This window comes from Mus caroli, unplaced genomic scaffold, assembly GCF_978045245.1.
Source record: "Mus caroli unplaced genomic scaffold, Mus_caroli_1 scaffold_12, whole genome shotgun sequence".
Taxonomy (NCBI): Eukaryota; Metazoa; Chordata; class Mammalia; order Rodentia; family Muridae; genus Mus; species Mus caroli.
Window position 1 is genome coordinate 62,775,181 of NW_028227267.1, and position 265,764 is coordinate 63,040,944.

Sequence of the window (265,764 nt, forward strand, 5' to 3'; positions counted from 1 at the left end):
TGCGGCACGATGAGGTTGATATTTTTGGCTAACAGATTCTCTTTGCCTTCTTCTCCATCTGTAATAGCATCCACGATGACTGTAGGCTGCTTTTCTTGATAATCCAAATGTCAGGACCCATAGAGATGCATCTATGAGTAAAAGCACGAGCTGCCCAGAAACTAGAATACAGATCCCTAGCACCCAAGCATAAAGCTGGGCATGGTTGTGTGTGCTGTGAAGGGCTGAGATGGGAGAATCTGGGTCTTGTTCGCTGCTAGCATAGTTCCAAGTTCAGGGAGAGACCACGTCTCAAGGAAGTAAGGTGGAAAATGACACCTCCTCTGGTCGTTCTGTGTGCATGCATGGGCATGGGCACCTGTACACATGTGCACATGACACATGCATGCATGTGCATGCACTCACACATACACAAATACAAACAAAAAAAAATAAAATAAGATAAACAATCCTGAACTTAGACTTGCCAATGATGGCATTGACTGAAACACAATGTGGCCATGGAACTAAATGAATATTTAAATATAACACTTGGCAGGGGAGGGGGGGGGAAAGAATGACCTCAGAGGTGTCCTCCAGGACATGCATCCCTGATATTAAAATCTGTGAGTATTGTTTTATTCCAATAGAAAAGTGATTCTCCTTTTCCTCAGCTCTCATCACCTGGCAATGTAACTGGAATTCGGAGGCTTCCGCACACTGTGTGGTTGTCAGGAGCAAGCATGAGCATTAACTTGACATGCATCTCATCAGACAGGATTTCTCCTGTCAGATGACCTACTCTGTAAGATGACCTGCTCTGTAAGATGACCTGCTCTAGAACATGACCTGCTCTAGAACATGACCTGCTCTAGAACATGACCTGCTCTAGAACATGACCTGCTCTGGAAGATGGCCTGCTCTAGAAGATGGCATGATCTAGAAGATGACCTGCTCTAGAAAATGACCTGCTCTAGGAGATGGCCTGCTTAGAAGATGACTGCTCTAGAAGGTGACCTGCTCTAGGAGATGGCCTGCTCTCACTTATTATTGCAGGGGATTAGATTTTAACTTGACTTTCTTAAAGCAAATCTAATCTAGGCTGTCCCTCCATTGAGGTTTTCCTCTCAGATGGCACTAGGCTGTCAGTGTCAAGTTGACAGTTGAAGCTTATTAGGGGACACACACACACACACACACACACCACCCCTCTGAGTATTATTCAGTCATTAAGAATAACAATATTATGAAAATTGAGGGAAAATGAGAGAATCTGGAAATCACTGCTGAGTGAAGAAGTCAGAGTCAGAAAAAAATATCATATTTTTATTTTATGCACATCTAGAAATAAAACATGTTAAAGACATGAATGTAGGAAGGATATTATTAGGAGATAAAGAGACAGGAAGAGGAGAGGGGGAAATTCTCGGGTAGAATGGGTGATAAATAAGATTAAAGTAGATTGTGCACAGATATGGAACCTCGTGTGCTGCATGATTCCCATCTGCCAACAAAAAGCAAGAGTAAATGTGCGGAGGCAGAATGTACACATGTATAGATACAACAGATCTGTTCTCAACAAATGGGCCAAAGGTCTGGGTTAAAGGGTTTTTCTTGTTTGACCTGTTAAGATTGCTTCACAGGGGCTGACCTTTGCCCCAGTGACTGTGGCAGCCAACTGTGTCAACGTAAAGTGCTATTTGACACAATTCAGCTCTCTAATGTAGTATTCAAAGGGATGAAACGCCAGAGCATAGGTTTGGGGTGGCAGCTAGCTGTTGTCTCCTCTGTGGCCATTAAAGGTAATAGATAGAGAGAGGACACAGTGGGGTGAACGCCTCTTGCCCTGTACAGAGATCATGGCATACTCTTAGCTCCCACAGCTTCTATTTTCATTGGATTGTAAAATGAGCTCAAGTAGCTTACCAACTACACTGTAAGTGCTCAACAATTGCTTCAAATTGAGGTGATGCTCATACATCCCAGAGGCTTTGCAAACACTGTCAGAAAGATCAGGGAATCTGCAGTCAGGATGCCACCAGCTGTCCCTGGATGCTGCTTTTCTTTGTTAGAATTGTGCCAAATGTTCTTTCATATAAGGGGTGTGGTCTGGAGACAGTCATCAAAGCTAAATGACACCAGCAAAGGAAAATGTCTCCCTTGGAACAAAGACTGGCCTAGGGACCACTAGAATTCCATAGTCACTATTAATCAGTTCAAACCTAGACAGGTTATTTGTTATGTGTTGCGTGTCAAGAATAAAAAAGAAATCCAAGACCTAGAAAATGGGCAGCAGGCTTGCCGGTGTTTTTTAAACTGTCATTAACTGCATCGCACAGTCTGCAACCTTTTTGATTCTCTTGGAAACAAGGGTGACAATCGCTGGAAATTTCCAACTGTATTGGGCACAAAAGGATCTGGAAGTTCCATAGGAAGCTGATTGCTACATAAGACTCTCTTCCTCTGTGTTTCTAGTGACTTTACAGAACCTGTGGCTGCTGCTCAAGACAGGAGCCCTCGGAACCATTAGATTCCATTGTGAATTCATAGCCTGTTACTCCAGCAAGCAGCAAGCAGCAAGATAGAGCTTAGGAAGGCAAATGGGCACACACAAACATCCTGGCTCCCTTCTGAGCTGAAGAGCTGGACAGAATGGCCAGTTGAGCTGGCTGGGTTCAGCTCTCAGCAGCACGGGGACTTGGCCTCCATCCTTCCCACTGTGGTGCATTTATGCGACTGGAAAACAGATCAAGTGGTGTCTGCAATGTGCAAGCAACGAGAGTGAAGCAATCTATTTCCTGAGGGGGTGGTAGCTCCTCAGCCCTGAAGAAACTCCTAGGAGCAAGAAAAAAAAAAAAACTAAAGCATGCCCTGTGGCTGGTAGGGTTTACAGGTCTCCTCCCCTTACATTCATATTCTCCTTATGTTCACGCAAAGAAAGGTAATGTGACCTCAGAAGAGGCATACAGATCAGGAGCCAAAGGAAAATGGGGGCAGGGGTGTGTGTCCCAGATCTATACTCAGGGCCAAGTGGGTGTCTCAGTTATGTAATTCACTCCGGGAACAATGCTCATAGCTTGTTTCGTCCTTCAGCAAGGTCACACTCTGTTGGCCTATAAGCACCTAAGAGTATTCTCTGCTTTCATAAATATGTGTGTGTTATGTATGTATGTATACATACATAACACACATACATACATACATACATACATACATACATAGTCTCCACTATGCTGAGAACTCATGGCCCTCCCAGTGTCTCCTAATTTCCTATTTTTGCTTTCCGGTTTTATCGAGATAATGTATTATGGGACTGGAGAGATGACTCAGCAGTTCTGAACCCTGGCTGCTTTTTTAGAGGAATGAGTTTACTTCCCAGCACCTTCTTTGGGTTTTTGTAATTCCAGGCGATCTGACACCCTCTCTTGACCTCTGTAAGCACATGCACACATGCGTTCATGCACATATACATCCCTGTAACTAACAATAAATACATTTTTTTATTGGTCACTTTTCCAACACTGTAGCTAACAGCAGAAAAGTAATGAAGAAGAAGGGTTTATTTCCACTTATTGTTTTATGGGTTTAGTCCACTTGAACTCACTGCTTTCATTACTGGGAAAGTGAAGTGGAGCAAAGCTTGGCACTTCATGCCTGGAAACAAAAAGGAGGAGAGGCTGAGGTCCCACGTTCCTTCTGAGGACAGGTCCCCATGACAAGACCTTTCTCACTAGGCTCCACCTCTGCAAGACTTTGCCATCTTACCAGCAGTGCCAGGCTGAAGACAAAACCCCAAACACAGAAGCCTTCGGGGAACATTGTAGATTCAAACTACACATGAGCATAATAACCATTAAAATTCCTTTATTTATCTTTGAGGCAAAGTTTCCTGTATTCCATATTGGTTTCAAATTCCCTACATGGCTATGGATGACTTTGAACTTTCGATCTTCATCCACTCTCTGAAGGCTGGATTACAGATGTGCTTCCACCATGTCCAGTCTGCAAGTCCTGGGAATTGAGCCAATGGCCTTGTGCATGCTAGGCAATCACTCTACTGACAGAGCTAGACTCTCGGCCTCTTTTTATTTTTGGTATAAGAAATACAGGAAACCCTTGGTGATAACGAATGACAAGGGATGCTGCTCAGACAATGCTGACAATGGGTGACAATGACCACAGCCCACCATAAAAGACACATCTCATGCTATGGAGTAAACTGTGTTTATCCTGAAACCTAAATACCAAAGCACTATCTCTCTATGTGATTGCCTTTAGGAGGCAATTAAAGTTGACTGGGTTCTGAAGGGTAGAGCTCTGATATAACAGCATTAGGGGCTGTGTATGCTGAGACATTAAGGAATCCATGCTCAGATTCTCATTTGCTCCCACTCCTGGCACCAGCACCACAGCTATGCACAGAGGCTCTGAGCACATGGCGAATGTTCAGCACTTACAGGCCAAGAGAAAAGGCTTCAGGCAAAACCCTCGGTGCTGACTCTTGGACTGTCATCATCTTGAATGACAACAATTGTGTTGTCTAACCTTTCTATGAGCATCTCTGGGACAGTCACTTGGGCTGTCTAGAGTCTAGAGTAGACAACCACTTCTGAGCCCAGGTTCTTATCAACCAGCAATGTGAGTTCAAGATCACTACACATTTCACTGTTGTTAGAAAACAGATTTTTACACAAAAAAATATAACCTGGACTTTAATGTAATTAATAAAAATACAAGCATTGTGAAGATATGAGATGATATATATGTATATATATATATATTATTCTTGATATTATTTATAACATAAATCTAAATTATAGATTATTTATTAAACGTTGGAAATAATCCAGTATTCATCAATCAGAGATTTGTCAAGATGGATCAGATAAATAATGGACTATCCATGAATAAAAAACCCTTTATTAACATATATTTTGTAATGACTACTAACCATGAATTCATAGATAAGATAATCAATGTCAGGACATAATTTTAAAATCGAAATAAAATACTTAAACTTTAAAATGAAAGTAGTATATACTTTATAATTAATTATAAAACATGTATTTCAAAGTGCAGTTGTTGAGATTAAGCACTCTAGACAACGTGACTCACAGGCCCATAGAAACTCCATGACTACAATAGGCAGATGTGCAGATGGAGCATGTTAGATTCAATAAGCTGTGAAAAATGCATTCATGGCACACATATTTCCCTTCCAAGCACAGCAGGATCATATCTCAGGCTTGGATGATCAGGCACAGCCCTGTGACTATCCCATGGCACATTTGGAAAATCTGCACAGAGCTCTGAGTGTTATCCTTGGGTCTTGAACATGCACCAAGCATCCACATGTTCAAGACTTGGTCTCCTGGGACCTTTTAGATGTAAGGTCTCAGGACACTGGGGATGGGTCATGGCCTTATCTCTTTGTTTTGCTTGCTGGATCACAGTGACGCTGGTTTTGTTCTAATGCATGCCCTGTTTCACTGCTAGCTGTCATATCTACTTGAGAGCCAAAGTAATGGGGCAGCCCAGTATTAGACTGAAGACTCTGAACATGGGACCCAAAGCCAACATTTTCTCTTTACAATGTAAGTGTCTCAGATATTTAATTACAGCATGGAAAGCTAACTTACACAAAGAGGAGGGAGGGGAGAGAGAGAATGTGGGAAAAATGTCTTTGGGTTGTGTATTATAGAATGTCTAACATCTCTACTAAATGTCAATGTTATCCCAATCTCCATGACAACCAAAACTACAATTTCCCACACAGTTCATGATGGGGTGAGTGTCTTTGTTGAATGCTGTAGACCAAATGCTTGTCGTGTCTCCTCTAATTTTAAGCTAAAGCCCAAATCTCCACTGTGATTGCATTAGAGGGGTATTTGAGAAGCTCCCTGCCTCACTGGAGGATTCAGCAAGAGTGCAGCCATTTGCAGCCCGAGAGGAGAGCCTTCCACAGACTCTGAACTTGTTCATACCTCGACTTGTAATTCTAAACCCCAGAAGTGTGAGAGAGCACATGTCTGTGATATTTTGATATATGGTAATCCCATCTGACCAAGACACTGAAAATCACAGACCAGACCTTTGCTCGCTCGCGTCTCTATTCTTTCGTATGTAGTAAGTCTATAAAATGATTGCCGTGTGCACGGAACTGGAGGATGGTTGTTAACGGCAAAGCCAAGGCTGAGTCCTTTGGACAACCTCATGAGAGAAGTCAACCTTTTGTGGATTCCAGGTATCTGAAGTAACGGTGGAAACTTTGCAGGAAGGCAAAGGTTAGCTCTTCCAAGGACTTGACGCCGACAGCAGGCTGCCAAAAGCTGCTAGTGTCTCCCAAGGCTTCTGGGCATTTCTGAATTTTCCTGGGACAGATACTATTTGCTTTTGTGTGGTCGGTGAGAGGAAACTAGGCGAGCACAAAGCACAGGGAAGACTTGGTGTGTGTGTGTCGGAGGGGGGGGGGGACTAGGAAAAGGACCGATATCCAGAGGTGATGAGACAAACCAAGTGAGCAGCATCCATCAAAGCCACGTCCTTGCACAAACAGCCTCAACCGATGATTCCCTTCTGCCTTTTTCAAAGTAAGTATACCTTCTGCTAAGAATCTTTAATTGCTGGTTGTTTACAAAAGCCAAAATAACAAAAAAAGTTTCAGGTTCAATGACTGAGGTTGCAAGTCAGACGTGCCCGTCTTCGGATTGCTGTTGGCACCCCTCCCCTTGAGTGGGGAATAGTTAGTGCGCTTAAAAATACTTTGCCCAAGTTCTAATTCTCCACAGGGTATGATTACATGAATAATCCTGTCAGAACCGAGTAGCTGTTCCCTCCCTCGCCTGCCTGTCCACCCCCTCTAGCCCTCCTCTTGCCTAGCCCTCCTCTCCTGCTGGAATCCATCCTGGAGTTTCTCATCAGCTTCCTGGTGTGGGATCCAGGAGTGGAGTCAGACCCCCTGTTCTGAGAATGACAGTGTTTGAAAGCCACCAGGCAGGATCCAGTTAAGGAGAGAACACCCAGCCTAGGACTGGGAAGTAGAAGCTCTGCTGTGTGGCCTCTGTGAACCTTGATATAGGAAAAGGGGGCTGTAAGGAGGAGGAATTAGCAGGCCTCCTCTTCTCCTTCCTCTCCCTTCTTCCCCATCTTTCTTCCTTCTGCTCTTAGCTATTTTCATCTCCTTATCCTCACTTAAGCACCAAAGGCGAGCGTTCCTGAAAGTGTGGTGGCTCTTGCTTGAGAAACAACAGGAAAGAGGACCAGGTGGGAGCACCCTTTGGCCAATATCCACATGAAGGCTGAGATGCTGTGCTCCATGGAGGCTCTCACAGATCTCTAGTACAGTGGGCCATCTGTAACAGCATTCAAACTGCTCTATGTTGTATGTCCAGATCCCAGGAGCCCATGCTAACACCGAATAACTTACCATACTTCTTGACGTAGTTTGGGGATGCTCCATTTTTTGTAGCCAGTGGATGAAATAAAGATTTTGGGGTTGCCTGTAGTCAGCATGCGTTCACGGCCATAGCATATGAGGACTTTAGAGTATGCTGACTGCTCCTGACATGAAGAGTGTTAAAAAATAAATTGGAAGTTTTAATTTGTCAGCCCAGGATGTATTCAGCACACAAGACATTTTTGGCTTCTGTGGCTGCCATGAAAGAGCCATTTATCTTTCCTGCAGACATACAGCCAAGGGAGCCAACAATCAAAGTCAAGGCTCCATCCACAGGCTTGCCAGAATTCAGAGTGAGATGAGTGCCTGGTTTTATCTGTGGATAATGATCAAGCAGGATCTTTGGTGTGGGAAGAGGAGAAAGGAAGATTGGAATGTTTTATGCTCCAGTCCTCCAAAAATCTGGTCTGAGGACACCCAAACCATGGACAGCGCCCTTCTCTGGATCTCACCCCCACCCCCACCCCTGCCCCACTCTCTTGCTGAAAGCTGCCTCCATCCCATGCAGCTGTTTAGGCAAAGGCCCTCCAAGCCTCTTTGGGCTTCCAACATCATTGTCTCCAAACTACAAGTAGGCCCTGGGTACCAAGGCCATCACTCACACCTAAGAAAAGTCAGTTTATAAACCAACAATTAATTTAAAAAAAAAAGCACTCACTTATATTAAAAGCAACTGAAAAAATGTTTCCCACGAGATTTCAAGAGATAGTAAAGTACCTAAGAAGAAAATGAGAATAAATTGTTCCTGAAAATCATATTTTGTCTATGCAATTGCAAACCTTAGGATGGACTGCAAAAAAACAGGTTCCCCAGGGGCCCAAACCGAGTCTGTTTTATCCCCATCTTGCTTACAGTTCTCACGCAGAATGTGCAGAGGACAAAGTACCCTGATAACAGGGAAACATCCAGCACACATAGGGTGTGCCTTTTCCTTGTCAGACAGCAGGGTGCTCTGATGTGCTTGGGCTCAACAAGCCAAATTGCACCCAGGAGATAAAAACCCAATCCCTTCAATGTGGTGAGACATACGAGACAAGCAAGACTCTATGTGCATTGTTCATCATCCCTAAGACCAGAAGACTAGCTCAGTGTGGATCCTGTCTTCTTGGTGACCGTGTATGAATGACCAAGTTCCTTAGCTTAACTCATGCACAGAGGGTTGGTGTGAGGAGGAACAAATTGTTGCCATGCTGTGATTCCATGAAAATGTCCTGTCTATGAACCCCATGTTTGTAAAAGGGAAGACTAACAGTCACTCTCTGGAGTCTCCCCTGATGGCAGCAGGCAGGCATTTGACCAGTGTCCTGAATCTGGTGTGCCCATCTGAAACTTCTCCTTCAAAGTAAGACTTGAGCTGCTTTCCTGGAGTTCCTGGAGAGTAAACTGGAGTGGAGAGAATATAGCAAGGAGAAGACAGTGGAAAGAGTGGTTGAGAGCAAGCAGACCAAGTAAGCCTGAGGACACAGGACTCCACCCAGTCTGCTGAGCAAAGCCAAGGCTATTTCCAAACTATAACCTTTGGTCAATCTTGGTCAACCAAGCAAGAGAAGCCACAAAACTAAGACCTAGAGATGGTGGAGGAGGCCGTAGAAGGTCAGCAAACTCCCTCGGCCCAAAGGTCTGGATTACAAATGGGCAGAGCAGGAGTATCGGGAGACTCCCTAACTTTGGCAGGAAAAAGTTTATAGGTATAGGTATAAAGCAGGCATGGGTGCTACTCTCATGGAATCATGGCAATGTGGCTGCCTAGAGAAGACCCACAATGAAAACACCAGCTGACATGCCAAGGTGGATGGGGAAGTCTCACAAGGTCCCAACGCTGGATGAAGAGATAGCTGTTGGCAATTAAGGGCTGCTGAGAGACGGAGAGTCTGTTTTCTCAAGGGAGGAGGTCCCTGATAGATAATCCAGTCTCAAGTGGTCAGTCCTAAACACATGTGATTAGGAATAACATTAAATGCACGCAGTAGGAATATGTACATATATATGTGTACACATATACGATATAAACATAGACACATATATACACATATACACATACATATACATTTATATACATATATATTTGTGTGTTTGTAAAACATTAATAGCTTTTAAAAGAGCTTATGAATTTGAGAGAAAGTTGGATAAGACAGGAAGAATTGGAGAGAGAGAGGAAAGGTGGAAATGATTTAAATACAGTACTCAAATATAAAATCCTTGAACATTTTTTAAAAATTAAAGTATTTTCTCTTGAAATTATCACACTTACAGGGCAGTTCTACTCACTTGATTGCATGCCCACTCCTCCAGGCATTGCACACACACCCTCCAGGCATTGCACACACACCCTCCAGGCATTGCACAAACACCCTCCAGGCACTGCACACACACCCTCCAGGCATTCACTAAGGGCCATAAAGCAGCAAGCATACTGTGCCCCTCTCCATAACTCTTGTCCTAGAAGTCACCACTCTATTTAATTTATTTAATGTAATCTTATTTGTAGCTGACAAATACTAATTTTAAGCTATGGTGCTTTTCCAAATTTGATGCTGTCAGGGGAATTAAACGATTTTCATCTTTTTGTGACTGGATCATGATTTTAGCTCACCAAGGTCTTAAGGTTTACTCACATTGCAGCACGAGTCAAAACCCACTTCTCTCTAAGAACAAATGCATATGACACATTTCGTCTGCTCACCTTACAATAACAACTTGGTTTCTCCACCTTTGGCAAGTGTGAAGACTGCTACTGAGTACAAATGCGCACTGATACCCATTGAGAAACTGCTTTCATTTCTTTGGGATATTTTATTATATTATTTTTATAAGTGGAATTTCCAAATCATATGGTAATTTTAATTTTTAAATTTTAATTTTTGAGGTTCAGAATGCTTTTTAAATGAATAAAAATAAACCCAAGGATTATACAGGAAACTAAGAATATGGAGAAAGGTATTAAAATATTAAACATGAATGTATATTACAGTGATATGTACTCCTTACTGATGCATTAAAGCAAATACATATTTGAAATAGAGGCCAATTAAAGTTATTTTTATCTCTTAAAAGATGCATTAGAATAAAGGCTTTATTGGTTACTTTGAGTAAGAAAGTCACTGCTGAACAGCTGAGTTAGAAAGTAGAGTGTCCATGACCTTCACCCCATTTGGACCTTGCTTATTAGCACTTTAAAAACCCTAATTTTATGAAGTCCCACCTCTACCTGAGGGGTTATTGGCAACTGATGGCTGCTGGAAGAAGCAGAGTCTGGTTTCTTCAGGGATGTGGTCCTTGAAAGGCTGCCCATCCTCCTGCAGATGGTCCCACCCCGTGCATGGAGTGCATGGTGGGTTACTACTCAGTGGGTTAAACAGAGAACCCATGAGGTTGGTAGGAAAAGCTGGGGAGGGGATAGAGGAAGAAGAAGGGTAGGGGTGGGGGAGATTTGATCAAAACACATTATGTGCATTTATGAAATTCCTAATGAAAACCCCAAATTTTAAAGAGTTCCTATTGCAGAGGAAAGGGCATTTTAGCATTTGCTGTTTGGTGAGGGCAGGAGAGGATCCTGGCCAAAGGCTAGAGCCATCCTATCTGCTGTTATGGGAGATTCCTTTTGTCTGCAGATCAACAAGGCCAGTATATTTTAAAATGGTAGCAGCAGGAGCTAAAGAAATGGGGTTCAACAGCTAGGAGAACTTGATGCTCCTGTGGAGGGCCCAGCCAGGTTTGTGTCCCAGAACCCACATGATGGCTCACGGCTGTCCGTAGTTCCTGTTTCGAGGTATCCACACCCTCTTCTAACCTCTGTGGGCACTGCATACACATAGTGCTCAGACATACATGCAGTCAAAATGGTCATAACCATAAAATAAAATTAAAAACTAATATAGAAAAACCATTTCATCAGGAATAAAATCATGTAAATCTATGATTAGGTCTGATGTCATAAAGATACAGGGCTGTATTTGAAAAGCTCCATAGTGTTTTCTCATATTTGGTATTTCTCAACTCAGATATGCGAGAAGAGAAGTTTTCATTTCAATTTTAAGTTGGGAAAGCCAATACTTCCATACAGGACAATGTGCATAGATATTCTACTTCTTCAATATTTGCTAATAGCCAAGAGAGTTTGGCATTTTTCTCAGGTGCCATCCATCAGAGCAATCTTAGAGTCCTGGTTAAAAACAAATCTCATGCCAGGCAGTGGTGGCACACACCTTTAATCCTAGAACTCAGGAGGCAGAGGCAGGAGGATCTCTGTAAACTCAGGATCAATGTGGTCTACAGACCAAGTTCCAGGACAGCCATGGCTACACAGAGAAACCTGAGAAATAAACAAACAAACAAAAAACCTAAAACTAACCTCATCAGATCGCCTAGTGCACCACTACAATCCTTTATTTTGAAATACTTGGGGAGTATGACTTCTTTAATTTCACAAGCACAAAGCTTCTGCTCTCTGCTCCCCCACACCCTCTTAAGTCAAATTCTTGTGGACCAGCAAACATTTGCTATCACATATTGCCAAATCCAGTTATCCTCATCACTGTTCCAAAAATCACCCGAGAAACTACACTTGTTGATTGAACACATAGTCCCACCTCTCCAGGCATGCTTGTGTGACCAGTTGGCCGGCTCCCTGGAGATTTTATCTCTATCAGCCATCTGGCCAAGAAATAAGAAGGTGCCTAGTTTCCTGATTGGAGTCTCATCCACTTATGCCGACTTTGACTTTTTCCCAAATTATAATTATTTGTTGACAGATGTGTCACCAGAGCCACAGAAGTACAGACCAAACAAAGTTAAATATCTCATGGCTGAGATAATTGTTGAAGTGCTCTCCTGGAAGTAATGATTGCTAGCAGATTTCTGCAAGAGGACAGAGCATGCCCAGTGCGCGACAGTTCGCTACAGAATCGGAGTGCTTTCACATTTGTTTTCTTATGGGCATTCTGGGTTATGAAGCAGTGGCATCCATATGTAATATATGACAAAAACCTTATCCCTGCATTGCTGCTCTGTGAAAATACCATGCACTGAAAAGTAGTTTTTGTTCCAGGGCTAGAGAAATGGCTCAGTGGTTAAAAACACTGCTGCTCTTGCAAAGAACTGGGATCATTTTCCAGCACTCACATTGAGTGGTTCATAGCCACCTGTAACTCCAGTCCTGGGCTTCTGACACTGTTCCCTGGCCTCTGTAGTAACCTGCCCACACAGGGCATACATACAGATAAGCATACAGACACACACACACACACACATAATTTTTTTAATTTAAAATGTTTTTCTAAAAAACCTTTTTAAAAAATCACAAAAGCTACCTAAAATGCAGCCAGGCAACTCTATGTGACAGCCGTTGAATATTAGCAATGACTTGGATTCTCAACTCCTCCAGTAATCTGCATGTGTCGCCAATTACAATTTTGGATATACTTAAATGCTTTGGTATTTTGTTTTCTTGTTATATAAATGTCTTTAATATCCTACATCTAGTTAACATAAAACTTATGATAATACTGCCGTTGAATGCTGGGGATGCTCTGAGAAATGCATTGTCAAGCAATTTCATCATTATGAGACTATCACGGAGTGCTAGTGGGGAGGGGCTTAGAGAACCTGGTGCAAACACAGGGTACGGCCTTTGAAGGTAGCCAAGAGAGCTAGCAAGTGGGAGACACAGATGCAGTTGCCACAGAGGCTCACTCTTTCATAGTAAACACTATACAAAATAGAACACTAACCGTAAGGCATGTAACCCAGCAAAGGCATGAACCAATAACAGGTCATTTATTGTCTTGCTTCCTCTGCCATGCTATTCATGACCACATTGCTTTATCTTTGATATGACTGACAGCACAGAGAGCTTGTCCGTTCTACTCTCAGCACTGACATGAGTGATGTGCTATGTCACAAAGAAACACCACTCAGACATCTCAAGCTGATGGGGACTTTTCAGTTGCAGTGCACTCTAAGGGACCATCATGGTATATGTCATCACCAAGCCACACATCAATATTTGTTTCTGTGCAATTAAGCAATTTAAAACTTTATACTTTCAAACTGATAACTATTATTTATATTTACAGACCTCATTTAAGTTGAAACACCAACAATGAGAAAGGTTTATGAGTTTTGTAGGTGTGTTTGCATTTATACTGTGTATCTAGAATAGCTCTTATGTATTTCTTGACGACTTCATACATGTATAGAATGTTTCTTTACTCTATTTGCCTTGGATTTCCCCTTTGCCTCCCAGTAAACAACCCCAACGTGTCCTGCTTCCCCTTTAATGACTTCTCCTTTTGGGGCAAACCCCACTGACTCCAATTTGTATTGCCTTAGTTCAGTTTATATGTTGGATGTTAGCAGCTGATCATATTGGCTCAAATTTGTGCAGGTCTCATGTGGTACCCATAGTGGTGGTGAGCTCATGAGTATAGCAGCAGTGTGGTGTCCAGAAGCAGCATCCCACAACTCTCCTCCTATCCTCCAGCTCTTGCATTCCTTCCACCCCCTCTTCCACAATGTTTTCCAAGCCTGGAACTTTTCTTGTTGATATGACAGAATGGAGGAACACAAGAGCCCCACCTTTTTCCCAATCTCTGTCTCATCAATGGAAGCATGGGTCCAGCAAGCTAATGGAGCACTTTCCATTTACCCATGCTCCAAATGCTTCTAAAGGAGACATTTGGGATGGAGAAATGGTGGAGTGAAAAAAAAAATCTCAACTCTAAAGAGTTGGGTTGGAATCTGCCCAAACCTTGAGGTTCCTGGCATTCTTGACACATCCTTCAAAGCTGCTGAACACTACAAACCTCACCCTGTCCAAAAGACTTAAGCAGAGCCACGTGTTGGAGAGTTGAGCTGGTTTGTAGCACACAATTAAGAAAAACTATGTTCTGGAAGAGTCAAGATGGTGTGCAACATTCTGAAGCAAGCATCAAGCAGTTGGCGGCCTCTTGAGTTCCTTTCAACTTGTAACTGGTTGAAAAAATGCAGATAACTTTTTATGTAACCATCTCCTGTTCTTAACAGCCACCATTTACATGCTAATGCCGTCAGAGTAAAAACTCTATTTTGTGAGCTCCTTTTGAAATGACAAAAATTGGCAATGCTCTGTGAATGGTTAAAAAAAAAGTCTTTTTGCCAAACAGCTTTCACTGAAGAATAGTTTCATAGATCATGCAGATGGGTTCTATAAAGTTTGGAAGACAGATAGTAGTTTTGCTTCTTTGAAAAATTAGAAAAGGCCAGGCATTGTGGCACACAGTTTTAATCCCAGCACTCAAGAGGCATGGGTAAGCAGATCTCTGAGTTCAAGACCAGCCTGGTCTATAGAGCAGGTTCCAGGATAGCCAGGTCTATAGAGACAAACTCTTTCTCAAAACCCAACCCAAAACAAACAAAAACAGAAAGAGAGAAAGAGAGAGAGAAAGAGAGAAAGAGAGAAAGAAAAAAAGAAAGAAAGAAAGAAAGAAAGAAAGAAGGAAAGAAAGAAAGAAAGAAAGAAAGAGAGAGAAAGGAAGAAAGGAAGGAAAAAAGGAAGAAAGAAAAAAGGAGGCAGGGAGGGTGAGGGAGGGAAGGAGGAAAGGAGGAAGGAAGGATGGAGGGAGGGAGGAAGGAAGGACGGAGGGAGGGAGGAAGGAAGGAAGGAAGGAGGAAGGAAGGAAGGAAGGAAGGAAGGAAGGAAGGAAGGAAGGAAGGAAGGAAGGAAGGAAGGAAGGAAGGTAGGTAGGTCATCACCACATCTTGTCCAAGCGCAGAGATGTCAATACTTTTCCAGTACCACCCATGGAAACTTTACAGGCAGCCCTGAAGTCGTGAAGATCATCAGAACAGACCACAGTTCTTTGGCTAACAGTGAACATGAAACCTTAGTGGGAAGATGATGTGGTGGGAGAGACTGGACAGCAACATTGGTTGGGATGAAAGGATGGAACTGTCCAGTAGGGACAGTGTCATCAGGCTCTTGAGTCATCTGAGCTACTGGAATTCATCCCCAGCTGGTCCTTTGACTTTTGTTTACTCCTTCAAGAGTACCAGTTTGTAGGGCTGGGGAGCTAACCCATTTGGCAAAGTACATTGTGTACAGGCATGAGGGATTGAGTCAGTCCCCAGAAGTGTGTAGGCAGCACATACTTATAATCCTAGTGTGGAGAGACACAAACAGGAGATTCCTGGGTCTCTGTGAGCTTCAAGTTCAGGGAGAGATCTTGACTTAAAAAGACAAAACAAACAAAAAAAAAAGATTGTGAGAGAGAGAGACTTGGCTTTCCCCAGGAATGAACTCCCTAATTGGTTATCCAATACCAAGTGGGCAGTCCTGAAATTATATACATAAAGCAGCACTAAATGGACTTAAGAGGAGATACATCATATACATATATACTGATAAATATCAGTAATAACTAAAGAGAAGATCATAAGTATGAGAAGAGTATGTGAAGAGTTAGAGGGAGGATAAATGATGGAATTACATATTAATTAAAATAAAATAATTTTAAAGGTGAATGAAACCTGAGGTACAACACTAGAGGTTGTTCTCTCTCTCTCTCTCTCTCTCTCTCTCTCTCTCTCTCTCTCTCTCTCTCTCTCTCTCTCTCTCACACACACACACACACACACACACACACACACACACACACACGGACATGCACACACACACATGCATGCACATAGGGTGAAGGGTCATATCCATTTGTCACCCTTAGATCATTTGGCAACCCTCATTCAAGGTCAACACCACTCTGGACACCAAAACCAAGGTTGTCTTAGGTTCTAGGGTTCTCTAGTAAAAGTATGTTTTTCATTGGTTTACAAAGTAGCAAGTTTCCATGTGGCATTTTCCTTCCTCCTACACTTTGCTAAACCCTCTATTCATGCACACCAATCTCCTTCCTCTGACAACAGTTTCGCCTCGATTACTTTCACTGCAGTTGTTAAAGCTACTCATAGACAGGCACGGTCTCCTTCTGAGAAGCAGAATCTTCCGGAACTCTGACCTATCTGTGGTTTATGAAGCACATAAGGAACCCTGCTCCTGCTGGGACCTGGCTGAGGCACAACACACCTAACTGAAGATCCTGGAGAGGGTCTGAGATCTTCAAAACCAGCCAACTTGTTTACTCTTAAACTGTCTCTGAGCTTTTGGATCTCATCTTTGATATTCCACGGGGATCTGGATTTTGAGTTTTGATGATTGATCTAAATACTCACTGTATTACAATATGTAAATTCATGTAGTTTCCCCAAGGAATTATTGCTTTCTTCACATCTTCCAAATTATTTTAATCTCTTCTTTCACTCTAAAACATCCACTATTCAGACATTAGGACTTCCTACCCCAGCGTGCTGTCTTACATTTTCCTATTTCTGTGTTTCTTCCACCTTTGATTTTTCTTCTGCTTATAGAGGTGTCTCTTCAAATCTGCTTCCAAAATCTTCTTTTTTAGGTGTTTCTTTTCTGGTGTTGTGTTTCTGCTATCACTGTGGAAAGCCTTTTTTTTTCTGAATGTCTATCATCTATCAATCTGTCAATCTGTCATCTATATCTACCATCTGCCTGTTATCTATCAACCATCTACCACTTACTGTATCTATCTATCCATGGTCTATATCTATAAATTATCTAACATTAATCTATTATTTACAAATCTACCTATTATTTATCAATCAACTATCACTTCTCTATCAATCATTTATCATCTGTCATCTGTCTATCCATCTATCATTTATATAGAATTAATCAGTCATCTACCATTATGTCATCTATTTATCTATCCACCTGCCCATCATATACTTACAGTATCTAATATTTGTTTCATGGATTCAGCATCATGTCTCCGGTCTTAGGCTATATTAATAACTACTTTGAAGTTCCATCTACTCACATACTTAATAATTCTAAATTGATTTTTTTAAATATATTTTTTTATTTCTGACATCCTTATCAGGATCTTTCTCCAAAGGTCTGGTAATAAAATGTAGATATCTATAAAAAGAAAAAAAATGTCAAGACTTTCTTGCATGAAGAAGATGTGAGTGTTTCTGTGGAACAACCTGGCTCAGACTTTCACCATGGGATTCTTGCTGTTGATCTCATTGAGTTTCATTTTGATTAGTTTTTAGTTTTGTTTTCCAGACCCTGGGTGGGATTTCCCAGATGACAATCCCACCTGGTGACTCAGCCTTAAATTCCAGTGTCCTGAGAACTGCGCTGAAGAAGAGATCTAGAATTCAACTCTGCTATCAACCAGATGGGCTCTGCCTTCCTGCCTCCCGCTGCCTATTGTACTGGCTCCCAGAATGCTCTTTTTCAGAAAATAAATCTCCAATTTTCTGATGGAGTGTAGAAGACTCTAAGTGATCCTTAAATAGATTTTCAAACATTTCTCCTAATTTGGAATACGGCTCACACTCCGGAGGACATGGTGTCCCGAGAGGACGGGCTTTTGCAGTACGCACTGGATTGCTTCCCCACTTCTCTTGTTAACTTGGCATTCAGTGGTGTCAGTTCTAATTAGTCAATCATCTCATCGTTCTCTTTGCTGCTTTCCAGCTTCTAAACTGCTGTCCTAATGGTCTCCCCATCTACCCTCACTCATTGTGTAGGCTCTTCCCACTCATCACAAATAAAATCTTGTCACTTTCTATTTCTGAAGGGTACACAAATATTCTAGTTCGATTCTGCGATCTTCAGCCAGTATCTCCACCGACTCTAAAGATAGTCTTGCTTTATTTCCCTCAACCAAATAAAGACCTTTTTATAATGCTGCAGGAGAGAGAATTTTTGTTTGAAATTTATGCCAAATTAGCTAAGAATGTTCCTTTTGGTTTAAAAGTTTTGTTGATTCTTTTAAGGCATTTTCTGGATTTTTCTTTTTTAAGTTCTTGCTGTCTTCGTTCAAGTATGCACGTTCAAAAATTGGACAGTCTTAGACGTCATTATACCATCCTGTGTGACTTTAATGACTGCAGATGATTTAAAGGTGAATGTGACTCTATGCATATACTTTCCTATTTGAGAGAGTTAAGCCCCACGACCATTAAAACACCAACAATGTAAGTCATTTCCAAAAGTGGTAACAATAATGCAAAGAGTTGAGCTTGGAAGAACTGTCAATCAATGAGAAAACCTTTTACTCTAATTGACCTGAGGATGTAATCGACTAAAAAGATAAAAGGCAAAGAAGCTGTATCCGAATGTTATTGTACCATATTGGGTTATATAAGGTGGTTTTCACAAAAGTATAGAGTGTATCTTGAGCATATCCACCCCTCCCCTGCCACCCTCTCCTCTAATTCCTCCTCCCTTGCCATCCTTCCCTCTCATTCCTTCCCCTCCCCGGCCATGCTTCCCTCTTTCAGCCCTCCCCTCTTATCAGTTCCCCCTCCCCCTTATACCGTTGGCTTCTATTTTCATATCATCTGTTCATATGTGATTTTTATGAATTTGTGATGTCTAGGTCCCACTGAGGAGAGAATACATGATATCTCTCTTCCTGGGAAAGCTTAATCCACTTAGGGTGATCCCTAGTTGCATCTGTCTTTCTGAACATGACAAAACTTTATCCAAAAAAGAGAGTATTTTCCACTTCTTCTTTGGTGTTTTGATGCATTGTTCCACAGTTCAATATTTTATCTATTATTAAAAAGATCATAAAGTTTACCAAATTTGTGTTTAGCTACCAAACCAGCACGGCTGTTTCCCTTTCTGTGGACATTTCCACGTTGTATTTTTTATGAACTATTACTCACTGCAGAAAAATCAGTAATGAACAGGGAAACATCTACTTACTACAGACCCTGTCAAAGCTCAGAGACCTTGGGAGCCCTGGACTCCTGTACACAGCCCCTTGGCACAGAGCTGAGAAGCTTGGCCATTTTATAAAGAGAAAGAACTCTTTTTTTGTTTGTTTTGGTGTTTGTTTGTTTGTTTTTCGAGACAGGGTTTCTCTGTGTAGCCCTGGCTGTTCTGGAACTCACTCTGTAGACCAGGCTGGCCTCAAACTCAGAAATCTGCCTGCCTCTGTCTCTCGAGTGCTGGGATTAAAGGCGTGTGCCACCACGCCTGGCAAGAAAGAACTCTTTTGGACCAGCTCCCATCCACTGATCCGATATTCAAATGAATATTTGCATTCAAAGGAATATTAAGCTTCACATTTCATGTTATTGACAGTGTCAAGATCTTTGTGGAGTGCTTCTCTTTCAGGATGCATTGCAAACTCATCTTCTGGGACACTCATTCTCCTTTTTTAGAATGTCACATTGAAAGGCAGTGTGAAAAATAGAAAATTAAAAGGCTGACCTGAGCATAAAATTCAATGGCTGGTAGCTCCAAGTGGGCTATAAACTCAAAGAACCTGCCAGGGGGAAGTGGTGAGGACCACCCCTTTCCATGAAGAAAAGAATGTAACTAGGATAGCACTTCCCTTGATGCCCCAGAGTAAACTACAAGTGGCTTAAAGACCCATTATTTAAAAGCATCATTTTAAATCTCCATAATTAGTCCTTTAAAACAGATTACTTCTTTATGAAGTCAAAGTGTAGGATTTCTACACTAAGGCACAAAAAGCAAATTATCATGAAAAAGATTAATATATTCGATTACTTTAGAATTAAAATAAAAGCTTCAAAGCATAATGAATATAATTCATCTTTTTTACCATTGCATCTACACAGTGAGTAGTCAGTCACACAGACTCCTGAAAGTGTTCATAAAACACATTCCTTTAAGTAGAATAGCTGGATTCAAGAGTTCACACTCCTCCGTATTTGATCGTTTTCTTAACTCTCGTTAATGCATGTTTACATTAGCATTAAAAGTGTTTTCCTTCATCTTCTTTCCAGTGCTGATTATTAAGACTAATTATTCCATCCACAGCATTTACTTATTTTTAGTCTTTGCTACTTCAAGACATGTGACACTAAACTAATTATTTTTACTTCTGCTGTGGTCAAATGCTTGACAAGAAGCAACTGAAAGAAAGAACAAATGAGTCTAATTTAGGACTTGAAGGTAGTCCATCATGAGCCACTGATCACATTGCATCCGTAGTCAGGAAGCAGAGAGAGATGGATGCTGGTGCTCCCCCAACTTCTATTTTTTTACTATGGGCTCATGCCCTCTGGGTGGGTCTCATCAGTTAAGTTTTTCTGGAAACAACCCCATCAACATACCCAGAGGGGTGTCTCCTAGTTGACCCCATACCCAGTCAAGTGACAATGGAGATGAATCATCACAATGCTGACTACAGATCATGTGACAAATTGGAGCAGTCAAAACCACAGACAGAGCACAAGAAGTTCATTTGCAGACAAGGAAATCCTAAAAAACTCCAGATAGTGTGAAAAGATGCCCAGCCTCACTAATAAATGAGATTAACAGTTTCTATTAGTCAGATTGAAGGAAAGAAAGAACTGGTTCTTTCAACAATTCTTCAACAATATTGGTTGGATTAGGAAGATGTGGCCAAGCTCATGAACTGTGGGTAGGAGAGCAGGGATTATGTCTTCTTCTAAACCAAATTTGATCTGTGACATCCCCTTTCATGTACATAATGCATTCTGATCCCTCTTGCTCCTCCCATCTGTCTTCCTCTCACATCTATTAACCCCTTCTCTTCCTTGCAAGCGTCTTTCCCCTTCCTTCCCATATCCAGGTGTTTTTGTTTTGATTTGAGACATGATTTTAACCAGGGCCACCTATGTGAATACTATTTCTTTTGACACAAACGAAACAATGATTAAAACTTTAAGTCAGTATCTTTATTGCAAACCCATTTGATAGAAAGCCTTATGTACTACTATATTTTATAGAGAAGACTTCAAAGTTCAAAAATATGAGCAGGCCACCTCGAAAAGCACAGTAGCTCATATAAGCACCTATTATATGCCAGATCTGTCTGAATTTTGTAGAAACGGTGATGCCAAAGACAGAAGGATCCCCTGTTTCACAGGACTTAACAATTAAGCCGTAGTGCTGGGGGAGGGGGATCAAGTTGCAAACAATCAGGCAAATTCTAGCTAATGAAATGAAGGTAATACACAAGGCATGACAGACAACAAGTGTAGAAACAGTAGCACGTGGTCCTTTGGAAGAAGTCAGGAGCAAAGACATCCTCGTTGAGCTATTTCCTTCTCATTACTAAAATACTCATTATTTTTGTGGATGACATTTATAGCTCTGCTTGGTAATCATAATTATACCACAGAAGTTCAGCTGTAATTCTAAATGCAATGCATTAAACTCACATGTGCACCCTTCCTTAGCCCAACATTTATATTTCCGAGTGCTTAATTTTTGAGCCATGTACTGACTGTTAGTGTCTTCCTGGGATCCTCATTTTGGTTGGATTTATAAGCGCTCAACTTCCTAAAGTCTTTAGATGATGTCTTGAAGGACGACTAGCCCAGTGGTGACTCCTAGGGTCATGCTTTCCCTGGACCCTTGACTATCCCAGGATTGCCTGCCTTCTGTGCCCTCTGTCACTCAGCCTTGGTTTCTTTCCCTAAGTAGGAATTTCCCTTACCCTGTCCCACCTGAAGACTCCCTCCCTCCTCCTGGAGATCCAGAAAGTGTGACCAAGACACAGAACAGCCCATAGTCTGTCTGTTTGCCTTTCCGTAGGACATAGCAGATCCATATTGACATTTGGGCTAGGCAATTTAAAATCTTTTCAGTCTTTGGTTTTACCCCTTCAAATATGGTTTATTTTGCATAATTTTCTCTCCTGTGTTTCTTCTTTTAGTTCTGCCAGCTCGATCTTTCATTGTCTTGGTAGGCTTATGATCTCCCTGTGGACTGGCTGTACCTTTGCTTTTAGCCTGGCCCCAGTGAGACTGTTTCTTTAATTCCTTTTAAACCATCTATGTCCTTAAAACTTCCTTCAAATTTGAGGCTATATTTATTTTCTGCTTCGTGTTTGTTATTGACATCTGCTTTTAATTTATGCTTTCTATTTTAGTAGTACCTGTGCCCCTAAGACCTGTCTCTACTTACTCCAATCCCTCTTACCATTTCCCATTTTAATGAAGATTGGTGTAAGGAGAAGGATCATTGCAGCCCCCCACTTTTTTTCTCAATTGCACATATTTAACATGTATGTTTAAAAAGCCACAACATATGCACTGTCTGCAAACTTTATCCTTTTTTTGGGTGGGGTAGGTTTCGTTTCTGTTCTGGGGGAATTGTTTGTTATTTGTTTTATTTTGTTTTGTGGTAGGAACATTTACCCCAAGATCTATTCTCCTTGACATAAAGACAGTGCTATCAGACTGTTGAGTAAGGGTCACACATTGTCCAGCGGCTCTGTGTCAGTCAGCTGATGTACATGAAGCTCTTCACACGGGACAAAACTACATCTCTCCATTCACATCTCTCATCCAGCGATAACCCCCATTCTGTTCCATTTCTGTGATCTTGTATTTATATTAAGTGTCACCATGCAGGATGTGACCGCTGGCTTATTTCACTTAACGTTATGTTCTTTTAGGTTCTTCCATCGTGTCCTGGAAAGACAGTGCAATAATGGAAAAGAAGGAACACATTCTACCTGGGGAAGTTCAGTTACACACAGACACACACACAGACACACAGACACACAGACACACACACAGACACACAGACACACATACACACAGACACACACACAGACACACAGACACACAGACACACACACACACAGAGACACACACACACACACACACTCAAAATAAACAAAACATAACAAAATAACCCCATGTTTCTATGCCGGAGAAGTTGCTAAAGCTAATAGAGAGTCCACATTATTTCCCTGGCTTCCATCTGTTGAAACCGATTGGTTTATTTGTCTGACTAAGCAAAGTCCTGGTTTTCTGTGGGCTCGGGACAACTTGCTGACCACCGTGGAGCCACCCATTAGGCAGTCTCCTGTCAACCAACCCCCAAGTTTTTTCAAAAAGCAAGCAGGATCAGAAGAATTTTCTCCTTGCTTTCCCAGTGGTTCCCCCTCCTTGCTGTGCATGTCAACTGGCTCTTGTGTCCACCCTCAACTGTGCAGGCAAAGCATGGATCGGTGTGGAACAAAAAATTGCTTCCTTTACTTTTTAAACCTTGGTCCCCCAGTGTGGTGCTGCTAGGAAGGGAACCTGTAAAAAGGGGAGACATTTAATGGAAGGTCATATGGGGTAATCTCAGGCAAGATTGGGGTTCTCTAGTTAGTTACCATGAGAGTCAGTCATTATAAAAAGCAATCCTGGCCTGTGAGTCCTCCAGCTCCTCCCCTCCCCCCGGCATAAGTAACCCTGTTCTGTGTGGCTCTGCCATGATGATATCACACCCACTTGTTATGAAGTAACTGGAAAGAACTCACCAGGAACCAGCTACCACCGTGTGTGTGTGTGTGTGTGTGTGTGTGTGTGTGTGTGCGTGTGTGTGTGTGTGTGTAATTCCATCACTTTAGAAGTTGAGGCAAATGGCCTACCTATTGCAGTAAATCTCCAATCCCAATAAGCCCATATAAAAACACACACAACCCAGTTATATTTATAAGCTGTATAAGCTATACACTTAGATTGGACAGATCTACCACTACACTAATCTATTCCCCAGCTATGAGATCCAGGCAATGTGGTTCTGCTCCATCTTCCTTCCACAACTCTTCCTCCGTTGTTCTTCCTCCACTCTCAAAGACCACCAGCCCCACCTTTCCCTTCCACTGCCCAATCACAGGCTCTAGCCTTTATTTGACCAGTTAGAATGGGGAGATTCTAGGAATGTCATGTCCTAGGTTCACATGAGATCATCTAAGTAAGTGATCCACTCCTCTTCAGAGGCAGCCTCTATTGAGGAAGCAGAATTAACATCAGAATACAAACAGCACCAGGGCAACCCACAACACCTACCTGTTAGAATGAGGACTCTATCGAAACCAACCAAACAACAAAAACAAACAACCTCACCAAAGCCATTTTTTATCTGTTTTAGGTAAATTTCTAAAGGAAAAAAAATGCACACACAAACACAAAACAATATTTGAGTTTACTTTTGATTCAATTTTATTACGCTTTCACAGTATTTTAATTTCTTTATTTCAGGTGGTGGAAATTTTTTATCTCAACACTTGGGAGGCAGAGGCAGGCAGATCTCTGTGAGTTCAAGGCCAGCCTGGTCTACAGATTGATTTCCAGGACAGTCAGGTCCACACAGAGAAACCCTGTCTCAAAAAAAATTATTTCTTCTAACATTTGTCATTGGTATTTATCCTACTTGAAACAGGAGGTTTATTTCTGATCATGGGAGGATTCTGCTGTCTTGGATTTCTCCAGTGCTTATAAAACAGTATATTATTTTTATGTCATTTAGTGCTTTCTTTTTTAATAATATTATTTAACCAATTTTGTCTAATTGTGAGAGTTTAACATGTGAGTGCACAGGGCTGGAGAGATGGCTCAATGCTTGAGAGCATTGGCTACTCTTTCAGAGGACCTGAGTTTGATTCCCAGCACCCACACATTGGTTCACACGTGTCTGTAACTCATGCTTCAGTGGATCCAACTCCCTCACACAAACATGTATACAGGACAAACACCAATGGACACTACCTATAAATAAATAAATAAATAAATAAATAAATAAATATGCTTTCAAAGTCTGCTCCCCAAATCTCTATGAACCCCTTTCAGTCTTTCATGACATAAACTGCCTTTAGTTAGCCCTGATTTGGACTGTGCTGTGCACTCTGGTGAGTTTCAACTACTGTGACTCTCTCAACGTGGAAGACAGAACAAAGGATCTGCATCCGTGGAATTTATGCTGACAGCAGAGAAAATGGAGAACAAATGTAGGTGTGCGTGTGCTGCGATACAGGACGTGGGGAAGCTGCAGAGGTCTGTTGCTGCCCGTACATCACTGCATTTTGATGACATTCCCTGAAAATGTGTTTGACATTTGTGCTGAGTGAGACAGTCAGAGTCATCATATTTGGATTCAACCCAATTAACTTTCAAAGGGCCTTGGTGGTCTTTATTCCTGGTATATAGCAAATTCTTCACCCAGTGATCACTGCCATACATAGCTGGTATAAATGCCATAAAATCTAAGAGTTAGCCTTACGGCTGCATTCCCTAAGCTCTTACATGTCTGAGGATCCTCTGCTCACCCCAGGCATGAGAACTGGGATTGCTGTGAAGTTATTGGGTCACACCTCTGTCCCTTAAAATCCCCTGCAAGTATTTTGTTCCTTCTTGGTCTCTTTTCTGCATCAGGAGAAATTAGAGACGAGGGAGATTTTTGTCTATTTGTAAATTATCTACCTTTTTTCTGCATAGATTTCAGGATTTGTTTTCTGTGCTTGTTTGCAGGTGAGCTCTTTCAGGGTTGTTATGACAAACTGCTGAAGACATAAGAGAGGGAGAATGCAGATGTAGGTGGGAAAGAGAACACATCATTTGTTTTTGTTTGTGTTTTTGTTTTGGCAAGAGCAGATTCATTGCATAGTCAGAGAATTCTATAGAAGTCTAATGGTAGGACTGTGAAATGCCTTCTGTCGCAGACGCAAAGCTCAAATTGTCAGAGGCACTGCTGAAACTCCTAGGCTGTCTTTGATTAACTGCCTCCTAGCTATAGAAGCTGAATAATTCCATATCTGAGCATTTTCAGTGTGATTGGTGATAAACACTAACAAGGAAGTCTCCAAATCCTGCCGAGAAGGCAAGTGATGCATAGACATTCCTTAGGTCTCATGCACTGTTTTTCTACACAGCTTTCTTATTACCCATGGGGTAATTTTTAAAAATTGCCTTTGAAATCAGCCAGAACACCTTGTATGAATGCAAATAACACACAAAAGGGAAAATTTAGCCAGACATTCAGAGATCTTATTTTCAAAGAACAGTAAGACCTCACATGTTTTAACAAATAATGTTGATTCTTAAAGTTTTATTATATTATTATTATTAATTAATTAATTAATTAATTTACAGCCAGCCATTGCCCTCCTCCAGATCCTCCCACCCACAGTTCCTCATCCCATTTCTCCTCCCTCTTGCCTCAAGAGGGTGCTTACCCCTCCCCAACCAGGTTCCTTCCCCTTCCCCAGGGCCTCAAGGGTCTCAGAGGATTAAGCTCCTTTTCTCTCACTGAGGCCAGGCCAGGCAGACCTCTGCTATATATGTGTGGAAGGAGGGTTGCGGGGAGTGTGTGGTTCAGTCCCTGGGAGCTCCCAGGGGTCCGAGTTAGTTGAGACTGCTGGTCTTCCTATGGGTGGTCCTCCCCTTCAGCTTCTTCAATCCTTCCCCTAATTCAACCACAGGAGTCCCCAACTTCAGTCCATTGGTTGGGTGTGAGTATCTGTGCCTGTCTCAGCCAACTTTTAAAAACATTTTTATTGTAAGACAAACATGAGTACAGAAAATTTGCACAAACAAATATATGGCTTAAAAAATTAGGAACAGCTAGGTAGAGTGACATGGGCCATCTCCACCCCAATCTACTCTCTTTCTCTAAAGTGAATACCACCCTTGCATTATAGTCTGTTCCTAGAGATTGCTGTTTAATCTTGTGTGGCTTTTGTTTGCACTGGATTCTATTCTAATATACCATTTCATTGTATTTTAATATACATTCCCCCATCAACACAGAATAGAAAGGATGAATATGTAATTATGAGAGGGGTTGTTTTATACCACCAGAGGTTGAATGGCACCATAGAAGCCATCTTGGAGTTGGATAACCAAAGAGTAGCTAGCCAGTTTCAGGAGTTGGAAGCGAAGAATGAGGACTGATATGGGTCAGTGCACCAGGGAGAAGCCTGCCATGGATGAGAACAGTGTCACTGAATGAGCCAGGAGCAGGGATGGAGCAACCAGAAGGAGAGAAAAGGAGCCTGCTGTGGATGCAGCTCCACCTTTCTAGAGTAGATGCTGCTTCTGCTGCCTCCACTGCCTAAGAACATGGGAGCCAAGTTTTATGCCTACTTGACACAAGCTGTCGCCATCCTGCGTTTTTTAAGAAAGCAGGCTGAGCTAGCCCCGGGGAGCAGTCCAGTAAGTAATACCTCTCCATAGCCTCAGTATCAGCTCCTGCCTCCAGGTTCCTGTCCTGCTGGAGTTCCTGCCCTCGCTACTTTTGATGATGAACTTTTCTATGGAACGGTAAGTAAAAGAAACCCTTTCCTTCCCAAGGTGTTTTTGGTCCTGGTGCTTCATCTCAGCATTAATGAGCCAGAGCATCCGATGCCGGCTTCTCAGCTACGCAGTGCTAACCCCAGCTGCTCTCCAGGACTCTCCTGGGCCTCTGCTTTAAGCTTCTGTGGGGCTGAAGTCCCCGGAGCTGGATTTATAAGTAGTTGTAAATCACCCAATCTGGTCCGTAGGAACTGATCTGGGGTCCTCTGCAAGAGTAGAATGTGCTCTTAACCACGAAGTCATATCTCTGTCCCCAGAAAACTATTTTCTGATAGAAGTAAAGCAATTTAAAGAAAGTGGTACCAATAGAAATTGGCATTGTGGTTACTAACACTGATGAAACACATCCTGCTTGTTATATTCTTGGTCTTTTATGTATGATTTTGCCCTGGGAATTGTGACTAGTAATTCCAAGTTCTTGGTCACTGTACATGACACGGTCCTTTCCATCCAGAAGGTAACAGGTCACATTCTAGGGACTACCCCACTACCTCCAATACAATTCCGATCAGTATATATGTTGACATTTAAAGTTGTTCATTCCTTACCTCCCACTCTTGTACCCTCCTACCGCTTGCACACCTTACACCCCATGCACACTGCACACCTGCAGTGCACACTAGTGTGCACAGACACTCACACCTGTTTGAGCTTTCTTTGTTAGAGAAGAGCTCAGAGCAAGGGACTGTGATATTTTTTTCTCTCCTAGGCTGGACTTCTGATGATAAAGGAATCCCTGGGATCTCTGAACATTCAAATTCTGCAGAGTCCACAGCCCAGCCCTCCTTTTGTCCACTTGGCCTGTGGTCGTGTTTGCTCTTTCCTGCGTGTGAGTTCAGAACCCATTTCTGTTGCTCCTCTACAGCCTGGTTCTCTGCCTCTTGCTCCACCTTCCTGTCCATTTGCAATGTTCAGCCCTTGCCTCGTTTGGTTACAAATAAGTGAAAGAAACAGATGTGCTTCTCACACTTGAAACCCACAAATAAAAACAAACCCTTCCAACAATATCTTTTATACTCTTACATATTGGTTAACAATAAGGATGTCTGTAGGAAATGGGCTGTTGGCAATTTTATTGAGCTACAAACCTCCTAGCATGTACATAGACAAACCCATGTGGTTTCTCTCATTGCACACTTGGGCTTGTACTAGACCTGTTGCTTACTAAAACATCCTCATCTCGGGCTTGGATGCCAGTGTCTACTCTCTCCACTCACCAGACCACAGTAGTAGAAAACTACTCTCAGGCCTCTTAGGTTACTCTTCCGAAACAAATTAGCTAGAATATACTTTCACTTGGCCATTGTCATTTTTCTTTCTTTCTTCTTTTAAAGAAAATACTAGTTCTGAAGGATCTTTAGATAGAAAAGCAGCCTGCTGGTGTAGGTGCCAAGGCATGTCCCACCGTGAAACCACTAGACGGCAAGTAGCTGCTTGGTGAACATCCTGCTCAGAAATCCAGTGTTGGTTTCAGCTTCATGCATGTGGTGGTGTATCCAGAACCATACACTGGGAGACCACCGTACAGGAGTGCTGTAGTCTACTCTTTCTTACTAAGCCTGGCTGAAAACCAGAACTGTAGAGTCGGAAGCCCAGCTCATTTCATAAATTAATCCCAGTTAGGAATAAAATTACAGAACACTAATGCCTTTAAGGACTGACAGAATGATGTTCCTCGGCCCCTTAGACTTCGATGCTCACTAAGATAGAAAGTAGAAAAGTGGGGTTCCCCCACCCCTACCCCAGTGGGTTTTATTACCATTCAAGGAAGCCAGCAGGACTCCAGCTTTGGTTCCTTTTAAAGTTATCCTGGTTATAATGAAGGTTGGGTAGACCTCACTCTGGCTGTTTTTCTCTAGTCTATACCCGCTATAAAAATATCTGGGGCTCAGAGAGAGCTAGAATGCTCCTAGGCCTGAACATTCTTTTTGCTTTTTAAGTGGTTATGTAAACATTTACCTTGTTTTCACAGTTACTTACACTCTTCAGGAATTTTCTCAGCATGACTTTGGGTGGGCTAGGCAAAACAAGGCACCTCTGCCCACAAATAATCCTCGATTCCAGAATCTTGGTTTTGATTCTAGTAGATGTTTTCTTGGAAGACACAAAGGCATGCGTAATTCCCAAGTGTAATTGAATTAATAAATATCCAAAACGTGTTCCCGCCAAGTGAAGTCGGTTGAGCCAGCTGTGTGCCAGGGAAACAGTGAGCTCGTGGCTCCAGGTCGATCATGGATTTCAGGCCATGGTTATCATCATGTGAACAATGCACCTTGTTTTTCTCGCCAAGCGCAGGTTTTCTCCTTCCAATTCACTTTTTCTCATTGTTCCAGGCTGGGCCTGGGAACCATCTTTGATTCTTTCCTCTCACTCCACCCCTACAACCAGCATCCTGCTCATCCCACTTCCCAGACATCCATTTCATTCTAAGCTTCCCTCTCCCTGAACAACATTATTTCCTGTCCTCACTAGTACACTGACTTCCTGAAAGCTGCTGACCTCTTCCTCCCATTTACCTCAAGTCAGAGGGAGCTTTGAAAGGAACAGTGGGTGGCTGCTTGAATCTCTGTCTCAGAAGTGCCCTGCATTGCCCCGGAATGTCTTCAGAAGAAAGAGCAAGTGCTGAGCAGATGTGGCCTGATGCTTCCTAACTTGCTTCAGCATTCTGTCTCACCCTTCACAAGGCCAGGAGTTCCCCCCTCAGCCTTTGCTTTAGCTCTATTTGTGATGTCCCTCAACTCCAGAGCCTCTTCAGAGAAGCCCCTCACTCATCCTTTAGAATTTGGACTTGAGGCCATGTAATCCAGGAAACTTTCTCATGCTGGGCCACCACTGTAATGCCCTGGCTGTAGAGCATACCAGCAAACCCTTGTAGCAAGGATTTTGGGTTCTTTAAAAATCCCAGTTATGTTATGTGAATATGTTTTTAATCCCAGGTGTGGGATCATGGGGCTGCTTCAGATTGTCCACAGCAGCTGACTATGATTTGTCCCATGCAGGGACAAATCTCGCAGGGGCGTGATTCTGCCAGCTGAAGATAGTTTACTTTTGGAATTCTGGGGACTCTTGAGAGGGTCTAAAAGTCCCAGAGCCCTGAGAGAGGTGGTGGCTGCTGCTCCCTCTGCTGCTGCTGGTTCTTGCTGCTGCTTTCGCTGTTTGCTGTCTTGCTGGATTGCCTGATGACAAAGATTGGGTTTGCCTCTAGGAACTCAACATCCCTAATCAGCAGGAAGTAGTCTAAAGAGGCCTATGTCCCTTTTCCTTCTAACCTTCTTCTCTCCTTTCTAGTGTTGGGAGGTTGGAAGGGGTTGGGGTGGAGAAGGGTAGTAGGTAAAAGAACCCAATAAAGTAGCCCAAAAGTCAAGCTACAGCCTGACTCAGCTTTCTTCTTTAATGCTCTCTTCTTAGGTAGACCTTCTGTTCTATGAGGACACCAGCTGTGTGAACTTTCACCTAATTTTGTGTCCAGCCAATCCTATGCCAGACACCCCATGTTCTAGTTTGCTTTCTGTTACTGTGATAAAAGAAAATCACAGAAAAAAAAAAAAAACAACTTGGGGAGGAAAGGGTTTATTTAGCTTATATTCCTAATTCATAATCCATCATTGAAGGAAGTTGGGGCAGGAGCCTGAAACAGAATTCTGGAAAAATACTGCTTACTGTCTTGCTCAATGGGGCATGCCCAGCTATCTTTCTTAGCCCTCCTGCTAGGGATGGTGCCTCCCACAGTAGACTAAGACTTCCCATATCAAGTCTCAATCAAGACTCTCTCACACAGATATGTCAACAAGTCTATCAGACTCGGGCAATTTTACAGGTAAAGTTCCCTGTTCTTAGGTAACTCCAGGTTATGTCACGTTGACAATAAAAATGAACAAGGATATTGAGTACTTAAGGTTAAATGACTACTAAATAATTGAATCTCTGTCATCTACATTTTAGTGACATTCTTCATACTTCCACATGAAAGGCAACAGTTGAAAAACCCTCCCCAAAGGACTCTGGTAAGGATAATAATAGCTATAATTCATTGAGAGGTTTATTGCATACACAGCACTGTCCTAAATACATCCAGTTCTATTAGGTCATGATATCTGTATAGTACAAAGCATCTTTCACTTTGCAAAACCACAAAGCTAAAGCCCTCTTGGAAAAGAGTATTAGGATACAATATTCAAAAGCTTCATCAGTGGGACATCAACAACGAATAGGAAACTAATAAGCCTAGTAACACACACATTAGATAGATAATAAAATGATCTGGCCCTTCACTTTTAACTGCTCTGAAGCTTCTTGGAATCAGGTTTCAGAAGGCAGCAGTTTATGAAGAGATGGAGAGAGAGTTATCTGAAATAAGAAGGTGAGTACCAACATTAAAGATGTTCTCTAACACATGATGGGATGCAGGAGACAGGAGCTGTTTCACAGTGTGTGTGTGTGTGTGTGTGTGTATGCGCGCGCGCGCGCTCGCGTGTGCACACACACACACATTTTTTGTTTTACATCTAGCACCACCCAGATGAATGCATGTTTTCTGTTCATCTCACATTTCTCATAGATCCATTTATACAAAAGTCACTGAAGAATTCAATGAATGCTCAAATGATTTCCCAATGTATCAATAATGTTGAGTCAAATACTCGGTTTCAAAGAAATTATGGTAACTAATTAACTGTGTTAAAGCTTAGAACTCATAACTCTGACACAGAGTTGAAAGGTCAGCAATGTGTGGATCTCCATTTTATAGACTAGGAAATGGACTCACGGAGAGTTGAGCTAACTCCTCAGAGACACAGGTTAGTGTCAAAAAGTCTAAATTAGAACCCAAGCAATCCCCTTTCCAGTCCCTGGCTCACAGTCACTCACACTCTGCTCAAGCCTGGTGTCACCTGGTGTCGCCAGTAGGCTTTACTGGCACTTCCTATGACTCTAGTATGGTCTGACTTCTAGATGACTTGGATCTCAAGAGAAAAGGAAGAATTCAAATGTCACCTGCTTCTCCGATTGTCTGAAGCCTGTTGATGTGGGACAGAGGAAAAGGAGTGAATTCTGAGTCACACAGCTGTCAAAGCAGAGTTCTTTGCATGTAATCTTTGAGTCCACTGAATTCACAGCAATGAATTGATTCTTGTACCTGTAAAGTGTAGGTGCCCATCCAAACCTCCTCCTGTCTGTGCGGAAAAAGAGATACCTAGTAACATAACTGCTAGGCTTCTTCAGTTCCCCTCAAGAGCTGACTAACAGCCAAAATGTCCCCTGTGCTGTTTCCAGCTAACTTAGGCACTCCTCATAAAGTAAGCATATCAGGTCTCTCAGAACTTGCTTTAAATGAAATTTTCACAAGACTTCCTTCAGAGAGAGTGAAGTCTAACTGGTGTGGTGAGAAATCAACCTGAACAAGAAAGCTAATGCAGAAAGGTGGCGGGGGATTTTTTCCTTCAGAACTTCACGGGGAACTGTCACATCCGTACTCCTCACATGGCGGCCACTATCCTTTCGCTGGTTTTAGATTTTGATGTCATGGCAGCTTATGCCTCACATACGAGGCGAAGGCACAGAGGGACAGAAATGATGCTGGGAAAATAACTTTCCACATACAGAGTACTCACAGTTTCCAGCTCCAGCTAGCTCATTTCCCCTCGACAGATCTGGCCAAGGGGTAACAACATTCGCATATAGCATAAAGCTTAAGGGAATGTATTTTTTTCCTCAGAGAGCTCAGCTAGCAGTAATGGCAGAATTAGATTCCTAGCCATCTATCTTTAATTCCAGCGGCTTCTTCATTTATTCTGCAGCTTCTTCCTAAACGCAGGACAATCTCAGATCATTCCAGTTCGTTCAAAACCATTTGCAATGATCGGAAATGTGCAAGTGCTGTAGTTGCTGAGGGAACAGGGATGATAACATGACAGTGAGTTGGCAAACACCCTCAGCAGAGCCAGCTAGGAATCTGAGAGAAGGGCCCCTTCGTTCCCACAGCAGCAGGGGTCTCTACAGGAGAAGCAGAGCATATTGGATGAATATGTTCATTTGATGTGATCGTTACAGAATAGGTGAGGGAAGCTAGCTTTAGTTTTTAAAGAAGTTTGTTTGCTTCATAGTTCTGGAGACTGGAAGATCAATAAACAGTGCCCACCTGTCAAGGGCCCATGGTGGATGATGGGAACTTGTGCAAAGAGGAGGACATCACATCTTCAAACAGAAAGCCAGAAATCCCCACCAATTGCTCCCTTGACCTAAGTATACCCCACCCTACCCCACCCCAAGAATCCACTCCTTAACGCTGCCACCTCCCTGCATGCCCACACTGGGACCTAGCTCCCAACACAGTGCGTAGGATTTCTAAACCACATCCTTGTCACAGTGATAACGCTGCTCACAAGTCTACTGCCTGGGTAAACTGAGGAATAGGATAATAACCCAGGTCAGAAGAGGCCAAGATTGGGTAGACTGTGTCTGTAAGGTCGTCTTTGGGGTTTATTGAATTGAGGGGTAGAAACTGCAAGCCAAATGGTGAGGAGCCAAAAAAGAGTAATAGGTCTGAGCATAAGAAGAGGGCAAAAGTAGGACAGGCTATTGACTTCCATAAGCCATGCCCATTAGCACTGTCCCCAGGTGGCCTTGGTGACGCAGCTCACCCCCTTTTCCTTGCTTGTGATCCTCAAAACAACCATAGAACTTGCTGAGGATGTAGCTTTCTAAGGCAAGCGGAGCAGAGCAGAGCAGCAGCCTCTCCAAAAACAGGGTGTGCCGCCCTGCCTAAACCAGCGAACTCAACCCAGTTGCCCACCAGATACAACCTATGTGAACGGCTTCCCAGGGCTCCCAACTGCATCCCAAGAGAAATGCGTGCTCATGAAGCACATGGAATCATTATACTAGCTGAGCCTCGAAAGACCAGCCCATCCAGTGTCCCAGGCTTCTAATGTCCCTTCACGCCCATCCGTGAGATATAAAGCTGCTTCCCTCAACTCTCTCCACCCCTACCCCTCAATTTGTCCACTTGTGCTTCAAAAATGCACTTTTAGAGTCTCGGTGCAGGGGACTGGAGAAAATGTAAACAAAGAAGCTATTTGCCCACGTGAGGAGAACCAACCTTCTTGCTACCTGAATGAACAACCTGGCCCCTTTCGCCTGCTGTTGCCCTCTGGTCTCTATCTTGGGCTCCAAGTAGCCAATGGGGATTCTCTCACCATTTTTCCACAAGGCAGGATACTCTCCACTTGTAATATCCAGTCCTCATCTCTCTCAGCTATGAGCTGGTGCAATATGACTTAAATACCACCATGAAGAGTGAAATAGACAGAACAGCTTTCCACAGTGCTGGAAAGCCCAGCCTGGACATCACTAATAGTCGTGAATCTTCCAGTTTCAAATAAAATCAATGGATTCTCATCAGTTTAAGAACACTCAGCACCCAGATGACTGAAAGGACGGAAGGAATAGGTGCTTCGGTTGGTTGGTTGGTGCTTGTTTGTTTTCTCCAAGGGAGGTACCCTGTGTGCTTGAAGGCTCTTGTAGCACTAACGTAACCTGAAGCAGGTCTTTCCTTTCTGCTGTAGTTTATAAGTATGACTCCTGAATTTAGAATTAGCATGAGAAAGCACTTTCTGTAGATAGATTCCTGCTTCAGGCTGTGGCACTGCCAAAGCTTTAGTTCCAGAAAGGACCCCATTCAGGGGTCACACACCCATTGTTTTCTTGATTGTTAGACAGCTGTGTGTCTCTTCATCTATCTCTTCTTTGCAGGGAGAAGGAAATTCTAAACACAACCATTCCAGTACAGGCTGGCAAATCAACTGACAAAGTCAGGGGCATGCAGATAGGCGCCACCTCTGTCCTTTGGCTCTTTCTTGAAGCCAGTGGGAAAACTGTCTGTCTTGGGCAAGGGGGTGAGCCTTGCATATGTCGGGCAGGTGGTCTCCCACTGAGCTGACCCACAATCTCTCTAGGAATTTATTATGAAAAGAAGGCTCATAAAAGTTGCTAATTACAAGAATATTAATAGCAGCATTGTTTATTATACCCCCAATACTGGAAACTGGATACCTGACAATTTTGAATCAACAAGACCACAACACATCTATAAATTTTAATATTAAACCCACCATTTACATAGGTGACTTACCCAGACATGAAAAATATCCAAGGACTGAAGATTAGACAGTGAGGAGGGACTATCAATATTGTTAGATAAAAGTGGAATTGTTTTATTTTCTTTCCAAATTCTTCCCTGTTTTCTTGCCACAGATGCCCCAAGCCATCCAGAAATCAGTTAAATGATGCCATGGTTCACTCTAGTTACAATGCTCCACTTTCCCCTCATCCTCACACAAGGACAATAAAGAAACTGTCTTGAGTCTGAGGGTCACTGCTGAGTGACTTGGCCTGTGCTGCAGGCCCCATATGTCCTGGAGATGACTGGAGACCCCCTTCTGTACTGTTGTCATGGAGTCTAAAAGGACAACACAGGTCTCAGCTTTTCTGCGGCTGATGTCAGGACCTCAGATTCCTCCTGGATCTAAAACAACCAGGGTCATAGCAGTTGTAAGTGTGGCACTGACCACAATCACTGCCTGCCACGAAAGGTGGGCTTTCCTTGTGAGAGAACCAGGATTTCAGTGGTGCATCCTCCCTGGGAGAGCCCCTTGCAGGGAGGAAGCCAGGCTCCAGCAGAGGCTATGCAGAGTGAAAGAGTAAGCGTATGGCAGGAAGACAATGGCGTCTTATTAGAGACAGTGTCTAAAGTTACCAGGAACAATGCAAAAGACATAAATGACTGGACAGGTCAGGGGTCAGTGACCAGCCCAGAGACAGGTCCTGAACCTACTCCTGTAGCCTTGGGACCACCTCTGGGACATCACCCTTGTCCCCACTCTTGGTCTTCCTTCCTGAAAATTATTTTCAATTAACAACATTTCACTGTGGAATGCAATAGACAAACTAAACAGAGAAACCATTTTCAGGCCGTGCTTGGCCCAGAGAGGCACTCTAAAGCAGAGGGGGTGCTTTCTAGTGACGGGGTGCTCTCATGCAGGGATGCTCCAGTTCAGGGGCACGCTATCATATTTGGTGCTCTGAGCTCCAGGGAGCTTCATCCCATAACCATTTTCCTCTCTAAGTGAGCATTCTGTTCCCTCATCCCTCTCTGTCCCTACCCAATCCACAGTTAACATGGCTTCCACAGTCAACATGGCTGATACAAAAGCGTCTGAGGGTGTGATGCAAAGATTGATGGGAGATGGAAAAAGGAGAGAAAATATATATTCTTCGTCTGGTTTGGATCAGACTTCGTGCAACACCATGTGCAGCCCTCTTTATTTTGATTTAATGTTGTGGCCCCGTGGGACAGCCTGGAGGCTTTGCACATGCTGGGAGCATGCTCTTCCACCGAGTTACAACTGGGCCTGAGTCTTTATCTGAACTAAGCCATCCAAATCAAAATCCAAAACATTGGCTAACTGCTTGGACAGCTGTGGCTTCTGACAGAGGCTGTAAAACAAGACTCGTGGGATTTGGTTCTTTCAGCACTCCGTGGAGAGGCTACACCCTCAGCATGAAGTCACCACTGCTGTCTAGAGTGGGTTCTCACAGCCCCACCCACTGCCTGGCACAGGCGCAGCATATCAGAGCTTCTCAACTTCTGATTCTAGGTCTTCCTGCATGTGGCTAGATATAAATGAATGAGTGAGTGAGTGAATGAATGAATGAATGAACGGGAGAACTTCATCTTTACAAATAATGACAGAATATGGAGTTCAAGGGTGTTTTTGTGTTCTTTGTTTTCCAACTCTACCTGATTATGGGAGTCTCATCCTAATTTGCAGGGTAATCGAGACAAGAGGTCATTTGTACAGGAGAATCTGGCCATCCAATGCACTGACTGAGTAGGATAACAGAATCGGTCACCAAAGGCTGCCCTGACCAAATGAACATGGTGTCACTAAAGCAAAAAAACAAACAAACAAACAAACAAACAAACAAACAAACAAAACATCTTCTTGTCATTCTAGGGGCCTGAGGTCAAGATCCCACAATGCTCATTTCTTCCCAAGTCTGTCTTCTTGACTAGAAGAAAAGGACCTTCCCTTGCTCTGGCTGCGTCTGTGTGTTGACCCTTGGGCTGCCTCTCTTTGGTCCCTTAGAGATACCTCTTTTACAGACATAGTCTGCACGAATCTGAGTCCTCGCTTGTGATTCTTCCGAGGGTATGCCTGGAGCAGAGTGTCTGAGTCGTTTGATTCTATGTTTAACATTTTGGGGAATTTCCCAGTCATCTTCAGCAGTGCCTCATGACTTCAGATAGTCACCAGCAAGGTACGAGCGTTCCAATTTCTCGACACACTTTCGAGTGCTTGTTATTCTCCTCGTGGTCCATTATGTTATTTATTTCTCTTTTGTAATAGCCATCTTAATGTTTGTGAAAAAACACCTCATTGCAGTTTTGTTCTGAATTCTGCTACTGGGTAATGTTGCAAGCATCTTCTTGTGTTTATCGTCAAGTTATATAATGTCTTCAGAGAACATTTATTCAATGCCTTTGCCCAGTTTTGAATGTGAATTAGATTTTTATTGTTGTCGAGTATACTATTTTTAAAAATGATACATTTTTATATGCTCTTATGGTAATGAACCAGAATCTAAAATCTAAGACCACGTCTTTCTCTCAACACCACAGGAAATTTAAAAAGTAAAAATCCTTACACCCTGTTAGGAAGACACAAATGACAGCTATGTATCAATCATAACATTGGTAAGAGTGTGTGTGAGTGGCGGGGGAATAAGTCAAGTAAAAAAATAAATGTCACCTCTAGTGGAATAGACTTGAAGCACTTTATTTCCAAACTATAAAGGAAAAAATGTAAAAATTTAATTTACTCTAGAAAACAAAAAGTGGGAAGCAGAGAGGAAAACTGCAAACACGCCAGCACACGAGCTTTAGGTCAAGGGCACTGAGGCAATCAGTGATGGGTTCATGGTTCCCTCTGTTCCAGATGTTTGCACCTATGCAGACTCCTTTCTCTTCCTTCTGGTCAAATTACATCGCTTTCATGTGGCTGCAGAGAGATGCACTGGGCTCAGGCCTGGTAAGTTAGGAAACTTCATCCCCAGTACAAACTGAGAGAAGAAGACAAAGTATAGTCTGCCCCTAAAAAGGGTGGTCACAGACTCCTCCAAAACACACCTACACGAAATTAGTCATTGAACCTCTAAATGCCAAATAGGAAATACCAACAACTGTTTAACTCTCTGACCACCAATTGAATCTTCATTGTCATTGTTCAATTCTGACACTAGCTAGCCAGAGTTAGTACAGTTGCCTACAGATTGAATTCTACCCCACTCTCCTGACAAAGACAGTCTAGGTGTCATTGTCCTCTGGAGCTTCCATGACTGCCTATAAAGCTAGGAGGAGGATTTAGTAACTTGCAAGAATGGCTCCCAGAATTCAGAAGCCCACTTTAGTTACTACCATTTGTTTATTATACATGCTATGAGCTGGAAACAGGGAAGTAAAGAGGTTTGTGAATACAGTAGGGTGCATCAGTCCTATGTCTGCCCAACAAGACCCTCTAGGATCCACTGTCATCTATAACATTGATGGAGCATCCATGAGAGATGTGATGTTGACTAAATACTTGTCGGTATTTCATATTTAGCCTTCAGAGGTTCAATGGTTAATTTCTTGTAGATGGGTTTTGAGGGAGGCTGTAACTAGGCCTTTTAGGAGCAGACTCTTAGCCGAATTATTGGCCATTAATCAAGGAACAGAGCATAAAATGAAGGTTTCACCCAATGTCTTGTGTGGTCATACAAAATTCTTAAACTGAATAAAGTATAAACAAAACAGGTTTATGTGACTCACCTCTCTGTAGACAGAAGGTTAAAGAGAGCAGAGTGCTGGTGTCGTGGTGAGGGCCTTTGGTTTCATGAAAACCCAGCTGTGATGCAGAAACAGGCTGTACAGAAGAGAAATATCTGCAAAGCCAGGCGAAGAGTGAGAAGGGAGCCAGGCTTCTTCTTTCAAAACAACTCATTCTCCTGGGTCCTAATCCACTTCTAGATCTTACATGCTAGCTTCAACCTCACCAGTAAAGTAAAGCCCCCTCCCCCTCATGACCCAGTTTCCTTCCACCAGATCCCACTTCTTAACAATCTCACTGTCTCAACACTGGGGACCAAGTTCTCTGAGCGTGAACCTTTGGAGGACAAGCCATACCAACCATAGCCTCTATGGCTGTAGAAAATCTCACCGAACTTATCCAATATCTAGTCTCACTTCTAAGTTCTTCTTCATAAAATTTATTTTTTTTTAACACAATGAAGTATAGTTTACATTGACGGCTGTCATTTTCTGTCTTGCAGTGCTGTAAAGGACTACTCAAGCCTGGAGAATTTATACACTAGAATTTGTTTGGCTCCTGACTCTGGAGATTGAGGCGTCTAAAAGCGATCGTGGTGTTTGCCAAGCACCTTCTTGCTGTGTCATGGTGGATGGAAGGAGGAGAGACACACAAGAAGGAACTGCTTTCATAACAAGCCCACTCCCGTGATACAACACCAGCCCATTCCTAAGGTCTCTGTTCTTGTAGAACACCTCCTTCTTACTGGTACTTGTCAAGCCTGGTGGACCTGGGATTACATTTTTATGCATGTGAGAGGGAAGTTTTCAAACCATAACATTTGCCAATCTCCTGACTAGGGAAAATCAAGAATCAAACATGGCTCACAGTAACATTCATCATCATCTTGAAATATCAATTGAGTATGGACCGACTACAGTAACGATGGGGGAGAAAAATTATCACTGCTCACAGATTGTCTGATTTTCAATCTAAGATACACCAAGAAAAATAACTGAAAATATCTGTGACCTGAATACGGATACAGTCAACTGTCGTTTCCTTATCAGCACAATGGCATGTAACATTTCTAAGGCTTTATTATCTCTAAAATTATTTGCCTTGGAAGGGAACATTGGCTTTCTTTTCTGACAACTCTAATATCTATCCCCTGAAGAGGATAGATGGCCTATGATTCTAAAATGCAGAAGTGCAATAATATTTAGTGTGTATTATCTGTCTAAAGCCATCACTAGCACAATCCCTATAAAATAGGGAAGGAAAAGTGGCCATTTTTCAATATTCTTAATTGAGCAATAAATCAACTGAAGTGAAACTGGATTTCAAGGCAAGCTTAATATAATAATGTTCAGACTCCTGGGGTTTGAGTCAAGGTTTTGAAGATCGGGTGCCTATTTAAAGATCTAGCTAGCATAAGCTCTATCGTCATTGCAAAGGACACTCTGTGTCACTGGGTCCTGTCCTGTAAGTCTGGGGGAAATTATGTTTCCAATGATTCTTGGCACATCCTTCAAGATGTAATTGCCAAGTCATTCAGCAATTCTCCAGTTAAAAATCTCCAATCTTTAAGTTGCAGAAAGGAAGTGCTCAGCAAGGATATTAGGTAGGAAAGAGTGCAGAGAAATTCAAATGAGAGCTGATTCATTAGAAGAACGTGACTCAGCAGGAGGTGATTCTAAGTCACAAGAGCCTGCAGTTAGCAAGTTCTCATAAGCCTTCTGCATCAGGCCATTGTCATCTCACTAGGTGACAAGCTGTTCCAATAAGTAATTATCATAGTCTTACTTGTCAAGGAAACCCCATCATCATCCAGATTCGTCTTCCAATCTAAGTATCCCATCATATAGAATCCAAACCACAAGCTTACGGCCATAGCACAAAACTGAATATGGTAACAAACAAGGATGTGTATATGGGTGATGCTTTGTATACTGTGGGTGGCCCTGGGGCTACTGGGATTAGTGGATGTTAGAGACAAGAGAAATGTAGATGGCACCCGACCTAATACCCACACTTGGATACATGTCAGGATTAAGAGAGCTGGTATTCAGTGTCCTTCCAAAAGCACTTGACTCACTCAGCATACCTAGGCTGTCTGTTTCCCCACAATGTCAACTTTTTCTTAATTCAACTGACTGCAAGCACACTGCAGAAAGCAAAGAATTATGTCCTTTGGGTTTGTGGGAAGTTTGGTGTGTTTGTTGTTTGTTAGTTTGAGAAAAAATATATCAACAAATTTTTCATCTCTACATAGTCCAGAAAAGAGAGATGTAAAGATTACTGGAAAATATAGTTCATTTAAGTCAAACAATATACACGTGCCTGCACACACACACACACATACTCACACACACACACACACACACACAGAGAGACAGAGACAGAGACAGAAACAGAGAGACAGAAACAGAAACAGAGAGACAAGCACAGGCAGAGAGGTAGAGACACATATTGTTTAATAATAAGGGTATGAGAACTCTCACCATTGTGCAAACATAACAGAATGTAGTGACACACTGAAATGGCTGCAGTATTGCTGAGAAATGTACACATGGTCCATCATTGGCTAAAACATGTTTCTGTGCCACATGTTCAACATACACATGCATAATCATTATCACATATTTGGCCATGCTATATAAAATTATCAGTCAGTTTTCAGACCCAGAGTAAGTACCCTTCACTGTGTGGAAATGATCACTTATCGTGAAATCCAGATGGGAAGCCAGGCTTGTGTCCGTCTCTCAGCAGTGTGCTCCTGGGTGATATCAAAGTGGTTTGGGGATTAAATGAGCTGACATTCAAAGTGTCTACAGAAGTGCTTGTGAGCCCGGTAGACAATTAACTGCACCCCGCCCCCTGCCCCACACAAAACCACTGGATTAGGTCCTGGAAAAAAGACTGTAGAGGCAGCCTAGCTCCCCCTTCCAATTCTCCCTTACACCTCATCAGGCGCCTGGAGGCTGGGTCCTCAGATCGGGAGCCTACCTAGCCCAGGCTCTGAGGAACTGGTTTCAGATATGGTGCACAGGGGATGAGATGAAGGGAGGAGCTAAAAACGGGTCTGCAGATGTGCCTCTTGAGGAAGTGACCTGATATGGCCACAAATGGAGTCCGGCCCCAGCAGAGTCCTCTCACAGCTGCCAAGTGAAATCAGGAAGATGTGGGGACGTGAATAGGGAGAAGGAAATCACAGTGCTTAGCAACATAGTTGTTGAGAGCAGATGTAAACGCATCTGTGCACCGAAAATTCCTCAACTATCTAAGATCACTTTGAGCCTGGAGATAAGTCCACCAACAGCCCATGTCTTCAGCATTACAGACACAGACGATATTATCAAGGGCAAATCACTTATGAGACCCCAAACTTCCAGAGACCTGGAGCTGCATCAGTTGCCCCAAACGGAGCAGTGGTGGGAACTGGAGCCTTAGATCATATCAGGGAAATGCGGAGGAGCACAATCAAGACCGCCTTCTCCGACCCAACACAGAAATGCCCAGATAATCCGAATCTAAAGAGGGTGGGGTGAGGGGAGCGGCAGAGACTGGTGCAGAGGAGCATCTCTCGGCAAAGGACACAGAGAAAGCTCTTTGGAGAAATGTGGTAATGAAAGGCCAAAACGACAAGGTAGAAAGGGGAGGGGCAGGGGATTGACCATCCCACAGAGACAGCGGCCCACTGCTTCTTTTCTTCGACAGCATCATGCGTGAATGGACACACTTACTACACTGACTGTTGTATACCTGGAAGAGGAGCGGTCAGACCTACTGTGTACAGAGAGTAAGAGGAGACAGTAGAGGATAAAACTCCCCATCGGATTACAGGAAAGACACGGAAGAGCGGGCGAGCATCACCTCTAAATGAACAAATATCCTCCATCAAACACCTGAGAGAGATTATTTTTAAGTCCTCACAGTTATAATCAAAAATTAAGGCACAGATGTACAAAACACAGAAAGAAACGGAGCAAAATCTAATCAAGACCAGGATGCAGATGAAAGGAAAAGCAACGCTTGGAGTCCGAAATGAAAATAAATCTGAGTTGTCAACAGAATAAAGTCAAATACAAATTATAGAAATATAATAGAGAAAGCAGGTTAAAAACACAAGGGCAAAAAGTAGGACAAAAGGAAAAAGGAGTACACAGAAAGTAGTCGAAAAGACTGAACAGAATACTCAACTTGTATGTTTGGGGTTTTAAACATTTTTTAAACTTATTCTTTGAGAATTTCATATAACATACTTTGAGCATATTCACCTCCACCTCGAGCTCCTCCTATACCCACCCTTTCCACCTCCCTCCATACTCAAGTTTGAGTTTTGTTTTGCCCAGCTAGTATTGAGAGTAGGACCTGTGTCAGTGTGTGGCCAGCCCTCCAGGGGATACATCATTAAAGACATTAGCCTGTTTCTCTCCAGCTAGTGGTGGGACCTGCCTACCTTCCTCCATCATTATTCGTGGATTTTTTTTTTTTCTGGACGGAGCTTGTGCAAGTCTTGGACGAGCCATCACAATTGCTGTGTGCAACTTGACTTGTTGGATCCAGCAAACCCGGTTTCCACCATCTTGGCTCTTAGAATCATTCTGCTCTTCTTCCGATGAATATCTTCAAACCTTGTGGAAAGGAGTGTGATATATATTCGCCATTTAGGGCTGACCTGATAGCTTTGAAGTCTTATGCTCTGAATGTTGACCAGTTGTGTTCTCAGTGTTAATTGGCATGTACAGAGAGAAGAAGCCTCTCTCATGAGGGCTGAGAGATGCTCTGACTTATGGGTGTGACAGCAGGTCATTAGGAATCATTTTAACACTATCTCCATTTCGCAGAATGAGAGTGTTGGGTTCTCGGTCCCTTTTACAGTGCCAAACCCAGATTCTGCATGATGGAGCAAGCTTTATATTTGGAGTTTTTGAAGAAAATAAAGCTCACAAGATAGAATTAGCACTTAAGACTGTAATTTTTTAAAATTGTCCTGAAGTTAAACAGTCCCATAATAGAGACATATGTCATATATGTGTGCACAAACATTTGTAATTCTGCGTCTGTTGCTATGATACCTGATCAATAATATACTGATCTAAAGCAACTTAGGGAAGAAAAGGCTTATTCAACTTACAATTGCAGGTTACAGTCCAGCCCGACATTGTGGGACACTCAAGGGAGGAACCTGAAGCTGATTTGTCACAGTCAAGAGCAGGAAGTATACAGTGCATGCCCCCTCACCTCGCTTTCTCTGCTCTTACAGTCCAAGGCTCTGCCTGTGAACTGGTGCCACACCCACTCAGGGCTATCTACTCAACTCAACTCGGTTAACAAAGATAAGAATCCCTCTCCCCCTCCCTCTCCCCCTCCCCCTTTCCCTCTCCCCCATCTCTCTCTCCCTCTCCCTCTCCCTCTCCCTCTTCTTCTCCCTCTCCCTCTCTCTGTCGTGTGTGTGTGTGTGTGTGTGTGTGTGTGTGTGTGTTTCAGAAAATTTATTTCAAATGATAATATGATAATTCTGGTACACATTCAGGAAAAACAATTGATCTTAACAACAACAAAAACAACAACAGCAACCCTCTGACCTCTAGACAAAAAGAACAAACAAGCAATAAAAGAAAACTGGGCTGGCATGCATGTTCTCCAATATAGCATGCACAACACAGTAACAGTAAAAGCCTTTCCAAGAACCCCCACCCTGCCCCCACCCCAAAGAGAGGAGTCAGCTCTTCATATCCAGCTGTGCTGTAGTGTGAATGTGTCCCCCACAAAACATACTGGAAACATAGGCCCCAGTTCAACAGTGTTGGAAATGGGAGCTCACGAGAAAGGCATAGCCCTGGGGGCTCTGTCCTCCTGACCAGATGAAAGCCATAATGCTGGATGTGGGCTCCTTGTGAGAATGTTTTCTGCAAAGGCACAAGAGAGTTTGATTCTTTGTCCCGCTCACCCTCTCTTGTCCTCCCCTCCACCTTCCACCACAGGATGATGTAGCCAGAAAGTCTTTATTGGATGCCAATTCTCCATCTTAGACTTCAGCCCCAAGAACCACGAGCCAGTACCTTTCTGTTCCTTATAAGTTACCCAGCCGGGCATGGTGGTGCACGCCTTTAATCCCAGAACTTGGGAGGCAGAGGCAGGAGGATTTCTGAGTTGGAGGCCAGCCTGGTCTACAAAGTGAGTTCCAGGATAGCCAGGGTTGTACAGAGAAACCCTGTCTCGAAAAACAAACAAACAAACAAACAAACAAACAAACAAAAAGTTACCCAAGATCAACAACACAGCACAGACTGGGATGGTTTGGGCTTTAAATGTCTCCCATGGCTCATGTGTTTGGCCACAGCTCATAAAGCACTGCTGGGAGGTGGTAGAACCTCTATAAAGTGGGGCCTGGGGGAAGAAAGGTAGCTTCTTGGGATTATGCCTTTGAAGCAGATATTGGGGTGATGGTGTGTTCTCTCTTTATCTCCTGGCTACCCTGATGTGAGCAGCGTGGGTCTGCTATGCAACTCCACACTGGGGTGCTCTGCCTCAATCCAAGCCAGAAACAATGGAGTCCACCACCCACAGGCCGAACTCCTTGAGACTATAATGGAATAAGCCTTTTTCTTCCTTTTAACTTGTTTCCCCGAGTTAGTCACAGTGATGGAAAACTGACTAAGACTTGGCCTAAGACAGCTCACTAAAAGAAAACTGTTTTCGACAAATTAAATCGGATGGTGCTTGTTTGAACAAAAAATAACTTCTGAGTCAGGCAGACTGAGAACAAGAGTAAATGTGAGGGCGCAGGACTGCAGCAGAAGCAGCGAACCTCCACAGGCTGGTCAGAGGCGAGGCAAAGGTCATCTGATTGGCTGCACTCGGGCATCTGCCTTATAGTTAAGTCAGTACTGTCTGGGATTGACAGATGTATAGCTGTTGGTGATTGGCTGGAATCCAACTATTTGTTACATATTCTTCTATAACTAGTGTGTGTGTGTGTGTGTGTGTGTGTGTGTGTGTGTGTGTGTGTGAATGCTCACATTCACATGAGTACCTAGGGAGGTCAGAAGAGAGTGTCATGTCCCCTAGAACTGAATTACATATGATTGTCAGCTGCCAGACATGGATGCTGGTAACTGATGACGTTCTCGGCAAGAGCTGCAAAGGATCTTAACCACAGGGCCAACATACAGATATTTATATTATACATATATGTTCATATTCTTAAGTTAGACTTTGACTTATTACTTAGGAACTCAGAGTACAAGGCAACCTCAGGGTAGTTATCTTACTTCTTATAACCTGTGTCATCTTTCAGTGTCCTTGTTAAGCAAAATCTTACCCATCAGTCCTTAGAGAAAGTAATTACAAGCGATTCTGGAAAAAAAAATCTATGGGAATTGGCAAGGTCTGGTCTGGGGCCTTGAAGGAAGGTAAGGCCCCGTTCCTGGGAACCCTAAAGCTTTTTCCCCTAAAGGATTGTGGTTAATCATTCCTAAGGCAACTGTGTCTGGGGTATCCTGTGCTCTCTTTGTCAATATCATCTGGCTTAGCTCTCCGCTGACCTTGGCTCATTTCCCCCTGCAAATAGTAGATAGGATGCTGTATTTCTTAATAAGCATGCTTGGCACAGCTCATCAACATGCAAGACTTCCCTGTCCCAACTACCTGTCTTCTTTCTTTCTCATCCCTGGTCTTCCTCCTCAACACCTTGCCATTTGGGATCCTTATTCCTGTGGGTTTAGATGAGCCAGCACCCCCACTGGAGATGGGAGGCAGAGTCTGAAGAATTGCCCAGAACTTTTGGGACTGGCTGGCCTGGTAGAAGCATGGCATAAACAAAGGAAACCCTGTCTCACCCAGGCTGAAGGAGAGAAATGAGTCCGGAAAGTTGTCCTCCGACCTCCACACACATGCCACAGCATGTGTACTCCCCAGTACACCACACACACACACACACACACACACACACACACACAAGTGAATATATTTAAAATGGATATAATAGGTAAAAGGGATCCCAAAGCAGGCCATACTTTAGCTGTGAAAATCCTGACACAATTTTTAAAGTTACTGTTAGGCCTCCAATGTTTTAGCCACATACCATTCCATTATAATGCCTGTTCTGATTTTCCTGCTGATTTTCCTTGTGTACACTCTAAGTTGGTTTTGAGTTGCTATTTGCCTTCTCCTTAGAGGTTGTTGCATTTCCCTGCGTCATTGTGCCTCTCACCATGTCTGAGTAGATGGCAGGCACTGTGACTCTTACCTTGGAATATGCTGAATTCATCCATGTGAAGATTGTTAGGCGTTATTCTAGAATGCAGCCAAGTTCCTTAGCTAACGGTTTGGTCTGTTCGGATGTTGCTATGTCAGACATGATGGAAGAAGCCTCTTGTCTATTGAGAACCAAGTTCTCACCATTGAGCCAAGCCCCTTGTAGGTGCTCCACCCTGATGCCTACTTATTACAAAGTTCTCCCTTGTGACCTGGGCAATGGGCAAGTCTTCAGAACAGTATGAGCGCCGTGGACTTTTCCAATTCTCCGAATCCCTTGTTACTACAAATCTGGACACTAGTGTGAGGGGTGGATGGGGGTGGGGTGCTTTAGAAGTCTCCAGAGATCTCTGTGTCAATTTCTTATCTCCTTGTCTCTGCCCTACAAACTCTACCTGCTTACTTCAGCCTGGCCAATCACCTTAGTTTTTGGTTGGCTAATGCTCATATGAGGCAGTGAGCTTGGGCAATGATGGTTTTTATTGGGCATCTAATGAGAGTGGGGTGCATCTGCCACACCTTTTGCCCTTGTGCTGAGAGAGTTTCCTAATACCCACACATCCTGGTCCAGGACCCCTACTGCCACCCTAGGATACAAGAGTTCCAGCTGCTCTGTATCCTTAGACCAGTTGTTCTCAACTCCTTTCACAGATATCCTGCTTATCAGATATTTAGATTGCATATCATAACAGTTATAAAGTAGCAAACAAATAATTTTATAGTTGGGCATTGCCACATTATGAGCAATTGTATTAAATGGTCACAGCATTAGGAAGGCTGAGAACCACTACCTTAGATTGTCCTTGACTGTGAGTTCCTAAGACTTTCCTTGCTTCTGAAGTCCTTGATGGTTTTGAGGAATGCTGGTCAACCATTCTAAAGAACAGACTCAAACTCAGGTTTAGACAGTGATGTGTCCTCATGGCTAAACTAGATGATGTATTTGGGAGGAGGGAGCAAAGGTAAAGCATGTTTTCGGTACATTCTGTTAGAAGAACATGGTATTGATTTGCTTTATGACTGATGATCTCAAAATTCACTGAGGTCATATTTATACATTTTTCTACTGCAAAGTAACTTTTCTCCTCTAGCTGTATATGCACCTTGAAAGAAAGTCATTATGCAGAGCCAAGTCTTAGTGAGAGCGTGCTCTGTTCTCATCCTTGGAAAGCAGGTTATTTATACAAACTATTTGGATTTCTAAATAAAAAATTTGAAGGTTCTTCCACATATTCAGTTGCATACTTCAGTTATCTATTTAGCTCAACATGGACGCATAGATATTACTTTGATCTTTGGGTTACTGCCTAGCCTTATTTCTTCTATATTTTGTTTTGTTTTACTTCTCAAATTGTTCTAGATTCTTCCATTCCTTCGGCATGCCACCATTTTTGCAGAGCTTAAACAAATAATCACCACTTCCTTTTGTCTGTCTCTTCTTATATATTTCCTATCTCTGACCTAGGTCAAGGGGAGCTCACTTTTACTGTGGTACCATTGTTTCTTGTCCCGTAAAACTGACCCTGAAAGAAAATTGTGTATATACTAAGTCAAGTTGCAGACACATCTATAATCTATATCTGCTCAACTGTGTCTGCATTAAGCTAAACATGAGTCAGTATGTGTGCTATACATGATTCTTTGATATTGAAACACTTCTTCAAGGGAGGAAGGGAGAGAGGGAGGAAGGAAAGGGGCTCACTAAACTCAGGAAGCTCAGGAAACCTACAAGCTTCCCAAGGCTCCTCCCTAAGGTGACATAAGTGGTAAACAGATGTTGGGGTCAGTGGATCTCTTGTGGTGCTGCCTGCCAACTCTGCCTAGAGCTCTTGTGATGTTCATTGTCATCTCTGCTGGAGTGAGCTTTTTGGCAATGCAGCTGCCTTTGAGTCACACGTGATCCTCTAAGTAACCCCTTACCCATACTCCTGTAAGTAGCCCTACTAAACTCATGGACAAAGCTAGAATCTGGTAGAATCATGCATTTGGTCTTTCATAGGTGGTTTCTGTGGGGTGAATAGCCATGTGCCCATGACTCCCTAGGAGAAGTCACAAGGCAACACTGTGTTTACAAAACTAATTGCTTATCACACAGATTACTGTATAAACCCTCTTTTCCTTGTCTACAAGCTTCTACCCCAACACGGGAAACACAGCTACTACCATGTATGCAACTGTTCATTTCCAGTGTGTACAGTGGACAAGAGCTCACTGTCTGTACTTCCATGTTAAGCAATTTTACCAACACATACAGTCTTTAAACACAATTTTTGACAATCACACTCCCATGGACTAGACTCTTTCACGGGGACCTAATGTATGCCATCAACCCTCTCACTCACCAAGACTTTTTATCTACTTATAGTACAGTTAGGTTGTTTTCCGTCTTTCTTAATTCCATTGTGGGTGTTCTCATATCCTGGATGTTTCCGTTTCAAATGGTGTTAGACCCTCAGCATGGCACGCCCGACGCTGTATCAAATAGAATAAGCAATACAGCTTGAGGGATTTTCTCTGCATGCAAAGAAAAATATCACAAGCATAGAATTATCATTAAAATTATTTTGTAAATTAATTAAACTAAGACAAAATCCACTTCATCAATCAAGAAAAATAGTAACAGAGTTTCTCTAGCATATGCCCAAACATGCATTTAAAATTCCAGTAACTATAATAGCATAAGAAGGATTCGGAGATTCAGGAGTAGCGGTGTGGGTCTGTAATCCCAGCAGTCTGGAGGCAGAGGCAGAAGGCTCACCTATGAGTCTGAAGCCAGCCTGGTCTATATACAAAACTGTAAGCCAGCCAGGAGTATAGAGTGAGAATTCGTAAAGCTAAATTAATTAATTAATTTTTAAAATCAATGTATTTAAAGTCAATTAAATAAAAGAAAACTCTGAGAATAATGGAAGTGGCACACTATGAGCATGAAATGGGATTTAAATTAGCATGAAGTAGGCATGGTGGCACACGTCTGTGATTCCAGAACTCAGGAGCTGAGAGGCAAGAAGTGTATATAATGAGTTTCTACAAAATATAATAAAATACAAGTGTCCTCTGATGTTCTTCTGCCAGTCTTTCAATACACAATCATGTGGTTCAGATGCCTTCAATGCTGCAGAATACTGGACTTCAGGGACTGCGCCCTGGAACAGGCTGCCAAGGCAGTGCTGGTAGACTTGGCTGATATAAGAAAATCTAGATTCTTCTGTATACCTGGTTCTGTATACCTGTTACTAATTTAACAAAATATAACCTGGGCATTGTAAATATCAGAAATTTGTCTTTCCAAGAATCAAGTCACAATTGGCAATAGACCAAATAGAATACACAGTTTGGCCCCAATTTAAGCCATCTTTATTGGTTTGGACCTTGGAGACTCTGAGATAGAAGCAACAGTATTGTTTCTTGAGTGGAATGTCAGACAGAGACAATTCAATGGAGGCATCACTTTAGTGTCTGATAAAGTTTTATCCATTCTTTCAAAATAACACCTGAACCCTGTCTCCTTCAGAAGGGACAAAGCTAACACCTGACCGACCCCTGTCTCCTTCAGAAGGGACAAAGCTATGTCCTAGCAGAAAACATTGGCATTGTCCTTGGTAAGAGCTCTCCTCTGGCCATGAAGGATCCTAACAAGGCCACCATTCACCCACAGCGTTCCTCTCTTAGTATCACCACTTTGCAGCTAAGTTCCATTACTATGGGTGTCTTAGTTAGGGTTTCATTGCTGTGAAGAGACACCATGACCAAGGTAACTCTTATAACAGACAACATTAAATTAGGACAGACTTATAGTTTCAGAGGTTCAGTCCATTACCATCATGGCAGAAAGTGTCCAGGCAGACACGGTGCTGGAGAAAGAGCTGAGAGTTCTACATTTTCTTGATCTGAAGGCAGTCAGAAGGAGACTCTCTTCTGCACTGAGCAGAGCTTGAGCCCATGGATTTTTAGCAAAACATGTGCATGCATTCAAAATACAGCATGTACATGGCTGAGCTCAGAAGGCTAACCCAAATCGTTTCTGACTACAGCAACTGTAATATGCAAAAGAACTTCATGTACATGATGTGTTGGGTGCTTAAAAGCCACAAGACTCTGGTAAAGAAAGCACCTGAGATAAAATTCAGCTAGAATCTCTAGAGGATAATCCAAGGAGATGGCTCAAAGGGTGAAGGCGCTTGCCACCAAGCCTGGGACTAGAGTTGAATCCCCAGAACCCATAGGATGGATGGAGAGAACTGATCTCCCTTTCTGAACTCCACATGTATCCAATAACACATGCACACCTGCAAATACACATGCATGAGCAAAGTAAAGGAATAAACCAACAATGTAAAATACCCAGAAGAGGGAAAAACAGAAATTTCCCTGGATAAAGGTTCTTTCCTGTGTCCTGAGTGACAAGGCCCCAGCACAATTCCCTGAAATTTGAGACAATGCTTAAGAGGAACTGCAAGATAAGTCACAAGGCCAAGGCATTTGTACAAGCACAGAGATTTACCAAATCAAGCGCTGAATACCAGGAAACGAGAATTGGGGTTTCCAGTCTCTGATACTGAGCTGAAGACTGGAGCTGGCTGAATAAATGGAGCTCTACCTACCTACAGTTGACAAGGCTGGAGAGTTGCAGGCATGCACTGTCCCCAACAGAAAGTGCACCTTAGGACTTCCTCAGCAGAATGCTCTTGGCATTCCCTGCACTATTTGTGGTGTCTGACTGGGTTGAGTCTGGGAAAAGGGCTTCCATCCGCTGCAGGCTTCTGAGGAGAGCATGGGCAGCCATTTCTCCTCAAGAAAGTGTGTCTCAAGGCAGGAGCTTTGCAATTCAATTTTTTTGGTCACTGCCTCCACATTTCCCTCTAACCCCTCATCTTTCTGGAGTCGGGAAGGCGTTGAAAGGAGAAGACTTGCCAAAGTCAAACTTGAAAGCTTCATAATTTAGCCTTTGGCGAGGCCTATGTTTTCATGTAAGAGCCAAGAATAATCCTGAATCAGACAGACCTCACTTTCTAAAGCCAAGAGATGTAGACCCGCAACCTCAGGACAATTCTGGAAAATACAAACTCTCTTTTGCTCTTATACCTCTGCTGATGTTTGAGCATGTATGTGCACACACACATATGGTAGGTAGTTAGGAGCAAAACTGGACATTCTACCCTGTATCCCATAGTGGCTGCCTCCCCGATTCAACCAGACCCCTATCTTGGTGTCCTGAATCCTTCTACACACCCGTCTCCCTCTGATGCCTCACCACCATAGAAGGAGCCTGACTTCCAGTTGACAAGCCTAGCTCGTATTCTTCCTGCAAGGAAAATCTCATCTGTGGTGCTTCTCTACTCCATAATCTCTTTCCGTTCTAAAAATCACCAAGATAGATGGCCCTGTTGGCTTTGAAAAAGGAAAAAAAACCAATTTTCTTCTATTTTCACAGCTGAGCATCAGAAATGATGTCTAAGGACAAGGATTGCATCCCCAATACCCATGTTCTTTCTCTACATTCTAAAGTTAGAATGAGGATGTGGGATTTTTTTTTCCCTTTGATCTGAGCTGTGTGAGGCACAATGTGTACTTACAAGTCACTCAGAAAACACAACAGAATCAAAACAACAAAATAAATTTAGAACAATTAGCTTTCCCCAGTACTACTTGTTTCATATATTTGGAGAGGAAACAAACAAAAAACAAACAAACAAACTTCTCCAACTATCGATTCAGCTCCAATTTAGGCTGTCTTCATTGTTTTGGACCTTGGTGACTCTGGGATAGAAGCTGCTGTACTGTCCATGAGTGGAATCTCAGATTGAGATGATTCAATGGGGACATCACTTCTTGACATCCCTATTTTTGGCTCACAGTTTTAAAAAGCACCATATTGCAATCACGAGAAATATGATCTTATAGCTATTACAGCCACTCAGAAAAAATAATCACCTTTTAAAATGGGGGTTATTGGGCCAATGGTTTTCAAACTCTGGGAACTTCTAGAAATCTGATCACATTCCCTAGCATCTTCAAATGGGGGAGGAAGGTAGAGTGGGGATAGGGACTAGGTAGGAGGGTGTTGGAATAAAGTGTTGGAAATGCATGGGTTCACAAGTAATGTTTTTTGGTTTTTGGTTTTTTTTTTTTTTACTTTTTTGGGGTTTTGTTGAGAAAAAAAATATTGCTTGACCTTAAACAGTGTGAATATCCCTATGACAGAGATTGCTAAGTGTATATTCCATTTATTTTTTAGCAGTACTAAGAGATTCCCAGTGTCTTGATACAATCGGGGATGTAGCTAAAAGAGTGTGTGGCCCAACCTCCTTTATGGGGATTAAGTTCCATTTGGTGCCACGTCACTTCAAATGTTATGTGAGATTTTCGGAGTGGACCCTTTAGAAGTGAGGCTGATCAGGAAACTGAAAATCAGAACTACTTTCCTCCCAGTTAGAATGGCTGTCATCAAAGAAACAACGGAAAGAAAATGCTAGCCAGGACATGAGACAACAGATATACACTTTCATAGCCACGGGAGTCAGCCTGGAAGTTTCTCAAAAACTAAAACTGGAAATTCCTTAGACAAAGACACACAAACCCCAGGTGCATCCTCTGAAAGGACTTAGTATCCATCATAGAGATATCCACGCCCCACGCCCCACCCTCGCCATGTATATTGCTATTCTTTTCAAAATAGCAAGGAAATGCAAACAGCCTAGGTATCCGTAACAAGTAAATGGATGCTAAAGTGTGGTGCACATGTACAACAAACATAACTTAGCCGTAAAGAAAAATGACGTTGTGAAAATTTGAAAGAAAATAGATGGAACTAGAAAGCATCATCTTGAGTGAGGCGAGCCAGGCTCAGAGTGACGAATGCTGTATGCTTTTTATTTGCAGGTCCTAGCTTCCAATTGTACGTGTGTATACATGTGAGAGTGAGCAGGTATAGAGAGGAGGAAGCCGGGAAGGATCCATGGAGGGTGTCTAATGGAGGGAGTGAGAAGGGTAATGGACACAGGTGATATGAACGTGGAAAGGCAATAGTAGGTGGCAGGAGATACAGCTAAGATGAGGGCACTTGGCCCAGGAAGTGGCACTATCAGGAGGTGTGACCTTATTAGTGTAGGTGTGGCCTTGTTGGAGGAAGTGTGTCGCTGTGTGAGTGAGTTTAGAGAGCTTCGTCCTAGCTGAGGATACCAGTCTTCTCCTGGCTGCCTTCAGATCCAGATGTAGAACATTCAGCTCCTTCTCCAGCACCATGTCTGCCTGGATGCTGATATGCTCCCACCTACTCCAACAGGCCACACCTACTCCAGCAGGGCCACACCTACTCCATCAAGGCCACACCTACTCCAGCAGGCCACATCTACTCCAACAAGGCCACACCTACTCCAGCAGGGACACATCTACTCCAATAAGGCCACACCTACTCCAGCAGGGCCACACCCTCCAATAGTGCCCGCCCTGGGCTAAGCATCTACAAACCACAATACCTAACTAAAACAGTAACCAAGTAAAGCATGAGTGAGCATGCCAGAAGTAAACCTGCCACTTGGCACATTAAAAAACAGAATTTAAGACCTAAATATCTTTTTAAAAAATTAAAAACAAGATCACCTTCCCTGCCCAACTCTCAACTTGAACTCCAATAGACCCTGAATATGGAAGTCACGTGTTGAGGACAGAGCAACTCAAATCAGTAAAGTCCCGACAAGATCAGTCATAGACTACCAGTCTCTAGGCATGCTTTACAAGAAGAAAAATAAAATAAAACTCTATCTTAAGCCCATGCTCATTTCTGTCAGTTTGGGCCCAATGCAATTCCCAGCAATGAAACACATTTATCTCTTAAAGAAACAGAGCACTTAAAAATTGCTTATCACAAGGCACCAGGAAGGAGGTTGGACATGTAACCAGTATTTGAAATGGAAACTTCGGGGTTCTTTGGAAAGTCAGTTACATCAAATGATGCCTTGCTGGGGCACACAGGTGAAAGGATATTTTGCTAAAGCAGATACATGAAAGAATGTTTTCCTGAAACAGACACAGGTGAAAGAACATGTGCTGAAGGAATATAAATACGACCCCACAGACAGTGGGAGCTCACTATTCATCAACCACATGACATGCATGTATTGGTTCACCTTACATTGTGTTGCTGACAATCACATCATTGCTCCACTTGTGATGACACCTTGGGGGGGAACTTGCCAAAGGTTTCTGTGGTTTCTTGTGGCTTCCACAGCCGCAGGCCAGTTGGCGAGCCTTGAGCTTTCTTCTGGATTGAACTTCCTTTGCTGGTTCATGTATGGTGACTGCTAAGTGACTGGACTGCAGCTGCTGGTTTGTATTTGGTGTTTGCTACTGGACTAACTGCTGATATCCTGACAACAAAGATTGGACCTGCCCCCAAAGAACCATGTCTAAACAATTCCACTTCCCCTGGATCCTAGTAACTTTCCACTCCCTCTAATGGGAGGTGGGCTAGAGGAGAGGGTGAGCCTTTAGTAAAGTAGGTTGAGAAAATTTATGCTGACAATATTCCTTTATGGAATGTGGGACGCCTGACTCTCCAGCAAGAAAGACACCACAATAGGATCCTTCTGCACACGTTTATTGGGCTGCGCATTGACTGTGTAGGCGAAAGGACCCCGAGCCCTGGGCCTCTCACTCTTATATACTATCAGTTCTCATCCACACACAGCAGGCCACGCCACCTCACCAGGCACGCAGCTTCAGCTAATCAGGGCAGCAGGGGCATATCTCCATCAAAATGGCTTCGCCAGTAACCTGGTACACCTGCGCAGCTCTCACGATGTTTGTGGTTTATATGAGGAAGTCAGGTGCAAGTCATACGACTTAGCTGCAGTCCCTGGCGCCTTTGGGACTGCTGCCACACCCGCTCCCCACAATGGAACCCAGATTGAGAACCTTCCAAGCCACCTGGATGTCTTTAGTAAAAAAGTCTGGGAAGCATGCAGGAAAACGCACACTGGCAATTAGAGTCCCCTTTACAGTAGGTGTAGAGAGCCCTTATGTACATCTGCAAAGTTAGGTAAAGCCATAAAAATCTGTTCTCAGAAGCAAGCATACCCATGAAAATAAAAAGCACATAAACTGAAATACAGCCAGTAGTAAAAATTATATGATTATAATAGATCAATATAGTTTGAATCTTGGACAAAATCTTAGAACAAAGTGGAAGTTAAAACATAGAAATATGGAATACTGTAGAGCTAAAAGTATTCAAATTCTGCATTCATGTGGACCCCAACATGTGGAGGGTTGTTGTTTTGGTTTGGTTTTTGTTTTGTTTTGTTATGAAGCACATGATCTTGGTTTTGGAGTAAAAAATATGAAAGAGCTAGAGACAGAGTGAGAAGGGAGCCTCAGTTAAGAAAAGTCTCCATAAAATTGGGCTGTAGGCAAGCCTGTAGGACCTCTTCTTAATTGGTGATTGATGGGGGAGGGCCCAGCTCATTGTGGTTAATGCCACCCTTTTGGTGGTGTTCCTTGGTTCTATGAGAAAGCAGGCTGAAAGGTCATGCTATTTGGACAGAGTCATAGCAGGGGTAAACTTTTCCATGCTGGTAACATTTTTTTTTTTTTACCCACTACTCCTTCTACCTGCCATTCTATACTGACGACAGCAAGCCAGTAAGCAGCACTCCTCCAAGGTCTCCTGTTTCCAGGTTCCTACCCTGTTTTCCTTCCTGGCCTGACTTCCAGCCCTGATTTCATGCAATGATGAACAAATAGGAAGTCGTTGTTGATCTGGAAGTTTGTGATCTGGAAGTTTAAGCCACAGAAACCCTTTCCTTCCCCAGCTTGCTTTTTAGTCATGGTGTTTCAGCACAGAGTGGAAACTATTTTTTAAATGTTCCTATAAAGTAAAAAAAAAATAATTTCTATTGGAAACTGATAGTTTAATTTAATAGAAACTATTAATTTCTTTTTTTATTAGATATTTTATTTACATTTCAAATGTTATCCCCTTTCCTAGTGTCCCCTCTGAAAATCACCTATCCCCTGCCTCCTCACCCTGCTCCCCAACCCACCCACTCCTGCTTCCTGGCCCTGGCATTCCCCTATACTGGGGCATAGAACCTTCACAAGACCAAGGACTTTTCCTCCCATTGATGGCCGACTAGGCCATCCTCTGCTACATATGCAGCTAGAGCCATGAATCCCGCCGTGTGTTTTCTTTGACTGGTGGTTTAGTCCCAGGGAGTTTTGGGAGTACTGGTTCTAATGGAACCCAAGACAGACAGAGATAGAGATGAGATAGAGCGAGACAGAGAAGACAGAGGAGGATGGCACTAGAGACAAGAAGCCTGATTGATGTTCTTGACCCCACATCTTAGTGTAAGGTATCTCTTGAAACTGCACCTGCTAAGGCTTATTACTTCCCTCTCATTTATGAAGTATATGAAAATTCTGAACAAAATATGTGAGAAACAAAATCAAAGCTCTCATTTTCTCAAGAAACAGAAAGGAAACTAGTCAGTCCAGCCCGTTTATCTTTTCTGTGAGGCTGGGGTTGTTGCTCAGCTGGTGCAAGTGCCAGCCCAGCGTGAAGCTGGTGAAAAGTAAGAGCACCCACTGAGCAGTGGCATCTCTAATGGCCGCACCGCTCTGGACAGACTCGGAGCAGGGATAAACTTTTCCCTGCTGATAACTTTTTGACCCACTATTCCTTTTTACCTTCCATTATACCCTAAGGTCACTTTCTGGTTGGGCAGGAGAGAAGCCCCAAATATCCCTTAGTGGAGACACTCTCAGTCTTTGTGGAACCTAAGGCATATTTGGTACTAATGACATAATCTGGGGCTAGAACTGAGGGACTGGGCTTTATCAAGGAGGCCACTGACTGTCAGGGAGCTGGCAGCTCCCGTTTTAATGTTGTTGCATGTTCCCAAGGCATAGATGCTACCATTATAAAGAGTCCAGTTTAAGACAGAAACTTTAGGCTTCTTCATCTCTCTTTCCACATTTTCAGCCAGGATAGTTCAAGGAATGTAGCCCACATAAAGGACAGCAATTGGAAAATGTGCTGGGGGCTTAGCAGTGGTGAAAATACTGGTAGATTTCTGCATACAGTAAGAGGCTGGACTGAAGAAAGGGCCAACACTTGAGAAACATTATAGGAAGACAAGAGAGGGGGAGAAGGGGGAGGGGAATGGGAAAGGAGCTTGGGGGAGGGAGAGGGAGAGGGAGAGAGGGAGGGACAGGGAGATAGATGGGGAAAGGGAGAGGGAGAGAGAACACTTGGGAAGGTCTTTAGTGGAAGTCTCCCAGAACTACAGTCAGAGGACAATGGAAAGCATCATCTCACAGGGGCTGCAGAACCAAGATTTTGTAGACATTTGATGGAGTACCAAGGTTTTAAGACACTTCTTGTCATCAGTGCCTAGTTCTTCCTAGCTTTCTCCTGTTCCTCCTTCCCTCAGTCCCTCTGTTCCTCCCTTCCTTCCAGAATTCATTTTCTCTTTCTCTTCCTCTTCCTCTTTATTTCTTTCTCTTTTCTTTTTCCATCCTCCCCTTCCCTCCCACTCTCCCCCTCCCTCCATCCCTTCACTGATCTTCGTTATCTCCTCCTTCCTTCTCTCACTCACCTCCTCTTCCCCTTCTTCTCCTTCACTTGCAAACAGTCATTGAGAGCATGCTACTTCTAGACGACACCCCCCCCCTCAGCACTGGAAGCAGAAGAGCCCTTAGACAGCCTATCCACTTCTTTCCAGGGGCTCACAATCCTCTTGCTATTAATAAATAGCAAAATTGCCACGCGGATCACAGCAGTGGATAAATAAAGAGGGGCAAGGAACAGAACATCTTTAAATCTTCATAGTGGGGAGAACTACTGGATCCTATTGGATCGAAAAGTGTTAGAGAAATCAGGGAGACAGAGATGTTCCTCACACTAAAGCAAGATGTGCTGACATGAAAGACCAACAGGGGTGAGTTTATTGGGTTTCGAACAAAGGACTCTACACTTCTTGAAGAGCCCAGAAAACACCTGGTTTCGGTGCAACAAGAGGGGAAGAGGGCTTATGTGTCAGGCATAATGTTTGATAGCCTCCCCTGGATCAGGACTGTGGAGACACCACTAATATTCAGACTCTACTCAGAACCTAGCAGTGACCCTGCACAAACAATGTGTTCCTATAAACAGCTGCACTTGAAATGTCTACCCTCTGGTGGTGAGGCAGCTAAATAAAAGTTAAGTCCACAGTTCTCTATCCTGTCTACTGAATTTGCAGGCTTAGATCCGCACTGCTATAACCACAGATTTCTTCCAGCTAAAATAAGAAATTAATTCTTAAATATCTTTCCTCTGCCTTTACTCCTGTTCCTCTCCCTTTGTCAACAATTTCCCTGGCATTTTTTCCCTTACCTTGCTATTTCTCTTACCTCCCACTCACTCCAACATAGCTCTCCACCCTCCCACAGGACGCTGCTCAATACAGTGGGAGTTTGAGGGCATTGTCAGTCTGTCTTTGATCTATAAGCACATGGCATCATGCTATCTTCCTTTCTAAACACCTGCTTGCTTTGTGCTATTGTTTTAATGCATCTCTCAAAGTTGATGTGCTGGCAACTTCATCTTCAACGCAACTATACTGAGAGGAGGAACCTCCAAGAGATGAGAAAATGACACTGCTGGGAGACAGTTTAGATCATGATGAAATGGGTTCCTTGTGGCAAGCCCCGGCAACTGTTCTTTTACCCTCCTGCTATGGGATGACACAACAGACCCTGACCAGATGCAGTCCTTCAGCTTCTGGAACTATGAGTTGAATAAAGGTCTGTTTATAAATCACTCAGCTGTGGGCACACTTCCAACAGTAGTAGAAAGAGGACTAAGCCATCTGCTTCCAAGGTATCCCCCACTTTAGTCCTTTCCTGTGGCTCAACCTTCAAGGTTGCTTTTGCAGGCTCAGTCTTTACTTGTCCATTAAATACCAGTGTCCTTCGGAGCTCCACCATCAACATCCTTTCCATTCTGTCCTTCTTCCCTGCATGCTTATATCCATGATGGTGGCCTCGTGACACCATGAGCCATGTTACCTCTGGAACTTCTTACTCTGGACTTTGATGAACAAGTACTGTTTTAGCATCTCCACTTGGATGTGAGTGGATACCTGCAGAAGGACACCTCCAATATGTGCAAGGTCAGAGTCTTAGTCTCCTGTCTGTCCTCAGCTGCTCGTCTGGTAGAGTCTCTATACTGATCAAAGGCACCATAGTCACTAGTTTTCTTGTCCACTGGAAGAGGAAGCTCAATTGAAAAAAAAATGTCTCTAACCTGATTGGCTGTAGGCAAGCCTGTGGGGCATTTTTTTGATTGATGATTGATGTGAGAGATTTTAGCCAACAATGGGTGGTGTTGCCTGTGGGCAGGTGGTTTGAGTGATACAAGAAAGCAGGCAAGACAAACCACAGGGAGTAAGTCAGTAAGCAGCATTCCTCCATGGCCTTTGCATCAGTTCTGTTCCTGCCTCCAGGTTCCTGTGGAGTCCCTGTCCCGACTTCCCTGGATGATGGGCTACAAAGTGTAAGTTGAAATAAACCCTTTACTCCCCAAGTTGCTTTGGGTCATGATGTTTTATCTCATCAATAGAAATCCTAACTAAGGCAGCCACATAGCTCTCCCTCATCCAATAACACTCACTTTGTTCTGGGTCAAAAACTGTTCTCTCTCCCTCTCCCTCTCCCTCTCCCTCTCCCTCTCCCTCTCCCTCTCCCTCTCCCTCTCCCTCTCCCTCTCCCTCTCCCTCTCCCTCTCCCTCTCCCTCTCCCTCTCCCTCTCCCTCTCCCTCTCCCTCTCCCTCTCCCTCTCCCTCTCCCTCTCCCTCTCCCTCTCCCTCTTCCTTTCTCTTTCTCTTTCTGAGAGAAAGTTCCCTGTAGCCCACTCTGTCCCCAGATTTGCTCTGTAGCCAAGCATTACAGGTAGGAACTATATACTGGTTTTATGCAGTTCTGGAATCCAACCCAGAGTTCATAGGTAGAGGCCAGCAACTCAGTCGACTGAGCTATATTCCCAGCCTATACTTGCCTTCTCTTCCTTGATCACATGGACTTTGCTCTCCTCCAAAAGGGTTAATATTTCCCCCTGGGATGTGTCTTGTTAAGTTAACTTTTTGAACATTTCTTTCCCAGTTTTCCCAGCACTGTTGAAGCCAACCCCCATTGCTTAGTGTAATTGTTGTACATTCTTCAGTAGGTCCTGACTCCTCTACACTACAAGTCTCCATGAAGGGATGCTTAGGAGATGGCTTAGTGAATAACGTGCTTTCTACACACATTTAAGGACCAGAGTTCAGATCCCTAACATGTGGTTGGAGAGGCTGGAGGGTAATCTCGGCACAAGGGAGGCAGAGACAGGGGATCCTTGGCACAAAATGATTGCGTAGATTATATCTGGAGCTCTGGGTCCAAAACATAGACCAAGCCTGATCTATGAAGCAGAAGACAACAGAAGATGCTGGATATCAACAAGTGGCCTGCACATGTACATACATGTGCATATGTGTACCCGACACAGTTGGTCATGTACAAGACACACATACAAAAAGCAGAAAGGCTGGGATATTGTCTGTTTTTAACTCCATTTTACCCCATGACCACTTTTGGGGGAATGAATAAATGAATTAGTCAACAAAAAGAGAGTTGCATGCCTGCACTGAGTTGGGCAACTTTCCTTTTTATTTATAGTGTTTTTGTAGACTGGCTTTTTCTTATATTTATGAAATCTAATGTATCCATCTTTCTGACTTTAGGGCCATTTTTAGAATGGCCTTTGTTACCCCCAAGATTACATAAATATTCACCCAAACTTCCTCCAGTACTTTTATGGTTTCCTTCACAGGATTTAATTCTTAAATCCATCTGGAATGTATTTCTGAAAAAAAAAAAAAGTAAAATAGTGCCAGCTATTTTGCTTCAGAGCCAATGTTTCCTAAGTTGAAAACTTTAGCTATATTCAGTTGTGTGATGTCATTAAAGATAATAAGATTTGGGACCAGATTCTGAGTTCAGTTGCACTCTCTGTATAGGGTATAGAAAATCATTCAACTTTCTGAGAAATGTGCAGAAAAATTTTATGGGAAGAGGGGCTCAAAGGAAGAGAGTGCCCAAGATTTCTCATGAACTCTTGAAGAGTCAGGATGGCGTAAGGACAGCCTGGTGGCTAAGAGCGTTGTCCAGAAGAGCTGACCAGCTGCCACTTAATTCTCTGTAAAATCAGATCAGATCAAAGTGATATAAAATGTGTATGATGTATTTTGAAAGTTAAGTAAATTACTAAGTGCAGAACACTAATACCAGGGTCTGGATCCATAAGGCAGGAATAAACTTTTTTTTCTTTTTCTTTTGTTTTATTCGAGACAGGGTTTCTCTGTATAGCCCTGGCTGTCCTGGAAGTCACTTTGTAGACCAGGCTGGCCTCGAACTCAGAAATCCACCTGCCTCTGCCTCCCGAGTGCTGGGATTAAAGGAGTGCGCCAATGCCTTTGTTGTTGTTTGGGGTTGTTTGTTTGTTTGTTTGTTTTGTTTTGTTTTTTGAGAAGGGGTTTCTCTGTGTAGCCCTGGCTATCCTGGAACTTGCTTTGTAGACCTCAAATTCACAGAGACCCATCTGCTTCTGCCTCCTGAGTGCTGAGATTAAAGGCCTACACCACCACACCCAGCTGGGATGCTATTTTTGAAGGAGCAAGATGGAGACTATTTCTCATTCACACACTTCTGAAGAAAGCTCATTCCCAGCCCATGGCCCTAAGTACACTAGCAGGTAACATAAAGGAAGATGAGGAGAAGACCAGATGATGGTGTCTTCTCAGGGGCCCTGCATTGTCTATGGTCTGTTCTTAGCCCAGGAAGTCGCTGCTAATGTTTTCCAGTATACGGAAGTGGGTTTACTAAACCCAGTGATTGACTATATTGGAATATATAGGTGTGGGCATGTGTTCTTGCCTCCATGATGCCTCTACAAGTGATAGTTTCCTTGGGAAAAAATATAAGCAGTATTGTCAACTGGAATCAAAGTTCCCTTCTTTGATGGTAAAGACTCATAGGGTGATGGCTGTGTGGAAAGGCTCAGAACACCAAGATGGCAGGTATGGTTGAGGAATCCATGTGTCCATGTATGTAGAGGGGTGTGTGTGTGTGTGTGTGTGTGTGTGTGTGTGTGTGTGTGTGCAGGTGCAGGTACACATACATATAGAGGCCACAGGACAACCTCAGCTGCACTTTGTTTTGGGGTGTGCTTTGGAGACAGGCTCTTCATAGGCCTGGAGCTCACCATGAGGGATGGTTTGGCTGGTCACCAAGTCCAGAGATCTGCCTGCGTCTACTTTCTCAGTGCTGGTATTGTAAGTACTAGTTACCATGCCTTTATTTTATTTTGAGTTTTGCTTTTTTGTTTGGTTTCTTTCTCTTTACATGGATGGATGCTGTAGGGCTGCTCTCTCATCTTCACAGGGCACTCATTTGTATCACCTCAGTCATGAAATTCCCTTTGAAAAAATTCAGTGGACCTATTTTCAATAATATAAGAATATTTTTGAGAATAAGTGATAAATGTATCACACAATCTATAAGAAAGTGAGGGGAAAGAAGGAACTGCCTCATGAGTCAGTCTTGTTGGATCTTTTCATTTTTCAATTTCACCCCTTAAATACACAGGAATCTGGGTGTCTTTTAATTCAGTATTGTCTCACAGGATAAGAAACACTAGCCCTCATGTTCCTCTCTTTCTTCCCAGCCACATCTCTTGCTCACAGGCTCTACAATGGCTTAGCCACTCTGCCCATCAAGAGCCAGCAGGGCCAAGTCGACACGCAGTGTCCAGAAACTGTTCCAGCAATGGATGGAATCCGGCTGTTTCCGTTGGTTACACGGAGGTACTTGCTGCTTGTGCCAAGTGGAATACTCGCTTTCCTAGACCCGCTTACCCTCTGTTCGTCATGGAGCTAGACAGTGTTTGCTGTTCAACTAAGATTGAAAAAAGCCTGCTTTCTTGTTGTGTTTTGCTAGAATGGAAAATATTTTGATTTTCTGACATATTCACTGTTAATGCAGGAGTGTTGTCAGTTGACAAGTTCCAACAGAGAACTCAAATGCCAGCCTGATATCAATGAGAATAAGTATGGGTTAGCCATTCAAGTCTATTAAATCATAAGAAAAACATGTCATTTTTCCCATGAGCAGTGATAGGATACTTGAAAATAGATATTATGTTTTCCCCCATTTGTACTTCATGTTTGGGAGGCTTTGGCCCCTGCCCTGGCCTCCACCAGTAAGTAAGGTGAAAGAGAATGGAGATCAGAGTGGAGAACAGTATACACAGTCAGTTCTCCAGATCTGTAGGTTTCCAATATATTTTTCTTGTTATTAATCTGTATTCTTTTTGTTATTAGTTTTTAAGCAATATTTCCATCTTGAATGGTCACATAAAATTCAGATTCATTTGTTTATGTTATCATCAGAACTACTGTATTTGTTTGCTTACTTATTTGTGTGTATTACTTGTGCATGTTCATGAACATGGAGGGCAGAAGACACCTTTAGGTCTTGTTTTGAGGTAGGGTTCCCAGCTCAGTACACCAATCTGGCTGACCAGTGATATTTGAGGGATGTTTTTTTAATCTTCACCTCCTATCTTCCTGTAGGAGTGTTATGGTTACAGACTAGGTACCATGCCTGGTTTTTATATGGTTTCCAGGAATTCAAATTTAGGCCACCTTACATAGCAGGTGCTCCACTGACTGATCCATCTCCCCCGCCCAAGGGAGATTATAGCCCAAGCAATTTATAAAGCCTCCAGCTGTTTTCTTTCTGGCTGTCTGCATCCAGTTCTTGGGCTGCTAAATAAGCCCATCACATTTACTTGTGGTCATCAGCTCAGATGTTTCCATCTTCCATAGCCTTGACTATCTCCACCAGGCCTTGGGTCTTTCTATTCCTACTTCTTGGTGGATAGTTCCAGCCAACACTCAACTCTTCAATGGGATTCCTTACAGGAAGCTCAAAGGCAGGACAGAAATCTCCCACCCCCTTTGCTCTTTAGGTCAAGCTGTTCTCCACGGCAGGGTTGTCAATATCAAAGCTATAGGTACCTTGGAGGGCAGGTGGATTGAGGAAGACACCAGATTAAGCACACATGCATCCACACATAAGCACACATGCATCCTTATATACATATCATAATCATATTTACATACGTACACACATACATACACACACACACACACACAAATACATCACACCTGACACCTCAATTTCCAGATCTTATGCTGTGTCTCTTCCCACATCTTGGAATGCAGAGCAGGACAGTGAAGATGGACTGGGATTGATTGTCATTTACACAATCCAAGGACTGTCAGGCTCTGGGCTATGCATCATGGTAGATATTCATGCTGCCGGCAGGGCCAGAGGGACCATAGCTTCTTCATTTGGCATGGGTGAGAGCACTGCTCTAGTCAGTCTGTCTTCAGCTGGCATCTCGGCATCATTACTGAAACAACAAAGAGTCAAATGTTGCTCCACTTTAGCTTCCCCTTGACGCTGACGTGAGAACTGACTTCTTCGCCAGGAGTGTCCACCCATGATGGCGGGGCTGGGGGGCGGGGGTGGAGGGAAGAGCAAAGGTATTGGCTAATTTTTTTTTCACTAAAAAATTAAAAAGCCTAAGACAGACCATCATTGTCCTCTTCTTTGAGGGTTTTGAGTTGTTGTTTTTTCCCCCTTCACTTTTCTGAAAAACAAAATTCTCAGATGGAATTTTATTACTTTCTTTAGCATTGAAAAAAAAAACAAAAAAACAAAAACGAGTCACCTTCTTCCTAGAGAACAGACTATGTAGCATGTCATGTATGTCAGAATTTGATGGCTCTGCTGATGCCATCGGACACTGGCAACAGACTGGAGAAGGCTTGGTGTGTGTGGTCTTACAAGCCGCCAAAAGCTTTCCATGAGGCGACTCAACCCACCTAGACAAGAACAGGCAAGATTTACTATTTTTATTACTTTCTTATTTAATTGGGGACACTGTTCATTTTCCTGGAAGCAGGGCCTATCTATATTTACATTGACAGTTTTATTCGTGGCCAGTGCGGAGGCTCTAACAAATTACTATAAAGTTGGCGCCTTAAAACAACTGAAGCTCATTTCCCCTCCATTATGGAAGCCAGGAGCAGGAGGTCAGAGTGTCAGTGGGGCCGTGCACCTTTCAGAGGCTCCAAGGAAGATTTCTTCTCCACATTTTGCCAGCTGCTGGCAGCTCCAGGTACTCCTCGGTTTAAGGCAATATAATTCTCCCCTCCCCTCCGTGTTCATGTGACCTCCTCCTCTGTGAGTTCTCCCCTTGCTTCATTTTATAAGGTCACTGTCATTGGACTTAAGGATGATCTCATCTCCAAGTCCTTAATTCCATCTTCGAACATTGTTTTTTCCAAACAAGGTCATAGGTGCAGGTTCTGCTGATATGTCTTTCAGACAGCCACCATCGCACCAAATACCAGCGAGGATACAGTGTAGAAACCAGAGCTGACTGCTGCTGTATCTCAGATGTGTGTTAATGATTAGAGCACATTGGACACCACTGCCTGTTTTGAGCCTATTTAGTTGGTTCCACCCCCAAATCTAGCCCTTACTAGAGAAAGGACAAACATTGTGTGCTGATTTAAGAAAAGAGGGGTTTCTACTAGTCATCTTTCCAGCATTATAAAGAAATACCTGCCACAAACTACTTATGAAATAAAAGGAGCTATATTTTCCGGTCCATGGTGGGAGTTCAAGTCCATGATGTATGTTATCGTTGATTTTGGCCTCTGAGAGCAGTGGACTATAGCAGGAGAGAAGGAGAGGAAGCAAGAGCCGATAGGGGTGCCACAATTCTTCCTAAATGGCCGGACCCACATGACCTTTCACTTACATCCACCTTCTAAAGATCCTACAATCTCCCAGTAGCACTGCCCTGGGAATCAAGCCTTTAGCACACAGATCTTTGGGAGATGTTCATCATGTAAACTCTATTATGAATCATTCTTTACACTCTCCCACTAGAAAAAAAAAAGATCATTAAATGTTGCCTGAGTTCTCCATGACCCTTCCTAGTCAAAATCCTCATTTTGTGGAACCTCACTACCCACATTCCCCACACCTGTGCTGACGGAGCCATTCAAGGACTGGCTGACCTCATACACTCTGACCACCCTGAAGGAACTGACACTGAACACTCACGAGCATCCTTTCTCGATTTACAATGTGTCTGCTTTTCATACTCCGGCATAGTGGCTCTCAATCTTTCCAATGCTGCCACCATTTAATGCAATTCCTCATGTTGTGGCGAGCCCCCAACCATAAGATTATTTCAGTTGCTACTTCCTAACTATAATTTTGCTACTATTATGAATGGTGACGTAAATATCTGCTATGCAAGTTATCTGTGACCCCCCAAAGGGTCTTGACCCACGGGTTGAGAACCACTGTTCTAACACTCTGGTCCTCCTGCCCCCCACTCCATGATGAAGCATCCTTCTCCTGGCCCTCGTATGGCAGTCCAGCAGCACACCTCACTTACCAGGATCACAGTCTTTGGATTCTCCCATTTATGAGCAACAGACAATTGTGCCCACTGTCTCTGTCCCCCTCTTATTACAGAAGTGTGGGTCCTCTTCCCATCAAGAATCTCTCCTTTGAGGCTGCCTTTCATCACCCCTTTTGGAAGATCTCATCTACAGTGAGCCTTTTTCTTCTGCCTCTGCCCTTATTCCAGACATCACATCTGCTGGTGTTCAAGCAATGCCAGAATCTTATGGAAAAGCCTCTTTGGGCCTCAAATTTCCTTCATGTGGTGCTTCCCCACCTTTATCTGCCTCTTGGGTAATTCTTCACTTTCCCTGGCCTCTGTCTTAGGGTTTCTACTGCTGTGAATCAGAGATGCCATGACCATGGCAACTCTGGTGCTGAACAAGGAGCTGAAAGTTCTACATCTTGATCCACGGGCAGCAGGAGACTGTGTCCATGCTGAGTGTAGCTTGAGCATAGAAGACCTCAAAGTCTGCTCCTGCAGTGACACACTTCCTCTAACAAGGCCACATCTGCTCCAGTAAAGCCTAATAGTGTCACTCTCTATGGGTCTATGGGGTCATTTTCCTTCAAACCACCACAGATTCCATTGAGCGGTCCTTTGTAGACACCGTTCAGGCACGTGTCTCAGTCTCCCTCCATGCTGCCAGCTGCGTGGCCCACCTCTTTCTCCATCTTCACGAATTTCTATTTGCTGAAGTCCCATGACCCCAGCAGAAGTCTTCAGACTCAAGGGTTCATTTCCTATAGTCTATCTGTGACTTAAAAAAAAAAATCTTCATCCAATTTATGTGAAGATAAAATCCTGCAGCCAGCGTGCCGACTTCCTTAACTCACTAAGGGAAACTCCTCTTTGGAAAGGAAATTTTGGAGAATTACAGATCACATCTGTATCTGCTTCACTGATGGTATTTAAATATTCTCCTATTGGTATAAAATCTTTCAAGGAAAGCTGGGCAGTGGTGGTGCAAGCCTTTAATCCCAGCACTTGGGAGGCAGAGGCAGGCAGATCTCTTGAGTTCGAGACCAGCCTGGTCTACAGAGTGAGTTCCAGGACAGCCAGGGCTACCAGGGCTACACAGAAAAACCCTGTCTTGAAAAAAAAATTAAAAAAAAAATCTACCAAGAAGATGAGTCTTAAACATTGGTAGAAAACATGTTTTCTGTTAAGGTGACTACAGCATAGGTTTGTTTCTTGTTTTTGTTTTTACAAATTAGATTGTTAAAATATTTCTTTAGAGAAAAAGAATCCCAGTGTATCTCTAGGGATGTAAAATTTTAGAATCTTTTATATACTTATAATTTGGGGTATTTTTTCTTAGTATTTCACGTGTGTGTGTGTGTGTGTGTGTGTGTGTGTGTGCGCATGCGCGGGCGCATGTCAGAGGACAAATCAAGGGAGTCAGTTTTCTCCTTCCACCTTGTAAGTTCTTGTTTTGTCAGGTGATAGCAAGCACCTTTACCAACTGCACCATCTCCTCAGCCCAACTTATTTAGTTTTCAATTACCATACAAAGTAACAAGTTTCTTATGGCATCTGCATACTTAGTTTCTATTTCATACATTTTGTGCTTCTCTCCATCACTCTGACCCCCACCCACCCTGACATTTACCCTCATAACACACAGGTCCTATTACCCTCTCATCCTCTTCCTTTAAACTTCTTTCTTCCCATCTCATGGTCTCCTTTCCCCTGTCCTGGCCTCACACACAGAGGTTCATATCTGACTGGCATCCAGGCACCGCGCCGTGGGTGAGAGGAGGCATTTGCCTCTCCTCAGTGCATTTATATCACTTAATATATTTCAGCTCTATCCATTTTCCTTCCAATTTCATTTTTCTTTATGGCTGAATAAAATTTCACTGGGAACATGGACCACGTTTTCATCATCCACTTATCTGTTGATGAGTCCTTTATAGTTCAGTGAAATTTCACACCCATTATCTCATTTGATGCTTGCAGTGACCCTGTAGAAGGCTGTTTGTCTCGTTCCACACACAGGAAGAAAAAGTTTCAACCAGGCCACATGATGTATACTTCTGTGTGTGTGTGTGTGTGTGTGTGTGTGTGTGTGTGTGTACTTCATGCATGCCGAGTGCCTATTAAGTCCTGCTAAGTCTAGAGAGGGTGCTTAGGTGCCCTGAAACTGGGATTACTGGTACTTGGAAACCACAAATAAGTGCTGGAAACCAAGAAAAGCCAGTTCTAATAACACCTGGGGCATCTCTTCAGCCCTGAAAGAATAGCTTTTCAGCCTCGACACAAAATCGGTGAGTAATTGATATATTAATCCACTGAACTGAATTTTCTTTTCTGCTTTGTTGAGACAGAGTTTCTCTGTGTAACCCTACCTGTCCTGGAATCCCCTCTGTAAATTAGGTTGGCTTTGGATTCAGAGATCCTCCTGCCTCTGCCTTCCAAGGGCTGGGATTAAGGGTGGGATTCCATGCCCAGCAAGCCCTGGAATCCTACAACACAGTTGTAGCTGGTGTTTGCTACTTTGTGGGTACTTCTTTCTTCCACCCTTCTCTACCCTTTCCCTCACCCTAACACCAGATAGGAGAGAAAAGGGATAGGAAAAAAAGGGGGAGGACTACTACCGTGAGATTATTTCCTGCCAATTGGGGGCATCAAGTTCCTTGGGGCTACTTTGATCTTCACAATCTAATATCTAATTTCTTGTTCTTGTTTCTTCTTTGTGCAGAGCTACTTGACAAACAGAGACCAACAACAACCAGGAGCAACCAACCAACAACCAACAACCCATTCCACTTCCCGAGGCCCTTACATTTATATACCCTCTGAAAAGTCCCCAGAATTCCAAATGTCAGACGATCACAGAAACTATCTGCAGCTGGCCAAATCTCACTCCTGCTAGTGCACTGAGGCAAATCTTAGCTGCTGTGGACGGTCTGAAGCAGCCTCATATCCCTCCCATGCCTGGAATTAAACCAAAAACATATTCTTATAATATTTCTGTGTTTCTTAAAGAAACAAAAACTCCAAAGTTGTCACCACAGCCAGTATTCCCAGGTGGCCTCCCATCCAAGAACTAACCAGGTGCAACCTGGTTAGCCTCAGAGACGGAAAAGATCAGACACATTCAGAGTATAACCCTTGAACTGAAGGTTTTAACACTGCACATTCAAATCAAAACATCCCTTTGTATTCCATGAATAGACATAGCTAGCAATCAATTAAAAAAGAAATATGGACTTTAAAGGAAGAGAAATGGGGAAAAGAAAAGAGAAGGCAGGAAGAGAGTTAACTGAATACCAGCAGATAAACTATTCTCGCTGGAAGACGTCTGTCTTTCAGAATCTGCTCACCCCATGCTCTGCCCCTGTCATAACTTTGAAAGGGTCCGTTCGGACATTTATAGGGTAAGATGAACATCCTGGATGAAGTTTCTTGCAGATACAGGTGTCAGCCTTGTGAGGTGTAAACACATGGATAGTCCCATTCAAATTGGTCTTCAAATACCACAAGGCAATCATGTGATCCTACAGAAATTATAAATACCGCCCCAGTGATACAGCTTCTCCTGGTTTGTTTCTCTGCTTGCTGTTTGTTACATAGCTGGGGATGGAACCCAACTCTATCTGAGGAGCTCTTGGAACCAAGACGTAGGAATGAATGTTCCTCCTATACGGAAGATCTGAGAACGGGCGACTGTAAAATAATTCTTGTGTTTCTCTGTTTGGCTCCCTGCGCTGATTGAGAAGATGGCAATTGTTAAGCTCTGCTTTCTGCGCAGGCACTGGGGAGAAGCTACAATAGTAAAATGTGAGCCGGGAGCATGTTGCAGCTGTTCGATGATTAAAAACATTTCCCCGGAAACGTTGGGCTACAAGTTAAAAAAAAAATGATAGTAAGTGAAATATCCCCAGAGTCAATTGTGTTCCAGAAATGTTGGTAATATTTCGCAGACTACTAAAGGTGCAATTTAACATGATGGTTCCTACATAAGGCTTATGAGGAGAAAGTCTGTAATGTTATTCCATGCTCTGTACTCTGCCTCAGTTTCTCGTACGTAAAAAATGGCACATGTTTCTTAATCCACACGAAACCTGGAGAGTTTATTCTGAATTCTCTCCAGTACATGAAGAAGAGAAGAAAAATAGAATTTTTGTTGTTAGCGATCCCATTTAGTGAGATACATTTAATTACAATTTCATAGTGACTACCTGTAGGAGCCATTCATAGCTACGAATTGAGTTGAAAAAGCAGACAGTTTTTTCTAGAAGGTCTTTGTCAAGGGAATCCCTTGCTCAGTGATGTGACTTCCTGCTATTATTTACAGGAAGTCTCAATTCCTCCTTAGAATTTCTCAGATGCCCCGTATACCTGCCTGGTTCTCGCTGATTCCCCGCATGCTGTGCTTTGCGTGGGCTGTTTCCTGCCTGTTGCTCCATTCATTCCTTCACAGTAGTGCCCTGATCTGTGACTTTGATCACTCTGCTTTCTCAGTGGGATCACCCCTCTTTCCTGTCCCTGGAAGAAGAGTGAGCTGATCGTTTGAAAGCTTTCTTAGGTTCATGAAGCCTCCATCTGCTCTTGATCGCAATGATCTTACCACCATGAAATCCGCTCTACTTGCGGTGCCACAGGGGCCTCATGTATTCCCAGCCTGTGTCCATTTTTCAGCCCCATGGGAGATCCTTGCTCGGACATGCCACCATGAGTGGACAGAAATACCATGATTGAGACCCCCAACTCTCAGCCTGAAAAGTGGCGTAGTATTACAGTGTAAGGGCAGATTTGGTCAGAACCTAGAGAGTTGTGATGGGTAATTTTGTAAGTTCCCTAGTCAAAACCACAGGTTACCCAGAGGTTTGGTCAAACAGTGTTCTGAGTGTGTCTGCGAGGCTGTTTCTGGAAGAAGTGAATACTGGGTTCAAGTAGTAGATTGGGTCAAGAGGTTGCCCTCCTCAAGGTTCATGGGCCCCATCCAATCTGTTGAAGATCTAAATAGATCAAAAGATTGCAATGGGGTGGGGCCTTCGGGGTAAAGTGCTTGCTATGAATGTGAAGGCAGAAGTTCAGAGCTTTGACACCCACATAAGAACAAAGCATGATAGCACATGCATCCCAGCATTGAGAGGCAAAAGACAGGCAGGTTCCAGGAGCTCGCTGGCCAGCCAGTCTTCTGAAACAGCAAGTCTCTCATAGAACCCTGAATTTATAAAATATGATGGCAAATGAAGAAGACACTTGAAAGCAATCTCTTATTTCCGTGCATGCACGTATTCACATCCCACACACTCACACACACACACACACACACACACACACATACATATATACATACACCTAATACTCACACACTCATACACATACACACACATACATACATATATATGCACACACCACACACATATACATACATGCATATATACATATATATACACATACCACACATATACATACATATGCACACACTGCACACACACATATATATACATATATATATATATATATATATATATATATATATATACACATCCCATGCCCGTACATGTATATACATACATACAACACACTCACACATACATACATATATACACATATCACACAGTTACACACACTATACACATACATACATATATGCACATATACATATATATACACATACCACACACATATACCACATTGGTCACACACATATATGTCACATATCATATACATACATCGCATATCTGCACATATCACTCACTCACATGGCACACATACCACATACATATACTATACGTGCATGCTATACACACATATACACATCACACATACCATGTGCACACACACAGCCCACACATACATACTACATACTCACATACACCACACACACACACACACACAGATGAAAACCAAGGCTCCTATTGCCTGTCTGTCTTGGGGACACTGGTTTTTTCTTACTTTTGGGCCTGTCCTAGTTAGGATTTTACTGCTGTGAACAGACACCATGACCAAGTAAACTCTTATAAAGGCAAATACTTAATTAGGACTGACTTACAGGTTCAGAGGTTCAGTCCAGTATCATCAAGGCAGGAACATGGCAGCATCCAGGCATGCAAGATGCAGGAGGAGCTGAGAGTTCTACATCTTCATCTGAAGGTTGCTAGCAGAATACTGTTGCTAGCCCACAGCCACAGTGACACACCTACTCCAACAAGGCCACACCTCCCAACAGTGCCACTCCCTGGGCCAAGCATATACAGACCATCACAGGGCCCAAGCTTGATCTCACATAACCAAGCCTCTTGATTCTCAGGACTCTGAACTCTCACTTGAGCAACACTGAGCATGCTCAGTCTCCAGCTTGCCTATGGCAGAGCTCAAGACCAAAGGAGTCAGTTCCTTATCAGCTCTCATGCACGCAGCCTTTCACCGCCGTCTACATCAATGGCTGCCTACAACCACAGGGAAAAGGTGTCCAGGGACCAAACAAGCCATCATTCCCTAAATAAGAAAACTATTTTTATTGAATTAATAGTTGTTCATTCTCCAAACCATAACAACTACTTGAGTAATATAGCATTTACAAAGCATTAGTAATCTAGAGACTCTTTAAGGTACACATAGGAGATAGGTTTTTAAGGTACCACTAAATGCAAGAGATGAACTTCTATAGATTTGGTTACACCCTTTGGGGAATCTTAGAATCAATCCTGTGTGGGCACCTCAAGGTGACCTCACACACAACACACATTTCCAACTTATTGGTGCTGTTTTCCTGAAAAAAAAAATTCCAGCTTCACATAGCTTATAGGGGCTTCAGGTATTACCCTAAGATGGAAGGAGGCTTCTAAGCAGCTTTGCAAATGCCTGAGATGTGCTGAGGTGGTCAGCTAGACTTCCTGTACCCCTGTTCGGTTATCAGAAACATATAACTTGGATTTACTGCTCCTTGAAGGCTAATCTGTATTTAAGATTCTGTGACTGATTTTCTCATTACTCACTAGATAGACTTTTGCCTGTTGATTTAGCACCATGTCAACATCATTAAATTCAATAAAACCCATAGGTGAGCCCGAGTTCTGGCTCCCTTTCTTCTCACGGGTCCATATCCGAGTTCTGTGATCTGTCCATAAATGGCATCCGGGTTTTCTTGAAGCATAGTCCACTTTAGACTGTAGCAAGCAGACCAGGCTATCTCTATCCCTGCCCATGTTGAGTCTATAGAGTCCAGAGTCTAGGGTCCAGTGTCCAGTGTGTTTGAGGACCCTCACTCACCCTTTTTCCCCCCTGGATTGGAAGTGGCCCTGGACAGATGGAGCCTTCCCCTTCTGGTATAGAAACCTGTTACGCACAGCACCATGAGGTTGGGAGGACTATAGCCCCAACACCTGTGTGATCCTTGGTTAGGACTATATCATGTCCAAAGTGATCTGGTCTCTCCAAGCTACAGCCTAAGGACTCAGAGTGTCTCTGTTTGCACTCTGCTATCCTGGACTCCGTGCTGCCAGAGCCAGCTCAGAATGGAAAGAGAGAATTTTTCTCTAAAGGAACAGAAAATTTTATTTTTATTATTTTAAATTGTTTATATGTATGTACATGTGAATACAGGTGCCAACAGGGGCCGGATTCCCTTGGAGCTAGAATTAAAAGTGGTTGTAAGAGTCTAGCAGCATGGGTGCTGAGAACAGCTTCTAGATCCTGTGTGGGAACAGTAAGAGTGGTTAACTGTTTCTCATCTTTCCAGCCCCAGATCACATAAAGCATCCTTACTCAGTGTTTGTAGTATTTTCAGCCACAAAGCTATTGCCCCAGTTGAGAACATGTTTGTAGTCACATATGCACACAGAGAGAGAGAGAGAGAGACAGAGAGAGAGACAGAGAGAGAGAGAGAGAGAGAGAGAGAGAGAGCGAGCCAGTAACTGGCAATCATAAGCCTCATCTTGCTCACATCCTCCAGCCCCAGGCCACCATTAATCAGCTCTTTGACTCTACACATCCATTATCTGTTCTGTACCTTTCCAACATTCTGTCTTGTATAATGAGGGGCTTGGATGACTTCTTGAATGTAGCATAATTTTCCAAAGTCCATCCATGCAATAGAACTTTGTTTTTTCAAGATAGGGTTTTCCTGTGTGGTCCTTGCTGTCCTGGAGCTCACTCCATAGACCAGGCTGGCCTCAAACTCAGATCCGCCTGCCACTGCCTTCCAAGTACTGTGATAAAAAGAGTGTGCCACCACCGTCTAGTACTGTCTACTGTCTGGCACCGTCTGTTCTAATAGCTGAGTAATAATATTCAGTGTGTGGAGACCTGTTGCATTAACCTGTCAGTTGATGGCCGTTTGGGTTTGTATATATATATATATATATATATATATATGTTTGCTAATTTAGCCAATGCTTTTTTGAAAATCCTTTCTCAACTTTTACCTTCTACAACTTTTAGGTAGACACCTGCTTTTCATTCCTCCTGGTGACTACTTTTAGGAATACCCTCAATATAACAAATAATAACTCTATATATGCTTTCTTTAGCAATTTCTAGGTGTTTGTTGTTTCTTGTTGTTGGTGGGGGTGGAGTAGTGCATTTTACTTTGAGATAGTCTCATGTAGCCCAGACTATCACATAATTCACCATATAACCTAGGATGACCTTGAATGTCTGATGTCCTTGTTCTACTTCGCAAGTGCTGGGATTACAGCTGAGCACCACCACATCTGGTTTCATGCAAAGCTAGAAATCAAAACCCAGCAAAGCTTTTTTTTTGGTTTTGTTTTAATATGCAGAAACTAGCTCAGTGTCCAACAAAGACTATTGCATAATAAGTAAATTTAAAAGGGTTCCATGTGAGACAGGTTTAACAGAGGTCTCCAGGAATATGCCTACAGAGCTTCCTGCTGGTTAACTGGCAGCTGTGAAGGTATGGAAAGGGGCATGGGTTGACGAGCCAGGAGTCCACTATCACTTGAGATGTACTGTGTCTTGAACCCCCAGTTCATGACTTGTGCACCAGGCACTCAGTTGCAGGCTTTGGACACAGACTGCTTGAAGAACAAAACTGTTTGAACTTCACGATAAACTGGGGCTTCCAGCCACCCCGGCAGGCAAGAACTTTCTCATTCTGGATTTGATCTACATTTTCTGAATGGATAATGATGCTGGGGAGGTGCGGGGGAGGGGTGTGTGTTTGTTTTCATGTCGGTTTTGGATGTTCACTTATCTAAGTATTTAGGTAATTCCTCACATTTTAATTAGGAAGTCTTTTTTTTTTTTTTTTTTTGCTGTGCTGGTTTTCTTTTTGAGACAGGGTCTAGCTATGTGGCCTCTTTAGCCTCTCAAGTATTGATATTATAGGTTACATGACTATGCCAGGCCAGGTTGCCTGGTTGCTCTTCCTGATTGAACTGCATATTTCGCTTACATGTCCTCTATCAGATTATTTGAAAAGAATTCTTGTAAAAGTAACTTTTATTCACCTCATGTAGTTGCTGCTGGGAGCCATACTGCCTCCATCTGCTAACCTAGGCCTAGTCCTGGAAGCTTCCAGTCTCTGTACAATCTTATCTAGGCCTAGAATGTGTTTAGCCTCTGAGACTTACTACTGAATAAGCTCACCCTTCCTCGTTTGTTCCCATCTTTGGCTGGCTGATTCAACTCAGCTGTTCTGACTCAAACTCCTCTCCAAGCTGATAGATTCAATCTGGCTTCTCTGGACTTCTCCTGAATTTCTCTGCTAGGCCTCAAACCCACTCTAGCGATCTGTTCTAATCATCTGGCTCCTTCTCGTTCTCTGGCTCATTCAACCTGTGTCTAGCTTGTTCTCTGCAACCTGTTGTTGTGTTTTATAAAAAGGTATGAGAGGCCAGGGATATGTTTGGTGGTGGCACCGCTATAAGGCCCATGCTGAGGTATCCCTCCTCCTCTGAGGTACCAGCTACACAACAATAGTATAGAATATGTGGGAAGCCATTGCAGAGTGGCAGTTACAGAGTGGCAGTTGCAGAGTGGCAGTTGGCTACTGCTGGCCACCACACATACATAGTCAGTAAAGGTTCTTTTGCCAAGATGAGGTTTTGAAAATTAACCAAAGTTAACCAATCAGATGAGAGACAAGTTAACCAATCAGATGAGAGAGAACGCCTCTCCTAGGCCTATATAAGCAGCACCAGTTCTGGGCTTGGGGTCACTTCGCCTCTGCAATCAAGCTCTCCCAATAAACATGTGCGGAAGGATCCTGTTGCAGCGTCGTTCTTCCTGGCCAGTCGGGCGCGTGCAAGAATAGTTTTTATTCAGGGCATGGGGAGGGGAGTTGAGAGGATAGTAGAGACAGAGAAAGGCACACACACATAGGGAGGGAGGGAGGGAGGGAGGGAGGGAGGGAGGGAGGGAGGGAGGGAGGGCAAGAACAAAAGAGCAAGAGAGAGAGAGAGAGAGGAAGGATCAAGCAGCCCCTTTTATAGTGAATCAGGCATACCTGGCTGTTGCCAGGTAACTGTGGGGTGGAGCCTAGAGTAAATGCCAATACCTGTCTCTGTACAAGCGCCTTGATAAACCTTGTTCTTCCTCTTTTTTCCTCTGTCTTTGTGCTTCTCTCTCTTAAGTAGCTTCCCTTTCCTCTCTCTTTTCCTGAGGACTGGGTATATTCTATTCTGTCCAATCTTTCTCTGATTTGTCACTTTGTCTGCCAACCAATTAGACATCACTTTCAAACATGGGTGCTTCTTTCTACAAACTAACTTTACCTTCATTGTTTGGGATTAAAGATGTGTCCTAGGGCATGCCTGTATTCCAGCCAGAGAGATTAAATGTGTGTGCTAAAGACTGAACCACACTACAACTAGAAACAAATATCTTAGGTAAATAACACAATCTTGGGGTTCACACTGTGATCCAACATCTTGCAACGTATTCTTTCTTATTCTAAAGGTATGGAAGCTTCTTTAAACTATTTTTTTCATACAATATATTTTAATGTTTTTCCCCAGCCCCAGCTTCTCCCAGATCTTCCTCACCTCCCTACCCAGCCAACGTTATGTAACCCTGGTCCAAGGCACTTGTGTTTCTCCAGTGTGTAGCAGCTAAGTACAGATCTGTTGAATTAGGAGAGTTATTTCTTATAACCGCTGCATCCTAGAACCAACAGTCTTGGCCTCCAGAGTAATGCACCTCCTCACACATCCACAGTGATGGCCCTTGCTGAGCCGGTCTTCAGTTGTACATAGAAGTCACTATGTCTAGAAGAGTAAATGTAACATTTATTCACCAGCTGTGTTTCAGTCTAGGAATTGCCTCACAAACCACATGAACACCGATCTCAGTCAGATAGGGATAGTTTATTGAGTATACACCCCAAACTGGTTGACCAGGGCCGTGGTCCAGACTTGGGAACTGAGCCATGACTCCGAGTTAAGGTCCTAGACTTTTTAAGCCTGGGATCTACAAATGTCTATGCCAAATTATTTCACCAATTAGGATTTAGGGATAGGGGGATTTCCTTAGGAACATGTTGAACACTTATCCTGCTCCCATTGGTATTCAACTGTGGCAGGGGACTTGCCTTGTCTAACATAAATGTCTAATTTGTCAACCAGGGTGTCAGTTGCCCACTTACAAGTCTCCTTCTGCCAACTAAAAGGTCAGTTTCCAGGGAGGTCTTGGAAACTTAAACTTTACTCAACCACTACTCAAAATGTAAATCTTATTTCAAATAGTTTCTTATATCTCTTATGTTGGGTCCATCCCACAGGCAGTTTATAAAGGCAAATATCATAAAAGTTCATACATAGGTGCAGGAAGTGCTGCTGGGTGGTGGGTTCCAGTCCAACTTTATTGTGGCTAGCTATACAAAAACAGTTCTACTGATTGTGTCATGATTGGTTTCCAGGGGCACAGAATATGTAATCAACTTGGTATTAGAAAGTGTCCTAGTAACAACAGAAACATATGAGAAAGTTTTCTTACAATGGCAGGCCAGCCAGGTAACAGGTACATAGGTCTTAACATTTTATCTAGACCTTAACAGATGTAATTGTCATCTCAGAGGCTTACTGCTGAATAAGATCACTCATTTCTTTCTAAACTCTGGCTGGCATGTTCAACTCAGCTGTTCTGGCTCAAAACTCCTCTCCAAGGTGACTGATCCAAACTGGCTTCTCTTGGCTTCTGACTGAACTGCTTTGCTTGGAAAACTGCCTCTGACTTCCATGAACTGAACTACTCTGACTACACTGACTGCATGAACTGAATGGAACCGAACAGAACTTCAGGAACTCAAATGAATTCAACTGCATTCAGCTGAACTGCACTAAACTCAACTGAACTCTCCATTGCCTGAACTCAGCTGAAACGCACTCCACCTTGACTCACTCTGTGCTGTTCTCCAGGAGCCTCTCTTTCCTCACTGTTCTCATGAGAATTGGGTACATCCTCTCTCTGACTCATCCTGTCAAATCTTTCTCTGATTCTCCACTTTGCCTGCCCCTCAATTAGATATCACTTTCAAATGTTGCTATGTGTTTCTACAAACTCACATTACCTATAGTATTTGGGAATAAAGGTGTGTGGCCTCCCTTCCCCCAGTCTGGAACCTGTTTGCTCAAGGGTGGAGCTAACTGCTCATTCGTCCTGCCACGCCTACTGCTGGAACCTGTCTTTGCTGCCTGGAGGCACACACGTGTTCGTCCTGCTACTGGACCCTGAGTTACTTGGCGGGATATTGGGTTCCCTCCCCCTTCCTTTATAACTGAGTGTCTGAAAATAGTAAAATTGAGCCTTGATCAGAATGTTCGTTGTCTTGGCTCCATTGTTTCTTCCGCCCCGTCTAGATTCCTCTCTTTTCAGTTCGAACTGCCATTCTCAGTTGAACCGTTCGTGTTGTGGACTGCGGGCAGGCCGCAACAAAGGTGTATACTAAGGGTGTGTTTATATTCCAGCTAAAGGGATTAAAGGTGTGTCCAGCCAGATTACACAGACCTAGAAGATCTTTGGATGTGATCCCTTGCCAGCGCAACCGCAACCATATGACTAGATTAAAGTTCTTCTACACAGAAGGCACTTCCATTATGTGATAAAGGAGGTTGCCCTCGTCCTTCAGAAACCCCACACTTTTCAGCCTCCCTTTCACTGTTTCCGACTGCTTTATTCCAGGTAATGATCTGGGTTTGGGAGCTGCCGCTCTCCCACTGATGCTTGGTTTTTAGCTGAAGTGCATGAGTGGAAGGGACAGTAAGCAAAACAAATCCAAACACCCCCAGAGAGTGATCTGTGCTATGAAGAAAAGTAAAAGAAGGCTATGGGGTGGACTGTGCTGGATAGAGTGCTGGAGGGCAGAAGGTTGTATGTCCTTTACTCGGGAGTCTGAAGGCACACTTGTGGAACAACTTGTGAAATACACAGGACACCCAGGAAAGCAAGGGATGTCTGGATCCCAATCCCACTCTCTCCACATATACCACATCCCATTAGTCTATCTGCTGTAGGGTAAATAATGCCCCTAAAATTCAGGTATTTGGAACACTAACCCCTAGTAGGGCATATGAGGAGGTAATTAAAAGGATCTGATAAAATAGTGGAAATAGAGACTTTGTCAAAAAAAAAAAAAAAAAAGACCAGAATCAGTGAGGGGGCTCCATGGATACAGGAGCCTGCTGCCAAGCCTAAAGACCTGAGTTCAATCCCCCAAGGACCTACATGGTGGAAAGAGGGCACCAGTTCCTGCAAGCTTCCCTCTAACTACAAGAAGCACACACACACACACACACACACACACACCACCACCACCACCACCACCACCACAACAACAACAACACATATAAACACATCACATGTGTTTTTAAAGAAAGGGCAGAAGATAGTCTGTCATTCTCAGAGTAAACATCCTTCCTAAGGCCAGCCTGGGTTAGTCGGCTCACATTCTCAGACACGGTCTTCACAGATGACATGTTCAAGTAATTCACTGGCTTAGCCTTGACTTTAATAGCAGCTCCGTATCCAAGCCTTGTAAACATCTCAGAAGAGATTTAAACAGCTCTCAATTGTTGTCTTGTTCTTCGGGCACAAGCTGAGTATGGTGGTGGGGGAGGGGTGGCCAGGGAGACAGGCTGTTATTCTCTCCCAGACTCTATCAGCTTCCCTGGGCAATTCACCCAGTACAGGAGCAGCGAAGCGTGGTGTTTATCCATAATGCCACACACCCAGGCATATTAGCACAATTATTTTATTAAATGGATTATAGAAAATTTCTCTTATCTGCTGCTCTAAGAATCCCTACCAGCAAAAATATTGATATTTAAAGCCCAGATTTGGAGGGGAGGGAGATTTTATTCGAATGCAATGTATCCTATGTTAGTAAAATGTAACTGTTTATAATGCTCTGCATCGGCCATGGGAAACATAAGGAAATATGTGCTCAGTCCTCTGCTAGCTGCTGATTGAGGCTCCTGAGGAACTCCCCGCCCCCCCCAGGAAACATTCAAAAGCAATATATGATTCCCAAGAGGCACAGATGATGTAAGTACACACACTGAAACATTCTCCGTCCCTACCAAATTGCCAGTAAGGGTTTGAGAGGAAGGAAAACCAGTCCCACATCCATGTACATGTGTTCACATGTATATGTGCAGTCGTGCTTAATCAGCAAGCTACATTTCCCGCCTCTGTTCATCTATTCTCAAAGCACATATGTTGTCAAATACGAGTCTAAAAGCCAACACTGGTCAAACCCTCCTTTGGGAGGATGCGATGGTTTGTATATGCTTGGTCCAGGGAGTGGCACTATTAGGAGGTGTGATCTTTCTGTGGTAGGTGTGTCACTGTGGGTTTGGGCTTAAAACCCTTACCCTAGCTGTTTGGAAGTCAGTCTTCTGCTAGCAGCCTTCAGGTGAAGATGTAGAACTCTCAGCTCCTCCTGCACCATGCCTTCCTGGATGCTTCCATGTTCCCTAATGGACTAAACCTCTGAGCCAATAAGCCAGCCCCAATGAAGTGTTTGTCTTTATAAGACTTGTCTTGGTCATGGTGTCTGTTCATAGCAGTAAAACCCTAACTAAAACAGAGGACAAGCAGAAAACCATTAAAATCACCTTGTTTTATATCAAGAGAAGATATCATGTTCCAATACAGAGTTACCCAGGACAGAAGCGTTTTAAAGAAGTATGTCATCTTTGTTACCTTACAAGACTGGGGCAGGTTGGTCATCATAAGACATGGACTATAGAAGACTCTGAATGGAGAGCTGCAGTGTGATGTTGACACTGGGTGAATGCCACATACGATCTCATTATACAGATGAGAAACCCAGAACTAACCTAGAAGCCAGAAGAAATAATCGAAACAAACACAACAATTAAGATGTGAGAAAGAAGGCTGAAGCTGGGCAGTTGTGATTTTAGCATTTAGGGAGTATGCCCAAATAGATGACTAAAATTTAAATGCCATTATCACACACTTCTCTGCACTAGAGCCTTGTACCACAATACACACAGCAAAATCTGCTGCAAAGACGAAAGGAAAAACGACAGAAATGAAATAACACTGGGATGTCCTCAGACACGGAATGGTCCCTGGTCTGTGACAAACCAATCTACAGAATAGGAATGACTTAATGGTTACCCGTGACACAGTGCCATTTAACTATATAAAACCACCTTCTTTTCCAGGCATACAAAAGTTATTGGCATCTTTTCCAGCACCATTTTAGTGGGTGGTAACAGAGCTCAAATAGAACACAGTAGAAATGGTCCAGATCCCAGTCCTCTGACCAATGCAAATAAGATTTAACTTAGTTGCAAAAACGAGAGTCATATATATATATATATATATATATATATATATATATATATATATGCATCTTCAAGCCCCTGGAAAATGTTATAAATGGCTCTGGAGTCAAAACTAGAATCAAAAGAGGTGGCTCAGTGATTAAAAGCTTGGACTGCTCTTGCGCAGGGCCAGCATTCAGTTCCAAGCACCCACACTGGGTGGCTCACAAACACCTTTTAGTTAAATTCCCAGTGATCTGATGCCCTCTTCTGGCCTCCAAAGACACCGCACTATTGTGCACATAGCTACACACACACACACACACACACACACACACACACACACAAATAAAAACAAAAACAACTCTTAAAAACCTAAGAAAGGGATAAATACAACATCAAAGACTGTTGGGGTTATAAAATATACACATTTATAGACATTTCCAAGATGCTACTAAAATTACATACAAATGAGTAACCAAAATGTCACAGCACAAATTATTCTTGTGCAACATAAACAACTAGAGAGCATAGCAAAGGAAGCCCAGACCATGACCTTTCCCCATCTGCTTCCCAAGCTAACCATGTATGTTAACATGGCATCCATGTATGTTGTTGGCATCCAATCCTGAAAACTACAGAAGACATGAAGTTCTTAAAGAATAACTGACAATGATCAAGAAAACCATATCTGAAAACAAAAGGTTCGACTTTGTATTTGGAAATCTATTCACAGCATCAAAGCAAAGAGAAATTACATATAGTGGTCCCATTAGAGGTCTAAAAGCATCAGTGTAGGCATCTAAACAGCCAGAGAAGTAATACTCATGACCTAATAAAGAGTACATACAAACTCATAGCCAATGCCATCCTCGCATTAATGTATCGCAAAATGCTTGGCATTTTTAGGAGGAGTAAAAACGATTTATATGATGAAATTATAGTAGTGTGAGCTCTTTCTGTGTCTTACTTTATACCATAGCAGTATATTAACAAGCTGGTATCATTGTATCCCTACATTATTACACAGAGTTAAAGACTTCAAGCTGCGCACACATGCCCTATAAATGCTTTTCAGAATCCTCAGGGTTTAATGTTGCCTGTGTTGTGCTTTACCCTGTGCGCTCGACCAGTGAACTCACTGCCCCTTCCTCATAACAGGTAATCCTTGTGGAGGTCCACATTCCTTCTGTCACCACAGTGAAGCACCTGGGGTTGGGGACTTAACAAAGAACACAGACTAAGACACCCTTAAGTTGCTCAATGTTTTCATTTTGACAAGTGAATAAATATTATTGCTAGAGATGAATATGACCAACAATATATTAAATGAAACTCTTGAGGGGACCTGCTGAAGAGCCCCACTACCCTTCTCAGTTGGCATAATGTCTGGAACAGACTAGATGGGTAAAGAACACCCTTGGGATCTGAGACCATCAGACCATTGGCTCTTCTTCAACCCCACTGTCAGACAATCAAGGGCGGCACCGATCAATATTAATAACCATCATTCTAATTCCCTGCACTGATCCATGACAAGAGCTAAATTATACATCTGGTGGGCACAAAGTCCATGTACATAAAATAAAAGGTTAAGAATGGTGAGTGATTCAGTGCAAAAAGAAAGCGAATGAACCACCTGGTGCTATGGGCACTAAGAATGTTGTGCTTATCATTTAAAAATAGATGCGTAGGTACAATGCAGTATACAGGACATATGTATATATACTACCTACACACATGATATATGTAATCTGTATATAACATATGCATTATAGAATGTAGAACACTACTATATCCTATTCTGTAGAAGAGCAAAACTATGGATACAAAAGACCAGTAGGTGACAGGGGCTGGAGAGAAAGAGAGACAAGTAAGTGGAGCTCTGGAGATGTTTAGCTCTGGTGAGATCTTCCATGACCCTGTCACAGTGGATACTTGTCATAGCACTTCCCTTCAAACCAATAGCATGTACCAGGGTTACCTCTGATGGTAACACCAGATGCTGATTAAGAATGATATATCCATGAGCTGAGAAGACAGCTTAGTCAGTCCTGTCAAGCATAAGACCTGAGCTCAATCACCAGCACTCATGTAAAAAAAAAAATCTAGGCATGGTAGCACATACCTGTGATCTTAGTAGATGAAAGCAGAGACAGCGGGATCCCTGAGGTTCTCTGGCAAGTTAGTCTAGCTGAATCACCGATCTCTGGGTTAGATTTAGTGTCACTGTGATCATGAAATGTTTGTGGCCCTAGTTTCTCTATATCATGGAAGATTGCCCCTCTTAGATAGAAGATGCCAGTACTGACCCGAGAAGCCTTAGTAAATACACATTTTGATTCCAGTGATGGTGTTAGTCTGTTTCTACTTTGCCGTGACCAAGTGCCTAACAGAGCAACTTAAGAAATGGATTTATTCTTTATTCTAATGGTTTGAAAGGTCTCAGTCCACAGTTTGCTGGCTCCCTGATTATGGCAGAGCATCCTGGTGGAGCGAGTGCTCACCCAGAGGCTACTGGGAAGCAGAGAGGCTGTGACAGGAAGTGCCAGGGCTAAGGCAAACCCTCCCAAGGCATTCCCCACTCTCCCCAATAACACCATCACTTTAGAGCTCCATGAAAAGATTAATCCATCCCCAGATTCAAAATCTGAATAGACCATGTGGAGGTAGGAGAACCAGGAAGGTCTGGCCTCCCTGGGAAGGTGGTTTCTAGGTACTTTGAAGGCTATATCTTTTACCTGTTTCCTTCTTGCCACTCCACTATGCTTTCCAATGCTACAGGGTAAGCAGCTTCTCTCTGCCACACCCTCCCATCATGATAACTATGTGTCACCCCAAAGCAACTGACTGCTTCCTCAAATGGAAACCTCTGAAAATGTGAGCGCCCATAAATCCTTCCCACCTTGTCTTTCTCAGGTGCCTTGTCACAGCAATGGCAGGAAGTAGAGAATGGTAACTCAGAATGGCACTTGGCTTTTCTGCCCCCAGTGACATATTTTATCCAGCAAGGCCACACCTCCTAGACCTACCCAAACAGGGCCATGGACTGGGAACCAAGTATTTGAATGCCTGGGAATGTGGGTGACATCTCATTCTAACCAATAACGCCTTCTGACAAAGACAAGAGAATAGATTCCACTTGCGGCTGTTTCACACTGCTGCTTCTAGCAAGGTTTTAAAGACATAATCAATGAAAATAGCCTGCCTCTCCATCAACGAAAATGGGTGTTTGTCTCTTAAGTGACTGTGCACATGCCAACCCACAGCAGTGGTGGTTACCTCCATGAATGCCAGCTCCTTAAAAACTCCAGCACCAGAGCTAAAGTGATAGCTCAGTGGCGAAGAGCACTTGCTGCTCTTCCAGAGTACAAGGGCACACTTCCCACAACAGGCAGTTCACACTTCCCACAACAGGCAGTTCACACTTCCCACAACAGGCAGTTCACAACTACCTGTAACTCCAGCTCCTGAGGGACTAGCATAATCTTCTGGAACACACCCACATGCACACACAGACCTACACGTCCACACACACACACACAAACATGTACACACAAATACACGTAGATATATACATACGAACACACACACTCTACTACAAAGAACATCAGCATAGGGCACTTTAACGAGACATCTTCAGAAGAAGCAGTCTGGTGCCAAATGGTTTGATCAATGTTTAGATAAAGTCCCACTCCCCAAAATCTCAGCTGGTTCATGTTCTCCAATAACATTTAAAAAAATAACAATCACTCTCTGAATTATCCTCAAGAAATAAATGAAAAGTTATAGCTTTTGTAATGGAAAAAAAAAAGCATGGTTGGATGTATTTAAGAACTCCCCTGGGACCGAAGAAACTAAAGGCTTGTATTTAATAAAATCAAAACCCCTTAAAATGATATTGCAGGTTTAATGTTCCCATTAAATTTCTCCCCATTCTGCAAGAAAAAACATTTTCTTTCTGTCTCCGTGTGCATTTACCAGCCATGACCCTCTGCACCCCAGTCTGGGTCTCTGACGAATCATGACTCCAGAGGCTGGGGACACAAGCTTGTTGCTTTGAGTCACAGTTGTCTGAGCCAAACATATCAGTTTTGTTCTGTCTGTTTCTTACTTCAAACAAGGTTCCTGGAAATAGGACTTTGAGTTCAGCAGCATTTATAAACTCACTGGAGGTAGCTCAGCATTGCACCTGTGCTGAAGAGGAAGATGCAGGCTAGTTGCCTATGTGTCATCAAGTTATATTTTCTTCTTTCTGTATCAGCTAATGCTTTTCTTAAAAAGGGGGGAGGGGGTGGTGAGGAAAAGATGTATATGTATGCATACTCTCCTCTCCTGTCTTCCCTCCTCCTCCTCCTCCTCCTCCTCCTCCTTCTCCTTCTCCAGGATCCCCCTGTCTCTGTCCCACTCCCCTGACTGCCGTGACTATAAAACACACCTAGCGGTTTTTCACAGCTTCTGAAATATAATCAGCTCCCCATGCTTGCAAAGCAACTACTTTGTCCACTGAGCCCTTTCTTTCCCCAGCACCCAAAGAACACATACTCAAATACCTTCAAAGATGTTGAAGTCGCTGTTTCCAGTGATAGGCACATTCTCCAAGGCTACATAATTGGTTGATGGAAGAACTTGGAGGCCTCCTCTCCTGAATCCCAGATTAGCTCTGCAGCTACACTCTGTTTCTTAGAATCAGCCCTGAATATCTCAGGCTTGAGACTCACTCAACATGGCTGTGGAGTGAGCCATCAACTCCACCTCTGTCCTGCCAGCCTCAGGCATCTTTACCAGAGTTTCTTTTGCTGCCACTGTACAGTGACAGAAGCCACGGTCCCACCACCTCTGTACCCAGTGTCACCTTAGCTGCTGTCCCCAGCTAGACCCTCTACAGTGGGGCAGCTAGCCCAGCCCCTTTGGACTGCTTCCATCTTGGATTACCAAAATTCAACCAGAGTCAAGGGAAGGTTCCTTGTCATTTTTAGCAAGGCAAAAATTCCTCCAAAATTGCTTTATTCCCATGAGATACACAGATTGAGCTAACTTTGCATTTCTCTAATAAGTGACTCTGCTTTGTGGATTAGGGGTATGCATCTTCAAAATGCATTAGCAGTGAACAGGAGGGAGTTTCCAGACATTATGTGTATTGTTCCCTCAGCAGGAAGACCCTGATAAGATGGGTTAGGAAATTTCAGAATGTCTAAAATTGTAAAAACAAAACCCATTGTGGTCACACAAGTTGTACTGATGAAGACATTTTTGACATACATTTATTTATTTATTTATTTACTCGTTGGGGGAGGGGCATCGATAGCCAGCATGCATGGAGGTTGGAGAACATTTGGGGTCAGTTCCCCCCTTTCACCATGGGTGTTCTGCGGTTGGAAGATGAAACTCGGGTAGTCAGTCAGGCTTGGCAGCAAATGGTCCTGCCCACTTAGCCATCTTGCTGTCCTGATAAAGAAAATTCAAAGTTGTAAATTCTCATATATTTCACATTTACATCTTGATCTCTGCTGCCATTCTTTCTTTATTCCTTTTGTCTGTCTGTCTGTCTGTCTATCTCTGCCTCTGCCTCTGTCTCTGTCTATCTCTCTGTCTCTGTCTATCTGTCTCTGTCTCTCTCTCAATTTAACTTTCTACTTTATTGCACATCTTTGAAGTGTATACCATCGAGTTCCAACACACACCAAGCACTGAGACGACTGCTCCAATCAGGGAAGTTAGCACATTTATCAGCTCACGAAGTCACCTCCTTCTGTTTCTGTCACTGCAGATTTTCAGCACGTGAGGTAAGACTGTGAACTACCCATCTCCTCTTGACCTTCAACCTCAGATTTCCAACCTGTGCTATGGAAACTGCCTCCTCTGTGACCTTTGCCTCCCCCTTACACTTCTGTGAGGACAATTGCTGAAGGTAAAATGAGGCTACAGATGATGAAGCAAATGCTGCACTCTGGGAAGACACAGGGGGCGGAGGCGGTGGAAGGAAAGAGAGAGAACACTACAGTGCTCGCTTTCTTGAAAAGGATGTTGCTGTCACTTTCCCCGGCCTGTCTCATATTTTGTTTTGTCTCATAGTTTCCTTGCCTCCACAGGGAATTATTTTCCGCTGTTAGATTCTTGCTTCTCCCCAGCTACATGTGGTACCTATCCTCTGAGGGTTAATGGCAAACAGGTAAATAAGGAGCACAGGAAAGCATCAATCACCCCAGGCAGAATCCATCCACAAAGCGCATTACCCTGCTCTCCTGGTTTCTGGAGTGATGCTCTCTGGCAGCAGCATCCTGCTGTATTACTTCACCCCATTGTCTGACACTTGGCTCTAGATACCTAAAGTTTTTTTTTTAATTTATGCGTGTGTGCGTGTGTGCACATATGTGTAGATGCCCATGGAAGCCAGAAGAGGACATTGGATCTCTTGCCATTATAGGCAATTGTGTTATAGGCAATTCTGCGTCACCCAGTGCAGATGCTGGGGACTGGATTCTACTCTTCTGGAAGAGCAGCTTAATGTTCTTGACTGCTGAGCCATCCCTTCCTTAAGTGCTTTGAAAATGAGCCTGAATGAGTGGTCTTGAGTCAGATGCAACCTTAAGACAGGTAATCCTTCACTTGGCTACTCAGAATTCAACGCTGTGGAGAGTGCATTCTTACCCTCAAGTCCCCACACCTGAAATTCTGTTCCACCTGTAGCAGTTGTTACCCCATTTCCCACTGCACACCCCGCTTGTAGCTCAGCATGGAAGTGGGATGTGCTTTCTGACACATGCATGCATTTCTTCCCACAGACACAAACACTGAAATCCCATCTGTGTGTTTTGCTCTTCCCTTTTGCAATTGGATCCTCTTACTCTTCCAGCTGACTTTGCTCCAGGTGATCTCCCTTGCTACAGAAGAGCACCATCTGGTCCCTCTGGATTCTGGATGCAATGGCCTGGGAGCAGCAGCTCATGTAATGCAGAGCAGGAGGGCATCCTGCATGCGCTTCCTACATCCCAAGTTTGCAAGGGTCTCAGAGGAGAATGGCTGACATCATTCTATATGAATTTGGCCTGGCATTAACCCTTCTCTCACTGCCGATACACATAGCTCCTCTGGAAGCTTGGAATGGCTAAAGTGCCTTGATGGCCAAAGTTAATGCCGGATTGTGAGAGAAGTTTTGTGAACGGGCTCAGGATATCTGTTTACCCTGAAGTGAACTCTCCCTGTGAGTCTCTGATATGGGGGAAGCTGAACTATAAGGAACAGATGTGTAGAGGGTCACAGGGAAAAGGATTTTGTTCTTGTGCAGAGTGGAAGCTGAAACATCTAAGGGGTGACAAGCAAACCGTGGAGAGCAGAGCCCATCTGTGATGGCAGCAGATGAGGATCCCATTTGCATGGGACTCAAAATACTAAGGATAGAACCACACCATAAAGCTGTCATTTAGCATCTGAACTCATATAATGGAAACTTCTGGGTACCAAACCTGCTCTAATTGCCAGCTATACACCACATAGACCAAGCATACACGGTGTGTGGCGTGGGATAGTCTCTGTAAGTACCACAGCCAGTAGAGTGTCAATCTATGTGAGGCAAGAAGGAAGTGTGGCTCAACACACTCAGTAGATGATGTTGGTTCAAATTTCTAGAATATGACACCTTCCCGGTATAATGCTATGCTGTGTGCACAATAATGCTTAAGGCATCATTTAATTGAAATGCTTTTCAAACTATATGTCATCTTTTCCATAAATATGGGTTCTATAGATAGACTACACCTGTCATCCTAAGGGCCTTGGGGAAGATCTGATATGATCTCGGTCTTACAGATAACACAGAGGTCACCTAGGCTAGTAACCATTTCCAGTCCTGTCTCTAAGAGTCTCAGGGAGCCAGATGTGGCTTTGGTCATACAGATAGTGGAGTTCACCAGGCTATTAATCACATCCATCCCCAGCCTTCTGGACAGAAAACAGGCTATACACTTCCTTCTTTGAAAAGGCAGCCTTCTGTGTTTAACATCTTTGCTTTCCCCAGTATTTATCTCTGAGCACAAGGATCTTGTGTCCTCTGCAACATGCCACATTGGTTTAATATCTGGTGGTACCTGTGGTTTTAGCCAGTGGTGAGATCTCTGGTTCAACACTCTATTGGATACTAAAGGGTTGATTGTCATCTTAGGTCAACCAGTTGGAGCTTGCCTAGTGACAGCAGGTACTTCGTAAGTGATTGTAGAATTTAATGCCCTTTCACTGACCAGACTTTGATAGCAGGAACACTCTTTAATCAGAAAGATACAAGAGCAATAAATGTCAAAATCCAGCTATACTCCAGGCCTGAAATATGATCACATCAGTGTTAAATTTCCCTTCCGTGTTACTGTAACATATCAGTGTCATTACATGTGTTGTCTCTGAAGTCCTCAGGTGTCTCACTCACCATCATATTCTTAACATTTGGCACAGTGCTTTTCAAAACAGGTATTAAATAAAAGTCTGCTGAAAAGGACATCGTTAGCAAAGCTTTGCCTCGTGTTAAATAATGGAAGCAATAAACTCAGATGAACATGTCGAATAAAAGGAGCTCTTTTCGAGTCTTGTCTCTCTTACACCATCGCTCACAGCACGAGTGGGTGAGTGGGGTTTCCTTTGTGCTCACCATTGAGAACTCTCCTCGCTGGTATCTCCCGACACAGGGCACTGTACCAGGTATTCCAGAACTCTGCTAGGGAAATGTAACAGATACAATAGCTCCATGACTGCTCTCTCACACACAGAACCAAAGGACTCGTGGAGATGAACACACAGCCAGCTTGAGCCTCCAGAAGAAGTCCAGGGGGAGCTAGACTCCCAACAAATCCAACAAATGATTCTTTCCTACTGAGGTTCAGAAATCTCAATCTATAACTTCATAGTGTGTTGGTCTCTAGAGATTTTCAATGAGCCATGTCTGTGTATATTGCCTTCAGCATTGCATTGAAAACACGCCAGGCAATCCACCCCCTGATGATGTCAACCACAGGAACATTTGTCAGCAAACAGGTGTTCCACTCCTGCTGTGCCTGGTACTTAAAGCACCCCCCAGAAAAGGATCCTGCAAAATTAAGCTATAAAAGAACTAAAACATAATTATTTCAGCCTTTCAAATATCTCAGTTGCATATTCTTATTGGGGGAGTGTTGCCTGCTGTTATATATATATATATATATATATATATATATATATATATATATATATATATATATATAAACATTCTTAGTTGGAGAACCATAAAACATCCGACTGTATAGGACTCCAGGATAACACTCCACAGCCCACGAAGATCATTGTTGTGCTAGTAATAGTAGCCACGGAGGGAACCAGCTTAGGAGGCCACCAACAAACACATGGATACGAAACTGTAGTGATCTAGGATCAGTGGATTTTAAACTGCTGGGAAGAAGTATGAAACCATGGTATTTGCAGGAAAATAGATAGAACTAGAATCATTATATTAAGTGAAATAAAGCAGACAAAATGACAAATACAACATTCTCTCCCATTGTGGGACACAGAATATAAATTATATATGTATGGTGTGTGTGTGTGTGTGTGTGTGTGTGTACGTGAGTGCATGCATGTGTTTGTTTATATGCATGCAGAAGGGTTGTGACACTAGAAAGGGGATCCTGAGAAGGAGGAATCTTTGAACTAGGGGTGGAAAGACTAATGGAACACAGCATAGATTCAAAGGAAAGGTTATGGGGGGGTGCGGGAGAAGAAAGCTGGGGGCCATGTCTGCATGGATGAGTGCAGAGGGGGAGGGGAACACATTCCAAAAGTATATAACGTCACACATCTCTGAAAATACTATGATGGAACCTGTCATTTTACAAATAAAAAAATCTGCTGGGCTGGCAAGAAGGCTCAGTGGATAAAGCTGCTTGTGACCAAACCTGACTACAGGAGCTTGATCGCTGGGTCACATGGTAGAAGGAAAGAACAGACTTCAAACCAATTGTCTCCTGACTCTACACATGTGCAGCACACACACACACACACACACACACCATTAATAAACAAGTAAACATAAGCATTTAAAGAAAATTAATAAAAATAAGTTAGAGGGTCATATTTTACCCATGATAGCTTCCTAGCTCCTGGGAAATGTCAAAGTTGCTGTTGGAAGATAGATAGATATTATTCTTTCCTGTTGAAGATGCATGCAACACAACATGCAGTTTATTGTATTTGGGGCATTTTTGCATTGAGAAGAGAGACTGCTTTAGTCTCCAAAAACCTGCCTGTCCCTGACTCACCGTGTGATTCAGCCCTCAGCTCATTTGCTTTCTCTGAGCTTTAGTGAACTTGTCTTCGTCATTTTAAAATGTATTTTCATCTTGCATGTTTGAGTGGTTTGCCTGCAGATATGTGTGTGTACCACCTGAACACAGTGCCTTATGGGTGAGAAGAAGGCACTGGCTCCTTCAGAACTGGAGTTACAGATGGCTGTGGGCTGCTATACAGGTGCTTAACCACTAAGCCACCTCTCTAGCTCCCCGTTACCTTGCCTATTTAAAAAAAAATAGAAACTTCAATATTTTTAAAAATACAAATATAATTTCACACACCAAATTTAACTAGACACTCACCAAACTTCTCCACAGTTAGGTTTATCTTTAAACTCTGATCCACTGCCTTAAGAAAAGGAATGTGAAAATTCTTTACAAACTCTAAACTGTACTTAAGCCCTTGCTATGGGTTCTGTGAATGCCATTGACTCCAAGAAGATATTAATTCTCACAGGGCATCATGGATTACTGTGTATAAATAAGGTTCCAGTGATAGAGTGTGGGAAAGCCCTAATGAAATATTGGTTTGGATCATAAATTATTAGCAAGCTACGAGCTTTTCTTAGAAACTGTTGTTTTGTTTACATGGGAAACTACTTTGGGGGTGAGGGGGGAGAAAGCTGTGGTTTCTTGACTTTCCACATTCAATGGATTAAAACCACAAAAGAAAAAAATCATTTTTGTAAAAAAATATTTTGAGAAGTCCATTATAAATGCCAAGGATTTTGTCCTCCTGACATTAAAATGACTTGGAGTCATTTCTAGAGAAAAAAAATTAGATTTTGCTGATAATTAGCATAATATACCTCAGTAGAGAAACAGATACATGCAAATGAATAACAGTTGTAACCATAATGCTTGCCTGTCTAGCATTGAGTAGCACTGAACTGTAGCCACTGACAAAAGCCGGCTTTATATTCTTCCTACAACCCTCTAAGGATATACTGATGACAAAGTAAAACCATTTATAAAATATGTATTAGAAGTCATATCTAATTCTACACTGTCTTCTTATCTTTAATATGCTTTATCATTATTTATATGTAGCATTTCACATTTATAGCTTTAGGGGATGAGGGGGCAAGAAACTTGACTTTTGAAGCCTAATTTTTCCAATTCCTTCACTCCCTGGGTCTTCTCTATGTCACGAAGACATGACAACTCTCCAGGCTCTTCCATTGTCCCCAAATGGTCTCCTCATAACAGTGACAAACTACATGTGCACTACACACACACACACACACACACACACACACACACACACACACAGTTTTACCATCAGAGCTGCAGTACCAACCTGCAAAGAAAGATATGCCCACTGGGTCAGGAGTGATGTGAGCCTTAAAGGAAGGATAATAGAGAGAGTAGAATGGATAAAGGAAGAAGGAATAGAGTCAAGGCACATCACACATATTGACATGGAAGGCTGGAGGAATTAATAATAAAGGCCAGTGAAATAAACAAAAGACAAAGTAAATGTACAGATCCACAAAACTCAAAAGGGACCACTGCAAAACCACACACGCACCCCGGCTGAGCCAATCAACGTCAAAGAGAAACTGCTAAAACCAGAAGAAAAAAATATAGTCTACTGCCTCCAGGAAGACAGTGGTGGGCATTACAGGCTCGCTAGACAATAGTGTCCAGTAAATAAGAGAATACACACATCCTCAAAATAATCTGGTTTGTGTGTTGTTTTTGTTTTATATTAGGTATTTTATCATTTACATTTCCAGTGCTATCCAAAAAGTCGCCCATACCCTCCCCTCCCACTCCCCTACCCACCCACTTCCATTTCTTGGCCCTGGCGTTCCCCTGTACTGGGGCATATAAAGTTTACACGACCAATGGGCCTCTCTTTCCACTGATGGCCAACTAGGCCATCTTCTGATACATATGCAGCTAGAGACATGAGCTCTGGGGGATACCGGTTAGTTCAAATTGTTGTTCCACCTATAGGGTTGCAGTTCCCTTTAGCTCCTTGGGTACTTTCTCTAGCTCCTCCATTGGGAGCCCTGTGATCCATCCAATAGCTGACTGTGAGCATCCACTTCTGTGTTTACTAGGCCTCAACATAGTCTCACAAGAGACAGCTATATCAGGTTCCTTTCAGCAAAATCTTGCTAGTGTATGCAATGGTGTCTGTGTTTGAAGGCTGATTATGGGATGGATCCCCGGGTATGGCAGTCTCAAGATGGTCCATCTTTAGTCTCAGCTCCAAACTTTGTCTCTGTAACTCCTTCCATGGGTGTTTTGTTCCCATTTCTAAGAAGGGGCAAAGTGTCCACACTTTGGTCTTCGATCTTCTTCAGTTTCCTGTGTTTCGCAAATTGTATCTTATATCTTGGGTATTCTAAGTTTCTGGGTTAATATCCACTTATCAGTGAGTACATATCATGTGAGTTCTTTTGTGATTGGGTTACCTCACTCAGGATGATGCCCTCCAGGTCCATTCATTTGCCTAGGAATTTCATAAATTCATTCTTTTTAATAGCTGAGTAGTACTCCATTGTGTAAATGTGCCACATTTTCTGTATCCATTCCTCTGTTGAGGGGCATCTGGGTTCTTTCCAGCTTCTGGATATTATAAATAAGGCTGCTATAAACATAGTGGAGCATGTGTCCTTCTTACCGGTTGGAACATCTTCTGGATATATGCCCAGAAGAGGTATTTCGGGATTCTCCAGTAGTACTATGTCCAATTTTCTGAGCAACCACCAGACTGATTTCCAGAGTGGTTGTACAAGCTTGCAATCCCACCAACAATGGAGAAGTGTTCTTCTATCTCCACATCCTCGCCAGGATCTGCTGTCACCTAAATTTTTTATCTTATCCATTTGGACTGGTGTGAGGTGGAATCTCAGGGTTGTTTTGATTTGCATTTCCCTAATGATTAAGGATGCTGAACAGTTTTTATGGTGCTTCTCAGCCATTCGATATTCCTCAGGTGACAATTCTTTGTTTAGCTCTGAGCCTCAATTTTAATGGGGTTATTTGATTTTCTGGAGTCCACGCTCTTGAGTTCTTTATATATGTTGGATATTAGTGTCCTATCTGATTTAGGATGGGTAAAGATCCTTTCACAATCTGTTGGTGGTCTTTTTGTCTAATTGAAGGTGTCTTTTGCCTTACAGAAGCTTTGCAATTTTATGAGGTTCCATTTGTCGATTCTGGATCTTACAGCACAAGCCATTGCTGTTCTATTCAGGAATTTTTTCCCCTCTGCATATTTCTTCGAGGCTTTTCCACACTTTCTCCTCTATAAGTTTCACTGTCTTTGGTTTTCTGTGGAGTTCCTTGATCAACTTAGATTTGACCTTAGTACAAGGAAATAGAAATGGATCAATTCGCATTCCTCTACATGATAACCACCAGTTGTGCCAACACCATTTGTTGAAAATGCTGTGTTTTTTCCATTGGATGGTTTTAGCTCCCTTGTCAAAGATCAAGTGACCATAAGTATGTGGGTTCATTTCTGGGTCTTCAATTCTATTCCATTGGTCTACTTGTCTGTCACTATACCAGTACCATGCACTTTTTATCACAATTGCTCTGTAGTATAGCTTTAGGTCAGGCATGGTGATTCCACCAGAGGTTCTTTTATCCTTGAGAAGAGTTTTTGCTATCCTAGGTTTTTTGTTATTCCAGATGAATTTGAAGATTGCCCTTTCTAATTTGTTGAAGAACTGAGTTGGAATTTTGATGGGGATTGCATTGAATCTGTAGATTGCTTTGGCAAGATAGTCATTTTTACTATATTGATTCTGCCAATCCATGAACATGGGAGATCTTTCCATCTTCTGAGATCTTCTTTAATTTCTTTCTTCAGAGACTTGAAATTCTTGTCATACAGATCTTTCACTTCCTTAGTTAGAATCACACCAAGTTATTTTATATTTTTTGTGACTATTTTGAAGAGTGCTGTTTGTCTAATTTCTTTCTCAGCCTGTTTATTCTTTGTGTAGAGAAAGGCCACTGATTTGTTTGAGTTAATTTTATATACACCTACTGTGCTGAAGCTGTTTATCAGGTTTAGGAGTTCTCTGGTGGAATTTTTAGGGTCACTTATATATACTATCATATCATCTGCAAAAAGTGATATTTTGACTTCTTCCTTTCCAATTTGTATCCCCTTGATCTCCTTTTGTTGTCGAATTGCTCTGGCTAGGACTTCAAGTACAATGTTGAATAGGTAGGGAGAAAATGGGCAGCCTTTTCTAGTCCCTGATTTTAGTGGGAATGCTTCCAGCTTCTCACCATTTACTTTGATGTTGGCTACTGGTTTGCTGTAGATTGCTATTATCATGTTTAGCTATGGGCCTTGAATTCCTAAACTTTCCAAGACTTTTATCATGAATGGGTATTGGATTTTGTCAAATACTTTCTCCGCATCTAAGGAGATGATCATGTGGTGAGTTTGTTTATATACTGGATTACGTTGATGGATGTCCCTATATTAAACCATCCCTGCATCCCTGGGATGAAACCTACTTGGTCAGGATGGATGATTGTTTTGATGTGTTCTTGGATTCCGTTAGCGAGAATGTTATTGAGGATTTTTGCATCTATATTCATAAGGGAAATTGGTCTGAAGTTTTCTATCTTTGTTGGGTCTTTCTGTGGTTTAGGTATCAAAGCAATTGTGGCTTCATAGAATGAAATGGGTAGAGTGCCTTCTGCAACTATTTTGGGGAATAGTTTGTGCAGAACTGCAATTAGATCTTCTTTGAAGGTCTGATAGAACTCTGCACTAAACCCATTTGGTCCTGGGTTTTTGTTTTTGTTTTTTGTTTTTTGTTTTTTGTTTTTTTTGGTTGGGAGACTATTAATGACTGCTTCTATTTCTTTAGGGGATACAGGACTGTTCAGATCATTAACCTGATCTTGATTTAACTTTGGTACCTGGTATCTCTCTAGAAATTTGTCCATTTCATCCAGGTTCTCCAGTTTTGTTGAGTATAGCCTTTGGTAGAAGGATCTGATGGTGTTTTGAATTTCTTCAGGATCTGTTGTTATGTCTCCTTTTTCATTTCTGATTTTGTTAATTAGGATGCTGTCCCTGTGCCCTCTAGTGAGTCTGGCTAAGGGTTTATCTATCTTGTTGATTTTCTCAAAGAACGAGCTCCTCGTTTGCTTGATTTTTTGAATAGTTTTTCTTGTTTCCACTTGGTTGATTTCACCCCTGAGTTTGATTATTTCCTGCCGTCTACTCCTCTTGGGTGAATTTACTTCCTTTTGTTCTAGAGCTTTTAGGTGTGTTGTCAAGCTGTTAATGTGTGCTCTCTCTAGTTTCTTTTTGGAGGCACTCAGAGCTATGAGTTTTCCTCTTAGAAATGCTTTCTTTGTGTCCCATAAGTTTGGGTATGTTGTGGCTTCATTTTCATTAAACTCTAAAAAGTCTTTCATTTCTTTTTTATTCCTTCCTTGACCAAGGTATCATTAAGAAGACTGTTGTTCAGCTTCCATGTGAATGTTGGCTTTCTATTATTTATGTTGTTATTGAAGATCAGCCTTAGTCCATGGTGATCTGATAGGATGCATGGGACAATTTCAATATTTTTGTATCTGTGGAGGCCTGTTTTGTGACCAATTATATGGTCAATTTTGGAGAAAGTACCATGAGGTGCTGAGAAGAAGGTATATCCTTTTGTTTTAGGATAAAATGTTCTGTAGATATCTGTTAAATCCATTTGTTTCATAACTTCTGTTAGTTTCACTATGTCCCTGTTTAGTTTCTGTTTACACGATCTGTCCATTGATGAAAGTGGTGTGTTGAAGTCTCTCACTATTATTGTGTGAGGTGCAATATGTGCTTTGAGCTTTACTAAAGTTTCTTTAATGAATGTGGCTGCCCTTGCATTTGGAGCATAGATATTCAGAATTGAGAGTTCCTCTTGGAGGATTTTACCTTTGATGAGTATGAAGTGTCCCTCCTTGTCTTTTTTGATAAATTTGGGTTGGAAGTCAATATTATTCGATATTAGAATGGCTACTCCAGCTTTTTTCTTCAGACCATTTGTTTGGAAAATTGTTTTCCAGCCTTTCATTCTGAGGTAGTGTCTGTCTTTTTCCCTGAGATGGGTTTCTTGTAAGCAGCAAAATGTTGGGTCCTGTTTGTGTAGCCAGTCTGTTAGTCTATGTCTTTTTATTGGGGGATTGAGTACATTGATATTAAGAGATATTAAGGAAAAGTAATTCTTGCTTCCTATTATTTTTGTTGTTAGAGTTGGCATTTTGATTTTGTGGCTGTCTTCTTTTAGGTTTGTTGAAGGATTACTTTCTTGCTTTTTCTAGAGCGTGGTTTTTGTCCTTGTATTTTTTTTTCTGTTATTATCCTTTGAAGGGCTGGATTCATGGAAAGATAATGTGTGAATTTGGTTTTGTCATGGAATACTTTGGTTTCTCCATCTATGGTAATTGAAAGTTTGGCTGGGTATAGTAGCCTGGGCTGGCATTTGTGTTCTCTAAGTGTCTGTATAACATCTGTCCAGGATCTTCTGGCTTTCATAGTCTCTGGTGAAAAATCTGGTGTAATTCTGATAGGCCTGCCTTTATATGTTACTTGACCTTTTCCTCTTACTGCTTTTAATATTCTACCTTTATTTAGTGTATTTGTTGTTCTGATTATTATGTGTCGGGAGGTATTTCTTTTCTGGTCCAGTCTATTTGGAGTTCTGTAGGCTTCTTGTATGTTCATGGGCATCTCTTTCTTTAGGTTTGGGAAGTTTTCTTCTATTATTTTGTTGAAAATATTTGCTGGCCCTTTAAGTTGAAAATCTTCATTCTCATCTACTACTATTATCCGTAGGTTTGGTCTTCTCATTGTGTCCTGAATTTCCTGGATACTTTGAGTTAGTATCTTTTTGCATTTTGCATTTTCTTTGATTGTTGTGCCGATGTTATCTATGGAATCTTCTGCACCTGAGATTCTCTCTTCCATCTCTTGTATTCTGTTGCTGATGCTCGCATCTATGGTTCCAGATTTCTTTCCTAGGGTTTCTATCTCCAGCGTTGCCTCACTTTGGGTTTTCTTTATTGTGTCTACTTCCCTTTTTAGGTCTAGTATGGTTTTGTTCATTTCCATCACCTGTTTGGATGTGCTTTCCTCTTTTTCTTTAAGGACTTCTACCTGTTTGGTTGTGTTTTCCTGTTTTTCTTTAAGGACTTGTAACTCTTTAGCAGTGTTCTCCTGTATTTCTTTAAGTGAGTTATTAAAGTCCTTCTTGATGTCCTCTACCATCATCATGAGATATGCTTTTAAATCCGGGTCTAGGTTTTCGGGTGTATTGGGGTGCCCAGGACTGGGTGAGGTGGGAGTGCTGCGTTCTGATGATGGTGAGTGGTCTTGGTTTCTGTTAGTAAGATTCTTACATTTGCCTTTCACCATCTGGTAATCTCTGGAGTTAGTTGTTATAGTTGTCTCTGATTAGAGCTTGTTCCTCCCGTAATTCTGTTAGCCTCTATCAGTAGACCTGGGAGATTAGCTCTCTCCTGAGTTTCAGTGGTCTGAGCACTCTCTGCAAGCAAGCTCTCCTCATGCAGGGAAGTAGCACAGATATCTGGCGTTTGGACCTGCGTCCTGGCAGAAGATGAAGGCCTGAAACAGGGCTTGTCCCAGAAGCTGTTAGCTTCTGTAGTCCACACTCTCACCTGGGCAGACTAGTCTCGAAGTGATTCAGGAACCAAGATGGTTTCCCCAGGTGCTCCAGCAAAGCCCACCAGGGCGGGGAGGACACCTGTCTTCTGGCAGGGATGGTGCCTGGATGTCTGGAGCCCGAAACAGGGTCTGCCTCAGTAGCTGTCCTCTAGGGACGTTAGGGGTGTCCTCCGACTCCTCGCCCAGGTGACCTGGTGCTGGCGCTGACCGGAAGGGACTTGTGACCCTGGTTTTCTGCTTCCCTAATGCTGTCTCAGGTCCAGCGGGATTGGAATGGAACAGAAGTTGTGTTCTACTCACCGGTGGTCCTAAGATCTTGTGGAGCGTCCTCTAGGGACCTTGGGGGGAGGGCGGGGAGGTGTCCACCAACTCTGTGCCCAAGGTGCTTCCTTAATGCTTCCTTAATGCTGTCTCAGGTACCATGCGATTGGAATGGAACAGAAGTTGTGTTCCACTCACTGGTGGTCTTAAGATCACGTGGAGAGTCCTCTGTGGACCTTGGGGGTGTCCGCCAACTCCGCACCCAAGGTGACCCGGTGCTGGTGCCAACTGGAAGGGACTTGTATAATCTTGTTTGTTAACTACAAGTATTTCCCTCTCCCAATTAAAACTGTAATTCAACACTGTCTCCTTCTTCCTCCTAGTAAAACAGTATGTTGGATATTAGTACGACTCAAGTCACTGATTTTTTTTTAAAACAAGGGCTTTGGGGTTTTTGGGTTTTTTATGTTTATTGTGTGTGTGCATTGTGAGCCACAGCCTCTGCAGTGTATGTGTAGGTCAGAGGGCAATCTGCAAAAGTCAGTTTTCTTCTGCTGCTTTGTGTTCTAGGTGTCAAAGTTTAGTCATTATTAGCAAGTTTCTTTGCTGTTAAACCACCCCACATGTTCTGGTTTTGATGTCATGACGAAAAAATATGTTTTTCTACTCCTGATTATCCAAAATCTCAAGTGTGGCCACTGGGCCTTTCACCAGCCTTCTCCAGTAAAACCCTTCTGATCTGTTCTGGACCCACACTGGAGTGCTACGCTGCCTTAACTCACTGTCGCATAGAATCAAGGTCGAGAGTCCTTTCAGACATTTAAGAATCTCACATACAGACTCGATTATCCACCCATCTTGCTGTGCTCACTGTTAGCTGCAGAATTTTGGGAGACGGAACTAAGAAACAGATTTTGAGGGAGAAAAGATTGGACTATAACCTCGAAGTTGGCTTTAAAAGACAAACACATTATTTTAACTTAAACTTTGTGTGTTTGGTATGGTCATCTCTAGAAAGTTGATGAATGTCAGCCACAAACATGTTAGTCTGAGGCACTGTTTAATTTACTTTACTAGAAATTGATGGGTTAATTTTCCTAGTTTAGAAATACATTTGTCACTGAAAATAGCAAGTAGACACCTAGGACTATCTGGTTTCAAGAGTTTTTTTTTTTTTTTCTCAGCTGATTATGTAACCCTCTACCTTAGTTCCTTTTCTGTCACTGTAGTAAGACATGATCAAGGCAGCTGTAGAAGAAGAAAGAGGACATTTGAGGTGTACAATTCCAGGAGGGTTTCTGGGGACTTCCTAGTTACTGTTAGTGCAAAAAAATGGACTTTTAAATGTATCTTTTCTCCTTTTTCTTCCCTCTCAAGCCTAGTAAAGGCCTCTCCATTGGGGTCATTGATTGCCCACATTGAGTGTAATAATGATAAGGTGCTTCCAAAACTTTTTTTTAAAAGCATTAGAATTTGCTGTCTTGATTTTTGCTGATATGAGGAACAAGACTGTCTTACCAATTTATGTCTCGTGACTTCTAGAAGGTAAATATGATGCATCATTGGCAGTTAAATTAACAAGACTGGATAGAGGTCTGGGTATTGATCCAGAGTACAAGCTTAGCCTTCAATAAAAAGAATAAAAGCCTCCCCTGTTTCAAGTCTTCAAATGATGTCATGCTTTTTGCTGAACCAAAGCTAGAAGAAATGAAGGAGCCTCTCTGTCCTGATGCTTTACAGAGTCTTCATTTCGGAAAGACTTCCAAAAACATTTTTAAGAATTCTGTGTGTTCTTATGTAAATGTGTATGCATGTTTTTGTGTGAATATGTGTGTGTGTGGAGGTCAGAGGTCACATGACCCTCAGTCTGCCTTGTTTGTTGAGGAGCCTTTAACTGGCCTAGAGTGCACTGCTTCTGCTAGGATGGCTGGCCATCTGTCTCTAGGGAACCTCCTGTCTCTACCTCTCCAATGCAGGGATTACAAGTGTGTGCCACCAGGCCTTGTTTTTTCATGTAGGTTCTGGGATTTGAATTCAGATCTTCACGCTTGTACAGCAAGCACTTTACAGACTAAACTCTCTCTCCTATCTCTCAGAGAGTCTTTAAAACAAATTTCGATTCTCATCTGGTTCACATGACATAATTTCAGTCCCAAAATAAATCCTAAACATGGAAGGGAAAATCAATGAGTCAAGAGGGTGAGGGTAAATTCTTCCATGAAGTCACCCTTCCTCATCACAGAGGGAAAAATCTTATAAACTCCTGGACTGTGCACATGAAACACAGGCAGATGCAGTTCTTTGGTAACCTAGGCATATATTTGACAGGGAACGGAAGCAAGGGTGTTTGGTGGGATGTTAGCCATGCTGTCTTAGCAGGCTTGAAATACTATTTGATCAAGGGACTGAGAGCACTTGATTGACATGGCTCAAGTCATATATGCTCTACGAGACCAAAGTTGCCCGAGCAGCTAAAGGCTAAGATAAGTAGCATGCTTCCATTGCACTGTCCTGTAAGTTGAGGATAGCAGGTGAACTCACACTGTTTGCAGGAGGTTATTTTCCCAGGTTGCTGTGGTTTGGGGCAGTTGATCTCATGAAGCCTCCTCCCACGCTGTCTGTGCACTGTGTGGGTTTCATGGGTTGTCAGAGGATTGGAACGCAATGCTCCTTTGGGGAATTGTGATTTGTTACCTTATCCACAGCCTTCTGAGCGATGCTTTTCATTTTTCTCCTGTTTTAACTTCCTAAGCCATAAGAGAATTGATGGAGAACGCAGGTTGCAGTGGCGGATGATAAGCCATCTACTCTTCCACTTCAAATCATAAATCCCAGAAAATTGTCCTGATTTTATTGTGCATTGTTTTTAAGAAGCTGATTGACAGGTCACCTTTTTTTTTTTTCAATCCTCCAAATCTTGCACTCTTTCTTTCTCACTAATCATTAATTCAGTCCTACCAACCAAAGAGGCCAGGTGTGTGCTGATTGGCCAGCCCTTCTCCAGTCGGATTGCTTCTTCCAATGTTACTGAATTCTTGCGCGCGCGCGCGCGCGCGCGCGCGCGCGCGCGTGCGCGCACACACACACACACACACACACACAAGCCTTGTGACTTCCCTCTGCCCAGTTGCCTTTCCCATTTCTATCTATCAACCTGAATCTGGCTTATCCTGCAATCCTTCAATCAAGTGGTACCACCCACAAACTTTACCAGACCCTGCCATCACCTGAATTTCTTGACCCCACCACAGCTAGTCACACAATACTTCAGAATGAAGCCAGAGGAACCTCTCTTCGGGTTTCTGAGTTTTAGAGAGTCCAGCTCTGACTCTCTTTATCCACAGACTTCTCCTTGATATAAAGGGTCCATGGAATTAAAGTCTCCAGCCTGATTGAAGCCTGAACTCTGACTTTCTCCTGTCTCCATCCTCTCTGGACAGGCATCACAGGTTTGTACTTGTCACTGCCAACAGGTGGCTCTCAGAAGGCCTGGACTTAGGGGTTTCAAATGCATTTGCATGGTCCTTGTAGACTCAGGGAGAGGAGAAGGGCAGCAGGTGTCCTTGGCCAGCCTTGTGACATCACTGTTTTCCCAAGTAAAATTTCAAGTTCAGCCTATGCTAGATTAAAGGCATATTTCTACTAAAGGCAAACCAAAAGTGTGCAAAAAAAAAAAATGGAACTCACAAGATTAATTTATTCATGCAATTAGTGGTGAGCATCAATCAGGACCACGTCAAAACACTCTTCAGAGAGCTGGTTTCAGCCTCATGAACAGCCTTGCTGGGTTTCACTGTTCCCTTTAAAACTTAGGAAGCCCAGATCCAGAAAAGCCTTTCAAGAGGTGGGGCTTTCTCCTCAGGTCTCCATGGCCACAGTCTCTTCACTTCACCTTCCAGGAGTCCAAGTCATCATGTCACCATGCTTTAAAGGGTGACTAGAGTGACTAAAGAGTGTGTGTAGTATCCACACAATGGACTTTACCCAGCCATAGGAACAAAATGATGTAATTTGCAAGAAATATATGGAACTGCCAATCATTGTGCTAAGTGAAATAAGCCAAATGCAGGATGTCAGTCGTTGCATGTGTGCAACTTGATCTATGAATATATATGTATAACATACATAAATATTACACATGACATGATTGTAGAATGTAAAATTATTTGGGAAAAAGTAGGGAACTAGAGCAAAGCTAATGGGGTGAATAGGGTCAAAGCACATGACATATTTGAATAAAAATGTCATGTTTATAAGCAATTATTTTGGATAATAAATATAAGCTGATAAGAGAATTAAGAGTAAGTAGCAGATGACTAGCTTCCCATTTGTCAGCTGGGGCTTAGCAACTGGAAGGCTTGTACTGAGCATTCGAGCTGCAAAGATTGAAATTCGAAAGCTGAGGAGGTTTGGAAACCTACCTGGTTGAAGTGAGTGGCCATTGTGGTTTGTGCAATAGCTAGTTAGTGTTTAGTTTGGACATCATCTCATGTGTTAGTCTTAGAGATTTAAGAATTCCAAAGATCTTAGTTCATGTTTCCCTCCATAACCTGTTTTCTTGCAGACAAAAACCACTTGCCTTATCTACCATGGAACAGATATTAATGAGAAGGGATATTCATGACAAAGGGTAAGAGAATACAAAACCAAACAATGGTTGTCCCTCTAGGGGATAAGACTCCCAAAGAGCAACTCCTCCACATTTATTACACAACGGGTGAAAGTCCTAGGGGTTCTAGAGCAGCCTCCTCCACATGGGGAGGGATCTTCTTCTCTAGGGTTGAAAGAGCTGAAGTTCTTGTCTGTGTGTCCACAAGGATTCCTCTGTGCTTGAAGTTTCTGAAAAAGCAAGCCACTTATGTATATACTCTTTAAATGCTACTAAATTCAAACAAATCAAACATAGTAGGTATTATGTCTCTAGGCTCGGGGTTGGTGAGATTTTACACATAAAGGAGAAAGAAATCTAAGTACTAGGTCTTCAATGTTCTAGGACCTCTGGTCTCATGTGGCTGTTTCTCTGAACTCTGTGGCATACTGCTATTAAAAAGTCTCTAAACGAGACACTGAAACTTATAGAGGAGAAAGTGGGGAAAAGTCTCAAAGATATGGGCACAGGGGAAAAATTCCTGAACATAACAGCAATGGCTTATGCTGTAAGATCCAGAATCGACAAATGGGACCTCATAAAATTGCAAAGCTTCTGTAAAGCAAAAGAAACAGTCAATAAGACAAAAAGGCCACCAACAGCTTGGGAAAGGATCTTTGCCAATCCTAAATCCAATAGGGGACTAATATCCAATAGGGGACTAATATCCAATATATAGAAAGAACTCAAGAAGATGGACTACAGAAAATCAAATAACCCTATTCAAAAATGGAGTTCAGAGCTAAACAAAGGATTCTCAACTGAGGAATACTGAATGGCTGAGAAGCACCTGAAAAAAATGTTCAACATCCTTAATCATCAGGGAACTGCAAATCAAAACAATCCTGAGATTCTACGTCACACCAGTCTGAATGGCTAAGATCAAAAATTCAGGTGACAGCAGGTGCTGGTGAGGCTGTGGAGAAAGATGAACACTCCTCCATTGGTGGTGGGATTGCAAGCTGGTACAATCACTCTGGAAATCAGTCTGGCGGTTCCTCAGAAAATTAGACATAGTACTACCGGAAGATCCAGCAATACCACTCCTGGGCATATACCCAGAAGATATTCCAACTTGTAATAAGGACACATGCTCCACTATGTTTATAGCAGCCTTATTTATAATATCCAGAAGCTGGAAAGAACCCAGATGCCCCTCAACAGAGGAATGGATACAGAAAATGTGGTACATTTACACAATGGAGTACTACTCAGCTATTAAAAACAATGAATTCATGAAATTCTTAGGCAAATGGATGCATCTGGAGGATATCATCCTGAGTGAGGTAACCCAATCATAAAAGAGCACACATTATATGCACTTACTGATATGCGGATATTAGTCCAGAAACTTAGAATATCCAAGATACAATTTGCAAAACACATGAAACTCAAGAAGAAGGAAGACCAAAGTGTGTATACTTCACTCCTTCTTTGAATGGGAACAAAATACCCATGGAAGGAGTTACAGAGACCAAGTTAGGAGCTGAGAGGGAAGGAGAGACCATCCAGAGACTTCCCCACCTGGGGATCCATCCCATAAACAACCACCAAACCCAGACACTATTGCATATGCCAGAAAGATTTTGCTGACAGGACCCTGATATAGCTACCTCTTGTGAGGCTAATTCAGTGCCTGGCAAATACAGAAGTGGATGTTCATAGTCAACTATTGGATGGAACACAGGGCCCCCAATGAAGGAGCTAGAGAAAGTATCCAAGGAGCTAAAGGAGTCTGCAACCCTCTAAGAGGAACAACAAAATGAACTAACCAGTACCCCCAGAGCTTGTATCTCTAGTTGCATATGTAGCAGAGGATGGCCTAGTAGGCCATCACTGGGAGGAGAGGCCCTTGGTCTTGCAAAGATTATATGCCCCAGTATAGGGGAATGCCAGGGCCAGAAAGCAGGAGTGGGTGGATTGGGGAGTGGGGCGGGGGAGGGTATAGGGTACTTTTGGACAGGAAACTAGAAAAGGGGATAGCATTTGAAATATAAATGAAGAAAATATCTAATTTAAAAAAGTCTCGGTTCCGGGACTCCGCCGAACTTAGGAACTTAGTCTGCACAGGTGAGAGTGTGCACCACAGAAGCTGACAGCTTCTGTGACCTGCCAAAGCAACACAGCATCTGAGAAAGGTCCTGTTTTGGGCCTTCTTCTTTGGCCAGGAGGAGGTCCAAACACCAGATATCTGTGCACCCTCCCTGTAAGAGGAGAGCTTGCCAGCAGAGAGTGTTCTAACCACTGAAACTCAGAGGAGAGAGCCTGTCTCCCAGGTCTGCTGATAGACGGGAATCAGAATCACCAGAAGAACAATCTCTAAACAGAGACAACTATAACAACTAACTCCAGAGATTACCAGACAGCGAAAGGTAAACGTAAGAATCTTACTAACAGAAACCAAGACCACTCACCATCATCAGAACCCAGCACTCCCACTTCGCCCAGTACAGGGCACCCCAACACACCCGAAAAGCTAGACCTGGATTTAAAAGCATATCTCATGATGATGGTAGAGGACATCAAGAAGGACTTTAATAACTCACTTAAAGAATTACAGGAGAACATTGCTAAAGAGATACAAGTCCTTAAAGAAAAACAGGATAACACAATCAAACAGGTAGAAGTCCTTAAAGAAAAACAGGAAAAGACAACCAAACAGGTAGAAGTCCTTAAAGAAAAACAGGAAAACACATCCAAACAGGTGATGGAAATGAACAAAACCATACTAGACCTAAAAAGGGAAGTAGACACAATAAAGAAAACCCAAAATGAGGCAACACTGGAGATAGAAACCCTAGGAAAGAAATCTGGAACCATAGATACCAGCATCAGCAACAGAATACAAGAGAAGGAAGAGAGAATCTCAGGTGCAGAAGATTCCATAGAGAACATTGGCACAAAAATCAAAGAAAATGGAAAATGCAAAAAGATCCTAACTCAAAACATCCAGGAAATCCAGGACAAAATGAGAAGACCAAAAATACGGATATTAGGAGTGGATGAGAATGAAGATTTTCAACTCAAAGGACCAGCAAACATCTTCAACAAAATTATAGAAGAAAACTTCCTAAATCTAAAGAAAGAGATGCCCATGAACATACAAGAAGCCTACAGAACTCCAAATAGACTGGACCAGAAAAGAAATACCTCCCGACACATAATAATCAGAACAACAAATGCACTAAATAAAGATAGAATACTAAAAGCAGTAAGAGAAAAAGGCCAAGTAACATATAAAGGCAAGCCTATCAGAATTACACCAGATTTTTCACCAGAGACTATGAAAGCCAGAAGATCCTGGACAGATGTTATACAGACACTAAAAGAACACAAATTCCAGCCCAGGCTACTATACCCAGCCAAACTCTCAATTAACATGGATGGAGAAACCAAAGTATTCCACGACAAAACCAAATTCACACATTATCTCTCCATGAATCCAGTCCTTCAAAGGATAATAACAGAAAAAAACCAATACAAGGACGGGAACCACACCCTAAAAAAACAAGAAGGTAATCCCTCAACAAACCTAAAAGAAGACAGCCACAGGAACAGAATGCCAAATTTAACAACAAAAATAACAGGAAGCAACAATTTCTTTTCCTTAATATCTCTTAATATCAATGGACTCAACTCCCTAATAAAAAGACACAGACTAACAAACTGGCTACACAAACAAGACCCAACATTTTGATGCTTACAGGAAACTCATCTCAGAGAAAAAGATAGACACTACCTCAGAATGAAAGGCTGGAAAACAATTTTCCAAGCAAATGGTATGAAGAAACAAGCTGGAGTAGCCATTCTAATATCTGATAAGATTGACTTCCAACCCAAAGTCATCAAACAAGACAGGGAGGGGCACTTCATACTCATCAAAGGTAAAATCCTCCAAGAGGAACTATCAATCCTGAATATCTATGCTCCAAATACAAAGGCAGCCACATTCATTAAAGAAACTTTAGTAAATCTCAAAGCACACATTGCACCTCATACAATAATAGTGGGAGACTTTAACACACCATTTTCACCAATGGACAGATCATGGAAACAGAAACTAAACAGGGACACAGTGAAACTAACAGAAGTTATGAATCCAATGGATCTGGCAGATATCTACAGAACATTCTATCCTAAAACAAAAGGATATACCTTCTTCTCAGCACCTCATGGTACCTTCTCCAAAATTGACCACATAATTGGTCACAAAACAGGCCTCAACAGATACAAAAATATTGAAATTGTCCCATGCATCCTATCAGATCACCATGGATTAAGGCTGATCTTCAATAACAAAATAAATAATAGAAAGCCAACATTCACGTGGAAACTGAACAACACTCTTCTCAATGATACCTTGGTCAAGGAAGGAATAAAGAAAAAATTAAGGACTTTTTAGAGTTCAATGAAAATGAAGTCACAACATACCCAAACTTATGGGACACAATGAAAGAATTTCTAAGAGGAAAACTCATAGCTCTGAGTGCCTCCAAAAAGAAACTAGAGAGAGCACACATTAACAGCTTGACAACACACCTAAAAGCACTAGAACAAAAGGAAGCAAATTCACCCAAGAGGACTAGACGGCAGGAAATAATCAAACTCAGGGGCGAAATTAACCAAGTGAAAACAAGAAGAACTATTCAAAGAATAAACCAATCACGGAGCTGGTTCTTTGAGAAAATCAACAAGATAAATAAACCCTTAGCCAGACTCACTAGAGGGCACAGGGAAAGCATTCTAATTAACAAAATCAGAAATGAAAAAGGAGACATAACAACAGATCCTGAAGACATCCAAAACACCATCAGATCCTTCTACCAAAGGCTATACTCAACAAAACTGGAGAACCTGGATGAAATGGAGAAGTTTCTAGACAGATACCAGGTACCAAAGTTGAATCAAGATCAGGTTAATGATCTAAACAGCCCTATATCCCCCAAAGAAATAGAAGCAGTCATTAATAGTTTCCCAACCAAAAAAAGCCCAGGACCAGATGGGTTTAGTGCAGAGTTCTATCAGACCTTCAAAGAAGATCTAATCCCAGTTCTTCACAAACTATTCTACAAAATAGAAACAAAAGGTACTCTACCCAACTCATTCTATGAAGCCACAATTACTCTGATACCTAAACCACAAAAAGACCCAACAAAGATAGAAAACTTCAGACCAATATCCCTTATGAATATTGATGCAAAAATCCTCAATAACATTCTCGCTAACAGAATCCAAGAACACATCAAAACAATCATCCATCCTGACCAAGTAGGTTTCATCCCAGGGATGCAGGGATGGTTCAATATATGGAAATCCATCAACGTAATCCAGTATATAAACAAACTCAAAGACAAAAACCACATGATCATCTCGTTAGATTCGGAAAAAGCATTTGACAAGATCCAACACCCATTCATGATAAAAGTCTTGGAAAGATCAGGAATTCAAGGCCCAAACCTAAACATGATAAAAAACAATCTACAGCAAACCAGTAGCCAACATCAAAGTAAATGGTGAGAAGCTTGAAGCAATCCCTCTAAAATCAGGGACTAGACAAGGCTGTCCATTTTCTCCATACCTATTCAACATTGTACTTGAAGTCCTAGCCAGAGCAATTCGACAACAAAAGGAGATCAAAGGGATACAAATTGGAAAAGATGAAGTCAAAATATCACTTTTTGCAGATGATATGATAGTATATATAAGTGACCCTAAAAATTCCACCAGAGAACTTCTAAACCTGATAAACAGCTTTGGTGAAGTAGCTGGATATAAAATTAACTCAAACAAATCAGTGGCCTTTCACTACACAAAGAATAAACAGGCTGAAAAAGAAATTAGGGAAACAACACCTTTCTCAATAGTCACAAATAATATAAAATATCTTGGCATGACTCTAACTAAGGAAGTGAAAGATCTGTATAATAAAAACTTCAAGTCTCTGAAGAAAGAAATTATAGAAGATCTCAGAAGATGGAAAGATCTCCCATGCTCATGGATTGGCAGGATCAACATTGTAAAAATGGCTATCTTGCCAAAAGCAATCTACAGATTCAATGCAATCTCCATCAAAATTCCAAACCAATTCTTCAACGAATTAGAAAGTGCAATCTGCAAATTCATCTGGAATAACAAAAAACCTAGGATAGCAAAAACTCTTCTCAAGGATAAAAGAACCTCTGGCGGAATCACCATGCCGGACCTAAAGCTTTACTACAGAGCAATTGTGATAAAAAACTGCATGGTACTGGTATAGTGACAGACAAGTAGACCAATGGAATTGAATTGAAGACCCAGAAATGAACCCACACACCTACGGTCACTTGATCTTTGACAAGGGAGCTAAAAACATCCAGTGGAAGAAAGACAGCATTTTCAACAAATGGTGCTGGCACAACTGTTTGTTAACATGTAGGAGAATGCGAATTGATCCATTCCTATCTCCTTGTACTAAGGTCAAGTCTAAGTGGATCAAGGAACTTCACATAAAACCAGAGACACTGAAACTTATAGAGGAGAAAGTGGGGAAAAGCCTTGAAGATATGGGCACAGGGGAAAAATTCTTGAATAGAACAGCAATGGCTTATGCTGTAAGATCGAGAATTGACAAGCGGGACCTCATGAAACTGCAAAGGTTCTGCAAGGCAAAAGACACCATCAATAAGACAAAAAAAACCACCAACAGATTGGGAAAGGATCTTTACCTATCCTAAATCAGATAAGGGACTAATATCCAATATATATAAAGAACCCAAGAAGGTGGACTCCAGAAAATCAAATAACCCCATTAAAAAATGGGGCTCAGAACTGAATAAAGAATTCTCACCTGAGGAATACTGAATGGCAGAGAAGCACCTGAAAAAAATGTTCAACATCCTTAATCATCAGGGAAATGCAAATCAAAACAACCCTGAGATTCCACCTCACACCAGTCAGAATGGCTAAGATCAAAAATTCAGGTGACAGCAGATGCTGGCGAGGATGTGGAGAAAGAGGAACAGTCCTCCATTGCTGGTGGGATTGCAAGCTGGTACAACCACTCTGGAAATCAGTCTGGTGGTTCCTCAGAAAATTGGACATAGTACAACCGGAGGATCCAGCAATACCTCTCCTGGGCATATGTCCAGAAGATGTCCCAGCCGGAAAGAAGGACACATGCTCCACTATGTTCATAGCAGCCTTATTTATAATATCCAGTAGCTGGAAAGAACCCAGATGCCCCTCAACAGAGGAATGGATACAGAAAATGTGGTACATTTACACAATGGAGTACTACTCAGCTATTAAAAAGAATGAATTTATGAAATTCCTAACCAAATGGATGGACCTGGAGGGCATCATCTTGAGTGAGGTAACACAATCACAAAGGAACTCACACAATATGTATTCACTGATAAGTGGATATTAGCCCAAAACTTAGGATACCCAAGATATAAGATACAATTTGCTAAACACATGAAACTCAAGAAGAATGAAGACCAAAGTGTGGACACTATGCCCCTTCTTAGAATTGGGAACAAAACACCTATGGAAGGAGTTACATAGACAAAGTTTGGAGCTGTGATGAAAGGATGGACCATCTAGAGACTGCCATATCCAGGGATCCATCCCATAATCAGCTTCCAAATGCTGACACCATTGCATACACTAGCAAGATTTTGCTGAAAGGACCCAGATATAGCTGTCTCTTGTGAGACAATGCTGGGGCCTAGCAAACACAGAAGTGGATGCTCACAGTCAGCTATAGGATGGATCACAGGGCTCCCAATGGAGAGGCTAGAGAAAGTACCCAAGGAATTAAAGGGATCTGCAACCCTATAGGGGGAACAACAGGATGAACTAACCAGTACCCCGGAGCTCTTGTCTCTAGCTGCATATGTATCGAAAGATGGCCTAGTCGGCCATCAATGGAAAGAGAGGCCCATTGGACTTGCAAACTTTATATGCCCCAATACAGGGGAATGCCAGGGCCAAAAGAATGGGAATGGGTGGGTAGGGAAGTGGGGAGGGGGTATGGAGGACTTTTGGGATAGCATTGGAAATGTGATTGAGGAAAATACATAATAAAAAAATATTAAAAATTTAAAAAAAGTTTCTAAACATCTTTTTTGGAAAATGAGTAATGCTAACACAAGTTTGTTCAGGAAAGGGAGCAGAAATATAGGGCTCTTGTGATCTAAGTTATTGTTTCATATATACATGCAAGAGAAGACTGTACTTGCTACATGCAAGAGTAGACTGTACCTGCTCCATGCAGCTGCAGCCCCATACTCCCAAGGTTACTTCAGCATCGCCAGATTGAAGGGATTCTAGCAAGCGTTTGGAACACTCATCCTCTGTCTGAGTCAATAGCAATGAAAGACATAGGAAACGGGAGCCAGAATGGAACATTCTTGTTTGTTCTTAATTCTCTGAAATTCTTTTGACTTCATGAAGTCCTAAGTTAAGCAGAGCATGGAATTTGTCCAGACGAGATAAATAATAAAATTGGTTGTGTGAATTTTCCACCCAAACAACAACAACAAAAAAAAAACCCAAAAAACCAAAAGCAAACGAACAAACAAAGGGAGAGAGAAGGAACTCTTCCCCAAGGTTACATTTTCTTTTGAGAACTGGAAACAAAGGCACTTGTAGACACTGGTTGAGGGAGAGATCGCCTTAAGAGCATGTAGTTTTTAAATCTCTGTGTAACCAAATGAAAGGTGAGTCATATTTTAAAAGACTTTATTTTCCTTGAACTATTGCAACCAAGTCTAAGGCGTCTTCTCTGGGCTTGTGCACTTTTTAAACATCTGCAAATAATGTCAAGCACCTACACATTTGCCCCCACCAGCCACACACTTCCCCCTTTTTTTCTTTTCTTTTTTTTTTTGTTTTGGTTTTGATTTTGATTTTGGTTGTGGTTGTGGTTTTTGAGACAGGGTTTCTCTGTATAGTCCTGGCTGTCCTGGAACTCACTCTGTAGTCCAGGCTGGCCTTGAACTCTACCTCCCAAGTGCTGGGATTAAAGGCATGCCACTGCCACCATTGTCAGGTGACACTTCTTGACTAAAATAAACCTGGCCAGGAGTTGGACTAAAGTTTTCAAAGTAACCTTTGGGGAATTTCTGTGAGCACATTATCTACTCAGTAAGAACTTGGAAGGGAGTCTGCTTTTGGCTGGTTGGTTTTTTTTTTTTTCTTTAATGTATTTATCAGCCTATTGATAGGGGAGACCCGAGACCCAGAGAAGGGAAGGAGAGGGAGGGGGATCAGTATCAAGCGTGGAGGGGTGAGGGTAAAAAAGAAGAAGGGGTAAACGGGAAGAGAAGACACGACACGGAGTAGAGATCGAAAAGGGACAGAGAAACAGGAAGAGCGAGAGACGAAATCCACTTTCTAAGTAAGAAGGAGAAGGACAATAACCCCGAATTTTACGAAATGTGCGGGTTGCTGCAGAGGAATACGGTAACAGCTGGAGATTACGGTACTCGCTAGGCTACCGCCTGCCTGTACTACGTCAACCCAAGCTGCAAAGTTCCGAGCCGCTCTTTTCTGCGTCCAGGAACTGAATATCAAACTGGTGATCGTGGAGTTATTGGCTCGCTGTATTTGTCATTTCTTTTCTCTGTTTTCAGTCTTTATTTTTAAAAAATCCAGGAGAAGCAAGAAGCGAGCCCGGAGTTTGAGAGCTCAGCAGTGGTGGGGTGAGTCAGCGGGTGCTAAGGACTGGGGTTTGCTCTTTGGAGACCCCGTTCTCCTGCAGAGAACCAGCCCGCGCTACAAGGACTGAAGGTCCGCTTCTCCTGGCGCCAGGGCCTCCGCAGTCGCGCAGCAGGTGAGTAGCGCAGCGGTGCGGAGCGCCGACATCCCGCAGGGCCGAGTTGTGGGGTGGGCTGGTGAGCCCCCGGAATTAGCCTGGATTCTCCGCTTTGGGACTGGCTTTGAAACCAGCACCCCAAACCACCAGGTTTCCCTGATTTGCCATGGGAAGTTACCTTCTAGTTAACAAGTGTCATTTTAACCCATATATAGACCCCAAGTGGGAGAAAGCGGGTTCCGCAGTGTTGGCGTGATTTGGCTATCACCTGTGAGGGCTTGAACTTGTGATTGTTTTCACAGCAGCCTGCTCCTGAGATCTCAGTCTTAGGGCTCTACCCCAAAAGACAAAGTATGCAGGTCCCCAATCCCCAAACCTCTGTCTTACATCTCCTGGTCTGGTCCTTTTGCAGTGTAGAAATCGGGTTATTTAGACAGATCGTGAACCCTAGCCCAGAAAATCCCAGGCTTCCCCGACAGCTGGCACGGTGACTTGATTTTTTTTAAGTCCCTTAGGGAATCCGCAGTGACTGCTACTCGCAAAGCCCGGTCCGAGGAGTAATGCGCTCCCACCCAGGTCTCCCAGAAAGCCCGGGTGTGGCTTGAGACTGGAATCCCTACAGTGGTCGCCCCTTGAAGATCCTGCTTGAATCCATCCGGGCCCTGTTTAACTCTGGGGATTGGCTTTGCTGGGAACCTAGCTCTTTCTCGAGGGTGACTTGGCTGGTAGGCAGATCAGCGCGCTCTGCTCCCACGAGCGCAAATTCCGCGGGAGAAAGAAAGCGTACGCGTGGCCCTGCGGTTCCGTGCTCTCTGAGGTTCGCACTCCCAGACCGCCCTCTCCAGGTGACTATGGTGCAACCTGTTCTAAGGGAGACACGGAGGATCCCCCCCCCCCCGAGATTCCACCCGCTTGCCTCTGTGCGACAACCGCAGCTGCAGTCGAGCATGTGGAGCTGAGGTGGTGATGCAGGAAAGGGGCGTTTCGGGGCTTTATTTTTCTCCAACCTATCTCTCGAAATTCAGCTTCCAGCTACTGCAGCTTGGGGTTTTATTGTCATTATTTGAGGTTGGGAGATTTTTTTTTTCTTGCTTGCTTTTGTTTTGGATTCTGAACTTGGTCAGCCAAGGCAAGGTGAAGCATTTGAAGGCACCTTCCCAGAGGGGAGGACTGGGGAGGACTGCAGAGGGGGACAGAGCACGCAGTCCCCTCCCTTGTCCCGTGTTGCCTACGTCAGGGCCGCACAAAACCACTCATGGACTGCAGAGCGGCGGGCTCCCAGCAGGAGTCTGGTTACTGGGCGAGCTCCCCAGGGCCTGGCTGTCCAGGGCGCCTGGCTCACGGTCTGCCTTTTTCTTTGTGTTTTTTTATTTTCAGCTGAATTCAGATAAACGAAGCTCCAGGGCCACTTCGGTCTCAACAAATATTCCAGACCCATGTCACCTAGCCAGAACTCCTAGAAACTGAAGCTAGCGGTATCCCATAGATGGGCGGCCAAGTTGAGAGTAACTGCCGGTCAGCTGCAGCGCCCATTCGCCCAGCGTCCCTGCCTTGAGCTTCGAAGGCTGAGCCACATTTAGCTACCATTTCAGCAAAGACTAGTCACAGACTCGTGAATTTCTAATTGCGTGGATGCACAGGATGGATCAGAGTGCACAGAGAAGCGGATTTTTGTAATTTCTGGTGGCTTTTGCAGCATGTCCTTTTAAACCTTGGGAAGGTGTCCCTAGAAGTCCAGAGCGCGCCTAGCCATGTCTCCTTTAATGCTCTGTTCCTCACCGCGGCCCTCTGAGGGTTCCCAGAGCTGCTCCGGGTGGTTTACAACAGGTGTGTTCTCTCCCTCCCCCAGCCCAACCCAGCCGGCAGGATTCCCCCAAGCGGAGATTTTTTGACTTGGCTTCCTCACGCTTCCGCCCTCCGCCAGAGGGTGGCCGTCCAAAGCCCGACCTTGCCCCCTCCCTGGGACCATGGTGCTTCTCTCTGAAAATGCTTCCGAAGGCTCCAACTGCACCCACCCGCCAGCACAGGTGAACATTTCTAAGGCCATTCTGCTTGGGGTGATCTTGGGGGGCCTCATCATTTTCGGGGTCCTGGGGAACATTTTAGTGATCCTCTCGGTGGCCTGTCATCGGCATCTGCACTCGGTGACTCACTACTACATTGTCAACCTGGCTGTGGCAGACCTCCTCCTCACCTCCACTGTGCTGCCCTTCTCTGCCATCTTTGAGATCCTGGGCTACTGGGCCTTTGGCAGGGTGTTCTGCAACATCTGGGCGGCGGTGGACGTCTTATGCTGCACAGCGTCCATCATGGGCCTCTGCATCATCTCCATCGACAGATACATTGGTGTGAGCTACCCGCTGCGCTACCCCACCATTGTCACCCAGAGGAGGGGCGTCAGGGCTCTGCTCTGCGTCTGGGCGCTTTCCTTGGTCATCTCCATCGGACCCCTGTTCGGCTGGAGGCAGCAGGCTCCGGAGGATGAGACCATCTGCCAAATCAATGAGGAGCCGGGATACGTGCTGTTCTCAGCGCTGGGCTCTTTCTATGTGCCACTGACCATCATCCTGGTTATGTACTGTCGAGTCTATGTGGTAGCCAAGAGAGAAAGCCGGGGCCTCAAGTCCGGCCTCAAGACCGACAAGTCAGACTCGGAGCAAGTGACGCTTCGTATCCACCGTAAAAATGTCCCTGCAGAAGGCAGCGGAGTAAGCAGTGCCAAGAATAAGACTCACTTCTCTGTGAGGCTGCTCAAGTTTTCCCGAGAAAAGAAAGCCGCCAAGACGCTGGGCATTGTGGTGGGATGCTTCGTCCTCTGCTGGCTGCCATTCTTCCTCGTGATGCCCATTGGTGAGTGTTCTCAACCCCACTGCTTACAGTTGAGGGAATGGGGAGTCCCACGGCTGAGGTAGAAGAGGGGTCTGCATTTCAAAGGCACAGGAAGGACTCCCTGGTGGGAATTGGAGAGCCTTCTCTTTTACTACTTTGTTAACTGTTAACAGATTTGTTGGTCTCTTTAATGGGAGTGTCCACTTTTCTTAATGTCCTTAAGTCTGGGTAACTTAAATCCACGCAGTCTCTTTAGAGTCCCCAAAGCAGACTACTCCTGTTCCGCTATGGGTGGGGAAAAAAGTCCTCTTGGCTTGAAAATACACACCACGCTTGTCCTGGGCAAATATGTGACTGTACAATTGGGTTAGATGGTTCTCTCCTCTGTGTGTGTGAGTTATAGTGTCTGTCTTCTTAGGCTCTGTCTGTGCTCATTTTGTTCTCTGAATTCAGTGTGGAAGAGAATATGGTAAGCCATTCACAACCGAAATATTTTTTTCATGTCCAAACTAATTAAAAAAACGTAAAGAACCCATTCTTTAAAAACCCAGTAAGCAAATACTCTCTCATTTAAGCAGTGAGTTTGAAAACAGACACCACTCTTACCCAAAACCATCCCGGAAGCTGCAGGTGACAGCTTGAAAACAGCACAATGATGTTGCAAATCCAGTTTCTGCAGATGCAAAATTAGCTGTTGTCAGAATTAATTACCTCATTATAAGTATCAAGAAGCCAATCCACTGGGAACAGCCTCCTATCTGAAAGGCCTTCCGTGCCATTCCAAAGCCCTTCTTTGCTACTTTTAGTTTGTAAACTAAAACACAGACTCACGTGCTGGTTCCCACCAACTATAACAAACACAAAGTCATAGCAAATGTGCCCTCCAACGTGCTTTTGAACCCAGTATCAATTACAGTACCATACTTTGCAACTCCGTGTCAGAATAACAAGTCTAGTTTTTGATTACCAACCGTGCCCCAGATGTTGACCAGACTTTTCAACACCTGCCATCTTGCCTCCACACATGGAAGAAAGACACTTTTCAGCGCTATATCCACCAGCCACATGTAGCTGTTTAAATGTGGATTAAAATTAAATTATACCACAATTCCATCTCCCGTCTGCACTAGCCACTTTCCAAGTACTCAGTGACCAGCTGTGGCCAGTAGCTGCACTTTGAGACTGCAGAGGCACAGATGATTTCTACAGTCTCGGAACTTCTGTGGAACAGGGCGACTGGAGAGGCTGGCCCTACATGGCCTTCCTTGTGCCTGCCTGTCCCTGTTCCTAACTCTTTTTGGAAGGAAGTTGGAGCTTTGAGGTTACTGGAGTGACACTCTTTAGTCACTCTGCATTCTTCCCTTCCCACACTCCTTCTCTTTCTGCCTCCCGGAGGGCGCACTATTAGAGCTGCACCTATTCTGTACCTATTCACGCCTCAGATGCTTGCTAAACCCTTGTTTCAACCACTGAGGGTGAACAAGGCAGAATGTCCTTACTCACCAAATAGACATGTGCACATATGCTCTAAAAAAAATATGAAGGACCAATAAGCACTGTCAGAGAGTCCCCAGAATGAGAGGCCAGGTGGCATAAGGATGATGGAACAAGTGTTCTGAGAAGTACTGCGGAGTGTAGGGGATATTCCAGTAGAGCCCCGACTGAACTAAGCTTATAAAATCCTGAGGGAAGAACAGATTGTCCAAGAGAACAGTGGCTGCAAAGATGGGGAAAAGGGGAAACCTCACCTGTTCAAGCAAGGGCAAGAGGCAAGGACAAAAATAAAATTAAAAAAAAAAAAGTCACAAGAGTAGATAAGATCACATCATGCAGGGTCTTTTTTTTTTTAATCTAGGTAAAATTTGCATAGATGAATAGATTATGATATATTTGACAGAAACTGAAAAGAATGGAAAACGAAAGGGCAGGGAGAGGCTGGGGGCGTGGAACATCCGATCATCAATCATTATTCTCCCACTGTGCTGAGAATGTCTCTTAGACATGTGAGTGTCTGCCAGGTGGGCAGAAGGTGTGTGAACTGGGAGCTTTGAGGGGACATGGGCTAAGGGTAAAACCTTGGGCACACCAATGTGTGTAGGCACAGGGAGGTCTGCCAGAGAGGAGGCATCCAGAGAAAAGGTGGAGAAGAACCAAGTCTCAGAGGTGGCAGGCAGGGAGGGAAGCAGGTAACAAAAGAAGGCGGGGGTAACCCAGGAGGTGGGAAGAAAATTAGGAAATACAAGAAGAATAATCAATTGTGACACACACACACAGCTCCCAGGGAGAGCAAGTGTAAGTTGCCTTGGTGATGGGGTGGTCCTTAATGGTGGACAGCAGTTGGGTGAGGCTGAAGGCTTCAGGAGAGCGCTGGGAACAGAAACCCTACTGTGCATCCTCCAGGGAGAATGGAAGATCAAATGGGATGAGGGAAGGCAGACCCGTCTTAGGAAGAGTGTGCTAGAGGCACTAGGAAAGGGTGTTGCTTGAGAGAGCCAGGGGCAATTCTTAAAAGTGGAAGATAGGCCATGATGTTTGTATTCTGATAGGAAAGATCAGAAAGAACGGGACACCAATGGCAGAGGCAAGAGCCAAGAGAAGTGTCCAAAAGAAAGAAATGACGAAGGAGTCAGGGGATGTGAGCGCCACAGAATGAAGGATAAGGAGAACATTAGAGAGCTCTCAGAGTACTTCAATATTCCCAGTGAACTAAGAAGCAGAGAGGGGAAGGAACAAGGAATGTGTCCATTGAACAGCAAAGAAAAAGGCACAAGCTACCTTAGGAATGAGAGTCTGTGTATTATGAAAATTTAGTCAAGACACACCAGTGTCCCAAGGGCCAATTTGGAATTTATGGTCATGAAACTCATACAAAGCAGGGAAGAAGGCTACACCATGGTCTCCCAGAGCTAAATGGCTGAGGGATACAGGGTGTGGCTGAGGATGGATAGGTATTCCAGGGAGCGGGGTAAGGTATTCCAGGGAGCGGGATAAGGAGGGCACATCTGGGAGGGATGGATATGATGGAGTCAGACCAAGGTCCACACAGAGCAGATGCTGGAAAGAGTCAGAGGTGATGGATACCTGGGACTTTAGGGTTGTGCTGGTGACTGGGGCTCTAAAGGAGATGGGGTGTGGTTACCCAGATCCTTGTGTCCTGGAGAGTAGGTAGATGCTTGGAATTTAGAGTCTTCTCCTAAGTGCTGCACTCTCAAGGAGTTAATAATGTCAGGGTAAAGATGTTGTGACAGGGGGACTTGTGGTTTTAAAAAGTAAGTAAGTAAGTAAATGGACACAGAAGAAAACTGAAAACCTTCACAGTGTGTCAGTAGGCTGCTCAGGACTAGGAGACCCCTAAACTCACCAATGTGTGATTGACAATTTCCTATGAAGGCATTTCTCCCAAGGAGGTATGGGCAGGTGATAAGTCCCAGACATCAAAGCAGAAAGAATGGAAAACTGCATCCAGCACACCCTTGCTGTTCAGTGCCTAGAAAGTAGTTAAAAAGATAGAGGTCTGCAAGACAGATGCTCAAACAGCATCAGTCTCACGTGCTGAGGAACATAGCAGTTAAGTTCATCTGGAAGTCATTGTAGAAGCTTCTAGAAGCAGCGTTGCCGATGGAGCAGGTTAAGAGAACAGGACTTTGGCTGGGCCATCAGTGACATGTAAATTGTTTTCATTAGCAGACGTAAGTACTTTTTTTTTACACAAGATGTGAACAGAAAAATAAATAGGCCATTATGCTATCAATCCCCAAGAGAAGAGGTATCAATCCGCACTAAGAGACCCAAGTTTGAACAGATTAGAGATAAAGCAGAGTCCAGAAGGAAGAGGATATGCCCAGCTGGGACGTGAAACACCCACATGCAGGCTATCTAAGGAAAATCAAATGAGTGAGTTCTCCTTCATCACCAAAAGCTCCTGACCACTGAGGGTTGATGGCCTGTACCTGTAATCTCAGCACTTGACAGGCAGTGTCAGGGAGATCTCGAGTTCAAGGTCACCCTCCGCTATCCTACACTGAAACTACAATGAGTGTGAGAATGGCCTGGGCTTCAAGAGAGACAATAGCTCTCAAAAGTCCCCAACTAGAGACCAGGAGGAGGCTTTTCTTTCTGCCTTTGTTATGACATCTCCTTTCCTCTCAGCTCCTTCCCACTGAGCCTAGGGAGAGTCTAACTGAACTGCTTGCTTGCTTGTTTGCTTCCCCCCCCCTCCGCCTCTCTTGTTTGTTTGTTTGTTTGTTTTGTGTATATGAATACACCATTGCTCTCTTCAAACACACCAGAGAGGGCATTAGACCCTATTACAGATGATTGTAAGCCATCATGTGATTGCTGGGACTTGAACTCTGGACCTCTGGAAGAGTAGTCAGTGCTCTTAACTGCTGAGGCATCTCTCCAGACCCTGGACTGCTTTCTAACCTAAGTCTTGTTTGTCCTGTTTCCTTTTTGCAAGCCAAATGTTTGGTTGAAGCTCAGAAGCCATTCAGCTGCGGGAGGTGACACTGGTGGCTGCTATCAGCCTTTCTGACTTTGCAGTGATGGATTGTAAGAAGCCAGTGTAGAAGGCAGAGAGACTAAGGAAAGTGTTAGCCTTCCACCTAGGAAAGGAAGGGTAGAGACTGACCCCTAGGGAAGAGCCTGCAGCTGGATGGTGTCATCTTTGGAACTCGACCCCTTGTCTGTCGCCTACTGCTTCCTGAGGCCTGAGATTTAGACCTCGGCTCTACTTTTTCATAAAACAAGGGACACCATCCAGGTCTCCCTGCAGTGCCTATCTCAGAGCAAATGACAACAATTACTGATCTTATTAGAACTCATACTAATCATTATGGAGGTGTTGGCATATGGCTGTCGTCATGGGTATGTGGCTGTTGCCATGGAGGGGGAATGACCCTGGAAGCTCAGGAGGGAAAACAAGAAGTGAAGGGGACATTTATCAAACATATGATTACATGTCCAAGATCCACGTATAGTATACTATTTTGATACAATGCCTGGCATTGCCGTTGGGCCTACACCACTGCTTTGGCATCAAAGGAGCCAATGAGTTGGCTTGGAATTTGACTTATAAGGGCAGAGAATGTTTGAGAATTGTGCTTCCTGGAAGACAGGAGACACGGCAGAGAGGAAAGATGTGTTCTGAGCTGGGATGCTCCGGTGAAGGAATTGCTGGGGAGATGCTTACTACATGGAAGCAGAAGAAAACAATTTGTTTACTCAATAAAATTTCATAGACTACCTATTATGTTAGAGGCGGCTAGAGAATCACTGGCGATAACAATGACTCCCTGAAAGTCAGAACAATTAAAGACACAGTAGAGCTTCAGACAGTGATAAGTGAAAACACAGCAAACTGAAAGCACTGACTTGTAGAATGGCTTTGAAATGTCATATAATGACTGCTTCCTCAATGGCTGCCCAGATAACAGGTACCAATCATTGCTTTCCTATAGGTTACGTGGGACCAGGCCCACGGTTACTATAGAAAAGGATGAAGAAGTCTTATAGACAGTGGTGTGAAGGCAATCTAATCATGATTAGGGTTTAAGATAAAAGATTAATATTTCAGGTATTCCTACCACATCATGAACCACCCAAAAACACTGGCAAAAGGCAGCATCCATCTTACCTGTGTGTGGGACTGTGGACATAAGTCAGAACTCAGCCTGGCTGGTGGTCAGAACTGGCTGGCCTTCTTGGTGGCCCATCCTCTTCCAGTGCTCTAAATCAATTTTCTTATAGTGGGACCATATGTCTCCCATCATAGAGCATCAGCTACCAGGCCTCTGTGGAACACAATGCATCCACCTCTGGCCCAGCATCACTGGATCAGGAAACCAGCCTAAACCCAAAGGAAAGAGAAGCAGACGGGTCTCTTGATACAAGAGTAATGAATACAGGGGTGGGGGTTATTATGATCTTGCCAAGTACTGGCCCTGAGTGCATGAAGCCACCTCTCTCTTCTATCTATCAACTACATTGAGAATTTGCAATGAGCTGCACTTTGCACAACAAAGTCCTTTATTTTCCTTCCTGCTGGTTTCCAGTTTCCAGAGTGAGACCCACACAAACAACCCTGAATTTTATACAATGCCAGAAAGTGCCTCTGGATGGTGCCTTAAAACCCACACACTGGACTAGGGTAGTCCTAGGCACTAAGAGCTGAAATTCTCTCCCAGAATGCCCTAACCTTTGAGCCAAAATCTATATAACTGCTTGATCACTAGTGGTTAAAAGTGAGTGAGAAAGCTGGGTACATGGCTCCGTTGATAGAGTGTTAAGCTAGCCTGTCTGAAGCACTAGGTTCCAACCCAGCACTGAATAAACCAGACACGGTGGTGCATACCTGGAGTCCTCACACACTGAGGTAGAGACAGAAGGTCCAGCGGTTCAAGATCATTACCCACTATATAGCTAATTTAAGGGCCATCCTTGTCTAAAAAGGGGAGGAGCAGGAGAAAAAAAAGAAAATGCAAAGAACCTGGCAGGGCCAACCGGATGCCCACAGGGATTTTCCAGATGGTCACTGTGGTCAGAGTTAATCCACGTCATCAGATGAAGTTAATTCATCAGCTGAAGCTGCAAAGAGAAGCACCAGATCAGGCAAGGTTTGAGAGCCATTTTTATAAGTTGTTTTTAATCCGACGACAGCCAGGGCAGAGGGATGACAAGTTCTTATTTCAACATCTCAAAGATGAATGCTAAGATTGTGGCTAGACCAGTTGGGAGACCTTTGCGTTGGACAGGCTAAGCTATCTGTGTCCTGCCAGGTTCTGTCTGTATCGCATGTTCTTTCCGGGGTTCTGCATGCCTCTGAGGTTCCTCCTTGGTTGGCACCTCCTGAGCTCTGATTTACAAGAAAACACGCCTCACCATCGCAAATAGTATGTCCACAGATGGCTTTAAGTGAACTTCGGCTCCCTCCCCCAAGACAAACTTGTCTTGAAGATATACCATCATATTCAAAGGAGTGTACTGCGGGATTGGAGAGCTATTACCCCTGCAGTGTTGTGAACAATTGCTGAGCCTTTTAAAGCCTGTGTAGACTGGCAGGTTCCTAGGCTAAGGGAGCCTGGCTCTGTAGGCAGGGAGCCTGGCTCTGTAGGCAGGGAGCCTGGTTCTGTAGGCAGGGAGCACAGTGCTATGGCCTTACCTCAGCACTTTGAGGTGGGGAAGAGAAAATCTTCGTGAGGCATTGTCTTTGTCTAATGAGTTTCTTCTCTTCCCACCCCACTATCTAGCTTGCCAGTCTGACACTTACATAGTGCCTTTCATTTTTAATAGCAGATTCCTCTGCTCTTCGAACATTTCTTTCCACATTTGTATTAGTCATTTATATTTTTTTTCCTTTGACAAAATTGCTTGTCTGTGCTTTGAGGGCACTTTTCTCCTTCCTTGTCTTCAGTAATCACTCATAAATACCGGCTTGTCTGCCTTCTGCAGAACTCAGATGGGCTGAGAAGAGGCAGCTGCTTTGTATTCCAAAGAAACATCTGATCTTTCAGATTTCCACAGCAACACACACACACACACTCAGCCACTCCCACACTTAATAACATCCCAAATTAGCTCCCCATTTCGTATCATCCTACCTGCCCTGTATTCTACACATGACTTGGTACCTTGGTCTACTTTAATGCCATTCCATACCCAGTCATTTCTAAACAATATAAACTTTCTTCCCACAGCTCTGAAGCTGGTAGGTCCAAGATCAAGGAACCAGACTCATGCAGTGAGACCCTGTGTTGTGGTTCATACATTGTTCTAGCTGTCGAGGTGGAAGAATGGAGCTTGGCGGCCTTTTCTTCGTCCAAAAGCTCCTCCCTCCTAAAACCATTCTGGTAAAGGCCGAGATGTCAACAAACACACTTTAGAGGACATGAGCCCTCAGAGCAGAGGGCTTGGCCTTCCAGAACTTTCCTTGAACATACTGACTATGCCAGATCTTGTAGAACTCCAGGGTTGTCAGGGGCAGGAAAAAAGAGATTGTGTTGGTCAACTTTCCATGCTATAAAGGAATGTCTGAGGCAATTAACTTATAAAGAAAAAAAAAGGGCTGTTTTGGTTCATGGTTCAACAGGTTGTAGTCTAAAGTCTGGTGGCCTCATTGCTTTGGGCTTCAGATAAAGACAGAGCACCATGATGGGGAAGTGCGTCAGAGCAGGCACTTAACTCCAGGAGTCAGAAAATCAACCAAGAGATGAGCGAATTAGGATTCCCTAACCCCTTTGGAACTTACCCTCAGTGACTTTAGGACCTTCTGAAAATCCCCACCTCCTGAAGGTCCCCAGCATGCTGGTCTAGGCAGCAAGCTTTGATGGAACCAACTACTGGTTCCACAGACTATGGCCCTAAATTTGTCTTATTTGTTTGTTCATGTTTTTAATGTTCTGCAAGGTGAGATCGGTTAGCCCAGTGGTTGATCCTAACATATCTAGTCTCTAACTCTCACACCTGAGGAAACTCAGGCTGCTCTTCCACAGAACACTACTCCCCTGGTGACCCTGCCACACCCTATCCTCACTACGACTATAGACCCTAAAGGTCTGACTGTGCTTCCATTAGCCCATGGCTAAGGTCTACCTACTCTATTGCTATTGTTCAGGGGTTCACTCAGTATCAAGAGTCCCCTTGCCCACCTTTGGTAACTTCCTGAGTCAAATTCACAGTACTGTTTTCACTCTGAGCTCAGTGAAAAGGAGGTCTGTGGCCTCCCTGCACATGTGTGCTGCCCAAGACTTGCTCTCTGTCTCTGATCAGCTCCACAGCCCTCAGATCTAGACCTCCTTCCCCTCACACTGGGAATGGAAAGTTCAAGAAACTTTCCCAGCCCTTTCTTGATTTCAGACAATTTTAATGGCTCCACCATCCATGCTGAAGAGGAGCTCAGAACAAGTGATTACCTGCCTTCCCCCCACCACCACCATCTCTGTCCCTTCTCTTCACAGTCCCTCAGAGTAGACAGGGACAAGGCCTTTTCCTCTGGCAAATAAATGGGACTCTGCTGAGTATCTTGTTGCCACTTCCCAGGGTGGCACCCAGGTTCTGTGAAGTAACCATAGCTAGTGGGCTGCTGAGAGACAAAACCAGATTTTAAAAGAATGGAGCTACGTTTATATAATCCTTACACTCGGTGACCATTTTTATTTGCATCTTTATGGGGTTTGTTAGTTTTCAGTCATGTAGACATAGAAAACAGTTATGCAGTCAAATATTTTAATCTGTTTCTTCATGGAATGTCTCCTCTGGGGATACTTGAAGGCGCCTCCCCAGCGGGACTCAGAGAGCCTATTTCTTTCAAAGCATCATGTATATTCTATCTGGAAGTTTTTTTGTTCGTCTTTCGGTAAATGACACATAACTGTATTAATTTTGAAATGGTTTTAGATCTGTCTCCACAGATTTATTGAGTAATCCATCAGATGCTAGTGTACTTTGAAAATTCCATCTGTCATAGCAAAGGGGATCTTGAATCTGTTTTAGTTCCATCCCATTCATCCTTCTCTCTGGTTTACCGCTGGTGCCGCATTAATTGAATAACTGTGCCCTTGTAATACTGTCGTTTCCCTTAACCCTTCCATTTCCCTACATACTGTGAAGGACGCTGATCACACTAAGACCTTCTGGCTTGTGACTCCAGAGTGAATACTGCCTTTTATAATTATGCCTTGCACTTTCGGATGTTCAGTCTTCCCGGAAGCTCTGGGATGAGCCTTGCACTTTCAGATGTCCAGTCTTCCCGGAAGCTCTGAGGTGAGCTTCTGGTCCCACCTTGGAACTGTTACTGTTGCTCTAATTCGATTATAGGTGTGCCCAGAAACATTTGTGACAGTGACATTAAAAGCTGCTACTTTGATGTTTTAAGCACATGCATACACACACATGACACTGGGTTTTGGGTCAATACACCTCATCAAATCAAGGCAGGATCTTCCTATAGTTTATAGAACTATTCAGGCCCAGTTTTAAAATGCATTGCAATTCATTTCCACTTTGGAATGCAGTCTCATCAAAACTGGACCTACAGCTTCATCAAACATGGATTTTTTTTTAAAGATCGTTTTTGGTGAGTTGGATGTAATCAATTTTATTTTATACCGTTGTCCTAGCTCATGCCCTTGGGTTAGGTACTATGCAAGTAGGAGGCTGCCCCACTAAACATTTACTTCAAGTTTCTCCTTCTGCTTCCACGTGGAGTCAGTCTGTCATCTTCACCCCTTTTGGGTACCAGATTTATAAAGCAGATTGTAACACATTGAATTCTTTTTCCCGACCATCAGTAATAGTTGAACTAGAATTATGTGTGCCCTGAAGCTTTGAAAACTTTGCCCCATAAAACACTTGGGCTCCGTTCCTTTTATGGATGTAAGCCTTTGCGACTCGTTTCTATTCCTTCCATGGATGCTCGTCTATTCTGATTGTCAGGTTTGATAATTTTTATTTATTTTCCATTTTCCCCTCTCCTTGCAGTTGAATATTTCCGTTTGGATTTGTGTATCACATTGTATAATTTTTCCTCTCTTGGATGTCTTCTTCATCTTCCTCCTTAGACATCACAAACTTTTCCGTGTCATTGCAACAAATTGGAAGACTCCATTTTATTAATTTATTGGCTTGGGTTTTTTTTTATGTTTGTTTATTGGTTTTTTTTTTCTTTCAACAAATTCAGGTTCTGAGTTTATTATTTTCATTTGTTTTCTAATTAATTGATTTAGTCTCTAGGAGTTTCTCTCTTTCATTTTCTGGTTACAGTTTTGTCTTTCGATATCAGCTTGACCACAATGTTTATGTGCTTTGGTTCACTCTTGTTGAAGATTGGAAACAATCAAAGCTATTCATCTCCCTCTAAGCAAATTCCCATTTTTTTTCTGCTAATGTTTTACTCTCTAGCTTTTTCATCTGCTTGGTCTTGCTCCCCCCCCCCTTTCTTTTGTTCTGTGTAGACATCAAAGGAGTCATTGTGGTAGTGGTTAATTTGAAAATAATTGGTATTTTATTGCCTAGTTTCTTAAAATTAATTCTAATTTACTCCGTTATAATCGAAAAATGTAAACTCAGTAATTTTTAGCTATGGAAATAATTGAGGCTTTTAGAATTAATAATGATCAATAACTCACAGGCTCCATAGATTTCATATTTAGATTTATGTTGATGCTTCATCTCTCTCATTTTTACCCTTAGCCATTATCTAGCTTGTCAAATGCTCCGAGGGCTGGTGGACTCCCACTGCTCCTGAGTGGCTTGTGGGTTCTTCTATGTAGCGAGAGAGAAAGCTGTGGTTGTCAGCCTGGGGCTGCTATCACAGAGCAGCACAGATTAGTGGCTTCAAGAGCATCATTTCCTCCTCATGGCTCTAAGGCTGATGATGCCTGGTCAGGGGGGAGATGTGATCAGTTTCCAGACCCCCTTCTATTCATAAGGACACCAATGTCCCTCATGAGTCTCCACCCTCATGACTTCTTTGAAATCTAACTACTTCCCACCTGCTCAGACCCCTCCACACTGAAGACTGGAGCTTCAACATACCAGTGGGGAACAAGTGTTCTTCCGTGCCACTGGTGTGTGGATGGCACTTACGGAATTAGTTCAATTCTTGGACTTCAGGATAGAAGCTACAACACTGGTGGAAATTGGGGAAACTGAGGCCCGACTGGGCATCGGTGGCTTCTTGCTGGCCCTGTGTGGCTACCTTCTGAGAGACAGTACAAAGGGCATCATTCCCCAGCCCAAGCCTGAGGCTCTCACCCACAGGACACTGCCCATCATCTGGACTCTGCCTGTTTATCCAAGGGAAAAGGGGGATGCGTTAGACTGGTGGCTTTCAAACCAAGTTTCAGAATTCTATGCAAACTACATCCAAGATATAAACTGGATGTCAGTGGTGTCTTGCCAGTAAAAGTCGACTGGAAACCCTGAGTCCTGAGCGCTAAGCAATACCCGCCCCACCCCCTTCCTGCTGGTAGTCCTGAAGATCAGAACACAGGTTGCTCTTTGCCAAGGGTGTCAAATTCCAGACTCAGTACATGGCCCTGAGAGGACTGTTACAAGGAGAGTCGCCTGCCTTCTCCAGAGGGAAGGAGGCGAAGCTGACCTGGGCTCATGGGCTGTCGTTATTCTGGAATGCCCGCAGAGCAGTAGCCTTTGCCCAAAAAGGGTTTGAGAAGGGAACAGTTTGCATGCTCCTGCTTTTTTTTTTAATGTGCTATTCACATTTAGCTTATTGCCAGGCATCTAGTTGCAAGTTAGAAACCTGCTGTTCACAAACTGACCGTGTAGATACATCCCTCATTATGAGAAATGTTTTAGCAGGACCCCTGTAGTCTACAATGGCATTGGCTTGTCTTTTCTCGTGATTTCACTAACACTGGCTGATTACTAATAGGCAATCTTAGAAAGAGAAAAAAAAAAAGAACAACAACAACACTGAGCCCTATTTCATGCATCCCAGGCTGGCTTCAACCTCCTTATGGAGTGAAGGATAACCTTGAACTACTGATCCTCCTCCTGTTTCCATCTCCTAAATGCTAAGATGATGGACATGGGCCACCATAGCCTACTGGGATTCCCACATCTTAAATAATTATTATTTTTTAATCCCCAGATTCCTGAAGGTTCTCAAAAATCCAGTGTGTGTGTGTGTGTGTGTGTATGTGTGTGTGTATGTGTGTGTGTGTATGTGTGTGTGTATGTGTGTGTGTGTGTATGTGTGTGTGTGTGTGTGTGTGTGTAATTGTGATCATTCACATGGCATATGATTTGCTGTTTTAACCGCTTGAAGGTGTCAGTTCAGCAGCTCTTGAGAATAGGCTGACAGTGCTATGCAGCCACCACCACTAATGAGCTCTTCTGCATCTCCGCCACATGAAACTGTATCCATTAGCAATGATTCCTCTCTTGCTCCTGGCAGCCATCCATCCTCCTTCATCGGTATGATGGCCCTGTCCTTAGGACTGCGTCCATAAGGAATCACACAACGTGTGGCCTTCCATATGTCCTCCCATAACCTGCTCTTCTGAAAGTCACCCATGCTGTGATACTTGTCCTTCGTGACAGGCTAATATTTCATTTTGTGTGTGTGGATATACAATATCTGGCTGAGCTGCCCATCCACTGCTGGGCAGTCGAATGCTTTCTACCTTCGAGCCAGTTTTGAGTATTTGCCAAGATGAATATTCATGTACCAGCCTTTGAAAGTCTGCCGCAGTCCATTTGGATCCATAATCAGAAGTGGAATTGCTGAATCATCTGAGACTTCTATGTTTAGTTTGCAGAGGGTCTGCCAAACCGTTTCCCACAGCAGCTGCCCCAGTTTCTGCGGCCACCCGACGCGACGCACAAGGCCCCACTCTTCCCAACACAGCCACCACTTCTTCTCTTGACTGTGATGGTTACAGCCGTGGACACTGAGTGTGCAGTGGTACTCAGATGCGCTGCATTTCCTCATGACTCATGATGTCCCAGGCTTCCTCTGCACTCATGGTGCCTTTGTCTATCGATCCGCTCTGGAGTCGTGTCTACCTGCTTGAGTCACTTGCCCACTTTAAATTGGGTTGTTTGCCGCTCCTTGCTGAGGTTTCAGAGTTATCTGTGCCCGATCACACTAGATCGTTATCAGTTTTGTTATTTTACAGATGTTTTTATTCTAAGGTTGCTCTTTCCCTTCTTTATCCGTTTGCCTTCTTGTTGTTATTCCTTCTTCCTCTTTTTGTAGTTTCTATATTTAACCTCTTTCAACCTCAGATTCACCATGGTTCATCCTCGGCAGACATACCGCTGAAATGTCAGGCACAGTATCACGAGGCACCATTTTCTTCATAATGTCCTTCGATGCACATCTATCTTTAATTTTTTCCCTACTTTTATGTGACAGGGTTTCTCTGTGTAGCCCTGACTGTCCTGGTACTCACTCAGACTTGTCTGCCTCTGCCTCCTGAGTGCTGGGATTAAAGGCATGCACCACCACCCTGTCTTTAACTTTATACAGTGCAGTCTTCTGTCTTTTCTTTGGTTGTTTGTGTTGGCTTGCCATGTATAGAAACCACTGCCTAATCCAAGATCAAATTCGGAAGATTTATTTCTATGTTCACATCTAAGAATTTCATGGCCTCAGTTCTTATAGTCAGTTTGTTGATAGGCTGTAAATTAATTTTTGTACTTGAGGTGAGGTTCCACCTCACTCTTCAGTATGGAGAAATCCAGTTATTACAATACCATCATTGAAATGACTGCTCTCCCATCCCCTGCCCCCCACCCTGCTCTCCCATCCCCGCCCCACCTTATGAATGGTGTGGCACATGAACACAATGTTAATATGTACAGACAGAGTCCTAAAGGTGACTTCATCTGTGTTGTCCATTGCTCTCCACAGTTATGCTCATATTCTCACTAAACTCACAGCTCAATGCTTTGCTTAGGTCAGCTGGAGACCAGCCTCAGGGCTGCGTCTTCCTCTGCCTGGCTAGCGCATGTGCTGGCTTGAGGCCCTACTCTCATCTGTCTTTCCCTTGTTGTTACTGTCAGTGCCTGAGATCAGAACTCAGGTCCTCCTGCATGTTTATCAGGCCCTGTACTGCCTCAGCTGTCTCCTATGTGGAATCCATTACATAGTCCATTGGTATGTTATCTCTACACTAACAACTCGCTGTTTGGACTATGGTAGCTTTGTGGTACGTTTTGAAATTGCTACCTACTATTTTTTTTCCATCTCTGGATGCTAAGTGGACACTTTCAAGATAATTATCTCTTATAGAAAATTGTGTAATGTAGTATGGAAACCTATTCTCTTTGGAATGTCCAATTTCAAAATTTACCAAGACAGAAAGTTCAACATTATTCATAAGTTGTAGTGCTGATAAGTTATTTTTGAATGTTCCAAGAGATGAAGATGCTAACTTTCCTGATACAATTTACTCAGTATCTATACATAATAAGTTATCAAGAGGCACCTCATATATAAACATAACTAAAATAACAATAGGAGCCATAACCTAGCCTGATGAGAAATTGCTTGGTGGAGAATCCAGTCTGAACTCATGAACCCATTTGTATATTTAAAACTCATACAATATGTTTCACAAGTGTTCATATTTTATTAGAGCACATATACACTAGAAATATTACACAATATATAGCCTATAACTCCTTACCTTTATAAAAATCTAAATTCCAAAATACATTTAACTTCCAAGATTTGGGGAAAGGAATTATAGGTAGCTACCTCATGGTGCTCTGATGATTTCCAGTCTCCAATTAAAAAAACACCAAGATAATTAATAGATTTATTTTATGCAGTTGACATTGACGGCACCACTGAGCTCTGCTGGCCAGGGCATCCAGTTCCTCCTGGCTCCACTGTGATTCCAGACAATTCTCCTCCTTTTGCTTAGCTTATAGTTTGCAAATTTGGCCCAGGAGGGTGGTGGCACATGACTTTAATCCCAGCCCTCAGGAGGCAGAGGCAGGTGGTTACCTGTCAGTTTGAGGCCAGCCTGGTCTACAGAGTTTGTTCCAGCACAGCCAAGGCTACACAGACAAACCCTCACTTGACCAAACAAAATTAACAGAACAAAACAACAACAACAAATTTGTACCTTAATCAGTTTCTGCGATTGAGCTTTGCCCTTCTGGATGTGAGAGGAATCACATCCCTGAGGTGTGTCATGCCCTGCTTCAGGCATAACCAGTCCAATAGCATAGCTTATTTTACTCACTCTATAATTTACCAGTAAGGCTTTAGGACAGTATTTTCCCCATGTTTTCTGCTCCTATAAATGAGGCTCATAGAGGATAAATAATTCACCAGATACTACCAAGCTATTTCGTGACAGAAGCTGTCTCGGTGTTTTTCGTCCCTATCCTGTTTACTTCCTTTGGCAAATGAAGCATTAACTGTGACTTCAGGATAAAACCCAATAATCCTGTGTTTTCTGCTCCACCTTTGTCATGAAGAGCTCGTATTGCTCCCTGTATGAAGAGAAGTAGATAAACGAGCTGAAGCTGGTGAAAGCCACGAAGAGCAGAGAAGTGGGGGAGCAGAGAGCAAATGATTAACTCTGAAGTCTAATGTCCACTGAGTTTTCCTGTCCAGTGCTAACCCTGAACTCGCTGATTAATCACAAAGCCATCTATGAAGCACTGAGTATTTACTGTGCCCTCGGTCCTGAGCTGAGTCTCGTGGGGCTCTTGGAGCAAGATCCACTGCCCACTTTGAGAGACATCGTTCTGCAAACCAAGCAACAGTCATCAGGACAAAGTCATGTCTGTTAGGAATGGGGCTAGAGGTTTAGAGATAAGATGTAACAGGGAGGAAGAGCCTAGGTAGTCACAGGCTACTCTGAGAAAGCAAGGAGTTCTCAAAGGGGTCTTAAAAGGTAGGATTGGAAAAGTTGTCCGAAATGCCAAGTCTGGAGTAAGAAATGCATGGTCATGGCCTGGTGAAATAATCAGTGGTGTATGTGTGTGTGTGTGTGTGTGTGTGTGTGTGTGTGTGTGTGTGTGTATACCTGTGTATGTAGGAGAAGTGTTGCATAGTCATGGATTAAGCAATGATCATATTTCATGGGACATTATCCTTAATGCCTTTTTGAAAAACCAGATAAAGATTTGAGTCTTGAACTAAGAAGTAAGGAGTCCCTGGGAGTTTGGGGGGATGGCTAAGTAACAGTGAAACAGGGTGAGCGTGCGTTCAGACACAGGTATGGAGATGAGAGGTCCAGGCTGGATTGTTAGATTTTAATAACGGGTGTATGACAGGGAGATGCAGCAGATAGGGGATATGTAGAAACATTTCAAGACAGGTCAGTGGGAGTCAGAGACCACACACATGTGGGAGAATCAGAGTGCAATTCATAAGCATTCAGGTGTGGAGGGCAGGATGGTAAAGATGATGGACAAACAGGTGGCTCCAGAGGCCTTGAGGTTTGATGATATTCTGCCTGGTATTGTGGTGTAGAAATGAAATTCTTAGCAATTGTGCTGCCCCTATAAGATGGCCCCTGGTAACAGGGTATCTGGTTAAGTAACTTCCCAAGAGTTGTGCAAATTAGATTTGAATTAGATGAAGTTAAATGTCAGAGTCACTGTGTTTCAGGGCTGTATCTACACGGAGCTGGTGGCTCACATATTGGACAGCACAGAGAGAAAGTAGTCCATCTCCTGAAAGGGTTGTCTTGACTAAGACTGGTTTAGATGATCAAAAGTCAGTATTGGTGCTTTGTGTTTGTGTGTGTGTGTGTGTGTGTGTGTGTGTGTGTGTGTGAGAGAGAGAGAGAGAGAGACAGAGACAGAGACAGAGAGACAGAGAGACAGAGACAGAGTGCTACCCATTTCCTTGTTCTGGATACAAATGAGTAAACCACGAGTATAAGACACTGGGTATTTCTCAGGGAGGGCTGAGAGATGAACTTTAGGACATGGAGGAAACTGGAAAGAAAAAAACAGAAGAACAAATGTAAGTTCCCTGAGGTTGGAGACAATTGGAGCATTTGGGATAGCAGAAAACTCTGACAAGAAGAGACAATAGTCAACGCAGCAACAGAGCTAGAAGGAAAGAAAACCACAGAAACCTGGTATCATTAAGTGGAGGCCATTTGTATCTCCATTTAGAATGGGAAAAGGTTCTCACTGGCAGGAAGGCCCCAGCTCTCAGGCTGTGTAGCATTCAGGACCTGAAAAGCGTTTCTCAATTGGGAAAAAAATGTCTCCCTAAGATTGGCCTATAAGCAATTGGTCATTGTCTTGATTAATGATCAATGCAGGCAGGCCTAGCTCCCTGTGGGCAGTGACACCCCCGGAAGGGTCCTCGATTGTTGAAGAAAGCAGGTAGAGCAAGCAATGAGGACCAAGCTATTAGAGAACGGCTCCATGGCTTCTGCTTCCGTCCCTACCTCCACATTCCTGCCCTGACTCCTCAATCATGGACTGTGACTTACGAGCTACGAGATGAAACAAACCCTTTCTCTTCCCCAAGATGCTTTTGGTCATGGCGTTTTTCTCACAGCAATAGAAACCAACTAAGGCAGCAATTTAAGGGAGAAAGGGATTTTCTGGGGCTCACAGTTTGAAGCTGCTGTCCATCATAACGGGGAAGCCAAGGTGGCAGGAACAGGAGGAGCTGGTGACATTGTAACTGCTGTCAGGAAACAGAAAGAGGTGAATGTTTATATTTGCTTTCTCCTTTTCGTTAAGGGCCCCATCCCTTGGAATAGTATCAACACACACACACACACACACATTTAGTGTGGATCTTCTGGCCTAGGTTATCCAACTCTAGAAAACTCCCTCACAGATTCACACAGATATTCATCTCCTACATAGTGTCAAGATGACACAATCAGCATTGGCCATCACAGTAGCCACAGAAATGATGGCCTTCGCATTTGGATGGGCGAGAAAGGGCAGGAGGAGAGGGTAGAGTCTGGGACCTCAGGTGAAAAGAGCCACAGGTGGACCGGAATAGAAAAAACATCTCAGCGCATCTGATCACCTTTGGTCCCCTGTCTTCTCCTGGATTCTTCCTTTTGATTGGTTTGCTCTTAAACCTTAATTAGTTCCAGTCTGATACAAGATGCTTTATTTACGGTCACTAATGTATTCCATGAAGACATTTAGAGCAATAGTCATTTTGATTCTCATTTCAAGATAGACAGTGTGGCAGAGTGTGAAGTAACTCACCCAGGGTCATGCAACAGGCGTGTGGTGGAGCAAGAACTGGAGTCTGGATCTCCCTGGTGCCAAATCTCATGTCCTTAATGTCCTCTGTGCCCTCCAGACCAGCACGCTAGAGAGGCCAGTCTACTTCTGCTGTGGTGAGTGGCTGGTCCTCAGCTGTGCCCATGCCCACATAAGGATTCATTTGCTCTCCTCAGCCGTAATTCTCCCTTGTTACTAAGAGGTGGAAAATGGGCGTGGGAAATAACACAAATAACACCTCCCAGTGTCAACCCAGCCTCCATGGGGACAAAAGTGCTTTAGCAACTCTTCCAAAGTAACCAAGGAAAAGCTTGACCTTCGAGCAGTTTCTCCATTTGGAGTTAAATTTGTCTTCAAACAAATATAGTTTGAGTAAATCAAGACCTCCTGTTTCAGCTATGTAACTGGGAAGGTGATATTTCTAATCTGATTTAAGATTTTTCTCTTGCCAAATTCCACAGTGCAACATATGAGTGAGTGAGAGAGAGAGAGAGAGAGAGAGAGAGAGAGAGAGAGAGAGAGAGAGGCCAAGCATCAGAATAAAAAGAAAAATATCCCAAAAAGTGCACTGTTATAAACCATCATTGTGCTCATTGTAAATAGCACTTATACTTTCTAAACCCGTCTGAGGTTTTCATAGGTATCTGCCTTTATTCCAGCCGATTTGAATCACGATGTTTGTGTAGAAGCCATTGGCAAGAACTGGATGTGTGTTGAAGGTCAGGTGTCAATAGCAAATGGATCTTCTGGGACAAACACCAGAAAGAAAAATCCTGTGCACAATACCATCCCAGTCCCCACCTATTCACACTCTACAGCCGTGTGGGTAGCAGTGCTTCTCAGTGCTACCCAGAATCACCATCTTCTCAATGTCAGCCCAATGCCTGCATCCCACTGTGCACATCTCTACATTCCAACTGCATCCCTTGGAAGGGAATTATAGGCAGGAGCTCTTGGTTTACTAATGTTGACTCTCTCCGAGTGTTCTTGGGTAAGAGTGTTTCATAAGGGTCAGGATGGAGATTTGACAGCATGAGCCAAACACAAACTTGAGAAACTACATATTGCCCTCCTGTGATTCACCCAGGCTCACAGATGCAAGTGAGGTCCAAGGTCTGTGGGCAGCTCTACACAAAGGTGTCTCATATGGAGAACACAAGGCATGGAGTAGTGCCAGGGGTCCTGTTCTCTCTCTTGACCTTGGCCAACTTAGCATGCCTGGCCCTCCAGTTCTAGGAAGTCATGAGGCCAGTTCATGTGCTTTCTCCCCAATCCCATACCCTTCTCTCTATCCTCAGGCCCTCCCTGCTTCTGATTTCTAGTCTCCGGGAATGACTGAGAAAATAAAAGTATGCCCCTTTTCACTAAATCAGTTCCATCCTTTAAAATGAACCCCAATGCACCTCTTCTAGGAAGCTATCCCAGACTGGACTAAGATCTCAGAATATCTTTAAGAAACACATTGAGCCGGGCAGTGATGGTGCACGCCTTTAATCCTAGTACTTGGGAGGCAGAGGCAGGTGGATTCAGAGGCAGCCTGGTCTACAGAGTGAGTTCCAGGACAACCAGGGCTATACAGAGAAACCCTGTCTTGAAAAAAAAAAAAAGAAGAAAGAAAGAAAGAAAAGAAAAGAAAAGAAAAGAAAAGAAAAGAAAAGAAAAGAAAAGAAAAGAGAAAAAAACCATGTTGAAATCTTAGTGAATGCTAGATTCTAAAAGACTCTGCCCTCACAGTTGGCCTGTGACCAAGCTCATCAGAGGTCACTGGAGGCTCACAACCTACCGCTTTATGGAACATTCAGCTCTGTGTGTGTGTGTGTGTGTGTGTGTGTGTGTGTGTGTGTGTGTGTGTGTGTTCAGGTGGATGAGCATGCTTGTGGAGACATGATGTTAATGTTGTGTATCTTAATTGCACTCTACCTTATGTCTTGAGACAGGGTCCCTCACTGGACCTGGAGCTCAGTGATTCAGCTAGACTCGGTGGCCAGCAAGTCCCAGAGATCCTCTTGTCTTTGTCTTTTAGCACATAGATTACAAGCCCATGCTACTGTATCCAGCTTTTCTATGAGGGTACTGGGAATCTCCACTTAGGGCTTATTGCTTATTGCTCCTGTCAACGGAGCCATCTCCCAGACCCATATGTTGGCTCTGTGTGCATCAAGGGAGATATGGATGTGGGTGTGTATGCCTCTAGAAGCTAGAAGTCAGTCTTAGGACTTAGTCCTCTGATACTCTTCACCTTGTGTTTTGAGACAGGGTCTTTCTCTGGCCTGAAGCTCTCCAAGCAAGGTAAGCAGGCTAGCCATTGAGTCCTTGGGATCTGTTTGGCTCGGCCCTTAGGTTATGAGTGCTTTCCCACACATCTGGTTTTTTTAAAGCATAGATGCTAAGGTTCAAATGTACTCACATGTCAAGCACTTTATTGACTGAGCCAGCTCCCCAGCCCTGTATTACATACTTTATATCCCCATGTCCATATGCAGTTGAGCATGATCCGTCCTTCAATGGCAGATCCTAAGTGTGAAAAACCTGGTCTTTATTAGTTTGAGTTCGGTATCTAACTTCCCCAGAACAGAGCTAAGAACACAGTTAGAATCATAATACTTTGAGGATATAGTTGGGGACACATAGGCTACTTAGGTCAGAGAGGAAGTGACCCTGTGCAGAGTGGAAATATATGTCCAGAGGAGGGGTGGGTGGTTCCCTGAGCCCCAGGGCTATAGAGGAGCACCTTGGGTAGTATTTTATCTGCCATTATTTTTGTTTGTTTGTTTATTTTATAGTTCTATAATCCATGGCAGTCATGAGCTCAAACATTTAAATTGCCTGAACTCTCCCCTGCTCTATACCCTTAGCGAAGACCATTCCTTGTCTTCAGGCCTTGGTGCCCCATCAACAGAAACACTGGGATGGGTGAGGCCATCAGTACTTGAGCCCAGAGGATATTCTATGGGCCTAACCTGGATCTGTCTTACACATATTTGAATTCTCAAGACCCACTAGGTATCAGAAGTAAGTACTGAGTAAATATTTACCGAATCAAATGAAAGAGAATCAAAGTCTCTTTGTATTTCATCAGAGAGTACCCGGCCAGCTGTGGTTTATTTAATATGAGCAGCTTGGCTTTGCAGCCTGTCACCTAGACTCCAACAGTAGTGACTTGATCTTTAAGTAGACCCATGTTGGTGTCTTAGGCTGTAGATTCAGACAAGTTCTGGATTTGAGCCATGTGTTGTTGACTATGTGAATACACACTGGAAAAAACAATTTGGCTCTCCAAGGTGCTCAAATATAAAATTAGGAATGTATTCTAACAGCTTTTTGATGCCTAAGAGAGAAAAAAATATGGGGTAAAACATCTGTATGATTAACTGCTTGTCCTGATTTGTACTCAATTACTTGGCTTAACTTTACACAGCCTGGAGAGACAAGAGTCTTGTGATTGGTGTAGACAGCCAACTGGAACAACTTAAGCGAAGGGGAAAATCGGAATTGTTCTGATTGTGTGTCCCGCTTACAACAAGTTGCTGAATTCTATTTCCAGGTCTTCTGCGGTACTTCTGTAAAGAGTAAAGTAATGTAGAAAGGCAGATATCAAAGTCACTAAAGGTCACGTTAGTGGGTCTCCTTTAAAGGGAGGTCACTCACTTGGCAAAGTGTCCGCCTTACAGCTCTGAAGGCTTCACTTAGCTATGTTAAAAATCCCACCACCGAGGAGGCAGAGACAGAATTATCCTTGGAGCTTCCTAGCCAAACAGCATAGACTATTTGGCAAGTTCCAGGCCAGTGAAAGAACTGTCCCCCAACCCCAGAAACTGACAGTATCAAGGAATAACACCTAAGGCCTCTATATGCTCACACACACACACACAAAGCAAAACAGAGAGACAGAGACAGGCATACAGAGAGAGAGAGAGAGAGAGAGAGAGAGAGAGAGAGAGAGAGAGAGAGACCCATGCACAGCATGGGAAGAGCTATTGAAGTTGGGACCATTCTGAATCAACATCCAGCCACAGAAGCCTCTGCAAACAAGGTAGCTCACCAGTGTGGGCATCTGAATAGCCCCTGCAAAGTAGTGTCCTCCATCCAAGCTGGTGTTGCTGGGTGGTACCCCATCTCCCAGAAGAATCAGACAGTCTCCTCCAATGCATATTAGAGCCGATCATGGTAATCTTCTTGCTTCTCCTTTTATCTCTTTGTGGGTGAATTTTTTTTAACATGAAATCTATCCTCCTGAAGCTGTTTTCATCCTACATGGGACAAAAATCATAGGGTCAAAGACGACTTGGCAATATCTCTAAATGGGGCTAAAATCATGTAAGCAGAGAAAGATGAAGTCGGTGAGCACTAGTTTTATTACAACTCACATGGTCAACTGTGTCACCGCTCCTCTGTGTTGGTCAAATCCCTTTTCTCATTTTGTACTAATAATACTTCTTAGGCAAAGTGAGGAAAAGGCTGGGCTTGGATTCTAACCTGGACCTCCATAGTCTAGTGTCAGAGCCCTTCCCAAATGTGTGGCTCGCCCCATCTGCTATGAGCCTCTGTACTCTTCCCTGCCCTTTGGAACCTCATTTAACTGTGCACAGCCTAGTGTGACTTTAACAATAACCTTGATTCACTACCCACTCAAAAACTACTGCTGGCTTCTGGTACAAGACACAGGAAGAGCAGTCCTTTTGAACAACCACTGCAGTTTTGCTCGAAATTTCTGAGACCTGTTTGTGATTTGCAACTCGGCATAGGAGAGCTACTGGTTGGTTTTCACATTCGCACATGCATACACTAAACTTGCAAATTACAGCTCGCTCGCTCTCTCTCTCTCTCTCTCTCTCTCTCTCCCTCTGTGTGTGTGTGTATGTGTGTGTGTCTGTGTGTGTGTCTGTGTCTGTGTCTGTGTCTGTGTCTGTGTCTGTGTCTGTGTCTGTGTCTGTGTCTGTGCCTGTGTCTCTCTCTTTCTCTCTCTCATTCTGTTTTAACTGCCCTCAAACTCTTACTATAGCCCAGGCTGCCTTCAAACTCTTGATCCTCCTGTCTCAGCCTTCCAAACTCTAGAATTGTAGGTATGCACCACCATATCCAGCCACCTTTGTGTTCTTAGCATTTAATAAGCCTTTAGTGACTTAGCAACAATGCAGTACATTCTTTGCTTTTGAAACACACAGGCTTTCTGACTGACAGGTCGTTTGGCACTTCCTCTTACATAGTGATACAATGTGGGAGCCTCAGCATTGGCTCCGAGAAAGGAGTGTTGGAGCCATGTGTCCAGCATAGCCAGCTCTGCTTACTGCGCTGTATTAGAGTCCCAAGTCCCTTGTCCACTGTAACATACTTGATTCTGTCAAGGAGTATGAAGGACACAGGCTCACCAAAGAAAACACAACCAAGCACATTCTGGCTTTGACACTATCCACTCAGGCTACGCTATGGAGGGTCTCTGTAAGGACCCACAAAATGGGATTTCTAGTTCCTCATGGAGCTCAGAGTTAAATTATTGGGGAAGTTATTTGCATACCATAGACAGTGAGTCATTATGGAAGTATAAGACAGTGTTGCATAGACCGTGGGGGTTGAAGGTTCATCCTTTCCAAAGGAAGCCAGGCTTTCTGTGATGAACTACACAACAGTCACCGAGGCCTGCCTAAGAAAGTGAAGGGTTTGGAAGCGTTGATAGCAATGGGAGACCAACTTTCTGTCTGCTGCTAAACACAGTAAAAGCAGCAGCTGCTCTTCTCGTTCCCCTTCTTCACTTCATTTTTACAATGATTTCTCTTACATTTACAATGAACACCTGACAGATTTGAAAATGCTGGCTCTCCACACAAAGGATGCACCCATCACCATCATGCGAGGCCTTGGAAGTCTGGCAGACACATTAAACGTTAAAACGGGGGGTCTACGCCTTTCACCTAGATAGCACAAAAGCCCACAGGAAGTGGGAGGCCTCCAGTGTTCCAGCTGGATGGTCACTCCTCTGCCAGATGTTTGTTGTCATGGAGACCCAGCCACAAGATGTGCTCTGAGCTCCAGACTCTCTCAGTGCTGTCAATAGATGCAGGTCCAAATGGTAGGCCTGCACTGCTTTATCTGAAACTATGCCTGGGGAGTGCTGGGACACGGGCTCTTCTAGACTGCTGGACTGGGGTAGAGAAAGCCCCTGTGCAAAATAATATCCCATGAGAAGTCACAGTTGCCTGAGGAGTGAGAGCTGATTTCTGTGTCCAGAAATGTTGGCTGGGAATCGGAAGAAAGTCCCATCTGTATTTTATCACCAGTGTTTATAAATGGACACAACTTCATTCTCATTTGAGAAAGAGAGAGAGAGAGAGAGAGAGAGAGAGAGAGAGAGAGAGAGAGAGAGAGTCTAATGTACATGTGGGTGCGCATGCCATGGTACATATGTGGAGGTCAGGGGACAGGTTGTGGATCTCATTGTCTCCCCTCACCTATCTGAGTGCTCTGGGATCATGCTTGCTGTCAGGCTTCAGATCCGGCACTTTTACCCACTGAACCCTCTTGTCTCTGCCTGTATGCAACTTTAAGATACCTTTTAAAATCTAACCAGCCAACATCCATCCCCTGCTCTGCCTCATTTTGTCTTTTCATTCATATTGATTCCTCCAGGTGAAACTAAGACTGCTTTGGCCAATGTTAATAAACTATGGTTTGAAGTTCTGTTCACTAATATACTCAAGTGGATAAAACTTAAATGTTCACAGTATAGGCGTGTCCCTTTGAAGAAAGTCACCCTTTCCTAGGAGCCAGACCATTTGTGCAGCTTTCCATGTTACTCTTCTGCACCTCTTTGCATCCTTGGGTATTTCATGCTTTTACTACTGAAGTGCGTGGACATTTGAGCTCTATTGTGCCAAATGCTGGTCAGGTCATTATTAAATAAAGCCTCAGGTTTTTAGGCATTTATTTCTTAGCCAGATATGTCCCTGCTTTCTTACCATACTGCTAAGTACTTCCCACTAATCCTTGTTCATTATCCAAGTATATAAACACTATCCTAACTTTCTGGTGTCTCCTTTTCCAGCTCTCATAGCTGGGTGTTCTCTTGGCTGTTTGCATTGGCTGTTCTTTCTACAATAGCTCCCTCTTCATTTCTTTCTCTGTTGCTGTAATAAAATACCCTGACAGTAGCGACTTAAGGGAGAAAGGACTTATTCTGACTCATGGTTCAAAGTACAGTCCAGGTGAAGAAGTCAAGGAACCAGGAACTTGAAGCTTGCTGGTCATGTTCTACCCGCAGCCAGGAGACTGAAGAAAAATGAATGTTTGTTAGTGTTCAGCATGCTTTCTCTATATTATGCTCTCCAGGATCCTCTACTTAGGGAAAGGTGCCACTCACAGTGGGCAAGTCTTTCCACCTACTAAGGCAATCAAAAATAATCTCTCATAGATAACTCCCTGAAGCTTACCTCCTGGATGATTCTCAACTCTATCCAGGTGATACCATCACAAGCACCATAGTGATACTATAGGATAGAAGAGAGGAAATATTTAAATATTTCTATGTAAGTTAAAATAGAAATAAAATACTATAAATGAAAATAACCACTTGGAATACTGCAATCTTCTGAGCTGTTCTTTCCATATCAAAGGCATCAGGCAACTTTGAGGTTGTGTGAGAGCCTTCATCCTCCCTCCAGCACTTAGTATTAAAAGCAGAATCTCACACTGAGCAGTGGCGATGTTGGGAGGAACTAACAGGCTACATGCCTCGTTTCCACTTGCTTTGAGGATACAGTTGGGGAAGAAAGTGTCTAGTGATGAGGCCCTTCCATTTTTATAGCATCTTAATTAGTCTCAAGAGGAGAGCCTGAGTCACACTGGGATGCTTGTTTAGGGCAGAGGCAGAGCAAGTACCTTCATTTCCCAGCACTCTGAGTCACTCTCTGCCTAAGGCAGACAGTGGGGTGTCTGCCTGGAGTCTTTATTTTGTATTTTATTCCTGGTGCCAACTATGAAACCATATTCAAGGTACTCCAGACAAGTCAAAGGGAGATAAAATTTATCCCTTGGTTCTATTTTCATCTCATTCAAAAATAGAAAGCAGAGAGTTCTCAGGAACTGGTAGGCACTCAGATGAGAGGCTGCACACCTGCTGCCACTGTGACAAGGTCAGAGGAAACCATTGGTCCCGAGAGAGCACCTGAACAGCAGGAGCCAGGGGCCTATCTGTCTCCCATTGAAAAGGGGTCCTGCCAGCCTTAGAGTTATTGGCACTGATGCATTGTATAATTCAAGAACCAAAGAAGATTACTCTTGCTAGCACAATTGTGCACACACACCCATCACTTCACAGACGCACACAACCTATACCCATGCCCTGAGTGCTACAGGGAGCCATCTGCTTACCCACATCCACTCCAGAGTGTGTGGATGGTTGGCAGCAGGTAGCTGAATGTCTGCCCTGGTGGCTGTCCTCTACAGATGGGAGATACCTCCTTACTCAGAGCAGAAATCCCAATGGCTAATCCATGGCCTTATTAGATACCTATAGCCTCAGGGATGCTGTCTTTGCTGCAATTTCTATTGCTGTGATGAAACACCATGACCAAAAGCAACTTGGAGAGGACAGGATTTATTTAATTCACAGTTCCATATATAGTTCGTTATCAAAAGCAGTGAGGGCAGGAATTCAAGCAGGACAGGAACCTGGAGGGAGACAGTAGCTGATGCAGAAGCCATAGAGGGGTACTACTTATTTCCCTTGCTTACAGTAGCTTGCTCAATCTTTCTTATAAAACCCAGGACCACTAAGGGAGGGATAGTAACTCCCACAATGGGCTGGGCTCTCTCCCACCAATCACTAATTAAGAAAATGCCCTACAGGTGGATGTTCTCAATTGAGGTTTCCTCCTTTCCAATAGCTATGGCTTGGGTTGAGTTACCATAAAACTAGCCAGCGTGAATGCCCACCATCCAGTGATAGGCTAAGGCCTTTGTTCTGGCTTTGTTTTAGCCCAGCTCTTTCTTCTACCCCATTCTGCTTGCCTTGCTCCCACAGCTGTCACCCTTGGGAAAGGTCCAAAAAACTGATTAAATGTGAATCTTCAACTCAACCTCCTTCCCTAAACTATACAGTCTGTTTGACATAATTTTGTTTGTACATGTATACATTCATGCATATTTGTGTGTGTGTGTATGTGTGTGTGTGTACCCACATGCGTATGGAGGCTAGAAGTCACCCTTCATTGTCTTTCTTTGAATGCTATCCATCTCAGTCTCTTTAAAGGCAACAGTGTCACTGGTCTGGAACTGGCCAAGTAGGCTAGCCTGCCCTGCCACGGAGCCCAGAGATATGTGTTTCTCTGCCTCCCCAGTGCTGGGTTCACAAGCCCATGCTACCACACCTGGCTTTTCTCACATTCCTTCTGGGGATCAAGCTTAGGTCCCTGAACTTGCAAAAACAAGTATTCTACCAACTGAATCGTCTCTCCAGCTGCCTGCCTTTCACATCTCCCAGTCTCTTGTCCCACATACAGCCTGACTTAACCTGTATTTTTCCTCTCCGTGTTTTCAGGGAAAGTTATCTGTAGTGGATCAAAGGTTTTGCTTTCTCAGTGACCACCATGTACCTTGCTCTTGACTCCACTAACAGTGCCTCACTGGGCAGAGGTGTTTTTACCACTGGTAGATAGACTTCTTTCTAGTTGGAAAGTGCCCAATGAAGGGGCACACATGCTTTGAGTTGTAGAGGATGTCGCCAGCTTCCTTTCTTAGGAAGCTGGAACGTGTTTCTTTATCCATGGATACCCTGCTGTTTCTTGGCCTGGTAAGCATTCCACCTGCAAATCCAAGGGCAAGCCAGGCCACTTGGTTCACGGCTGCATCACCTCTCACTGCTCCTGTGTGGATGGATGAAGGAGGAATTTGGCAGGAGAAAGAGAAGCTGGTGGTCTCAAAGGAAGGAAAGGACCTGGGCTCTCCATGCCTTCTTCCTCTAAGCAGATGAGAGACCAGCAGGTCATCCTCCCCTCGTCAGCCTGCAAATCAGAGACAAAGGTGAGCCAGCCTGGAGTATGGGGCTATCCAAGGCAGAGAGTATGGGGGCTGCTACCACTGACAGCCCCAGAAAGGGGTAGGAGCATTGGAGGGCAGAAACTGAAGATGGAGAAAGGATAGCAAAAATCAGCCTGCAGAAGCACCCAAGGAATCCTCAGTCCCCTGTGAGTGTGACACTGTGTTCTCCTCTGAGGGGAGCAGAGGACAGAAAAGGGACTTGGATGTCTCTCCTCTCAGGATGACTGTTATTAAATTTAAGAAAGCCCACTTGGACTATTTAGGTTTGACCTCCTCCAATGTCTAAGACATCAAGTGTCACCTGGAATTTCCATGACCTTTGAAACATGTGTGTGTGTGTGTGTGTGTGTGTGCGCGCGCGCTCGCGCGCATGCATATTAGTTCGTGTAATGTGTACATGCAGAGGCCAGAGGAAGATGTCAAGTGTCCTGCTCTATTGCAATCTGTCTTATCCCCTTAAGACAAGGTCTCTCACTAAAGCTAGAGCTGGGCTAGAAGCCAACAAGCCCCAGTGCTCAACCTCTGACACCCCCTCAAGCCCTACGGCTGGAGTTACAATGTACAGGATCACAGCTGGGTTTTTACATGAGTTCAAGCTCAGGTCCTCATGTTTATCCTCGCAGTAAGTGCCCTTACCTACGCAGGGATAACCTGAACCCCAGCTAGGCCTTTCATAAACTAGTCATCCTCAATGAAGAGGTGCCATCAGGGGCTGGCTCCCAGGCAGGCTCAGAAGGGCTCAGCGCCAGCCTATCTGCTTAAGCCCTGGGTACAACATCACCACTGTGTTCCTGTCTTGGCATTGCTGGCATCTCCTCTCCCCTCATCAGTGTGTGAAATGAAACTGCCCCTACAGGCTGATTTGTGGCAGAGTCATTATCCATAACAAGCATTTCATAACTCCATCTATTTTTACCGGTTGTTTTAGAACTTCTTCGTTAGCTCCATTGGGCATGCTGTTACCTTAATCTTGATAAGGTCCATGTGAGTTTGACAAATCTGCAGGGGCTGTCTGTGTGGCTGCCAAGAAAATGTGATTAGGTTTTAACTCCACAATATGAGGCTCCTGAACTTCCCCCTTCCCCACCATTTGCACCCCAGATTCATCTCTTGAGCATATTTCTTTAACCATGAGAGACTATGAGACTGTCCATGTATAAGGGTGAACCAAGGCACTTACACGGAACATCTTGTGCTTTCAACAAACCATTCAATCTTGTGTACATCATTAGATAAACAACAAAAAGTAAGAAAGACTCCTCCACACACCAACCTTGATCCTCTCTCAGACCCTGCTGTGGCAATGCAGACCTGCTCTGGTAGGCCCCAAAGGAGTTTCCACAACATTCAAGGGTAGAGCTCTGTGAATTTAGATGGTTCTTGTAGGAACCATCTAATTTTGTAGAAAAATCATCTGGGTACTGGTAGAAGAAATGACTGTGTAAGGTATGGCTCAGTTCTTAGTCAATGCCTTAAGTAAACCATCATATCTCTGGATACCCAGATCTGCATTTGACACTTGCTGCATCCACAACCATGGAGAATGTTCACTGTGCTGTCCCTCCAACCAAATGTATTTGGGTTTCTTTTGTATTAATGTTTCCTTTTCTGCATTAAATGAATATCAACTGACTCTAGGGTATATCATCTGTGTGTGTGTGTGTGTGTGTGTGTGTGTGTGTGTGTGTGTGTGTGTCTGTCTGTCTGTATGTATGTATGTATGTATGTATAGCTCTGTGTGCATCTGTCTGTATGCATGCATATGTGTGTATGTTTGTGTATGTGCTTGTGTGTGCATGAGTATTTGTGTGAGTGTATGTGGTGTGTGTGTGTGTGCATGTGTGTGCGTGTGTGTGTGTGTGCCTGTGGGAGTGTGTGCATGTGCACACATGTGTATGGAGGCCCAGGAACAATCTTGGACATTGTTGCTCAGGTACTATTCCCATTCTTTTTTTTTTTTTTTTTTTTTTTTTTACTTTTTTAAAATTAGGTATTTTCTTCATTTACATTTCCAATGCTATCCCAAAAGTCCCCCATACCCTCCCCCCCCCCCACTCCCCTCCCCACCCCTCCCACTTCTTGGCCCTGGTGTTCCCCTTTACTGAGGCATATAAAGTTTGCAAGACCAATGGGCCTCTCTTTCCACTGATGGCCGACTAGGCCATCTTCTGATACATATGCAGCTAGAGAAACGAGCTCCAGGGGGTTACTGGTTAGTTCATATTGTTGTTCCACCTATAGGGTTGCAGATCCCTTTAGCTCCTTGGGTACTTTCTCTAGCTCCTCCATTGGGGACCCTGTGATCCATCCAATAGCTGACTGTGAGCATCCACTTCTGTGTTTGCTAGGCCTCGGTATAGCCTCACAAGAGACAGCTTTATCAGGGTCTTTTCAGCAAAATCTTGCTAGTGTATGCAATGGTGTCAGCGTTTGGAGGCTGATTATGGGATGGATCTCTGGGTATGGCAGTCTATAGATGGTCCATCCTTTCATCTCAGCTCCAAACTTTGTCTCTGTAGCTCCTTCCATGGGTGTTTTGTTCCCAATTCTAAGAAGGGACAAAGTGTCCACATTTTGGTCTTCGTTCTTCTTGAGTTACATGTGTTTTACAAATTGTATCTTATATCTTGGGTATTCTAAGTTTCTGGGCTAATATCCACTTATCAGTGAGTACATATCATGTGAGTTCTTTTGTGATTGGGTTACCTCACTCAGACTGATGCCCTCCAGGTCCATTCATTTGCCTAGGAATTTCATAAATTCATTTGTGTAAATGTACCACATTTTCTGTATCCATTCCTCTGTTGAGGGGCATCTGAGTTCTTTCCAGCTTCTGAATATTATAAATAAGGCTGCTATGAACATAGTGGAGCATGTGTCCTTCTTGCAAGTTGGAACGTCTTCTGGATATATGCCCAGGAGAGGTATTGTGGGATCCTCCAGTAGTACTATGTCCAATTTTCTGAGGAACCGCCAGACTGATTTCCAGAGTGGTTGTACAGGCTTGCAATCCCACCAACAATGGAGGAGTGTTCCTCTTTCTCCACATCCTCGCCAGCATCTGCTGTCATCTGAAATTTTTATCTTAGCCATTCTGACTGGTGTGAGATGGAATCTTAGGGTTGTTTTGATTTGCATTTCCCTGATGATTAAGGATGCTGAACATTTTTTTTTCAGGTTCTTCTCAGCCATTCAGTATTCCTCAGGTGACAATTCTTTGTTTAGCTCTGAGCCCCATTTTTAATGGAGTTATTTGATTTTCTGGAGTCCACCTTCTTGAGTTCTTTATATATATTGGATATTAGTCCCCTATCTGATTTAGGATAGGTAAAGATCCTTTCCCAATACTTCAGGCTAGTTAGGTTGGGTAGCAAATGTCAGCCACTCATCATCTCTGCCTTCCTGTGCTGTAATCACAGTCACATACTACCACATTCTGTTTTGTTTGTTTATTTGTTTTTGTTTGTCTGTTTTCTAATGTTGTTCCAGGGGTCTGGGGTTCAATTCTTCATGCTGTCAAAGCAACCATTTTTTCAACTGAGTTCTCTCCCCCAGCTCCTATGGTACCATCTTTTAGGGTCTTTCCTCAAGGGTCCAAATGTGTGGTATCCTAACAGAAAAAGCTTCAGTGACTATGTTCTTGGCAGAAGAGAACAGTGTTCAAACCAGATGTTAGGAGGAGCTTAGGGAGCACCGTCAGTCACAGCCATGTTCCCTCTTTTCTTGGAAACAAGGATGCCCAGATCAGTGTTCAAGTTCAATGATGGGTGCAAGAGATATATGCCCTCACAGGATTTTCCCTAGTGTTGCTCTAGTATCAACAGTCTTGTGCTTTCTTGAAACACGCTGATAGTAGTTGATATGGGACATTCAGAGTAGTAGGTGACAACTCTCAAACTGTGATGAGCACAAATAAGAATTATCCAGGACGAGAATTGCATGCACATATTCCCTGTTCATCCTCCCCCCACCCACCCAGAAGCCTGACTGTCAGCCTGAAGGTATCCTCCCTGGATCTGCCACATGTCACACACTTCAATATAATAGAGATTCAAGGTCATGGCCACCCTCACATACCATTTCAGCATTCAACATTCCTTCACTCTGAAATACCCCAGTCTACCTCTAACACACACACTCAGCATTTATAAATAAGGAGCCATAGTCCCCCAAATGAATAAGCTTCTGCATGGTGTGTCCTCACCTTCTCTCGGGTCTTGCGCTTCTGTGAGGCTGCTCTGAATCCCATCACTGTCTCTCTACTCATCTCTGTGCAAGTATAAGAAGGGCACCATGGTTTCAGAAGCAGAATCAAGGATCATGTGATACCTAGATGCATCTCTTTGATGTCTTCTTGAGCATCTTATCACATGGCTGGGTTTTCCCTTGTTGCTGACTCTCTCCTTTTCCCGTTTGTGCCTAGGAATATTTCCCTAGGATTACAAGTCTGTTAATGATAAGACACGAGTGGAAACTGTTGCAGTATTATGTGCAGATGCTGGTACTCACGTGTGTGGGTATACATGTGTGCATGTGTGTGTCTGTCTATCTGTCTGTCTGTCTGTCTGTGTGAAAGTGGGGGGCAGTGGCCCACACTGAATATCGTTTTGTATCAGTCTCAACATTTTTTTTGGACATGGTCTCTTACTGAATCCAGCGCTCACTGATTCAGATAGGTGGGTTGACTGCCCAGGGAATCCCAGTGGTGTTCTTGTCCCTGGTTCCTCCCCCACTCCCACCTCCACCCATGCCCAGCACTGGAGTTACAGATAGGCTACCATGTCCAGCTTTCACACGAGTTTGGGATCCAAACTCAGGTTCCTGTGCTTGTGCAACAATGGCTCGGCCCATGACACCACTTCCCAGAGTGCTTTGCTATACTGTTTAGGATATACAAAGATCTCTACTATCTTGCTTTTCAGAGAGACTGTCAGTGAGCTGGGGGCAGGTCTGTATGACAGGTGATGCCAGCTCACGCTTGAGTTTGCCTTGGCTGTGACCATATTTTTATCAACCCCCTCTCCACACCATCTTGTGTGCAGCAGGATTTATCCAGGCTCTGGAGTTAGCAGTGGCTAGGACAGGCAGGCTGCCTGTGCCATATTAGTCATTGTGGATAATGGCCCAACGCCAACTCAGGTGACAGGTTGAAGCCACTATTGTTACTAGGGTGTCTAAGATCCCAGAAATCAAAATATAGTGTGGCTCTGAAGTTACTGTTGCAAAGTTATATGTGCCAGACATAGGATACCTGTCAAGCACAGCCTTGAGCATGCAGCCCCCAAGGTAGGCGCTCCGTTGCTCCCCTTGAAAAGGAAGAGACACAGAAATCCTAAGAGAGTAGGAGCTGGCATCTCAGAAAGGCAGAATGTGAGCCAGGTCCTGGCCTCCTACCCAGGGGGCCTGCCCTGCATTTGATTATGACATGCCCCTGACAAGGTCATAGGCATTGCTTTGTTATGTTGCTTTCATTGTTCAGCTCCACTAGGTACCAGCTCAGGAAACACAGGGACTGGAAAGTACTGCGACACCAGGCCATGGCTTCATAGAAAAAGGTTCTTCAGGGTAGGAAGGCCTCTGAAAACAAGTAGATTCTGTCATGCTGTGGAAATGCCAGTGTTACTAGAGAGAGAGAGAGAGAGAGAGAGAGAGAGAGAGAGAGAGAGAGACCAAGTCAGATCTCACTTTCTTGATTCTTTTGTACCAAGCCTACACATGCACATCCCTACTTGTCTCCAGCCTATTTTCATACCCATACCAAATCCCCCACCTGCCGCAAGCTTACATCCTCCCCTCCCCTCCCTGATCTCTTCCCTGCCTATGTTCTCAAATCACCCATCAGTCCGCAGCTTGTTCTGAAAATGAGAGGCACACACAGGTTAAAGTGCTACTGCCTGATGAAGGACATGGGCATGACCTCTTCCAGGAAGAGATGAGAACAGGAAAGAGAGCTAGCATACCTGAGCTTAGCAACAGATCTGGTCCCCAGGGAGGACTTGGGAATTAAGTTTCACAGATAGGTAGGAAGTGTTTGTTTAGACACCAATATTCCTTAATATGAGAGAGAATGAATGAATGAATGAATGATGAATGAATGAATGAATGAATGAAGAGTGTCTGGGACACTTGGGACAGGTCTTTGATCCTTGTGTGAAGTACTATGTTAGTTTCACAGATAAAAAGGTCTGAATATTTGAAACCCTAAATCTCTATGAAGAAACCTTGTCACTGGTGTGGTGGCAGCAAGGGCTGAAAACTTTAGGAGTTGATGAGGTCGTCATGAGGATATAGCTCTGATGGTTAAGATCACTACCCCCACCTGTGGGGACACAACTACAAGAATCAGGAAACCGACTCTCATTAGACATAGAATTTTCTTGCACCTTGATCTTGGACTTCCCAGCCTCTAGGACCATGAATCTCTATTGCTTATAATAGAGATGTATGTAATGTAATGTAATGTAATGTAATGTAATGTAATGTAATGTAATGTAATGTAATGTAAGCTATTCTTGTATAAATACCTGAATGAACCAAGACAGAAATGATATGGGACCCACACACCACTTTACTGGTGGGTGACAGAGCTGAGATCTCAATCCATGTCTATTTTATTCCAAAACACATCTACAAAACCTCCACTCTCTATCCAAAACTACCAGTGAGCCCCAGAAACATAGCCTGCTGCTGCTGTCCTGTGGCATTTCTTAGAAAGACTAGAATACCTTCCGTTTCTGTTTTGTGGAATAGTTTGAGGGGTATTGGAATTAGGTCCTCTTTGAAGGTCTGATAGAACACTGCACTAAAGCAAACCCATCAGGTCCTGGGCTTTTTTTTTGGTTGGGAGACTACTAATGAGTGTTTCTATTTCTTTACGGGATAAGGAACTGTTTCGATCATTAGTCTGATCCTGATTTAACTTTGGTACCTGGTATCTGTCTAGAAAATAGAGTCCATTTCATCCAGGTTTTTCAGTTTTGTTGAGTATAGGTTTTTGTAATAGGATCTGATGATTTTTTTGGATTTCCTCAGATTCTGTTATTATGTCTCCCTTTTGATTTCTGATTTTGTTAATTAGGATACTGTCCCTGTGCCCTCTAGTGAGTCTGGCTAAGGATTTATCTATCTTGTTGACTTTCTCAAAGAATCAGATCCTGGTTTTGTTGATTCTTTGTATCGTTCTTTTTATTTCCATTTGGTTGACTGCAGCCCTGAGTTTGATTATTTCTGCCGTCTACTCCTCTTGGGTGAATTTGCTTCCTTTTGTTCTAGCGCTTTTAGGTGTTCTGTCAAGCTACTCATGTATTTTCTCTCCAGATTCTTTTTGGAGGCACGCAAAGCTATGAGTTTTTCTCTAAGGACTGCTTTCATTGTGTCCCATAAGTTTGGATATGCTGTGGCTTCATAAAACAGCAACCAACAGATTGGGAAAAGATCTTTACCAATCCTAAATCCAATAGGGGACTAATATCCAATATATATAAAGAACTCAAGAGGTTGGACTCCAGAAAACCAAATAACCCTATTAAAAAATGGGGTACAGAGCTAAACAAAGAATTCTCAACTGAGGAATACCGAATGGCTGAGAAAAATGGCTAACAAAAATATTCAACATCCTTAATTATCAGGGAAATGCAAATCAAAACAACCCTGAGATTTCAACTCACACCAGTCAGAATGGCTAAGATCAAAAATTCAGGTGACAGCAGATGCCAGATGCTGGTGAGGATGTGAGGAAAGAGGAACACTCCTCCATTGCTGGTGGGATTGCAAGCTTGTACAACCACTCTGGAAATCAGTCTGGCGGTTCCTCAGAAAATTGGACATAGTACTACCGGACGATCCCGCAATACCTCTCCTGGGCATATACCCAGAAGATGTTCCAACTGGTAAGAAGGACACATGCTCCACTATGTTCATAGCAGCCTTATTTATAATAGCCAGAAGCTGGAAAGAACCCAGATGCCCCTCAACAGAGGAATGGATATAGAAAATGTGGTACATTTACACAATGGAGTACTACTCAGCTATTAAAAACAATGAATTCATGAAATTCTTAGACAAATGGATGAATCTGGAGGATATCATCCTGAGTGAGGTAACCCAATCATAAAAGAACACACATGATATGCACTCACTGATTAGTGGATATAAGCCCAGAAGCTCAGAATACCCAAGATACAATTTGCAAAACACATGAAACTCAAGAAGAAGGAAGACCAAAGTGTGGATAGTTCAATCCTTCTTAGAATACAGAACAAAATACCCATGGAAGGAGTTATAGAGACAAAGTGTGGAGCAGAGACTGAAGGAATGACTGCCCCACCCATATACAACCACCAAACCCAGACACTATTGCAGATGCCAACAAAAGCATACTGACAGGAGCCTGATATAGCTGTCTCCTAAGAGGCTCTGCCAATGCCTGGCAAATACAGACAGAAGTGAATGCTCACAGTCATCCATTAGATGGAGTTCAGGGTCCCCAATGAAGGATCTAGAGAAAGTACCCAAGGAGCCGAAGGGGTTTGCAGCCCCCTAGGAGGAACAACAATATGAACTAGCCAGAGCTCCCAGAGACTAAACCATCAATCAAAGAAAACACACGGAGGGACTCCTGGCTCTAGCTGCATATGTAGCAGAGGATGTTCAAGTTGGTCATCAATGTACAAGGGTCACTTGGTCCTATGAAAGCTCTATGCCCCAATATAGGGGAATTCCTGGGCCAGGAAGGGTGGGTTGGGGAGCAGGGGGAGGGAGAAGAGGATAGGGGATTTTCTGAGGGGAAACTAGGAAAGGGGATAACATTTGAAATGTAAATAAAGAAAATACCTAATAAAAAATGGAAAAAAAGAAATACTAGGTACTACATAATTACAAGTTGTCACTGCGCTGAATCCCAGGGGCACCGATGGTCACAGTTAATACTAACCATGAAAGGTTTATGTTCTTATACTCCACTTTATAGATGGAGACACTGAGTCACAAACTTGTTCAATCACGCATGACCATGTCATCCATACAAACAGCACCATGACCTTAGACAAAGCACAACACAGTGTTCTGGAAATCAGGAAAGAAAACTACTGCTTACTGTGTGTATGGAGCAGGTAATGTCATGAAGGTGGCATCGAAGCAAGGTTGTATGTGCTGATGCTAAGGAGTTGAAGCTGGGTGAGACCAGAATAAAGTAGATGAGCATATGTCTACATACCACAATGCTCTGTGTGTGTGTGTCTGTCTGTCTGTCTCTGTTTCTATCTATCTATCTATCTATCTATCTATCTATCTATCTATCTATCTATCAGATGATATAAGGTGTCCTTCTCTATTACTCTCTGCCCTGTTCACTTGAACACCTGAGACAGAGTCTCTCACTGAACCTAGAGTTGAGCTGGCAGCCAGTAAGCTCTGGCAATCCTCCTGTCTCAATCCCTCAGTGTTGGCATTACAGATGCATATTTAGCCATATGGGGTGGCAAGATCCAAATCCAGGTCCTCCCACTTGTGAGGCAAGTGCTCTTACCCACTAAGCTATCTCCCCAGCTCTATGCCAGTATATTTTGAAGGCCTCATAGAAATGCTCTATTTCTTTAAAACCAAAATAAATTTAAAAAGAACCTTATGTCAAAGAAAGCATACATACAATAGAGTTATCTTTGTAACAATAAAAGCTATAAGATCTAATTGTTAGTATTCTAACATGACAGAAGGATCCCACGAAGGCAAGAGTAGCAGAAGCTAGAGCAGTCACAAAGTCAAATGCCATCCTCCTGTGGTCTCCTCCATGCTGAGTAGTCGGAGCCAATTAGGGAATGATCTACCTACAAGTAGGAGGAGTCTGAGTCCCTCCTATGGCACACATATCTGTCAATCACAAACATAGATTCAAGAGATTATTTGTGACCTTCACCAGTTGCTTTAGCATTCCTTATGCTATTTTCCTTGACAAAATGAGAGTGTTAGAGCTACCAGTTCTGAGGAAAGCCACGGAAAGAAATCCGGTCTGTTCTGAGCCATGGCAGTCAGAAAGTGGTAGCTCAGCTGGAGCCCAGCCCATGGTCACTGTCTCTCCAAGGAGAATGAGGTCAACTTGTGGGGGTGGTGGCCTCAACCACAAGGAGAGGAAGGCAGTGCTCACAGGGAAGAATGCGCTTCTGGCATGCTCAGAGCCTAGCACAGTATCTGGAACACTGGAAGAATTCGAGAAATGGAGTCTGTTCCCGCATGCAAATACACTAGGCACGCTCAGAAGCCAGCTTTCAGCTGCACCAGCCATTCCATAGACAATCCACATTGCCCAACACTATGCCTACACAGCCTTTGCAGAACACCAAAGGGGTAGAGTGCACAGTGCCTAACACTGCCCATCAACTCCACAGGACCTAGAATCGGTGAGAAAACCAACCTCTGGGAGAAGTGTTCTAGATTAGGTTAGATGAGATGGGAAGGCCCATTCTGACTGTGGGTAGCACCACCCATGGCCTGGGGTCCCAGGCTATACAAAAAGGAGAAAGATGAACCTTCATCTGTCTCCCTGCTTCTGCAGAGAGGATGTGACCAGCTGCATGAGCACCTCCGGCCATGCCTTCCCCACCATGATGGAAGTATGAACCGTCAGTCAAAATGAACCCTTCCTTCCTTAAGATAATCTTGCTAGCTATTCAATTATAGCAAAAAGACAAGTAACTACCACAGAAGGTTGATCCCTCCTAGTGAGATGGTCACATCAGGACTGGCACGCATGATGGATACAGTTCAGATGAAGGGATGAGCTAATTTCAGATCTAGTCTAGAGAAGTGACAGGAGCAAGATGGGCATACGCAGGAGGAATTAGGCTGTCAGGTTGACAAGTCAATATGGCCTTGGGGATCGAGAGCCCCTAGGATGACCAACACGGAATGGCCATGACCACTTCTGAAAGGAGGGAAATGAAGTGCATCTTCTTCTCTCCTCACCCTTCCCATTTCTCAAAACAACCCAGACCCTTGGTATTTGATGGGAGAAGAGCTGCAGGTACCTTTTCCATCATGGAGTATCCATCCCAGGCAACTTTAAAATGAGGACATGTCTATTTTATCTTTCAGTCTCAGAGGTGTCCGTCCACTGGCCTCATGGCCTGGTTGTCTTTGGGGCTGGAGCAAAGCAATGCATCATGGGTGACATGGCCAGTACGGTAGGAGAAACTGCTCACCTCGCGACTTCCAGAAAGCAACGAGGGGAGAAAGGAACCATAGCTTCAACACACCTTTCAAATTGGACTCCAAAGATCTCCAGTTTCAGTTAGGCCACACCTTCCAGACTTTCTGCCTTCTCTCTGTAACCAAGCTTCTGGGCCATGGCTTCTGAGGGAGTTTGAAGATTTAAAACATAAATGAGCAGGAATGAGATGAAAGCTGCAGGGAGCTAGAAAGAGGAGAGCCATTAGGGTATGATGATTCACAGAGGCTATTAGTAAAGAAGTCCTCCATTTCCAAACATCCTTTACGGGGCCCAGAAATAGCACAGGGGGCTTGGGGAGTGCTTCACTCCTGAGTTGAGCACCCAGAACTTATGTAAAAAGCCAGGTATAGTGTGATAGTGTGCATATTTGGTAACGTCAGAACCAGGAAAGCAGAGATAGCATAGCCAATGAGCCCCAGGTCCCAGTAAGAGACTTTGTCTCTAAAAACCAGGATGGACAGTAATTGAGACATGGCATCTGAGGTCGACCTCTGGCATCCACTTTCACACACACACACATAGGTAGGTACTTGTGCACTTGTACTCACAGGTTTGTGTGAGCACATGGACATACACACATGCATGTGCCCACACACATACACACATACACATGTGTGCACATATGCTCCTGCACATGCAAATCCCAGGAAAATGGCACTCTCTCCTACCTCTCTCAACACAGATAGATGCATGGACCACAAGGCCTTGAAATTACGGTGGGGGTGGGATGTGTGGGTTTCGGCGGCATCCTTGCATCACGTGCACATCCTTGTTTTATAAAATTCTTGAATTCAGAAAAACCAACAGCAGACAGTATGGAGCTGCCACCTTGCTATAATGGTGATTGGGTCCCACAGAGTGGATATTTAAATCTATTCTTAAGAGAACTCCCTGATGCAGCTGAGTTCCAGCATCTGATCAGAAATGGGAGCCACCTTCTGCTCTTTCTGTCCATGATTAAGAAGTGAGCATGCTCATGGATCAGAGAGCATTGCTGATTTTTCTTTCAGGAATAAAGATGGGCTCATTTAACATAATTTCTACCTGTTCTCCTGTGATTGGTGTTTAAGTGACTGTCTCTGGGTATTAGTCACTCCGAGGAAATGAAAAGATGCCACGGTAATTGGCCATGTGGTTTTCTTTGCTTCCCTGGGGATTTCACTGGGCTCAGAAATCATTTTTTAACACAGGTCCTGTCTGCACTCTTTATTTAGCTAATTAGAGGGCTTAAGGGAGCAGTTGGCATGGGAGGGGGTGTGGGAGGCAAGAGGAGAGACAGTATGCTATAATGTTGGAGGAATTGCTTGAAACGGACTGAGTTCTTGTCCGAACTAATAAGCTTCCTCTCCTATTACGCTCGTCCCTCGGATGGCTACATTACCCACTCATCTCCCTTAACCCACACCCTGCAACACTGCCATCGTGCCCTCCTTTGCCCTGGTGAGCAAAGCAAGTCCAGAGAGGCTGCCTTGAGTAACGTTTCCTAGATGGGAAGCAACAGGAGCGGGCCAGAGTTCTAGCTGGCCTTGACTCCTTGGTGCGCCCATCCATCCTTGTTTAACCTATTAAATGCACCTGGATTCCTGGAACCTGCAACTCTGCCTCCCCACCCTTGTTTGCTTTGTTTGTGGTCTTGCTGATGCTGGCTCTGCAGAGTGTCTGAGTGCTTTCCTCTCTGAGCAATAGAAGATATGAAGCATCCTCTCTCCCTTTCCCCTTCCTCGCTCCCTCCCTCTTTTGTGCTACTCTTCTCTTTCCTCCCACATCCAAACCAGAGATGGTATGGCAGGTACAGAGGGTGGAGAGGGGGAGGGACTGGGGGGAGAAAGGAGAAAGAGAGAGAGAGAGAGACCTGGCCATTACAGTGTTTTCTAGAGATGGGCAGTACTTGTTTCTAAGTGAGCTAAGAGCAATATGGGAAGGATAGGTGAAATTTCTGTTTCTCTGTCTTTGCCATCTTTTTGTTTTGTTTTGCTTTTTTTTTTTTGAGGAGTATTCACTGGACGGGTTATCTTACCTCTAGCTCTTTATAATTTCTCCAGCTATAATTATGATCTGAGGGAGGTATTATTCTGCTTAGATTTCTTTTGTCCACTTGACACAAGTCACCTAGAGAAAGACAACTTCAATTGAGACAGTGCCTCTATCAGGCCGGACCATAGCAACTTTGAGATGCATTCTCTTAGTTAATGATGTGGGAGGATCAAGATCACTGTGCCATCCCTGGGCAGAGAGTCCTAAGTTGTATAAGAATCTACCTAAGCAAACCAAGGACAATAGACCAGTAAGCAGTACCTTCCATGGTTTCTGATTTAGTTCCTGCCTCTGTTTGAGTTCCTGCCCTGATTTCCCTTTACAGTGAACTACAAACTGTACAATAAAATAAATCTTTTTCTCCATAAATTGATTTTGGTCATGGTATATAGCAATAAAATCCAAACAGCAACAGGGGGTGACCTCTCAAAGTCACAAAATCCTACCAACAACTGATGCAACTGATAGAATTATAGTCCCCAGACTCTTAGGCCTTCTAGCCCCAAATGTCTATTGAAGAGTAAGGAGTGAGCTTCCTGGTGCTGCATAGGTGGCCTTATGATGGAAAACTCTGCCAGCCCATTTGTTCCTGTTTTTAAGCGTAGAAAGGACTTTTTTCCCTCTTCATAGAAACCACACCTTTTCTAGTGGCCTTGTGAACTCACCAACATAAAACTATAACTTTCCTTAGCTCCTTTAGAGGTTCTAGAGACAGGGCTCACCATGGAAATCACACCCAAATATATTCTTATTGGCCACCTGCCTCCAAAATCAATTGTCTCCAGTGAACTCAGAGTCCATAGATCCCACCACCAGTGCCCAACCCCCCATCACTGATGCTACCACATAAGGCAAAACTCAGCAATTGGCAAATGTGGGCAACAGGCAAGCTACAGTGTGTGGTCCCCTGAGTGTGTATTACAGGCAAAGGCACACTTCGGAGAGAGACCCGCCATATTGTTTGCCTCCCCTCCCCTTCCCTCTTTTGTTCATTTCCAGCTTTTCTATCCATACTTGTAACAAAGAAACCCAGTTTCCAGTTGGGGTAAGGTCATCCTGTACCCAAAACAACCTTGAGTTATTATATGGACTATAAACTCACGTAGTTTGTAGGTGGCAATCTTTCCAAAGCCCGTTTACATCTTCGTTTCTGCTTTGCATCAACCAGGTAGAGATTATGGGAATCTTATTTTATAGCGATGTAAGTATGCCTGACCAATAGAAGAGGCACCAGCAATATATAGCTATTTAACTTAAAATGATTCCAAAGTAAGCAATTGAAAATCTTTATCTCCTTGCACACTAGCCATATGTCAAGCTCTCAGTAACAGCATAAAGTAGTAAGTGCATATGTGTTATCATGTTAATCCTTCATGAGACTTAGCCACATGGTCCAGGAAGCAAGTACAGCTTTATAGACGACAATTCTGAGATTTGGAGTAAAGAGCCTACAGAGAACACTTGGGCTAGTCAGGCTCCTGAGTCCCCTTTCTGAAGAATCATGTCACCCTGTCCTCAGGATGCAGAAATAGCCACGAGGATGCTTACTGAGTGCTTTGGGGGGATTCAGCTTCTGGGAGCAGTGCACACAGTCTTTTACCTACTCCTCTCCCTTAGAGCCCAGCAGAAACCCACAAGGCAGCTATTTATACTATAAGTATGAGAAGGTTCTGAAAGCTGAACAAAAGGTAGACTGGCTATCGACCCAGGGACCGGAGAAGCGATCTGGAGACACATCCCAGGGATTTCCTTTTTTTTTCTTGTATGTCATTCACTTCAGTGGAGTGAAAGAAGCCAGGAATGTAGAAACTCAGGTTCAGCAAAAAATACTGTGAGCCAAGGCTGCTCTCTTCAGCCAGACATCCTTAATAGGAGCAGATGGACTATGACAGAGTTTTGCACAATAATTTCCCTGCTTAAACGAAACAGCAAAAGTAAAACATGCAACCCCATCCCCACCCAGGTCAACAAAGGCTGAGTATGGAGCCAAGACTTCCAGCCTTGTCAGGCTTGGACTCCTGGTCTAGGGCATGGGATTCTCACCTCCATCAACTGGTAACTGTATGTATGCATCGTGATCATAAAGGAGACACCTGAAAAAAAAAAATTAGAGCCCATTTCTATCAGGGAGTCCTCTCCACTCCCAGTCATGGAGGGTGAGTTACTGCTGATGTGCAGTGGGTGTTTTAGATTAGGGTGTTGTGTTTGCATCCTATAGGACATGCACAGAGTTATATCCTTACTATGTTTTCTTACAGTTACTTTTTAAGATTCTTTTTAAGTATGTATGGGGGCCGAGGGGATACAAGCACGTGTGAACACAAGAGCCCCAGGAGACCAGAGGTATCCAGTCCCCTGGAGCTCATATTACAAGTGATTGTGAGCTGTCCAGCATAGATGCTAGGAACTGAACTCAGGGGTTCTCTGCAAAAGCAGTAGAACCACTCCTATTTTTTTAAGATTTGTTTTTATTTTATGTAGAGGAGTGTTTGCCTGCCTGTAGGTATGTGCACTACATGAGTGTCTAGTGCCTTAGAGGCCAGAAAGGCCCTGACCTTGGAGTTACTGGTGGTCATGGGCTGTGACATGGGTGCTGGAACTGAACCCAGGTCCTCTGCAAAAGCAGAAAGTACTCTTAAACTGCTAAACTATCTCTCCAGCTCCGGGATAGCAGCATATATATCATGTATTATAACTCCTCTAGAAATGCTGTGAAAGAAATGAAAAGGTATGCATAGGTTATATACAAACAGTGAACCTTTTTGTATAAGGAATTTCAGCATTCCCAGACTTTAGCATCCTCCTCACCAATGGATTTGAGTCCAAAAACCAATCCTCCACAGATACCACAAGACTGTCTCAAAACAGCAACAGCAGCAGCAGCAGCAACCACAACAACTAGAGTAGGTAGGTAGAGAGATGGCTCGCTGGGAGCTCTGGCTTGGCTGCTCTTAAAGGCTCAGTTCCCAGCACCCACATGTCTCCCAGCTGTCTCCGACATCACTTCCAGGCCTTCACACTTGAACACTGTGCTTTAACCATCGAGTCATCTCTCCAGCCTCTTACCCAGTTGCTTGAATCTGTATTCTTTTTTTCCTTTTGCTAAATTTGGAGAGAATTCTGCCATTATTTTTCTGGGTTAATTTTTAGGCTTAGTTTTATTTCTCTTCTCACTCTAGAGCTCTAGTGTCACAATGTCAGACCTTTATTGTCTGTGTATTGGTCCCTGAAGCTAAGTTCTGGAAAAAAAGATTTCTTTCTCGGGTTCATTTGATCATTGGTATTAGTCTGTCTTCCAGTTCACTGAGTCTTTCCTGTCTCCTCTGTATCTCCTGAGTTTATCACTTCTGTTGCTTGCTCCAGTCCCAGGGGTTCCCACGCTCTCTTCTGACATCTGTGGGTATGGCACACACATTGTGCACATACTCATACACACATGGGGCAAACATTCATACACACACACATAAAAACAAGTAATCTAAAAGGAAAAAGTAGGAAAAGAAGAGAAAACTAGAACTAACTTAAAAAAGAAAGAGGCAGGAGCAGTAATCATTGCAATTGAAAACAGAAAAAAAAAATCATTGACAGGAAGGACTAGTTCTTGGGAAAGATCGATAAAATTGACATTCAACACATCTGAGAAAGAAACTAAGAATGAAGACATACTGTCCAAATGTCAGAAGTGAGGTGAGATATTCCCTCAAGCTCTGCAAATATCGAAAGGTAGAGAGCTAATGCCAGCTTGAGGTCACAGACCAAGTGGATGGGTATTTCCAAGGATCATAACTCCCTCAAACAAAAGGCCTGAGGAGACATGCAATTAACCATGTGAGAGCTTGAATTCAAGTTTAACATTGAGTTTTAAAACTGCCAGGAAAAGAAATAGCCAGCATCAGATGGCTTCACTGAAGAATTCAATGAAAAGGAAGAGTTAAGACCAATCAGAATCATTTTCTTCCAGGAATTAGAAGGTAGAATCTATTACAATTTTTCATGGTGCTTATATTGCTCTGATATGAAATCCAGAGGCCATTTTTTTTAAAAAGCAAAAATAACAGTCTAGCCGTTCCTTGTGAATATAATGCAAAAGTCCTTAACAAAGCAGTAGGAAGTAGAAATGTGCTAGGGGTGGTGATGTGTGCCTGCCTTCACAGCACTGGGACATGGGGGAGAGTAAGTCAGGAAGACCATGAGTTCAAAGCAATCCTCAGCTACACATTAAGTTCAAACTCAGCTTCGGCTACATGTGACCTGACCTCAAAACACCATAAAAGATGGCTCAAGTCCATAACAGCACTTGTCACCCACACCTGAAGACCTGTGTCCAATACCCAGGACCCACATGGGAAAAGGAAGGAGAGACCCAATTCTTCCAAGTTGTCCTCTGACTTTCACATGTGTACTGTGGCATGCATGGTCTCACACACACACACACACACATGCACCCACATGCGAGAGAGACAGAGACAGAGAGAGACAGACAGACAGAGAGACAGGCAGAGAGAAAGACACAGAGAGAGAACAAATAAGTAAACATGGAAAAATAGACAATAACGTTAACTTGGCTGTGTGTCAGAAGAATTCATGAGTTAGAGATTGACTCAGTTGATGCCCAGCCTTACTGTGCGCCTGAGGCTGCCTGAAGCTTATGATCTCTGCATCAGCCTTCCCAGAACTGGGAGGATAACATGGTCACCACCACACCCAGATTCACCTTAAGCTTGTTTCAATCGAGTAGTCCCTAAGCTACGACAACTATAGCCATTGTAAAACGTGTGCCTCGAGCTTGCAAACTAGAGGAAAGTTCATTTACATCATCTTCATAATATGACAGCATTTGAATTTGTCTTTAAAACCTTTTATAATTTGTTCTGGTTTTTTTTTCCTGTTATCAGTTAGTTCCTTTAATTTCAACTTGAGGAGCTCCTTCAACATCTCTTGTAAGGCAGGTATGGTGTGAAAAACTCAGTTTTCTGTTTACCTGAAAATGTTTTTTTTTCCTCAATTCCAAAGGACAACTTAGTGAGGAATAGTATTCTTCCTCCTTTTTTTCCTTCCTTCTTCCTCCTCCTCCTCCTTCTTCTCTCTCTCTCCTTCCCTCCTTCCCTCTCTCCCCCTCCCTCTCCCTTTCCTTTTCACTTCTGCCTATCATATCATTCTCTATCTTTCAATGTTTCTACCCTGAGCTCCTAGTAGCCAGATGCCTTCTGTGTCTGCCTTCTGTGTAACGAGCAGCTTTCAAATTTCTTTTTGTCTTTTGATCACTTGATGGTATGTGTCTCCATCATCATTTTTTATTGATCCTCTGAGGTACTCTGAAGTTCTCAGTGAACCCATTTCTTTTCCCTAGGGCTAGTACTCTGCTGTGCTTTAGTTCAGGCGCCTTCTTTTATGAGCCCTGTCAGGTTAGAGGACTACACACGTGGCTGCCAACTACATGGGAAAGAGGCACTGAGTGTTGGACTAGTTGAAGATAGTGATGCGTGATTTGAGGTTTGTAGCTAGGACTCTCTGTGACCCGCACAGGATACTTGGTAGAAAGTGAGGTGAGGTCTGCGCTCCAGTTGCTGTGAGTCCCTGCCTTTTCTTCTCTCCTTTCTGCTGCTACACTATTTATTCAACTGCAGATCCCCTCTGTGTTCAAGGTAAAGTGAGAACTAGGTCTCTTGCATCGAGTCCTATAGGGTTGGGAAGTCTTGTGTTGACCTCTGTGGGGTGAAGGGTCTCTCTTGGCTCCATGTTCCCCTTCATGTAACCTAGGTGAAATGAAACCGTGCAGTGTGTGTGTGTAGAGGAAACAGAGTCATGGAGCCACCTTACTGGGCTTCTGAATGCTCACAAAACTCTTCTGTGGGTGTTGTTAAAATGAGTAATTCTGTGAGGATGGGGTGAAACGGAACACCTATTCCATAGCCCACTTCCTGATTCCATTTAAGAGCTTTTAAAACTACTTAAGGAAACACAGAAGGAAATAATGACTGAATGGAATCTCCCTTCTAACCTTTCTCACTTAGATAATAATCCCTCCCATTTCCTAAGACAATTACCCAAAACTAGGTGAGAGGATGCCTATTGAAATACTACTAGTGCTCACCATGTCAAAAAACAAGATTAATAATAGGAATTTCATATAGCAAATTCCCATTAGGCCTTATGTGGGGGTGTAGTTTATATCCAATAAAATTTATTATGCTCTAGAAGTTCAATAGGTATTTGACAAATGCATATGATCATGTAACTGCTGCTACAATCAAGGAACAGAAATGTTCTGTTACCCACAAAACACCCTTCACCCTCCTTTTTAGACAGCCACAGAGATTTTGTGTTCTTTCCCTCTCCCTCCCTCCTTCCATCCACCCATCGCCCCCCACCTCACTATCTACCCCCTTCATCCCATCTCACCCTCTCCCTCCCTCTATCCTTCCTTCCCCCTCTCTTGATAACTACCCCAACCCCCTCACCCTCTCTCTTCCTCTCTCCTTCCACCCTCCCCTCCCCGCAGTCTCTCGATATCTGTGCCCCTATCCCCCCCACCCCCCAGCAATCACTGACTTTCCTGTCTCTATGATGCTACCTTTCTAAGAATGCCACAAGAATGCAGTCATGGGGACATCTGAGTTCCACATTTTGCTTCTCTTGCTTAGCATCCACATTCGAAATCCATCAGTGTGGTGTAAGAGGATTCCTCACATTAAGCTAAGGCATATTCCACTGTTCGGATAGGCCACAGCTCTTCATTCCTGCCTGGGGCATTCATGACAGTCCCAGCTTTTGTCTCCTACTATTTCTGCTGCTGTACTTTGAATGAACACTTTGAGTTCTCACTTCATTTGAGTAAACACCTACAAATTAATTGTTTGATTGTTTCGATTGTTGTAGATGTATCGTCATGAAACACTGTCAAACTGCTTTGCAAAGTGACTGTGCCATCTTTTGTTATTGTAACTATTCAGATAGAGTTGTCAGGAGGGTTTTGGGGGGAGGGATGTGTTAGCCTGACACTTCACACTGTGATGCCTGGCATACTTCACAGGAAGGAAGGGGACTTGTGTTTTGTCACAGTCTTAGAGGTATCAGTCTTTGGTCCTTAGAGGGCTCTTGGTGAGGCAATAGATCATGGTGGCACATGTGGCAAAGGCTGTTCATTCCACAGCCAGAAAGCAGAAAGATGCACAAAGACTAGCATAAGACTGTGCCCAAGGACACACCCAGAGTGACCCACTTCCTTCAGCTATACCTGTCTAAATAAAGTTGCCAGTACCTCTCAAATTAGCATCACCCAGATGTAGACCAAGCCCTCAACACTTGATATGCATATTCAAACCATGGCAGGGGGAAGGAGCTGTTTTGTTGTTTTTAACCATTCTACTGCATGTAATGGTATTTCATTGTTTTAATCTCCATTTTCCAAATAGCCACTGATGGATCCAGCTATTTATTTGCTATTGCCATTTATTGGTGAACTCAAAAAAACCTTTACTACTGTTTTTATTGAATCATTCCCTTATTGGTAAATTTGAAGGGTTTTATGTATTCTGAATACACGCCACTTTTTAGACATATGATTTGAAAATGTGTTTCTCCCAGTCTGTAGCTTGCCTTCCATTGTCCTAGTTTCCTATTTTTATTTTCCTTAAGTTGAGGGCAGAAGTTGTATGTGCATGATTGTGAATGTGCGTGTATGTGCTGGTGTGTAAACACATGTGTGCACTAGCCTGTGGAGGCCCAATGTAGCTGTCAGGGACCATGCTCAATTGCTTTGGCCTGTGCATGGAGGCAGGGTCTCTCAATCAAACCCAGAGCTCAGTTGACTTCTTTGCCACAGGACAATTTTTAAACCTCTAGACTATTCTCTCTCCAAGACTGGAAGCCTAAAATATGATCCTGAAGTGTCAGAGAAGACTTCCTCTTCCTTGTCTTCTCCAGTATGATTCAATCCAGTATGTCTTGGTGAGAATTTTATAATGGGATTTTTTTTTTGGTCATTTTTGGCTCATGCATCCAAGTGATCTTGACCGATGAAAAGGGGAAGGATGAGCCATTCTGAAATATCAAATGATCTGACTGCAGAAGAGCGTACATTCAGGAATGACGCTGCCCAATCATGACGTTCAGAGTTGAAAACTCTTCTTAAACTCTGAAGAATGAAGCTCGCTGGTTATTCAGCTCTCATTTAATCACACCCATTATGAGAATTGTAATAAAAATCAATTAAGAATCGTTCAACACCCTCTTCTTGTTAGGATAAGCCTGTTTCAAATTCTATGGGAAGTGGCCTAACTCTAAAACTTGACGAGTACAAGGCATGGCGGCGCATGCCTTTAGTCCCAGAACTCAGGAGGCAGAGGCAGGAGGATCTCTGAGTTCGAGGCCAGCCTTGTCGACAGATTGGATATCCAGGGCTACACAAAACACATCTGTGGCACCTGAGGATCACTACATCAGCCTTTTAAGACCGATCTGCTTTGCATCTTTCTCCATCCCCAAGTGAGATGCTCCAAGTTGCACCACAAACCTAAAGAACTGAAGCTTCGATCCAAGTGTAAGTGAGAACACACAGCGTTTGTGATTCCAGATTCAGGCTATTTCACTTCTGCTGATTTTCCAGTTCCATCTATTTCATCCTTTCACTTTTTCCTCTTTACAGTTGAACAAAATCTCACTGTATCTATGGACCACAGTTTCATTACCTGTCCATCAGTTCCGGGGCTGTTTCCATTTCCTAGCTATAGTCAATGAAGCAGCCATGAGCACACTCACACACAGTGTCACTATGGTAGGATAAAGAGTCCTTTGGGCGTATGCCTAGGGATGGCATAGCTAGATTGTATTTCTAGCTCTATTTCTAACTTTTTAAGAAACTTTTTCCATGTTGATTTCCAAGCACTAGTTACAGTCACCAAAGGGCTGAGAAGCCTTTTAGGAGTGGGCTCTGAGTAGATGGTACCTAGTACCCATACATGAAGCAAGACTAGTGTCAGGAGTATTGTGTCTTTACACGGCCAGAGGGTGAGATCACCTAGGCAGGATCCAGCCTTCGTCGTGATTGTTTCTCTCCTAAACGTCTATAAAATGATGGTAGTCACAGCCAGCCTGTCAATCAACTCAGTGTCTGCGGTGGAAAACATCCCTTTAAATCCATGATTGTGTACTAATTAGCCCTAAACACTGGCTGGATACATTGATGAGAAAGGATGAAACATTAAAATGCCACACCAAGCAAATGCTGAGCTTTCTTTGGGGGTCGGGGAGGGGTTAGGGGGGTTTCGATGAATCGCTCAATGGCACTTGAAATCAGAGCAGTTCTTTTCTTCTCACTAGAATAGGACACATGCTTGTTATAAATCAGCTGCCGAACCTGCCATCCAAGGAACAAACTTATGAGGGCATATGTGATTAGATGGAGGTGAGCATGCCAGGGTAGGAGGGTGGACATCAAAAGGTGACATCCTCTAGAACCTTCCTAATGCTGTGACACTCATGTTATGGAGTTCCCCCCCCCCCAACCATAAAATTATTTTCATTTCTATGTTACAAATGCATGTTTGCTACTGTTATGAACTATAATGTAAATATCTGTATCTCCTGATGGTATTAGGCAACCCTTGTGAAAGGGTTGTTTGACGCACCCACAAAGAGGTCACAACCCACATGTTGAGAACCCCTACTCTGCCATTTCACGAATGGGCAGTTGCTTTTCTACAAACAAAAGCATAGGGCATGCTATAAACTGGCACATTCTGGAACACCATCACCGTACCATAACGTACTGGTATGTTATGAAGACTTTCCTTATTTTTTACATTTTCCCTATTTACTGGGAGGAGAGGAGGCACGCCATGGTATATAAGTGGAGACCGGAGGACAACCTGTGGGAACCGGTTCTCTCCCTCCACTCTTCAAGTCCCAGGGAACAACACGGGTCATGAGGCTTGGCAGCAAGCGCCTTTTCCCTCTGTGCCACCTAGCTGCCCCCAAAGCGTTCCTTCTTGTTTGAGTGTTTCAGAACATTATGTGAGCCTTTAATTGAGCTTCTCAAAAGCTCTCTCCACTGTTTCATTCTTGCCCGTGACTGGAAGATTCCAGCAGATGACTCCATTCAGGAAACACGTGCAGCCTTTCTCCCCAGTGAGGTAGAGCAGCTGCTTCAGCCCCGTTTCCTGTCACCAAGTCTTCAGATGGAACAAGGAAAACAAAAATCCTGCAAACTTGGATTGGCTCAGTGGGAATTCAGACATGCAGTGTGAAATGAGTCCAAAGTGAAGTTCGTCTGGATACATAGAACTCACACGGCGGCCCCTTTTGTAAAATTGCTTTGGTGGCGACCACAGTTGGTCAAGAGCCTGGTATTATGGATATGACCTCTGAACATATTGGAGTACTAGCAGTTGGCTGTACGAAAAGACTTGTATGAGCCCGTGGAACTCTGTCCAGGAAAAGGCAGGAAGTAGAGGACAGCCAGCTTTTGTCAAAGGAGCTCCTTCTCAGAACTTCCACTGCTATGACAAGTCAGGGGGTCGGTACTGTAGATGGAGCAGTGAGCTAAAGAGAATGTCCATTAGCCATCTGGAGCAGGTAGATTGCAGACATGAGCTGTGTCTAGGACTGACTCCTTGCTATTATCCTGTGAGTAGGTGGCATTAGTGTGCGTGCATTAAGACTAAGTCAGTAGCCATAATCCATTCTCCCTCCCTCTCTCCCGTCTTTTCCCCAATCCCTGTTTTCCCTCCCTCCTTCTTTCTCACTCCTTCTCTCATTTTCTCCATCCCTCCCTCTTTCTCTGTTCCTCTCTTCAACAGAACTTTCCACTTATAGAACATCCTTTCTTTTAATTGACTGAATATCCCCTGTATGTTTGGCAGAAGTATATAAGAATTGTGACTTTATAAACTGTTATTATATTGATTGTTCCATGACCTCCCCATTCCCCCATTAAAGCTGTAAAGCGCTCCTCGTTCAGCCTCCAAGGGCAAGCTGACAGGTTTGTTGAGACGCAGCATGGTGGTGCCCTGTCTGAGCCCAGGCTCCTGGAAGCTGAAATGTCGGGACTCTGGTTCTAATTCAGCTGCTAAGGAAGAGGCTTTCTTGCGAGCTTTTGGTGAGTTTAGGATGATTGGGTATTACTTTCAGAGATGCTGGGCCTTAGAATCTGATAGGTTTTAGATCAGAATCAAGAAGAAAAGTGATTAAAATTCAGTCTGGGTGTGGCAAACAGTGAGCCTGGAAGTACCCATTAAAGTTGCCCGGTAGAAGCAAACTCTGCAGATGTATGCTGGGCAGGTGCATCATTGTTCTGCATCATGGAGGATGCTGAGGGGGGCAATAGTGAATAGGGCAGGTCGCTGCCTGTCAGAACTCATTGTTCTCCAGAAGAGCCCTTGGGCTCTCATCATAAACAGCAGTGCAACTATCTTCATTATCAACAAGAGCTACATTCCCAATGAGGGGACGATGGTCCACCAAAAGGGTGGGAACTTTCTTCCAAAACCTTTTACACAATTGTAGTAGAAACATAGGGGAAAGTTTTTTAAAAATCAGTTGTTACCCATTGTTTTTTTAATTAGTTATTTTCTTCATTTACATTTCCAATGCTATCCCAAAAGTCCCCCATATCCCCCCACTCCCCTACCCACCCACTCCTACTTCTTGGTCCTGGCGTTCCCCTGTACTGGAGCATAAAAAGTTTGCAAGACCAATGGGCCTCTCTTTCCAATGATGGCCGACTAGGCCATCTTCTGCTACATATGCAGCTAAGAGACATGAGCTCTGGGGGTACTGATTAGTTCATATTGTTGTTCCACCTATAGGGTTGCAGACCCCTTTAGCTCCTTGGGTACTTTCTCTAGCTGTTACCCACTATTGTTTTGGGCTGACTCATTATTTTTTATTCCTTTACTTTAAGAGATTTCTCACGTTGTCTCCTGAAGATGTTCTCTGGATTTTTGTGGACACTGTGAATTAATTGTACAAAAGGCACAGTTTCCTCCTGACATTTTTACACACCATATGGCATACTTTGAGAAACATTTACCCTTCTTATGGTCACCCACCTTTCTCACCCTACCCCCTCATCTCTAATGGCACCTTTTCTACTTTCCCATCGATTTCTGTCTTGAGTTCCACACAGAGAGAAAACATGTAATATCTGCCTTCTTATGTTTGTCTTAGTTCAGAGGACCCAGTGACCTGCAGTTCCAGCCATTGTTCTGAAAAGAACAACGCTCTTGTAACTGAATAATGCTCCACTCTGCATCTCCATCTCATCTTCCTATGCTAACAACATATACTTATACATTTTCTCTACCTGTTCATCTGCTGACAGGGACCTAGGCTGGTTCTGGATCTTGCTGTAGTGATGCCTCAAGAAACATGATGAGCAGACACCTGTGTCGTGCTAGGCTGATTTGATTCCTTAAGACAGAAACTCAAAAATGGGATGGCTTGATCCCAGTACTGCTGTTCTTAGTCCTTTGAAGAACATTTTTCCTACTGATTTCCACAGTAGCTGGACTAATTTACACTACCACTGATGTAGAAAGATTCGTTTTCCCTAACCCCAGCCCCACCGCCCCCAGCATGTGTGGTTTTGTGGTTTCTGGGTGATATGCATTTCAATCATAGCTAAGGATATGTGCTTGCTTTGTTTGTCTCATGCTCTTACATTTCTTTTTTAGAGATTTGTCAGCTCCATTCATTTGTCCATTTACTGAAATCTCATTCTCTTGGTGGTCAGTGTTTTTTTTTTAATTCTCTGGATGCTCTAGGTATTAGTCCTGTTGAATATGCATCTCGCAGAGATACTTTTCTGATTCCGTAAACTTGTCTCTTCTCTTGGCTAGTCGTTTCCTTTGCTGTAGAGTTTTTCTTATTTCACACAATCACACTTGCTGGTTTTGGATGTAGTTTCTGAGCTATTGGAGTCTTTTTCAGAAAATCATGCCTACACCCCGTCTTAAAGTTTCCTCCAGTAGTGTTAAGCCCTTTGCTAAGCCCTAGGGTTCATTGCAAGTTGATTTCTGCATGTGGTGAGAGGTGGAACTCTAATACAGATGCACTACCCATCACAGGCTGGCTTTTCTCCTGGGGACGTGTTTGGCACCTTGATGAGAACCAGGGGCCTGTATTTGGGTTTCTTCACTTCTGGAAGCTCACTACCCCCTGCTTCCTTCTGTGCAAGGCTGTCTTTGAGTATAAGCTCTTCTCCTAAATGGTTCTCCGGTGTTTGCTTTGTGTCCTGTGGTGATGGTTTGACTTAGTTGTTTGCTCTGCTCACAGTTGTTTTGGCTATTAAGGAATTTTAGGCTTATTTTCCTAGTTCTGTGAGAAATGTAACTGTTTTGATGGGGACTGCACTTGGTCTACGGACTGTCTTCAGTGAAAGTCTTGTTTTGACAGTATTGATCCGCTGATCCATGGACATGAGCTGTCCTTTCTTCCGTGATTTATGGTCTTCAGTGTACAAGATTTTGTCACTTTGGTTAAGCTTATGACAAAGTAAATTTTTTTCCTTCCTGAGATGCTTGCGATTGCAATTGTCTCCCTGATTTCTTTCTCAGCAACTTCCTTGTTAGATGAATAGCTAGGTATAGCCAAGCATGGTAGCGTACCCTGCAATCCCAGTGTTCAGACAAAGAGGCAGGGGGATTGTTACAAGTCTATAAGCCAGGTCTCTATAGTGAGTTGCAAGGGATACACAGTGAGACCAAGTAGTTTGATGGTATTAGCAAACAAGAATGAAAGGGCCTATGCAAGAAGCAGAACTGAGTTTATTGCTCTGTTTGATGCAGAAGAGTGAAGATTCTCCTCCCAGTGAGAAGAGGCCACATAGGAGGAGAATCTTCACTCTGGGAGGAGACAAGAGCAGAGAAACAGGACAGGAACAACCAGCATGCGTGCAGAGATTGGGTGAGGTCCTAGCCTGTGTTATCAGACGGGCATCCATAAGCAGGCTGAGAGACAAACATAAGCAATTGAGTTTCACCGTCACCAGAGACATGACCCATGGAGTCCCAAGAAAAGCCAAGTCACCCCAGAAAGAAAAGGGAATAAATATGCAAAGACCCACAATGACAAACTCTCCACAACTAGTTGCTATTTCCACAGTGTACTTAACATGAAAAAATAAGGAACCTACATTTTCAACAGTAGGAATGGGTTGAACACACACACACACACACCTGCCTATAAGGTTGAAGAAGATGGATGGTCAGAAATGAGAGGGTCAGGTTTTAAAACAAAAACATGTAGAAGCATTTGGTATGCTACCTTTTGATTAAAAAAAAGTCAGAAGTAGAAATATAAATGTATTCTTTATATTTCCATGAAATAAAACAATAGAGGAATAAAGAAAAAAACTAATAAAATTATCACGTACAGGGCTGTAGGGAAACGGGAGAGACGGGATCAGGCTGGGAAAATGTTTAAGTACTCATGGTATGAATTTAGGAAGCTATGGCAGTGCTAAGTGCACAGCCATGTGTCTGCGGTGAGGGACTTGGGAAGCACACATTTCCAGGGAGGAACAGGTGAGGACAGAGAAAGCTCTTTCCTGTAAGATACAGAGCTTGAAAAGGAAGGGGCGGGGTCAGAACTTACAGGTGAGAGGCAAAGGTGGGTTTCCTTTCTCCCTTTGCCTCAGTCCCCCACAGTCTTTATTCTGCCCTTCCCCACCTGCTGAGCTGTTTCCACTGTGGGCCATGCTGCTGCCCTACCAAAGTGAACATCATCCTGCCTACATCTTTCCTACCTACAGAATTCTGCATTCAACTGAGCTCCTGCCTGTCCAAGACACCAGAGGAACCCCAGGGCTGAACAAGCTCCAGTCCCTCCCTTAAAGGTTAGGAGTGACAGGCCACAAGTGAATGATGCAGCACACTCTTCTACAACAGCTTCCCAGAGAGGCGACACCTACTCTAAAAAAAAAAAAAAAAAATCATCAGGGAAGAAATTCCTTCCCCTCAAGGCAGAAGGAAGTAGAAGGGCAGAGTGGGACCACTCCTCCAAGCCTTGAGGCACTAGACATGCGTGTCAGTCAGTTTGATGGCTTCAGTCCATATCTTCTCACCCACGGCCTTAATTATAGCCTACTGTACTCTTGTGCCGCATTGTTGCACAAATGTCCAAAGAAGACCTGTGAATATAGGCATGATCATCCTCATGGTAGGGATAAATTAGAGGACGGAAATTTCAAAAGTTGTTGGCTCATCAAGGTTCTATTCCTAGCTATAAGAAAGATTTAGAGTTAAATGATGTGCCCCATGATAGACACACGTTGGTGTTGTTCTCTCTCTCTCTCTCTCTCTCTCTCTCTCTCTCTCTCTCTCTCTCTCTCTCTCTCTCTCTCCTCTCCTCTCCTCTCCTCTCCTCTCCTCTCCTCTCCTCTCCTCTCCTCTCCTCTCCTCTCCTTCTCCCCCTCTCTCCATCTCTCTGTTTGTCTCTTTATTTCTGTTTCTCTCTGTCCATTTCTGTCTGTCTCTGTGGGTGTCTGTCGCTTCTTCCTCCTCCTCTCCCTCCTCCTTCTCTGCCTCCTCTTCCTCCTCCTCCTTCTCCTCTTCTTTCCCCTTCTCCTTCTCCTTGTCCTCATTCTCCTTGTCCTCCTCCTCCTTCTTCAGGTTATCTAGCCAGGCCTTAAACTGTGTCTCTTCCTGGGTTCCTGAGCAGCTGGGACTACAGGCATGCACTGCTGGCCTTCCGAGGCCTGTCTTTTCGTGAAGCCCTGCTTAGTGAGTCCAACTAGCTTTGTGAGTCTTACAGAGAGAAATACTGACTTACTGTGAGAGTGCTGCTTGGCTTTCTTGGTGGGAAAATTCTGCCTCGTAAAAGAATCTTCATGATCCAAAACTTCTGGATTTTTCAGAAGTTCATTCAGTTAACACAGTGTGTGTGTGTGTGTGTGTGTGTGTGTGTGTGTGTGTGTGTGTGTGTATGTGTGTGTGAGAGAGAGATGGGGGGAGACAGAGACAGAGAGTATACATTCATTCAACTGTGTGTGCAAGCCAGAGGAGAACCTCAGCTGCCATCCATCAGATGCCGTATACCTTGTATTTTGGAATAGGGTTGCTCTTTGACCTGGAAGTCACCAATAAGGTCACAAGGTGGCTGGCAGGCCCCAGGGATCTGCCTTTCACCACCTCTCCCATGCTAGGATTATAAACACGGGCCATTACATATGACTATGTATAAGTGCTGGGTATCGAGCTCAGGTGCTCAGATTCTATGTACTCATGGTGAACATACACACCACATGCAGGCAAACAATCATATGCATGAAGCAAAGTAAATAGAGTCCTGTGGTTCATTACATGACCAAGCTCTGCCCTCCTCCCCAGAGCCTTCATCTCTCTCCTGTCGTAGATGGCACCCACCTGCACCCTCTCTGATAAGCTGAGGCAATGGCCGCTCCCACTTCTTAACTTCTACACTGGATTTAGAAAGTCACTTGTTATCCCTGAAGATTCAAAGCTAGCTCGTCTCTCCAAAGATGTTTCTATCCACCACATCTGCCCAGGCCACAGCTCTTGTTTCACTCCTCTCAGCTTCATCCCTGTTTCATCCTCAGGGGTGAGTGGCACCTCTTGTAATGCATGAACTGGGATGCCACTGGAGTGAAGTCCGAGGGAGCAATCCACAGTGCTGGAGGCTCTGCACTAAACTGTAGGCAGTTTTGTTTCCAGGCATTGAAGCTTGACACCTTTCGCCTAGTGTGTGGCAACCTTCTTATCAGCGATTTACCACCTGGGCAGGACCCTGCACACTGAATAGTTCTCATTTCTGTCAAATTCTACTGTTTCACTGAGTTGCATTCCACTGGAACTCAGGCAGAAGTCACAGAAGGCTTGAAGTGTGCTTTTCTCCCACCTAGAGGCACCGTGAACTGGATAAGGGGTGGCCTATGTTCTTGGTGTTCATTATCCTACAAGGAAGAGCAAAAACAGAGGGCCACCTTAGAGGTAAAATCTTAGCAACTGAGTCAGGAAGGCTGTAGAGAAAGAGTTTGATTCAAACACAGGAATCTAAATGAATTTTGATTGAGTTAGAAGTAGGGAAGTGGTAATTCCCTATTGTAGGGGTATTACCTAGAGGGAGGAGAGGGCAGAGATAAGGAGAAAGGGAACCATGAAAGAGGAAACCAGAGATGGACTTAGCACTTTGTTGTAGGAACAGAACATAGGAGAGAAGGCCAGGATGCCAGAGCACATACCCACTCCTGCCTACATGGTTTGGAGCAGGTCATTGAGCCTCATGTACCTGTTTCCACTCTGAAATTCTAAGCTATTGGTTTTCTCCTTCAGAAAAGTTAAATGAGATGATACAGCAACAGCATTTGAGAAGTTCTGAGCACAGAGTGACCATACAGTCACTCCTAGGTCCTGTGTCACTTTGAGTCATGGTGTCCCTCTATTATAACAATGTGACAGCCCAGTACATAGCTGATCTGCTTTAAAGCAGATATATGCTGTACCTTGTAGAGCCACTATTCACATTAATTTATTATCCAGCTGTGATACCATAGACAGAGGATGCAATAAAGCACCATTAGTGTTCTGTTGCTGTGATAAAATATCCTGACAGAAAGCAACTTAGGGAAGAGTTTGTTTCAGCTCACAATTCTGAGTTATACTTCATCACTGAGAGGAAGGAAGACAAGAACTTCAAACAATTGGCCACAGCACATCCACAATCAAGAGCAGAAAGAAATGAATGCATTCTTGCTAACTAGCTTGTCTGCTGTGCTCGGTTTGATTTATGCATTCTTATTTAGTTCCGGACCCCTGCCTAGGGAATGGTGTCTCTCACAGTGGGTTAGGTCATCCTTCCTACACCAACTGACTTAATTAAGACAATCCTCTAAGACATGACCAGAGGCTAATCTGATGTAGACAATCCCTCATTGAGATTCTCTTCCTAGGTGATTCTAGGATATATCAAGTTGACAAAGCCAACCATGACAATTAGTTTCTGTGCCAAGGTGACAGGAATATATTGAGACTGAGAATGAGGGGGCAAGCTGGTTTAACATGCCTGAGATGTCTTTGTTGGTGACCACAATGAACAGCCACTTATCCGATCTTTTAGGATTTGATTTGTAACCTGAAATGCTCATTGAAATTTCTAATGGCATTAGGAAAAAATCCAGCCTTATCTCAGATGTTAGAATCAGAATCTGTGGAACCTGTGTGTGTGTGTGTGTGTGTGTGTGTGTGTGTGTGTGTGTGTGTATGTGTGCGTGTGTTCAAAGCCAATTTTAACACAAATCCATGGCTGTTCTTGCTGATGAGCTATGAAATTCCAATTTTGTGCCTTCTCTCAAGCTGCTAATAGCAAACAATAAGAATAAATTAAATTTTCATCAGAGCTTATCGTTGCAATTATTTCCATAACTCATTTCATTTGGACTCTATCATGGCTGTCCTCTGTTCTGCCAAGTAGACACATAAAGGTGATCTGTGTCATTCTGGACCTAGACCCAAATTTTCATGTAAAAATTTCTACTTTATATGGTCACTTGTTCATTAAACAGGGATATGTGTCAAGATGATTCCAAACAGAACCAGATGCCCACGCAATCCAGAGCAATGTGGATTTCAGTGTACAGGCAGATGCCATAGTGCATCTATAATCACATAAGCCTTCCATCTCTACTGTTGGACACGAAAGGAGCTGTACAGTAAATGTCTCTTTTCATTCACTTACCACAGTGATATTGAGATACGTCCATGTGATGCATAAAGTTTGTCCTTTCTTTATTCTGGAAATGTTTATGTGTGTATAAAGAATGATTTTTAATGTGTGTGTGTATATGTGTGTGTGTGTGTATGTTTCCAATTTGGCACTTTTACAAAAAATGTTTGAATATGCACATACAAGTCTTTATGTAGCTATATTTTTTTATTTCCCTTAAGGGTCAGGGAGAGAAACAGCTGAACCAGGTGAGAGGCATGTGGCATGTATTAAACTTTCTATTAAATAACATTTTTATTCTCTTGCAAAGTGATGGTAGTGTGTAGCAGTATCACTGGGCTGTAATTTCCATGTCCCTGATGACTAAGAATGTCACTATTGTGTGTAGTAAAGGCACCCAATTCAGGATGCTATAGGAATCTGGCATAAATCTATCCTTTCATTTTTAATAGTCTCTTATCAAGATGGTTGATCAACTTCTGTGTTTATCAGTTTCTATGTTCTATGAAAAAAAATATCCTAACCTAAAACCACAAAAATATTTTCCTATCTTCTCTTAATAGATGAGTAGTCAGGGGGCAATGGAAGTGGCTCAGCAGCCACGAGCCCTTGTTGCTCTTGAAGAGGACTCAAGTTAGGTTCCCACCATACACTTGGCTGTTGACAACCATCTAAAGCTCAGGTTCCAGGAAATATAACAGCTTCTCTGGCTCTAGGGACACCAGACACGCACATGGTGCACATACACACATCCCAACAAACACTCATATACATACAGTAAAAATATGTCTACAAAGAAAAGGCTGTATAGCTTAATCCTTTACATTCCTAAGTCCATGTTAATTCAATGTTTATTGTATAGTATAAAGGACAAATATATGATCATCTTTTTGTTGTGATAGCCAGTTTCTCTTTCTCTCACATGGAAAACATTCTTCTTCTCCCCCATTGAACTGCTTTTATACCTTTGTTGAAAACCCAATTTGCCTGCATTTGTGCAGTCTGCTTCTTAAGTCTGTTCTCTTCCATCTATCCATTTCCCTCTCCTCTCGCTAACACAGTACAGCTTTGATCGCTACACCTTCTTCATAAGTCAAGAAGTTGGTCTAACTTTGCCAGTGTTTTCCCTTTTGCATTAGCAATCCTAAATCATTGGCCTGTCCATATAAATCAATCAATTGGCTTTTTGTATTCTTAAGTAAGCTTTAAAGTCTCACCTATTTCAAAGAATGTGCTCATCTGTGTTGTTGAATTTATTACAAAATCATCCAAAATCTCCACTTACTGCCTGTGCCTTAAAGAGTGAAAAGTTTGCTCTTGTAGACACTTTAAAAGTGCAGCAGAGTAGAGTGGAAAATCCATCCCATAACCTAGACTTAGCTGAGGCCCCAGAAAAGTATCTCTTAGGAACTCAGGAGCAGTGGGAAAACCTCAAGATGAAACTCAACAAATTCCTTGGTTGTCCTGCAATTCTTGCCTCTTACATTCCCATGTTGAGCCCAGTTCAGGAGTGCCCATCTGAAGACTGCACAGTGCCCTCCCCAGACCTTGCCTTTCATTTATCCACCTCTCCGTCCCTGCATAATAATCTCTGCCTCTTCCACACAAGGTTTGCTTTCTGTGCAAGCTCCTCCCTTTCCGTGCGACAGGTGCAAAATGCTGATATAAAGAAAGGGGGAGAGAGCACAAGCTTTGAGCTGCTCTCAAGTTGTGTGTGTTCGCCTCTGAAGCCCAAAAACTCAAAAAGCAGAAAACAGCAAGTCTGTTCAGTGCTCAATTCTATCGGTTTTTTGTTTTGTTTTGTTTTGTTTTGTTTTGTTTTGTTTTGTTTTGTTTTGTTTTGTTTTGTACCAGGAAGGTATGTCACAACCCATTACTGTAATATGTCTGGAATCCAGCACTGACCTTTTGAGCAACTGTCTCTGTCAAGCAGACAACTCTTAGAAACTTCTGGCTGAAGTGACCTAGAACTCCATTATTGAAATTTGTACATGGAAAGAAACATCCTCTGCGAGAAACAGTTGGGAAGCAACACTCACAGTGTCTTTTGGAAAGCTCTCTCTTTGCATGTGGAGGGGGCACAGAAAAGGGTCAGCACACCAGCATGTGCTGATACACACGAGATAGGCAGCTCAAAGTGCCTCCGAGGGCACAGACAGACCATGCAGTTTTAAAATGGGTTGACGCGGGTATGTTTTAGAAAGTTGCTTCATAATGTTTTTTCCCCATATGAAGAATGTGATATACATAATCCCCCAAATATCCTTTTTGTAAACTTTAATATCTCTTACAAATTGTATTTTCTCTGGATATCATGGCAGTTCCATTTTTCATTAGGTCTAGGGACTCGGGCAAGTCTGCTTTCACTGCACAGACATTAAATGGCATGTCAAGATAACAGAATTGTTATCTATGCCTGGGAAAATAATTTGGAAAAGACAAATGCCCTAAGAATAAAAAGTAAATGAAAGTGAGCAGGAGGCAGGCAAGAGCCACGGATGCGGAGCAAAGAGAAACACGCATGCGCGTCTGCTGACCCCGTTGTCAGCGAATCTGCTGACTGTGTTCTCTGCCCCTTTCACACTGTGTTCTTTTCACCTGGGTAAAGAAAACTGCTTTTTCTGAATGGGAGAAGTTCAGTCATTCCCTCAAAATGACCCCAGGACATGGCTTAGTAGGCAAAAAGTACTTGCCACCAAACCTAATGACCTGAGTTTGATCCCTGGGTTAGAGCCAGATAGAACCAGTTTCCTTTAGCTATTATTTGAACTCCATACTTGATCTCTCTCTCTCTCTCTCTCTCACACACACACACACACACACACACACACACACACACACACACACAAAACACACACACACTCAAACTAAGTACATAAATATAAATCATTTAAAAATAAATCATTCTCATCCAACTGGGTGAACATTGGGGGCAATGGTCCACTGTTTGGACGGATATTGGGGTTCGGTGAAGAAGTGCAGTCAGGAGAGGATAATGGGGGCCAATACGAGCAAAGTACATGTGTGAAAAAGTCATGATGAAACCCACCATTTTGTACACTGACTGGAAGTTTTTCATTTTAAAAAGAAGTTATTTAAGACACATCTGTCCGCTTATGCAAACTGCAGCAATATGATTCTGGATCAAAAAGCAAACTTGATAACTTGAAGACATCTTGATTTTTCCTGCTTCGGCACCAAGATCCTAAACCCAGGGAGCGCTTAAGGATCACCCACCAATATAGACTTTATTTATTTATTTATTTATTTATGCCTTGACTTCTTTTCTTCTGCAGTTCTTCTCAACAAATGGGTTTTCAGCCCTGCTGTCGGTTAACAGGCTCCCCACTGCATTGCAGGGATCACACAGGGCCCTAAGGAGGTTTTGTCTGTGTAGATTCGACCTTCCAATATATACAATATTTGTAATTAAAACTGAGAAAACATTTAGGTACAAGTCATTTAAATAAGAAAAACAAACCCAACAGCAGCAAAAACAACACTAACGATAAGCCTATGTGTAATAAGATTTAAAAATTATATTTTTGTGAAAAGAAACTGTTTTCCAAATTGAAGAAAAAGAAAAGGAGGGGAGGGGAGGGGAGGGGAGGGGAGGGGAGGGGAGGGGAGGGGAGGGGAGGGGAGGGGAGGGGAGGGGAGGGGAGGGGAGGGGAGGGGAGGGGAGGGGAGGGGAGGGGAGGGGAGGGGAGGGGAGGGGAGGGGAGGGGAGGGGAGGAGAGGGGAGGAGAGGAGAGGAGAGGAGAGGAGAGGAGAGGAGAGGAGAGGAGAGGAGAGGAGAGGAGAGGAGAGGAGAGGAGAGGAGAGGAGAGGAGAGGAGAGGAGAGGAGAGGAGAGGAGAGGAGAGGAAAAGAAGAAACAGGGCTGGAGAAATAACTCAGAGGTTAAGATCGCCTACTGATGATCTTCCAAAAGACACAGTTTAGCTCCCAGCACACACATCTGGACACACACACACACACCACATAACAATCTTTTTAATTTCTTAAATTAAAAATATATTAGTAATGGTTTCCAAACATTCTAGCTCTGTGTTCTGTCTTCATTATAAAGCTGAAGGAGTCTCTAAGGTGTGGGTTGCCTGTGGGCTGTTTGAGGTGTAGATAATACAGGATTAATGCTGACCCTTTATGCATTTATCTGATCCCGCAGTAATCAGGTGGTTATTTAACTGCCTTTCAAGGACAATTCGTACGAGTTTCCTTTCTCTCAGGATCCTTAGGAACTTGAGGAACTAAGCACATTGGTAATCCTTATTGCACGATTCATGTTCTGTAAATCCCATTGACTCTTGCACTGCCTCACCTTTGGCCAATGGTGATGGACTGTACAGGTGCGTTTTAAGGCCCTGCAGTCTCTCATGGTTGCCTGCCCTATGGCAAAAAGTCTGACCTCAGGTTTCCTACACAGACCTACAGTTTCTCCAAAAGTGTGTTAGTTCCTCTCAGAAAGTGAGGTACCATCTTATGACGTGTCCATTGCAACTGCACTGAGGATTGTTTCCAGGTATTTTTGGAAGCCTAACTTAGGAAATGAGATTCATTTTTTTTAATATAAGATATATCATGGGGTTAGGGACAGCAGGATGGTTCAGGAGATAAAGGCATTCTCATGCTGATCTGATGACCTGAGTTCAATCCTGGATCCTACAATGTGTAAGAAGAGACAAGACACACAAGAGTTGTCCTCTGACACTCCCTACCCCCCCACACACACACACAGGCGCATACACACACATGCAATATTATTAAATTTAAATACACCATGTTTCGATGCAATAAATCAGTGTATAGTCAGAAAGAACAGTCTTTATTTATGTTCCCATTTTTCTTCTCTCACTGCATTTCATCTCATAGGTTATTATTAGTTGGTTGCAATTTTTAAAAAATGTCTTCTGTTTGCAATGATGGAGACAGAAGGATTTCCCTGACAATAATTCCTGTTGAATTGTTAACTGTGACCTCTGGGTCAGTTTTGGACCAGTCCACTGCCCCTTGGTGTATGACTCGTGACTTGGGAAGAATTTGTGGATTTTTAAATGAATAGGGAAAAGAATCAACAGAATGCATTTCATGACAGCTAACAGCAGAGCTGAACAGTCAGAGATCTGGGGCATGCAAGATGAGAAATAGTCACCGTCTGGCTCTTCACACAATCAGACTCTGCCACACTCACATTCAATGAATTATATTTTATTATTTAATTAAGTATGATATAATATTATATAACCTTATCTTCTACTTGATGCCATTCTACAAGGTTTTAGGGTATTTTTCTTTGTGTGGTTAAGGATAATTGATATTTCTCATTTCCTTTGCTCTGACTTAGGAGTCTTTCTTACTTTGGGCATCAGAATCCTGCTGGCTTTAAAAGTGATTGCTCTTAAGTTGCTTTATTCACTACAGCAAAGAATTGGGATCAACCTAGTTGTCCATCAACTGATGAATGGACAATGAACCCTTTTGTGTGTATATATACATAACTCTGTGTGTGTGTGTGTGTGTGTACACATGCATATATAGAGAAAGAGAAACATAGAAAATCCATATATATATATATGAATGCTAAAGAAATATGTAATCACAAAATTTACAAGGAAGTAGATGGACTTAGAATGTACAACATTAAGTGATATTATACAGTCTCAGAAAGGAAAGCATCCTGCACATATATGCATCATATGCAGAATCTAGCTAATGATGCACATACAGGTACAGAATAGCATGTTTAAAAGAGACCAGGAAAGGCTGAATATTAGGAGATGGTGAAAGACTGAGAGCAAGCACTGAGCAGGAACTGTGGAAGAGGACAGTGCGGTCATTGGTTTCTAGTTCTAACTCCATCACATGCTGGCTAAGTGTGGGAAGATACATGCAACGGTCCAAGTATACGACTCCGTGGGAAGCTCCGCAGCTCCCCTTGCACGCGTGGCTCTTCGAGCTCTACAGAGGCTCCCTGAGTGGTGTAGTGTGTGAGTCTTGTGCATTTCCAGGAGGACTGTTTTTCCATTGTGGTTCTGTTTGGTTTGTTTTTGCAACATTTTTAATAATGACGTTTTTTTCCCACTTCTAAAAATAAAAAAGTAAGCAGGGAAGCTTTGAACACACTTAAGATCTTTAGAAATATTTACATAGCATCAGTACAAATAAATAGTGTGGACCCAGCACTTGCTGGGGTAAATTCTGATCATTCTTGTTATTCAAATGTTCCACCTCTCCTTGAATAAAACCTTACAATTATCTACAAAATTATCCCAGATCTTAGCATTAGCTACAATTTTCTTCCAAAGTTGCCTTGAATCCTCTAAGCATTTAAAACTACATTTTTCCTTACTATTGGTGGGCAACTGGGCTCTTCCTCTGTGTTCAGCCAGGCTTCTCAGGAAACTATCCAATCTGGGGGGTCATGACAGTGAATCACAGGAAATTTGCTAATTCAGCCTAATAATTTTCTTTCTTTTTTTTTTTTTGTTTTTTTGGGTTTTTTTTTTTTGTTTTTTGTTTTGTTTTTGTTTTTGAGACAAGATTTCTCTGTGTAGTCCTGGCTGTCCTAGAACTCACTCTGTAGACCAGGCTGGCCTCCAACTCAGAAATCCGCCTGCCTCTGCCTCCCGAATGCTGGGATTAAAAGCATGAGCCACCACACCCGGCTAATTTTCTGCATTCTAATTGCAGGGTTTTTTTTTAATTATTCTCTGTATTTTAAGTTTTTGGTCTCTTCAAAGCTGCTTAGTCTAATGGTCAGTTTCTCTGTCTATTTCACCTTCCCTGGCTAGACCCTGACCCTCTACCTTTCTGTGGGATCCCACTGTGGCTTCTTGGACAAGGCCGTCATTGTCAGTGTCTATAAGTTGCCTGCCATTGCACTTTTATTTTTAAATGATTCACTGAAGGGATCTTTTTCATTTGTGTGTCCAAATGTGTGTGTATAGTGTATGTACTCGTGTGTGTACACGCAAGTATATATGCATATGTGTGCATGTGTGTGTTGGTGTGCACGTGCCACCGTATGCCTATAAAGGTGAAAGGATAACCTTCACAAGTTAGCTCTCTCCTTCCACCATGTGTGTGTCCTGAGATTGAACTCAGGTTGTCAGGCTTTGTGGCAAGCCCCTTTACCACTGAGCCATCTTGCCTGGCCCATATTATTACAACTGTTATTTTTCAGCTGAAAAAAAATATTAGTAGCTATTTCAGTTTAGGTATATTTTAGACAGTGACTTTTGAGTACAGATTTCATTTTTTCTAATATTTTTTATTATGCATACATTGCTTGCTATTATTTAGTGCATAAGATATGACAGCTGTACTTCCTATTTAGTAAGTGTACCATTTTTCAATTTGGAAAACCCATTTGTTGGTGTGAAAACTTAGGGGCCTTGTACTGAGCTCCCGTTCATTGTCCCTCACTGGGACTGCAATTATTTCTCATTCCTGGCACAAGTAGATATAGGTATGCTTTCTCCAAAGGAAAAAAAATAGAAATATTGGGTTCACACACTTAGAAAAATATATATCATATGGTTCATACGTTCTTTTCTTAGAATGTATCTTGAAAAAAAATTTTTAAAAATACCCTTCCAAATCCAGCCACAAAAATCAAAACCAAAAACAACATCAACCAAAAACAAAAAACGAAAAGAACAACAACAAAAAAACCATTTATTTCTTGGTTGTTTATAATGTACAGAATTTGGAAAGAATCAAAATATATTAGCAAGAGTAAATAAATTTCAGCTTACTCATAGGAGAAACACTATAACGTCATGAAAAATTATTTTCTGAAACAAAAATAAAATAGAATATCTATTGTTTTAAAATGAAGAAAGGCTTGTCACAAAAGCATGTGCTAGAAATACAATCCCAGTGTTTATGACATGTTCTTGTTACCAGAATTAAAGTTGGGGTGTCACACTGAGGCTCCAGGGATGAGTATGGAGATGAAGGAATGCTGTCCTGTCTTGAGAGGATAGATGGGCTGTCACCTTAAAGCTCTACCCAAGACCTCAGAGGAACAAGAAGAAAATAGGAAGCAGGCAGTACTGTGTCATTCAGGGTCTTCCTCCTTAAGGAAAGGGACCCAGTTGCTCCCCTACTTCTTTGAAAAACTGTACATTTTTTGTAAGTTAAACCTTATGTCAATTAACAGATCTGAAGCTCAGGCTATTTAAAAAATCTTCAGATGTCCTGGGTAAAAATAAATAAAGATTTAACTGTGATCATCTTAACGCCCTAAGGTGGGACTTCTCTTTAGCAAAGGGAATGGGGAGAGGCAGCCAAGGTGTGGAAGGACCAACGGAAGGGAAGGGAAGGGAAGGGAAGGGAAGGGAAGGGAAGGGAAGGGAAGGGAAGGGAAGGGAAGGGAAGGGAAGGGAAGGGAAGGGAAGGGAAGGGAAGGGAAGGGAAGGGAAGGACAGCTCTGGGGAAGACCCATGCCATCTGCGTTTCTAGACTATAGAATCTTGACTGACTAGTTGGCGGTGTGCATGTCTGCACATATACTCTCACACATGTGAGTACATGAGAATCCATTGCATAAAATAGGCACACTGTGGTGAGACACACCAATGATGGATTAATTTAGTGGCTTATACATATTTGGCATTTGCAACTCAAACACAACCATCTTTTTTCTTTAACACACAACCATTTTTAAGCACAGCTACAATAACTGTTTTCAGGTGGTTCTTGTGCCTGGATAGAGGCAACCTCATTCTCAAAGCAAAGCCACTGTCCGTTACTATATGAGGAGTTTCGAGAAGTGTCTTAATCATTGATTTGACTTGCTTTGCTTTTGCTGTCTAAGTTAAGACCTGATTTTTGCTTGGATTCATCCACAGGCATTTATAGCACATATAAGACAGAGAGAATGGGCTGCATACACACAGCCCCTCAGCAAGTGTACTGTTAAAGGCCAAAGCCAGGCACTGTAATCCTAAACTCAGTTCACTCTTACTGGTTATTTGTTCTTTGGGAAATTACAGAATACCTCTGTCTCATTTTCCTCATCTATAAAATGGGGCTAAACCATATTCAGCATCTAGGATTGAGATGAGGCAGCTCATTAAGTAACACAGAGCAAGCACCCAGCACAAATGTGTTAAAATACCCGATGAATGTCACTGTTACAGTTGCTGTCAGCAGACCCCACCATGATCCACAATGCTAAAGAACTCCTATAGGTGTTTGAAAACTTTGTAAACTTAAAATAAAATGATTTCTAACTCTTAAAAGCCTTTTGATCTTTAAAAAAAAATGCTGAGTGGTGCAAAGGAACTTCTGCAATCCTAGCATTGAGGAGGCTGATGTAGAAGGATGATGTAGGAGGATGATGTAGAAGCTCAAGTCCAGTCTGAGCTACCTAGCAAGACCCTTGAAAAGAGACAGAAAAGTAGACAGATAAAAATGGGTACATAGATGATAGGCTGATAGAGCTAAATAGATGATCAACAGAAAATAGGTTGATAGAGATAAGTAGATAATAGGCATATGGATAGGCAGACATAAAAATGGGTACTAGATGATATATTGATAAAGATAGCTAAGTAATTGATACATTAGTAGACAGACAGATGGATAGATAGATGATAAATAGATAGATGTAGATTAAATGGCTAACTCACATACTTCTTCGTATATATCATCTTAAACCCCATCAAATGCTTTATTTAAAATGATAGAACATACTTTCTGACTCACTCCTGCATCTTTTTAAGTACATTTTATTAACAAAATTTTCTAAGAGCTTTTCTACAGAACCTAGTGTGCACAGTTGACCCAATGTCCAAACATGTCTGTCCTGAACACATAATTACTCACATTCAATGGTTATTATTCACTCTTAATGATCAGAACTGTGTAAAATTCTGCTTTCAGAGAAAAAAAAAAAAGGACAAAGGTGTATACGGTTAATGTTCTTGTCTGCTCAGATAACTTACTTCTGAACTCACACTGCTGTAACACTGTGTACCCGTTCACCATCAAATCAGAAAAGCAGAGGTGGGCTGCATAGATTACATAATCTACAAAGTAAAACACAGTCAAACACTCAGTTAGATTTGCATCTTAGCACAACCAGATATTTCAGTTATGAATTAAACTCCCTAAGCTTCCATTTTCTCACCTGTAAAATGGTGTGTTTGCATAGGGTTGTCAGTAGAATTAAATGGAATAAGATTTCCAAAATATTTTACATGTTGTCACACATTAAAAGTCCCAGTAAAGGGCTGTGAAGATACCTCAGTAAGGTACTTTCTGTGAAAGCAGGAGGACATGAGTTCAAATCCCAACACCCAGCTGAACATTGGATATAATTGCACACATCTGTAATCTCAGCATAGGAGCAAAGATAGGTGGATCACTGACTGCCCTGTGAGAGGTCCTGTTTAGTGCAAGACCCTGGATCCAAAAATAAAATAGAGAGTAGTAGAGAAAGATGTGCAATGCCTACCTCTGACTTACACACGTATGTACACAGAGACACATATGTACATACACACACACACACACTCACCTCAATACATGTTTTATTCACGAGTAAACATTTATTAAACATCTATAATGTGCCAAGCACAATTTCTGTCTTAATAAAACATAGAAAAAGAAAGACATTCATGAAGTCATCACACATATCATCAGAGAAGTATAAATGAAGGTCCTAAGAAAGCGAAGAATTCCACGAATCAGAATGTCCAGAGCAAGGTCAGAGCAGTGTGGGAAGGAGCAAGAAGCAACACAAGATCATATGTCCAGTGAGCCATGATAAGGATTTGAGATTTCACCTCAGAATCCAGGAAGGTAAACACCTTATGGCACATTCACAGAAATGTCACCAAATTAGAATTTCAGACAGTGGATGCAAACATACAGAAGTCTTATGAGAAGGCTACTGCAGGTGATAAGATTTGTGACTCGGCTTGGACAATGGAGATGGCTGGCAGGAAGGACTTGGGCAACGTTAGGAATGTCGTCCACTGGGGATAACCAAAAGGTGATGTCAGAAGTGATTTCTGTGGCAGCTTTTCATCCACCGTGACAAACAGCTGAGATAAATGTCCCAACAGAGAAAGAGCTTTCTCTGGCTCATGGTTATACAGGTGTTAGTCCATCATGCCAGGAAGAGACAATAGAGTGTTCACTCACAGTATCCAAGAAGGAGGGCTAACTAGTCTTCTCCTTTCTCTTCTCTTACTCCACCCAGACACCCAGCCCATAGCTATACCATCCATATTTAGAGCAGATTTTTCCCTTTTGACTAATCTGTAGGAACATCCTCACAGGCATAAATCAAAATGTGATGCCCCCATCTTCCAGGTGCCTCTAAACATAATCAAGTTGAAGACCAAAATCAGCCATCACTATGCCCTACTTTTTGTGACCAAAGAGCAGTTGCTATCTATCACTTATAAAGTAGGAAGTCCTAGAAGACAAGCAGGGCCACACAAGCCGCTTTGGACTTAACTACCGTACAAGTTCCTAGAAGACATCAAAGGGGAAATGTGTACGACGTTGTGAGTTCAAACACTTATAAAGTGGGAAGTCCTAGAAGACAAGCAGGGCCACAACGAGCCGCTTTGGACTTAACTACCGTACAAGTTCCTAGGAGACATCTAAGGGGAAATGTGTATGATGTTGTGAGTTCAAACACTGAGGACTGAGCCACACACTTGATAGCTGGATGCCAGCTACAGATACTCACCTCCAAAGTGTCCATTTTTCTCAAGTGGGTTTCCTGAAAGATCCCAAATACTTCGAGGGAATTTCTACCATGGCAAATGAAAGTTTTAACATATTAACAGGAAGCATGATGAGCTAGGAATCTGAAAATCAAAGTATTTTGCCTGGTCCTTACTTCCCTGGATGGTCACATCCTTACCTACCAACTTGGCTGTTCTATGGGTTTATAGAAAGTGATAATGAATAACTTCAATATCATTTAGATCAAATCGTCATTGGTCAAGATTTGTAAATTCCTTAAAACATTTCTACTATAACCACTCTCAAAAGCAAGTAAATCAAGCTAAGTAACTTGTCATAGCAAACAATATACTCATATCATTTTATTATGTACGTTTAAAATTCTTCCAGTGGACAATTTCTTTCCTGCAATGTAAAAAGAAAGCCAGACATTCAAGATATCCAACTTAGAGCCAGGTGTGGTAGAGCATGCCTTTAATTCCAACACTCACGAGGCAGAGACAGGAGAATCTCTGACTTCGAGGCCAGCCTGGTCTACAAAGTGAAGTTCTAAGACAGCTAGGGCTACGCAGAGAAACCCTGTCTCAAAAATACCAAATCAACCAATTTGCTCTCCCTCAGTGCTGTTTGTGTCTCAAGAGTTTCTAAGGCCTCAGGGTTAAGAGGCTTCATAAAGAATACTGTTTTACTAACTTATTTTATTACTTCTTTGAGAGTTTCATAAAATATGCTTTGATGATATTTAACACCCTCTCCTAACTCTTCTCAGATCCACCCCCATTTTTAATCCTTCAAAATCAATTTGTGCTGCCAAAATATTCTTGGATATGTGTTCTTCCATTGCAGAATGATCAACTTACCAAGGCTCTCATGGCTCGTTAATTAATATTTTAATACTTGTATTTTTCTTTGAAAATTTCATGCATTTATACAATGTATTTTTATCATACCCACCATCACTGCCCTTCAGGCTCCAGTTTCCCAGTGGTTAGATCTTTCTAAGAGCCTTGGATGCCATGGCTGCTGTCAGATTCATCCTTACCACTATACCCATGAATCTTCCCTTCTGTCTACCCTTTTTCTGTCTTCTGGGTTTTACTAAACTTTCTGAGCCATTGTCAAAACTTCCACCAGAGCTGCTGGTTTCTATTCTTTGGCCTTAAGAGAACTTTTCGTGCATGAGCTGGCCTATAAAACACATTTCTGGTCCATAATTAAGCACACCAGCAACTGTATACAGCACTCATTCTACCTTTAAATGAATCACACTGGATAGAAAGCACCCTCGCTCCATCGACTTAACAAGCACACTTGTGTTCAAATCCAGATTGAATTTCCTACTCTCCTTTGACACTTGTGAGAGATTTTGGTGGACACTGTGGGAGGGGGTTGTTAATAACTTGTTATTAAACAAGTTTCCTCAGATTTGCAGTTCATCAGGAAGGAGTCACTGGCTTAATTAATAGAGAGATATAATCAGGATTGTTTTTCCTCTTTCTCTAAATCTCTCTGCACATAGTGTGAAAAATAGGTTGATAGGTGTATATGTCAGTGTTATTTAGAGTAACAGAGCATACAGAATGAATATATGATTTATGTATATATGTATCATACACACACACACACACACATACACGGCTGCCTATGAACAGAAGGCCCAAGAATCTAGTGGCTGTTCATTCAGTGCACAAGGCTAGATGTCTAGCTGGTCTTCAGTATATGCTAGAATCCCAAAAGTAGTAGGCTGTAGCGCCAGTGAAGGAATAGTCTTGCGAACACAGAGATAGCAAACAGGAAAAGAGCAAAAGCTTTTTTCTTCCACGTCATTATAGAAGGCATGACCTAAATTAGAGGTTGGTTTTCCCAAATCAAAAGATCTGGATTAAAGGTGTGTCTTCCCCCCTCAACAATCTGAATTAGAAGTAAATCTTCCCACTTCAAAGTAAGTGAAAAATCCTCACAGGTGTGCCCCTTCATTTTGGGGTTTTAGTTAATTCCAGATGTGGCCAAGTTGACAACCAAGAATAGCTACCGCAGAAAGGCTAAGACCAACAACAGAGAACCAGTTAGAGGGCTGGCCCAGGGTCACAGCCAAAGGAAATGGTGGCCTACGTAGAGATGGACAATGACAGGAGATTGAAAGTGGTCAGGACCTGTGAGCTGTCACAAAGGAGTTGGGAGAGTGAGTGGTTGTAGCAGCCATCAGGGTTCTAGCTTGAGTCACTGAATGGAAAGGCTGCCATTGACTACGTGTAGAGAAGAAGAAGCCAAGGGGTCCATGGGAGACAATGAGTTGGATTTAGTTTGTTAAGGTTTGATTCAGTTTGTGAGCACTAGGAGGAAGGTCTGATAATATGCATGCACTGGAGACAGGAGCTTTGGATTCAGATGGAGTCTAGGGGCTGGGATGTGAGAGAGTCACGGAATCTAAATCAATGACTTTCCCCAAATGTAGTCTTCTCCCTGACAGTTCTCGGGAGAGACTGCAGAAGACTTCATCAAGTTTGAAGAGTTAAAGAGAATGCCTCCATCAAGCAAAACTGAACTCCTCAAATGTTTCATTTACCATGAAGGACACTTCTCATTTACGATGTCTATCATCAAGATAGTGCCATACACTATTGCTGTTTTAAAATTTCATTGTTCCAATCCCTTGTACTATTTTAAAACTGGCTAGCATCACTGCACTTAGAGTCCATATTATAGATTCCAAAAGATGTCCTGCATTTTTTTAAATGATCTATTAAAACTCTTGGCTATATCTATTCTGACAGTTAAAATGCCCATATCAGGTAGAAGTCAGGGACTATGGTATAGTCCGAGCCCAGGCTGGTTCTCTCTATGTCTGAAAAGAAGGTGTATGGAGACACAGACAACCATATCCCTGGCTCATCCTGAGCTGTTGTGGGCAAGAGAGTGAGGTTGGCATGCAGGCGCCATGAATGAAAAACAGTTATTCAGAAAATAACTGTTGTAATAACTCTTACATACTGCTGGAGGGTGGCTCTTGAATTAGTGTACATGCCCATTGGTGACCTGGTAGTCATTAAAGAGTATATCATACATAGTTTCCAAGTAGGGAAATTGTCCAGAAAGCATTAACCAGCATCAAGAATCAAAGTCCTTTTGTGAGCTCCACTCTTCACTTTCCACTACTCCAACATCGGCCAGCTCACCCATGACCTTGCTGGCAAAAACCAGGACTTAGACTTCACTGGGCCTTTCTGCTCAATGCAAAGGAACACAGTCCTGAAAAAGTCCCACACGGCAGACCGATTTTGGTTATTTATGTCACTGCTTTGGATTGATGATGTTTGGCTCCAGACTCACGTCCACAAATATGGGTGGGGGTGATGGCTATCACAGCTGAAGTACAGGCTTTAGCTCTTCCTTCAGGACCCTGTAAAATGTTTTTATAAGTACTGGAAGTAATAATTTTATGAAGTGCCTGCAACTTGTCCATATAAAATTGCTTGGAGAATGGTCTCATTTTCATGTAAACATGAGCATCTTGAGGATCAGGAAGATACAGTTTTGGAATATGAGTTAAGATTCTCTCTCTCTCTCTCTCTCTGTGTCTCTCTTTGTCTCTGTCTCTCTCTGTCTCTCTCTGTCTCTCTCTGTCTCTCTCTGTCTCTCTCTGTCTCTCTGTCTCTGTCTGTGTGTGTGTGTGTGTATGTGTGTGTGTGTGTGTATTTATAGTTGTGAGTCAATGAAGCAGGAATTTTATTCTAAATACCATTTTTTTCCATCAACAAAGACCATCCATGGACCCCATAAACATTCATTGAGCACTGTGCCCATCACCAAGACACTAGAGTCATAAAGATAAAGGACCCCTTCCACGATGCCGTCAGGAGCCTACATATGCTAAAAGCTGTTGCTAGTGTTGGGGATACAGCACCAGAGTCAAAACTGAAATGGTCTGTCCTCTTGGGGACTAAATAAATAGGTGGATAAATAAATAAATGCAAACAGAGATAGATAGATAGATAGATAGATAGATAGATAGATAGATAGATAGATAGATGATAGATGGAAAGAAAATGAAAATAGAAGATGCTAGAGAAGAAACTAATAACTGCTTTGAAATAGTGGAAAGTGTGAGAAAGAAGGTTAAACTGCAGGTATAGAGGGGCTTATATATGCGTGGAACTTTGAAAATAAAAAGAATGGAATAGACTTATTTTTAAGTATCTGTAGGAGGGAGGTCACTGAGAAGAGGAGAATGAAGTGAAGAACCACACCTATGTCTCAGATACTGTAGTGGTCTCTGTGGATCAAAGAAAAGTGCATAGGTCTGCCATGCCAAGAAGAAAGCCTGTGTATTAGAACCTCATAACTCATGTGCACAGGCATTGACTGGGCATGTGTATAGACTCTGAGCTCCACAGGCAGGACCCACGTGCCTGCCCCTGACCACCTCCTTTACAGTTCCCACCACACTGCCTGACTCTGAGAAGTATTTGTTAATAACTAATGGAGATAAGACAATAATAGAAGAGAGTATTGTATACAAATAAACACAGGGTCTTGATGAAGGGTCTCAAAATTACCAGATGTTATTTGATAAGGTTGGACTCTGTCTTATGAGCAACAAAAAGACAATGTGACCCATGTCATCAGGCAGATGCTTCTCATTTTGAACGAGAGAACTGGTACTCAGAGAATTGTTGGCTGAGGAGACAGGACTTTTGAAGAGCTCTGGTTTGGGCAACTTGGATGCATTTGGGGAAAATATTCTGGATCTGGAGGGCTGTCCTGGGATAAGCAGAGAAGGCTGTGAAGGGTACTTCATCTTCCATTTGTTGTCTTCTTGCCTTTCCTCATCTGAGAGTAATGGTCTGTCTCTGTCTCTGGGAGAATAGCTAACCATTCCATTCCAAACTGGAGCCCAAGTTTGCCCTTCTATTCAGTTCATACATTATTTTCACTCACCATGTCTTCCCATAGACCCACCCTTTCTCATCAGCTTACCATTTCTTAAAAGACCCAACATGCTGACTTTCTCAAAGAAGGGGCCACTTGTCTACGCTTAAGCAGACAATGAGAACCATGTAGTTTGTAGTTACAGTTAGATAGGAGAAGGAATAGGAGAGCTCCTTCCAGAAAGGCCCTCAAGTCACATCTGCTGCTCCTACTTCAAAGTTGGGCACTGTCGTAGGATACAGGGTGAATGAGGTACATCAGGCAAAGGATCAGCTTCTCCTCACTAGCTACCCAGCCTTAGCCATGTTCCCCACGAGCACAGAACACTGTAAGGTGCTAAACGAAACTGATGGCCTCTCACCAAGAAAATGAAAATGGTAAATCCAATGGCTTGAATTGAAGTTCACAGGGAACCTGTATACCTGTCTTGAGTTGTGAGCTTGAGTTCCTGTACGGGCTAATCCAGGCAGCATTCTTAGTGATCCCTAGTCACCACTCCATGTGAATACTCTGAAGAATTCTGGTAATTGAAAAATGTCCAAATGTGGCCTGGATGTGACCCCAGGAAGAGCTCAGTCAGGTCACTATGACACAGCCAAACTAGGAACTCAACACAGGCCATCTGGTAGACCCCAGGAGACTAAGAAACTTGATTCTGTTCTTTCACTATCATTCCTATGGCATTTCTCTGGGGTTTGGTTGGATGAGGCAATTTTCTCCTTGGTATTAAGGTGCCAACTGGTTTGGACTGAATGTAACTTGGCACCAGAGCTCCTTGGCATGGCAAACTGGCCAATTGTTTCCCCTCTATGCTCACTGGATATGTACCAGGCCTGCTACTGAGACCACTGGTTGAACAACAATCAATGATTAAAGGTAATTTTCTCCCATGGTCACATAACATCAAATTCTCCTTTAGAGTCTGTCTTTTTTTTTTAATCTAGATTCATTTAAACTCTAATTTTTCAAAATATGATAATGAGAGTATTCTGAAAAGCTTGCTAAACAGTACATTTTAACTTTTTAAATGATACAGGTATTAATTATACCAGATCACTCTTCCTTCTTAAATGTACCATACAATGGAAGCTGCTTGCACTGCTGCTTAACACTGCCTGCGACATCGCTGGATTGCTAAATGGCACATGAAGATTGCGGGTGGGCAAGGGTAAAGTGAACTAAGATCTGAGTCTGGTCTTGACCCATTCACAGAAGAGGCATGCAAATTTGGGGAAACCACTGCCCTGTTCAGCTTAATTGTCTTGATCTCTACAGGGCAGAGGGAGGTTGCTGGTCACTAGAGTCCTGCCAATGCTTGAAGCCTAGAAGTTCTATGGCTGCACTTACCAGGAGCTCACCACAAATCTAGGGTCTCTGAAAGCTGTCATCAGGACCTCAAGCTTTCAAATAGCTAGTACAAAGCACACATACTGGGAAGCTAAAAGTTTTCTGATTCCATACTTTCAATACTCAGTCCCCCTGATTCAGGAAGGAACCATTGAGCTAGAAAAGAGAGCCATCTAAATACCAAACCAGCACTGTCACCTCATAGCTGAAACACAACTGTAATAGCCAAGACTTTTAGTGTCTCCTTACCAACACACTGATGGAGCCCCAGGTCAAAAATGAAAAGCTGGGTGTTCCCAATGGTTAGGCCATTAAGTAAAAGACTAGGATGCTTCATCTGAATTTGCCAGTGTCAGTTTCTCCTTGGGATCTAGAAGCTTCTACAATAGAAGTGAGGATTCTGAGATTGTTTCTGTTGGCTTTCAGCCATGAGCACCTGTTCCACCTGCCTCTAGCCAGCTGGTTTTGAAGTGGTCACAGGGTTTCGGTTGAAAAAGAATCCAAAAACCTGCAGCAACTAATAGTGGATGGAAATTTAATTGTCTCAGACCAAGGAGATGGCACAGTAGGTAAAAAGCACTCATATCAGACCCTGGCAAACAAGTTCAGTCCCTGAATCCCACCTTGAGCCAGAAGCATGCAATATAATAATCATAATCATCTATAATCCTGGCACTCCTACAGTGAGATGGGAGGCAGAGACAAGATCCAAAATCAATTGGCTATCTGGCTTAAAATACATAGAACAGGGCAGAACAAACAACAGATCTCCATCATCATCATCATCATCACCATCATCGTCCTGCCTCAACAAAGCAGAAGTAAAGAATCTACCATGGAAAGTATTTCTTCTGACCTTCACAAACACATTGTGACATGGTCAGACAAATGCACATATAAAATACACACACACACGCCCCACTTTGAGAATGAATGGATAAATAAATAAATATTTTCTTGAAAGCTCCAAAGCATTGAAAAAAATTTCTAAAGCCCAAGAATTAAAATAGTCAAACTCACACGTGAAAGGTGACCTGACCTACAGAGCAAGATGTTCCAGGAACTAAGCTGATTGCTGTTGGATCCCTGGAGGCAAAGTCAGGACAAAGGTCACTGAGGGATGAATCACAGCTATGGGGACAAAAGAAGCAGGCGCTTCACACATAGGGGCTTCAGAAAACTTACTCTTCCTGAGAAGCATGACAAGAGATGTTGGGGTGTTTGACAGCAAATGGTACAGAATGGGAGAGACACGAGAGAGAAATGCCAACACAGAAAACAACCAAGGACCAGAAAGAAAGTGCATAGAAGAGGAAAGACCATAGGAAGAAAGCTGGAGGAGAGAAGTGAGGGGCTACAATGGTTAGAGAAGAAAGCTGCATGCCACAGGGCAGCCACAAGCACAGGGAAAGCAAGGACCCTTGGCCATTCAGTCAACTACAGTCTTCATCAACCAGGTCAACCATTCAATGGGAAGAGCGTTGGCCTTACAAGTCACTGTGCTGGGTTCTGTGAGTGAACAAAAGCAAGGCCCTGATCAAGTGGAATTCACACTGTACTACTGTCTGGGTCAGAGAACCATAGTTTGTATTCGTTCCTTTTCCGTCACTGTGACAGAATACCAGACAGAAGCAATTTAAAGAATGAAGCGTTTATTTATAGCTCATGGTTTTAGGGGGTACAATCTGTGTCATGGTGGGTAAATCAGGATGTCAGGAGTGTGAGGCCTCTCGTTACACTTGCATCCACTGCTGGGAAGCTGAGAAGGGTGGAGATTGGTGCTCCGTACCCTTTACCCTTCTTATCCAGCCCAAGACCACAACCCATGAAATGGTGCCACCCACATTATAAATCTCTCACAGATGTGACCAGAGATTTCTCTTCTAGGTGTTTCTAGGACCTGTCAAGCTGACAGTCAAATCAGCCATCACACATCATTAGCACAACTGGTTCCACCCTGGTGCTCCTGATAGATGGAAGCCTACATATTAACCTTCTTCAGCTGTGCTCACTCTTCCAAAAGCATCACCAGGAACCTGGGAGAGACGGATCTAAGAATAAAATTGAGTTTGGCAGGATGTTTGGGGAGTCCAAACAAGACTGAGTCTGCATGGGAAGGATTGGGCAAGGAAGGAGACAGTGGACTGAGGAACTTTGATGGGAACTAGCCTACATCCCAGTCCAAGCACTGTTCCTAAGACAGAAGGATGAAGTGAAGAAAGAGAGCTGAGGACATGGCTAATAGTTAAAGGAGAACACAGCCCCTTGCTATCTTTCCTCGCCCACTGGGAAGTTGCTGGTTGAAGTCTATTCTGCATCCTCCCCTAAACACAGCCCCTCAGCAGCTCCCCAGAGAGAATCATATGTGTCCCTTCTAAAGTGAGAACCATGCTCTATGCAAGGGAGGACATCCAGCCACCCAGCTCTAGGGAAATCATCAGATGGGAGTGGGCAAGTATGTAGTAGGCTGAAACACATCCGGGTACTATCACACACTTACTGGAATAAACCACATGGGGCTGTGTTTCTTTTTTTCTTTTTCTTCCTTTCTTTCTTTTTCATTTTTTATTGGTTATTTTATTTATTGACATTTCAAATGTTATCCCCCTTCCCAGTTTTCCCTCCACAAACCCCTTTCTTTTCCCGCCTCCTCTGCCTCTATGAGGGTGCTCCCCCACCAGACCACCCTCTCCTGCCTCAGCACCCTAGCATTCCCCTATGCTGGGTCATCAAGCCTCCACAGGACCAAGGGGCTCTCCTCCCAGTGATGCCTGATAAGACAATTCTCTGCTACATATCCAGCTGGAGCCATGGGTGGTTTGGAGCTTTGGTTGGTGGTTTAGTCCCTGGAAGTTCTGGGGGGATCTGGTTGGTTGATATTGTTGTTCCTCCTGTGGGGTTGCAATCCCCTTCAACTCCTTCTGTCCTCGCCCTAACTTCTCCATTGGGGTCCCCAAGCTTAGTCCAATGGTTGGTTATGTGCACCCACATCTGTATTGGTCAGGCTCTGGCAGAGCTTTTCAGGAGACAGCTGTATCAGGCTCCTGTCAGCAGGCACTTCTTGGCATCCACAATAGTGTCTGGGTTTGGTGTCTGAAGATGGGATGGATCCCTAGATGGGAGAGTCTCTGGATGGCATTCCCTTCAGTTTTTGCTCCACTCTTTGTCTGTACTTCTTTTTGACAGGAGGAAATCTGGATTAATATTTTTGAGGTGGCTGGCCCCATCCCTCAACCAGAGGGCATGCCTATCCACTGGATATGGTCTCTAGGTTCTATCTCCTCTTTGTTGGGTATTTCAGCTAATGCCCTCCTTGTTGGGTCCTGGGAACCTCTTGGACCCCTGGCATCTGAGACTTTCTAGTGTTTACTCCCAATTCACCCTCCCCCACTTCTACTCTCCTTCTTTCACATTCCTGACCCTCTGTACTTCTCCCCCATCTCCTCCTGTACCTGAACCGGCCCAAATGAGGCTGTTTATGGAAAGGTCTTTAGCCTGGAAGTATCCCCCATTCAGTGTTTGAACAGCCAATATTCAGAGATGTTCTTGGATTAAAAAGAAAATCCCCCTGAAGAATTGAAGCTGGAGACTATCTTACATCCAATTCTTAATATGTTTCTTTAAAACAAAAAACAAAAACAAACAAAAGCAAAAAACATCAAAAAAAACCTAGCTCCTTTTCTTACCCTATACCTCAGCTACAGGAAAAACAAGTAGGGTGCTCTGAATGGTGGCTGTGGAAACAGAAGACCTGCATCTCCTGCTGAAGGTGTGGACACAGCATGGAGACCACAGGAAGAGAGCATGTGAAACTAGCCTTGGGTCAGGTCGACACAAGGTTAAGGAAGCACGACCGGGAAGGAAAGAGGGGTTCAGAAATTGAGGAGTGAAAGGAGGGGTGAGATTTATGAATGCCACCCTGGACTCTCAGCAGAAATAGGATCCTTAAAGGAACCTCTCAAATCACTTTAATAGCTTCTTGTTCAGAGGGCATATGGGCTGTGTGTTGTTGCTGCTGTTAGCTGAAAATTCTTCAAATAAGGAAAATACATCCCCCTGTCTAGCTGATTTGTTTGTAATGAAGTCTCCAGATGAGGTGGATTTTGCCATACCCAGTTCATCTCTGCTTCCCTCAGTCATTAAGCCCAGGAAAAGGCAGAGGTTTGTAAAAATGAGTGGCCTTAATCACATTGCTGTCACCATGAGAGAGAAATATTGGAAAATATATAGGCATTGGAATGCAAAGTGAATTTTCTCCAAGAATTGACCATATTTGCACAAAGCCTCTCATCACGTTAACGTGGACAGCTTTCTCTGCTCTCAGATGAAGTCTGAAAAGCGTAAGTCTAGTTCAGCTCTTCCATGACCACTCATCTCACTGATCGCGTATACCATTCTCTTTCCAAGAAGTGAGTGTGCAGATCAAAGGACAACTTCAGGTCTTGATCCCGAGGCACTTCCTACCCTGTGTAGAATAGAAAGCACATTCGTTCTCTCGCTGGCCTAGAACACATTAAGTAGGCAAGATTGGTTGACCAGAAAGCGTCAAAGATCTACCTATCTCTACCTCCTCAGTGCTAGATGAGTGTGTGCCACCACATCTGTATTTTTTTTTCATCTGAGTTCTGGTGACCAAAGTCAGTTCTTCAGGCTTGCAATGCAAGCGTTTTACTGATTGAGCCATCTCCCCAGCCCAGAAGTCATATAATGCACAGTATTATTAATGATAGTTAAATTATATGCAGAAAGTTCATCATACTGCCTAACTCAAGACATAGTTGGTGATTCGAACCTTTGTTTTAATGAATAGACACCACCAAAACCTTTTAACCTAAAGTATAAAATTTCCTCAGCTGCAGGTTTTCCATAATAAACACCTGTCAACTCATATCTGTATTTGTGTGTCTGTGTACATTAGTGTGTCTGTGTTTGTTGTGTATGTACACAAGTGCTCATGTGTCTCTCTCTCTCTGTGTATGTGTGCACATGTGCGAGTGCATGTGTGTGATTTCTTTGAGACACATTGAACTTGACAACAATTGTGCTTCAGTGATAAATGTTCCCACCAAATGCCCCACTGATCTGTGTTTTGACTTCCATGGCATGTAAGTTTTACCGGATTGAACTCAGAATACTGTTGGCTGGAGTCAACTGTAAGAATATCCAACATGCATGTTAGGAATCCTGATTCTGAGAAGTCTGCAGCTTAGAAAGTAAGAAAATAAAGATCACAGTCTTCCCAGCATGGATAGAGAAGGTGGCCCATGAAACCCCACCCTTGGCTGAGGATATTTCAGCAGCTGATGGCTGCCAGAAGAGACAAGAGTATTGGTCTTCTTCAGGAATGCAGCCCCTGTCAGGCCGCTCCTGCTGCCGTGCACACTCAGCACTAAGTGTGCTCCATGCATTTTAGGAAGAGCACGTGAGGAGGGGAGGAGAAAGAGGTGAGGATACAGGAGGAGCTGGAGGGAAGGCAGTGTGAGAAGATTTTATCCAAACACATTATATGCGCAGTGTGAGCCTCTCCAACAATAAAGTAAAATAATAGTGCTAAAGACCATAGGTTGAAAGAAAGGGAAAAAATGTGGGGCCCCGAGGAAGACTGTCATTCCACCTTCCTCTTTGTTCAAAAAGAAAAACTGAAGCCCATGGCGGGGAGGGGGGTGCGGTGGTAATAAGGCTCCCCCAAAGCTGCTCACTCACCTGAGTGGTCAAAGAACTGTTACAGGAAGCAAGGGAAGAAAGCAGACCAGGTCAATCTTGAAATGTGGAGGAGGGATGAGAGGACTGTGAAACCATCCTTCAAACCTGTCTAAAAGGAGTGAAGATGAACATTTGGGGGATGCATAATTTATACACTGCCTTTTTGGGGTGCACACTTCATGCAATGCCTTTTGGGTGGAAAAATAAGGCGTGGGGGCTGGGCATTCTAGATCCCTATGTTCACAAAAGATAGGGTCAGGTAACCACAGTTTTCTCACCTCAGGACAGGGTCTATCTGTATAGCCCTGGCTAGCTAGTCTTGGAACTCTCTCTGTAGGCCAGGCTGGCCTCAAACTCTGCCTTCAGAGTGCTAGGATTAAAGGCATGCACTACCACCCTCAGCTAGGGTCATCATGTTTTAACATGATGTGAAGTTGAGTGTACCCACTTTATTTTATCACTTGGGCAAAACTGAGTGTTAAACGTGATGCCACACTCTGCAAAGCTCAGAGGAAGCCTACAGATGATTCCCTACCCCTGAGAGAGGAGGCCAGGTCAAATCTATCTGTGTGAAATGGTCTTTGAAAACCTAGTAAATGAGTTACCAGCCAATGTGAGACACTCATTTGAATCGGGACATTTTTGAAACATCTTATAATTATAAAAACCATGTGTGTTGTTTGTGGTTCTGATTGGCCTCTTGACTGTCCAATCATATATGTTCTTTGTGTTCTCTTTCAGGGTCCTTCTTCCCGAATTTCAAGCCACCGGAAACAGTTTTCAAAATAGTATTTTGGCTTGGGTACCTAAATAGTTGCATCAACCCTATCATATACCCATGCTCCAGCCAGGAGTTCAAGAAAGCCTTTCAGAATGTGCTGCGAATCCAGTGTCTTCGCAGAAGGCAGTCTTCCAAGCATGCCCTGGGCTACACTCTGCACCCACCCAGCCAGGCTGTAGAGGGACAGCACAGAGACATGGTGCGTATCCCGGTGGGCTCAGGAGAGACTTTCTATAAGATCTCCAAGACAGATGGAGTCTGTGAATGGAAGTTTTTCTCTTCCATGCCCCAGGGATCGGCCAGGATTACCATGCCGAAGGACCAATCCGCCTGTACCACAGCCCGGGTGAGAAGTAAAAGCTTTTTGCAGGTCTGCTGCTGTGTGGGGTCGTCGACCCCACGCCCTGAAGAAAATCACCAAGTTCCAACCATTAAGATCCACACCATCTCCCTCGGTGAAAACGGGGAGGAAGTCTAGAGGATGGGAAAGGTCACAGGAAAAGGGATGACACTAGGTACTGCTGATTTTCCCACTCGGAAGGCCAGGTCCATTCAACAAGGGGACCATCTGGGGAAGGGGAGAGGGAGGGTACCTGTTTATCGGGTGAGTGGGTAGGGCACAGGGGAAGAGGCAGGATGTAGGGTTAACTAACTGCTTCTAAAGGACCGGAGGCCCATTTCCCTCGGTCTTTCTCTGATCCTGCTTTCCACTGCTGACCCTTTCAACAAGAAATACCATGGGAAAGAAAATCTCATACACAATCCAGAAGACTATAAATACAGGATGATGATTTCATTGTGAATATTTTGAGCACACACTCTAAGTTTGGAGCTATTTCTTGATGGAAGGGAGGGAACTTTATTTTCAGGCTGAACCTACTGGCGACTACATTTGACATTTATGGAGAGGGGACCTAGGCAGAAAGGAGTGCAAGGTAATGACCAACGTGCTTTTAGAGCAAGTTGGAACACACCATATTCTCAGCTTGGGTGAACCTGGTCAGGGGGGCTTCCCAATGGTTGCTCTCTGACTGGTTCCTTAGCCCCATTTGAAACTGGAGTGCATTTTCCACTCTTGGATCTGAGGAGTGTGGCCAGGACTAACCAAGGACAGCATGCTTTTATCAAGAGAATAAGGTGTGCCTGAGACAGCACTTCCCAGAACTGGTGAAGGAAGGCTCCCTCTTTTATCTCCCTTAAGGAGCAAGAGGCTGGGATGGGATGGGTACTAACACTCTGCTAATGCCCTGCTTATTCTGCATCCTCTTTGATGTGACAAGCTACTCGCCTTTCCTAAAACTCTGCAATGGAAATCCAGGCATGGCAGAATGCTGGCTTCCATTTCCTTCCACTCTGTATAGTGAATGGAGTTCATTTGTGGGGTGAAGAATGAGTCTTAGGGTCCAGGTGCACCCCTGCCTGAGCTTCCAAACATATCGATGCCTACCCTCAAACACTTTAATTCATTGCCAATAAACTGCCAAAATTGATTCCTACTTTTTGCAAAACCTGGGAAGATGTGCTCTTTTCTTTCTTTCTTTCTTTCTTTCTTTCTTTCTTTCTTTCTTTCTTTCTTTCTTTCTTTTTCTTTGCTTTTTTTTTTTTTTTTTGCTTTTGCTTTATATATGCCAAATCCTTGCATTCTTAGCAATCCAGATTATTGCAAGTGGTGCCTATGCTAATCACATGTAAAACCTAAACTATACCTGCCATTCCACCATAAGAATTGTAAGATAAGGTGTATGTCTGTGGCGCCAACCCTAACAAGAATCACAACTACCAATGCTTTTTATAACGTCTTCCCCTGCTCACCTAATTTCTCCTAAGAGCTTCCAAGCTGGTTGAAGCTACCATGGAATCTTCTCAGTGAGGTTCCTGGCCTTCCCACCTTTCCTTTCCTCCGTTACATCAGACGGAACTCTCTTCTATCGGCCCAAGGATAAATCTCTACCCACTTTGCAATGGAGGAGCTGTGTGCGTTGGCTGTGGACACTTTGCAATGGAGGAGCTGTGTGCGTTGGCTGTGGACACTTTGCAATGGAGGAGCTGTGTGCGTTGGCTGTGGACACTTTGCAATGGAGGAGCTGTGTGCGTTGGCTGTGGGGGTTGTCGTTGGTTGTCTTGAAACTTTGACTATGACCTGCTTCCTTTACCTTTTCCTGGACCCTGTCTTCTCATTGGCCAGCTAGGTCATTACTCAGCCTTGCGTTCTGAACTTGGCTTCTGCCACTGAAAAGTTGGCTGGGATTCTAGGCTCTTGGGCTCCTTGCATAGCTCTTAACAGCTCTAACAGATGCGGGTGTGTTGACATCTGGAGAGAACTCCAGGATGCAAACCTGGTTCATTTTCTCTATAGGCTTCGTTGTTCAGGATATCATACTTCTAAATCTGAATTCTAACACCCATTCTTGGTCATGTCATCCCCTCATAAAAGAGCATCTTTACGGGAATAGGGATCTTAGCTCTTCTTCAACGGGGTACCATTCCATGTTACTGATCATCACTAAATCCCTTGGTAATAAAATGTAAATGTTAAAAATGAGAAAGCTTGGGAATACTAAAAAAGCCACCGTTGGCACCGTTGCTAATCAAGAAAAGGAAAAAAAAAACAACAACAACTAGAAAATGAGTTGTCAGATAAAACCTTGACAATCATACCTTGTAAAGTTCCCCCATAAACCATTGCCTGCACACTCTGCTGGCACTCCTACCTCCAACAGCCAAATATCTAGCAGCTTTTTCCACTCCCACACCAGGACACTAGATAGAAACACACCAACTTTATAAGAAATTGATAATGTCGCCAAAACATAGTGTCAAGCACGGGATAAACAACTTAAAAGTGAACTTGTGTTTTAATCATCCACCAGAAATGTCTGTACCTTGGAGTGTGCCAAAAACCGAAGAGGTTGCAGCCAAACAAATGATTGTCATATTTATATTCACGTGTTTACTGTTTCTATTTGGAGTTTGAGGAATTTACCCAGAGTAACCTCAGTTAAAATGTCCTCTTCTCTGTGTTCTAGAAAACGATCACTTTAGGATTGTCCCTATGTCACAAAATCAATCTGACATTATGGTAGCAAATTTTGAGTCTCATCTTACATTCAGGCTGTGTGTACGGAGAGGGATCTTGAATCTCTTTGCTTGAAAACTTTCTCTGGGGCATCAGACCTGCCGTTCAGTTGGTGGAGTGCTTGCCTGGTATACACTTGCCCTGCAGCACCTAATATCTGAGTGGTGGCTCACGACTGTAAACTCAGCTTTCAGGAAGTGCAAACAGGGGGATCAAGAGTTCAAGGTCATCCTTGAATACTTAGTAAGTTTGAGCCAGCCTAAACTACTCGAGACTCTGTTTCAAAAAAAAAAAATAGATAGATCCAGGCTATCCATCGTGAGAAAAGCACTTTCCTTTCCATAGGCTCATCTATGACTGCTTCTGCGTGGAATCCCTCTGCATTTGACACACTGCATTTGCAGAGCAGCAAGGCTTCTGGCGCTCCTCCAGGATTGCCAGTCATGGTTTATATGAACATTTAGGAAGAATGCCTCTTCAAAAATCTACACAAACAAATGCAACATTCGTTCTCACTTGCCTACATTCCAACTTTTATTTTACAACTTAGCAAGAACAGAAGAGGCTGGTGGCATCCCACCAGGGATTGCAGGGCATGTACTGGGCATGTTAATTTTCATGGATGCCACTCAGAGAGGAAGGCTCTGAATGCTGGCCTCTAGGTAGCCAGAGACAGGCCATTGATAGGCAGCTGTGTATTTTAGCTTGCTTCCTTTTCTATATGAACCATCAAGAAGACCTCCTAGACCAGCAGGTTTTGGAGTGAAAGCCTGGGAGCAAAACTTTTTTAGGAACTGTTTTCTTGAGCAGGTAATTGTTCCTGCGTTAATCACTGTTCCCTAATCACCGCTAACAAACATTCCTAATTGCTTCTCGGGAGAGCTCTGTCCCCCATCCTCTTGCCAAAATATGATGCTGCCTCTTCGATGAATGCCTGCTGACTTAATTAGGGAAGAGACTGGCTCCTCAGCAAAGGGAAAAGTGAACAGGTGGATGTTTAAGCAAGCAGATGAAAGGCAAGCGAAAACCAGAGAGACAAGAGAAGAGAGGGGTAGCAGATACACAGGCATCAGATATACTCACTATCACTCTGGTCTCTTTTTTACACTACCAGGGCTTTTATCCATGAAACCACCTGTGCGACAGACAGACCCAGTTGGAACACTTCACCAGCTCTGGGCCTCCAAACTGATGCTGAGGAGCTGGGCTGAGGCCACATCTTCCAAAAGCCATGGAAACAGTGGCCTCTGGCCCTCCAAGGTCCCTGCAGGATGAAGGAGTGGACTTGACTGTTGGGGGTCTGGGCTGGGAAGCAAGCTAGGATTTCAGCATGCAATGCTGGCCCCTGGGCAAAGGTGACATTGGCAGGGTCCCCTTCATGTTTCACAGACCCTATGGCATACGAGTGAGCTGAGAAATAGGCTTACTTGCTCTCTGTAGGAGAATGTCATGGTTCAAACCACAACTGCCAAACTTACAAAGGCCGTATGAATGGCAGGGACCATGAAAGGGGGAAATTGACCAAAGCTGTGGCTCAAAGCAGGGAGTTTAGTCACGATTTCCCATGACTGGTAAGCAAGCAACTGCCCTGAAAGTGGAGGTTTATTCATTTCAGAGGGGGAAATAATGGCCTTTTCTTTCATGTGGCTTGGGAGTTGTTGTCACACTGTCCCTGTAGCACACTCAGAGCCATCTCACTATAAGCTGGAGGTGATGGTTTGTTAAGCCATGAAAATACAGACTTAAGTGATAAAAAAAATCTTAGTGTAACTTAGCATTGCATTTAGAGAAAAGAATATGATGATCATCCTGGTCTATGAAACAGGCTGAATAAAATAAGTGTATGTGAACATCATAGGGAATTAAGACAGAAATTCCAATATGAATTTAATTTACTGTGCATCACCACATGCTTATCAAATCTTTCTTGGCTCATTCCTGTGTAGGAGAAAAAAAAGGAAGGAGTTTTGTTTTTGTTTTTTGTTTTTTGTTTTTCCTTTTTGAACCTACTTTTGGTATGTGAAGAAATAGAAGTTATGAGTCAAGGACTTCTTTGAACACCCTCATATTTAATCTGTCTCGGAGATGCTTCCATGTCCCCCAGTGTCCACTGTGTATTTTGACTCATTGACTTTCATAGTGAACTGCTTCAGTTTAACTCCAGATCTGTCTGGACCTTCTCCCCTCCCATCCTGGCCAACCACTGGGAAGAACTTGTTTTCTTGGCTAACAGACAGGCACATGTCATTTTGTTCTGTCTCCATAGATAAGCTGCTACAAAGCCAGGGGAAAGTCAGGGCAAGAGTTGGTTTGCTCAGTAGTGTGACATGTAAGGTCAAAACCAGCTGTGATTGTCACCCTAAGGTTCCCAAAGGGAACCTGTGGACCATTGGGTACACTCTGACCAGCAGCTCCAGATGGCCCCTCTTCACTGCACCACCCTGGTATGAAACCAAAGAGGGTAATGACAATCCCCAGTGTATGAGCTGGCAGGATTCTGTGTTCGTCTGTTCAGAAGTCAAGAATGTGTTTTTCCAAGAGACATTGTTACAAATGGGGGATGGGGGTTGTTCCTAAAGAAGCCAAAAGTAAATAACTAAACACCTGTTTATGTATACCAGGAGTTGGCCTGCTGTTTCCACGAATGGGAAACATTTTAGGTATGATGAACTGTATGGTCTCTGTTTTGGTTCTGGCAGGAGGCCATGGGCAGACCTTTAAAAATATAGAGCCATCGATAGCTCAAAAGACAGGTTTATCCTGTGGGCCACACTTTTTCATCCCTGATGCAAACCACTACTAATTTATGTTATAGAGCCAATACTACTGAACTATGGCTGCAGGTGATCCATATGCTTTTAACAGTAGGTGACTAATCTACCCACTAGACTAAATCGATGTTCCCAAACTGTGTGAGCTGTTACAAAAATCAGCAAGCATTGATGATTACCCAGCAGGTAGGAGTAGCAGAGGGAAGAACTTGCCACTTCCCCATTGAGCCCCGTGGCACAGGCAGGTCAGCAGAAGGCACCGTGAGGCCAGGAATCTTCCGGGCTTAGTAGGTAATTTCCCCCATGACATCTATCCAAACCTAACCCTAACCCTAACCCCAATTCTGACCCCAACCCCAACTCTAACCCTACCCTAACCCTACCCCTGAGCTGCTGCTTGAAATGGTTTCTGAAGAACTTCTCAACCTCTCACGGTCTGGACATCTTTCATGTGCTACATCAGCTTTGCTTCTCCATCATGGTCTTGTGTCTCTTATTTTTGTTTTGGTTTTTTTTTCATATAAACTTTCCCTCCTAAGAGTTCCTTAAACTCTTTCAAGGCCTTGATGAACCCATAAATTAAACTCAGTTCCCCCTTTACCTTGAGCAATGACTAATCCATCGGGCGACAAATCCCAGGCTAATGATCCACGGGGCTGCTGTTGTCTCCAAGGTTCTGTCCCTTGTTCCTCACAACACACATCGTCCTGTGCACCCCCTGGACCTTGGAATTGCCCTTTTCGTGGTCCCTGCCATTGAACTTGATGGAAAACTTCCGCTCTGATGAATCTTCCCCAACATGGGTGCTCCAGTTTTTGCCGGGAGCTTCAGCCTTTATATCCCTGTGTTCATTTATCGGGTGCATTTTTACACAGTTCTGCGGGCTTGCCCAGCTTCAGCAGCTTTCACTGGCTTCCTCACAGTCCTGGATGCTAGAAGTCCAAAATCAAGGCATTGGGTAGTTGTCTCTTCTTCACCGCATCTTGACTTCCTCCCTGAATTGTTGTGTGGTCTTCTCCCTGTGGGAATGTCTACTTCTTACAAAGACAATGGTCACATCGCATTAAGATCTGTCCTCCAGGACCTCACTGCCCTTGAATTACCTCTTTAAAGACTATCTCCAAATACAGTCACATTGTGGGGAGACATGAGTTCCCATTGAAGTGGGAATTTAGCAGGCATCCAATTCAACTCACGAGATCCCATAAACTCTCTCTCTTGTTGTCATGCCAAAAATAAAAAAAAAAATTTTTTTAATCCATAATCCTTCACCAGAATAGGAAGTTCAAATTCAGCCCTTTCTGTTTAACCTCCACCGGAGCAAGTTTTATGCTAATTGTCTACAAAATGTACTTAGCAAGTAATTATGCACTTGTTTGTATCCTTCCCAATGTGGCTTAAAACTCTTAATACTTAGAGTATTTTGAGAGGCACCTCATAAACACTGATCTTATATGCGTTTTGACAGAAGCTCTGAAGGACAGGGACAGTCACTCAGTACACCCACAGCAACACTCCACCCCTGAGGGAGGAAACCCCTTTACCCCAAGCCAGGCAGGAGGGAGAGGAGACGTGACTGGGAGAACAAAGCAATGAGAACTTGGAAGGGCCAGGGTAATGGGTGGAGACCTGGAGTTTCTAGAAAGTTAATAACTGTATTCACTAGCTGTGAGGGAATCCTAAGCTGGCACACAGTCCTGGGTTGGATGGGCATGTGATCTCCATGGGAATCATCAGCACCCAGAAAGGCAGAACCCCAGAACTCAGTGGGTCAGACCCTTGACTACACAGTTTGAGTGAGGCAGAAGATGGGACTAAAGACCAATGGCAGCCTCAGTCCTGAGAACGGGGTCAGTAGGATCCCTTGGGAACAAGTGACCACCCCAGGTCCCATCTACCAGACTGAAGGTCATGATGGCCACTCTTGGTGAAAGGAATTTCACTTAAGACCCCTGAGGATTCCTTCATTACTTCCTACACCTCCCATGACCCCAAGTGATGTGCTTGGCCTTTCTTTAGGACCACTGAGCACCTCGCCCTGTATACATCACTTCTCATGAAATTCTACTTCTGCTTCAACATCCACCCAGCTCTTGTGGTAGACAGATTTTCTGTCCCCACAGTCTCACTGTGACAAGCGCAGAGCAATGTCTTCTCCTCTGCCCTGCTTCCTGTCAAGAAGTAAAGATCACGCATCCCCATTAGGAAACCCCTGATGATTTACAGTCTGATGTTCCCCAATATGCTTTCCTTACACTGGGCCGTGCTTTGGTTTCCTGCCATTAACCCTACCCCAGAACCTCTTGGGCAAGATATGTCTCTGGTCTCACTATCTCCATCACATTGCAGTGCCTTGTCTAGAGTGTCATGACATCTCTAGCATTAGTCCAATCTAGAAATAAGGAAAAGAAAATGTATTGCGGGATCAAAACCTACAGAAGTGTTCAGAAGCAGAAGCCATCCCAAAACAGGTCTGAAAGTGTGGGTCTGTCTTGATGGATCCACTAAAGATATCTGGTTTGTTGTTATTGTTGTTGTTTCCTCCTCTCTGATCAAAATCTGAGTATGGGATAATGACTTCTCGACATGCAGTGTCTCCCCTTCCTAGTCCCTGTGTCATACCACAAGTGACAGTGGTTGTAAAAAGCAGAGGCACAGGCACATTAACAAACAGTAAGCCCACGTGCAGAAACTTTCAACTATAGAAGAGGTGCTCAAAATCCAGCTGATAAGGGCTGGAGAGATAGCTCAGCAGTTAAGAGCACCGACTGCTCTTCCAGAGATTTAGTTCGTTTCCCAGCAACCACATGGTTGTAATGAGATCGGATTCCCTCTTCTGGTGTGTCTGAAGATAGCAACAGTGTAGTCACATACATTAAATAAACAAGTAAATAATTAAACAAACAAATAAATCTTTTTTTAAAAAATCCAGCTGATAAAATAGGAAGGCTATTGACTTCGTGTTTTAATTCTGTGAACAAACACTATGACCAAGGCAACTCTTATAAGGAAAACATTTCATTGGGGCTGGCTTACAGGTTCTGAGGTTCAGTCCATTATCAAGGTGGGAATATGGCAGCATCTGGGCAGGCATGGTGCAGGAGGAGCTAAGAGTTCTACATCTTCATCTGAAGGCTGCTAGTGGAAGACTGGCTTCCAGATAACTAGGGTGAAGGTCTTAAGTCCACACCCACAGTGACACACCTACTCCAACCAGGTCACACCTATTCCAACAAGGCCACACCTCCAAATGTTGCCACTTCCTGGTCCAAGAATATACAAACCATCACAGCTATTAAGAAGGATGACCTGCAAGTACCTTAGATACTTAGTACCAATTTATTGCCAGTCTTCTACAAACTTGTTTTTGTTTTTGTTTTTTTGAGAATGAACCCCTTACTGGGGAGCAAGTTAATTAAAAGGTAGAGCCCTTGCTTTTTCTCACCTCCATTCCTGGCAGCCAGCCTGACTCTTGCCTTCCTAGGTTGAGTATGGCACCCAACCCTCATCCCTAACTTCAAGTGAGAGCAGGAGGTCTGCTAGAGCCATCCTGTCTCAGCTTCGAAAGCCCACATCAAAATGCATGCTTTCCTCATCAGAGGTGAAGGAAGAGAATCTGTATTCTCTGGACCTGACAAGTTACAAACAACATCCTTTCAGTTATAACCATAGTGACCTAACCCAAGCTTGCAGAACCAAGATCATCTCACTCCTTCCGGTGACTCAGATGGATGGTGCAGAAGGAAGGCTTAAGTCGTAAAAAGTTGATTTTTTTAGGTCTGTGAGGGTTAAGCCAACTTGTGAAGTCTTTGCCTTGCAAGCATCAAGAATTCCCTAGAAACCATGAAAGAAAAAAGGAAGGGAAAACTGACAGGAAGAAAGGAAGAAAGGCCAGCCTAGTCAAAGCACTGAGTTCCAGGTAAAGGTGAGAGACTATACCTAAAAGACAAGGTAGTCAGCTCCTGAGAGACATTTCCTGAGGAAATTCTCTTACCTACACACATACACATGCATAGCTATATTTTTAGAACACATGCTCCAAGCTAAGTCCTTTAACATTCTTTGAAATGATGGCAGACTAAGGGCTGAGATTTTATAGTCACACAATAAGTGAAAGATTCATCACAGAGAGCTGACATGAAGATGTGGGCATCTGGAGAGAGGGGAAGGTCTGCAAGGAGTTTGAGAGATAGAAGCCTGAGACTTGACCCACTCATTGCTCTGAAACTCTCTTGTGTGAACCTGAACCAGACTCAGCATGCTGAACCTTGACCTACTCAGCTCCACCCAGACCCCTAGCACAGGAGGAAAGCCAAAAGAGCTATAGACGAGGTCATCAGTCCTGGGCTTTAGTGTGCCTCCCTCTTGTCTCACGGTGACTCAGAGCAAGCTCCTTGACCTGTCTTCACCTGTGAAATGGGGCAGGGGAGGGTGTGGCAGGTGTGATGGGAATTCAGGAAGATGCCTCATGAGATGATAAAAACCAACCCACTCACAGTGAGCCTCTTCGACCCACCAGCGCACGCCCCGTTTGTGTCATTTTTCCGTCCCAGTTCTTCCCTCCATGGATTGAGTGTTATTAAGGCCTGAACACTCCACAGACAACAACTGAGAGAGTAAGTTTTCCTTTACCCTGCATCTCTCCTCAGGCTCACCTGCAGGATCAGCAGCATCCACGGATGTCTTTTGTATGATTAGAAAGGAAATCAGAAACAGGCTGTGCCCTGCCGGGGCGCTGCACTCCAAAACTCAGACGACGGCTCTGTTATCTGTACCTTTCCCCCACCGTGCTATTTTCTTTGGATTAGAGATGCTTTTACCTGGAAACTCCACTTTAATTTTATTTTTAAGTCAAACTCCCTAAGCTACTTTGAAGATTTCCACCAGGCTGGGACTGTCTAGGCAGAGCGGGGGTCGCGCTTTTCCCAGCTACCAACAGGGTACTGGGAGGTGTTTTACATTACCGCAGCTGTCCTGTGAAAGGCACTACATACTTGGTGCCCATGTGTTTATAGGGCTGATGCCACAAGAAAAAAAAAAAAGGCATCCTGACTGCAGGACAAGGGACAGGATTCGACACAGAGCTTCAGTTTAAATTTGTCTAAGGAGTCAGGGCTAAGCAATGCCTGGCAACTGTCATAAGTAAATGGTTACAAGACGAACAGCCATTCCCAATTACTAGCAGGGGCAGCTGGAGTTGGCGTGGAATTCAGCAGCAACAGGAGCATTGGGACACATGTTCTCCTTGGATAGTGCCATGGCCCCTTCCAAGGATCTCTGGGCACCTCTGGACAAGTGACTTAATGGGAAGGTTCACACCACAAGCATCACTGAGCATGACTGGCATATTTGGGAGGCTGTGTCTGGCAGAGGTTGGCCACCATCTCAATGCCAGCAGTCTCTCATGACTCCAAATCTCCAATCTGCTCTAAGCAGAAGGGAAAAGTCGGCTTCTGAGCTGAGGTTCTTGGCCCAACTGTGCTTCAGATAAACACAGCCCATGGCTATTTCAGGTCTCGGTTTTAGGGAGCAGCTGTGAGGTTATGGAAAGAGCCAAGGGAAGAACCTTGACCCAAGTGGCTTTTTCTCTGAGTGCTGGGAGAGAGGAAGCTGGGGCATGGCCCCTCGGAGGTCAGGAGGACATCACGGGGCTGTCCCACTGACAGGGGACTGATGTCTCAATTCTGGGAACCCTCTTTGCCAAGTTCTGACTCTCTAAAAAAATGGATGTTTGGGGTTTGGAGTAAAAAATTAGCATTTTTTTGCCCTGTGAAAAGAGAGTGTTTTATTGCATTGATACCTGGTGGTCTCAAAGCAGAATATGGGGGCCAGCAAGACGGCTAAACACTTACCACCAAGCCTGAAGGTCAGAGTTCAGTCCCTGGGATCCACATGGTGGCGAGAGCCAATTCCTGCAGTTTTTCTCTGACCTCCACACATGTGCTGCACCACACATGTAAAATAAATAAATAAAATGTAAAACAAAGAAAGCTCATTTTTTAAAAAAAAAATCAGAATAGGAATCCCTAAAGGTCCACCTTCCCTGCTTTTTATTGAAGCATATGTCTATTACAGGAAGCCAGACACCTATCTGTGACTGATATCCAATCTCCCCAAATTATCCTCTGTCCTTCTGGGGTCACTCCAGGAGATGGTGAATCCTGCCCGACATGTGGGCATGTCCCTTGCCTAAACATCATCTCACAGGGACACAAATCTCACAGTCACGTCACAGCCTTCAACACTGCGGGACACAAGCAATTCAATATCTATAAAGCAAGCTTAGATAACTTCCCCCAGTGGATTCTTACAAGTTAAACACCCAAGGTGAAATGTGCTGCTCAGTGGCCTGGTATGAATATGGTCTAGTTAATCCCCAACACCACACACAAAAAAACGGCTGAACACTGAAGTCCCTTTAGTGTCCCTCAAACCCTAGCCTATCCATAGAAGTCGAGGGAAGCCAGCACACAAAACAAATCCCCACCCTCTTCCTGAGGAAGTTCCCACTGCATCCAGCTGTGGGCGCCATCATGGATCTAGGATGTGGTATGGGCTGTCTGGGACCCGAGGGATGGAGAACCACAATGACAGAGACAGTCTTCACCTTCAGAGCATGCGTGGTCCATGGAGGGGAGGAGCACATCAATTCATCTGTGAGTCGAATAGTTATGAAGGATCCTGTGTGGGAGTTTGGAGGGAAGTGCCCACTAACCACAAAGTTAGGCTTCTCAAAGATATTAACCTTTGTGGATCCTGAGAGAAAAAGACAGTGGGCAATGAAGAAAGTTGCTCCCGGAAAGGAAGAGGCTCACCCATGCAAAGGACCTGTGGCAAATCCATCTTAAATATGGGCAGGGGTGGCCCCTCCTTTAGTGTGCCAGGCAAATAACTATGGCAGAACCTTGACTCAGCAAACCTCACTCCCTGAGACCTGCAGACAACTCTCTCTCTCTCTCTCTCTCTCTCTCTCTCTCTCTCTCTCTCTCTCTCTCTCTCTCTCTCTCTCTCTCATGGAAAACTCCTGGAAAAACCAGTACACAGAGAATGTAGGGGCTCTTTCCCAGTAGAACCACCAGGTTTGCCCTGGCTGAAAATAAGAAAACACTGGTTATCTTGTAGCCTGCATTTGTTCTCAAAGCTTTCTACAATATTATAGTGAGGTGCCTGTACAGGAAAAAAAAAAACTAATTTCTTTCTCATTGTACATTCTCTCAAACATGAGGTGTTTAATCCAAAAGAATAGCCAAAGGCTTGAGAAGGTCTAGTAAGACAATTGTAGGAAAGGTAACTCTGTGCCATTAAGAGTAGAGAAACTGTTCTAGCAAGGAAACATTGTACAATATGTTTAGGTGGAGGAAGGAGTTTTATCTTGCAGAACAATACAGCAGTGAACTGCATGCATCACTACAATGCCCCCCTGGTTGCCTTCCATGCCAGAGAGGAAGGGGCAGTAGCTGCTTCTGCCAGGACAAGTGTTCAGCCAATGGTGTTTGGTGATTATTACAAATTAAACAGCCCAGGAAGCAGAGGGGAGAGCAGATAAATCGAAGGACTTGGACTACACTTTTACAGCCTGCCGGCACTTACCAACTTGACTTAGTCTGGGGAAAATTGTGTCTCAGTAAATAAAAGAAAGCTGCTGCTATTCCCTGACATTTGCTGGCCTGATGCAGCTTTTCTGCCTGTCTCTTCCTCAGAGCTGCTGAATATACAAACACATGACTTCCATGTTGCCAGAGATGTAGATGTGGGCTGTCTGGCTGGTTTTAGCTGCCATTATGCTCCCATAACCTTTGATATGTAACATTCTCAGGAGGTACAGCAGTTCCTTACTGCCCAGCGGTTGAGAGCTATGCCCACCAGTTTCAGGTTTGGTCTTTGGTCGGTGGAGTTGATGAGCATGTTGCCTTCAATTAGTGTAAATCATGCTAAGAGTCTGGTATGTGCTCTATGCTCTATAAGGGAGAATTCTCTCCCGTGTGAAAATAAAGTATCCATGTGTGTGCATTGTTGTACTTGAATTGTGTGCACCATTGTGTATTAATGCATATAGGCCACACTCAGACATCTGCAATGGCTTTGAAGCATCTGATTCCATTTAAATGGACTCCATGCCCTTGGCATGTGCTATGTAAGTGTTTATGAATTTTCTATGCAGCACTTTTACAAGTCCATTTGTTTATGATGTGACATGGTAGACAATCGTGTTGGTTTATGTTCTTCTTGTTTTTCAAGAAAATAAATGTATATACTACTAAGCAAATGAATAAATTATTAAAATATAGGCTTTATGGATCATGCCCACTGTTGAAAATAAATCTATCTTATTTGTTTCATAATGTGTCTGTCATGATGATGAAAATTTATATTGCCCTTATACATATTGACACCATGTATTTAAGCTTTGTTCAATATTGATGAGTGTTCCCTAATAAAATATTTTAAACCTCTTTCTCTAAATACACAATGCCCTCATTATTCAGTTGTGCTGTGCTGTTAATATGGCTGGTGATAATGAAGTGGGTAGCTGAGGCAAGGAAAGTATACGGGAGAATGGATAGGCAGTGTGCATGATGGCTGCATTCAAGGCACAGACAATATGACCGGGTCATCGGGCTTAGAGGAAGGCAGCAAGAGAAGGAAATAATAGAAGTCAGATCTGGAGGTGTTAAATGTGTGCTGGGCAGATTGAGGGTCCAGTGATCAAAAGAAGATGTGTGCAATCCAGACTGAGGAGAAGTGTCCAATCGAGTTTATTTTCTGACCACAATATCAGAACCTCGGAAGCCCCACTCCCTCTAAATGATCATTCACCATGACCAGGTGAGCTTGGTCCAGTGATACAGAGATAGTTCAACATGCACAAATCAATACATGTGATGCATCAGAGTAAGACATGCAAGGGCAGAAATCGCACAATCATCTCAACGGATGCAGAAAGGTCCTCGAGGAAGTCTAAAATCCCTTCATGATAAAAACCTCAGAGAACTAGAAATGAAATGGAAAGAAAAAGCAATGAATGGAAGGGGTTTACCTCAATATGACAAAGGCTTTATATGCCAGACCTACAGCCAACAGAATAGTAAGCGGGGAAAACTAGTAAGTTAGAAACAAGAGCAGGGTGTCTGTCTGCTCTATTCTCATTCTGCAGAGTATCTGAAGCCTTAGTAGAGAAATAACATAAGAGAGAGAAATAAAAGGACCACAAATAGGAAAGAAAGAAGCCAAATACAAGTAGGCAGATGATACAATCCCATATATAAGAGACCTAAAGATCCCACCAGAAAATTCTTAGGTATGATAAACCCTGTCAGTAAAATATCAGGGTATAAATTCAGCATGCCGAACCCAGCACCTTTCCTATATGATAACTTCAAAATATTCCCCTTGTAATAATATCCAAAAATATAGTTACATGTTGTATATGCAACATTCGTGTATTCTAAAGCACCACACACATGCACACACACCCTTGAGAAACACTCCATCTTGAGAAGAAACAAAGCCCGGCCTAGCTTATCGAAGTTACACTTTCAGAACCATGTTTACAAAAGCAGCATGGTGCTGGGGCAAAAGCAACACCTGAATCAGCAAAACAGAGGACCCAGCACTAAACCCACCCAAGGACAGCCACCCGGCTCTTTACAAAGCTGCCAAAACATACATTTAGTGAAAGACGATCTCTCCAACCAGGAGTTGTGAGAAACATGTCTACTGGTAGAAGAACATGCTAGATTCCTATCTGTTATCCTGCACAGCAGAGATTCCAAACGTATCTAAGACCTAAACCTCTCAGACTATTAGGAAACATTTCCACAGACCGATGTAGAGAAGAACTGCCTGTGCCCAACAATTGGGATTGCATGAAATTAAAGACTTTCCAGCAGGGGAAAAATTATTAAGTGAAGAGACAAACTACAGAATGGGAGAAAATCTTTATTAACAATATCACCAACACAACGTTAACATCGAGTGTTCAAAGAACTTAAAAGGCTGAATACCAAGAAAAACAAAGAAGCTACTCAATACATGAGCTAAGGAACAGACCTCAAAAGATGAAATACAAATAACCAAGATGCTTGTTGCAGTAGGTGCTGGACAGATGGTTCAGCAGGTAAGAGCACTGTCTGGTCTTCCAAAGGACTCGCCTTTGGTTTCTAGCACCTACACAGTTTCAAGGGATTCAAAGTTCTCCTTTAGCTTCTGTAGATAATTCACACATGAGGTACACAGACGTACATGAGGACAAAACACCTATACTTATAAAATAAATATTGTTTTAAAAAAACATATGAAAAAATGTTCAACATCCTTAGTGATTATGGAAACTCAAAGCTACACTGAGATTCCATCCCTGGTCACAACAGCTGCCAGGAAGAAAACTATAACAGCAAATACTGGTCCAGATGTGGGGAAGGGGGAAACTTTATATATATACTGCTGATGGCAGTGCAAGTTAGTGAAGCCATGGTGGAAAACAACATGGAGATTCTTCAAAAGGCAGAAGGCAGAACTACCATTCGGCTCTGCTGTACTGCTTCTGAATAGGAAGGGTGTTTATTCATCGTATCACAGAGATACTTGAGCATCCTTGCTCACTGCAGCACTAATAGCCAAGTTGGGAGTCAGCCAAGGTGTCCATCAACAATGGATAAAGGAAGCACCATAGCTATACATAGACACATACATATATAATGAAGTGCTATTCAACCATGAAGAAAAGCATTATGTTATTTGCCATGGAGTGGGTTTAACTTGAGATCATCACATTAAACAAAGTAAGCCACATTCAGGAGAACAAATATCACATGTGTTCTCTCAGTTATGCATCCTAGATTCTATAGAGATACATAAGCCCACTTACATATGTAGGACACAAAAGCAGAGGGGGGCTGGGGGCAGGGAAGAAGAGAATGTCAGGGCAGGGAGAAAAGAAAAAAGCGGGAAGGAAAGGCTATGGGGCTAAATACGGTCAAAGTGCATATTGTACTTGAAAGGATTCTTTATGAAGCCCACTACCACATACATTTACCAATAAAAAATTCTAAAGAAGAGCAAGTCTTTTTTTTCACATTCAATTCTTAGGGAATACTTCCTCAGGGATATATGTCTGAAGCATTACACAGCACAGGCTCCCTACTCCCACCCACACTGAATTCGTTATAAAATGTTGAGTGATAATTCTATCCCTTTCCATTCTGATGTTAGCCAACATATTGAATGACTCTGTGAACCAGTTTTCCCAGACAGAGAGCAAATGCTATGTCACTCTGTTGGCCAATTATCATCTCTCCTGTTTGTAAATGTAAATCGCTTCTAACAGAATTTGCAGACAAAGAATCACTGTTGGGTGGGGGCCACTCTCAGTACTCACTCCTCGATCATTATTCTACTCTGGTCCAGACACTTACTTAAAACAGAATTCGTGCACATGGAAAGGTAATCAATTAAACACGTTATCATGTTGGGGTTGAGATGTGCTCTGGGGTCTGAACTGCTCCCTTCTCCAAGAATCAAAGGCAGACAGACCCAGACATGTGTCAGTAACATTCAGTTTTTACTTATTCCCCAGGAGAGCTGTGTCCCACATCCTGGGTGTCACTACTGAGCCACTCGGACTCTTTCCTGTTTTCCTCATCTGACCTGCTTGAATCTGAAATTTCCAGGGTTGCAGAGTGCTGTGGGCTGCATGTTCAGATCCTTCCAAAAATCCCTGTGCATAAATCTAACTTCCAGTGTGAATGTGTCTGAGGATGAATGAAGTATTTAGAAGGTAATTCAGTCTTGAGGGGACAACTCTCCTTAATGGGATCCATGGCCTAGGGGAAACCAAAGATAGAAGATGGTTAGAGGGTATTGAAGCATGGGTAGACACCATCAAAGCATGGTGGAAATGCCCCAGTGATGGTCATTAACTTATACAACATTATCTTGATGGTCAACTTGAGATTTAGGACCCCCATAAATACAAACCTCTGGGTTTATCTACATCAATATTGGTTGGGTTAATTGAGATAGGATGAGCTACACTAAATATGGTGGTACCATTCCATGGGCTGGGAGGTCGTCTCTCTCTCTCTACTTCCTGCCAGTGGTTGTAATGTGACCAGCTGTCCCCTGCCCCTGTCATGACATCCTCACCTTCATGGCCTGTACCCTTGAGCTGTGAGACAGAACAAGCCTTCCCTTTCTTAAGTTTTGTGTGTCAGGTATTTTGTCCCGTCCACATATAAGTAACTTAGAAAGTCTGAATAATTATAATAAAGGATAAAGAAAGTGGCAAGAGTACACACACACACACACACACACACACACAAAAGGCAGTGACCTTAGAAAATGGCCTCACCTCTTCTGCCTTATGCAATAACATTCAGAAGACCATCTACTAACCAGAGAGTAGGCCCCTGACACTGTGCTTCTGGGTAGCTCAGCCCCCACAATTTCCTGTTGAGCAGAAGCCACCAGTTTATACTTTTTTAAATGTAAAGGCCAGACTAAGACAAAAGGACATCGCAATGTCCTCAACCATCCAGTCCACCAGCAATAAGAACCAAGTCATTGTCATGCCTACTCTACAAGCCTGGCCCTGACCATGGAGTATCTGAGAGGGAATGTGAACAAGGAAGGGTGAATAAGAATATGTGGTTTGAAGACAAGCCAGACTGTACCTTCCTCCTTGGTATAGGGGCATGGGAAATTTGAAAGGGCCAAGAGTGGAAGGAAAGTCAAGGATCTAAGGTCGTTCCCCTTTGTGCATAAAGGTGTAGATACATGGAAGGAAGAAGCACCCACACTGGCTGGTTTTGTGTCAACTTGACACAAACTGGAGTCATCACAGAGAAAGGAGCCTCCCTTGAGAAAATGCCTCCATGAGATCCATGGGTAAGGAATTGTCTCAATTAGTGACTGTGATGGTTTGTATATCCTTGGACCAGGGAGTGGCACCATCTGAAGGTGTGGCCTTGTTGGAATAGGTGTGACCTGGTTGGAATGGGTGTGTCACTGTGGGTGTGGGTGTAAGATCCTCACCCTAGTTGCCTGGAAGTCAGTCTTCCACTAGCAGCCTTTGGATGAAGACATAGAACGAACTCTCAGCTCCTCCTGCGCCATGCCTACCTGGATACTGCCATGCTCCCACCTTGATGATAATGGACTGAACCTCTGAACCTGTAAGTCAGCCCCAATTAAATGTTGTTTTTTATAAGACTTGCCTTGGTCATCGTGTCTGTTCACAGCAGTAAAACCCTGACTAATACAGTGACCAAGGGAGGAGGGCCCATTGTGGGTTGGTAGTCTTGGGTTCTCTAAGAAAGCAAGCTGAGCAAGCCAGGAGAAGGAAGCCAGTAAGTAACATCCCTCCATGGCCTCTGTATCAGTTCCTGCTTCCTGACCTGCTTGAGTTCCAGTCCTGACTTCCTTTGATGATGAGCAGCAATGTGGAAGTGTAAGCTGAATAAACCCTTTCCTCCCCAATTTGCATCTTGGTCATGATGTTTTGTGCAGAAATAGGAACCCTGACTAAGACAGCATCCTTCCCACTCTCCCCCATGTAAAAGCTGTCTGAGGATTTAAATGGAGAAGGCCCCATTCTATCAGCCTTCTGCCCTGTTCTCAGGAGGCAACCATCGTTCTTATTAACTGATTCCTCCAACACATTTCTACTGAGTATCCCTATACACCAGACTGATGTCATCGAAACGTTCACTAAAGAACAGTGTAGTGGGGGAAAGCTGTGGGCCATGGTGCTTCCATGCTAGACATCTTCAGAAATGGTCTATGCACATTCAACTTCACAGTTCTTTTAAATCACCTTATCAAAGCAGAGCGAGTAGGATCTCCTGATTGGTTGCCCTCCATGTGTTTTATAGGCCAGCAACTGAATAAATGGAGGCTCCTGGTTATCTTAGATCTCGTGTTTCTGCCTTCAAAGTCACACTACCAAGTTAGAGCCAAGTCCAGTCTCCTGCCCTTCAGAAAACAGCACTTTAATATTGAGAATCCTACAAAATGGACTCTCAGAGCTTATTTTAGAGTTTCTAGCATTTTGAAGGGCCATAAACTTGTTTCAACAGTATTGCCACTGCCCAAAATATTTCTGGAACTCTTCTGAGATTGCCTTTGGAGCCAATTCATTTGCGGTGCTGCCCCCTGAAAGTTAGTTATTTACTTAGAACCACAGATAACACTAGCCTTGACCACAGAGTTTCTTTCTCAAATGAGAAGTGTGAGCCTTCTGAGTGAGGGGAAACTTCCAAGGCCCCTGCTGTTGGAGTCCACAAGTGGACATTGCCAATGTATTGGCCAGATGACTCTGTCATCCTGTTAGCCAGATGCAAGTCACAGAGGTCAAATCACTATAAAAAGCTGTTCTGAATAAATTCACTGGGAAAAATTGGGTCAATGCTTTACACAGATTTTTCTCTCTTTTCCCCCTTCACCTTGTTTTTCTTTTTCTTAGCTTTTTCCCTTTTTCGTGTCTGTATGTGTGTGTGTGTGTATGTGTGTGTGTGTGTGTGTGTGTGTGTGTGTATACCATAAGTTAGCTTAAAGTGTCATTCTTCAGGCACCGTTCCTCCTTGTATTTTTGAGACAGTGTCTCTGTCTCTGATTGCCCTGGAACCCTCAGTTATGCTAGGCAGATTAACGGCAAGAGCCCTAGGAATCTGCAGGCTCTGCCTCCCTTGCACTGGAATTACAAACTGAGCCATTTCTCCCGCCCCCCAAACATTTCTAACCAGTGTCATTGCTTTACTGGATAAAATCTTACTCTGATGCCCACTGTGCAAAGCAAAGAGAAACAGAGAAAGCATTACCTGCTGTGAGAAAGAGCAAACCCCAGCTACTCAGTTACTCACATGCATATCCTCTCTCTGCTTCCTTCCTAAGAGCCACTGTAACACTGTAACTCAGGGCTGAAACTGAGCAGAAGTCATCGTCTTCTGCAATGGCAGCCATCTTGCATTCCCATAGGCTCGGTGCCCATGGCTATCAATTACAGTTTCCCAAACGAGGGAGGGAGTGCCTGAATGCTGGTGTTGGAGCACAACCACTTTAGGATTTGGCTTTATAGAAGTCTACTACAGATGAAAGGAGAAACAAAGACCAAAGTTGATTACCAAACACGGCCAGCATCAGCAAGAATGCTTCCTTGGAAACTGTTAGGAAGACTTGAAAGATGCAAAGGGACTGACTGCTCGCAGCCCCAGGACATGAGGGGTTAATAGCAGATGACAAAGAAGGTGACTGGCACTCAGGATTCCTTCTGTTCTCTTCTTCCTCAGCAAATAAATTACTGTATTTTGAAAGTAGCCTTGGGACTGGAGTGATGGGCTGGACTGATAACTTGGTGGTTATGAGCACATGCTATTCTTTCATGAGGGTGTTCAGTCTCTAACACCTACATCGGTGGCTCACAACCCCCTTAACTCAGGCTGACACCCTCTTCCAGCTTCCTCAAGTACCTGCACATATGTGCACATACAAATACATACAATTAACAAAGAAAAGATTTTTAAAACTAGCTAAGTAACACATATGTACTGAGCATGTGTTCATGAGAAGTACACACGAGGCAGATAGAATAGAAAACAGAGAAACAGAGCCCCTAATGGGTTGTGAAAGGCAGGGCCCCATCACCCACCTTCCCATAGCAGTGGCTGAAGGGACAGTGAGAAGAGTTAGGTGGTCGCCATTTGTAGCCTCAGAGCAAGAGCAAGTGTTGTTTGAAATGCTTTCAGTGTGTTAGTTTATGGATTCTCTCAATAGAAATATGAAACAGGTTCTGTTATGTCTCCCTTTTTAAAGACGAGAAACTGCAGATCAACAAGGATTGGGTGTTTAGAAAATTGACACACCGACACATGGCCAGTCTGGGATCGGAGTCCAGTCATTTTGATTTCAAGGATCGTGCGTGTGTGTGTGTGTGTGTGTGTGTGTGTGTGTGTGTGTGTGTGTGCACGCACGCACACACACACATGCAAGCCTCTGCTAGCCCATGTGAGCATATATGGAAAGCCAGAGACTAAAGTCCATGTGTTCTCTTCAACCATTTCTTTACCTTATGTTTTGAGACAGGGTCTCTCCCTGCACCTAGAACTCTGTTTTAGCCAGACTGGCTGGCCAGCATGGCCCCAGGATATATAGCCCTGTCCCCATCTCCCTGGAGTTAGACAAGCACACACTTTCCTACTAATTTTTTACTTGGATTCATCTGAACTCAGTTCTTGTGTTTGTGCAGTAAGTATTTTCCCTACTAACATACCTACTCAACACCTCAGGAAACCAAAATTTGAATCATGACTTCTGGGAATTAGACTTTGTGTTATTGAAGGGTGTGACTTACATGTGGGCAAATGAACTTTGTGGGGGCCTTTACTACAAACACTGCAGATCCAGAGGACAGGAAGTGGGAGATGCTAGGGCGTCTGCCAACGAGTAACAGAGCTGAGGACTACTCAGGGAAGGTCTGCCCCAGAGGAGAAGAGCTGAGGTCTTGGAGCTGAGTCTGCCAGACTATTGTTTTTCCAGCTTCTCCAATCAGATCCAAGTATTCCTATGTGAGAGCGATGGAAGGAAAAGATGAAGAGTAGGAAGAGCCACGCCCTCTAGCATGAATACCCAGAAGGTGAGCACAAGTCAAATCGGCAGAGAGAGCCAACAGAAATCTAACACGGTGGACAGGACCAATGATAGCACAATGGAGAGGCTGACTAACCACAGTCTAGAGCCAAGTGACAGCTGAATGGAGGCTGTGGCCAAAGAAAAGGCAAGGGCTGGCAGATGTGGCATTTTTACATAAGTGTTGGGGATCAAACTCGGCTCCTCGTGCTTGTAAGCAACCGAGTCATCTCTCTGGCAAGCTTAATCCCAAGCCAAACAATTGGGAAGTGGTTGTAACCACTTTCATGCACCATGCCACTTGACCGTTGACCCACACTGTCTGTGCCAGTCAACCTTCTGTTACTGGGACAAAAGACCTGAGGTGATCAACAAGAAGAGGGAAAGGTTTATTTGGGCTCAAGTGCCTGGGCATTTGTCCAGGTTGCTTTGGGCTTGTCACAGTGCAAGTATCACAGGGGAAACTCTTGAGCCATTTCTCACTGTGTCAGAACAAGAAATCAAAGAGAAGCCAGGGACTGAGTTCCTTCTATCCAATTCAAAAGCCGGTCCCCAATGGCCTCGTTTCCCCCAACTCTCCAACTAGTCCCATTTCTTTTATCATCATCATCGTCATCGTCATCGTCATCATCAATATTATAATCATCATTATAATATTGGCTCAAATATTATCAATATTACTTATTGGCTTTGTGTACATCTGTTGGAGAGGACCACGACATGCAGGTGAAGGCCAGAGGAAAATTTGTGGGAGCCAGTCTCTGCATTTGCCATGTGAGTCTCAGGGCTCAAACTCAGGTCATTAGACTTGGAAACAGGTGTATCCCCACTAAGCCATCTCACTATCCCCTCCTTACCTCTTCCACCCACAGTCATGGCCTGAGGCCTAACTTTATCTATCATATGTGTCTTGGGAGAACATTTCAGATCCAAACTAGCCTCTGTCTAACCTCTTCTCAGCCAGCTTTTAAAACCTATATTATGTTCCGTTGACAGATGAGGAGACTGAGGTGCACTCCCAGCAAGCATCCTCACTTCCCAGTCGTATCTCTCCTCTCCCTGTCATGTAGCCTAACTTCTTAGCAAAGAGGAAAAGAGACTCACTGAGATAAAATTGATGAAGCCCAGCAACATCTCGAATTCTCCACTGTGTTTAACAAAGTTCTTAATGAAATGTCCAGTGTGATTTCTCTCTGAAGTGCTGCCATTCCTCACACTTGACAATATCCAAAATTGGGGTACATGGTTTTAGAACAGACAGGATGTTTAGAACTGGGGCATCCCTGGACACATGACTACCATCACTGTGCTAGTCCCCAGTTCCCAAGCCAGCAACATCAGCAAAATGTTCTCCTACACCCAGCTATATTAAGAAGCTCCCAAACTAATGCCATGGTCCCAGGAGTGAGCTGATTCCATCTGACTTTCTCACTATCTCAGGAGAAAGCCAAGGAGACACTCAGTCCAGGGTCCAGGCTTTTGCAGCCACCCCCAGACTTCCAGCCAGAAGACTCTTTGGGGACTCAGCATTGTAACCCCACTTAGTAAATATTGCTTCCAGGAAGATTAAAAAAAAAAAAAAACTCTCTTCCCAGAACTCAGCTCAGTAACACTCTTTAATTACTACAGAGTTAATACCTCTGCTGCCACTGCAGGCTGCTGGCTGGAGACCTCTCTAATCCTCCCTTGCTTCCCACACAATGGGTGCCAGGGATCCTGTCAGGCTATAATAAATATTAATATGAGAAGAGAGGAACTGTCCTTACCAGGCTCCATATTCTATGGACGGTCAGAGGCATGGAGGTGTGAGAAAGACTCCCATCTGTACTTAGCACTCTGGTCCTCATATCTTCACAGTGTACCTACAGCTATGAGGCAGAGGAGAGGGTATGAGGATAGAGCAAGGCAAGCAAGGGCCTCATGTCTCACAGGCAAGGTTCCTGTGCACGCCTCTGTACTGAAACAGTCTGAGAAATACTCAGTTCTTGAGGGAAGAAAAATTACCCTGCTGGAAAAGCCATGCTTTATGGTCAGCCTGGGATTAAGCTCTCTGGGGAGATGACTCGGTTCCTTACAAGCATGAAGAACTGAGTTTGATTACCAACGCTCATGTAGAAATGCCAGCACTGGTGTTAACATGCCTGTAATCCCAGCACTGTGGAAGCAGAGAAAGGAGGGTTCCTGGCATGCATTAGCTGGCCTGTCTAGCCAACTCAGTGAGTTCAGGGCCAGTAAGAGACCCTGCCCCAAAGGAGGTCTGTGGCATTTATGAGGGTGAAGCCTAAGGCTGTCCTCTAGCCTACACACACACACACATACACACACAAGCATCCACACATACACAATTAATGATGATCATGATGATGACAATGCTGAAGATGACAATGATGATGATGATAATGATGATGGCAATGATAATGACAATGAAGACTTAATATTTTGAAGGAGAGCATCAACTTTCATGGCTCTTTGCTTTTAACTGTGGATACAACATGAACATCTAACCTCAAGCTCTTGCCACCATGACTTCTCCACCACGATGGATTGTATCTTTGAACTGCGAGCCAAAATAAACTCCTTCTCCATTAAGTTGCTTCAGTCAAGAAACTTTGATCACAGCATCAGACAAGTGACTGATACAGAAGATACAAGACAAGTAGCTGATGGTCAACTGGGGCTGGACCTGTGTGCCCGGGTGGAACTCTCCAGGACCCTTCCTTTTACTTTCAACCTGGAGTTCAGTTTAGTATATGTTGCAAAGTTAAAGCCCTGTTTCTTTCTATGGCAAAAATCTAATTATTCCAGCGAATTCAACCAGCAACATCCTCCCCACCCAACGCCCCGCTTCTATAAATCCACATGAAGTAAATGATTTGAGCATTTGGTCTGCAGAACTTTGCAAATGCCTTTTCCAGTCCCCACAGAGATCCTTAAATTGAATCTATCTCGATGTCACCATAACTACCAAGTGAAGACATTTCATTTATTTCCCATTTCTGATTATACCCAGTTGACTCATCCATCTACATGCAACAGATAAATGAATTCGGTGCTTTCCAAATATAAAATAGCTCCTTGTCATGTGAAATTTCATGAGTTTGTTTAGTGGGGGAGAGGGACATATAGCTCTGTGTGTGTGTGTGTGTGTGTGTGTGTGTGTGTGTGTGTGTGTGTGTGTGTGTGTGTGTAAAGATATTCCAAGCCTGTGCCCATGGAGAGGCTACAGGTGGACACTGGGTATCTTCCTCTTTCCATTTTTATTTTTCAACAATCCCTCAGTTGATCCTGGAGCTCCAGGCCCTGCCTATCTCGATCCCCTAGTTCTGAGACTGTGGGTGTGCATCACCATGCCAGCATTTACAGGAAGTCTGAGCATCTGAACTCGGGTCTGCATGTCTGCATAGCAGGTACTCTATCCACTAAGCCATTGCTGCTGTGTCCCCAGATTTCATATGTTAAGCTCACTTTTCCAACAGTGCAAGGTTCTCATCTCATAGGGAAAATGAGGTCTACAAAACTATCTGCAGACAGCCTAATACACAATCATACTATGTGGTGGTTTGGATGAGATGTTCCACACCCCACCCAGCCATCCTGACTCTCGGGATTTTGAACACCTGGTCTCCAATTGGTGATGCTGTCTGGTGAGGCTTAGAAGTTAGGAGTTGTGACCTGCTAGAGGAACTGTACAATTGGGTGGGGATGGGCTTTGATGTTTCAAACCCATGTGTCATTCCCAAATATCTCTCTCTCTCTCTCTCTCTCTCTCTCTCTCTCTCTCTCTCTCTCTCTCTCTCTCTCTCTCTCTCTCTCTGTGTGTGTGTGTGTGTGTGTGTGTGTGTGTGTGTGTGTGTGTGTGTGTGTGTGTGTCACTGGCTCCCTCTGACTCTCTGTCTCTCTCCCTCTGTCTCTCTCTCTCTCTCTGTCTCTGTCTCTCTCTCCATCTCCCTCTCTTTCACTCCTTGCTACATATGTTTTGAGACTGAGAACTCTCTGCTATCCCTGCACTATACCTGTATGCTGCCAGGCTCCCCACAACCACCATGGCCAGCAGAGTCAGGATTCACGAGAGGCAAGTAAGTACTTGGGCTCAACATGCCTAAGTAGCCAGTGTTGGTTCAAACTTTCAGATCTGACTCTGAGTATTTTATTTAAGCACAGCACAATTTGGTGAAATTTTTCCTGCGGATAACTGAATTCCCTGTGCACAATAAAGCTTACATACATCTTCTTGAGGAATAATGTAAACTCAATAAAGATCAAGCTATTAACCACATCGCCTCCCAGCCTTCTGAGTAGATGACAGGCCACGCATCTCTTCTTTTGAACTCTGTGTTTTTAACTCTTGTGTGTTTAACATTCCAGGTTCTCAGAGCTTACCTGTGAGCACAAGTTATCCTTCTAGTACCATAATCCCAAAATAAAGCTTTCTCTTTGTATAAGTTGCCTTGGACACAGTGTTTTATCACAGCAATAGAAAACAAATTCGTGGGTCCCAGTATCTCCAAATCCCTTGATGTGCCAAGCTTCCTCCATACAGAGGACACTCCAGGCACCTGGGTCTGAAGCTTGCATTTACCAGAGCCAGGCTGTTACAAACTAAGACTGAACCTCTAAAATAAGACCCCACTAGCCCTAGCTGCCCAAGCTTTTCCAAACTTCCATGTTCCCTCTGGCCTCAGAGTTTTGCAAAGGCAATTTTAGGAATAAAGACAGGACAGACACACATACAGAATAGCTGGGGTAAGGTGGGCTGTGTATACCTTGATGGCGTGGCACCAACAGTGTAACAGTATGGAACCCTAGAGCATTCATTAAATATGGGGTGGGGGCTGTGGTTAGTCCTGCTAGGAGGACTAAGAGGTATCTGTAGGTGAGGTATCTGCAGGTGAGCAGTCTCGGGATGTAAACCTCTTGAGGAGGAAGCTGCAGTTGCTAGTTTTCATGTACACTGGCCAATCATTTGTAAACATTCACACTTGGACCAAAAGGAGGCTTTGCCTTTCCAAGCCTGACCTGAAGGACATGTGACTATTTCCAATGTAAATGAAGCTTAGTCTTTGACATGGCCAGCTCATGTCAAGCAGTACATTCATTCCGCACTTCACTCTCTCCCTACAGGGGTCTATCAGCTAGAGAAGCTAATGAGTCTCTCATAAAGAGACATTGAAAAGAAGTCCCAAGTACTTATGATTTGTAGTGATGTAAACTGTAGTTCTCCTAGTTTGTGGGCCATTCGTGATGATGCTTTATTCCATCGCTTCTAAATGACAAGAGACTTTAAGACACCAATGTCACTGGTACCCCAAAGCCACCTTCAGAATACATTTTAATAACACAAATTCGATGTATCAATCTTAAGAAGCGTTTTCCAGGGCTGGTGAGATAGCTCAGTGGGTAATGGCGCTTGCTGCTGCAACAGATAATCTGAGTTCTATTGCAGAGTCACAGTGAATGGACAGAAGTCACTCCTGACATTTGTCCACTACCTCCATATACACAGTGGAAGCAGAGAGCATCGGTGAGGTGGCTTTTAATGTCCTTATCAGAGCAATGCCCACACGTGCTAGACTCGTCGCCATGTGGTGAATACCTGAGAATGTAAATTACAGTAAAGAAAGACTTGTTTGGGCTCACGGCTTCATTCCACAGTCAGCTGGATCTGTTGCACAGCCTGAGTGAGACTAAGCATCACGGTGGTCGGAGCATGTGCAGAGACTGCTTGCTTTGTGGCAACTGAAAAGCAGGAAGAAACTACCAAGCAGGAACCAAGATCCACCCTTTTAAGACACTCATATATACCCACACATACACATCCACACATACATACACAACCAAACATACACACTCACACACTTACACACACTCACACTCACATACACATTCACATACACACACAAATATACCCACTCACACACACAATCACACATATATTCACACACACACAAATACACCCACTCACATATACATTCACTCACACACAAATACACCCACTCTCACACACACACAAATATACCCACTCACACACAATCACACACACTCACACACAAATACACCTACTCACACATATACATTCACACACACATACAAACTCACAATGCACATACACACACACATATACACACTCACACTCTCACACTCACACACACACACATTCAAATACACACTCACACATGTACATACACACACATTCACACACATACTCATTCACATACATCCACACATGCACACACTCACACACACATACACACTCACACACACTCAGACACAAATACTCACACTCACACATTCAAGCACCCACTCACACACACACATTCACACATGCACACACTCACATACACACTCACACACTCAGACACAAATACTGACATTCACACATTCAAGCACACACTCACATATACTCACACTCATACATACACACACACTCTCCCAAATCACACTCTTCTTCCAACTAGATCCTACTTTTCACATTTTGCCAGCTACCAATAGTTCATTTTTTTTAGCATCCATGGATTAAACACAAGTTATGTGAGCACCCCCTTGCCCTGTGATCTAATCATCTTTAGCAAGCCCTCACAGACACAACCGGGAGTGTGCTCTACAAATCTCCTAAGGTGTCTCTCAATCCAATCAAGTCGGCATTCAAGATAAACCCTCAGGCCACTTAAACCTATTCTTCTGGAGTGCCATCTGTCAGCTGGGTTAAGGAGCAGGATTAAAGGGGAATAAAGAGACAGTGAAAAATGCTACCGGGCTCTTTATCTGAGCCACATCTGGTGGGGCCCTTGAATTGACTTTCTCTTCCATTTGGAACTGGCTCTGCCTGCTTCTCTGGGGAGAGTACATACAGAGAAGTCATTTGACTGACTGACACTGATCAGGCCCTCAAATTGATGGCTCACCTCCAGTGGCACCTGATTGTCCTTTAAAAACATCTTCTACCACAAGTACCTTGTCTCTTGTGATGGGAATTTGCCAAACAGTAAAGCGTTCAGTGACTGGTGTGGTTGGTGGAGACTAGAGGAACTGCGGAGCACTCGGCACAGACCCCTGGGTAGGTCTTTCTACATCCAGCAGTGTGGGTGCCAACTGTGCTTAAGGAGAGGGGGACTGGCCAACATCTAGAAATCTCATGCTCTATTTTGTCCGAAGATGCTTCTGGGAGGATCTGTAAGGAATTTAATCAAAAAGGACTAAACTGAGAAAATGACAAATCGGGCTAACAAATGAGGGCTGGGCTAAAATACTCCCTGCTCTTCTGTAGAGTCAGTCGTGTTCCTCTCTGCTTAAAACTGACACCCTGATGGTCTCTGCATACAATCCCCTTCTCACCAACACGGACTGGACTCCCTCTGCCCTCTCCAACAGCTGCCTCTGCTTCTTCAACTGTGCCTCGTGCCTGCCTGTGGGAAAGTTCTTCCATATCTCTAACCTCTTTCTACTCTTCTGCCCCTCCCAGATGCCAAGGCTATGTCAGAGCTTCTGGGTACATACTCTAATAGCTGCCCCCACTTACAGTGCTTACAAGATTGTGAAGCAGAAGTGTGATTTGTAAGTAGATATCTGTGTCTGGGAGGTCCTGACTCCATGATGTACCATCTTGGATATACCAAAACCCAGATGTGCCCAAGTCACTTCTCTACAAGAGCATAGGATGTGTGTATTAGCTCTGCACATCTTCGTGTTTACATCAGGTCATCTCTGCATTACTTGTACACAGAGAACAATGCAATGTAACATAAATCTTTGGTATGTCCTATTGCAATGGTTCTCAACCGCCGGTGAAATAAGCCAATTCAAGCCGAATTGAGAGTCAAAAAGCAACTTTATTTGGGGGCAGCTCTCAGGCAGGCTCACTGGTCCCAATGAATAGGGCCAGGGAAATAGCCCTGCAAACAGGGAGATAGGGGAGGGGGAAGGGAAGCATGTGCACACAGGGAGAGAGAAGTGGAGAGACAGACAGACAGACAGACAGAGACAGATAGCAACAGAGAGCAGCAGAGAGAGACAGAGAGACAGAGACAGAGACAGAGACAGAGACAGAGACAGAGAGAATGAGAGCAAAATGTCTGGGTTGTATAGGGGAGTCTCTAGGGGAGAGGAAGCCCCTGGACTGAAAAGTTCAGGGTGGGAGGCAGGGTATGCCGGCCATATCTTGTAACAGGTATGGACTGAGGGATACTGGGAGAACCTGGAGGCCAGGTATGGTTTGATACATTAAGTAGACACCTCCCAGTCTGAAATCTAACACTTCCTAAAGCTTCAACCATGTATTACAGTTCTTCATGTTGTGGTGACTCACAACCATAAAATTATTCCATTGCTACTTCATAACTGTAAATATCTGATATGCAATATATCTAATACTAACCCCCGTGAAAGGGTCATTCAACCCCCAAAGGGATAGCAACCCACAGGCTAAGAACAACTGCTCTATTGTATAAAGCCTAGTGACAAGAAGAACTCTATACATGTTTAGAACTGATAAATGTTTCCCACACACACACTATTTTTAGTATGTGTGTACTCACGTGTGTGTGTGTGTGTGTGTCTGTGTGTGTGTATGTATTGAATGTGTTCATATTGGGAGTGAGATTGCTCACCCCTGTATGTGCCTGTAGAGATCAGAATACATGCCAAGTGTCTTTCCCCTGTCACTCTCTGCCTTATTTGTTAGGCGAGGTCCCCAACTGAACCTGGAGTTCACCACACTGGCAGGATTAGTCTGCCATGAGGCCCCTGGGATTGGCCTGCCTCTGCCCTATCTGTACTGAGGTTATAGGTGTGTCCCGAAACATCAGGATTTTACATAGCTACTGGGCTTCTGAACTCAGGTCCTTATGCTTGTACAACAACATCTCCCCAGACCTTCTCCAAATATGCCTGATCCACAGTTGGTCAGAACCACGTGTATAGGACCCATGGATTTTGAGGGCTGGCTGAATTTAGTTAGCGTGCCTCAACAGAACCCGAGCTCCATTTGGTCCTATGGGAACCATGACTGTTAGAATCTCTGTTTGTCTTCTCATCTAATACAAAGCCTAGTGCACAGCAAGAGCTCAGAAATATCCATCGATTGTGTAAATAAGTTGAGTGGGTTCTTAATGCTAAGGAAGAACTCACAACTTCCTGCCCATCCCGGTTCTGTGTTTTTCTAGTTCTTTCAAATGTCAGTCTCACTCTTCCCCAATGACTCAACAATTCTCTTCAGCCATCCCTGGCCAGGGCTCACACAAACAAGCACTGAGCACGGTGAGGCAGGGCTCTTTGCTGCAGATCCTCATTGTCATTCAGGTACCACATTTTCTGTGCCTCTTCCCGTAAATCAAGCTCTCCCCTCTCTTCTCAGAGCAATCAGCCTCAACCTTTGAAATGCTATTTTTCCTAGAAAACACTTCGCTCTCAAGAGAAAAATGAAAGCTATTAAACACTCCCTATACTGACCCATCTTTTCCTTTGCAAAAACTAATGTGTTAGAGAAAATCTTTATTGACATACCCTGGGTCTTGGTCTCAGTTGTGACCACACTGCATGGGCTTGTGTGTAGTCAAAACTCACCCAAACTGGAGGTAGCATTTCTAACATTAAACGCCACAAGTTTCACTCTGTTGTTATCCATGGTGGGGAAAGAGGATGAGGTGTCAAGATTTAGCTAAGGATTTAGATTCGAACTTGGATTCTGGAAATCCCTTTACCAACTGTGAGACCACACCCAGTTTTTTAACCTCCCAAAGCTTAGGTGTTTGACTTTGTACTATGGATACATGGGTGACAATATACCACACAAGGTCATTGGGGGTAAAATAAGTGAGGTGTATGAGTGTTTAAAAATCCCTAGACCTTCAAAACTTAGTTGTTGTAGCTATCATCAACACTGGCCTGGGTCACCTTCTACTGTAGGGTCAGATTCCCTATCTCACTCCACAAAGTATCTTTTCCAGCTCACCAGGAACCCAGTCAGTTCTTCAAGAATGATCAAGAGGTTAGGCCACACCAAAAACAAGGAGGGAACAGAATACCCAGTGTACAGGGCAGGTCCTTAGGGACTCATCTGAGAAGGATGAATTTAACCTCACTACATTTATTTATTTATTTATTTATTTATTTATTTATTTATTTGTTTATTTAATGTTTAAATTTTTCCACTGGGATTCAGAGTCCATGATGCTTAAAATTCTGGCCTATTGAAAAAAATGTTTTCAACCAGTAATGTTCCACATAGTCCATTATTGTTACTGTATCCATTTACCAGAGACTGGGTAGTTTATAAAGAATAAAGGTTTAGTCTGCTCATGGTTCAACAGATTGGGAAATACAAGGTCAAGAGTCTGCCCCTAGTGGTTGCTTTTTTGCTGGTAATAGGGAATGAGGTGCTGAGAGGGTAAAAGTGAGTGACAAAATCAAACTGGTTTTCGTAATGTGCACTATCCAGACAATGCACTAATCATTAATCCATCAGTCTGTGAAGGGATTAACTTACTAATAAGGGCTCTGTCTCATGACCTAATTACTTCTAAGGCTCTCACTTCTTTCTTAAGTAATGTTGCATTAATTCTTTGAGAATTTCACATACGTACCTAGTATATTCAGGTATATTTTGTACTCGGACCATAGTCTCCCCATATTCTCTATCCCACTCCCTCTGAACCCCTTCTTTGTCTCAATACATGCTCCCCTTCCCAGTTTTCATGTCTGTTTTCTTTTTTTTTTTTTGTGAATAATCTTTTATTTTTATTTATTTTTTTTAATATTTTTATTACATATTTTCCTCAGTTACATTTCCAATGCTATCCCAAAAGTCCCCCATAGCGCCCCCCACTTCCCTACCCACCCATTCCCATTCTTTTGGCCCTGGCATTCCCCTATATTGGGGCCTATAAAGTTTGCAAGTCCAATGGGCCTCTCTTTCCAATGATGGCCGACTAGGCCATCTTTCGATACATATGCAGCTAGAGACAAGAGCTCTGGGGTTCTGCTTAGTACATCATGTTGTTCCAACAATAGGGTTGCAGATCCCTTTAGCTCCTTGGGTACTTTCTCTAGCTTCTGCATAGGGAGCCCTGTGATACATCCAATAGCTGACTGTGAACATCCACTCCTGTGTTTGCTAGGCCCCGGCATCGTCTCACAAGAGACAGCTATATTTGGGTCCTTTCAGCAAAATCTTGCTAGTGTATGCAATGGTGTCAGCGTTTGGAAGCTGCTTATGGGAAGGATCCCTGGATATGGCAGTCTCTAAATGGTCCATCCTTTCACCACAGCTACGAACTTTGTCTCTGTGACTCCTTCCCTGGGTGTTTTGTTCCCAATTCTAAGAAGGGGCACAGTGTCCACACTTTGGTCTTCATTCTTCTTGAGTTTCATGCGTTTAGTAAATTGTATCTTATATCTTGGGTATCCTAAGTTTTGGGCTAATATCCACTTATCAGTGAATACATATTGTGTGAGTTCTTTTGTGATTGTGTTACTTCACTCAAGATGATGCCCTCCAGGTCCATCCATTTGGCTATGAATTTCATAAATTCATTCTTTTTAATAGCTGAGTAGTACTCCATTGTGTAAATGTACCATAATTTCTGTATCCATTCCTCTGTTGAGGGACATCTGGGTTCTTTCCAGCTTCTGGCTATTATAAATAGGGCTGCTATGAACATAGTGGAGCATGTGTCCTTTTTACCGGTTGGGACATCTTCTGGATATATGCCCAGGAGAGGTATTGCTGGATCCTCCGGTAGTACTATGCCCAATTTTCTGAGGAACCGCCAGACTGATTTCCAGAGTGGTTGTACAAGCTTGCAATCCCACCAACAATGGAGGAGTGTTCCTCTTTCTCCACATCCTCGCCAGCATCTGCTGTCACCTGAATTTTTGATCTTAGCCATTCTGACTGGTGTGAGGTGGAATCTCAGGGTTGTTTTGATTTGCATTTCCCTGATGATTAAGGATGTTGAACATTTTTTCAGGTGTTTCTCTGCCATTCGGTATTCCTCAGGTGAGAATTCTTTGTTCAGTTCTGAGCCCCATTTTTTAATGGGGTTATTTGACTTTCTGGAGTCCACCTTCTTGAGTTCTTTATATATATTGGATATTAGTCCCTTATCTGATTTAGGATAGGTGAAGATCCTTTCCCAATGTGTTGGTGGTTTTTTTTTTGTCTTATTGATGGTGTCTTTAGCCTTGCAGAAGCTTTGTAGTTTCATGAGGTCCCACTTGTCAATTCTCGATCTTACAGCACAAGCCATTACTGTTCTATTCAGGAATTTTTCCCCTGTGCCCATATCTTCAAGGCTTTTCCCCACTTTCTCCTCTATAAGTTTCAGTGTCTCTGGTTTTATGTGAAGTTCCTTGAACCACTTAGACTTGACCTTAGTGCAAGGAGATAGGAATGGATCGATTCGCATTCTTCTACATGTTAACAACCAGTTGTGCCAGCACCATTTGTTGAAAATGCTGTCTTTCTTCCACTGGATGTTTTTAGCTCCCTTGTCGAAGATCAAGTGACCGTAGGTGTGTGGGTTCATTTCTGGGTCTTCAATTCTATTCCATTGGTCTATTTGTCTGTCACTATACCAGTACCATGCAGTTTTTATCACAATTGCTCTGTAGTAGAGCTTTAGGTCCGGCATGGTGATTCCACCAGAGGTTCTTTTATCCTTGAGAAGAGTTTTTGCTATCCTAGGTTTTTTGTTATTCCAGATGAATTTGCAGATTGCACTTTCTAATTCGTTGAAGAATTGATTTGGAATTTTGATGGGGATTGCATTGAATCTGTAGATTGCTTTTGGCAAGATAGCCATTTTTACAATGTTGATCCTGCCAATCCATGAGCATGGGAGATCTTTCCATCTTCTGAGATCTTCTATAATTTCTTTCTTCAGAGACTTGAAGTTTTTATTATACAGATCTTTCACTTCCTTAGTTAGAGTCACGCCAAGATATTTTATATTATTTGTGACTATTGAGAAGGGTGTTGTTTCCCTAATTTCTTTCTCAGCCTGTTTATTCTTTGTGTAGAGAAAGGCCATTGATTTGTTTGAGTTAATTTTATATCCAGCTACTTCACCGAAGCTTTTTATCAGGCTTAGGAGTTCTCTGGTGGAATTTTTAGGGTCACTTATATATACTATCATATCATCTGCAAAAAGTGATATTTTGACTTCATCTTTTCCAATTTGTATCCCTTTGATCTCCTTTTGTTGTCGAATTGCTCTGGCTAGGACTTCCAGTACAATGTTGAATAGGTATGGAGAAAGTGGACAGCCTTGTCTAGCCCCTGATTTTAGAGGGATTGCTTCAAGCTTCTCACCATTTACTTTGATGTTGGCTACTGGTTTGCTGTAGATTGCTTTTATCATGTTTAGGTATGGGCCTTGAATTCCTGATCTTTCCAAGACTTTTATCATGAATGGGTGTTGGATCTTGTCAAATGCTTTTTCCGCATCTAAGGAGATGACCATGTGGTTTTTGTCTTTGAGTTTGTTTATATACTGGATTACATTGATGGATTTCCGTATATTGAACCATTCCTGCATCCCTGGGATGAAACCTACTTGGTCAGAATGGATGGTTGTTTTGATGTGTTCTTGGATTCGGTTAGCAAGAACTTTATTGAGGATTTTTGCATCAATATTCATAAGGGATATTGGTCTGAAGTTTTCTATCTTTGTTGGGTCTTTTTGTGGTTTAGGTATCAGAGTAATTGTGGCTTCATAGAATGAGTTGGGTAGAGTACCTTCTGTTTCTATTTTGTGGAATAGTTTGTGAAGAACTGGGATTAGATCTTCTTTGAAGGTCTGATAGAACTCTGCACTAAACCTGTCTGGTCCTGGGCTTTTTTTAGTTGGGAGACTATCAATGACTGATTCTATTTCTTTGAGGGATATAGGGCTGTTTAGATCATTAACCTGATCTTGATTCAACTTTGGTACCTGGTATCTGTCTAGGAACTTCTCCATTTCATCCAGGTTCTCCAGTTTTGTTGAGTATAGCCTTTGGTAGAAGGATCTGATGGTGTTTTGGATGTCTTCAGGATCTGTTGTTATGTCTCCATTTTCATTTCTGATTTTGTTAATTAGGATGCTTTCCCTGTGCCCTCTAGTGAGTCTGGCTAAGGGTTTATCTATCTTGTTGATTTTCTCAAATAACCAGCTCCTTGATTGGTTGATTCTTTGAATAGTTCTTCTTGTTTCCACTTGGTTGATTTCGCCCCTGAGTTTGATTATTTCCTGCCGTCTACTCCTCTTGGGTGAGTTTGCTTCCTTTTGTTATAGTGCTTTTAGGTATGTTGTCAAGCTGCTAATGTGTGCTCTCTCTAGTTTCCTTTTGGAGGCACTCAGAGCTATGAGTTTTCCTCTTAGAAATGCTTTCATTGCGTCCCATAAGTTTGGGTATGTTGTGGCTTCATTTTCATTGAACTCTAAAAAGTCCTTAATTTCTTTCTTCATTCCTTCCTTGACCAAGTTATCATTGAGAAGAGTGTTGTTCAGTTTCCACGTGAAGGCTGGCTTTCTATTATTTATTTTGTTATTGAAGATCAGCCTTAGTCCATGGTGATCTGATAGGATGCATGGGACAATTTCAATATTTTTGTATCTGTTGAGGCCTGTTTTGTGACCAATTATGTGGTCAATTTTGGAGAAGGTACCATGAGGTGCTGAGAAGAAGGTATATCCTTTTGTTTTAGGATAGAATGTTCTGTAGATATCTGCCAGATCCATTTGATTCATAATTTCTGTTAGTTTCACTGTGTCCCTGTTTAGTTTCTGTTTCCATGATCTGTCCATTGGTGAAAGTGGTGTGTTGAAGTCTCCCACTATTATTGTATGAGGTGCAATGTGTGCTTTGAGATTTACTAAAGTTTCTTTAATGAATGTGGCTGCCTTTGTATTTGGAGCATAGATATTCAGGATTGATAGTTCCTCTTGGATGATTTTACCTTTGATGAGTATGAAGTGTCCCTCCCTGTCTTTTTTAATGACTTTGGGTTGGAAGTCAATCTTATCAGATATTAGAATGGCTACTCCAGCTTGTTTCTTCATACCATTTGCTTGGAAAATTGTTTTCCAGCCTTTCATTCTGAGGTAGTGTCTATCTTTTTCTCTGAGATGAGTTTCCTGTAAGCAGCAAAATGTTGGGTCTTGTTTGTGTAGCCAGTTTGTTAGTCTATGTCTTTTTATCGGGGAGTTGAGTCCATTGATATTAAGAGATATTAAGGAAAAGTAATTGTTGCTTCCTGTTATTTTTGTTGTTAAAGTTGGCATTCTGTTCTTGTGGCTGTCTTCTTTTAGGTTTGTTGAGGGATTACCTTCTTTTTGTTTCTAGGGCGTGGTTCCTGTCCTTGTATTGGTTTTTTTCTGTTATTATCCTTTGAAGGGCTGGATTCGTGGAGAGATAATGTGTGAATTTGGTTTTGTCGTGGAATACTTTGGTTTCTCCATCTATGTTAATTGAGAGTTTGGCTGGGTATAGTAGCCTGGGCTGGAGTTTGTGTACTTTTAGTGTCTGTATAACATTCATCCAGGATCTTCTGGCTTTCATAGTCTCTGGTGAGAAATCTGGTGTAATTCTGATAGGCTTGCCTTTATATGTTACTTGGCCTTTTTCTCTTACTGCTTTTAGTATTCTGTCTTTATTTAGAGCATTTGTTGTTCTGATTATTATGTGTCAGGAGGTATTTCTTTTCTGGTCCAGTCTATTTGGAGTTCTGTAGGCTTCTTGTATGTTCATGGGCATCTCTTTCTTTAGATTTGGGAAGTTTTCTTCTATAATTTTGTTGAAGATGTTTGCTGGTCCTTTGAGTTGAAAATCTTCATTCTCATCCACTCCTATTATCCGTAGGTTTGGTCTTCTCATTGTGTCCTGTATTTCTTGGATGTTTTGAGTTAGGATCTTTTTGCATTTTACATTTTCCTTGATTGTTGTGCCGATGTTCTCTATGGAATCTTCTGCACCTGAGATTCTCTCTTCCATCTCTTGTATTCTGTTGCTGATGCTGGTATCTATGGTTCCAGATTTCTTTCCTAGGGTTTCTATCTCCAGTGTTGCCTCATTTTGGGTTTTCTTTATTGTGTCTACTTCCCTTTTTAGGTCTAGTATGGTTTTGTTCAATTCCATCATCTGTTTGGATGTGTTTTCCTGTTTTTCTGTAAGGACTTCTACCCGTTTGATTATGTTATCCTGTTTTTCTTTAAGGATTTGTAACTCTTTAGCAGTGTTCTCCTGCAATTCTTTAAGGGATTTTTGTGCTTCCTCTTTACTGTCTTCTACCTGTTTACCAGTGTTCCTTTGTATTTCTTTAAGTGTGTTATTAAAGTCCTTCTTGAAGTCCTCTACCATCATCATGAGATATGCTTTTAGATCCGTGTCTAGCTTTTCCGGTGTGTTGGGGTGCCCTGGACTGGGCGAAGTGGGAGTGCTGGGTTCTGATGATGGTGAGTGGTCTTGGTTTCTGTTAGTAAGATTATTACGTTTACCTTTCGCCATCTGGTAATCTCTGGTGTTAGTTGTTGTCATTGTCACTGTTTGAAGATTGGAGCAGAAGCTGTGTTCCACTCACCAGCAGTCTCAAAATCCTGTGGCGGGGGTCCTGGGTAGCTGGCGGGTGTCAGCCGACCCTGCGCCCTAGCTACCCCGGCGCTTTTCTGACCGGAGAGGCTTGTGGCCCTACTGAGGCCGGATTTCTGCCTCCCCAACCAAAGCAGTCTCAGGTCCCGCGTGATTGAACTGGAGCAGAAGCTGTGTTCCACTCACCAGCAGTCTCAAAATCCTGTGGCGGGGGTCCTGGGTAGCTGGCGGGTGTCAGCCAACCCTGCGCTCTAGCTACCCTGGTGCTGGTCCGGCCGGAAGTGGCCTGTGGTCCTACTCAGGCCGTTTTTCTGCTTCCCTAACTAATGCAGTCTCAGGTCCCACGCGCGCAATTGGATTGGAGCAGAAGCTGTGTTCCACTCACCAGAAGTCTTAAGATCCTGTGGCGGGTGTTGTGGGTAGCTGGCGAGTGTCAGCCGACCCTGCGCCCTAGCTACCCCGGCGCTTTTCTGACCGGAGAGGCTTGTCCATGTCTGTTTTCATGACTCCCTGAGTTCAATTAGGGTTTTTTGCAAGTATGTAGGTAGGGTGTTTTTTTTTTTCCTTGTGTGTGGGTAGCATATTGATGGGCTGGATCTTGTGCAGGTAACCACAGCTGCTGTGAGTTTGTGTGTTCAGTGGTCATGCCCTGGCTGGAAGGCAGAGTCTCACAGCACTTCTTCAAGCCCCTCATACTTAACATTAGCTCCGCCCCTTCTCCTGAGACTTGAGCAGGGAAAAGGGGGTGATACATATATCCCATTGAAGGTTAAGTTTCTCTTCTTAATGTCTCACAATGGAAATAAAAATTCAGCATAAGCCTTGATGGATACTGAAACTCTAACAAGCATCCATATCTTGTAGAATATGATGCTCTTGAAAAATCAGCACAGGGAAATGCTACAGTCCTCCTTTGATCCACTCAAAGAAGTAATGGTAGGGAAAGAAATAACTTGGATTGTCAAAACTTCCCACAAAGAGCCAGTTGCCCCGTCTCTAGATTCCTTGCTCTAAATAATCTACCTACATCCCCCAATATGCCAGCTTCCTGAGACTTCAGTGAGAAAAAATATATATCACCGACCAAAAGCATGAGAGGAGAAAAAAGAGTTTGTTCAGCTTAGCATTCCAGGTGATAGTCCCCACCAAGGGACATCGGGACAGGACACTTGAAGCAGGGATTGAAGGCAGCCCCTCTAGCTGTACCACACGTTATTACATCCAAGGAGCTCACTTCACAGCAGAGAAGTACAGCAGGAACCATAGAGGATGCTGCTCTCTGGCTGGCTTGTAGGCTCATGTCTCATGTACTTCAGGACCACCTGCCTAGGGATACCACTTCCCATGGCTGGACTCTCCATTAACTAACAATCAACAGAATCTCTCATAGACATGGATGCCCACCAGACCAATTTGATCTGGACTATGTCTCAACTGAGGCTGTGTGGAGTTAATCGGGACAGTCTCTAACTCATGATTCTTCCATCTTTTGCCAAATTCCATGAGACACACATGGTACATCCCAGGCTATGTTCCATGAAACAATAACAGACCAACTTCTTAAGAAGTTGAAGTTGAAGGGCATAAATCAAATCCCACACTTGACCTTGGACAACCTGAAGCTCCAAACCACGCCAGCCCTCCAAATCTGATTTCGACAGATAAGCAAGCAACGAAAACCTCTAAAGCTAAGCAAGCATCACCCTGCTGATTCCCCCATCACCCACTTCCCTTATAATGAGGGTCTGGCAGGGAATCTCACACATAGCATACACCTGAACAGGTCTAGACTGCTGTTGACTTCAAAGGAACAACACTTCAACTGTATAGAAACCTTGAGCACAGTCATCGGTTTGGTCTTCTCTGTTGATATGGTTTCTGTGTACTGGCTCAGACCATTAGTCTGGCTGTTGGCTCAAGATCGCAGTAGTAAGCTGATCACTTACTGTGGATCCAAGGGCAGTCAATATATCTTAATTGAGCTCAGCATGTGCTAGACAGAATGAAATGCAACTGAAAAGGTGTTTTTGCTTGAGGCAACAGAAGCTACACCTTGCTAACTGGAAATGTTTTAAGAGTACTGTATCAGCAAGCTCACAGAACTGCCAAGAATGTGAAGGATGACAGTGGGGTCTGTCAAAAAGACCCCAGAAGGAACATAGCTGAAGTCACACTACATCCATCAAATGAGGGCACCATTTCTAGATCTGATGGTTGTCTCAGAGGCTTACTACTGAATAAGCTCACCCTTTCTAGCTCTTTTACAACTTAGGCTAGCAGGTTCAACTCAGCTGTTCAGCTCAAATGCCTCTCCAAAGTGACTGATTCAATCTGGCTTCTCTCGGCTTCCAACTGAATTGCTCTGCTTAATCTCAAACTAACTTGGGCAATTGGTTCTAAACTTCTGATCTGTCTTACTCCCTGGCTTCAACTGCCTCTGCTAATCTGCACTGAACTACATGAACTCAACTCCACTGCACAGAAGTCATGCAACAAAACTGCAACAAATTCCACTCAACTGAACTGACTCTCTCTCCCTGTGCTGCTCTTAAGTAGCTTCTCATTCCTGTCTGTCTTGTGAAAGCACCCCATCTGTGACTCATTCTGTCAGATCTTCCTCTCCCTTGTCACTTTGTCTGTCCCTCTAGACATCACTTTTAAACATGACTGCTTCCTTCTACAAACCAACTTTGCCTACATTGTTTGGGATTAAAGGTGTGTACTAAGGGCATGCCTGTATTCCAGCCACATCATACTGTAATCCAGGGCACGTTTGCATTCTAGATGACCACACAGATCTTTGGATGTGATCCCCTGCCAGAGCAGCCAAGTTGTTAGATCAAAATCCCTCTCCATCTGATTCCTCTGCTATCACCACAGCAACTGAACGACGCCCTGTGCAGTGTGCGGGCTCACTCTGCAAATTCAGTGTTCCAGGATGACTAAGCTTGGATGACAACTGTATCTGTCAGGCTTGAAGACAAGGAGGCTGGGTCCTGAAGTTTTCTCTTCCTTTAGTGAGGCCGTGTCCTCTGCCAACACTCATATAATGGGGTTTTCCCCAAAGTAAGGAGGGAATTGATCCAGTTACTGGATAGTAAGATACAATGATTATTTCCTGTAAAGGGGAATTTTTAAAAAGCATGATATGAATCTCTCTCTAAAGTAATTTAGCTCAAGTACACATAACAACCAAAAGAATTGCCAGGCTGGAATGTTGATTCTGTTGTTAAGAGCACTTGCTGTAACTGAGAGGCTCTACCTAGCAGCTGACAGAAACAGATGCAGATACCCACAGCCAAACATTAGACAGCGCTCAGGGACTCTTATGGAAGAGTTGGAGGAAGGATCTTAGATCTTGAAGGGGTCGGAACTCCACATGAAGACCAACAGAGTCAACTAACCTGGACCTTTGTGGGCTCTCAGAGACTGAGCCATCAACCAAAGAACATACATGGGATGGACCTAGCACCCCTGCAAACACATATGTAGCAGATATGCAGTTCAGTCTTCATGTGTGTCCTCCAACTGGAGCAGAGGGCTATCCCTAAAGCTGTTGCCTCTCTATGGACTACAATCCCCTAACTGGGCTGCTTTGCCTGGCCTCAGTGGGAGAGGATGTGCCTAGCCCTGTAGAGACTTTATATGCTAGTGTGGGAAGATGCCCAGGAGGATGGGTCTCCACTCTCTCAGAGGAGAGGGAGGTAATGGGAGGAGGGATTGTGTGAGGAGGGGACTGGGGGGATATAAAATGAATTCATACATACATACATACATACATACTCTTGCTGTTCATCCGGAGAACTTGAGTTTCACTCTTCTCACCCACACCGAACAACTCACAACTGCCTGTAACTCCAGCTGGGAGGGGGGTTCTTATGCTCTCTTCTGGCCTCTTCAGTCACTGCACACACACATATGCACAACATTAAAAAACATGAAATAAATCTTTTTAAAAAGAAGAATTGTAATCTTGTCCTTATAGAATTAGGTAAAAATATTAAACAAATTACAAAATAAGGAACCATTTCTTTTCCTTTATCCTCATCTAAAACTCCATGGTATAGGCTGAACACGCCCAAAGGTACTTCTATCCATCACTTTAATGTTTCAAACATGTGCTCTATGATTCTAAACTGAGCGTGCATGCGTGTGTGTACAAGAATGCACTCATTCCCACATGATCAAGTGTGAGAACCAGGGTTCACTCCCCACCACCCACTTAGGGAGAAAAAGCATGGTGGTGCCTGTTTGTAATTCCAGTGTTGGGCACAGAGAGAGACAGCAGAATTGCTGGGCTTGCTAGTCAGCCAGACGGGACAACACAGCCAACTCTAAAGGAATAAAGCTTGAGTATGGCCTCCGTCTTCCACACAAATGCACACACATGGGTTCACATGTGCATGAGAGAGAGAGAGAGAGAGAGAGAGAGAGAGAGAGAGAGAGAGAGAGAGAGATGATAAACTAATTAAGTTCCAAATCCTGTCCATAGCATCAGCCCTATTCCTTCCTGCTCTGGTGTTTTCTGGGTCCTAAGCCATTGTCACCCATGGATATGCAGAGCTGTAACAGCTCCTGCTTCTTCATATGCTTGGGCTCAGACTCCAGAGAACATCAGCAACACCAAAGGGGAGGGGAGGGGAGGGGAGGGGAGGGGAGGGGAGGGGAGGGGAGGGGAGGGGAGGGGAGGGGAGGGGAGGGGAGGGGAGGGGAGGGGAGGGGAGGGGAGGGGAGGGGAGGGGAGGGGAGGGGAGGGGAGGGGAGGGGAGGGGAGGGGAGGGGAGGGGAGGGGAGGGGAGGGGAGGGGAGGGGAGGGGAGGGGAGGGGAGGGGAGGGGAGGGGAGGGGAGGGGAGGGGAGGGGAGGGGAGGGGAGGGGAGGGGAGGAGAGGAGAGGGGAGGAGAGGAGAGGAGAGGAGAGGAGAGGAGAGGAGAGGAGAGGAGAGGAGAGGAGAGGAGAGGAGAGGAGAGGAGAGGAGAGGAGAGGAGAGGAGAGGAGAGGAGAGGAGAGGAGAGGAGAGGAGAGGAGAGGAGAGGAGAGGAGAGGAGAGGAGAGGAGAGGAGAGGAGAGGAGAGGAGAGGAGAGGAGAGGAGAGGAAAGGAAAGGAAAGGAAAGGAAAGGAAAGGAAAGGAAAGGAAAGGAAAGGAAAGGAAAGGAAAGGAAAGGAAAGGAAAGGGAGAGTTTGGTATCTTAGTGAAGCAACCCACTCTGACCCCAAATAAACAGACTCAAGACAGGAAGTTAGACCATTCTAGAGTCCTGGAAACCAAAATATTCCTCCCAATTTTTTAGTGGGACAGTGTCCACTCCTGTCCATGAGCTAGCATCCCTGGGGCATGAGGGACACTTCTGCAGCCTCAGGTCTGCAATTGGGCTATTTTTAAGTGAGCCCAGAACTGTAGCATAACTACATTTCCAGATGTATTTAACAAACTGGAAAGAGGCAGTTAAATGATATACTGGGGTTTGATTTTCCCATTCCTGGCCCCCTGGAAACACCTGTGAAGGCAGGCTCCTGCTTTCATCAGAGAGCACCTCGGTAAAGCTCATCCCCATGAGATGAGCTCTGTCCATGGTCTGTGGGTGTGGGTGCACTCTGGAGACTCCATCCTCCCACCTCATTCATTGCCCTGTGGACAGGGATGTATTCTGGGACCTCCATCCCCAGAGCAGCATTCATGGCCTGTGGATATAGACTCATTCTGGGGCCTGCAGCACAATGACTCCCCACCAGGTCTCAGTGTTCTCCCTAGTGGGAGGGTCAGGAAAGCAAGAGGGCAAAGTCCATTAAGAAGATGAAGAAGGGATACATGAGAGTGAGAGGGCCATCCTGCCTTAGAAGGCAGCTCATAAAGAGGATAAGGAGGCTGACACTTTCCAGACAATTCTTCCCAAATCCTCTGACACAAAGAAATGCTGTAAAGACCCTCAGGGTTTGTCCTTGGGGCTTTCTGAGGTTCACCTATGGTGGTCTGGCTCCTGGCACCTCACTCAGCCTTGAGACAGTCCTAGTTCAGCAATGACTTCCCAATAAAGAGGCTTCTCCTCTGCCTGCAGCCTTGCTTCTGCCTCGGGACATCTGGCAATAATCATTTCACTCATTTGCAGTGAATGAATGGTGTCTTATTTCCTCCCTGTGTACAAAGCCTCAAGTATGGCCATTAGAAGCTCTCGTGTGTCATCGGATGTTCTGTTTTGCCAAGAAAGTCTTGTTCCCTGTTTTTAAGCTCTTAGAACAATCCCATTTTAGGATATCTTCTATCTGGACTGGCTTTTCAACAGTTCGCAACACGTGCTTTTTTAAAAGATGACTTATCCTCGAGTTTCCACATTGGGCGCCTCTCTGGATCTCCTTTTGGAATGTCCTTATATCGCTATCCGATGTCCCTTCTCGTTCAGTTGGGAAGGCAGCAGTCCTCATGTCTACTGAGGTATTAACCACAATGATGCCAATGGTCAACTCCAAGGAAAGCTCTGGGGTGTTGGAATTCTTCTGTATCCTGTCTTGTGATGGGTTTCACGAGAGTCTAAAGGGAGGAGGAAATGAGAGAGAGCAATGGCAAGGGAGAATGACAAATCTTGCATGGGTTCTCTTATGTAGAATCCAGATGTGTGTGTGTGTGTGTGTGTGTGTGTGTGTGTGTGTGTGTGTGTGTGTGTAACATGGTTGAGATGGTATGGTAATGGTATGAAGTGGAATATCATGGAGTGGCATGGGAGGGGATAAAAGTAGAAGGGGGGTTAATTGTAGGAGAGAAGACCAGCAAGAAAAGGAAGCAGGGAGAGTAACATGAGGAGGGCAAAGATGAGCAAAGTACAGTGACAAACATGTAAAGAAGAAGAAGGAAGAGGAGGAGGAGGAGGGAGGAGAGGAGGAGGGAGAGGAGGAGGAGAAATGCATGACAATATATTTTACTTTAAATCCCTAACTCCAAGTCTTATCCAAACAAATCAATTCACAATTTCTGGGTAGATACAAGTTATCTGTATTTTTCCCAAGTTCCCCCAAGGTTTCCAGAGTGCAGTCAAGGTCAAGAGCAGGAGTGTGAGTAATGTTTGTTCTACATAAAAAGCTGTTTTGTCAGCAGCTCCATGTCCCATTCCCAGAGGCAACTTCTGTCAATCAGGACACACCTGCCCCAGCTTGGGCAAGGGACTGGCTTTGTGATCGTCTTCTCCAAAGAGAACGTGGTTTCTGTCACTGTGCCCCAGTCAGGAACCCAGAAGTAGTCCCAAGAGACCCAGAATAGACCAGGACCCTATGTTTCCAAACTCGCTGTGGGACCACCGTCTCTATAGATGATTAAAAAGCTAACAGACACCCATTGTTTTAAAGACTTGGGAGGACTTCCTGGTCTCGTGGCTTGTGGTTTTAGTCATAGTACTCAGGAGATGGAGGCAGGAGGACTGCTGTGCATTTGGAGACAGGCTAAATGAACTATTCAACAAACCTATCCTTAAAACTAGAGAAGAAAGGGGACAGATGATCTGAACAAGCAAGGGTCAGCATTATGTGTCAATTTAACTTGTCCACAGGGTGCCCAAGGGGGTCACATGAGTGGTACTCACCCCATCTGAAAACCTAAACAAACAAAACACCCACTGACAGAAGCTTCTCCTTCCCATGTGACTTCAGGGTGAAACCTCAGCTTCTTCCTGTCTGCAGCCTCAAACCAACCATCCACTTTGCAGGTACAGAGCCTGCAGCCTACAGCCTGCAGCTAGAACTTGTGTGAACAGACCTGCCAAGGAAGGCCTTGAGATCCTCAGCTTTCAGAGGGTCGGTTGAACTAATTCCCTGGAGAAAATAACCACACACACCCTCTCTCTTTCTCTCTCCTCTCTTATCTCTTTCTATTTCTCTGATGAGTTCTGACTAATGAATATTTCTTACTTTGGGGGAAAAAAACTTTTTATGGGGTGTGTGTATGTGTGTATGTATGTGTGTATGTGTGTGACTGTGTATACATGTGAGTGTGTATATGTGCATGTGTGTGTATTGTGTGTGTGTGTATGTATGTGGATGAGTGTGTATACGCATGTGCATATGTGTGAATGTGTGTGTATGTGTATATATGTGTGAATGTGTGGGTGTGTATATGTGTGTATACATGTATGTGTGTGAGTGAGCATGGGTATACCTGTGCCATGATATGTGTGTAACTCACATGAATGTGTTCAGATCATCAAGCTTGGTTACATGGGCCCCAACTGCTGAGCCATTAGCTTTTCTATGTTCCTCCAGCAGTTTCAGTAAAGTCTTGAGGAAACTAATACAATGTTACAGGCAGAATATTAATACTGATCAGGTCAAGGTACAGAAAAACTCCAGCTTCGTCGCTTCCCTCTCTCCTCTGCCTCTTCCTTAGTTCCTGGCTGTGTTGTTTCCATTTCTAGAATTTTGTCATTTCAAAACTGGTATAAATGAAGTCACACAAAAGGTACTTTTTTTTTTTAAGATTTATTTATTTATTATATGTAAGTACACTGTAGCTGTCCTCAGACACTCCAGAAGAGGGCACCAGATCTCCTTACGGATGGTTGTGAGCCACCATGTGGTTGCTGGGATTTGAACTCTGGACCTTCAGAAGAGCAGTCGGGTGCTCTTACCTACTGAGCCATCTATCTCACCAGCAAAAGGTACTTTTTAACCACTAAGTTACACCACTTTAAAGGTAACAAAAAGCTCTTTTCCTGGACCTTTGTAGGACTAGAAAGACTGTGGTGAGGCTCACAGCCCTTCTGAACATATGTTCCAGCTCTGAGACACACCTTTCTTTATAGCAGCCATCATACACACACACACACACACACACACACACACACACACACACTAAAAGCAGTCAGGCAACAGAGGGCACCATCCCTGGCATTTTCCTAGGACTCGGTGATCCCATCTGCCTTAGAACAAACTTTGAAACCCTGTTCCATCAGAGCTTTATCATGGCTCAATTTCAGTTGTTTCCACCCTGCTGGAGTCTATGTGTGCCAGGCTGTCTTTCCTCTCCTGCTTTGGGCTCCTCTTCCACAACCTGAGGGTTGGGACAGGAGTTCCACCCCAGTGGGCCCACCCAGCCGGTCACTGCCTGCAGGGCCACCTCATTTCTTTAACTACTTTTTAACTTCAGCAATGAAACCATGGCCCTGCTCTGTTCATATCATCAATGTCCTTCATTCCTTCTCCTCTGTCTCTACCCTCCCCCATTCTTCTGCCGCCTCTTGCTGGTCCCCTTCATCCTCCCAGTACCCCCTTTCTGCCTTCATGTCTTTGCTTCCTTTTATGATCGCTCCCTCCCTCCCTCCCTCCCTCCCTCCTGCCTATGGTCCCTTTTGTATGCTCAAGCTGCTGCGTCTGTAACTCCTTTGTCACAATGTTCAGACTTTAATTTGAGCCCCATTCTCATCCTTTAAGGCAGCACATTCTCTTCTTGTAATCTTCTCACCCTCTGTCTGTCACTGAAACAGGCAAATGACCCCTTCAATGTCCTCCTGCCTCTCTTTGGGCCAGGTGTGTCCTCCAGATGAACCTACAGGAGTTACCTGTCACTGTTGCTGGGGTGGGACCACATAAGCCCCAGAGCGAAACGTTTTCTGTTGACTGATTCAATAAAGCGAAGATACCTATCTAAACTCCTTGTTTATTACAATTCAAGGTGTGCTGGCTGTCTTTGGCCCTGAACGTTCTCTGCTATGACTGCAGGCTGAATTTCTGTCCCTACCTTGCCGCTGGAGAGAAGCTGATGGATTCAGCAACAGGATCAATTTCCACGTCTAGAAAGCTTTTGTCTGATGTGATTCTGTGAAGCTAAAGTGAAATCAATTTTTGTTTCCAGAACATGGCTCTCTGCTACTTTGAATAGATGAGGTACACACAAAATCCAATCCACAAAATGTGCCCTCCCTGGGTTTAGTCTCTGACCCTCCACAGAGAGTGTGTGATTTAGGGGGTCAATAGCAGAGATGAGTTCAACAGCTTCCAATGAAACATGCCCTGGCCAACTCCTTTCCTCTTCTTTTTTGACCAATGGGCAGAAATGGAACCCAGGTACAGATGACAGGAGGGGCCCACTCTGCCCTTGCTGCAGCACAGAGCCTGGCCGCCTTAGCCACCTTGGCTGCTCAGTGTTCATGGTCTTTCATTGGAGGTTTATGAAACATCTGCTTTGTACAAGTCTTCTCCAAGTGAGTCTGTAATAAAGTGACCCTTGAGGAACTTCCATGCTACGAGGTAGAGAGTTCATAAGAAGCTGTGAAATGAAGCGTTAATGTGTAAGGCTAAGAAGAGGCATAGAGGAATCATAAAAGACAGGAAGTGCCCAAGGAGTTGAGTGATCCCGGGGAGGCATCTTACAAATGGAGTTTTAGTAACTATTTCCTACAAAATAAATATAGCATACAAGGACAATGTCCGAAACAGAACATGTAGTTTTAATGAGGCAGTCTGCTCCTCCTGGGGACCCTTGGATCCCATCACTGAGCCGAGAGCTGTGTGGAACACAGATGGAACACAGCTCATAGGAGCCCATGGTTCATATTGCCTTCAACATTTTGCTGGTGGGAAATGTTCAGATTTTGAGGGTAGCTTTGGTTTCCGGAAACACACTGCTGTCTCTCAGAGTAGAAGTTAGAGTAGGTCTGACTCCTAACGTGAGTGAACAATCTAGAATTTGCATTTAGAACCCCAAAAGCCAAGTGAGAAAATTGGATATGACCATTTGTTTGTCCTAAGAATGAGACTTGTAAAGAGTAGTAACTGTGAGGGGCAACTGCAAATGGGTCAAGAGAAACCTCCATTTTGAAATAAAGAACTATCCCGGTGAAGCCTTACAAAGAGGCACAGGGCACGTTTGAGTCGGGGATTCCCGGTGTATTTAATTTTTCTTTGAGACTCAAAACCAAGGAAGTAGGATCCTATAATAGAAAGAAAAGAACCTGAGACGAAAGTCCTGGATAACTCGAGATGCCCACATAACCTCAGACAAGGGAAGAGACCTCTCTGAGTAGGAGTCCTCTCCTGTAGAGACATGAGCGAGCACACCCAGAACTGATAAATGTAGAGAGACACTCACGTTCAGGGAACTGCGGAGCCAGATCACCATAAACTGTTATTTTGTACCAGGCAGAAAGAAAGTCTAGAAAGTTAGGTGACACTGAGTGCCGGGCAACCCTGACTGTCTTGCAGATTGCTCACAGATACGCTTAAGAAGCTAGACTGGAAAGCAACAAGGCTCTTACTATACACCCTAGGGGTCGGGTTCCAACACTAGGGAGAGACATGAGTGTCTATTTGTACCCATTTCCCTTTAAGCGATGGTAGCTAAGGACTCTTCTGCCTCCAGCAAAGCAGTTAAACTAGAGCAACACAAGTTGCTCATCAGATTTATTAGTACAGGTCAAAGGTCACAGACAGTAAGTCACAAAATGAACCAAAAGTGAGCTATTACAAAGGACCGTGATGATTTGGGTACTGCTGTACCATTGTGTTAGAAGGAAGCAGGGTCTCTCTCTCTCTCTCTCTCTCTCTCTCTCTCTCTCTCTCTCTCTCTCTCTCTCTCTCTCCCTCCCTCCCTCCCTCCCTCCCTCCCTCCCTCCCTCCCTCCCTTCTTTTCATCCTTCATCCTTTACTCTCAGATATGAAGGGAAGGGATGTCCTCTACACTCCCTTTTTATGAAAGACTCTAGTATAGTCTAGAAGGGCATTCAGGCCACTAGTCAATTGCTTGTCCTCCATGGTAGCTACATGGACACTCATGTAAGCACTCCCATCCAGCTATAATTTGGGTTGTAGGTGTTAATCTCTATGTGTATTGTACGCATTACAAAATGACTAGTTTCTAACTAGCCCTAAGACGTTCACAAATAAAATTCAAATGAGATGTCTTGAACTGGACCCCTGGGAAGTCTTGACAAAATATCCAAATATCAAAATGTCATTCTGTCAGGATTCTTTCCGGTGATTTATTACCGGCTCCTCACACTCTCTAGGTGCTTGGCTCCTGGTGGTCATCTCCATCACACTATCGATGGCTTCTTTTTACTTTCTCATGCCTCTCAGTTAGATGCTAAGCTTCCCACAAGGGAAGGCATTATCTCCTTCATCTGTGCATCCACCTTTGAGCACACAACATACAACTGGAGCTTAGGGAGGATCTCTTAGTAATAAGGCAGTTAAGTAAGATAGAATAGTTTTCTGACGAATGATCCTCCTGTTGTGACCTGTCACGGTTCAAGAGAAAATGGGCAAGGTAGAGATTAGATCACAGTGACTGAGCAAAAAGTGTCAAGAGGAAGATGAGATGTGCCTTGGACTCTTGGATTCTGAAGGTGAGGAGAATTTTGGTAGGAAGACCTATTGACAAGCATTCTTTCTCTTCATAACTTAGAGAATTTGAACAGTGTGGAGAAAAAAGGCTCACAGAACCACGGACACAGCTCCGGAGCAGGTGAAACCTGAGCTGTAAAACAGCCAAGGATCAGAATAAAGAAAAAGAAAAGATGAATGGACCCAGCTTCTACAACACACAGGAACCCATGAATAGATCTACTGATGTCTTCTGCAAGACTTGCTTCCACAAAGGGAGAGCCTGTGGCCTCCAGCTCAGTCTTCTTGGGTAGGACTCTTCACGTCTGGAAATCAACTTTCTCACAAGTTTTTCCCAAGATGCTGACTGAGGAGTGGGCAAGGCCTTCTGCTGTCCTTGGTGTTCCAGCCAGAAAGAAGGCAGTTGTCATCGATGGGGATGATCCTCTTAGGAAAACGCCTCTGATTCCCATCCAGAAAGCATGGGAGCCAAATTCTGACACAGATGTCCTTACCACACGATAGAAGAGGCTGAGACTCCAGCAGTGATTAGATTCAGTTTGGCCCACAGAGCTGGGTTACATCACCCAGGAATTTATATCTTTATCTTTGGCCATTAATAAATTGGACTGTCACTTTCTGTGCTGAGTTCATAGGCTTTAGTGTGTAGGAAAATGTACAACCTCTGTTATACTTGACAATGCTAATCACACCGTAGAGATGGCCACCCCATGGGGAATATGTTAACCCCTTAGTTTATTGTTCTTAACTGTTCTCCATGCAGGTTTCCCAGTTGCTTCTTTCTTTAGGCTCAGAGAGACTTCAGTGCAACTTCCCTAGCTCTGTGGAATTTCTTTTAAATGTCTGCCTTTTTTTTTTAAGACAGAATCATACTAATATCCAGGCTGTATTTGAACTCACCGTGTTGCTCAAGCTGGCCTTGAACTCACAGCATGCCTCGGCCTCCCAAGTGCTAGGATTCTGGATGCTCTGTCCCCTATCCAGTTACTCTATAGCTCTTATTTCTTTAAGTGTATTGCATTTATAAAGGAGGTATAGAGCATTACTCCAGAACTGAATTTAATTTTTAAAAGTGATGGAATTAAGAAAAGGCAGAGAGAAGAGAGAGAGTGTGTTGGAGCAAAGATTTGATTCATGCTTCTCTTAATTGTAAATTCCCAGTGGCCTCTTCTGCTTGTCCTTTAATGGGAGAGAAGATGATCTATGCTTTGACCTAGAATGGACTTGGGATGATGGATGGCCTGGCCATTTGATAATTACATTTCGTGTGTGTAAAGGAAGCTTCCCCTGCCTGCACTGAAAGCTAAGCTTGGTTGATTCCCAACTCCCACAAAGGCCAGAGGCTGCGCTCCGTGCAGTTTGAAATGCCAGTATTTCTTCTGCTTTAAAGGATGCTGTGTTTGGTAAACTCTTTGTCCTGGAATTCACAGAGAAAGTCTCATACCTCACACATTTGGAAGCAATTATCCAGCCTTGTGAGCTGCTTTTGTTTAGTGCCATGTGTTCTCTGACATCAAAGTACATTTTCCTTTGAAAATAAAAGGCAAGTAGGCCAAAGAAAATATACCTTCTGTCCTACCACAAATTAATAATCATCCCAAATTTGTTTCCCTACATCCTTCCAACACCTTGTATGTGAAAGAACTGTAAAGGACCACATGTCTGTGTCCCTCACCATCAGCATTGGGAAGCTGTACTGTCAGTAAGATGATATTGGGAACTAGTAGACTTAGATGAAGCTGCAGCCCTCAGCGTGGAGTTGGTGACCTCATATGGAGACTGGAGCTCATGTTCAGGTCTGAATGTGAAGTGTGCACTGCAGGCTCATGGGGTTGAATACTTGGTCCCCAGCTGGTGGTTCTGTTTTGAGAGGTCATGGAGCTTTTGCAGATGGGATGTTGCTGGAGGAAGTGGGTCACTAGAAGTAAGGGAAGACCTTGAGGTTTGCAACCCAGACCCACTTCTGATGTTGCTTGGCTAGAAGGGTGGGTAGGGTGAGCAGTTTTACATTTATACCTCCAGCCCCTCGCCGCCAGGATGCACTGTACCCCCTCAAACCATGAGCCAACACAGAGCCAGAAAATGTTGGCCAGGTACCTATTTAAAAAAAAAAAAAGACTTCTAAATAACTATCTAGGCATTTATATTAATTATGATATGACTTTAAGTAAAAAGATTGAGTTTACATGTAAAAATATCAATGACAGTCATTAAGTTTCTTTAAATAACTTTAAAGGTAAAATCTCCAATTCTCTGTTTGTCTCCCTGCTTACTGAAAAAGACACAGCACTTGTGATGGGTTCAAGACCAACCAGGAAAAAAATTTAACGAAGTTTTATTATATTAGCATCTAATGGGACAGATTCCTCCTTCAAGGAGATAGAAGGAAACAGTGGACTGAGCAGATGGCTCGGCGGTTAAGAGAGTTCACTGCTCCTGCAGAGGGCCTGAGTTTAGATCCCAGTTTGCCTCACAAGTGCCTGTAACTCTGCCCCAGGGGTTCTGACATCCTCTTCTGTTCTCAGTGGGCAATGTATAGCATCCCTAGTTTTAAGAAGAGGAAGAGGTCCTCTGCTTTCAGGATGTTGCAGGTCACACCAACAGCTAATGATGCCCCAGCTGCCACACCTTCCCTAACATAACACTATGAGGGAAAGAGATTCCTCCCCTACCTAAGTTATTCCATTGAATATTTTGCCCCAAAAGGTGAGAAAAAAATAACTGATAACCAGGGCAAATTCTTCCTTTCCCTCATCCTCAGCTCTCTGGCTACAAAGCTTCCGTCTACTGAAAGGACAGATGTGAGTGGAGAATCCTCTAAGTTCTCAGAATAACCAAGTTCACATCCGTATGACTAAATTCACGTAGTAGGCAGTGACAGCAAGGGCTGAGCCAGGCTGTCAAAACCCTGTGCTTTAGCAAATCCAGGAATGCCTTCCTATTGACTCTTCGAGGTTCCTTTTCTTCCCCCAGCTCAGAGAAAGAGTACCACTCAACTGTCTTCTTAAAAATAGAACGTAGGACCATGCAGCTGGTTTGATCCCTTGACATTTTCCAGGAAACCACTGCAAACTCTTGGAGTGTCGTACTGGACACTTCAGAGATCTGCTGGGCTTGGGACAGCTGCTACAAAATTGCTTGCCATTGAATAATGGATACTTGGTTGGGGCGCTTGCAAATCTCATCATCAAGATATAATTTGTTTACAGGAAGTAGATCTGCATCGATTTGAATGAGTTCTTAGGAAGAAAAATACATAAACAGTCCTCAGGATCTCAGCTCAAATCTTAGGAAGCCGAATTGCCGTTTGTACTCCAGACACCACGGCAATCAGAGAAAAGTGCAGTTGAGACTTACTGCCTCTTGCTTCAGGATGTGAGATTATAGTGTGGAGTGAGGGGTTTGATGAAGTTAAGTATAAAACTTGGCTAAGGGCTGCAATGGCGGCTCTGTTGGTGGGATGCCTGTCGTGTAATCATGAGGAGTTGAATTCAGATGCCCAGCACCCACACGAAAAAGAAGAAAAGCCAAGTGTGGTGAGACACAGCTGGGGTGATGGAGCTGGAAGACAGACCCACGGAGGTCATTGTCCTCCCAGCACAGCTAAGGCAATGATGCATGAGAGACCTACCTTCGAGAAGGTGGAAAACCAACCATGATGCTGCCCCGTTATAATCCCGACACTCCAGAAGGTGCTGAAGGCAGGGGGATCAGGAGTTCAAGTTCATCACTGGCTCCATGCTTCCAAGCTAGCCTGAGATCCAGGAGACCCTGTCCTTTTAAAAGGAAGTTTTAATTTAATGTAAAATGTGGATCTCAATTAAAGAAGACGCTGAAACTCCATAGACACATGCAGTCACATAAACGCACCTACCTACACTTTCATACGCCCACGAGAATATGCACATATTCCATACACAAATACATACATAAAATAATTCATTTCAAAACGTAAAAATAGGGCTGGAGAGATGGCTCAGCGGTTAAGAGCACTGTCTACTCTTCCAGAGGTCCTGAGTTCAATTCCCAGCAACTACATGATGTCTCACAATCATCTGAGATCCAATGCCCTCTTCTGTTGTGTCTGAAGATAGCAACGGTGTGCTCATATAAATAAAATAAATAAATCTTTTTAAAAAAACATAAAAATAAATAAAACTAAATGTCGTGTGTCTGTGCATCTATGACAGAGAAAGTCATAGATATCTCCATGAATATCTAGAAACCCCGTGTCTGTGGGGTTTTTTTAATGTAAATGTCAAAGGATTCACACCAACCCCTTCTTAGACACCCCAAAGAAGCAGTCTATAATGTAGCCATTTCCTCCAGGCTGGACATGACCATCACCATCAAGAGCCAAATAGCTGTGAGGACCCAGGTCAGGATGTCACAGCATTGGGCCCATTGACTAGTACTCCTTCCATAGAGGGAAGGGGAGGGAGATACGACTTGGATCCTCCCCTCCCGAAGAGTCCCCAGTACATAAGAGGTGAACAGCAGTCTGTAGTAGGACCCCTCACGGTGTATCTGCCCATAAGCTATGCAGGGGACTTCCTAGTGGTATATTACCCACGTTCCTGTGAGTAACCACAACAGACTCATTGGTTCACCAAGCTGAACTGAAATGGAATCCTTTGCTCCATGTTGGTGTCCTCTGTGTCTGGGCTATCTCTTTATATATCTTTGAAAACTCCACACAACACAGCCCAAGAGCAAATATAGGTCAACATCCTTGTTCTGCTTGGACAGTAAACCTCAAACTGTACCATGTCCCAAGTCGCACAGAGCAGACATCATCCGTAGCTTCACAGCACGTTCAAGGCCAGCTTGAGCTACATGATAACCAAAATAAAATGAAATGTGCAGTTCTGACCTATTTACTGACTAGAGTCAATTCTAGTTTTGGTGAGAGGTACTACAGTAAGATTCAATTTTTTTCTTTTGTATTAATTTCTGTTAGTATACAAGATAATGGATGGGTTCTACCATGACATCATCATGTCCAGTGCTTATTCATCCCACACTACCTCTTCTTGACCCTCCTCTCCTACCTGCTGGCTCCCTTCCTGTCTCTAAACAACTCTCTTTAAACTTATGTGTTGATGGGTAGACAGATGATTGATAGATGATAGATAAGTAGATAGATAGGTAGATAGATAGATAGATAGATAGATAGATAGATAGATAGATAGATAGATAGATAGATAGATTCCACATATGAAAACAAATGTGATACCTGGACTTTCTTTCCTCCATTGTCTGCTCTTGTTCTTTCCCTCCTCCTGATTCCCTTTCTCATTCCTAATAGTGCTCTGTCACATGTGTGTGTGTGTGTGTGTGTGTGTGTGTGTGTGTGTGTGTGTGTGTGGCTGTGTGGCTGTGTGGCTGTGTCTGTGTGCCTGTGTGTCTGTGTGTATACATAAGTCTAGATTCTGATGCATACAAGAGAAAACGTCCAGCACTTGGGAGGCAGAGGCAGGCGGATTTCTGAGTTCGAGGCCAGCCTGGTCTACAAAGTGAGTTCCAGGACAGCCAAGGCTATACAGAGAAACCCTGTCTCGAAAAAAACCAAAAAAAAAAAAAAAAGAGAGAGAGAGAAAACGTGCACTATTTGTCTTTCTGACTTTGCTTTATTCACATGACAGGAAGTTCCCCCAATGTCTTCTGTCTTCCTGCAAATGACAACATTTTGCCCTAATTCACAGCTACATAAAACCACATGGGGAACTAGCACCACATCTCCTTTATCCATTCATCTATTGATGGGCACCAAGGCTGGTTCCCATTCTTATCAGAAGCTCATGTGTCCAAGAAAGAGGTAGGGCTCACATACCCTTTTACCCTGTGTAACAGAGCACCTTAGCTTGCAAATGTTGATGTCATTGATGCTCCTTCAACTGTGAGGATGAATAAGGCAGAGGCTTACTGCTGAGAGAGGGGAGGCAGTTGTGCATTCAAGCTGGAGCCACTCTGACTTGAACACACATCCTGGCTTGCTCCAGTCCTTACAAGAGCTTACAGAGAAAGCTGTTTCCTAGAACTGGACCTGAGAATTCACAAAAGCAAACAACTCACCTGCAGTTTTTAGCCTCTCCAATACTCCAACCGTAGCCATTAGGCAGATGAACTTCCTACACTCAGAGCTGGGATGAGAAGAGAAGCCTTCACAGATGCATCCAGATAAAAACCCGCATCACTCAGGAGCAGGACCAAAGCTTAGGCCCTTTGTACTCCCTTCCTGATGCCAAGGGACCCAAATAACTCTCTGTGCTTTCAAATTCTTCAAAATAAATGACAAAGCTATCCATTTTGTAGCAGAAAAAAATAAAATAAAATAAAATCTATTCTACCACATGCAGTACTGGAAATGTCTTCAAAAGATTGCATCCAACCTAGACAGATATGCTCTGTGACCAACTTCTGCTAATTATATGCTGTATTGAACGAAAGGAGGTACCTTAATGCCAGACTTTATTCTCCAACTAGTGTTTAGAAACTTTTAGGGGGGTGACACAGGCACTAGAAGTTAAACAATTTGATTGTCTCAAGCTCAGAGAACTCAGCCCAGGCATTGATGCAACTCTGGCTCTCATAAGCCATCTGGGGTTTGCAAAAGGAGCCCGGGACCTTCATGTGTCAGTACTGTAAGACGAAGGCCATCTCCATCCACCTCAGTGCTGCCTGGCCTTTGCCCTTTGAGGCTTTATCTCCACTAATAGACAGGAAGCAGCACTGTGTGTGACCCTATAGCTAGAGAAATGTACTTTCATAGTTAGGCTACACAGACGCATAGTAGGTTACATAGATAGGATTTTGCAGCTGTCACCGTCATTGTCCAAGAACTGCACTCAAAGCACTAACATTAGTGACTCCATGATTTCTTCAGTCATTTGCCATTATTTTCCTTCCCAGGACCAAAGGGCTTTTTCTGCTTTTGTTTTGATCCCCATGGCAGATATAAATAGGCCAATCACAGTGCTGGACAATCAGCATCCAAAGATGTTACCATGCATTGCACAGAGCCAGCTTCAGAGCTCTGGGTTGTCATCCAAGCCTTGTTAAGTACTCTTCAGATCCGTCATTTAAATGTTCTTAAAAGCATCAGACCTTCCAGGACTGGGACGATGGCTCAGAAGGTACAACACCTGTTGCAAAAGCATGAGGACACAAGTTCTGATTCCCAGAACCTGCATAAACACAGGTGCGGTTGCACATCTCTATAGCCCCATGGCTCCTGCAAGCAAGGTTTGGAAGGTAGAGTTGGGAGCAAGCCTAGAAGCTCACAGGCCAATCAGTTCGGCATACACAGTGAACAAGAGACCCTGTCTTAAACAGGGTAGAAGCCAAGGGGCCAACATCCAAGATTGTCTCCTGACCCCCATGCAAACCATGGTGCACGTGCATGCACACACACACACACCTTCCAATTTTTGTGGTTTCTCAGATGAAGGCACCTGCATTATTTTTTTGCCCACCAGTCTTAACTGAAGTGAGTCCCTGGAGAAGCCCAAGATGTGCTCCAGGACAAGAGAGTCAAGCAAGGAGGTCGCACCCTAGTCCTCAGACCTTCACCATGGTAAGGACTCCCTCTTCCTAGAAGGCTACTACTGGAAATCAAATTTAGAAGGGTGAAGTGCCTACCATAATAAACTAGAAGTGTGTGCATGCCATCTGATTAACCATCAGCCACCAGCCTGGCAGACATCAGTTAAGGCACCCAGCCCTGCTATCTCCACTAAAGGATAGATTTTATACACAAATGCTTACCACTCCAGAACACCCAAACACTAGTAAGTCCCTACTGGTTTATCCTGTGGACAAGCAGAATTACCACAACTCTGTATGGAGCTATGCTCCATTCTTGGGAGGCTATGGTTGGTGTGGTGTGAGGATTACTGGGAACAATGGGGAGCACGGAGAGTCGCAACCATGAAGAGTCTGACTGCAGACACTGCGACTCCAGTTCCAGAGGATGCAGAACCCTCTTCTGGCCTCTTCAGGCACTGCATGCCTCTGGTATCCATACATACATAATACATACATACATACATACCTTTGGAAGACCCAGGAATCTTGGTCCCAATGTCAGCAAAGGATGTCAGTGTGGTGGCAGCAATAACAACAGGGCAGATGAGCCAATAGCAAGACGTGAACTTAAGCAGACAAAGCAGCCATGCTTCCCCTTGAACTCCTTTGTGTCTGACTGCTGTCAGAAAGTGCCACCCACTCTGGAGTAGGGGCTCCCCACAGTCAGTCCACTCTGAAAATGACCTCACAGATCTACCCAGACCTGTGTCTCTTAATTGATTTCAAATCCAATAAACTTGGGCATGAGACCAACCACCACTCCTAGGGGAATGCCTGGACCTTTAGGGGATCATCAGATGCCACCTCAGAATCCATCGGATTCCTAAGGACCCAAATCGCTTTTGTGATCTAATAACCATCACAGGGGAAGGGGGCTGTGTCAATCAGCTAACAAATGGAGTTTCAACTCAAGTCCAGAGTACAGTGAGCCGGTACACTGTACAAGGAAACAGTACAAGGAAAATGACTGCTCGTTACCCATTTCTTCTCCATGCCCCGAATAAACAATTAGACTGTGGCAACACAATGGCAGAATTCCACACTGGCCCTCTGGCACACACAGCAAGAGCTGCTGTTGTAGGAAAGATTGAGCCCAACCTCCTTGCTCTGCTTGGACAGTAAATCTCAAACTGTACCATGTCCCAAGTGGCACAGCGCAGACATCATCCGCAGCTTCGCAGCACGTTCAAGGCCAGCTTGAGCTCCATGATAACCAAAATAAAAGGAAATGTGCAGTTCTGACCCATTTACTCAACTAAATGGGGACTGGGGATAAGGAAGTGACTGTGGCAAGCTAAGACCCCAAAGCAAACTGTTCTGTCGCTTGGGCCTTATGACCCAGAATGTCCGTGATGCATGAAATCTCCATGGAAACCAGCAGGATTGTGTGAAGACTCCGACATGCTTCAGTGGCGGCAGCATCCTGCAGGGCTGGGAAGCTTCGGATCAGAGCACTGTTCTCGCTGTCAGCCAAATATTCCCCACTTCAGAAATGGCTCCCAGCTTACAGCCGGGCCTGCTACAGGCTGGACCCCTGGTCATGACCCATCCTGGGGCTGTGTGTGGCCTGAGCTGCCATTTTGAATGGGACGTGGTAGGACACAGTACCTCCCAGGGCTAGGAATTGTAAGTTCTGGGATGTATGTGTATATGTACTAACAGTAGACTGAATCCAAGCTGAGCAGCTTCAAAGACACAACACACCCGTGCAGATGCCTCAGGTTCACCAACATCCCACCCTCAGCTTTGCATTCCCTGCCTCAAGCCAACCTATAGAACTAGCCTAGTCTGTTTTCTATCTTCCTGAGGAACGCCATGGATTTGTTGCGGCTTACAGTTTACAGTCCATCACCGAGGGCAATCAGGGCAGAAACTCAAGACAGGAACTTGGAGACAGGTACAAAAGCCAAGGCCACAGAGGAGTGCTGCTTACTGATGTGTTCTTTGTGGTTGACTCCGATTTCTTTTATGCAATCCAGGATCCCCTACCCAAAGGTAGCACAGACTACAGTGGTCTGGGCCCTCCCACATCCATACACCTTGCCTACAGGCCAATCTGATAGAGAGCAGTTTGAGGCTTAGTTGAGGCTTTCTCTTGCTGCGTGTCTTTAGTTTGTTTAAAGTTAGTAAATGCAAGTGTACACAGCCACCTAGTGGGGATTCCTTCTCAGCCATTGACTAAAGGGAGAAATGGAC

General features: G+C 43.6%; 1 protein-coding gene and 2 long non-coding RNA genes across 11 annotated transcripts; 1 reads left to right on the plus strand and 2 right to left on the minus strand.

The window, feature by feature from the left end:
• Window positions 1-38,422: 38,422 nt before the first annotated feature.
• Window positions 38,423-47,669, minus strand: LOC110309898 (uncharacterized). The gene is made up of 4 exons (XR_002379760.2): window positions 47,525-47,669; window positions 43,895-44,069; window positions 39,456-39,568; window positions 38,423-38,646 (listed from the first exon to the last, which is right to left on the minus strand). It is a non-coding gene; the product is annotated as an uncharacterized LOC110309898 (long non-coding RNA).
• A 41,613-nt stretch (window positions 47,670-89,282) lies between these two features.
• On the minus strand, window positions 89,283-138,388 carry LOC147001903 (uncharacterized). Of its 4 annotated transcripts, none has more exons than XR_015044669.1 (6): window positions 138,168-138,388; window positions 137,551-137,625; window positions 125,977-126,074; window positions 125,125-125,337; window positions 120,096-120,162; window positions 89,283-89,433 (listed from the first exon to the last, which is right to left on the minus strand). It is a non-coding gene; the product is annotated as an uncharacterized LOC147001903 (long non-coding RNA). The 4 variants fall into 4 exon arrangements; XR_015044670.1 differs by lacking the exon at window positions 89,283-89,433 and adding an exon at window positions 119,505-119,932; XR_015044672.1 differs by lacking the exon at window positions 137,551-137,625.
• Adra1a (adrenoceptor alpha 1A) lies at window positions 116,373-213,005 on the plus strand. 6 transcript variants are annotated; one of them, XM_029468946.2, is made up of 5 exons: window positions 116,373-116,678; window positions 118,038-119,510; window positions 204,591-204,829; window positions 204,923-205,145; window positions 208,821-213,005. In XM_029468946.2, exons 2-4 carry the CDS (start codon window positions 118,628-118,630, stop codon window positions 205,106-205,108), a joined length of 1,308 nt encoding a protein of 435 aa, XP_029324806.1. In that variant the 5' UTR covers window positions 116,373-116,678; window positions 118,038-118,627; the 3' UTR covers window positions 205,109-205,145; window positions 208,821-213,005. The 6 variants fall into 6 exon arrangements, with proteins under 6 accessions (XP_029324806.1, XP_029324807.1, XP_021038079.1 ...); XM_029468947.2 differs by having other exon boundaries at window positions 204,923-204,976; XM_021182420.3 differs by having other exon boundaries at window positions 204,591-205,145.
• The last annotated feature ends 52,759 nt before the right edge of the window (window positions 213,006-265,764 follow it).

Excerpts from the sequence above, each read along its gene's own strand:
- Adra1a (XM_021182420.3), top strand. The coding sequence starts at position 118,628 with ATGGTGCTTCTCTCTGAAAATGCTTCCGAAGGCTCCAACTGCACCCAC. Across the intron at positions 119,511-204,590 it reads CTTCCTCGTGATGCCCATTG|GGTCCTTCTTCCCGAATTTC; the intron begins GTGAGTGTTCTC and ends GTTCTCTTTCAG.